The following is a 241,598-nucleotide window of genomic DNA, read 5'->3' as shown; positions in this document are numbered from 1 at the left end:
ACAAATCTATGGCTCCATTGGAGCCCAAGAAAGAGCATACAAAGTGCCTTTCGGAAACCTCAACGAATGATGTGTTTGGTGAAGAACTTTGACCGCGCTTCACACTCCGCAAGCATTATTAAAAAAGAAAAACGGGGGCGGCCACTTCCACAGATCGAGTAGCATTCTCGGCCCTCTCGAAGTCTGCTGTTGAATGGGCACTGAAGAGAAACACTAAGACTGTTCATATTGATGAAACATTCTTTCAGAACTCTATTTTCGTAAATTTTGCGGTAATAGATTGATTAATAAAAGAGAAAGGAAAGATCAAAGCTTTCCGCTAAGTAACTGCCCAACAAGGGCAATTAGTGAAAGTTATTCAGACACTGAAGAAGACAAAACTTGGAGTCGAAAGCGATTGTGATATTACAGACAAAGCAAATTATTTTTAAAAAATAAAGAAACACAGACGCGCTTTGGAGGCTGGAATGGCACTCCTTGTGCTATTGGGTTCGATGTGTGCCGTACTAGGCCTTGCTACATGACTAAATGCGATTCTACGTGGCAGTCGGTTACGTCATAACTCTAACAGGCCAGAGAAGTTGTGTTTGTGACGTTGACTTTTTGTTTACCTTATTGGCGATGAAAAAGCCAAATTCCAATTTCCTGTAGTACTAAACAAATATTTATCGTTGTTCTGCAAAATAAATATATCATTCTGAGTGTATTGCGGGCAATTATTTAATGTGCTGATTCAATCAGGCACATAGAAAAAAATTGCCATTTTGGAAATGTCTATCCAAATGCAACTAGGGAGGTAAATGGTTAAAGATATGTAAAGATATGTGAACTCAAAGCAAATAATTCTAGCTGCAACACAGAACGTTACTTGCCTTGCTTGATTGACAACCTCAGGCCCTATAACGATATATTTTATGGCTTCACGCCTACTTACCTGAAAAATTGGACAAAATGCATGCATCTTTGGTAGAACACAGCACTCATAGTGCATAACTAAACGAATGAAAAGTAACTGGCAACCTAAATAAACCAAGGTGAACGTTCAATAATTCACGAGTAGGTACCTTCTCGCTCAGGTGGCTCATGGAACAGATGTGCTGTGCCAATAATCTTAGTCGAACCAAAGTGGTGACCGTTATTGTGCAGTGCCTCGGAGAAATGTAGGGAGCGATACGACAATACCTGCTTTCCTGTTTTTGATCATGCCACATCAACCGATTAATCGCGAATAAATCGTTAATCGAAAAATTGGAGAGTTAGACTTGTCCCGCACAAGGCACTACTGGTAATAAAATCACCTGCAGCGCTTGTTGAATAGGTGCCGCAGTGCTGCAGTTGACCTGCTCCCATAACTTTAAGCACTGGGCTCTGTCTTCGTAAAGCTGACTATTCGCCCAGCTACTGCAGTTTCTCGACTGATTTCGTCTTCCATACAGAGTTGCGTAGTGGAAGGATTCCGGAATCATTCCACATTTTCAAACATCCAGAATGGAATGGGAAAGGAATGATGTCAGCAGTTAGTCAGATCGAATGAGACTAGAATGGGACCCTGAGATTCGGTAACGGAGTTTAAATGGAATGGGAACGTCGTTATAAAGCCCTAAATGTTGAGTTTTTTTTATATGTTCAAAATGTTTTACATTCTGCTACAACAATACGAGCTCTGTGTTTGGCTGATTCAGCTCTGCGCCACCAAGTGGCTGCACCGTGCAGGTCGCTCACGTTTCCGTTAAAACCATTTTATCACAGAGGTAATGTAAGTGACGGTACCAAACCGATAAATTTGGCAATTATATAGAATAAACTAGACTTGGCCGTTTTATTACTTTTTCAATTTTTACCGAATAATGGCTCCTGGGTGACCCTAGGTGACTGCGTATTTGCTCACACGTCTGCTATAGTAGTTTTGTACATACTCTATACTTCTGAAGACGCGGAAACCTTTCTGCGTTACAAGGTTCAAGTCAACTCACTAGGTATGGCCATTTTGAACTGACAAGTGGAGTGCATGCAATCCGTGCTAACAATCGTGTCTGCTGTTTTACATTCCTACGTGCGCGAAAAAGCGCTTAAATTTCAAATCAAACGCCCTGCGCCCTTCTCCTCACGGGCGCCACAGTCGTAGCCGGAGAGTCGACGTACATCACGCAAGGGCACTTACGTACATGGCAATGCTTTGACGTCGCTCACAGTGACACGTGACATGGAGAATAAGGCAACAGCAGTCACTTATTTGATGTGTTGCTTCAATCGACGAATTGAAGTTTGGAGAAATAATAAAACACACAAACCGAATGTCTGCGTGTCTTTGTTTTACCTCGTACCGTAACAACAGAGATGTACTTCCGTTTCGTCTCCTTGTTCCCACATCGTACAGTCACACGCGCTGAGAGCGAAACTCTGTCACTTCCTACTGTGTTCGAGCGCGGGATCGTGCTCTGTGATCCGCTTGTGTCTGCCTCAGTGTTCATGTGGCGTTGACTTATACCGCTAGTCAGGTGTGTTCGTGCATAACGCGCAAAATCGTGCGCTGCGCGAAACGAGATAACCGCAACAGCTCGCGCGCGCGACCGTCGGTGGAAGTGCGTTGCGCAGCAGAAAAGCGCGAGAAAAAAAATAAGGCGGGGCCCTTGACGTATGAGTTACGCGATCCTCCAGCTCCGGTATGGGAGAACGCTAGGAAGGAATTTCGCTTGCGGAGGCCACAAGGGGCACGTGGAGAGAGTGTCCTTATTGGCGGTGACGCTCGCCTCCTGAACTCATAGGTTCGCGGCCCTGAAATATTTCTATCTTGGCTATTTATGAACCATTTTGAAAATTCATTGCAGTAGAACGCTCCCTAGAGGGCACGCAACAATTTCCAGCATATAAGCGAAATGGTAAACCAATGTGTCTGGGTGAGATGCCCTTTAAAGACAGCAACGTTTAGTTCTCAAGAATGGTTCGCTTTAGTGAGATCATGTTTGACCTACGACACAAGGGTGCAGGGCAAAAAGCATGTCCCATAGGGTTGCGCCAGTGCACGGTGATTTTGAACGGGCGCCATGTTTTTTGTCATACAGTCGATCAAATATTCAGAAGGCACGATAACATGCAGTCCGAGAGGTGTGCTGTAAATAATGGTGCCCGGTAAGGCGCCAGTAAATGTGGAACGAAAAAGATCGCCCTGCAGAATATATCAATGCGTTTCGCTTTTATTTACATCAAAGTGACAGAATAATCTATCAGAATGCATGGCATGCGCAGTGGCGCAAAACTGATTTTGTGTTTTTCTTTACTCGAATAAAGATAGCTTTGAAAGAATTGAAGATTTTTGGAAATGGTAGGGGGGGGAGGGATTTTATCTGGAAAGCATTTTCCCTGTAGGGACTTCGGTAAAGCGAAGTGCATGAGAAGTTGTCACCACAAATTGACATGTTTTGGAGATATTTTGACATCAAAAAATGTATATGCTTTGACCGTCGCCGTCGTGGCTTAGCGGCTGCGTTGTTGCGGTTATGCATGGTGTGGCGCCGCTAAGCATGAGGTCGCGGAATCGAATCCCGTCCACGGTGGCCGCATTTCAATGGGGGCGAAATTAAAGAAAAAAAAAGGGGGGGGGGGGGGGGGTCCGTGTACCGCGCATTGGGTGCACGTTGAAGAACCCCAGGTGGTCGAAATTAATCCGGAGTGCCCCACTACGGCGCTCCTCGTGATCATATCGTGGTGTTGGCACATAGAACTCCAGAATCTAATTTTATTTTGAATATATTTTGCGATCACGTTATATATTATTGACTTTTTAACCACGCAGCAAAGATATGTTTGTTAGCGCTCTTTGACGGCCAATGCAATAAAATTTTCAGCTATGATTAAAACACGTCACGGAAGAATGCTCACCTTGTATAGTACGCCCTTCGTGGAACAGTAGAGTACTCACCTTGCATATGTTCTAGCGAAATAAAGTTCCTAAAGTACAAGTCCTGTATTGACCAGGCGTGTGCTCCGCCATCTCAGTGTGTTCGTGAGATGCTTCTTTTAAGGGCTAATGCTAATGTTCTGACAGCCCATACACAGATCTTCGCCGAAACTAAATTGAGAAAATACTTATTTCGAAAGCAGTGGATACTGCAGAGGTCACAGAAAAGATCGTGAAGCAGAGCTAACAGGCCACAAAGAAAGATGTTTGTTGATGAGCGAAAAAAAAAGTACATAATATTATTTGTAACATTGTTGAGACTTGAAATATTGTTTTCAGTTAATAGGCACGCAAATGCAAGCACTAAGCAATTAAAAAAGGAAAGCGTTTCATTACCTGGCGTCGGAGGATTTCAATGTATCAGCTAAGCCACTCCAGGAGTGGGAATGGCTCAACTGTCACCATTCCGAGGATTTAAAAGTAGTGGAATTAACGCGCATCTCCGCTCTCCGGAATGGAGTGGGATAGGGCCCTCCTACGGGGGGGCAACTTTGCTTTTATCACTGTGTAAGGTGTCCTAGCCACCCGATTTTCGTTTTTGCGCCTTTCATGAATTACCAAGCCAATTCTCACTGTAACATTGTCTTTTTCCGTGTTGCATAAAGGTAATTCAGTAATATAGCTCAAGTTGTTTTTACTATTTAGCGTCCATTTAACGCACTTTGATTAAATGTCCGGTTTGCGGAACTATGCATGCTCAGGACATGCACGTCCCATTTCCTCAGCGTTACTTAACCACGAAGCATCCTGGCGTGCGAGCTCAACATAGAACCATACATGCTTTTTTGTTCTTATTGTGCCCGCGAGTATAATGCGTCGTCAGTACATACGGGGCCCTGGGCACACAGAGATAAACGCATCAGCCATGAGTTGATAGACATGAGCAGTGCAGGCATTCTTCGGCGAATAATCTTTTCCACATTTTTATCAAACACCGCCAGAGGCAGCTATTAAGTGCGGAGCACATTAGGTGGCCCGGGATGTCGTCCGTCCAATGTCGTTGGATCTCAGGCACCCTGGCTGATAGCGAAACTAGTCAAGAGAGGGCGCCACAGCCTCTCTGAATAGAACCTGCGATCAAAGCGCCGGTCTGTCCCGCCACAATAAATGCCGAACAGTTGGCACAGATCGAGCGACAGCGGGCGCTTGCTCGCGAAAGACAGCGGCGCCGGAGGGCCTATTCGTCTGTGCGACAACGTGAAGCAGAAGCCAAGCGTCAGCGAAGAGGGGAAAACCGCCAGCTTCGTCTAAAGCCCCTCTATCCACGTGCTACCGCCGCGATGGAGGGGCTTTAGCTTCGTCAGGCAGCAGTTAAGGCTCAACAACAGCGAAGGAAAGCGAATCCTGCGCTTAAAGCTCAGCAAGCACGAGCGAAACGGCAGAAAAGGCAACCGAATCCCCAAGTTCGAGACACACAAGCAAAACACAAATAGACAGAAGATAAACACAACGTGCAACAATAACACAAGGGAAACACTGGCGAATCACTGCTCCGCACTTCCGACAGCTTTCACGTTTTTTCACGAGAGGCGGCTCCCGCCCTCACTGGTAGCGTTGAAATAATTCCATGTACATTAACTGCAAAGGAACTGCTCTGCAGAACTATACCCAAATTAATCCGAAGTTGAAACTGCGTGCTTAGTGCGTCTAGCCAGGCGTGACCGTCTCTGGTAGCCGAGATAGTAAATCTCTGAGCAGGCGAACGCAAAACAACGAAATATAGTACCAGCCTCATCGACCGCGTCTGTTTGCTTTGCACGACATTGGGCGTAAACATCGCTTTTAGACACACATTTCCTTTCAGCTTGAGGCCTGCATGAGTCTCGGCCCAAACGCTTCTTGCTGCCAGGAAGTACATTTATGCTACCAGGCGCCCGCCTTCCACAGTACAGCATCGTTTGCTATCGAGCTATTTGTTCAGGAAGAGCTGACTCGCCATGCGGACCCGTAGCGAACACCGGATTCTCGGGAGCGCAAGTACAATATTGCGAGGGTGGCGGAAGCTCCAGTTTTTTTCGCCTAATTGCAATAGTCCAAAGAACACGTGCTTGCACTGATTTTGTGTACTTTGAACACAGGAAAGGCTGCCACCGCTAGTGAGATGCTGAACGGACGCGTTTGTCTTCTCTAGCAGGAGCGCTACCGCGGGTGGGAGGTGTGCCCCCCCCCCCCCCCCCCCCCTCTCCAGGCTCTGCACTTCAGGAAAATATTCCTGGCTACGCCACTGGGCTCTATGGGTATTCGCAAGTAAGATTACACCTGCGAGTGTGACCGATATAGTCGAAATACGCGTTTACCGCAGAGCAGCGGTGGTCCGGCTGCAGTAACCCCGCAGGGTCTGTCGGCCAGAAAGGTGGTCGCCATCAGCAGCAGCGTGAGCGCCGGCCCAGGAAGGTTGCTGACATCCATTGTGAGCAGTTAGTGCGATGGCCGCCGTATTGAGCGGAGCCCTCGATCTGGACACATTGGCAAGATGGAATAACTTATATTCTGTGCTCACACATAGGAGCCGTCGGGAGAGAAAGGGGCCCCTAAGTCGACCTTTCATTTTCTTTTTTTTGGCATGCCAGGCACCCGCGCTGTTTGATCAGATTGAACACATATATACCGCATTAAACGACCGTCAAGCTCAAATGGCCATGTGTGCACACGGTACCCGTGACGATAATGATTACAGCCGCGTAGAAGCATCGGAGCGACAATGGGGCACCGAGCGAATATTTACCGCGCCCATTGTCGTGGTCGTTCAATCGATCTAAGGTTAAAGATAAATCACAAATAAAGAAAAAAAGAAATATGTATATATACTAAGTTCGCCATACATGGGCAGGGCGGTATGCTTCACAATATTCCGCAGCGAATTAGAACGTGAAGACTGCGTACTACTGGATCACGCATTGTCATTCGTTTAAGTCGGCGCCCGTACGAAATGGGTCGCTCGTTTTCTCTCTACTTTGTTCCCCTTTTCTCTATCTTTAACGCTGGAGCTCGATGAGAAGAAAGGCAACGCACAACGATGTTTGCAAAAGTAGATATAAACGCCTGTGTTTGTCACATTCTATTCACGAAATGGCCTGTGCGCGTGCTATACGTACAAGCTATATAGTAGACGATACTTTTAATAAAACGCCAGCGGCCGAATTCATAAATAACAACACGACACATGACGGCATCTTTGTAGGAATGTTCGATTCAGTTGCAAGTTAGTGTAACGTTTCCGATTTGCACGCTTCTTTCAAGCAAACGATATCGTGTGCTAAACAAAGTTCGTTCACGTCAGTTAATCAATCGATCATTTCTTTTTTTTTACCCTCAAGCAGTTGCTCGATCATTTAAGTCGGTTAACCATGTATTTCATTCACCGTTGAAGAAATCGTGTCGGATGAAGTAAGTGGATTGAACAACTGCACCTTTTACGAAGCTCCCAGTATAAGGAACTAAGATACAGCCAGTGTGCCTTATAATATATACTCAAACCAATACGAACGTTTCCAACATAAGCTATATTGCTTATGCTGAACTTGACATTAGGCCTATCAAGATGCTTGGGAAAGCATGGCGTTAATTCAGCCATCCAATGGTACTCGCCCCTTCCGCAATTCTAAACAATTCAAATTAAGAATGAATTAGACTGCACTGCGTGCGTGAGCAGTGGAAAGTACTCACAGCAGAGTTTCTGGCGCTATGTCATCGTGACTTGGCTTCGAAGAGTTTTCGTAGTGGACTATGGCTTTAACTGTGAGCCCGACGTGGAGGCAGCCGCCTCTCCTGGCGTCTTAGAGAAGGTATCTGAGGTTCCTGATCTCGAAGCAGAGGCGTAGTAAGGGGAGGGGCGATATATGTCTGAAGTGACGTCGATCTCTCTATCCTCTCCATTGGGAGCGCAGACGAACATATAGCGCAAGCTTTCGCTGGAAGGGGCTTCAGCGCGTCCTTCACTTTTCTTTCTTTTTTTTTCTTTTTTTTTTTTTTTTTTGCATGGTGACACCAGGAATCGGCGCGTAGCGTGCTCTATTCTGTTCCCAACCTTGTGGCGGTACCGCAGCTCGGACAATGACGCTTGCCAATAGCAGCAAATAAAGAAAGGCTTTATGGATCGGAATGAAGAGATCTCGTAATTGCCATAGAATTGGCGCCCGCGTAGCAGGGAAGCTGGTGGCGTTTTCTAATAGCGTGGGGAGATCAGCGTCGCTGACACGCTATTTAATTTTCGTTTGGGTTCAGGCCTGCCCACAGTCAAAATACTGCACGCCGTAGTACCTCCGACGATTGTTGTGAAGTTGTTGTTCGGCAACGATTGCTGTCGGGCTTCAATTTCGCAAATGCACTATTGCTTCTAAAATTGCTAATTAAAACTTTATTAAGATATTTTTGCTACTTGTGAGCCATATCGTCCAGGAGGCCGCATCTGTATTGGCTGGCAAGCTTTACAGTCTGACAGCAGATGTGCAAATGCGCTTATCACAATTATCAGTGCAGCACCCTGTGTTATTTGGTGCAGAAAATAAAACATCGTGCATACCTGCTACATTCGCGATCACTGGGAACGAAAGCGAAGGGAAGGGGGAAGGGGCGGCTGTGCTGGTGCTGAAACATCACCCCCCTCCCTCCCTCCCCATCTTGACAACACCCGGGGGGAGGGGGGGGGCAGAAGACCTTTGGGCCCCGGGCGCCAGACGACCTAGCTACGCCACTCCCTCGTCGTCCGACTTTTCAAGGGGCACGCACTTTCTATCGGTTATGCATGGCGTGACAGTATTTTGCACTTCGAGACTACTATTACCCTGAACTCCACGACGGCCGAAGCACGAACCTCAATAATCACCATGTAGAGCAGATGCATTGCTCGCAGTTAATGTAAGCATATTCCGTGGCAAGTGGCATGTTGTTGCTGTTTTGTGTTTGACAAACGTATGAAACTCGTGTATAACAAACGACGAACAGAAGTTTCTCCTATATGATTCTGACTAAAACTAATGGGCATATTTGTGCATCCTGCCTCCTGTTACAGAGAATCATACCGGTTGTGATTGCTTTTCCTGTTATCTGTTTTACACATTACATGGCCAGCTTAACACAGTTTATTTTTAAATCTTAACTTACATATCAGTTAAAGGTGTTCGATTCTTATTCCATACTGGGGTCCTTATTTCAGTTTTGATGTTGGGCTCCCATCCCAGGTTTTTTTTTCTTTATTAGAACATAAAATATTGACCCTTTTCGCGAAGCAGCTTGTTCTAGAGAAACGAGATGGCGCTTTCGGCGGTGTGCCGCACGTCGCCTCAGCGTCAGCGCACGAATACGAAACCACTACGTCTTCCTCCTTGCTTCTGTGGGATCAGCGGTCGGAAATGCCACTGAGTTTTCGCTAATGCGCTGTGCTTCAATCATGCCGGATTGAATCATGTGGATAGAGGACGTGTGTAGTAGTTGGCTGCAAAAATAGTGACTGGCATATTAAGGAATGGGATGAATCTGTGTAGCCAAGTCCGCGGACCATTGCAGCAACTTTCCGTACGTGTTACCGGGACTTCGAGATGTACGGCTTTCTTCGAGGTTACAGAAATTCTATCGGCTGTTGGTTACAGAAATTGTATAAATGTATCGCTAACCTTCAAAGAAAGTGCTTCAGCCCCGGAACGTCGGCAAGAGTGAGAACCACTCGTTAAACAATGACAAAGGGAGTAGTGCCGCTTCCTGTCATAGCACGTTTCGCGCACAGTATGTACACACATCTTCCCCAACTGGGATGGAATCTTAAGGCTACTCTATCGCCAACGTGTCAAAAAGTGATTGGGTGCACACTTGAATATATGGGTACCACATAAGCACGATAAATGACGAACTACACCGAGAGCGCACGAATGGTCGAAGCTGAATGTTTCGTGACGGCCCACAAGAGTAAGCGAGTAACTAGCGATAATACATCTTTGTTACAAAGTATTATAATGTACAAAACGGCTACGTTTCAAGCCTTGCGCGCAGCAAGAACAAATCTACCGGAACTGAGCACATCCGCGGGCCATTAGGCAGAAATAGTCAGATAGTGGCCGCACCAAGGAAACTTACCGAGTCAGAAATGTGACAAGCCGCTGCTTCAAAATATTAGCCAAATAATGAAGGAAGAGCGAAACGCACTGATCCTGATACAATTCATGAGCCGAGAGTGTGGACATAGCTTAATCAGTTTCCAAAGCGCTTTTGCATGTTCTCTCAAGCTGTAATCAAAGCTTCGTGTCGTCCACCCGCTCCCCGTCAACGATATCTCCCGAAACAGAGGTTTACTAAGCCTCACCGGCGTGACACACACCCATTGTAAACTCGGAGGCAACGGAGGCAGTTGAGGTAAGCAATGGACCCGTCATCACGTGATTAAACATGGCATCGCCCACGGAATCGCCGCGAAAAGGGTCAATACAAATAGACTAGTTCGTCAGCACGCTGTTACGTTTCGCCTCCGACGTGCGGTATAGGGCGCGGATGCAACGGACGCCGGGGCTTCGTTCACAGCGGCGGACATTTTGGCCAGTTCAGCGCTGTCCCAACGCCTCCTGCTAAGCGCGTCCAGGCATGTTTCAATACCACGTGTCTTCGTGTGTGTGTGTGTGTGTGTGTGTGTGTGTGTGTGTGTGTGTGTGTGTGTGTGTGTGTGTGTGTGTGTGTGTGTGTGTGTGTGTGTGTGTGTGTGTGCATGTTGGTGCCCACGCTTGTCAAAGCGCGGCAGCCGGGGAGAGGAGCTCCGCGAGGAGGTGTGACCGGCGCCGGCGCGGCGGATACTTGTTACTTGTCACAACGTGTCCGTGCGCCGCCGTCACGTGCGACTCTTCCGAGCCGTTCCTTCTTGCCCTCGACTCCGAGAGTATAAAAGCAGCTGCCCCCGGACGCCAAGAGAGAAGCCGATTTGTTCAGTCGAGTAACGTGGTCTCCCGTTTCCCCACTTCGGTCGACCTGACCTGCCGCTCTTTTGCGATGCTAGAATAAACAAGTTGTTCTGTTAGCAGTCGACTCATCCTTTGCCAGGACCTTCGGATGCTTCCCACTGTGCCCCAGGCCGCCAGGCCAACGCTATCCTTGGGGCTGGCGACCCATTTGCAACAACGCCAAAGCCAAAAAAAAATTATGGGGTTTTACGTGCTAAATCCACTTTCTGATTATGAGGCACGCCGTAGTAGAGGACCCCGGAAATTTCGACCACCTGGGATTCTTCAACGTGCACCTAAATCTAATTACACAGGTGTTTTCGCATTTCGCCCTCATCGAAATGCGGCCGCCGTGGCCGGGATTCGATCCCGCGACCTCGTGCTCAGCAGCACAACACCATAGCCACTGAGCAACCACGGCGGGTGCCCGCCAAAGCAATGATGTTCTTGAGCGGGATTGGGCAGTTCTTTGGACTGAATCACACAGTTTTGTGGCCTAAGAAGAATGAAAAGAATAGGGAAAGATAGGTACAATAATAAATTAAAATTTCTTTTATGTACCACTAACATGGGGAGCTTGACGTCCGCCAAAGCATCGATGTTTTTTGTTGTTCGATGCTTTGATGACGTTCTGCCATCAACTCACTGTGGCTAACGTCGTTGCTGTTTGTTCCGAATATTATGTTATTCGTTATTTTCTGTATTTATCTATTTATTACGTTTAGCATTTATGGCGAAGCCAGTCCGTAGACCGCAACGCCCTACCTTAGTACAGTTTCACCCAGAACCTTATAGGTGAGTTTTCTTTACCTAAGATCACATACTGATCTGATTTTGTACTTTAGTGCGCATACTGCTCCGAGTGTTTTGGCTACATAGTGTATGGGATGGAAAAATGAGAAAAATTCAGCGAAAATAGCACCAAGATACTTTATTTTGGTAGCACACTGCATATTTTGGCAGGAACACCCAATGCAGCACTCACTATGCAAGTATAGATGTTCAGTCGCACTTTTTTGTACGGCTATGAAAGCAGATTAAATGTGCTTTTTTCTTTGTTCACAAATATATAGTTGCTCTCAAACCATGTCATTATTATATATATATATATATATATATCTTCTTGTAGTAAAGTAATAGTTTCATTAAAATTTTCATGGGATAATATTAAAGCGATATCATCCGCAAACTAGTATATCTCTGAGTGCAACGATAGATGGGCCAAATCGTTGACATACAAATTAAAAAGCCATGGGCTTAGCACGGATCCTTGTGGGATAGTTCAGCACAATGCGTTGGCGGGCTAGTTGGGGCGGATCCATAAACTGACGCAATAAAATGATGTCAGTTGAGAGTAGCGCCTTGTCCTGGGGGGTCGCCTTTCTTGTGTCCGTTGTATAGAGCTAAACAAAGTATTTATGGATCCTTGTGGGAATCCATGTGTTATGTGAACGTTGTCTATATTTTGAATTCGAAGAACCTGATATCAGTTTTTGAAGTAGTATTTTAAAACCTTTATGAAGGGCCCGCGGTATCCTGTCTGAGCACATTTTCCAAGTACAGCGTATCGAACCAGCGTATCGAACACTTTTTTTAGATCCGAAAAAAGCCCACTTAGTCTTATTTTTATCTACTCCACTGTTAAGTATGTCTGCAAAGTATTCTTGTAGTGTGATTGTGCTTCTCTTGCAACGAAAACCGTACTGTGAGTTGGACAACAGATTAATTTTTTTCGAAAAAGGAAACCATTTTCTTTTGCATAAGCTTATCCAGAACACAGGGCAATGCGGGCAAGATTGCTAGAAGTTTATAGTTTTCGCACTGTTGCTATCCCGTTTTGTAAACTGGTCTGATTAAGGATATTTTCATTGCGTAGGGAATCTGACCCCTCCTAAATACTTCTGAATAAATATATGAAAGCACACTCTTCAAACAGGCAAAGTTGAATAGTAACTCATGAAATCAAATCCCGTCATGCCCTGGCATTCTAGTTATGGAAAATGATGTTATTACATCCCAAACATAGAGATCTGTTACCTCACTCAAATATGCAGAGCTGACGTTTTATTCGATTGTTATGCCATATACCGCACTAGGGGAATTTTCTAGAAGTTTCTTAACAGTATTCGCAAATCAGTTATTAAGTTCGTTTACTAGTTAAGCCATTTGCACTGTGGTAATTATTGCTTATGATTTCTTGAATGATGTGCTTCATTTGTCTGTCTTAGCGAACTTGCTATGTTCCACGAATTTCCTAAATTTAATTTACTTCATTTAGCTTGTTACCATAGTATTTATTCCTTGCTAGTCTTAGTGTAGCTGTTAGCTTATCTCTTGTTTGCCTGAACTCTTTTCTCAGCATAACATCTGAGTGAATGGCCCTACTTCGGCGCCATCGATTTTCTTTGATGTAGGTAAACTCTTTAATTTCATTGGTGATCCATGGTTTTTCGATTTTCCTTTTTTATAGTAATTATTTGTTGGTGTTTATCATAAATTGATTTCGATGTGTCAATTAGCTTCTCGTATGCTTGTAAATGTTTTAGTGTTAATAAGGTATTCTAATGAAATGATTCTAATAAATCTATCAATCTAGCGATAATCGAAGATGTGAAGCTTTTGTTTAGTTTCCTCGCGTGACTTGGTTGCGTCTTCACTGAACATTGTGAGAGCAATAAAGTAATGGTCAGCAACCTTTACTATTACAATACTTGTTACTGGTTGCATGCTACAAACACGCTTTAGTGCGTGTTCTATACATGACGTCGTAAGTTTGTTACGCGAAAAAAGTATTTTCGCGTCAATCCTGTAATCATCATCATCATCGTCAGCCAGGTTACGCCCACTGCAGGGCAAAGGCCTCTCCCATACTTCTCCAACAACCCCGGTCGTGTACTAATTGTGGCCATGCCGTGCCTGCAAACTTCTTAATCTCATCCGCCCACCTAACTTTCTGCCGCCCCCTGCTACGCTTCCCTTCCCTTGGGATCCACTCCGTAACCCTTAATGACCATCGGTTATCTTCCCTCCTCATTACATGTCCTGCCCATGCCCATTTCTTTTTCTTGATTTCAACTAAGATGTCATTAACTCGCGTTTGTTCCCTCACCCAATCTGCTTTTTCTTATCCCTTAACGTTACACCTATCATTCTTCTTTCCATAGCTCGTTGCGTCGTCCTCAATTTGAGTAGAGCCCTTTTCGTAAGCCTCCAGGTTTCTGCCCCGTATGTCAGTACTGGTAAGACACAGCTGTTATATACTTTTCTTTAGTAAAGCAATGAAGGGGGCTAGTTGGTGAACGTTCATGGTTATATTGTCCACGTCCTGTCCTTCCTTAGTATCGTGTTTGTAAAACTGAGCGCAATATAACCATGAATATACTTTTCTCTTGAGGGATAATGGCAACCTGCTGTTCATGATCTGAGAATGCCTGCCAAACGCACCCCAGCCCATTCTTATTCTGCTGATTATTTACGTCTCATGATCCGGATCCGCCGTCACTACCTGCCCTAAGTAGATGTATTCCCTTACGACTTCCAGTGCCTCGCTGCCTATTGTAAATGGCTGTTCACTTCCGAGACTGTCAAGCATTACTTTAGTTTTCTGCAGATTAATTTTCAGACCCACTCTTCTGCTTTGCCTCTCCAGGTCAGTGAGCATGCATTGCAATTGGTCCCCTGAGTTACTAAGCAAGGCAATATCATCAGCGAATCGCAAGTTACTAAGGTATTCTCCATTAACTTTTATCCCCAATTCTTCCCAATCCAGGTCTCTGAATACCTCCTGTAAACACGCTGTGAATAGCATCGGAGATATTGTATCTCCCTGCCTGACGCCTTTCTTTATTGGGATTTTGTTGCTTGCTTTATGGAGGACTACGGTGGCTGTGGAGCCGCTATATATATCTTTCAGTATTTTTACATACGGCTCGTCTACACCCTGATTCCGTAATACCTCCATGACTGCTGAGGTTTCGACAGAATCAAACGCTTTCTCGTAATCAATGAAAGCTATATTTAAGGGTTGGTTATATTCCGCACATTTCTCTATCACCTGATTGATAGTGTGAATATGATCTATTGTTGAGTGGCCTTTATGGAATCCTGCCTGGTCCTTTGCTTGACAGAAGTCTAGGGTGTTCCTGATTCTATTTGCGATTACCTTAGTAAATACTTTGTAGGCAGCGGACAGTAAGCTGATCGGTCTATAATTTTTCAAGTCTTTGGCGTCCCCTTTCTTATGGATTAGGATTATGTTAGCGTTCTTCCAAGATTCCGGTACGTTCGAGGTCATGAGGCATTATGTATATAGGGTGGCCAATCCTTCTAGGACAGTGTTCCCACCATCCTTCAACAAATCTGCTGTTAACTGATCCTCCCCAGCTGCCTTCCCCCTTTGCATAGCTCCAAAGGCTTTCTTTAGCTCTTCCGGCGTTACTTGTGGGATTTCAAGTTCCTCTAGACTATTCTCTCTCACCTTATCGTCGTGGGTGTTACTCGTACTGTATAAATCTCTATAGAACTTCTCAGCCACTTGAACTATCTCATCCATATTAGTAACGATATTGCCGGCTTTGTCTCTTAACGCACACATCTGATTCTTGCCTATTCCTAGTTTCTTCTTCACTGCTTTTAGGCTTCCTCCGTTCCTGAGAGCCTGTTCAATTCTATCCATATTATAGTTCCTTATGTCAGCTGTCTTACGCTTGTTGATTAACTTAAAAAGTTCCGCCAGTTCTATTCTAGCTGTAGGGTTAGAGGCTTTCATACATTGGCGTTTCTTGATCAGATCTTTCGCCTCCTGCGATAGCTTACTGGTTTCCTGTCTAACGGCGTTACCACCGACTTCTATTGCGCACTCCTTAATGATGCCCATAAGATTGTCGTTCATTGCTTCAACACTAAGGTCCTCTTCCTGAGTTAAAGCCGAATACCTGTTCTGTAGCTTGATCCGGAATTGCTCTAGTTTCCTTCTTACCGCTAACTCATTGATTGGCTTCTTATGTACGAGTTTCTTCCGTTCCCTCTTCAAGTCAAGGCTAATTCGAGTTCTTACCAACCTATGGTCACTGCAGCGCACCTTGCCGAGCACGTCTACATCTTGTATGATGCCAGGGTTCGCGCTGAGTATGAAGTCGATTTCATTTCTAGTCTCACCATTCGGGCTCCTCCACGTCCACTTTCGGCTAACCCGCTTGCGGAAAAAGGTATTCATTATCCGCATATTCTTCTGTTCTGCAATATAGTTTGTAGGCAACGGACAGTAAGCTGATCGGTCTATAATTTTTCAAGTCTTTGGCGTCCCCTTTCTTATGGATTAGGATTATGTTAGCGTTCTTCCAAGATTCCGGTACGCTCGAGGTCATGAGGCATTGCGTATACCGGGTGGCCAGTTTCTCTAGAACAATCTGTCCACCATCCTTCAACAAATCTGCTGTTACCTGATGCTCCCCCGCTGCCTTCCCCCTTTGCATATCTTCCAAGGCTTTCTTTACTTCTTCCGGCGTTACCTTTGGGATTTCGAATTCCTCTAGACTATTTTCTCTTCCATTATCGTCGTGGGTGCCACTGGTACTGTATAAATCTCTATAGAACTATAGAATGTGCCTATATTTTTGTCTGGTGGCCTGTAGACCGCGCAGATATCAACGATGCATGCGCACTTTCAACTGATAACAGTAGTACCTGTGCCTCTCTTATTGTTATGGACTGTCGTTCGCACAGCCAATTGTTACTGACGTATATCATAACTTACTTTGCTGTAGCGCAATCTGAACGACAAGGACTACAAAAGGGCACATTTGACACATACAGCGCTGTGTGTGTCAAATGTGCTTTCTGTTCTCATCGTTCCGCAGCTTGCACTACAATAAAATAAAATATTCCGTACCAAGAAGCCCCTATAGACATCCTCATTGTGTATTATAACACCTCATCTTCTTCTGTCGTTGGGGCATACCCAAGATTGTTGAAAAGTATTTTTTATCGTATATAATTTAACATCGGTATCATCTGCGCTCACTTCAGTCACAATAATTACATCTAATGAGCTTACGCATGGCTCCAAATAAAACTCTAACAGATCGAATTTTTGTGTATGTGTCTGACGTTAATATGAACCAGCTCAAGATACGCAGATTTTTTTTCCTCGCAGATGCATCTCTGCCAATAAGTTACCCACTCTTTAATTCAGCTAGCTTCTACTTCCACATCTATGTAATTTTGGTTAAACTCGCTTCATTTTCCGTTCTGATAACACCGGCTCCTTCTCGTTTTCGTACAAATACTTTCCCATTCTTCACCCAAACGAACTTGGACGATTTCTTTCCCAACAACTTATTTGCATATATGATGTCATGTTTCATTATTGAAGGTTTTTATCTGGCTTTAGCTGAAGCCTTTTGGCTAGCCATGCATTTCTCATTCATCTGTTAGGGAACCTAACCAGTATAGGTGGAGCTGCCCGGGTCCGAACTCTAATTCTGTGAATGTCATCTAGCTGCCCATCCATTTTCTTAGTCAGACCCAATTTGTCAGGACAGTGGTTCAAGACGTATCTCAGGTTTTCATTGTTTGACTGAGGCATTTCGTTGATTTAGATATTACTCATTCTAGAGTACTCTTTTAAACTTTCCATTGTTAGTTTCGTGTATGTGACCTCACCTGCTAGACTTTCTGATTTTGTACCTAAGTTCATGGCTGTCTGTACAATTTTAATCTCTTCCTTTTGTGCTTGGATCGCCCTCAGTGGTGTGTCATACTGTGAAGACATGTGTTTAAGCGAGCCCTCCATTCCTACAATTTTAATGCGTAAACATTCTTAGGCGACTCACACAGGAAATCGCCGCATCCGAGTTCGTCTTGGCGATACTTTGAGCAATTGGTATATTTCGTGGAGTTCCACAGGGGTGTGTTTAATCTCTCTTTTTAACATCGCCATGGCGACTTTCCCAAGAATGCTGAACCATCGAACACCCGTGAAGATGTCTATATATGCCGATGATATCTGCATATGGGTGTCCGGCTACCAGCATCGTCGCCTCGCACGAATAGCCCAGGGAGCAGTAAATGCCATTCAGGTCCATGCACTTGACAACGCTTGGTTTATCACTTTGAGCAGTGAAATCATCATTTACGCTATTTCCTGGGTTTAAAAGCAAATCTACACGCTTGAAGGTGAATTTGAACGGGTACCAGATTTGACAAGTCACCAACGTTCGATTTCTTGGCATTACCTTGAACCACAAGCTACCCCGGTGCCGCGCTTTTGAGCACATTGTGGGGTCATCATCATAGAGGCTTCATGTGCTAAAGCGACTCGCTGGCACACGCTGGGGCAACCACCCGATGGTGATGCTACGGCTACATACAGCGTTAGTTACAAGTCATATTCTATACCAGCTACCTCTAATGTCACCCTCAGATAGCCAATACAAGCACTTATAAAGCCTGTTTCACATGATGCGACTGGAACGACGAAAATCGGTGCTGTCGCACGCGTCGCAATGCGGTTTTTAGAGGACTCGTTTCACATGATTGCGATTTCAACAATGCGACTGGTGCGACGCCCAGGGTTGCTTACTGCCAGGTTTTGTGGCACACGCTGCATAATTATTTTATTGTAGTGAATAAAACGTTTACACTATAATATTATTGACTTCTCTTGATTAGAAGCAAATAATATGTACGTTTACTAATTTAAAAACGTTAGTTAAGATTTGTCTTGGAGTGCGCGACGGCGGTTTCTGTAGTTCAGTGCGACATCGCGCACGTAAACAGCTGTTCGCAGGTGGTTCAGCGGTTCTTTATTCTATGGTTCAGCGCTGTGTGTTGTCTCATCTACCTTCTATGACCGTTTCGTTCTGCCTGCGCTACAACAATCTACAAGATGACCTCTCGACAAGTTCATATAGCTACCCTCACCGCATATGCAGTATTCGGAATTCGGCTGCCACGAAGTTGCCGTGTCAGCCCAACAAGATCCTCGCGCTACCTGTGCTCGGCGTCAGCTTCTGGAGAAATGATGCGTGTATATTGCCCGTCATTGCGCATATGTGGTGCCTGCTCCTAGCCATATTCTTACGCCAAACGCAACAAGAAGCACCAACCCGAACGCCCGCGTGTGCCCCTGAACGAACCCTCAAACGATCTGTGATTACGACGTGGAATGAAAATTGTGTTGTGAAATTCAACCTTAGCGCTAGCCTGGTTCATCCATCGCCGTGCTTGCGCTGCGAATATATATATGGGAGCCCTCTCTAAATATTTCTAAAGGCGCAAAAGCCGACGCATCAAATTTTTCGAGCAGTTACCGTTACTTTTGTAGAAACCTGTACGTTGTAACATAGCATTCTAAAAGACACGCTTCTCGTCCGCTTTGTTGTCCCGTGTCTCGCGCTGGTAGTATACTCGGAACTTCTAACAAGAAGACCATATCAATACACGCTATTCATAATGCAGGATTGTAGGCCCACGGCAGGCGCACTTGCCGTAGAATTTTTCAGCTTCCTGCTCAGCCTCGCACGCCTCTCACGGTTAGCCTGTTTTGTGGAAATAAATATTATTATTATATTATTAATGTTATTAGATATTATAGTTTCTTCACTGTAATTTATAGCAATCATCCAGATTTCTTAAGCTAGTCATGCATTTAACCTGTATTAGATCAACATTGTTATGACATGCTTATGGGAGTCATTTCAAACTAGATTGCTCAGCCAGAGAAAGTACAAATGCAAGTCTCAATGTTTATTACAATTTGGTATTCCTAAACAGATTACATTGGCAGAATTTTATGCCTGCTTGCATTTCCTGCAATTCAATGTTCAGAGCTGGAAAAACTGATTCCTTTTCTTGCTGTCGAAAGGCTGCTTCAATGTCGATAGCAAGCTATAATTATTCATTTCGAAAGTGTTAAGCAATGACTATATGTCTAAGTTATCAATGCGTTTTTGTTCCACGAACACAATTAAGTTTTCTCTCTCCCTCATTGACAGCCATGGAATGAAACCGTTCAATTTCATAAGTATCAGGATGCAAACATTCTGAAATTTGTCCTTTTGTCTGCATCCTATAGTGTGCATGTTTGTATCAAGTTCTGGGGTTACAATCGCAGTGATCTACACATATTGTTACATTGCAACAAACAAATTTATTTAACTTTGTTTTCAAATCTACAATGTGGCCATGCAGTAGGGATTACATTAATAAGCAAAAAAAAACTGCAGATTCAGTGTACATGTTGGAATCTATGCGAAATGAAGTTTTTGTCAAGTGGTCAATTAAATGCTGTTAAAGTAACTGCGATATATACAATTTGTCTTAATTTCAACAATCGAACATGTCATCTTTTGCAAGGTTTGCTTATGCACCGCATAGGTCACAACCTTAATGTCATGTAATCTTTATGCATTACACTGTTCACAAACCATACCGAAACGCAAATGGCAGTTAATGTAGATGCACGCTGCGAGACATCAACACAGTGACGTTTGTCGAGCATGGAATGGTGCGAGGTGTATGCAGATGAATGAACGACGTGCTTATGTACTTATTTATTTATATACCTCGCAGGCTGCAAGGTTGGAGTATTATGCGAGGGGGAATAAAAAAGTTGTTACAAAAGGAAGAAGGGCGCAACATTAAGAAAAAAACCAGCAAAAAAGCAGTACCAATACATTGCACCAACTAGCCCAACATATTTTACTGGCACAACATTATATAATACTTAACAAACAATAACAGAAAAAGTTACTGCCCATGCACCCTGTACAGACGGTAAACCAGCGAAGCTGAAATGTGCGGCCCCGGTGTTTATCACTGGGTTAATTCCAATGGTTTATTCAAGTCTTTCTATATTATTGGTTATGTCTGTGTTTCTTAATGAGGTTATGTACATGTTTGGCTTGGGTTTATCACATTGTTTATTTGTAATGCCACACATCGCACCTTGCAAGATCACCATCATGGAAAGTGCAATGAGTGGCTCATTGTGTTAATCCAGCGGGTTTATCAAAGTCTTTCTGAATTATGTTACGCACTTGTGTTTTGTAATGCGTTAATAATGATGTTTATGACTCAGAGAGAGAGAGAGAGAGAGAAGGGAAGGCGGAAAGGCAGGGAGGTTAACTAGACTGAGTCCAGTTTGCTACCCTACACGTGGGGAGGGGAATGGGGAGTGAAAGAGGAAGAGAGAGAACTTAAATGTAGGACGTCTATAGTCGGGCACACAAGTCTGTTGCCCTCAGGTAGCGAAAAAGCGCTCGAACGGCTTTCTGGGCCAATGAACTGTGAGGCCAGGCTCCCAAGATCTTCGCTTCCGTAAATGGCCTGTCATCCAGTATTACTCAGTTATGCACTGTAGTTACCAAGTGACACACCGGGGCTGCAAATTTCATTTAATTAAATACAGGAACACATTTTTGAACCTATTGGGAAGTCGGAGCGAGACTACTACACACGCGCTCTGCTGCTAGAGAGAAACGACGTCACTATCGCTGTGGCCAATGGCCCACCACACCTTTGCTGCGAGATAATAATGACATCATGATCTTGTCTTAACCCCATCCCCCTCTGTGTCCCTTCCCTGCAATAATACGTAGATAAATGTATGTTTGAAATGCATAACCATTTCTATGTCTACCCAACAAGAAATTTCTCCGTCCATCATGCAAGACGAATGCAATGGCTCATACCCCCACACTAGGGTTTTTGTGATCGGACCACGAGTGTTTCGCCTAGGCATATACAGCTTCACTGTAAAAAGAATGAACACCTTTCTGCTAGAGACCAAGACAATCATGAGGTGTATTAACAAATGAAAGTTTATTGAACTTGACGAGTAAATGCTGGTCGACAAGCAATAAATTACACAAAAAGCCGAAGCAAGATCTGATGTGTGTCCATACAGATCCCAACAAGAAACGCATTTATCTCTGACAGTGTAACAGAGGCCATGCTGACACAAGATTATCCCAGTGTCTTTGCATCTACAGCTTCCAGAATTTCTCTAGGCAGCCGATCTGCACAGAATGCTAGCTTCCTCTACAATTGCATTCTCCACATCTGAGCGTGCATTGTAGAGGAAGAAGCTAGCATTCTGTGCAGATAGGCTGCCTAGAGAAATTACGGAAGCTGTAGATCTAAAAATGCTGCGTTAATCTTGTCAGCACGGCCTCTGTTACAAATGGATGCATTTCCTGTCAGGAAATGCACATGAATTTTTGCTTCTCCTTTTTGTGTATGTTCAGTCTATTGCTTGTCAGCGAGCATTTACTCGGTGTGTACATTAAACTTTTGGTTGTTAGATCATCTCGGTTTTCTTGTTTGTCCTATGTGTTCTCTGGTGCCATTTGCAGCCAGGCTATTCATTTTTTAGACTGCAACAAGTCACTTTAATAGCCCTTATGATGCTTCTGTGTACCTTATAACATCTTTTATTTGGCCAATGTAGCAAGAATGTATAGTGTGAAGCAGTAAGAACAGGGTACGCGAACTTCGAATTAAAAAGTTTATTGTGAAAGTGCAGTGATCTATAAAGGTTACCAGAAAGTAGTACATCAATAAAACCTGATAAAGACTAGTGCTTGATGAAACCAAACATAAAAGAAGGAAATGGAGAAAATACATATAGATATACAAGTCCAGGGAAAAAAACATTGTGATCACCAAGTGTGCATGTGGCTACCTTCCAGGAAACTCATTTTTTCCCAATGGCATGGAACTGGAAGAATGTGCTTGCATAAGCGAGCTGTCAGTCTGTCTATTGGAATAACAACAGTGTTTCTTGAAAGGTGCTGGCATGCAGGATTGGCCATTGTAATGATTTTTTCCTGCACTTGGAATTTTTTTGTATTTTCTTTCTGTAGCATATTTAGTTATGTGTGGCTGCATCAAGCACCAATTTTGATCTATCCTTCAAAGATGTCTTTCTTTTTCTGGGGAAAACTCAGGGTAGGCGGGCGAGTCATACTACTGTTACACTGCTATTGCCAGATCAGTGTACATATTATATGTGCCTTATGTTTGCTTGCATCTTCATGATTAACAACCTGCTCTGTGTGTTTGGCAGTTGCATATAGTCTCCTGGCCTAATTGTTTGCCCCCATATTTCACGGTATGGGCCTGTTGTGTTTCAAGTTCAGGTACTCCCGAGGTTGTATTTCTGAAGCGAGGGGTAGTCGTCTTTGCATCTCACATGCTAGCTGGCATAGTATCTTGGGACGAGGTTCTGAGCTCTTGCGACAAAGAATTGGTGCTGCAGGCTGCAACTGTACTCTGTCTAGGTGCTTATTCGTTAGCTCTTTCTCATAGCGGTCTTCAAGCATGGTAAAGTTGGAAAGACCTGTTATTACTACCCGATGCTTGTATTCGATGAGTTGTCTTTTTTGTGTGCTGATGGTAATTCATACTGTACCATACCTTGGACACAATCACAGCATCTGGGATTTTCCATAGTATCCACTCGTACACCCCCATGATTTCGAGATTATTCTTTTCACGAGGTGTGGAAGTTGCATCCAGGCATTGCATAATTGTTTCACCCACGTGCCGTCATGGGCTTACACTAGCTGAAGATTTGTGGATGTTGACTTGTGGGCATATTTGTCCAGCTATGTGGATCACAATCTGGGGTAGTTCTTCATTATAGTCTTTCTTTTTTTTCGACGTCAATATGAGCGGACTTATCAGAAAGCGAGAGGCCAGACTGGCCAAGAAAGTCTGCAGTGTTGTCGAGGGCTCGTTGCATCATTCTTGATTTCTATAGAAGATAGCTATCACATAGACTGTAATACACCATCGGCTGTAGTGTTTCTTGTAGTATGCCCGTGTTGTTGGTGTGTGTGGGCCAAATGTACCTCCAACTCTCAGCTGGAATTTTCTGTCTTTCAGAAAGTTACTGTTTAAGTGCTCTACCAGAAATTTTTTTGCTCATCGTTCCTCTAATTAGAGTAGCATGAGGCAGTACTTTAAGAGATTTTTTAAGAGATTCAATACATACAAGCATTTGTCTCGCAAACCAGATTTATTTCAAGGGAATTTCCCACGTCTCAATAATTTCTCTCGTCGTATACGAGTGCTGATTGCCGTGTTATAGTTTGTTAACGAAGCTTCCCCTCAAGTCTAAATATTTTAAGGCAGTTTTCCTAGTGTATAAAGCCGCTCGAGTTCACGCTGCTCCTCTGGCGGCCATTTTTCCAAGAAATTTTTCCTTACAACCACTTCCAAATCGACTGCCGCGGACAACATCAGTCCCTTTCCACATAAGTATGAGGCTCGGAGCAGGAGCTTTGGCGCTTGAAAGTAACCGTTGGCTTGACGAACCAACCGACTGAGCTACCTTTCCGGGCAACATTGAAGGATCACGAGTTCAAATCACATGTTATGTTCCTTTTTTCTTCCTTTTTTTTCTTTTTCTTTTAATGTATTTTCCTTCCTTTTATCACTGTACGGAAACCCTCCTAAAAAAAAAATTATATATCCTCAATTATGTGTGGCCACACATGTGCAGGTCATAAATACCAGGTTCTCTAGCCGAGTGCCGTCCATGCGGTATAACCGAGCTCAGATTGGTCCACCTTGACTGATCAAATAGGGCACCACTGTAGGTTAAATGAGGCGTACAACTCCTGCGGGACCCGCCGTGGTTGCTCAGTGGTCATGGTGTTAGACTGCTGAGCACGAGGTCGCGGGATCGGACCCCGGCCACGGCGGCCGCATTTCGATGGGGGCGAAATGCGAAAACACCCGTGTACTTAGAATTAGGTGCACGTTAAAGAACCCCAGGTGGTCGAAATTTTCGGAGTCCTCCACTACGGCGAGCATAATCAGAAAGTGGTTTTGTCACGCAAAACACCATAATTCAATTTCTAATTTAACTCCTGCGGGGACGGTAGAGTATCCGTCTCCAGTGCAAGAGGACCGTGATTCAAATCCCGGTGCCGCGCAATTCTCCACCGGGAAATACAAAAAAAAAACCGTGTGTTGAGAAAATTGCACAAACAGGCCTGGAGTGCGGCCTGATCCCGGTGACCAGAACCGGTAACGCACTCTCTCACCAGAGCAGGATTGGCCACCCTGGTGCAGTACTTGGCCACAACCTCCTATATGAATACAACAATCAAACCCCGGCCCTCAGTCCCCAGCAGCCGCGAAGCAACTGACCACGGCGGCGGTCAGATCTGTAACGCTGCAGAGGGTGCTAAGAATACCTGGCTCCGGACAGGCCGCCATTGGAATCTGAACCTGGCAACGTTTAACGTTAGAACGCTATCTAGTGAGGCGAGTCTAGCAGTGTTATTGGAGGAATTAGAGGGTAGTAAATGGGATATAATAGGGCTCAGTGAGGTTAGGAGGACAAAAGAAGCATATACAGTGCTAAAAAGCGGGCATGTACTGTGTTACAGGGGCTTAGCGGAGAGACGAGAACTAGGAGTCGGATTCCTGATTAATAAGGAAATAGCTGGGAACATACAGGAATTCTATAGCATTAACGAGAGGGTGGCAGGTCTTGTTGTGAAGCTTAATAAGAGGTACAAATTGAAGGTGGTACAAGTCTATGCCCCTACATGCAGTCATGATGACCAGGAAGTCGAAAGCTTTTATGAAGACGTGGAATCGGCGATGGGTAAAGTCAAAACAAAATACACTATACTGATGGGCGACTTCAATGCCAGGGTAGGCAAGAAGCAGGCTGGAGACAAGTCAGTGGGGGAATATGGCATAGGCTCTAGGAATAGCAGAGGAGAATTATTATAGAGTTTGCAGAACAGAATAATATGCGGATAATGAACACCTTTTTCCGCAAGCGGGTTAGTCGAAAGTGGACGTGGAGGAGCCCGAATGGTGAGACTAGAAATGAAATCGACTTCATACTCTGCGCGAACCCTGGCATCATACAAGATGTAGACGTACTCGGCAAGGTACGCTGCAGTGACCATAGGATGGTAAGAACTCGAATTAGCCTAGACTTGAGGAGGGAACGGAAGAAACTGGTACACAAGAAGCCAATCAATGAGTTAGCGGTAAGAGGGAAACTAGAGGAATTCCGGATCAAGCTACAGAACAGGTATTCGGCTTTAACTCAGGAAGAGGACCTTAGTGTTGAAGCAATGAACGACTATCTCATGGGAACCATTAAGGAGTGCGCAATAGAAGTCGGTGGTAACTCCGTTAGACAGGAAACCAGTAAGCTATCGCAGGAGACGAAAGATCTGATCAAGAAACGCCAATGTATGAAAGCCTCTAACCCTACAGCTAGAATAGAACTGGCAGAACTTTCTAAGTTAATCAACAAGCGTAAGACAGCGGACATCAGGAACTATAATATGGATAGAATTGAACAGGCTCTCAGGAACGGAGGAAGCCTAAAAACAGTGAAGAAGAAACTAGGAATAGGCAAGAATCAGATGTGTGCGTTAAGAGACAAAGCCGGCAATATCGTTACTAATATGGATGAGATAGTTCAAGTGGCTGAGGAGTTCTATAGAGATTTATATAGTACCAGTGGCACCCACGACGATAGTGGAAGAGAGAATAGCCTAGAGGAATTTGAAATCCCACAGGTAACGCCAGAAGAAGTAAAGAAAGCCTTAGGAGCTATGCAAAGGGGGAAGGCAGCTGGGGAGGATCAGGTAACAGCAGATTTGTTGAAGGATGGTGGTCAGATTGTTCTAGAGAAACTGGCCACCCTGTATACGCAATGCCTCATAACCTCGAGCGTACCGGAATCTTGGAAGAACGCTAACATAATCCTAATCCATAAGAAAGGGGACGCCAAAGACTTGAAAAATTATAGACCGATCAGCTTACTGTCCGTTGCCTACAAAGTATTTACTAAGGTAATCGCAAATAGAATCAGGAACACCTTAGACTTCTGTCAACCAAAGGACCAGGCAGGATTCCGTAAAGGCTACTCAACAATAGACCATATTCACACTATCAATCAAGTGATAGAGAAATGTGCAGAATATAACCAACCGTTATATATAGCTTTCATTGATTACGAGAAAGCGTTTGATTCAGTCGAAACCTCAGCAGTCATGGAGGCATTACGGAATCAGGGTGTAGATGAGCCATATGTAAAGATACTGGAAGATATCTATAGCGGCTCCACAGCCACCGTAGTCCTCCACAAAGAAAGCAACAAAATCCCTATAAAGAAAGGCGTCAGACAGGGAGATACGATATCTCCAATGCTATTGACAGCATGTTTACAGGAGGTATTCAGAGGCCTGGAGTGGGAAGAATTGGGGATAAAAGTTGATGGAGAATACCTTAGCAACTTGCGATTCGCTGATGATATTGCCTTGCTTAGTAACTCAGGAGACCAATTGCAATGCATGCTCACTGACCTGGAGAGGCAAAGCAGAAGGGTGGGTCTGAAAATTAATCTGCAGAAAACTAAAGTAATGTTTAACAGGCTCGGAAGAGAACAGCAGTTTACGATAGGTAGCGAAGCACTGGAAGGGGTAAGGGACTACATCTACTTAGGGCAGGTAGTGACCACGGATCCGGATCATGAGACTGAAATAACCAGAAGAATAAGAATGGGCTGGGGTGCGTTTGGCAGGCATTCTCAAATCATGAACAGCAGGATGCCACTATCCCTCAAAAGGAAAGTGTATAACAGCTGTGTGTTACCAGTACTCACATATGGGGCAGAAACCTGGAGACTTACGAAAAGGGTTCTGCTGAAATTGAGGACGACGCAACGAGCTATGGAAAGAAGAATGATGGGTGTGACATTAAGGGATAAGAAAAGAGCAGATTGGGTGAGGCAGCAAACTCGGGTAAACGACATCTTAGTTGAAATCAAGAAAAAGAAATGGGCATGGGCCGGACATGTAATGAATGAGGAGGGAAGATAACCGATGGTCACTAAGGGTTACGGACTGGATTCCAAGGGAAGGGATGCGTAGCAGGGGGCGGTAGAAAGTTAGGTGGGCGGATGACATTAAGACGTTTGCAGGGACAACATGGCCACAATTAGTACATGACCGGGGTAGTTGGAGAAGTATGGGAGAGGCCTTTGCCCTGCAGTGGGCGTAACTAGGCTGATGATGATGATGATGATGGTGAGGCAGTACTGCTGTTAAAAGCCTCTTCACTCTCTTCATTCTTTCATAAGCGGTATTACACAATGTTCTGCAATAAAGTTTCTGCTGATTATGGCCCACTCATATCTGCCAGAAGGGACAACTGTTGAAAAAGGTTTTCTTTGTGCTATGTGTGCGACGTAGTATGAGCATTCATGCCTTGACATTTATACATTTGTAGAACCAGCTTCCTGACAGAGTACTTTCTATACCTGATCATGCTTATTTGTGCAGTGCTGTTGAACAATGCATATTGATGCAATGAATATTTACACACTCGAATTATCACGAAAGATGTTTGTTTTACAATTCTGCCCTTTGCTTTCTATTGGTGTTAGATTTTGCATAAACATGCCCCCCTATGCAATAGTATTTGGAAGTTTAAGGGTTCAATTAACGATGATGAACTAAATATAAGTGCAAGAGCTTTTTTTTACCTATGACTCCCATCGAAACGCGACTTCCATGGCTGGCAAATCAACCCCTCGCCTTGTGTTAGCAGCAGAATGCTATAGCCACAGTGGCAGGTGAACAAATTGAAGAACAATATTTCTGTCTATAATTTTTTTTCTTGCCTGTATGTAAGTAAAGTGTGGAATAAGTTTGTCATTGCAAAAAAAGCCCAGTTTGTGGTCCTTTATTGAATAAACCACATATTGTGTATAGTTGAAATGCAGAAATTTGTTCTAAAATCCTCGGGTGATATATATTCTTGCAAGTAGCATGGTATTTCATTACTTATAAAGATAGTAATCGCAGCGGATATCGTTATATGGGTTTACACACTAATATATGTGACACAAACTTATTAGAAACTTACTAGAAACATGTAAGGCATGAATGTTTCTGCACACTTGATCAGCTGTGAACGTGCAAGAACTGCTTGTACTGGCTGACCACTGCACAGTTTTGATTTACTTTTCTTCAGCGTGTCGTTTTATACTGTTTTATCCCCACAAGAACAAGCCGTTTACCTGCTTTTCGCATTGTTGCACGAGTTCTACATGATTGTGCAGGAGGGTACGTTGTCACTGTGCCACTATAGCAAGCAATTTACTTAATCTACTAGCTCTAGAGTTAATTAGCTTTCAAAGCAAGTGTTAATACGGATGCAGTAAGGATACGAAATCCGCAACATTGTCAATGTTTATTGGTTTCTGTGCAAGAAAAAAAACATTCTCCAGAGAAGAGGTGCAACTTAACGTGCATGTAATATTTTATTCAAGCCACGGATTTAAGGCTATCGTAGCAAATTCATTACGATAGCCTACACTTTTGCTCTGTCAAATTTAATAAGTGGTAAGATAAGCTTTCAAGGTGCATCGGGAAATTCACGCTTGAAAACCGACAAGAAAATGCAACTGAACGGTACCGCGTTCAGCGCAACGTTGAAACTTCGGGTACTTTGCTGTCGTGTCATTTGCCTTTGCCGAGGTTGAAATAATTCAAGCTGCTCCGTAAGCGTGATTTTTGCATGCTACTCAACAAAAGAAAATTGTAACGACCTCGTCGTCTGCTGGGGATCGAACACCTCCTAGCACTGACAACTCGCAAATATAATAATAATATTTGGGGTTTTACGTGCCAAAACCACTTTCTGATTATGAGGCACGCCGTAGTGGAGGACTCCGGAAATTTTGACCACCCGGGGTTCTTTAACGTGCACCTAAATCTAAGCACACGGGTGTTTTCGCATTCCGCCCCCATCGAAATGCGGCAACTCGCAAAGGCCTACGAAGCAAACGTGAAAATGCACTTTATTTGCTGCATAGCGTGTCAACAAATATAAATAAATGGGAGAATCGAATATGCGGTACAAGTTATCTATTCTCCCTTCGCGTGCGTACCGAATTCGACGATCCACGTCTCCGCGCATTGCACTTGTCGTGCGAGACGCCATTTTCCAAAACAAACCGGCGGAATAGCTCCGTTGACAGCTGTCCGCGCAATTTCGACGGAAAATCGCAGCGATCGGTGCGACGGTACGACTGTGCGACCAACCGGTTGGTCGCAGCCGAAAATCGGGGGGTCGGCACTGCGACTGCGATTTTCATCGCAAACGACAGAAATCGCACTTCCGGTGCGACGAAAATCGCATCATGTGAAACAGGCTTAAGCCATACACAGAAAAGGTCTTCGGCCGTGCTTGGGAGTCCCTCAGCCAGCATCGAACAAAAAGTACTCTGCGAAGCTGAGTCACGCCCTCTACGACTTCAGGCTTCCCAGACTCTCATGACCCAGCTACTACATTTGAGTGAGTCTTCGCCCGGCAAAGCCCTCTAAGACGTGTAGGTAACCGGCTGCGCTCACATTTTCATGAAACACTGAACAGGCTTCGAGTCTTAGGATTGCGCTGCTCGAGAAAGAGGAGATAGGTAGACTCATCCTGGACATTCAAGGATATCACATGCAACTTAAAGGGACACTAAAGGTTACTATGAAGTCAAGTTAAAGTCATAAAGCAATGCTCTAGAACGTCTAAGGCGTCAATATAATCGCGAACAGAGCTTTAGTAACCGAGAAATTGAGGTAAATGCATGACACGATTTGAGACCCCCCAGCGACATTCCGGTACTAGCCCGATGACGAAAGCACTCTTCATCATAACTTGTTACTAGTACTCAACTACTCGTATTAAAAAGATAATTTCAATAGGTTACAAGACGGAAGAAAATGCTATTTGTCTACTTCTGTTCGATTCTAAGAAAAAATAACATTTTGACGTTACCCTTGTATGGGTGGTCGAAAGGTTTCGTTTTCGCTCGACTCTGCGCGCGCTTTGGAGTTTCAGTTGGTTCGTTATCCCGTCGTGCTACGCTGGTTCTGCTGGCACGCGAAACTTGCATTTGGAAGAAGCAGCGAAAATGCCAAGTCCATGTGATGTCGTGGGATGCGTGAACGGTCCGCGGAACATGGCCAAGGGCAGTTGCAGCAGTGAATACAACGTTACTTATCACTGTATCAACGAGTGAACCTCTCCGTTCGAAATGGTTAAGTGACGTACCTCTGCCATAGCGCGTTGGCAAAGATCTGAAAAATCGCATAGTGTGCTCGCTGCACTTTTGTCCAGAGGATTACGAGTTCAACGCCGACTTACTGAAGTTGTGTGGAGTACCTTTCAAAGCAATGCTTTCCCGTAGCGCTGTTCCGTCGGTCTTGCCTGCATTCTCCGAAGCGCAAGAACAACTGCAGGTCGAAGACGGGGCGGTGAGTGCGGCATTTGGTTTTCGCGAAGGAAAAGCTACAAATGTGCGAATATGTACACCTATGACATACAGGTGCCGCCGTAGTAGTACGCCACGACGCCGGCAGCGCGAGCCCTCAGCAGCAGGTCACGTTCATCAGTGCTTAAATCGCTGAAGTCCAGCCCAGCATCGCGAGCAAATGTGTCGTTGTCAGGGTCGTCCATTGCAACGAGCGTCAAAGTTGGCGTCATAAAATAATGAACCAGCTTATCGACGCGCGCTTTCTCTTCCGCTAGCCACCATAGTTCCGCTTTCGCGCTGCTGTCGGCTCCGTCTTGACTCTGTTTCTTGCCGCGCGTTTGTGTTTTGCGCAGAAAAGCCGTAGCGCCGTCTGCGGGCGCCGTTTTGCTCACCGACGGCGCAACGTCACTATGAGACCATGACGTCAATACTCCTCGATAGGAGGGCGGGTGATTTGAACTGCGTCCGCGTACCTCTAGCGCAGTTCAAATTTCTCTTAAAATAAGTATCTTCTTCGCACGAAACAAGCGTTTCGAGGTTTCTGGGACGGTATTTCAACAGTCCACGTTGACTAAATATTAGCCTTTAGTGTCCCTTTAAGTGTACCACAACTGCAGTCAAAGGGCTGCATTCTAGCTGCAGAAGCCAAGTCACTAGTTCTGGAACATTTGAACACGACTTTTCCGAATCACTTCCAAGTATACACAGATGGCTCTGTTAAAGTATACGAAGATTTCTGCGTAGCTGCATTCTATATTCCCTCTCCGAGATATGCGTGGTCTGGCCGTCTGGGCCGTATAGCTTCGTCTACAGTTGTGGAAGGCGTGGCAATAGCTGCTGCTCTGCGCAAACTAAACACATTGCCTCCACAGAATGCGGTCCTCCTTAAGGACTCAAAGGCTGCGTAGCGACAATTCTACTGTGATATACCGTCCATCAAGCTCCCGCGCAAATCACTAGCCCTTGTGAAGGAACTCGGCAACAAAGGCTTCACAGCAAAATTTCAGTGTAATCCCTCCCACATTGGCATTGTTGACAACGAAAAAGTTGATTCTCTTAGCATACGCAACACTCCATCATCCTCCCAAAATCAAGGGCCCAAAGGGTAATCAAGTTAAGAAATCTGACATCCGAAATCACTTTGGATTCCACCACATGTGTCATGCGTAGCAGGAAACATTGAATACTTTCTGTGGTCGTGCCCAAAATTTCAAGATGACAGCGACACTCTCCTGGAAAATCTGTAACAAAAGGACTTTCCACATACGTGCCTGCAACACCTTGTGTTCCCCGAAGGACCAATTATAGCCCGCAAACAAACTCCATGTCTCCTTATCGCATTCTTAAGAGAGACTGGTCCGATGGACATGTGGTGGTAATTTGGTAATATTCGCGCTGGTAATTTTCGTACCTATCACCTCACGCTCAGAAGCCGAGTGCCTTATCCACTGGGCTAAACACCCACGCTTGTAGAAGGTGAATATGAACCATATGAATGTGTTGTACCACGTTGGCTGTGTTGCCACGCAACACAGTTAAATCAATGAGTTGACAAGTATGATGAGGAGTGATTGTACACGTTCCATCACGTCATATTCCCGTTTTACATGTCACAGTACGCCATTGGATGACGGTGTCCGCGTGACAGCACGTCTGGACACGTGGCGACGAGGAAATGCTCAATCTGCGGAGCGATGTGGTGGATAGCGGACGTGTGCTTGCAGTGCAGCAATGCCGCCCAGGCGAGAGACGCTCACGACTGAAGAGCGGCGGCGTAGGAACGCAGAGCGGCAGCACAGATTACAACGGAAACGGGAACAATCAGATGCACATCGGAGTCCTGTGGCCTCCAACAACCCTGGGGCGAGCACGGAACAAGAAGGACGAGGACAGGAACAACACCAACGGCAACAAGACGTTAGCAGGAGAGCCAAGACACGTTAGAAGGTCAATAAAGCGTATATTTAATAACCCGTATAGACTGCTTCGTCTATCGCGGTAAACAACATACGTCGCGTCGTATGCATGAAAAGTAGCAAGTGGCACAATGCTTACGCATACTTAGATGTCTAACTCCAGTGGAGTTTCTGCTTCATATTTTTATTTTGTTCCTCCAACTTAAACAGTGTGTCATTACGTTTCATGATTTCTGCTTCGGCAGTTGCGCGCAATTTTCCTAGGTGGGCTAACACTTTGTTGAACTTCGACGACAGTGATTCAATTGAAGCCATGACATCATTCGATGAAGGCTCTTTCGGCGCTCCCTTTTCATTATCGTTCGTTTGCTGGTCATGCGCTGTCTTTCGGTTCCGAGTGCCGGCCGTGTTGAAAGTCTGACACGTCCACAATTCGAATGCCAGAATTTCTCATGCTTTTCTAGGCAGTTTTAGTTAATCCTGTGCACTTGCCACTATGGTAATTATGTCGGCATAGACTACATGTAATTCCATCGGAGGAAAGAGCCTTCATGCGCACAAGACAATCAGCATTGTTTTCTATTTATCTCATGTCAGCAAAATCAAAGAACGAAACAAACGTGCAAATAAAGCAGAAGTGCAGTTCAGCAATAATCCATTGATTAGGAAAAGCAAAAGGAAAAGGAAAAGAACCAACCAACTGGCACTCTTCCAAATTTACTCCTTATATCCCCAGTACATGCACGTTTATACAGATGGTTCGTGTCATAAAAATTCCTCGACTTCAGCATTCGTTATTCCACATTTAGCGCTAGAGCAAACATTTAAATTATCCCGAGAGACATATTCCACCGTGGCAGAGCTGTTTGCAATCCTGTGTGCTTTGCGTTTCATAACATCAGAAAAAGATTCGCAAAAATGGGTTATCTTTAGCGATTCGCAAGCCGCTCTCACATTACTACAGCGCAATAAGAAAAATTCCTTGAATACTTCGCTATTGTATGAGACACTCAAAGAACTTACAAAAGCAAGCGCAATGAACCACATAATTGCATTCCAGTGGATACCTGGGCATTACAATATTCCTGGTAATACTGCAGCGGACGCAGCTGCGAATCGAGCACACAATAACGCGGAGACAACCAATCTTCCTCTATTGCGTAGTGAAGACCATCTGCTCCTGAGACAGATATCTTGTCGCCTTAGCAAAACTACTTGGCTTGATCAGCAAACTAAAAACTCGGAGTTATACTTTATAGACCTATGTATAATCTTATCAATGCCGAAATATCTAAGAGACAACAGAAAATTTGAAACATTGGTTCACCGCCTTCGTCTTGGTACTGCATTTACAGAACACTTCTTGTACAGGATAAAATGTGTCTCCAGTCCGCAGTGTTCTTGTGGCCATCCAGACGAAGATGTGAATCTTCTTCTCGAGTGTACGAAATACGATCCAGAAAGAAGGGTACTTCAAGCAAATGTGTTGATCTTAGACAGAAGACCATTCACTCTAAAACCCATGGCCCGCAGTTAGCCATTCACCCATGGCCAACTGCGGGCCTTCAAGAAAGAGCGCTTCTTGCTCTGAAAAAGTTTTTAGAGGGCACCAACATTTTGGGAAAATATTAGGTATCGGATGATTCGAATACGCTAAATGAGCAACACAAGCGTTGTCCGTGCTTCATAATGGGTTTATGTGGTGATCGCAACTTTTACGCAATATGTATAATCCTGTTCTGTACTTGCAGTGCATTACATGTGTTTTGTGTTTTGGCTGTACAAAATATCTGACTTTATATATGCGTACGCGGACTGAACTACTGCATAGAACTTTGCGACTGATGTACTATTGGACTGTATATTTTTTATTCCTCCAGTGTTCTACTGAGTGCCACATTTCGTGTCGCTATTCTCCCTTTTTACGCAAATTTGTTTCCTTTTCCAAGTGACAAGGAGTAGCCGGTGCCACCATAAAGGAGCCAACCTCTCCTAATATTCACTTCAATAAAAAAAAATATTGAAAGTTCGTACTTAAAAAAAAACATAGAGACAGAGCATTTCTTTCGAACAGCCTTTCAAAAGGGCCCCACTGGACTGCAACGATGCGATGATCCGCTTCTCCTTTAAGCGTGAAGAGCCCCGGTTGTCACTTGCTCATTCGTTGCCGATAATGACGCCATCCGGTCATGATAGTCAGTGCCTATTCTTTCGTTCCTCCTTGCCGTGCCGCATCTGGTTCCCAGGCAGGGCCGTCGGATTGCCTAAAAAGATTCGTGAGGCCGCAATATTCATATGGGGACGAATAACCAGCGAAGCTATTTAGGCTGTATACAATATGAAATCATACGGTTCTTTAATACGGCACTCTTTCCCCCTCTCATTATTCGCCAAACAGGATTTCAAACAAATAAAGCGCATAGGACAACTTACTACACTAAGTGCACTTTCTAATATATATATATATGTATATATATATATATATATATATATATATATATGTGTGTGTGTGTGTGTGTGTGTGTGTGTGTGTGTGTGTGTGTGTGTGTGTGTGTGTGTGTGTGTGTGTGTGTGTGTGTGTGTGTGTGTGTATGTGTGTGTATACCAGAAAAAGAAGCAGTTCTGGGTCCGGGTAAACATTCACAGTGAAGTAGACGCGCGTATGAAGCGGTTTATTGACGTTTCGGCCGGGGTCCAGCCTACATCAGAATATATATATATATATACATATATATATATATATATATATATCATAAGAAGCCAACAAACAAATGACACCAAGGACAACATAAGGGAAATTACTTGTCTTTACTAATTGAATTAAAGAAGTGATAAATTAATGGAAATGAAAATGGATGAAAAAACAACTTGCCGCAGCTGGGAAACGATCCCACGCCGTCGGATTACGCGTGCGATTCTCCACCATCGAGCTACCGCGGCGCCGTTTTCTCATCCACTTTCCTGAGCATTTATGTTTTCCTACTCTAACTAACCCTGGGAGTGTTTTGTCATTGCTTTAATTCAGTTATTAACTACAAGTGATTTCCCCTATGATGTCTTTGGTGTCATTGTTAGCTTCTTATGACATTATTAACAAAAATTTATGCATTATAATAATACTTACTCTACACTGCAGCGGGATGCATTGTCGCCGTGTTTTTCTCTTCTTTTTTGTATTTTTAACGTATAAGGTGTGGTTCCTAAAGTGCAGCAAATGTTGGGTTCTTTAGAGAACGCCAGACACGGACCACTTTTGCCCGCTTACTAACACGCGAGAAAGACGCCGCCCGCTACATTCACATGACAGCGGGCGACAGCTTCTCCAGGAAGTTCTCGTAGAGAGATGAACGTGAGCTGACGGTATGAGGCCACAATGGCGGCCGGCCAAATGAGCAATGAGAAAACATGCAAATACAAACGAGCAGAAATATCGTTAAACTGTATAATATTAGCATCTTGATATGTGGTTATGTGACACGATGACGGAACTGACGGAACTACTTTTAGTTTCGCTAGATATGCCTGGCGTAATCAAACGCGCTTCACCTTCAGCCAAATATGAGCGCAGTCATATCTCCTCTGCGTTGCGTAGCTCTCGAGATGCATGCCGGGAAAAGTATCCCTGGTGCATTCTGTTTGTAGATGTCGTGTCGAGCTTTGTTTCATCGCTTTACCCACGTTTTTACGCTCTCCAATTTGGTGGCCTGCGCTTACCAAGCATGTTCTGTGTTTGAGTCGCTCGTGACGCGTGGAACAGTTACCAAAAAGACCCGTAAACGTGCGCAAGCTGCTGAAGAGATGCCTTGACGCCATGGAGTAGGGACATGTTTGCTGTGCTGCGTGGCCACTGCAACGAGATGCATTCCCGATGGCCAATGGTGAGAGTTCTTCGCTTAACAGACAGTGGCGAGCACCAGTTGTGTTGTGGCTGCTTTTGTGCACCTGATATATAGGTGCACAAAATTATTGAGGATATGCCCCTTTATTAAAAATTACTTGAGTAAATGTTACTATGTAAATGCAGAAAATTGTGAGAATGTGCTTCTTTATTAAACGTTACCATGCAAAGAGTGTACTTCAGCTTCGCTTCGAATACATTCTAAAATGTGCGTTGAATTTGGTTTTTTTTTCTTTCTTTCTCTATCTCCCCCAAGCGGTAACGATCAACCCTTCTTACCGGTTCAGTTTTGGCACCAGTTGGAGTACATTTTAGGGATAACGATTTGGGTTCAGGGTCAGTACTCAGTGCCAGCCGAAATTCCAGTTAGGGTACAACTTTCGGTTCGGGTTCCGACCCGTCAGCGCTACGTGTGCCCTTGTCTATTGGGCTTCCACCTGCCTTCGTTTATAGCGTGCTGTACCTACATCGATTCATGAGTGGTACAAACGCTTATGGAAAACAACGTCCTGTCTGAGAGGAAGAGAGAGAGAGATGCAAATTAGAGAAAGGCAGGAAGGTTAACCAGAGCTAACGCCTCCGGTTTCATACCCTGCACTAGGGGAAGTAAAGACCGAAGGAAGAACGGGGACAAAAAGGAAGGCGTGAAGAAAGAAAGAACGGGATCATTATAGTCTTTCTAATACGCCACTGCCACGTAAAAAGGTTAACAAAGCCTTGACCTACTTTATGGGCGACGACAGTTCATGTCGTCATTCCAAGACTGTCTGTTCTGAAAGTGGTCTGTCGTTAAGGCGTGCCAACACGGCGACTAGCAACAGCCGGTGCCCGCTGTATCGAGTACAGTGCAAAGTACGTGTCCTATAGTCTCCTCGCAACCGCAGTTACTGCAAGCCGCGCTCTCGTCCATACCGACTCGGAAGGCAAAAGATCTTATGAAAGCGACACCAAGCCACCGTCGGCAAAGTAGTGTTGTCTCGAGACAAGAGTCCAGATGGGGGTCGAAGTCGAAGGGACGGGTCCAGTCAGTGTAGACGTGCGCTTCAAGCTTGGTGTGTCCCATAAAGATATTATGGCGTAATTTGCAAGCACGCGAATTTTCATTGCTGCGTCTGTTCTTGAGAATGGTATGGAGTCTTGCAAGCCCTCCGCACGTGCAGATCGTGCTGCTGCATGGGCATGTTCATTGCCCATTATACCACAGTGGTTTGGAATCCACTGTAACGTGATGTCGTGTCCTTGCTCGACGAGGTGGTGAAGCAGCAGTCTGATTTCTAGAACTAGCTGTTCATGGGGTCCGCGGCGTAAGGCAGAAACAAAACAATGAAGAGCAACCTTGGAGTCACTGAACACGCTCCATTTCTTTGGCAGTTCATCAGAAATTGCGCGAAGTGCACAACGAATAGCAGCGAGTTCCGCGGCAGTCGATGTAGTCTGGTGAGATATTCAAATCTTTACGGTGGAGGTTTTTGCAGGAAAGATCACCGATCCTGCAGACCCATTCACCGTGATTGAAGCGTCAGTATATAGAGGATGATGATCGTTGTATGTCTCGTACAGCGAGAGCAGTGAAAGCTGCTTGAGCACTGAAGACTAGAGTTGTGCTTTTGTTCGTATTCCTGGTACCATTAGCCGAACTTTTGCTTCAGCCAAGCACCATGGGGGAAACGGAACTCTCGCTGGAGCTGTATGACCTGATGGAAGGTATGCGCGATAGGACAGGATGGTCTCACAAAAGGAGGCACGTGGTCAGTCCTCTGGCAGTGAGGCTAGATGATGGGTGTCTTACGTGTGCTCTGAGCGCTTCCATGACTATATGGGTATTGGCTGGGAAGTCGTGTGCAATCGCAATTGTTTCAGCTGTTGACGTGCATCGCGGCCCACCAAGACACACTCTAAGTGCCTGGGCCTGGACGCTTTCGAGTGCACGGATATTAGTTCTGCAGGTGTTGGTCAGCACAGGCAAGCTGTATCGCAAATATCCAAGAAAGAGCCTCCTGTACAGTTGCATCGTTGCATGTACTGACGTACCCCAGGCTATTCCTCCAAGAAACTTGAACACATTATAAACATCCTGACGACCTCCTCGTCGCTCACGAGTCGATCCTCATCGCTCACGAGTCGAGCCTTAAACAAGTGTCTAATGTGAACCTGGGAGAAAGGGCCTACAACTACGTGAGGGACTTTCTGAACAATCGCAAAGCCACCCTGACGGTTGGCGACCTCGAGTCCGAAGAACGAACCCAGGGAAGTGCAGGTACCCCCCAGGGCTCAGTTCTATCTCCGCTCCTTTTCAACTTAGTCATGCTGAGTCTCCCCAGCAAACTACGGGAAATCGAAGGAATCCACCGCGCTATATACGCAGACGATATAACGATTTGGGCGGACCGCGGCAGTGACGGCCAAATTGAACACGCACTGCAAACGGCCATTCACAAAGTCGAAGAGTACCTCCAAGGAACGGACCTCAAATGCTCCCCGAGCAAGTCCAAACTACTCCTTTACCGGCCCACGCGCAGAGCCATGCCATCAAAGAGCTACACAGGACCCCGGGAGTACGAGGAAATCGGCCTACACCCAAGACGGAAACGCAATCCCCAAAGTAAACAAGATCAAAATCCTCGGAATGGTCATTGAGGCCAACGGAGCTAACGGCGAAACCGTGAGGAAGATCCAAGACAAAGTCACCAGCGCCACAAAGCTCATAAAGAGAATAACCAATAGACACGCGGGCATGAAGGAAGAAAACGTCATTCGACTGATCCACTCATTCGTTGTCAGCCATATCGCCTACGCAGCCGCCTACCACAACTAGTACGTCGCGGAAAAGAACAAGATCAACACGCTCATAAGGAAAACGTACAAGATAGCCCTGGGCCTCCCGGATTCGACGAGCACCGAACTCCTGGCTCAGCTGGGAATATACAACACCCTGGAAGAAATAGCCGAAGCACAACGCATCTCGCAGCTCGAACGCCTGTCGACCACCACGACGGGAAGGTACATTATGAACAAGCTGGGCATAACGTACCACAACCAGCACGGCCAGAAAATGCAAATCCCCAACAAAATCAGAGCCACCATTACGGTGGCGACCATCCCAAGAAACGTGCACCCCGATTACAACCGAGGTAGAAGAAAGGCAAGAGCCGAGGCTCTGCTCCGTTCATTCGGCAGGGAGAGAAACGTGCGCTTTGTCGACGCAGCCAAATATCCGAACGGCCAAAAATACACCGCCGTAGTCATAGACGCAGAGTCCAAAATCAGAACCACATGAAGTGTACACACCAAACACTCGGAAATAGCGGAGGAAGTAGCGATTGCGCTGACCCTCACAGAACAGGAATGCGAAGTCGTACTAAGTGATTCGCAAACGGCAGTAAAGAATTACGCCAAAGGTCGAATTTCCAAGTAAGCCCTGTCCATTCTGGCCAAAGCGAGCAGATCCAAAACCGCGAGCTCGAGGATCATATGGTTCCCCGCGCACGTCACCACGGAAGGCGACGCGCTCTCGAACCTAAACGAGACAGCGCACCGGACGGCGCGAGACATGGCCCGCCGCGCCGAACAGGTCAACGCCTCTCGCACTATAGCGAACGCTTCTCGAGCAGCACGGGACAGGCTCACCAGATACAACGACATAACCAGTGCATATTTGAACGCCAGAAGGATATCGCTCGACTCCACGGAGGGAAAGCGGAAGTTATAATACCAACTTCAGCCAAAAGTTCAAGCACATCAACAAAGGTACGAGAATCGCGTACATTGAGGAAATTGTGGAAACGAGCAATGCCTTTGTCCTCTTGGATTCTGCCGCATCTACCCCGATCAGCATTGTCCCCGAACCAGACTTGGACGTAAATCCAAGTCTTCCTATGAGTAAGCAGCAACAGATCAGAAGTCTTCTCCGACGATACAAAGACTGCTTTTCGAGGTCATCGAGGATTCGACATACACCAGTTGCAAAGCCTCGCATAATAACCGAAGAGTGCGCTCGACCACTCCGCCAGAGCCCGTACCGAGTTTCGACGCGAGAACGTGAAGCTATTAGGCAACAAGCCGACGAAATGCTGCGCCACGACGTCAACCAGCCGTCTAAAAGCCCGTGGGCATCTCCTGTAGTCCTGGTGAAGAAAAAGGACGGAACCCTACGCTTCTGCGTCGATTAATTATCGTCGACTGAACAAGGTCACGAAGAAGGACATGTACCCCCTTCCACAGACAGACGACGCATTGGATCGGCTCTGCAACGCTAAATACTTCTCTTCGATGGACCTCAAGTCTGGCTACTGGCAAATAGAAGTCGACGAGAGAGATCGCGAAAAGACCGCCTTCATCACGCCAGACGGCCTCTACGAGTTCAAGGTCGTGCCATTCGGACTGTGCTCGGCGCCTGCAACGTTTCAGCGCGTCATGGACTCGGTGTTAACAGGATTGAATTGGCAGACGTGTCTTGTTTACTTGGATGACGTCGTTGTCTTCGCCGGAAATATCGACAATCACCTTAGGCGGCTTGCGACAGTATTAGAGGCCATCAAGTCATCAGGGCTCACTCTGAAGCCGGAAAAGTGCCGTTTCGCTTACGATGAGCTTCTGTTCCCAGGCCATGGCGTCATCAGCAAATCTGGAGTAGGCCCCGACCCGCGGAAGACAGCTGCCATCGCAAAGTTCCCGCAGCCAATCAACAAGAAGGCAGTGCGCAGATTCCTTGGCATGAGTGCCTACTATCGGCGCTTTGTCAAGGACTTTTCACGCATCGCGGAGCCGCTAGCACATCTAACCAAATGTGATGTCGAGTTCAAGTGGGAAACGCCCCAGGCCGACGCATTTCAATAACTCAAACGACGCATGCAGTCGCCGCCGGTATTTGCACACTTCGACGAGCACGCCGATACCGAAATCCACACTGACACCAGTAGCTTAGGCCTCGGTGCCGTCCTAGTCCAGAGGAAAAACGGACTTGAACGGGTGACATCTTATGCTAGCCGGTCGCTGTTAAAAGCCGAAGGCAATTATTCTACGACAGAAATGGAATGCCTCGCCATCATTTGGGCTACAGCAAAATTCTGCCCTAACCTCTATGGCAGGTCATTCAAAGTTGTCAGCGACCATCACGCGTTGTGTTGGATAGCTAACTTAAAGGACCCTTCAGGACGGCTGGCGCGGTGGAGCCTCAGAGTGCAAGAATATGACGCCACGGTAATATACAAGTCCGGAAGAAAACACTCTGACGCCGACTGCTTGTCACGCGCCCCCATCAATCCCCCGCAGCAAGACGACGAGGACGACGACGCCTTCCTTGGAATAATAAGCGCGGAAGACTTCACTAAACAGCAACGAGCAGACCCGGAGCTAAAAGGCCTTGTTGAGTACTTGGAACGGAATACCGACGTTGTCCCTAGGGCATTTAAGCACGGGTTGTCTTCGTTCATGCTACAAAACAACCTGCTCGTGAAGAAAAACTTCGCACCAGTCCGCGCCAGCTACCTTCTTGTTGTACCATCAGCGCTGCATCCAGAAGTACTGCACGCCCTACACGACGATCCAACCGCTGGGCACCTCGGATTCTCCCGGACGCTGTCGAAGATACAGGAAAGGTATTACTGGCTGCGTCTGACCGCCGACGTCGCCCGTTACGTCAAGACATGGCGAGACTGTCAGCGACGCAAGACACCACCGACAGGGCCAGCAGGATCACTACATCCGATCGAACCTCCTCGTCGACCATTCCAGCAGATTGGGGTGGATTTGTTGGGGCCGTTTCCGACGTCAACGCCCTGGAATAAGTGGATCATCTGGCGATGGACTATCTCACCCGCTTCGCTGAAACTAAAGCTCTACTAAAAGGCAGCGCAGGCGAAGTGGCGAAATTTTTCGTCGAGAAAAACCTGCTGCGACATGGTGCCCCAGAAGACCTCATCACTGACAGAGGAACTGCCTTTACAGGAGAGCTCACCCAAGCCATTCTGCAATACAGCCAGAGAAGCCACAGGAGGACAACTGCCTACCATCCGCAAACGAATGGTCTCACGGAGCGCCTGAATAAAACCCTCGCCGACATGCTAGCAATGTACGTCGACGTCGAACACAAGACCTGGGATGCCGTCCTGCCGTAAGTAAGCTTCGCTTACAACACGGCGGTGCAAGAAACAACACAGATCACGCCGTTCAAGTTGGTTTACGGCAGGAACCCGACGACGACGCTCGACGCCATGCTGCCGCACGTCATTGACGAAGAGAATGTTGACGTCGCTACCTATCTCCAGCGCGCCGAAGAAGCCCGACAGCTCGCCCGCCTACGGATCAAGAACCAGCAGCGTACCGACAGCCGACACTACAACCTCCGACGACGCTACGTCTAGTACCAGCCCGGTGACCGTGTTTGAGTTTGGACCCCGATACGCCGACGAGGACTCAGTGAGAAACTATTGCGACGCTATTTCGGACCCTACAAGGTCATCCGACGTATTGGCGCACTAAACTATGAGGTCGTGCCAGACGGCATTCCGCATTCACAGCGGCGCCGCGCACGATCTGAAGTGGTCCACGCATTGCGTCTTAAGCCCTTTTACGCACGCTGACGAACTTCCTTAGTTTGTTGTTTCTTTGCTACGGGTGTTTTTGTTTATTACTTTCGTTTGTTTGCAGCATCGGGTCGATGCTATTTAAGAGGGGGATATTGACACGTGTGCATGTTTATCTTTATCGGGTGACCACGTTTCACCGCTTAACAAATGTTATCACGCAGCGCAGGACGCGCCTGCATGTATAGGAAGTTTCTGGAATGTTATCGATGGTTCCATCCGCTGTCTGTCACCGAAACTTGTGTAATCTGATTGCATGTATGCGCGACCCGAATACTGTAGAACTTTGTGGAAGACGCGCGGGTCCCAGCGATTAGTCTGGAACATTCGACGATTGATGTATAAAAGCCGATGCGCTTCACCCGTTGATCAGATTTTCGACGATGACCGACCGTGTTCGCCGCTATTGTTGTGCTATAAGTGTAGCCTATTTTTGTGGGCACAGGTTCGCCCAATAGAAGTTAGTTTTGTCTTTCACAGTATTGCTACTGTGTTCTTCAACGTCACCACCACGTGACAATATTAAGGAACGCACTTCATGCCCGTTCACCAAGGTGATATAGTATACGGTCAGATAGCTCATCCAGACCGGACGACGACGACCGATTGCATAGGTCGAGCGCCGCGTCAAGCTCTTGCGTCGTGAAAGGCAGATCCATGCGTGAATCTCGTGAGTCTGGAATATGGTTCAATGTAAGCGAATCTGCGCAAATTGGTTGGCCCGCAATCATAGCGCAGAAGTCTCCCGCCACATCAATGTCTTGTCGGCGCTGGAATCCAGGGTGTCCCAGCTAACTTTAGCCAGAGACTAAAATATGCGAATGCCACGTAGCTGAACAGAACTAAGGTAATGTCTGCCGTCGCTTGGAGATACTCAAATTACGATTTTCATTCCGCCTAATTGTATAATTAGTCTTAATTAATTAATCAACTTCTCGAATGTTATAATTAGATTAAACGTGTCAACGAGCGAATTGTAGAGCGACATGAAAAACTCCCGATACAACTTCCTGTTGCTCAATGCGTGCTACATAAAAGTTTGTTTTTTTTTGCTTGCGTGAAAGAAGCCCGCAAATGCACACGAAATTCATTATGCAAAAAAAAAAGAGGTGAGACGTGCAGACAGGACACAAGAGTAGAGAAGCGGACAACACGAACGCCGACTATCAACTTTTTTTGCATAATGAATCCTTACCAACTAGCTCAACTCTCTGTCGTTCCACGCAAAATTGCCGCGCGACTGGCCGCTCGAGGCACTTTGCGTGCATCTGCGGGTGCTATCGTGAAGTATCCTCCGCACACCCACTTCTCTACACAAGGTGTCTGTTGCACCACGCACCGCGCATATATATAGGATGTCCTAGCTAACGTTAGCCAATTAGTGGTTAAAAACCGGCATGCTATACGTCTATGAGACCTGCCGTGTTCTGTCACCAGTCCTCTTCCGCGAGCAGGGTAATTTTTCTGTAGTAATTAGCGGGATAATTGTTGAATATTCATTAAACAAGTGGCTGACTTTTTTGGAGATGGTTCCTCCAAATCACTTTGGGTACCGCTGGTGTTGCGGCGTGCGCAGAGTGAACACTAGGCGTACGACACGTAATCACGTGACGCTTTTCGTATTTCGCACGCTACACGTAAAGCGAGGGGGGAAAATAATTACGCAGCACATAGCCTACTGAAAACAACTGAATAGGATGTTTTCGCACGCAATAGTAGCCCCTAATACAAAAATTAAAAATTACTTTATCTATTTCTCGTTAACCAGATAACGCATAAAGTTATCTTGGTCGCGGAAAAGAACTCATGACAGAACTCCACGGGGTCCATAATCGTATACTGTATCATTTCTTTAAATATTTTTTTCAGAGCTTGACTACCCAGTATAAACTGAGATTCTGAGGCAAGTACATCTATACAGTCAGCCCACGTAGAAAATCCTTTCAATGAGCAGTTTATTCTTAGCCTTGGTGAATTATATACCTGTGAGTCTGAGTGCGCAATTCCATGAGTTTGGGTAGGTCTGATGCCGTGATTCCGCGACTCTGAGTGAATCTGCGAGTGCGAGTGAGCCCGAGAGAGTGTGAGTGGTGAGCCCGTGTGTGCGAATTAGCCTGCCTGTGTGATTCTAGCGAGTTTTAGTCCGAGCGAGTCCGACTGGGTATAGTTTAGGTGAGTTTGAGTCCGGGTGAGCCTGGGTAGGTCTGATTTTTGGTGAGCCTGAGTCCGAGTCCACCCGGCAGAGCGAGGTCCACTAGATGAAATCATACAGAATAACGCCCCCCCCCCCCCTACAACTTCCCTTTCACTAGTCATGTTCTATGCTTTAAGAAGAGACAAGAAGCGTCAACGAATGTTCAAAGAGGGAGTTCACAAATTTTCATGAATATTCTATCGTACGCTGGTGACCTGCGTTCTGTTGAACGCGCTCACGACAAAAAATTAATCGATGACCATCGACCGTCGTCACATAAGCACGGTTGTCGCATTTCTTTCGGTCTTGGTGAAGAAGGCGTCTTCAATTTACTCGAAACAGTACCACCTTCGTCGCCCGTGCTGATCTTGGAAATAAGGTTCAGGTCAATTTGGATGTGATATTTCAAATACTGGCCCAAAATCAAACGAGTGTCCTTTGTTTAAATTTTCTGTACTAGATGCGCAGGGGGGAAACAAACTTCGCGGTAAAGAGGCTCATGCCCAAGTCCACACTCAAAATTTATTCACAAGAGCTCTAAATCACGCAAGCAGCTTCGGAAACATTATCAACTGTGCAAGACAACTTTCGTGTCTTTCTTTCTTTCTTTTTCTGGAAGTTTTCTACAATCCTGAAGGTACCACTGGTGGAAGGTGGATGGAATGAGAATGTTTTTTACGCTCATTTCATTTCTTAGAACCCATCAAATCACTAAAACACTCGTGTACCGCTGAGTGCTTCCTCCATAAACGTCGTTTGAAGCAGCGCAAGTGTTTCTGTGGTCTTTCCAATGAGGAATAAAAATCGCAAGGATATTCGTTATCTGTTGAACGCAGGCGTCTCGATTTCGCAAGAGTAGCGTGACAACAGTTGAGACAACCGTCGAGAGAAACTAGACGTTCTACGATGGTGTCGGGTTGATGACTGACTTGTAAAGTGTCCACCTACACCCACATTTTTACGAAGCAACACATTACGAAGAGCGCCATAAACCAGTCCGCTGTTTTATTTATTTACTTTTTACTATATAGGGGAACCTCTTTTTATCTATTTTGTGTGTGAGTTCCGTTTATTTTGCAGACCTATGTCTAGGACACCGAACTGATTCTATGCGCTTCATAAAACACAATCATAACGCCTCCGAGTGCTTGTATAGGTCATTTCTACATAAAGCCCGTAATCAACTGCCACAGTTGCTTGCTTGCACTTGCCCATTACATGCCGCTTCGCATTTGCTTGGATGCTAGGAAAAACTGACTGCCATATTTACTTCTCCCAAGGAAGTTAAATAAACACTGTATACGCGTTTCGTAAGACCGCTCAAAAGAGGGAAAGAACGATCGAGCAGTTATCCCCAAAGCGCATAATTAATCAACAAATTTTAAACATTGCCCGCACGTCAATTCTTCCCTACCTTCCGTCCATCTAAAGGTTAAATTCGGCACGACATTTAGTTCTCCTAGGGCACTGGAAAAAAATACGCATAACGCTTTCGAGCGCGTGCAATCGCGCAAACAGCTTCTCTGTCAAATAAATAAGGTTTGCGCGCCAAGAGCTCTCAATCATTCGCGCTCCCGCGGTCGTCTTCCGTACATTCATCGCGACTTTTGCCGAATTTAGAACGGGGCACTTCGTTGTCATTTCTCTGGAAATGTGGCACGTAACAATCGTGTCTTGCGGACCCGTCGTAATACATGAAACATAGCGCAGTAAGGACAAAGGACAATTTTCAGGGGAGGGTAATTTTGATGTTTTTCCAGTCAGCGACGATACACTTAAATCAATAGCTGACTTTCCACAAAAGCTTTCTTTTACATCAAAAAATAGTATTCGGTTGTATTTGCATCTTGAAAATACGCACATCTCTTCAATGTGCGCTTCACATTATCTGGATACTGTGACATAATACACATTGCACAGCTAGCATGATGCCTAATACACACTGCGCACCCAGCTTGGTGCTATTGTGTCGCGAAATTGTGCCCGAATATAGGTGGTCACTAATTCAAAAGCATTTTAGTGACAGGGTCGGGAGAGTTCACTAATTTTGCTATCAGTCCCTATTAAACAGATAACTGTTTAAGTATTTATTTACTTCGCTTACCTTGCATTGAAAGAGCACGCACTTTTTTCTGTTCTTCCTCCTTTACGCACACGTGAGATCTAGGCAAGCGCAAGCTCATCTATTGCCTGGGAAATTCATTTTTAAGCTGTTACAACAGCTGGAGGAAAACTGATGTTCCTTGTTTTCTGAACCTGGTGCGCATAAGCAGTTCTATCATTATTATTTATCTGTCAAAGGATCTTCTGATGTAAAATAAAAAAGAAAATTCATTTGTTCTACAATATGTTAAATTACAAGTTATTTCCTGCAGCCCGTGCGAGAAAAAGTGCTAACCATGTTTAACAGCGGCGCAAGGAAACCGAGTAAAGTAAAAAAAAAAAACATGGAGACATGCACATGCTCAAGGCGCTGAGCATGATCTCAGAAGCACCACGTCATCGAGTGTACTCTCCGAGATGCGACACTGCTGTTCCGATAAAACGAACTTAAACGAACGATAAAACTTCGGTAACATAGTGTTGTACCCGTAGAAAACGCAACGATAAGCTCTTCAGTGCGCAAGCCCTGGGTTTCGCTGCGATGCCGATTTAGTGCACCGAACTTGGAGGGACCTAGACAACAAAGATCCACTCGTATCATACCACGAAATCACTTCAAATCATAGGTTATCACGAATAATTTTTCCTCCTCCTCACCCAAAGCTCAAAAAAGCACAGGTCGTCACATTCAGACAGTTCCAGACTAGGACATACATCACACCAACATCACTAAGCAGGATCAATCCTGACCTTCCTACTGAATGCCCACACTGCGGCCGCGAATACAACTTCGACCACATGCTCTGGCTGTGCCCTGCCAACGCGAGCACGGACTTTCCCGACCAGTCTTCCTGGAACTCAGCGCTCAGAAGCACAGAGCTCATCGCTCAGCTCAAGACTGTCCAGAGGGCCCGGGCCGTCGCCGAAGGACTCTGTCTACCGGCCCCGACCTGGGTGGAGCCGCCGGATTGATTTCCCCTCAGGACCTAAATAAAGTCCTAACTCACTCACTAGTGCACCGAGCGGCAGGCTTAGATTAGTGTAGCGCTCGACCGGCTATCACTCACGCTATCCCTATCTGAGGTACGCGTTACTGCTGAGGTTGCCTGACGTCGGTTGCTTCGGATGGCCGACTATCCCTCTGAACCGAAAACCGACAAGACATATTTCGGTTTCACCCCGAAACAAAATAATAAATAACGTTTCGGTTATGTTTTCGTTCCGATCAAGAATATCGTTTCTTTTTTTCGTTTTCGTTTTTTGTCGCGTTCCGACGCGCTGGCCGTGGATTATGCTGTGTTCTTGGCAGCGCGCTTGGAATACGTCCGATTTTCGTTGTTGCTAGCGCCTGCTGTGTGTTTGTGCGAGAGTTCCCCAGTCTCAAACAGGCTCGAAACCGCAGCACGCAAGGTCTTGCAGCTTCCAAGGTTGCCTCGTGTAAATGCTGTGTCCACTTTCCTCGAATGCGACAGGTGGTGCGCTCTCGGAAACCGCTATACGTGCATTCATTGGAAAGAAGCCTTCACGGAAAATCCACAGGATAGGCGAGAAACTTAAGCGGAAAGTGCACCTACAGAATATCTTGTCCAAGAAACTGTTTTGTATAACAGCGCTATGTGCGGTGACAAATGTTGCGAAAATAGCTCTGAAGCGATAGAAGCTTAACAAATACCCTATTTTCCTGCCCAACTTTTGTTAAGAAACACACAGCAAAATTCATTTCTGCCGCTATAAGTGCGACCTTTCGTTTCATAGTCGACGTTTGCGTTGTTCTTTTCGTTCTTTACGTGTCCGTGTTTTGCACGCCTGCCTTTCCGTACCATGGATGCCAAATGCTTTCAAATCGATCTCATATTTTGGTTCGAACTCACTTTCTCTCTCTCTACACACATTTTGCGGAGAGCAACAAGGCTGCCTCGAACACTCACACACACACACACACACACACACACACACACACACACACACACACACACACACACACACACACACACACGCACGCATGCACACGCACACACGGACGGTACAAACACGTGCGCACACACACACACACGCGCACACGCACACGCACGCACGCGAACACACACGCGCACACACGCGCACACGCACACACACGCGCACACGCACACACACACGCACGCGCGCACACACACACACGTACGCACGCACGCACGCGCACGCACGCACGCACACACACACACACACACACACACACGCAAGCACTTTGACACGATCTTTTCTTAACAATAATGCACAGCCAGAAGACACGAATTTCATCATAATTATAGGACAGTTCAAAACAAGTATTATACCCGCCTCGGGGACTCAATGGCTATAGCGTTCTGCTGCTTTGTTTGCACCAGTTCGCGCGTACAGTGGGAGAGGAGTAAAATAAAAAAAGTAAAAAGAACCCATGTGTGCTTATATTAAGGTGCAAGTTAATTAGTGAGCACCAGGTGGTTGAAATAGTGCTTTTCCATCACCCCTTGTACTGCGGCGTCTCTGATCATCAGTGAGTTGCTTTGCAAAGGAGTCACACTAATGTGAAATGATGGACACCAATATTTCCTTAGCTACCTCGCTCAAGCGTTGCCTGGTAGAGCTCTTTTCTCGCTTTTGGTAATTTCTTTTATTTATTTTTATCCGTTATTGTAGTCGGCTTGACTGTGCCATTTCTAGTTCTTCGCTGTTCCTCATATTCGAACGATGCGGGATGAAGACACGAAGTGTACCCAAACCGGTACCTCTATCATGCAAATGCGTGCGCACGTTCAAGGATAATAAACTATGTGGTGTTAAAAACTATATGGATAAGAAATTATAAGCCCTTTTATTCCGAGCCTCATGGTCAATCAGGTGCCATTTGAAATTTTAAATCCTTATGCTACCATTTGCATGATGATAGTTCCATTCGTTTTCTCTCTCTCTTGGCATAGGTTTTGTTCCCTGAGCTCTCGGGATGCATCCAAATCAAAGGAAGCATTGTCTACCTCTGATGAAGTACGGATTGCCTGCTCGCGACCTGACTTTAACTCATTGATCGAGGCATCAAGACACATTACAAAGATATACACAGCGAATGCTGACAACACCCAGAAACATCTTCATGTAGTCTACGCAAATGGGAAATTCTGTATGCCCGAAGGTTACGCGAAAGTTTTGGGTTGTGCCAGCGTCTCCCTGGTTTCGCGTACCCGAAGTTAAGGGACGCAAATTTACCACCTGGCATACAAGAGAACGCGGAAAGGTATGCAAAAGAAGGCAAGCAGGCTGTGGGTCCTTGGATATTGCAAAGCCGCTGTGCGTTGCTTTAGACCCGCCGCCGCTATACGCTCACGTCATCAGCCTGTCGAATAGCCTTGACTGCAAACACCGTTCAGACGCCTGAAAAGCTGGAACAAATTGCCCAGCATGTACGCGGAAGAGACGGAAGCTGGACAGTTTCCTATCTAGCGCTGGTATACGCAACCGTTTTCGAAGGGCTCTATTATCGACCCATGGCCTGATACCACAAGACGCACAATACGAAAGCTTTGTTGATCTTCCTGCATGACGCGGGACTAGAAGAGCGGCTTTAATGGAGCCGCGGTGAAATGTACATAAGCATTCATCCTTCCCTTCTCCTCGTCAGCATTCATTCCCATCTTTTACTCCCCTTCCCTCTCCCCCAGTGCAGAGTGGCAGACACGAGCGCACAGGCTCAGGTCGACCTCACTCTCTTTCCGGTGATTAGAATGTCTCTCTCAGTTAGTGACAGATTGGTCTGTCTAACTTTTTCTTCTCTTTGTTTTCTGTCAGTGAGTTTGTGTGCTCGCAAGCATCGTTCCTTGACTTGCACTGTACTGCGCTCTTGCTATACTTCGAATTTTGCAGTTCCAAGCGCATGTCACTCATTTACATATCAAGTTCATTTTATACACTGTAAGTACAGGAAGGTGCAGAAGACAGGTTATTCTCCGGAGTGCTCTTTGACCTCGCTGCACTCACCGCTAATCTATATATTGCACCAGACGAGCACACTTAAAGGGTCCCCGTTCCCTGCAAGGGTCAAGTGCTTCGAGCACTCGACAGTCCACGTCTTCCTTGAATGTCTTGCACTGTGATCCGGACCTGTGGCCACGAGTGCTTATACAACAAAAAGTGGGTGCACGTGGACGTATGTTGAAAGCGAGCGCAACGTGTTGAAGATACTCGTAGGCATGTCGCCGTAGGTCTTGCTATCGCATGCAGCGTCATGTGCGCAGTCAGTCTAAAGTAATCAGTTCTTTCCCTTTTTTTTTCTTTGTTGCCCCTTCTTCGCAAGTAAAGCGAAATTGCGAATGGTGATTGAACCCCTTCAAATGTCGCAACCGATCTATTTTTTTCCTTCGAACACGTGTGGTTTCTGAAAATGCAATTATATAGCGTTTTCAACTCCAGTTTTGGGAACAGGAAATAAAAAAATTGTTGTTCAGAGCCGCCATAAAATGCCGCATTTGCGTGCCGCATCCCTTGCCGCAAATGCTTGCCGCATTTGCGGCAAGGGATGCACATAATGGGGCCGCGAACGTGTGGCGGTTAGTGATGTAAAATTTCAGAAAATTTTGAAATCATGCAAAAATAAATCATGAAAGAAAGTATTTTTTTTCGCCGTAATTTTGGGAACACTGGAAAAATATTCTAACCTTTTTTTAGCATACGAAATAAAAATAACAGCAGACGAAGGGGAATGCAAACACGTATTTATAAAAGGTTTTGACAAAATATGGACATTCTATTACAAATAACCCACTTTTTTATTCGCTCGGAAATTTTTGGTAGCTCTCGAAATAGTTGTCTACCAGCCTTTAGAACTGTGGGCTTTTATTGTAATAGGGAGGCCAGGCTCGTGCAATGTCTGTACACCTCTGTAGCTTTAGTTTGCGGATGGAGTTTGTTTGCCGCGTGGCATAACCCGCCATGGTAAAAACTAGGTCAAACATATGGGTGCCTTTAGATACACGGAATGATGAGAAAGGAACTGTCATAAGTATCTTGATTCTATTTCGCGACCTGCTTGATACCAGTTAACGATGGTAAATTATTCTTCCAGATTTATTTTTATTCGTTCTGTCAAAAAGAAAAAAATCTGAGTAATTGAACAGGTGAAGACAAAAAAAAACATTTTTTTTACAGATTTCTTGTCAGAATCTCAGTCGGCCTTTTTTGTGGTTTTGGGCTTTTTGTGCATTTGGCGTACGTGCTGGTGCGTTTGTGTTCACGTGAGCTGCGAAGCTTCCTTTATTGACTATATGTAGTTTCCCAGGCATGTTATACAGATGTTAGGGTTGTTGCAATACTGTAGTTCATATTTTGCAGCGCTGCCGTTCATGCTATGTGCACACGTTCTACAGTAGTGTCACGTGGTAGTGACGATCAAGAACGACACTGTGTTAAAACTAAATATTATACATTTAACTCATTATCGGGTGAACGCGTGTCCAGCAAAACAAGTAATCCTCAGGCACAACGATAAGGGTGAGCAGAGTCGGCGGTCGTCGAAAACAGCAGCGGGTCCAGCGCATTGAATTTTATATATACACGAGTCGTTAAACGTCCCAGCGTAATCGATGGTGCCCGCGTATCTTACAGAGAGTACTATACGATTCGCGTCGCGCCTGCAGTCACATAACACAAGGATCGGTGACGACATACAACAGATAGAAGCATCGATAACGTTCGAGAAACTTCCGATACATGTCGGCGCGTCCTGCGCCGAGCGATAACATTTAACATTTGCTAGCCGGCGAAAAGCGGTCACCCGAGAAAGATAAACAAGTGCACGTGTCAGTGCGCCCCTCTTCTGGTATCTTCGACTGGTCGCCTGTATGCCCTGAAGCAGAGTCGGGGAGATCGGTCGTTTCCCGAGCTCAAAAGTAGGGGGCAAGCGCGCAAGCCGAACGTGCGACTCGCTCTCGGAGGAGGAAATTGCTGATGCGAAGCCACGTGACTACTTATAACGTCCGATGTTTCGCCTATCCAAAGCTCCCGGCGCTGCTGGAAAAACCGGCGGACGTGCCGGCGGGACGAACGTTCGTCGAGACGCTAGCATGCAGTGGCCTAGGTTGCCAAGGTTACGGTGGGCCGTCGCCAACAGCAGCGACACGGCGCTGCGATGACGTTTCAATCTCGATGACTGCTCCGACGACAGGGCTCGGAGCGCCTCAGAGCGCTCCAATATAGAGGAGAGCAATCGAGAAGAACCAGCCGAACGCAGGGCGCGCACCCTCTTTCAACCAGCCGAAGACAACGCCGCTCGCGAGAGCCCTCCAGAGTGCTCAGAAACGACCAGCCGAAGATAGCATTAGAAAGCATCGTCCCGATGCTGAAAACAAATACACGAGCGAAAAACAGTAGTATCCGTAGTAAAGGAAAAAACAACAGAGAAACAATGTCCCGAAATTGGTCAGCGGGCCTACAGAAAGGCTTCAGGCGCGCAACATGGACTACTTCAGGTGGCGCTGCTGCAATCCCATGCCGCCACCTAATTAGACGTGACCCAAGTGCTCCTCGACGGCTACGCAGTCACCACTTTAGTGGACACATGAGCCCACTGCTCCGTCATGAGTGGATCCTTCGCCGCCAAGTTATATATAAGACTGCATAGGAAGGCCTCCAAATCCGGACAGCTGGAGGACGTCTGATAACGCCGACTGGAACCTGTACGGCAAGAATTAACGTCCATGACCGGACCTGCCCTGCGACTTTTGTTATTCTCTAGCAGAGCTCACAAGACGTAATTGTCGGCACGGATTTCTGAACCAACACGGCGCAATCATCGACCCGAAGTCCAAGCCGATAACGCTATCCGAAGACCATGTGGTATCGCCGGAGAACTCTCTGAGTCATCATGCATTGAGTGTGCTTGAAGATCGAGTCAGCATCCCGCCTCGTTCCAGTATACTAATTTCATTCGGCACCAGAACACCGGTAGACGTAGAAGGCGTCGTCGAGGGTGACCAGCATCGAGTGCTAGACCGCGAAATTTGCTCGCAAAAGAAATCGCTCGACTGCATGGAGCAAAAGCGAAAGTAATGCTGACGAACTTCAGCCAGGAGGAGAAACACCTCAGCAAGGGCACGAAGATCGCATACATCGAGGAAATTGTGGAAACCAGCAATGCGTTTGTACTCTCGGATTCTGCCCCATCTACCTCGACGACCATAGTTCCCGAACCAGTCTTCGAAATAAATCCAAGCCTCCTCATGAGTAAGCAACAACAGGTCGAAAGTATTCTCCGACGTTGCAAAGACTGCTTTTCGACGTCATAGAGGATTCTACAAACAACAGTTCCTATGCATCGCATCACATAATAACCGAAGAATGCGTTCGGCCACTCCGTCGGAGCCCGTACCGAGTTTCGACGCCGGAACGCGAAGCCATAAAGCAACACGTCGATGAAATGCTATGCTACGGAATCATCCAGCCTTTGAAGCGCCCGTCGGCGTCTCCCGTAGTCTTCGTGGAGAAAAAGAACGGCACCCTGCGTTTCTGCGTGGATTACTGTCGACTGAATAAGATCACGAACAAGGACGTATACCCGCTCCCACGGAGAAACAATGCACTGGACCAGTTCTGCAACGCTAAGTATTTCTCCTCGCGGGATCACAAGACTGCATGGCTACTGGCAAATAGAACTTGACGAGAAGGATCGCGAGAAGACCGCCTTCCTGACGTTGGACGGCCTCTACGAGTTCCACGTCATGCCATTCGGACTGTACTCAGCGCCTCCACCAGATGTCACATGGTAGTGACTGTGAAGGACGACACATTGTCAAGACTGTGAGTTACAAATATAACTCTTTATTGGGCCAACTTGTGCCCAGCAAAACAAGTAGCACTCAAGAACAACGATAGCGGTGAGCAGAGTCAGCGATCATCGAAAATGTGATCAGCGGGTCAAGTGCATCCGCTTTTATGCATTGTTCGTTGAAGGCTCCAGCGTAATCGCTGGTAGCCGCGTGTCCTCCAGAAAGTACTACACAATTCGCGTCGCGCATACAGTCAAATTACACAAGGATCGGTGAGAACAGACGATATTCGCCGCGTTGGCTTAGCGGCTATGGTGTCGTACTGCTAAGCACGAGGTCGCGGGATCGAATCGCGGCCGCGGCGGCCGCATACTGGGTTTTTACGTGGGTGGCACGTAAAAACCCAGACTTCAATTCAATATAACCATCGATAACGTTCGAGAAGCTTCCGATACATGCAGGCGCGTCCTGCGCTTAGCGATAACGCTTAACATTTGCAAGTCAGTGAAAAGCGGTCACCCGAGAAAGACAAACAAGTAGACGTGTCAATATATACCTCTCAGCTATATGGCCTTCTACACTATAAAACCTTTTGCACCCTTAGGGATGGATTACCATACAAAATGCCCTTGACACACCCTCATTTTCGGCAGTTTTTTTAGAAGAATGTAAGGGTGTCGGAGCGTTTTCTTTTTGCAGTGACATTGAGAAGATGATGATATTAATAAACTGTTTTTTTAAATCTCTGTCGTAAGATAATGCTTAATTAACAAGTATATGTTTCTCAATAACACAAAAGCTTGCACAATAGGGTTGGCTAATGTCCGGAGATGACAACGCATTTATGCGAAACACTCAGGCGCTTACAGTTCCAAGTGGAGCCCTCTAATTCGTGGCTATAACTGCTGATTGTGTAGCTGTTATTACGGCTCGCGAATCGGTCTGCAACTCGTGCAAAAAGTGAGAAACTATCTGTGCTATCCTCGTTATAATCATGCGCATTGTCATGTTCACGCGCGCACTTGAGACCCCTAGTGCGCATCTCCTGTTTTGTGTCAGCCCTTATTTAAGGTCCTCCTCTGCAATTAAACATATTTTCTTCCCTGCATCAAATCAGTCTACACTTTTGATCTATTTGCTGTTTTGTGGGCACTTCTCTATCATGTGTTACTAAATTGCTCACAGATTGTAAATTGGTGAATATTAGTGTCGATACTAATGGCTAATCCGCGCCGAAAGGCTATAGGTCGGTCACGTCGCATTTTTGATTTCGTTTGTTTAGGGAATATTCAGCCGGACGGCTTTCTTCACGGTGTATAGCTAGTTGTTTTAAGAACTCGTTAAATTATATTTTTATTCAGACCTGAAGGGTGTGACTTTCATTGCACTCATCGAAATCTATGTTGCTAATTGTGTAGAATGTTGTGAATTTCACCTTCTTAAAAGGTCTAACTTCAGGTGTAACACCGATTTCGAGGGGTGTGAGGGTGCGAGTTATAGACGCACAAAAGCACCCTTATCGGTGTAAAAATGCTTTACAGTGTGTTTACCATATTGTCATATCAATTCGTTTTTTTTTTTTCGCAATTTTCTGTGTTACAATACTTAGGTATGTGACCTTCCTAATACAGCCTCTCACATAAGATCGGCATTATGGTGAAATAAATGAATAAACAAATTAATTAATTAGTTGTTGTGGCGGTGGTGAGTTGTAGCAGCGGGCGGGTTTAGCCTGGCGATCAAAGCCAGCAATTGGTCCGCTCGAACCTCTTATAGAATCGCTGTGGTGAAAATAAATGCGATGTCCTGAATTTGCGGCACAGAACTGCCAACCTATCAGCTAACGTATACGCTTTTACACTAGGTCAAAGATGAGCTGAAGTACTGATGACATGAAATCTTGTTTTTCTACGTTTTGTGCTAAAGGTAGTTGTCAAATTACGGTACGAATCAACATTTAGTATGGAGCGCCGTAAATAATTTTATACAGCATCATCTATATATGCAACCAGTTCAAAACGCGCACCAAGTGCAGCATGGCTTTGGGCGTGAAAAATGAGACTATTCTCCTCACCGTTATAATGTGGATATGGTGATCACGTGGTATAGCAATCAACGCAATGGCGTGCCAGTAGCCCTGGGCGGTCGTTGAAGGCTATACAAGGACCAATGTCGCAGGAAGCCGCCATATTTCCCATTCCAATTGTGAGCTTCTGTTACAGAGGCAGGAAACCTGGTTTCCCCTCTTGTCTCATCGAGTGTTGGTGGGCACAACTTTCGACAACATGGTCATACTGTGCGTGTGTACGCTTCAGCAGTGTGTGGTATCATGAAGCCGCCATATCATGTGGCGTTACATGATACGGCGGCATCTGCTTTTCTACGTCCGAAACCACGCGGTACTTGGTACGCGTTTTGAACTGGTCGCACTAAACTGTAGCGCAATTAATTTTTTGCGGTGTACTGGAGAAATCGAATCTCTATAGCGCAATATTCTAGGTTGACAGCTTTCCAATAAGTCAGTAAAACAAAATTTTTCGGTCAGAACAGAATTCGCGATTTTAAAGGTGTGCTGTGTACCTATCCAGACGTCCATGGAAAGACAAGGCAAGACATCTGAGAAGCTTTCAAAGCTATTATGGATCATTTTGAATGAACGTGTTACCAGGAATCACCTCCCGGAAGTTTTCTGTCCTTAAATGTGTCGCATGTAGAGGATGTCTCTCTGAACAAGCAACGAGGAAGATACAGCACACCGCTACCACCAAAAATGTTACACAAACTGGATGAAATATCTCGCCTGAATTTTTATACCCACGTCGTGTCACAAATCTCGCATATTTGATTTCAATACGACCTCATATTATGGGGTACAACTGGAGCCTTATTTTTTACAGCGAAGCTATATATGGCTAGCCGATTGGTCCGTCCGTCCATCTGTCGCCTGTACGCCGAAAACTCCTATGGTGCAAACCCATGCACATGCGCGAAAAAAAAAGAGAAAGAGAGGCGTGCGATTGGCTGCGCCAGTAGTGACGTCGTTGCTCTCTGTCGCAGCCGAGCGCGCGCGCAGCAGTTTCTCTATGGCTCCGAAATGGGTAGGCCACGCGTCATACGTACTCTTGAGGAGCAGGCAGCTTTCGATCAGCAACTCCGCGAGCAGAACCGGGAACGAGCTCGTCTACGCCGTGCCGATGCTGCAGCCCGGGCACAAGAAAAGGCTCGTTCCTAATTGTCCGTGATAGTCGACTGTCTATTCAGTACAAGCGTTTTCCTAATTATACTGAAATAAATATTCCTGCTGTAAAAAAGTGCCTCTGCGTTTGTCTATTTGATATTCAATTCGATACTTACTATTCGCACTCAATTTGTACATTCGAAAAAGTCGATATTCGATCACCTACCTCTAATATTTACATAACGGATACTGACAGCATGAATTTTTCATTACATTCAGATTGGAAACTTACAAATACAGCACGATTCAAAAGAACACAAGCAACGTAGTTTTTCCTAGTATGAAAATGCACTTAGTCTACGTATTATCCCTAATCTTTCCTGCTTCTCGACGCTCGTGTTAGCAGAACTAGACACTGCGGAACACGCGCTTGGCCGCATGTTGTTAACACGGCGATGACAGTTACCCGAGCTTTCTACAGGTCCAATACCACATTTTCGGCTTTCAATTAAATTAATTATGGGGTTTTACGTGCCAAAACCACTTTCTGATTATGAGGCACGCCGTAGTGGGTGTTGCGTTTCGCCTGCGACACGTGGTTCTGCCGGCGCGACGGCGGCGGGGCGGCGGACATTTTGGCCCGATCGTCGTCACCGCAACACTCATCGCCAGGTGTTTCCAGGCGCGTCTGCGGCGATGCGACCGCCTAGGGATTTCGTTCCAGTCATTGTGCCCGAAACAGGCGATGCCAAAGCAGGGATCTCATTCCAGTTATTGGGCCCGAAACAGGCGGTGCCAAAGCAGGGATCTCGTTCCAGTCATTGTGCCCGAAACAGGCGAAGCCAAAGCAGGGACCATCTTCTCGTTACAGTCATTGTGTCCGACCGGCAGCGCCACGACAGTGTGCTGCGCAGCGCCACGACCAGTTGCTACGAGATCTTGCGCAGCGCCACGACCAGTTGCTACGAGATCTTGCGCAGCGCCACGACATGGTGCTACGGCATCGCTACGACAGTGTGCGTCACCATTAGCCCATTGTACATTCACGTGCTCGTCTTTTGAGGGGTTCCTTCTTGCCCTCAACTGCGAGAGTATAAAAACAGCTGCCCCCGGACGCCAGAGGAGGGCTCCGATTTCTTCTGTTGAGTGAAGTGCTCTCCCGTCTCTCTACTTCGGTCAAACCTGACCGCCAACTCTTTGCGATGTTAAAATAAACAAGTTGTTTCGTTGTTACCAGTCGACTCATGCTTTGCCGGGACCTTCGGATGCTTGCAGTTGTACCCCCGGCCGCCAGGCCAACGCTACCCTTGGGGCTTGCGACCCAGGTACAACCACGGGCGTCAGCGCCGAGTTCCCATCCGATCGCTCCAGTGTCGCGGATCCAAACATCTGGTGGCAGCGGTGGGATCGCCTCCGACGTGAAACATCTGGTTGCCAGCGGTGAGATCGCCTACGACTTCAAACAACTGTCTGCCAGCGGCGAGATCACGACAACGGAGGCCAGCAGCAAAGAGATGCAGTTGACAGTATGCTGAGCAGCTCAACGACGATCCGGGAGCAGTGCAACGAGCCCTGTGTGACGACTGGTTGCCTGCAGCGGAACGACTGCGCGGAATTCCTGCCTGCGAGGTTTGGTGAGTGCGGGACTTTCTTCTTCTGAGCTTTGCCAGGCTTTTGTTAGTGTTAGAAACAGAGCTGGTAATTGTGGTTGTCGTTGCTGCCGGGTTAGTTGCGGCAAGACAATAGTAAGCAGTAGAGAAAGCAGCATTCAGAGCAGCCATGGATTTGAAGTCGTTGCGCAAACCGAAATTGTTGGAGCTTGCAAGAGAGTTGGGTCTGGATGTCTCGGACAAACTCAGAAAACCAGAACTGATAAAGGCTATTCTTGAGTTAGAGGCTGAGGATGACGAGCTGTCGGAATGCCTTGAGACAATTGAAGAGAGGGAGACTGCAAAAAGACAGGAGCGCGAACTTAAAGAGCAAAAAGAAAAAGAAGAGCGCGAACGTAAAGAACAGAAAGAAAAAGAAGAGCGTGAACGTAAAGAACAGAAAGAGCGAGAGCAACAAGAGCGTGACCGTCAACACGCTTTGGAAATGAAGCGTCTTGAGGTAGAGATGGAACGCGCTCGTAATGGAAGTCAGGCACACGGTGCAGGAGAACGCGTATTGTTCAAAATGACTGACCTGATGCGGCCGTTTAAGCTTGGAGAGGACATTGGTTTGTTCCTGGTTAACTTTGAGCGAACGTGCGAGAAGCAGGGGTTCTCTCGGGAAACGTGGCCACAGCGCTTGCTCACTTTGTTACCCGGCGAGGCGGCCGACGTAGTCGCTCGCTTGGATAGAGAGGAGGCAGAGGATTTCGACACAGTGAAATCGAGTCTTCTAAAAAAGTACCGGCTGTCTGCGGAGGCGTTCCGTCGGAAGTTTCGGGAAAATGAGAAAGGCAGAAGTGAGTCATATACAGAGTTTGCGTATAGGCTTATGTCGAACATGCAGGAGTGGCTCAAAGAAGAGAAAGCGTTTGGTGACCACGATAAAGTTCTGCAGTGTTTCGGGCTAGAACAGTTTTATAGTCGGTTACCGGAGAACGTGCGATACTGGGTCTTGGATAGGCCAGACGTGAGTACGGTGGCTAGAGCCGCTGAGCTAGCCGAGGAGTTTGTGACGCGTCGAGCTCGCGGAGCTAAGGACGGTCAAAAGGGTGAATTTGGCTCCAAGTCTGAGAGGCCAAGGTTCACGCCCATGAGATTTAAGGGGGACACGCGTAGTGAGGATGCGAGTGAAAGCAATCCGACCAAACGTAAAGAGACGGCAGCCGAAGCCAAACGCAGAAAGCGGTTCGAGATGAGGCGAGCGCGCTTGTGTTATACGTGCCAGAAGCCGGGTCACTTTTCGGCGCAGTGTCCGGAAACAACACCAAAAGTTGTGTTTTTTTCAATAGGCAGCACTGACGAGAACATGAAGCTTCTCGAGCCTTACATGCGAGACCTCCTCGTGAACGGGAAAGAGTGCCGAGTGCTTCGCGATTCCGCAGCTACGATGGATGTAGTTCACCCATCTTACGTAGAACCCCATATGTTCACGGGCGAGTGCGCGTGGATCAAGCAAGCCGTGGAAGCTCATAGCGTGTGTCTGCCAGTAGCAAAAGTGCTTATTGAAGGACCTTTCGGAGCGCTTGAGACAGAGGCGGCAGTGTCATCTATGCTGCCACCCCAGTACCCGTACTTATTTTCAAACAGGTCCGATCACCTCCTGCGCGAGAAGGGGCTTTTGTTTGGTGAAGCTAGTGTTCAGGCCTTAACCAGATCGAAGGTTCGGGAGCTCGCTGCAAAGGCGGTAGTTGCGGGGCCGACGTTATCAACCAACGAAAAAGGGTCAGAGGCGCAGCAAACTGATATTCAGAGCACGCCCGAACAGAATAAAATTGAGTCTGTAGCGTTGAAGGCGCCAGATACTGGAGAGGAAAATCCCGACACGGGAAAGTTAGAAGAGCTATCTACTGATTTGCTCATCGCGCCTACGTCAGACGGACTTGATAGGTTGCTAAAAGTCAGCCGGTCGGCTTTGATAGCCGAGCAAAAAAAGGATGGCAGCCTGGAAAACGTGCGCTGCAATGTCAAAGAAGGTATCGCCAGGAAAACTGCGCGTTTTGTGGAAAGAGGGGGAGTCCTGTACCGGAAGTATCTAGACCGCCGAGGAGTGGAGTTCGATCAACTGGTCGTGCCTCAATGCTATCGTCAGGATCTGTTGCGCTTGTCACACGGGGGTTCGTGGTCCGGACACCTAGGAGTTAAGAAAACTAAGGACCGTCTCTTGCAAGAGTACTATTGGCCAGGGTGTTTTCGGGACGCAGACCATTTCGTGAGGACATGTGACACTTGTCAGCGGGTGGGCAAACCAGGGGACAAATCGAGGGCGCCGTTGAAATTGGTACCTATCATTACGGAGCCTTTTAGACGGCTCGTTATTGATACTGTGGGACCTCTGCCGGTAACAGCCACGGGGTACAGACACATTTTGACTGTGATCTGCCCAGCGACAAAGTTCCCTGAAGCAGTGCCGCTTAAAGAACTCAGCTCAGTTGAGATAGTTAATGCACTACTGTCCATATTTGCGCGAGTTGGTTTTCCTGCGGAAATCCAATCAGATCAGGGCACAGTGTTTACTAGCGCTTTGACGACAACTTTTCTCGAAAGGTGTGGGGTAAAGCTGTTACACAGCTCAGTGTACCACCCACAGTCGAATTCCGTTGAGAAGCTCCACTCCGTCATGAAGCGCGTGTTGAGAGCGTTGTGTTTTGAACATCGAACTAACTGGGAGCTGTGTCTGCCTGGGGTGATGTTTGCTTTAAGGACCGCGCCGCATGCGGCTACGGGGTTTTCGCCAGCTGAACTGGTGTACGGTCGCTCGCTTCGATCTCCGCTTCGCATGCTTCGAGAATCATGGGAAGGTAGGGGCGACGACCCAGTCGTGGTGGAGTACGTGCTTAAGCTCCTCGAACGCTTAAGAAGGGCACAGGAGTTGTCAGGTGAAGCAATGACAAAGGCCCAGCAGAGGGCCAAGGTTTATTATGATCGGACAGCCAGGGCCCGTCGTTTTGAGGTTGGCGATGAGGTCATGATATTGCGCACATCGCCAAACAACAAACTAGACGTGCAGTGGGAGGGCCCAGCGCGAATTGTTCAGAAACTGTCGGACGTTAACTACGTGGTAAGTCTGCCAGGAAAGCGGAAAGCACAGCAAGTTTACCACTGTAATCTGCTCAAACCTTATAGACAAAGGGAAGCAGTGGTGTGCATGATGGTAAACGTTCCTGAAGAGCTTCCGGTCGAGCTTCCAGGACTAGGCTTAGTGACGAACGGGGAAGACACCGGTCAAGTCATTAGTGACCTTATCAGTAAAGCACCGCTGTCGCCCGAGCAGAAAACCGAACTACACCAGCTATTACAAGAGTTTCAAGGTCTGTTCTCTGAGAGGCCTGGTAGGACTTCTGTACTTACTCATGATATAGAACTTACCTCCACAGAGCCAGTACGATCCAAGGCGTATCGGGTGTCACCCCGCCAGAGCGATATTATGGAGGCTGAGGTAAAGAAAATGCTACAGCTCGGTGTTATTGAGGCAGGTGAGAGTGATTATACCTCCCCTTTGATTTTAGTTGAGGTACCGGGCAAGGAACCTCGTCCTTGCGTCGACTACCGCAGGCTTAATTCCATCACTAAGGATCAAATTTATCCGATCCCTAACATCGAGGAGCGCCTTGAGAAAGTTAGTAGCGCTCAGTTTATTTCCACCCTAGATCTGGTCAGGGGTTATTGGCAGGTTCCACTTACAGAAGAGGCTAGTAGGTATGCGGCGTTCATTTCACCAATGGGAACATTCCGTCCTAAAGTGTTGAGTTTTGGTTTGAAGAACGCGCCATACTGTTTTTCAAGTCTCATGGATAAAGTGTTGCGGGGACAGCAAGAATTCGCTTTACCGTATCTAGACGACGTAGCGATATTCTCCGCATCCTGGTCTGAGCATATGACACACTTGCGGGCAGTGCTAACCCGCCTGCGCGAAGCAGGCTTGACAGTAAAGGCTCCTAAGTGCCAGTTAGCACAGGCCGAGGTTGTCTACCTCGGTCACGTGATTGGTCAGGGTCGTCGCCGCCCCTCTGAAATAAAAGTGGCCGCTGTGCGAGACTTTCCGCAACCGCGCACAAAGACCGATATTCGGTCGTTCTTAGGTGTCGCCGGCTACTATCAGAGGTACATCCCTAGGTACTCTGATATCGCGGCTCCCCTGACGGATGCTCTAAGAAAAACAGAGCCTCAAACAGTCGTCTGGGACGAGACCAAGGAAAGAGCTTTTAGCGCCCTAAAGAGTGCCCTAACAAGCCAGCCTGTGCTACGATCGCCAGACTATACAAAAGGGTTCATTGTTCAGTGCGATGCTAGTGAGCGAGGCATGGGCGTTGTACTGTGCCAACGGGAAAATGGAGAAGTAGAACACCCCGTCCTGTATGCTAGTCGTAAGCTGACCAGTCGTGAGCAGGCGTATAGCGCCACCGAGAAAGAGTGTGCGTGTCTCGTATGGGCCGTTCAGAAATTGTCATGCTATCTAGCCGGCTCGAGGTTTATCATTGAGACGGATCACTGCCCTCTCCAATGGCTGCAGACCATCTCTCCCAAAAATGGCCGCCTCCTGCGCTGGAGCCTCGCTTTACAACAATATTCCTTTGAGGTGCGTTACAAAAAGGGGAGTCTCAACGGTAACGCCGATGGCTTAAGTCGAAGCCCCTAACGTAGGAATCAGCCTCAAAATTGTTTGTTACTGATGTTTTTCTTCCTGAGGCAGGATTTTTTTTAACATATTGCTTTTGTTTAGTGTTTCAAAGTGATGATATGCTTTCTAGTGCAATTTTTCAATTTGTGGACGCGTTCTGAGTGATGCTAGACTACTGTAAGGAACTAGGCAGTGGTATAAAAAGGGGAAAGAGCCTGGCAGGGCTTAGTGAGGGTTGTGCCGTGCTTGCTGACTGAGCGGTTGAGTTTTCAGCGTAGTTCTAACGCTTGCCGGGAACGAGAACAAAAATGTGAACTCTCCCGAAGTCACTTTGCAGTGTCCCGTGCGAACCTGAACGAGAGAACGAGGCCTTCTCTGTGCGCTGCGCTCAAGAAACGTCAAGGGACGCCCGACTTCGGTTATGAGCATCATCGAGCGACATCCCTCCGGACAGCGGATGCAGTCCCCTGTCCATCGGGATCTCCTTTCCCCGGCGGGGCGGTCTGTTGCGTTTCGCCTGCGACACGTGGTTCTGCCGGCGCGACGGCGGCGGGGCGGCGGACATTTTGGCCCGATCGTCGTCACCGCAACACTCATCGCCAGGTGTTTCCAGGCGCGTCTGCGGCGATGCGACCGCCTAGGGATTTCGTTCCAGTCATTGTGCCCGAAACAGGCGATGCCAAAGCAGGGATCTCATTCCAGTTATTGGGCCCGAAACAGGCGGTGCCAAAGCAGGGATCTCGTTCCAGTCATTGTGCCCGAAACAGGCGAAGCCAAAGCAGGGACCATCTTCTCGTTACAGTCATTGTGTCCGACCGGCAGCGCCACGACAGTGTGCTGCGCAGCGCCACGACCAGTTGCTACGAGATCTTGCGCAGCGCCACGACCAGTTGCTACGAGATCTTGCGCAGCGCCACGACATGGTGCTACGGCATCGCTACGACAGTGTGCGTCACCATTAGCCCATTGTACATTCACGTGCTCGTCTTTTGAGGGGTTCCTTCTTGCCCTCAACTGCGAGAGTATAAAAACAGCTGCCCCCGGACGCCAGAGGAGGGCTCCGATTTCTTCTGTTGAGTGAAGTGCTCTCCCGTCTCTCTACTTCGGTCAAACCTGACCGCCAACTCTTTGCGATGTTAAAATAAACAAGTTGTTTCGTTGTTACCAGTCGACTCATGCTTTGCCGGGACCTTCGGATGCTTGCAGTTGTACCCCCGGCCGCCAGGCCAACGCTACCCTTGGGGCTTGCGACCCAGGTACAACCACGGGCGTCAGCGCCGAGTTCCCATCCGATCGCTCCAGTGTCGCGGATCCAAACATGGGGGACTCTGGAAATTTCGACCACCTGAGGTTCTTTAACGTGCACCTAAATCTAAATACACGGCTGTTTTCGCATTTCGCACCCATCGAAATGCGGCCGCCGTGGCCGGGATTTGATCCCGCGACCTCGTGCTCAGCAGCCTAACGCCATAGCCACTGAGCAAACACGGCGGTTATTTTCGTCTTTGATCTACCTGAAAGCCACCGTGAAGTTCTGATTGGTCCGAAATCCGTGAGAAACGGAAGCGATTTGTTCAGTCGCATGTGAGCAAGTTCAGCCGTTCCGATAATAATGCCTTTTTTTACGCAGTCGACATGTCTTATTCACCGTCTGTGTTCTAAATCTGAACACAAAATTTATTCCATTTGGTTTTGTTAATTTAGCTCGCTGACATGCTTGCGGACGTCTACCAATCGAATGGACTTAATGAAACCGCTGAGCCTGCAGCGTTTGAAAGCATTCAAATAGGTTTTGTAAATAATAAAGAAACTTCAATTTTGTGATCCCAATGTGAAAGCTACATGACCTCTGTGCTGTGAAGCACAATCACAATGTGAAGGCTACCAATGTAAAGGCAACCGTCGGTTCCTCATGGTCACGGAACCTATATGCGTCGTACAGCAAGTGTCGGACACTCTCATGAACATAGCTTTTGAATATTAAACGACGTCCTAGAAGCCAATTTTCAAGCAACCTTTATAAGTCGTTAAAATATCGCCAATTGTTCATTCAAGTCACTAAAAAAAGTTGCAGATTGCTAAAATAAGAAGACTTTGCCATAAACAGATAGAAATGCCACTAAATCTAGCGACAAAATCGCTAAAATGGCAACACTGATTAAGTACCGGTAAATTATAAGAAGCAAAAACTGATTTTGCTCTTTGAAATATGCTTAGGTTAGACGGCCCCAACAAACACGGGATGATGCAACGGCTGTTAGATTCGTCGGACGACACTACCGCTGTCAACCAGATGTAGAAGTCGTCGGACGACCTCGCCGCTGCCACCATTTGAAGGAGTTGAAGGCCTTAGAGAGGAACTCGGTGAACAGGATTTATTTACATTATTTACACCTTAGACATACATCGACAGTCTAGCGTGACTCCCATATGGAGCCCGCAAAACTAACATACAGCAAACAGCTTACGAGCACACAGCTCACGAGTACATTTCGAGCATGACAACGAGCACTCAGCTCCCGACGACGAGCACTCACTAGCAGCCGGCAAACGCTGCTTATAAGCACTTGATCCCCCCTTGATTCCCTGTGGACGGAAACGTTCGTCCAGTCATCGTTCGACGTCACCGTTCGACGTCACCATAGATGACCCGCTCTTTTGGAGGAGGGCTCACAAACACGTGTTGCACAGGTTTCAGTGCCGCACACACACACAGGTGTAAAGGTCCGGAGCCGACGTCAGAGGGGATTCGTAGAACTTTGCTTCGTCCCGGGTGGCGCGGCCGAGTACCACATTCCTGAGCTGACCCTGCGCCACGTGGCTGCCGGTTATTCGCAGTTCTTTGAAGTGCGCCCCGTCCGGTTGGATAGGAACACGTGCAGCGGGCTGAAAGCTGGCACGTTGTCACCCCGCCCGGTCATTCCTAACAGGGCTGGTAAATTAAGATTGCTTTGGACTGCCCATCGGCAGCTTTCTCAGCAAAGCAGGCTTGCAAGACACGACCCGCAGTCGTCTCGCGCCGCAGAGTGCGGTAAACCTTACCTGCTTTGTGCGGCCGGCCGAGCGTGCTACAGTACGTGGCGGCGACGCCCAAAAGACAATCTTAGCTGCCCAAGCAGGGGATGCGCACTAAAGAAATTGTACGTATGTGGGCACAATTGTGAGAGAAATCTTCGCATCAGCCGTTGTTTTGTTGCATTTGCCTGTGTGCAGCCTACATTGCCCCCTTTCACACGTGTGTGTGTGTGTAGAGGGGCGGGGCATGCCTAGCCCCCGCCCCCCCCCGAAACACTGGTAGATATGCCTATGACAAGCATGCATGTTGTCACACATGCACAGGCAACCATAAACACATCTCACTCGGTGACCGCGAGCACTCGCTGTCACAATGCTGGCGTGATGAAGAGCGCTGGCAGCGAGAAGCGAACACTTCGTGCTGCCTCTAGCTTCACCGCGAGAGCACCTTGCATGGCCAAATAAATGAAAACTGTCTTGAAAGTACTGGGAACCTGAATTTCACTGTTGCGGTTGCTGTTGTGAGCGACAAAGTAGCACGAATCAATGCATATAGATCAAGTCTTGAAAAGGCCTGCAGACTTGCAGAGGTGGGGAAATTTACCAACTGGAACCGAGCAGACCCTGTGCTCTATATACCTACCGGTGATGAATGCCCTGAAGAAACAATGTGACCGAGGCCCCGCGTGCAGCTTGTGGATAGGCCAGACCCCCATTTTCAGGGATTTAAGCGACTTTCTGTAGACTCTGTAGTCGGGACTATAGGCGCCGTAATCTCGGCTTTCAAAAGTGGAAGGAGGGGGGGGGGGGGTTTAATGGCGTATTTTGTCCACACAGTTCTGAGAGTAGGGGGCAAGTGCCCCACTCCCCGGTAGATATGCCTATGGTAACGTGCACCTAATTCACGGTGCACGAGCGCTTTTGCATTCCGCCCCCATCGCAATGTAGTCGTCGGGGCCGGGATCAAACCGCGGCGACCTCGATCTCAAAAAAATTAATTTAAGTAAGGGCTCCGGATTAATTTTGACCACTTGAGGTTCTTTGTTATCTGTGCATCCAATGCACGGTACACGAGGGTTTTGGCATTCCGCCTTCATCGGAATGAGGCCTCCGCGGCCGGGATTGAAGCCATGACCTCGAACTCAGTAGTGCAACACCATAGCCACTGAGCTGGAGGTTGAACAAGAGACATAAGGAAAAAAAGAAAAGCGCGAGAGAGAGAGAGAGAGAGAGAGAGAGAGAGAGAGAGAGAGAGAGGTAAACAGGAGATTCCGAAATGGTTACGGCGATAGTATGGTGATTAGCGCTTGGGTGAGTTCTTTTCCTGGTGTTCCCGTTTCCTAAAGGCCTTCAGCGGGCCGAGGGATCGAGCTCGAAAACACAGGTTCTATCCCGGCAGCATTTCAATGGGAGATGAAATTGAAAAACGCTTGTGTACTTAGATTTAGGTGCATGTTGAAGAACCCCTGGTGGTCTAAACTAATCCGGAGATCGTGGTTTTGGCCCGTAAAACGCTAGAATTCAATTTTAGTTTTTTGTTGTTGTTAGCTGGAAGAAGCGGAATTCGGAATTGTACACAGTACAGAAGGAACATCCTGAGGCAGGTTAGCAAGTGGTTGCTGAGTACGAGGTCGCGAGCTCGAATACCGGTCACTGCGGCCGCATTTCGATGGGGGCGAAATGCGAGAACACCCGTGTACTTAGATTTAGGTGCACGTTAAAGAATCCCAGGTGTTACAAACTATACCTTAGTCTCCCACTACGGCGTACCTCATAACCAGATCGTGGTTCTGCCACGTAAAACCCCACATATATTTTTTGACTGTATGTCGGAGCACCGTTTTAACGCTCAACCAAAACTGTGTTCGCTATCAATGGGGCGTTAGTTTACCACCATTAATGGAGTGAGGGCTTCGGAAAATAATTGGAAGTTTTTGGAAGAAATAGTTGCTTCTTTCTCGTTTTTTCCAGGGGCATAAAAAGCGGGAAAAAACTCACTGCCTGTTACGTTTCGCCTACGACGCGCGGTTTAGCCGGCGCGACTGCAACAAAGCGGCAGACATTTTGGCCCGTTCGGCGTCGCCGCTACGCTCCCCGCCAAGCGCGTCCAGGCATGTTCCGATGCCACGTGTCTTCATGTGCGTGTGTGAGTGTATGTGTCATTGTGCCCGACCAGAGGCGCTACGAGAGCAGAAGTCACCTTCTCCTCCCAGCCATTGTGCCCGACCGAAGGCGCTACGAGAGTAGGAGTTACCTTCTCCTCCCAGTCTTTGTGCCCGACCGGCGGCGCTACGACAGTATGCGTCACCTTATCTCATTGTACAATCACGTGCTCGTCTATTGAGGGGTTCCTTCTTGCCCTCAACTGCGAGAGCATAAAAGCAGCTGCCCCCGGACGCAAAAGGAGGGCTCCGATTTCTTCTGTTGAGTAAAGTGCTCTCCCGTCTCTCTACTTCGGTCAACCTGACCGCCAACTCTTTGCGATGTTAAAATAAACAAGTTGTTTTGTTGTTACCAGTCGACTCATGCTTTGCCGGGACCTTCGGATGCTTCCAGTTGTACCCCAGGCCGCCAGGCCAACGCTACCCTTGGGGCTTGCGACCCAGGTGCAACCACGGGCGTCAGCGCCGAGTTCCCAACAGGTCGTACCATCGGTGCGACCACAACAACCGTTGCCATCGGTGGGATTCAAACAACTGTCTGCCAGCGGTGAGATCGCGACAACGGAGGCCAGCAGCGAAGAGATGCAGTTGACTGTATGCTGAGCAGCTCAACAACGATCCGGGAGCAGTGCAACGAGCCCTGTGTGATGACTGGTTGCCTGCAGCGGAAGGACTGCGCTGAATTCCTGCCTGCGAGGTTTGGTGAGTGCGGGACTTTCTTCTTCTGAGCTTTGCCAGGCTTTTGTTAGTGTCAGAAACAGAGCTGGTAATTGTGGTTGTCGTTGCTGCCGGGTTAGTTTGCGGCAAGACAATATTAGGCAGTAGAGAAAGCAGCATTCAGAGCAGCCATGGATTTGAAGTCGTTGCGCAAACCGAAATTGTTGGAGCTTGCAAGAGAGTTGGGTCTGGATGTCTCGGACAAACTCAGAAAACCTGAACTGCTAAGGGCTATTCTTGAGTTAGAAGCTGAGGATGACGAGCTGTCGGAATGCCTTGAGACCATTGAAGAGAGGGAGACTGCAAAAAGACAGGAGCGCGAACTTAAAGAACAGAAAGAAAAAGAAGAGCGTGAACGTAAAGAACAGAAAGAGCGAGAGCAACAAGAGCGCGACCGTCAACACGCTTTGGAAATGAAGCGTCTTGAGGTAGAGATGGAACGCGCTCGTAATGGAAGTCAGGCACACGGTGCAGGAGAACGCGTATTGTTCAAAATGACTGACCTGATGCGGCCGTTTAAGCTTGGAGAGGACATTGGTTTGTTCCTGGTTAACTTTGAGCGAACGTGCGAGAAGCAGGGGTTCTCTCGGGAAACGTGGCCACAGCGCTTGCTCACTTTGTTACCCGACGAGGCAGCCGACGTAGTCGCTCGCTTGGATAGAGAGGAGGCAGAGGATTTCGACAAAGTGAAATCGAGTCTGCTAAAAAAGTACCGGCTGTCAGCGGAGGCGTTCCGTCGGAAGTTTCGGGAAAATGAGAAAGGCAAAAGTGAGTCATATACAGAGTTTGCGTACAGGCTTATGTCAAACATGCAGGAGTGGCTCAAAGAAGAGAAAGCGTTCGGTGACCACGATAAAGTTCTGCAGTGTTTCGGGCTGGAACAGTTTTATAGTCGGTTACCTGAGAACGTGAGGTACTGGGTCTTGGATAGGCCAGACGTTTGTACGGTGGCTAAAGCCGCTGGGCTAGCCGAGGAGTTTGTGACGCGTCGGGCTCGCGGAGCTAAGGACGGTCAAAAGGGTGAATTTGGCTCGAAGTTTGAGAGGCCAAAGTTCACACCCATGAGATTAAAGGGGGACACGCGTGGTGCGGATGCGAGCGAAAGCAGTCCGACCAAACGTAAAGAGACGGCGGCAGCCAAACGCAGAAAGCGGTTCGAGATGAGGCGAGCGCGCGTTTGTTATACGTGCCAGAAGCCGGGTCACTTTTCGGCGCAGTGTCCGGAAACAACACCAAAAGTTGTGTTTTTTTCATTATGCAGCACTAACGAGAACATGAAGCTTCTCGAGCCTTATATGCGAGACCTCCTCGTGAACGGGAAAGAGTGCCGAGTGCTTCGCGATTCCGCAGCTACGATGGATGTAGTTCACCCCTCTTACGTAGAACCCCATATGTTCACGGGCGAGTGCGCATGGATCAAGCAAGCCGTGGAAGCTCATAGCGTGTGTCTGCCGGTAGCAAAAGTGCTTATTGAAGGACCTTTCGGAGCGCTTGAAACGGAGGCGGCAGTGTCATCTATGCTGCCCCCCCAGTACCCGTACCTATTTTCAAACAGGTCCGATCACCTCCTGCGCGAGAAGGGGCTTTTGTTTGGTGAGGCTAGCGTTCAGGCCTTAACCAGGTCGAAGGTTCGGGAGCTCGCTGCAAAGGCGGTAGTTGCGGGGCCGACGTTATCGAACAATGAGAAAGGGTCAGAGGCGCAGCAAGCCGATATTCAGAGCACGCCCGAACTGAATAAAATTGAGTCTGTAACGTTAAAGGCACCAGATACTGGAGAGGAAAATCCCGATGCGGGAAAGTTAGAAGAGCTATCTACTGATTTGCTCATCGCGCCTACGTCAGACGGACTTGATAGGTTGCTAAAAGTCAGCCGGTCGGCTTTGATAGCCGAGCAAAAGAAGGATGGTAGCCTAGAAAACATACGCTGCAATGTCAAGGAAGGTATCGCCAGGAAAAATGCTCGCTTTGTGGACAGAGGTGGAGTCCTGTACCGAAAGTATCTAGACCGCAGAGGAGTGGAGTTCGATCAGCTGATCGTTCCTCAATGCTATCGTCAGGATCTGTTGCGCTTGACGCATGGGGGTTCGTGGTCCGGACACCTAGGAGTTAAGAAAACTAAGGACCGTCTCTTGCAAGAGTACTATTGGCCAGGGTGTTTTCGGGACGCAGACCATTTCGTGAGGACATGTGACACCTGTCAGCGGGTAGGCAAACCAGGGGACAAATCGAGGGCGCCGTTGAAATTGGTACCTATCATTACGGAGCCTTTTAGACGGCTCGTTATTGATACAGTGGGACCTCTGCCGGTAACAGCCACGGGGTACAGACACATTTTGACTGTGATCTGCCCAGCGACAAAGTTCCCTGAAGCAGTGCCGCTTAAAGAACTCAGCTCAGTTGAGATAGTCAATGCACTACTGTCCATATTTGCGCGAGTTGGTTTTCCTGCGGAAATCCAATCAGATCAGGGCACAGTGTTTACTAGCGCTTTGACGACAACTTTTCTCGAAAGGTGTGGGGTAAAGCTGCTACACAGCTCAGTGTACCACCCACAGTCGAATTCCGTTGAGAAGCTCCACTCCGTGATGAAGCGCGTGTTGAGAGTATTGTGTTTTGAACATCAAACTGACTGGGAGCTGTGTCTGCCTGGGGTGATGTTTGCATTAAGGACCGCGCCGCATGCAGTTACGGGGTTTTCGCCAGCTGAACTAGTGTACGGTCGCTCGCTTCGGTCTCCGCTTCGCATGCTTCGAGAATCGTGGGAAGGCAGGGGCGACGACCCAGTCGTGGTGAAGTACGTGCTTAAGCTCCTCGAACGCTTAAGAAGGGCACAGGAGTTGTCAGGTGAAGCAATGGCAAAGGCCCAGCAGAGGGCCAAGGTTTATTATGATCGGACAGCCAGGGCCCGTCGTTTTGAGGTGGGCGATGAGGTCATGATATTGCGCACATCGCTAAACAACAAACTAGACGTGCAGTGGGAGGGCCCAGCACGAATTGTTCAGAAACTGTCGGACGTTAACTACGTGGTAAGTCTGCCAGGAAAGCGGAAAGCACAGCAAGTTTACCACTGTAATCTGCTCAAACCTTATAAACAACGGGAAGCAGTGGTGTGCATGATGGTAAACGTTCCTGAAGAGCTTCCGGTCGAGCTTCCGGGACTAGGCTCGGTGACGAACAGGGAAGACACCGGTCAAGTCATTAGTGACCTTATCAGTAAAGCACCGCTGTCGCCTGAGCAGAAAACCGAACTACACCAGCTATTACAAGAGTTTCAAGGTCTGTTCTCTGAGAGGCCTGGTAGGACTTCTGTCCTTACTCATGACATAGAACTTACCTCCCCAGAGCCAGTACGATCCAAGGCGTACCGGGTGTCACCCCGCCAGAGCGATATTATGGAGGCTGAGGTAAAGAAAATGCTACAGCTCGGTGTTATTGAGGCAGGTGAGAGTGATTATACCTCCCCTTTGATTTTAATTGAGGTACCGGGCAAGGAACCTCGTCCTTGCGTCGACTACCGCAGGCTTAATTCCATCACTAAGGATCAAATTTATCCGATCCCTAACATCGAGGAGCGCCTTGAGAAAGTTAGTAGCGCTCAGTTTATTTCCACCCTAGATCTTGTCAGGGGTTATTGGCAGGTTCCACTTACAGAAGAGGCTAGTAGGTATGCGGCGTTCATTTCACCAATGGGAACATTCCGTCCTAAAGTGTTGAGTTTTGGTTTGAAGAACGCGCCATACTGCTTTTCAAGCCTCATGGATAAAGTGTTGCGGGGACAGCAAGAATTCGCTTTACCGTATCTAGACGACGTAGCGATATTCTCCGCATCCTGGTCTGAGCATATGGCACACTTGCGGGCAGTGCTAACCCGCCTGCGCGAAGCGGGCTTGACAGTCAAGGCTCCCAAGTGCCAGTTAGCACAGGCCGAGGTTGTCTACCTCGGTCACGTGATTGGTCAGGGTCGTCGCCGCCCCTCTGAAATAAAAGGGGCCGCTGTGCGAGACTTTCCGCAACCGCGCACGAAGACCGATATTCGGTCGTTCTTAGGTGTCGCCGGCTACTATCAGAGGTACATCCCTAGGTACTCTGATATCGCGGCTCCCCTGACGGATGCTCTAAGAAAAACAGAGCCTCAAACAGTCGTCTGGGACGAGACAAAGGAAAGAGCTTTTAGCGCCCTAAAGAGTGCCCTAACAAGCCAGCCTGTGCTACGATCGCCAGACTATACAAAAGGGTTCGTTGTTCAGTGCGATGCTAGTGAGCGAGGCATGGGCGTTGTACTGTGCCAACGGGAAAAGGGAGAAGTAGAACACCCCGTCCTGTATGCTAGTCGTAAGCTGACCAGTCGTGAGCAGGCGTATAGCGCCACCGAGAAAGAGTGTGCATGTCTCGTGTGGGCCGTTCAGAAATTGTCATGCTATCTAGCCGGCTCGAGGTTTATCATTGAGACGGATCCCTGCCCTCTCCAATGGCTGCAGACCATCTCTCCCAAAAATGGCCGCCTCCTGCGCTGGAGCCTGGCTTTGCAACAATATTCCTTTGAGGTGCGTTACAAAAAGGGGAGTCTCAACGGTAACGCCGATGGCTTAAGTCGAAGCCCCTAACGTAGGAATCAGCCTCAAAATTGTTTGTTACTGATGTTTTTCTTCCTGAGGCAGGATTTTTTAACATATTGCTTTTGTTCAGTGTTTCAAAGGGATGATATGCTTTCTAGTGCAATTTTCCAATTTGTGGACGCGTTCTGAGTGATGCTAGACTACTGTAAGGAACTAGGCAGTGGTATAAAAGGGGAAAGAGCCTGGCAGGGCTTAGTGAGGGTTGTGCCGTGCTTGCTGACTGAGCGGTTGAGTTTCAGCGTAGTTCTAACGCTTGCCGGGAACGAGAACAAAATGTGAACTCTCCCGAAGTCACTTTGCAGTGTCCCGTGCAAACCTGAACGAGAGAACGAGGCCTTCTCTGTGCGCTGCGCTCAAGAAACGTCGAGGGACGCCCGACTTCGGTTATGAGCATCATCGAGCGACATCCCTCCGGACAGCAGATGCAGTCCCCTGTCCATCGGGATCTCCTTCCCCCGGCGGGGCGGTCTGTTACGTTTCGCCTACGACGCGCGGTTTAGCCGGCGCGACTGCAACAAAGCGGCAGACATTTTGGCCCGTTCGGCGTCGCCGCTACGCTCCCCGGAAAGCGCGTCCAGGCATGTTCCGATGCCACGTGTCTTCATGTGCGTATGTGAGTGTATGTGCCATTGTGCCCGACCGGAGGCGCTACGAGAGTAGAAGTCTCCTCCTCCTCCCAGCCATTGTGCCCGACCGAAGGCGCTACGAGAGTAGGAGTTACCTTCTCCTCCCAGTCTTTGTGCCCGACCGGCGGCGCTGCGACAGTATGCGTCACCTTATCTCATTGTACAATCACGTGCTCGTCTATTGAGGGGTTCCTTCTTGCCCTCAACTGCGAGAGTATAAAAGCAGCTGCCCCCGGACGCAAAAGGAGGGCTCCGATTTCTTCTGTTGAGTAAAGTGCTCTCCCGTCTCTCTACTTCGGTCAACCTGACCGCCAACTCTTTGCGATGTTAAAATAAACAAGTTGTTTTGTTGTTACCAGTCGACTCATGCCTTGCCGGGACCTTCGGATGCTTCCAGTTGTACCCCAGGCCGCCAGGCCAACGCTACCCTTGGGGCTTGCGACCCAGGTGCAACCACGGGCGTCAGCGCCGAGTTCCCAACAGGTCGTACCATCGGTGCGACCACAACAACCGTTGCCATCGGTGGGATTCAAACACGCCCTAGCACTCCGCACAGACGGTTAACCAGCGATGCACAAACGTGTGGTCCCGGTATTAATCACTGGGTTAATACCGACACTTCATTAAACGACGGCTTGGAAGACTGCTGGATTCTCGGTACGCAGTTGCTGCTTTGTTGTTGAACAGTTGTTGAATAAATATCGAGAAGTTATGGAAAAGAAAAAGGAAAAGCTATTGTATTCGTGTCCCTAGACACAATGAGGGGCATGTGAAAATGAAACCATCACTGGTTTTAACGTAAAAAATAGAACTGCTACATGACTAGACGGCAAGAAAGACTAAGTGGCCGAGGCCAGAAGCAGAAATAGCCGGTTGTCGTGTAATGGATGAAACAAGGTTAACCGAAGGGACCGGTTTTGTAAGGGCGCCGGTTTTGTAAGAACGCTCGCACACATTTGTTAGTCATACTCAGGACCATATGAAACCAACAATTAATGACGGAAAGGAAAGCACAGAGGAAATTATTTGTAGTTTTTAAGTGAAATGTAAAAATGAGAAGCTAAAGGCAAATGGAGGAAAAAAACAACTTGCCGACGGTGATAGCCGAACCTACCACCTCCGCATTAAGCGCGCGTTGCATACGTTGTTAAGAACGGCCAGCTGCAGTGCAAGTTTTGCCGGCCAGTTGCGACTGTGGCGGCAACTTTCCTGGAGCGTCGCCGCACACCTCTAGCCACGGCGTGACTAAGTCGACTGTGTGTGAACAACAATACGTGAGTCCTCGACTCTCCGTCGCTGGAGCCGAGTTTGACGAAGTCGCCATTATGACTAAACGGGCTCGACGGACCAACTATTGTCACTGAGCCGCGGGAACGTCTACTGACACCCCTTCCCACGCGCCGACCAAGACGCCTGGTGAGTTGACCAAGACGGTGCCTGGTCAACTCACCTACGGTGCTTGGACGGCCGTTTCCGTCACCTGGGTATCGAGGGAGCACCGAGTGTTTATAAACTGCTGTTGTGCGGCTGCTCAGGACACTCTCTCTCTCAAGCAGTCATGTTAGACTGATGTACTTTCTCAAACAGTCATGTTAGACTGATATAAATACTGTAAATAAACCCATATTCCTCGTTCTCGATGAGAAGCAGTCCTTCCCTTCATCAACGTCCTAAGCGTGGATATGTTGGACGACGGCATGGGCCAGCTACCTTCTAATTCATGCCCGACTCCAATCTTGACAACGGATCACGAGCGATGGGATTGAACCCCCAATCATAACAACGTCCAAGCGCTCTTGGGTATTTATGTATGTGTACGTGATATAACCCAAGGCGTGCAAACTAGTGCCGCACTTCCACCGCAAAACCAAAAACAAAGCTTGCATTACCCATTTTGTTTCTGCATTGCTTCAAAATCTTTGTCTCTGTTTTACTTGGGATAATTATAATTTGCGAAACTTTGTTCAGCACGTGGACAACAGTCACCCGATTTTAACAGTCGGTTGTTGCGAACTATTTCGTTATAGTTCTGATATTTGAAAATACTAAATAGTTGATTTTCGAATAAAATATTACGCACCAACTATACGAAACCTCGAATATTCGCCCACCCTATAGTAAATACAGTAGTATAGCTAAAGCTTTCTATACCCCTCTTGGTAAATTCACTGTTTTCCTTCAGCTGCACGGACATTAGACCAACATGAAACGTCCAGCTAAATGATTTAATTCCCGTTGGCTTATATTAGAGTGTTTCAGAGCACCTACGTTCTTACAATGCACTTCACAGTTTTAGCGAGAATTCTAGGGATTTTTTTGTCTCACTTACTTCGCTGACGCGCTTGAATTGAAGTAAATTCTGGGCTTTTACGTGCCAAACACACGATTTGAGTATGAGGCCCGCCGTAGTGGGAGACTCCGGATTAATTTTAACCACCAGGGGATCTTTAACTCGCCCTCAGTGCTCGGAACACGGGCGTTCTTGTATTTCACCGCCATCGAAATGCCGCCGTCGCTGCCGGGATTTGATTCCGCGACATCGAGCTTACCAGCGCCACAGCATAGCCGCTAAGCCACCGCGGCGGGTGTTACGCGCATCAGAAAATATTGGCAACACTAGACTGTAAAGGTTCGTAATGTGCGATTGAAAACCAGATCTGTCGATGATAAAGGTAACTTTCACTGACGCATTTTTTCGGCCGTTTCTGCTGCAATGGCAATACAGTGATCCGCAAGGGAGGCTATCTTTACCGTACATGCCACCTGGGCCCGTTCTGCGCGTCATCCGCCCAGTCGTGAACATGAACTTCTGTACACATTCCTGGATTGTAGCGCGAACACACACACACGAAGAAGACAGGACGAGTGCTAACCCTGAAATAAATCTTTATTGAAACTATCAACACACATGTATAAGTGACTGCAAATACCGCAGCACACGAACATGACAAGGTCTAAAGTCTACCAGTTAAACATATCAAGAGGTATGGAAGAAAAAAACCAAACAAAAGGCACTACTTGAGATTGACGCACGAGCTGAGAAGATATTGAAATTCACCTTCTAACAGAGATATTGATGCGTGGCTAACACAAGTCTCTCCTAATCTTTTAATGTGAAATGCCTCAATGATTTCTCGTGTGGGTTGTCATTTGTACCGATAGTTTCAATGAAGATTTAGTTGAGAGTTAGCGCTCGTTCTGTCTTCTTCTAGTCTGCGTGTGTGTGTGTCACTTCGGGCTACAATCCAAGAATGTGTTACCGTACCAACTCGCCCAACTTTCTAGCCTTTTGCATTAAACTTCTGTATAACCTACAATAAAATTTTTTACAATAGATCAATGTGTCATTGACATATTCAGTGAAAGAACGTGTCATTGTTTATTAGTCTGCGGCCGTTAAAGCTGCATCTACCTAATACCCCTGTCGACCGGGCAAGTTAAGTGCACTTACGGGGAGTGCACTTCGGGACCTTGAGTGACACTTGAGGCTACGCGGTGCTAAACGGGAAAACAGAGCGCACTCGCACTAAAAAAAAAAAAAAAATGGCGGCCGACTAAAACCATGTTTTTTGAAGATGTAGATTAAAATTTGAAAAATTTCTAAAAAGCGATTGCTTTAGTTGTATTATAAATAAAAAACAATCAGTCCCACACACCCATCACTTAATAAGCAGCAGGTGGTGGCATGGCGCCTCCTTCAAACAAATACGTATCCAAATCCGGTGTTATATAATCATTATATCCCCGACCAATATTCAGCCAAATGTAAATTTTTTCAAGAAAGGGCGGACCTGGATCATATTATCTGGGCCTGCCGTCAGGCGCCCCGACAAGGCAAAAAAATTAAGGATCGGAAGCAGTGGGAGACCGTGTTGCTCAACTCGGCCCCCGAAAACCAACTTTTGGCCGTCCAGCAGGCCGAGGATGCCGCTTGAATCAAGGGCTTCTGGCCGCCATATAAGCGGGGTGGGACCCCCCCCCCCCCACCAATCTGCCGGCAATATAAATGAAAGTTATCTTTCTCTCTCTCTCTCTCTCTCTCTCTCTATATATATATATATATATATATATATATATATATATATATATATATATATATATATATATATATATATATATATATATTTATTTATTTATTCAACAACAAAACAATATTTTTATCATAAGAGTGTTCCAAGTCAAGGCTGGCCAAGATGAATGCTTAGCCAATCCAGAACAATATGGTGGCGTGCGACGAGGGGGCCTTTGATCCTGATAGAACAGAATATCGGCGAGTTCTGTAATGATTATTTTGTTAAAAGCTATTCAACAGCTAGAATGAACTTCTGCGTCCTTTTTCTATGCATAGCAATTTGTATCGTTGAAACCGCTGGTGGCGAAGCTGCGCACTCGACCAGCAAAGTACGTTCCGTGAACCCACTCCGATCGAAGTGCACTCTTCTGCGAGTACACTCTGCTTGCGACGTTTAGATCTGGGAACGTGCATTTAAAACCGAGTGCACTCTCCTTAAGTGCACTCAACTTGCCCGCTTGACAGAAGTATAACCCCCCTCCGACCGGCTCCGCTCCCCTTAGCAGGGGTCCTCCGTGTCAGGCATTGTGGCAAAGCATACGAAAAAAATTCTGTGCCATTCCATTCTGTGAAGGTGGATGACCAGCGGAGCTGTGTATGTGGTGGTTGATTTTATCGATTTATTACATGGTGATTACTATAATGATCGAACATAACGTGGCTTGGAGAGTAACCGACGCATGATATGCACGTCAATGGCACTGTCATCACTGAAGTGCCGGTCAGGCATCGTACAGTTTCCTATACATCGATGGGGGCAATAATGACCTGCCCATTAATGGCGAATTGTCCGTTGCCGTGGGTCAATTAAGCGCCGTATGCTGATAAATGTAAGGCGAGGCGCGACTACTCGCTCCTCCACGTTGCTGAGCCTCGGAAGATGGTGATAAGGCTCCGGGGGCTATGCATACTCATGTGTTGTGGCAAAACGCGGCACGACACCTTTTACTAACGAATCCCGGCACGTAGAACAGACACACACGTCACCGCACTCCGTGGGCGCACACTATTCACTGTAGCCAAGGCGATCGTGCGTTGGTCGACGTCCCATAGTGCACTAATGTTTGGGATGTCACTCGAAAGCCACAAGCGAACACACACAACACAGGCCACACCAAACTGGTTCCCCACAAACTACCTCAGAAACCGGGCTGTTGCGGTGAAACGTTCCAAGTTTGCGGGATCGGGGCCACATGGACGGTGCGACCGTAGACATAGCCGACGTGGGTCGAAGTGTAGTATCTGTTCTTAGCCGCTTTACGCTTAATACCCGATTCGGGTTGTAGTTGGACTCAAGATGTCAAACTTATTTTTGCAAATTGGCGGAGTGCTTGAAGCCTGCTTCACCTCCACCGCGAGTCGGCCCGGTATTTCACTACCTTCGGGGTCGGCCCATGGTTATAGGTCTGCGGACATCGCTCCGCTGGAAGCTAGCCGTATACAGCTTCGCAGTAAAAATGAAAAATGAACACACACACACACACACACACACACACACACACACACACACACTAGCCGCGCGGAAGTATTATGAAATGCGTTAAGTATAGGGTTTTAAACGAGCGACATGGACTATCTCTGTTCCACGGCAACGGGAATTGGACGGTAAGGGGTGAGACGCGGTAATCGACAAGTGAAGTCTGCTCAATGACCGGGTAAGTGTCCAACAAAACGCGTGAGAAATTTTTCACATAAGCCGGGAACGCACACAGGAGTCCAAAGAAGAACTTCGTCGCCAGGAGAAAAAAAGTCACAGCACGGTAACTTGCGAGCGTCCTGGGAGATGCCGGTGTTAAGGCGGGCGAGGCGACGACAGTCCGCGAGGCGAGACAGAAACTGTTCCGGGAAAGGAGCTTCTGGGGGTACAGGAGTCGAAAGGAAGGATACATCAAGAACGAAACGTGGTGAAAGCCATAGACGAGGAAAGAAAGTGAAAAGCGGGTGGTACGTTGCCTAGCCCTGTTATAGGCGAAAATATAGTCCGAGAGAAAACACCCCCCCCATATATATATATATATATATATATATATATATATATATATATATATATATATATATATATATATATATATATGGGGGGGGTGTTTTCTCTCGGACTATATTTTCGCCTATAACAGGGCTTGGCAACGTCCGAGAGAACCCCCCCCCCCACACACACACATATATATATATATATCTATATCTATCTATATATATATATATATATATATATATATATATATATATATAGAGAGAGAGAGAGAGAGAGAGGAATCGCCTGGCACCCCCTCCCCTGACCCCCCCCCCCCTGGAAGATAGTCAGTACGCCACTGTACGTGACAGAACCCCCGGTGGCCAAAATTTATCGGGAGTCTCCTACTACGGCGTGCTTCATATTAAGATCGTGCATCCGGCACGTAAAACCACACAATTATTTTTTTTAATCCTTTCTTTCACCCCCCGCCCCTCCCCAGCTACGCAGTAGTTCGTGTATCAGCGTAAACGTGAGGCAGTTAAGATGCCTGCGGCCATTTCCGATTACCTCAACTAAGCGAGTTTGGAAATGCAGCATCACCTACGGATGCGTGCCTTGATATGCCACTGGTATCTTTGTTGACTTCGCTAACAGATGCGCCGTTGTTGGCGCCTGACACGATGTCCCCAGTCCTCGACAGATGGCGCCACACGTCAAGACGATGCTTTTTGGGAGGCTGTTAGCCGGTTTGCCTTGAGTTCTCGTTCCGCATTCTGAACACTGCCGTCAGCCGTGTCGGTTGGTGCGAGCTTTCCTCGTGGCGCTTGAGCCTGCGCGTTTTCTTGATTTCACCAGGAAGTGCATGGGATGTAGATTCTGTAGTAAACCTTGCCTGAAAAGTATCCAAGCGCTGACAATTCTGTGACGCGTCATACCCAGTGGCGAGCAGCTTGCGTTACGGGCTCGGAAAGCATGTTTTCCTCGCGCGGCAAAACAACGATGGCCCTTCTCCGTCACACCAAACCGCTGATTCGTGCGCTGCTTCGTGCTCAGCGCCATACAGCTGCAAGGTAAGAGTTGTCAAGCTTCGCTTTACATGCGCGCATTAACGAGGTTGAAATTTCAACAACGCATGGATGGAACTCGCCGGCCAAATGCGCGCGGATTGATCATTTGTATATGTTACGATTTCACGCCGGTTTAGAGAAAGGGCAAGAGTTGCGCAGAATTTTAGCATGCATGAATTATGGGTCAGACCTTATTTTTTTTTTTATTTAGAAAGATACTAAATTGGTTAGAGTAATCGGGGAAGCATCTAAGGTAATCTGCAGCATCGTGTTCTTGTTTCGTGTTATGCATTTTTTCTTCACCTGTGCGCTCTTGCCACGCCTGTCTAGAACTGTTTTTAATGAAGAAAAAAAAAGCGTTGTTCACAGTTTCGCAAATGTGCAAGCACAATGTGCATGCCACATTGCATGCACATTGTGTTTCCACACTGTCAATGCCTAATGTACAGTCTTCCCGCAGTCACGGAAGACTGACTTCTCGATTTTCTTGTGTTCTAAATATCTTCTGTTGTAAGTCCCGCCTATATTTTCTGCATTTTGTGTTGTCGTGACCAACTCTTACGTCTGTTGTTTTATAGCTGTATGAGCAGTATGCGCTTAGGAGCTTCGATGTCTGTTTTGGTTTATAGCGTCCCAACGCAACACACATGCTATGAGGGATGCCGTAGTGGAGGGCTACAGGTTCAGCTAGAGCACCTGTGTTTGTTAACGTGCACTAAAGTTCAAGTACATGAGCGTTTTTCATTTCGCCCCCATCCCAATACGGCCGCCGCGACCAGGAATCGAACCTGCAACATCGTGTTCAACAGCAGAACGCCACATATATGAGCCACCGCAGAGGGGCGTAGCTGCAACTCGCTGTATTAGCTTCGTGTGAATGGCGAGCGTAATCTGACAGCTGAGGTTCCTGTTTTGTAATTACGTTATTAGTGAATACACTTGTGTGTCCCTGCGACCCAATAGTGGAAAGGAATTAGGATCCGTTCAATAGGCATTTTTAGATTTTGGCTACCCGAGGTACAGTGAACCACTCAAGGTCAGGGGGCGCAAACGGCCGTGGGGCTTCCGGTGCGCAAAATACGCTTGGCTGCGCTATTTCTCAAGCTCACTAATCTCTCAAGCTCACGTCTCCTCTGGTCTTGCACGTTAGTAGAAAGCATTGGAGTTTCTGCAATGCTTTTGAGGGGGGTCATGTATAACAGTTGACAAGAGGCTAGTGTGGCGACACCCAGGGAGCTCCAGACGGCATTGTGCGCATGCCACGCGATGGAAAGATCCAAACGAGCTTCTCCCGTCGCCTATGATCTCTGCCACGTACGCTCCTGCCACTTTGCTTCGAGTTGTTGATGAGTTCGACTTCGGCCTGGCATCGTCTAGCCGCCTGGTTAGTTCAGATGCTGGAGCGACTGCCCCGGAAAGGCGGTGATCCCGGTTTCGAGTCCCGGACCAGCACGAAATTTTCTTCGACTGCGAGGCTTTCCTTTCGAGAAACCCCTATGGGTTTCCTTTGTAGTAATTGCCACGATTGGGTGGATGTCTCGTTTTCCCTTCGATAATTATTTCTATCCACCTTGCGGGTTTCCACAGAACTATTACATAGATAGAACTGTAGAGAGCAAAGGGGAGAAGAGGCAGAGAATAGGTAAAACGAATATCTCCTCGGCAGAATCGGCCACACCGTGCTGACTACGCCGGCTCTCGTCCTATCCCCAAAGCCAAGCAGCATTGTGCTCGGTCAGTACTTGGGAGGGAGGCCACCTGAAAACAGCGGGTGCTGATGGCACCCATCTTTGGCTCTACGCCGTGCTCCCTCAAGGGCTGCGGAAGATAGCGCCAACCTTTTTCACAACGAACCACTTCTTTAGAACCGACGCAGTCGCGAAATAACAGCCTTGCCACACTCGTACTTCTCATACAAAGAGAAAGGGAGGGAGAGGGAAAAGATGACGTGACAAGGCAAGGAAACGGCGGCTGAGGGTAAGCTGAAGGTACGGTGCGGTACTGCGCCTCTGCTATTTCTGAAAAATAAACGCCATGCAAATTTGTCAAGCGGAAAACTGACGCAAGGCGTGCAAACGCAAAGCCGCATTAAAACACCGAAAGGTCTAGGCGACACTACGGAAGCGGTCGCACGTCAAATCAACGCTTCTGGTTCCGCCACGTTAGTTTGACAGCTATGGCATTGCTCGAGGTCGCGGATTCAATCCCAACCGTGCAAGCCGCATTTCGGCGGGAGCGAAATAGAGAAACGCTAGTGCACTTATATTTAGGTGCACATTGAAGAACACCAGGGTGTCAAAATTAATCCGCAGTCCGCCACTATGGCGTGCCTCATAATCCGATCGCGGTTTTGGCACGTACCGCCCCATAATTCAATTAAAAACTTTAACACTCCTGCCACGATGCGATGCCACGATGCCATATGAGGCAATGATAATGTTTAAGCCTCTCCGAGACTATGAACAATGGCGTACAACACCTCAAGCAAATATGTTTCCCTTTGTGTTATGTGTGCTACGCAAACAAACATCAGTGGTGCACATGATGTAACGTTTAATGTCAACTCGATCACCACTCTCGTATTGGACTAAACGCTGAAGAAATTACACACTAACTGTCAATATCACCGCTAATTATCGTCAGTCAAAGAAAACAGCATGGAACGCTTCGCTTACATCGATTCTCACAGTGGTGGGATCCTCATATTTTATTTGTGCTAACCTATTGAAATTTCACCAACCTAGCGACCATTTAGTGGCCAAAATATGAGTTGCCGATGAGCCAGAAAGGAGACCAATCCACCATGCTTTATCCTTTCACTGAATATTCCTAAAAGGCAAGTATGGAATCTTGCACACGTTGCGGAGTCGTACATTGCCGAGGCGTTCAGACGTGCGCATGGCCGCGCAAGTGAACACATAATTTTCTTCTCTATAGAACATCGGCATAGACAAAACTTTTTTTGTCCTACCTATGTTTCAGCCCTTTTTCTGTGTGGCGAGGGCAACAGTTGTGAACGCTGGCAGATTTTCCCATCATTTAGCGTTTCAGTGCTTGTTCACCGGAATATTATCACAAACTCAATTTTTCAACGAGCGGCACTGCAATCGTCGGCCACTTTGTCATTGCTTCATTTTCGGCTTCATTTTACGCGATAGACTCACTTAATGAAAACGATCGGTCTGGGGCAGAAAAGTGCATGCTTGTGACATCAATAGTCCCAGGAAAAAATTAATTATGGGTTTTAATGTGCCGCGACTGCAGTCTGTTATAAGGGATGTTGTGGAAGAGGGCTCTGAGTTAAATTTGACCACTACGGGTCAAGGAGGCCAGCGGAAGAGCTTGGTTTTAGGGATAGCAGGCGGAAAGTAAACGTGTCCGCAGTAAGGATTAGTAAACGTAGGGAGACTGCAAGCTTGGTAGGCTTGGTGGCAGAAACGTAGGGAGACTGCAAACAACGAAGGCGTACGAAAACAAAGTTCTAATAGTTGTTCAGAAAGTTTGATTTTCTCTGTGCAAAAGAAAGAAAAAAAAACAGATAGGTAAGACATTAGGCAAAATAAAAGAGCTTGGTGGCGCAACCCACCGCCCCGTTTCAAAGCGGATGCTCATAGCATTCATCCAGGGGATCTCCTGCAGTAAAGAAGAATATACAGCCGCTACCTTAGCGGCCCCTCTTTATATTTCTAGCGGAAAGGCCAAGCGAAAGTAAACGACGTATCCTGCGATGGATGACGTGGGAGCTTTGCCTGCTATTTCCAACGCATTAAACAATGGGTCTCACTGAGCGAACGTGCAACCGGCAGCCAAGCGTCGAACTTCGCTGAGCTACTCCAACGGCGGCTGCTCGACGCCCGGCCTCGCTTCGAAAATACGGCTGCGTGCCGCTGACTCGGTCGTATTGTGGACACCATGACGGTTGTTAAATTCCTACATGTTGGTGTTTTAATCCAATCGTAGAGGCCGTGGCAGCCAGTCAGCTGACAAATTTGACAGTGAATATGCAAGACAGTGCACCCATAATAGCACCTTGTATATTCTAGACGCCATACCACTACACCTTAGGCTCGCCAGATGTTTTCGCCCCGCGAGCACCGCCGCTGGAAGTGACCAACGGGTGGTGGTCGACAGGAACCGATCAGAAGGCGTCACACCCGCCGGCCGATGTGCCGATGAGATTCATAGCTGCCTAAATCCTGCTGTACAACTATGTTGTTTGTACGGTCTCGTTCGTACCTGGCATGGAGAAAGGAAAGAACGGAGGAGCGGCCCTGACGTCACCCTTCGTGAAGCCTCCGTGATGCCCGAAGTTGGCCATCTTGTCGTGCAGATTCTTGTTTGCATTTCTCACCTCCGCCGTGCAACCCCGCCGGGCGGCGCGGGCGTGCGCACGCCGACCAACGGCACCAATCGAGATGTACCATCGTACCATCGCAATTCCGTTGCGAAAGTCATGCTGTCCCAGTATTGTGCTCTAGCGGTGAACGAAGTTCACAGTGAACTCTACAAACTAGACCGTGAGGCCGGTCCCAACTACTTTTGCCGGCTTTTGTGAACATAAATCAGCACGTTTTCACTGCACTGCAGTAATAATGCACAGTCGATGACCAGCAGCACACTTTACGTGTACATCACGACGCATTGACCTATGGATAGCCCAGCTGCAGTTTACGAGAAAACACGCGCGTATGCTGGTCGTGGCTTGAGGAATCGTTTCGCTTTGTTGGACAGGTGTCGGGCGGCCGCGCTCCGCGCAGGTGCGACGAGTCACAGCGCACCGACGAGGAGGCCAGCAGAAGAGAACGCGTTTATATGCACCGACTGCGGCTCCCTGATCGCTCTCTGATCGTCCGTCGTCCGTGACGCGGTACGCGGCGTACAGCGTTGCATGCGCGCTCGTTTCACACTTTTACAGCGAAGCTGTTCATGCGGACCATGTGCCGTCGTCGTCGGAGTTCGCTAAAACTATCGTCATCAGCAAAGGGCTCGAGCGTCGTCTTCTTCCTCAGCTGGCTCCGTTGCCGCTCGTCATTCCAGCGTAGAATTTCACTTCTCTTCTGACGTCGTAATGGGGAGGCCGCGTTTACAGTGGTATGACATTGTCTTCCGTGACGGACAGATTTAATTTTGAAGAGACGCAAACGGCAATGCCGGGCGGATGCTGCTAGCCGCGCCTACGAGCAAACTCGAGACATCCAACGCAAGCGACAACGGCGGACTGCGGGCATACCGTCACTGCACTCGTTCTCTCCGTCGCAGCCGAACGTGTGTGTAACCTCATTAAGAAACAAGGTCAATCGCCAAACCAATCCGACCAATCGTCAAAACGATTGCAGCGCCCGCATCTCCAGTGGTGGGCCTTGCGCCCAATATACGGAGATTTGTATTATTGGTTCCGCACATTCCATCCCAGCTACAACTATGGGAAGACCACGAGTAGTGCGTACTCCTGAGGAAGAAGCTGCCTACCGCGAGCGTCAGCGAGAGTTCGATCGTGAACAGGCTCGTCGTCGTAAGCCTGCCTCACGAGAAAAACAAAACAAAAAATAAATACTGGGAGAACCGACAAAAAAAAGCACTCCTAAAGCATGCTCACCACGCGAAGCACGCAAAAGCGAAAATGAGGTGAAAGAATGGTGAAACAAAAGATTGACAATATAGACTGCTTGCGAAGTTTGACTTGCAGGGTATAACACTCGGTGTAAACTAACACAGCTTCGCTGAATGGAAGGGCCGGTAATTTTTTTACTTCTTTCAGTCTCACCTGACTACAACAGCCGGGAGAGCACGGTCTAGCTAACACAGCGACACAAGACATGTAGAATAACGCAAACATGCACAGACGACGCCTTTGCCATGGTGCTAGACCAACGGAGCAGCACACGCCTGAGAACACAGCACCATAACAAAACCGTCATTGTGTCACGGCAACATGGCCGCTACAGCGAAAAATACCATGCGACTTCCTTCACACTTTTCTCCTAGCGCGCGGACTGAATAGGGCCTCTCGTCAGTTTTGCCTTCCTCCATGGTACTTAGCATTCGATCCTGTGATAGATCCTCCGCTGTGTTTCCGTCACGCACGAGCGTGACGGAAACACAGCAGAGGTTTCAATGAATGCGAAACCAAAAAAAAAAAAAAAAAAGAATAGCCTGGATTAACATTTAAGCACATCATTATGACATTTATGAATTCGTGCGATTTTCTTTTCTTATTGTACAGTACAGGTCCGAGCCTTGAGGCCGTTCCACGCGCGAAAGTTTTGTTTGCAATGGCGCTACGTCTTAACAATGCCGATGTGGCAGTAGGCTCTGACGTGTACGTGTCAGCAAGAGTCCGCGCTCGCTACTGGGTGGAGTGGTGGCTATGATGGCCGCTGCGGCTGTGGACGATCGAAATAGGAGCATGTGGAACAAAGCGTTGGGGATATACGCGGCGCCGCGCCACTAGTTAGCAACAATCGTATATGTGTGATCGACATGGCCTATACAATTTCCGAGAGTCCTGTGTGCAGCAACTGGAAATGTTGCATGCTACATGGATATGTTTTATGGCGGTAGTAATGTGGACACTGCATGCCCATTTCTGCTGTCGCCGTGATGTTCAGTGTAATGTCAAAGGGCGATAAAAGTGTGTCCACGCGCCGTATGCTTAAGCGGGCGATCGCGGCTCACTCTCGCGCACGAAAGCGAGGGAAGCGGGAAGGAAGCGCACCGTCTTCCGTCGTGCGCAAGGATCCAGACGGCGGCGCGCCCGCCCAGGCCGCTGTATCTTGAAAGCCATTTGCGACGGGGACTGAGTCCGGCCGCGCGCTGTGTTTTCGCGGATTAGTTCACGTTGGGGGGGGGGGGGGGACGCAGCACGAAGGTCAATTCGCTCGCTGCTGCTGGCGCTCTTCCTCGCTCCAGCGTTTTGACAGCGAGTTTCCGCGGTCATCGAGTGAGATGAGTTAAGGTTTGCTTGTGCGCGCGTGACACCATGTTTGTTAATTTGGTTAGTGTTCCATGTTTACGCGTTTGTACGGCTGATAAAGCTAGTATCCTTGCTTCGTGTAGCTAGCCGTCCAGTAATTTGCTATCACAATTAATGCTTCGCTGTTCCGGCGAAACTGCGAATCTTTTTTTTTTTTTAATGGCTGATGATCTGCCGTCTGTATAATTATCTAGAAAAATGGAAGCGATAAAAATAAGAAATCACGAAATCACGAGATTCGGCGATTCTTCATGCTCTACAGCTGAAAGTTCTCACACCGCCGTCGTCTCAACTGTATACTTCTTTGCGATGCACTGTTACCTGTTGTGGCCTCCGAAAGGCTTGCACAAATGCACCACTCACAGTCAGTGTTGCGTGCAAAACGCCGCACACATGATTACCACGCAGCACGCACCAAAGTTGCGCACTAGCTAAGAAGTTAGTGCGTCCGGCTGCCAAACGCACTTTACCGCGGTCAGTGGCAGGAGTTCGGTAGCCGGTGAGGGCTGGGCGACGGCGTAGCGGAGGGCACACAACAAATGGAATTTTTAAACTGCTGGCGCATTAAAAAAAAAAAAAAAGCTGAAAAAGAAAGCTGAATACAACGTGGCAGTCACAAGCACAGAATTCCAATGTTTTCAGTAACCAAGCAAGACAGAACGAGAGGGAGAGAGAAAGCAAGGAGATGTAAGATAGGGGTCAACCAGACCAGCGCCCCGTTTGCTACCCTGCGCTGGGGGTAAGGAAAAGGGCCAATAGAAAGAGCACAAAATTGCGCACATAATGCGCGGGGGAGGACATACAGAAGCACTGTAAGCTCTCTCTCAGGCTGGTGCACTTCTAACTGCAGTGAGGGAGAAGAGTAAGAAGGGGCTCGATGTAGTCTCAGTTTACAACCATACGAAAAAAACAGGCCGTTAACGAAGGCAACTAAATACAGGAGAAATTAACTGCCCTTTTAACTGAAATGTAAAAATAACAAGAAAAAATGATAGTGCACGAAAAGACAACTTGCCGACGATGAGTTACGCGTGCGATACTGTACTATAATAGAGCTGCTGTCGCGGCTGAAAGTGGCCAGCGGTTGGTGTTGGCTTTTGCAGATAGCGAGCTGCGTGTTTCTCGCGACGATCGCAGTCTACGCAATGACGAAGCAGTTGTCAAGCCAGGCAATGAGTAGTTACTTCCTTCAAATCACTTTTGGGACCGCTGGTGCCGCGGCGTGCGTAATTACGCGGTATTTTTCGAATTTCGCGCGCTAAGAGTCGTCCGCGGAAAGAAAATAATTACGTTCAACACGACGCACTCAAATTGATTGAATGGGATGTTTTATAACGCAGCAGCCTCCCATAAAAGATCGCGTCATTAACCAGGTAATTAATACAAAAAAATTATCCTGGTAGCGGAAGAGGACTAATGACCGAACAGCGTACGTCTCATAATCATATGTTGTGATTTTGTTTAACAGTTTGATTACCGTTAGCTGCGACGCCCTCTATGCTATATCTCTCTTGCCCAACTCTTCCTCTCGTTTACATACATACGTAAAGCAAATTCCAAGAATATTGCTACGGAACAGCCGCCACAGTGTGGCTGCACTGAGGAGGACAAAGACGACGTGTGTGCCGGCTTGTTATAGCGTCGCCATTTTGGCCTCGTGAGCTTCCCTGTAAATAAATTGTAAATAGTATCCGGCTTCAGCTTCACGTAACATTAATTTGGTGGAGGTGGACGTTCCCCGTACCCGTCATGGAGCTTCGCAGCGGTGGCAACGGCGACAATGCAACTTCGGCTCCTGCTGGCGGCACTTCATCTACGCAAGCGTCTCCGCCTGCAGCCCCGACCTACGTCGCCGTGTCCCCACCTCGGGATCCTGGTGTTTTCAACGGAGTCGGTAGTCCTGATGTTGACGACTGGCTCCGCTTATACGAACGTGTCAGCACCAGTCACAGGTGGGATCCGACTATTATGCTTGCCAACGTACTTCCCTACCTCGACGGAGCTCCATTGGCGTGGTTCCAGACTCACGAAGAGGAAATCTCGAGCTGGGATCTCTTCAAAGACAAGCTACGCGACCTTTTTGGCAATCCGTTTGGTCGGCAAGTCAATGCCAAGAAAGCCCTTGCCACACGTGTACAGACGTCGACCGAGTCCTAGGTGTGGTACATTCTCGACGTCTTAGCCCTTTGTGCCAAGGCTGACCCGAACATGACTGAGGACGATAAGGTTAATCACGTCCTCAAAGGCATTGCTGACGATGCCTTCAATTTACTGGTGTTTACGAACGTCACCAGCATCGATACCATCCTCAAGCAGTGCCACCGTCTCGAGCATGCTAAAAGCCGCCGGGTATCCCAGCACATCATGCGACTTCCCAACACAGCTGTTACGTCATCCTGTGACGACCTCTTCCACCAGCCGTCGCGATGTGACAACTTGACCCGCATCATTCGTCGTGAGGTCGAAGCGGTACAACCGGCGGCCCCTTCATTCCCGTTACCTGATCATTCTCCGGTGACAATCTCCTTGATCCAGGCCGTCGTCCGTCAAGAGTTGTCCAACGTCGGCCTGCAATCCATTCGTTCCGTATGCTCGGAACCTTTGTCTCCACGCACGTCCCCACCGCGCTCTTCTTACTCCTCTTATGGACAGCGCAACCCCTCCGAATGGCGAACCGTGGACGACAAGCCGATCTGTTTTAACTGCCGACGCATTGGACATGTCGCTCGCCACAGCCGCAGCCGCTGGACTTTTCCGACGCGCTATTATCCTGATTACCCCCCTCGCCCCTCTAGCGCATCCTTTTCCTTCGCCCCTTCTATGCCCGCTCCATCATCTGACCCTGCGACACCTTTGACACGACCCCGCTACTCCCGCCGCCAATCTCGCTCGCCCCCGTCACGCCGTGCTCCTTCTCCGATCTACTCGCCGCACCCCCGACCGGAAAACTAGACAGTAAAGCTTCTGAAAGCTGCATTGACGACATTAGTACGAAATCCTCGCCTCACTTTACCAACGAACAAGAATCTTTTGGACGTTCTCGTCGACAATGTTCCTGTGTGCGCGTTGATTGACACCGGGGCGCATGTGTCCATTATGAGTGCTGCTCTTCGCCGTCGGCTCAAGAAAGTTTTGACGCCTGCCCCGAACAGAGTTGTACAAGTCGCCGACGGAGGGACTGTCGCTATTGTTGGTATGTGTTCTGCCCGACTCACCATTGCTGAGAGAGAGACCGTCGTTCTCTTCACCGTCATCGAGCATTGCCCTCACGAACTCATTCTCGGTCTGGATTTTCTTGCCACTCATTCTGCCCTCATTGACTGTTCGGCCGGCTCACTTCGCCTTGACTTGCCTCTTCTTGCCGACCCTGTGGACCCGCCTCCAAGCCATCTGAGCTGCATGTATTTTATTCGCCTACCGCCTCACTCTGTGACACACGTCGACTTGTTGTCCTCACCAGCTGAACCTGACGGAAATTACGTGGCCGCACCAATTCCGGCCGTTATGCTTACACATGGTGTTACCGTGCCGCACACTGTGCTGAAAATTACTGGCAACCGCACCTGCCTTCCACTTGTCAATTTCGCGCTAACCGCGCAAGTTCTGCCTCAGGGGATCTCCCTGGCTATAATTAGCGCTTTGCAGGATGATGAGGTCGAGCCATTCACAGTGGAAGATCGTTACAGCTCAGCCCATACCGTGACGTCATCGCACGGTACTGACGTCGACATTAAGAAGATGGTTTCCTCTGACCTTACACCTGCTCAAGCTGAAGCTCTTTGCCGCGTTCTTGAAAGCTATCGCGACATTTTTGACCTTCAAAATAGACCCTTAGGTCAAATGTCCGTCGTGACTCATCGCATAAATACTGGCGATGCGGACCCTATTCACCGACGTCCATATCGTGTTTCTGCGTCGGAACGAGCTGTTATCCAACAGGAAGTCAAAAAGATGCTTGCAAAGGACATTATCGAGCCTTCCTGTAGCCCTTGGGCATCTCCCGTCGTACTTGTCAAAAAGAAGGATGGAACGTGGCGCTTTTGTGTAGATTATCGCCACCTAAACAAAATCACAAAAAAGGACGTGTACCCTTTGCCACGTATTGATGACGCTCTAGACTGCCTGTACGGTGCCACCTATTTTTCTTCTATCGACGTACGGTCCGGCTACTGGCAGATATCCGTCGATGACATGGACCGAGAGAAGACTGCATTTGTTACCCCCGACGGCCTTTATCAGTTCAAGGTGATGCCTTTCGGTCTCTGTAACGCGCCCGCCACTTTCGAACGAATGATGGACTCTTTGCTTCAGGGGTTCAAGTGGTCCACCTGTTTGTGCTATCTGGACGACGTCATCGTTTATTCACCCACATTCGACACGCATCTAGATCGTCTTTCAGCGATTCTTGACATGGTCAGGACCCCTTTTTCTTGGGGTCCTGACCATGCCGCATCTTTTTCGCAGCTGACTACTCTCCTTACCACGCCTCCAATTTAGGCCCACTTTGACCCGTCTGCCTCAACGGAAGTTCCAACTGATGCCAGTGGTCACGGCATAGGAGCAGTGTTAGCACAGCGCCAGCGTGGACATGATCGCGTTATAGCCTATGCCAGCCGACTTCTATCACCCGCCGAGCGCAATTATTCAATCACAGAGCACGAGTGCCTCGCCCTTGTGTGGGCTGTTGCGAAATTTCGTCCATACTTGTACGGACGCCCCTTCTGTGTCATCACTGATCACCACGCTCTCTGCTGGCTATCCTCGCTCAAGGACCCCACGGGACGACTCGCTCGCTGGGCGTTACGCCTGCGAGAATATACCTTCTCCGTGGTATATAAGACAGGACGCTTGCACCAGGATGCCGATTGTTTGTCCCGCTACTCCGTCGACAAACCGGCTGATGCGGACGCCATCGCTTGCATTTTCTCTGTGTCCCAGTTGCTTCAAATCGACAACGAGCAACGGCGCGATCCTTCATTACGAGCCCTCATCGACCGTCTGGAGTCAACTCCTGGCGACGCCTCTCTCCGGATGTTTCTCCTTACGAAGGGGGGCATTATACCGCCGCAATTTTGATCCACACGGCCTTGACCTTCTGCTCGTCATTCCATCGCACCTACGTTCGACTTTCCTCCAGCAACTTCACGATGCTCCCCTGGCTGGACACTTGGGCGTCTCGCGCACATACGACCGTGTACGCCGTCGATTCTTTTGGCCGGGTCTCGCCCGCTCCGTGCGGCGCTACGTTGCCGCTTGTGAGCCCCGTCAGCGCCGGAAGAAGCCCTCCACACCTCCAGCTGGATGTCTCCAGCCGATCGACATCCCACCCGAACCCTTTTTCCGTGTTGGTCTAGACCTTCTTGGACCATTTCCTCTCTCGGGCTCCGGAAATGAATGGGTCGCCGTCGCTACCGATTATGCTACGCGGTACGCAATCACCAGAGCCCTCCCGACAAGTTGCGCTACTGACGTTGCTGACTTTCTGCTTCATTTTAGTGCACGGTGCTCCCCGCCAATTACTCACTGACCGTGGCCGCAGCTTTCTGTCGGCAGTCGTCGAGGACATCATCCGCTCCTGCTCGACAAAGCACAAGTTCAGCTTCTCCTACCACCCACAGACCAACGGCCTCACGGAGCGCCTCAACCGGACCATCACCGACATGCTTTCGAAGTACGTTGCGACCGACCACCACGACTGGGATTCTCACTTACCATATGTGACGTTCGCGTATAATTCATCGCGTCACGACGCCGCCGGCTATTCATAATTCTATCTCCTATATGGCCGAGAACCCGTGTTGCCCTTGGACACTTTGCTGCCCTCGGCCACACGTTCCGCTACTGAATACGCCCGCGACGCGATCGCACACGCCGACCACGCGCGCCAGCTCGCCCGCACCCGTCTCGAGGCCTCACAGGAGCATCAGAGATGCCTCTATGATTGCCACCATCGTGACGTGCACTTTTCTCCGGGTTCTCTGGTGCTTCTCTGGTCACCCGTTCGACGTGTGGGCCTTTCTGAAAAGCTGCTGTCGCGCTACACTGGCCCATACCGTGTGGTACGACAAGTGACCGATGTCACGTATGAAATAATCCCCGCCGATCTCTCAGCGGCATCATCAGCTGCAAGTGACATCGTTCACGTGGCAAGACTAAAACCATACCACACGCCTTTCACCGCGGATGGGTAGATTAAGCACCGGGACGGTGCTTCTACAGCCGGGGGTGATGCTACGGAACAGCCGCCACAGTGTGGCTGCACTGAGGAGGACGAAGACGACGTGTGTGCCGGCTTGTTATAGCGTCGCCATTTTAGCCTCGTGAGCTTCCCTGTAAATAAATTGTAAATAGTGTCCGGCTTCAGCTTGACGTAACAATATTCAAGCGATTTGAGATTTCAGTGCGGTCTTCTGACGTATAGGCCCCTTACTTGTACTGAGGAAGCCGTCAGCGAAGTTTGCTTACGAACTGTGATCGTTGCTGCTGTAACCATGGAAAGCTTTTAGGAGATGGGCCTTACCATTTATCGGGTCCATTGGCGGATGCTTCCGTCGAGGCGATCAGATAGCGCGTGCAATACGTACCTGTAAGTTCTCTCTGTGATTGGGTAAGTTTACTGGCGCGTCTCTTATTTAATTACTAACAGAGGCTCCTGAGGTTGACTCGAAATTTCCCTTATCGACGCCTTTCCTTCTAGCCTATACTGGATTGCTAAGAGGGTGCTTGGTGCGCGCGCAAGAAATCGTTCGCCTTCACTGTGTTAGTTTGCAGCCAATGCAATCAGTGCCCGCGCATTTTTTTCTGCGCAGAGATTCTACATAAACGACAGCAATACCGATAATAATGAGAAGAATAACAGCACGCGAGATTGCCTTTCTTTGCGCTTAGTCGCTAGAAATTGGCAGCCATGACAGGAAAGGTGTGACGGTCAAATTGTAGCTCACTCGTCGCGTGAGACGCATCCACCTATAGCACTGTACGTTGCATGCGCAGCATCTCAAGTGAAAGGTAGACTAGTCAACCCTCAGTAACAAAAAAGAGACACCGGACAAACAATAAAATAGGTAGTCGTTTGCGAAAAGAGTAGGCGACGGAACGTGTTGGTTCCGCAGACGAAACGGGCTATGACAGTGAGTGAAATGGGATAATTGCACAGATTCAGGCAGAGCGTTGCTAATAATTTCAACCATTGCGTTCGTTCGGTCATTGAGCTCTTTGTCTTGTTAAGCACGCCACTTAGCGCATGTCGGGCTGAGGCCAGTGTTTGGGCCCCTTGAATGCCGTCGTTATTATGCTCGTATTTATGATAGGCTTCAACTGAACTCCGCTACGCAATGGTTACTATGGAAGAACTATTTTCGCTGTCTGTATGGTATACGTATATGAGCAGTGCAGCGCGTACACCTTGCATTTGTTTCACACATTTCTGCAGGCCGCCTGATTTTCCCTTCAGAGAGAAAATTCTGTCCGGTGCCCTGCACTTGTATATCATTCAGTGCCAGCTTATCCGTCACGGTGCTCATAAAACTGACGTCGTTGAAGCCCCCGCTTGGACGCCAGTTATGCACGTGCTCGCCTGTGCGTGCGTGTGTGTCGCGGTGAACGCTCCTCTTTAGTGACGCATGAAGAGTGAGGTTCATGCGTACCGTCAATTACGCTTACTGGCAGTGAAAATAAGCCGTAGGGCTGCAGCAGATATGGAGGCCGCAGGTACGCGCTCATGACGTTTCTTACTTTCATGCCACATAAGTGATTAAACGCAAACCGAGGGCTTTAGAGCGGACAGGCTGAAGAAAGAAAGAAAAAAAACGCCTGCTTCACTTTTTTTTTTTTCCATATCGCGAGGTTGCAAACGCAGATGTCACTGAGCCTATGAGGCGTTTTCTACGTCTTAGAATGGCGCGCTTGCCTCTGCAGTGTCTTCCAGTTCATGGGAAACGAGAGCCGGCAGGTAAAGGACATGTTCTTGGAAAGGATGGGCGTGTGGAAATTTGTGAATGGTGCCGTTTTGTCTCACTTTCCGCTTGCGCCAACTCGTTCGTGCTGTTGTATTTCCGAAAAGGTCGAAAAGCATGCAAAAGGGATGTTTACGCTGGTTAACTTGAGTTTAGTCTATATATTTACGTGCGTTTGGGGAGAGGGGGGCAGGAACAGGAAAATTATAAAAAGCATGAATGCTCTCGAGGGAGCTACGGCAGCAAAACGCGCGCTGCTCCCAAAAAAATCGGAAATCTTTATGGTTCGAAGAGATGCTTCACCAACTCTGGAATGGCGTCACTGAACTCGCCGAGAATGAGAGCCGAGTGGTGTCAACGTTCGGGGCCCGCTCGTCAAACGGCACGTGTACTTCGGGGGATCGACGCGAACCCGGCATACAACACGCCCTCACTTTTTGTGCACACGTGCACGGGTTGCTTGAAGCGCAGTGCGACGTCAGTAGGTCAACGATCCCCGCCATTTAGCACAAAAGCTTTGGAATGTGTGTGCGACAGTGGGCGATACCTTGTTGAGGCTGCGACAGTAGGCACTCGGCTGGCCGTGTCTAACAGTGTAAAGAAAATCGAGCCAGAAGGGACCGCAGCTGCCTGCATCTAAAGCCCCCTCCATACATGTTTTGCCGAGGTGGACAGAGGGGCTTTACCTGCATCAGAGAGCCCGCAAAGCACGTACGGCAGATTTCACGTACTCGTCACGTAAGGGTTCGTCTTCAGAGTGATACGCGCCACAGTGCGCCCTAAAGCTGAAAACTCAGAGGCTGATAATTATTAATCAGCGAATTCTTGCCAGATGAATTTTCTGGCGATGGCCGGTGCTATGAGTAACATTTTCTTGACCCCTCCATTTTTAATAATTGGTGCCAGTCATCATTGATGCTATTCATATGCAGCAAGAAATTGCGACGTACAAGGGGTCATCTGGCCCAAAGTCCGAGACGATATGCATTAATTTATCTTGGAGAGCAACTTCTGCGTGGTCAAGCGGTATCGCACACCGTGGACTTCCGTGTTGGTTGCGGGGCGCTAAAACACGTCGAATAGAACACAAGAACGATGACGAAAATGGTTTTATCCCGTTCCGCCTTCGTTCTAGTTTTCGCCTCAGTACATCTGTGTGGCGCACTCCTTTTCAGTAAAGCCTGTATGGAGGGCAGGGACGACCACTCATGATGCGGACTTCCCTGTCCTTCTATGGCAAGCACAAGCCTCTCGGCCTTGCTATCGCTCGAATTGATAAGACACGAACGGCTTCTTGCGTGGTGTCACCACTCTTTGCAAAGGAAGTCACGGGGAAGATGTAACCACGGGGGCGCTATTTGTTGTTGTTTATAACGTCAGGCTACCCGAGAGCGAGAGAATCAGCCTTATTTTTTTTTTTCGCATGAGAGACTAAGTTGAACAAGGAGTAAAGTTGCGTCTCCTGCCAGTCTCCTCATATTTGCGCCCAGTTAGGTTCCTCATTACTCATTCATTGTGCATACAGTGCATGTTACAGCAGCCTGTAAGATCGGCAATAATACATTGTTTTCGGGAAGCACTATACGAGATTAAAAATAAATAAACTCCTCTGAAAGTTACATAAAGCAGTGTTACGGCGGAGCGTGCCGTCCTGGATGATGATGGCAGATGGTCATATTCACGACGTTGTGCCGTTTCACAACAACGTCCGCTCTTCCGTTTTCGCACGGAGCAAGGATCTGATTTAGATTCGAGAGGAGGAAGTGCTTGGCTACCCGTCCTTTCTTTTGCTTTATTATCTTGTGCCTTGCGTGAAACAGTAAGTGACCTTGCGATAGAACTACGTACAGCCGCCCAGACGACGACTATATGACCAACCCCTTTGCAACGGGGAAGAGAGCACGCTGCGAAAGCAATAGTTCTTCTAACACTTCAGATGCATCTAAATCTTTAAATAGCTTTACAATTTGAGGTATAGAATATTAAATATAGGAAGTTCGCCTGATTGCACGTTTTCTCTTCCTTTACGCCACAAATCTCACTAGTCTCCACCGCAGATCTATTTACTGTCCCCTTACATGCCCCCAAACCAAGCAAATATGTCATGGCGCCCCATCTCGAAAGTGCCACCACATCGGCGAAAGTGTGGTATACCGGCGGTGTTTTTGTTTAGAGGGCGTTTGTGAGTTTTTCCGAACAATTCGGGAATCTTGGGCCACCGGAGCGCAACGCGTAGGTAGGGCGATGTGTTTTGCGCCATGTGAGCTTCCCTTGATTACGTTGAGCTTTTGCTAAAATATTACTCGGCTCACTGGCCATTTTATCTGTCGCATTGTATGTCCTGCGTCGTAACACCCGGGCGTTCTACAACAGTTGCTGTCGGAGCGGCGCAGTCCGATGAACTTGCACGTGGCTTTCTCGGAAGGCAACAGATCGCTTTTGCGATGTGATATATTTCGGCATCGTCCAAGCAGCCAAGACGAAAGTAATTTCTTTGCAAAGGTGGTGAGAGTAGTGAGAACAAAAAGCTATGGTGAACTAGTGCATTTGTTTTTTTTTTTTTCTAGAGCGTCGGCGTTGTCCGACGGCGTCGGTGTAGCCGAGCGAACGAGCGCTGCGGAGAATGAAAGCGAACGCGGAGCCCAGCGGGAGATGAAAGAAAGGCGAGAGCTCAGGAGAAGGGTGCAGCGGAACCATTATGTGGAAAGCGTAGGGGAGATGGCCTGCGCGTGCGCAGAGTTGCCGGCGGCCTAGGCATCCGCAGCCGCGTGGGCGATCTCGTCTGCGCTGCCGAGGGAGGGAGGGAGGGGGGGCAGGCTGCCGTGAGCTGGGGAGGGCTACGCTCGTCCGCGGCGTCAGCTGCTACGGTCAGTCCGCGGTACCTGCGCGTGTGACGGTGATCGCTGTTACTGCAGGGGCGATGGTGAGCGGCTACGAGTAAAGTTCGATGTGACGCTCCTTTGGATGTCGTCGCCGCTGACACTGGTGGCCATGGGTCGGCAGTGTGGGAGAATAGTCATACTCACTCACCATAATTTTCCAGGCCCCGCTCTCACTCACGTTCACGCTCAGCTCCACTCACACTCACAAGCGCGCACTCACGCTCGCACTCACCACCACTCACTCTCACTGGCCCTCACTCGCACTCACCACCACTCAACTGGTGAATCTTTTAGTCGTTATTCTTTTTGCAGACACTATGAATATCGCGTTCTTAAACGCCAACTGCAACGTCATTTTGGACCACATAAACAGACTAGTTTCAAATATTGCTGGGTTACTCGAAGAGGTGGACGTTACTCCCATGAGAAATGAACGCAAGGTCGACCAATTAGCAAACGTTCACCAATGGGGTTGTTACTAATTGCCCTGCTGCAGATATTGCAATTTAAGAATTGTCAGTTTGCTGCCTGAAAACTTACCCGTTGGCTGTTTCGTCACCCGAGTGGGCACTGGTAACCTGACTGCGTTCTCCCCAGCGAATGGAACTGAAAACATGCATGCTCTGTGGCAAGTATACATCATTCTACGCTGCTTGCTCGTGCGCTTGTAGACAGTTCTCTCCAAAGCTGTCCGTTCATTTTAATACTAAGGCTATGCTAGATAGATACGCAAATTCTGTTTGTACAGGTGGCTTTTGCGCTTTGGCGGCCACAATTCTCGTGAACGAGTTAAGCCAATAAATACATTAAACAATCTCGTGAAGGTGGTATTGTTTATATTAGACACGTGAAGACAAACGTGTTCAAACACAGCTCTATTTTGTTTGATACTTCTAAAGCGTTTGTGTTCTGATATATTCAAATTTGACGCTCAGTATACGATAATTTCGCATTCAAATGCGCCAGCCTCGACACGCAGGCGAACCTCTCTTATGACGTATGTATAGCTGATTCCTTGTAGCACGGCGCTTATAAGCGCTATACCTCGCTGACAAAAACAAGACCGGCTTTCCTCTTTTCCGCACAGTCTGCTGCGCCACAACCCCATCGTGACGCAGCAGACGTTAGTCCTTGGGTCGAGACTCCCTCCAACAGCGAGATTAGCTTGGTGAGAGTCAGATTTGATGATAAATAACTCGGAAAGCAGACGCGTTAGAACTGTCAAACTAATTAGATTAGTTTTCAAATACGTTTGTCTTCCAAGTTTCTATATAAACACACACTATAATCGCGGAATTAAAAGGAAATACGTATTTGTATCTGTGTATGTAAACCACTCGTGTAAGCAGCATTTGCGTAGCTGGCACAGAATTGAAAAATGCTGATAGTTGAACTTTGAAAGTTGTGTAGTATATTGGAAATTGAGATGTATGGTATAAAACATTGCCGGTTGCCTCTTAAAGCAAGTGGGAGCTTCACGGCGGCGCAGAATGCAGCGAGCGGCACTCGCTCACATTATCGCTATATTTTTTTTTTTATGTGTGTTCTCGTTATCTTGGCGCCCATTTGGGCTGTCGCGTGCACTCTTCCTTGTTTATTCCGTGGTGGCCGTGTGCGGCGCTTATTTGAGGTGTCGTTTGCGCAGTTCAGCCTTGGCTCGAGATTTCGTCATCGCGCTCTTTGCAGCGAGGGCGTGCATGCTGCCCATCATTAACCGGAGACAGCTGGCTTCCGCCTGTACCCGCGACGGCCACACTTGCGCGGTCGTCCCGGCGCTGAAAGGAAAATAAACAGAAGTGTTGACGCAAAACGACAATATCAAGTGGGCGATTTGAATAACGCAGAAGTTTCCTTATATATCGAGTGGCTGTTACTGTTCAAGGAAACTCGTGGCGGTTTTTACGCGACGGGCTGCGCAGTTGGGAGGAAAAGTACAATTACTTCGTGTGTGTGTGTGTGTGTGTGTGTGTGTGTGTGTATATGTATGTATATATATATATATATATATATATTTCGTAGGTCATTGATGTACTAAATTGATTGAAACCCGGGCGCCAACGCTAGCCCTAGAGCTACGAGATCAAACACTCTTTGTATACTATATAGTCTACAAAGAGTATTAAACGTTTATGACCATTCCGTGAACGTTCCCTTTGTTTGGCTCGTTTGTCCTTGCCATAGCGAAATTATATTGTAGCACGTAGTGCATCTTGTTCTCTTTAGTAAAATTGTTCCGGTTGTATGACCATAAATTACTGCCATTGTTTGAACTCGTAGCTCTAGGGCTAGCGTTGGCGCCCGGGTTTCAATCGACAATTTAGTACCTAAATGACCTACAAAATACGGGTGTGTTGGGTAGAATGGTGGCTCTGGACGAGGTAGTTAAAGACAGAGTTCAAACATCCTTTGTTTTTCTTAACGGGCCTCACTTTAATGTATTACTGTCGAATGTCTATTATGCTCGGGAACGTCAACAAAGAAGAGTGCGGAGCAGGAAAGGTTTAGTTTTGAGGCTTTGAAGAAAGAGAACAAACAAGGAAAAAAACTGCAAAATTATCTGACAGCTTGGGGAGCACTGTCAGCCAGTGGCGTAGCCATATTGTTTTCCTTCTTTTTTTTTGGGGGGGGGGGGCACGTACCTAAGCAGGGTCGGGGAGGGCGAAAGGTGGGGAGAAAGGCTGAGCAGGCTGCATATTATCCCTTTACTGCACAATTTTTTGTTTCCTCAAAATATTATTCATGGAGTTGTAGGGAAGCGTAACAGTAGCTGTACTCCCATGGAAACAAACTTTAGCGAATTTCTGTGATTTGAATTTGCAGAAGAAAGGTATGTTGCGCATTTGCAACAACGTGCAGATAAAGAAGTTGAATGGGAAAGATTGACTTAGTGCAATTCATACTCAGATGTTTATTTGCACGTGACAATCATTCGTGCACCAATGATTTAGTGTGCAACAAAAAGAAGCAATTGTACTTGCTTTTGCAGCACAGTTGGTTCCCACACTTCGTGCAGTACGTCGTGCAGATTCCCGTGCAGCCAGGAAGCAATTGAAGTGTTTTCGCGTTATTGCCAAAATTTAGAACATAAAAGCACAGGCATAAATAAGGCTGTGCCCGTGACGATGCGACACGGCGGCGTGCGCATACACATCATTCTAAAAAAAAAAAAAAGGAAATTCGATCAGAAGACTTCTTGCACACATATTGAATAGAAAGGGACTTACACTCGTGGTTATCGTCGCTACTGTAAAGGACGCTGCCTTCACTATCAGGAGGAATTTGTCTGCCACAAAAGCATTTGTGAGCCATATCACTTTTCCGAAGAAAATAAACCATGTACACGTTGTTGCATTTGCGCAACATAGCAACGTTCCGTCGCCGGGAACAAACTATTCCGAGATAACAATGCTTTTTTTTTAATCTGCAGAGTCAAGAGGATGTGGAGCTTAGCGTAAGAATTTTTTTTTGAGCTTTGTCTTATGGAGAAATACATTTACAATTGGCAAAACTTACCTGTATTGGCTGCTCGCGGGCGCGCGCAGCCTCCGCCACATTTGTTCTGGTAGAAGATGCGAAGGACGAGCACAGATTGCAGCACAAGGCGGCACGTTTTTTAGACGAATGTTGTGCAAATGCAACAACGTGCACAGGCACCAAACAGACTTTGCTTCTGTTTTTAAGGCCGTTCATCGAAATGTTGCGTAAATGCAACAAGATGCAGTAAAGGGTTAACTCAGAAATTTAGGAGGGGGGGGGGGCATCTGCCCGTTGTGCTACCTCCTAGCTACGCCACTGCTGTCAGCTCCAGTTCTGTGTATACGTTTATCGATTTGAAGCGTCAGCCTCGTCCACGGAAGCTTCCGAAAGTGCTGGCGTTTGTTTCCAAACGCAGTCCGACTTTCCACAGCCTTTCCGGCTCTCAAGGTGATTCCCGCCTGTGGCCTTGCTGCCTTGAGAATGAGGGCGGGAGGGACGCTGTATTGAGGGAGGTGAAAGTGTGCCACGCTGACGCACGCAATATTCTGCCCTTTTTTTTTTTCGTCCGGTCTGGCAGCGAAGGCGCCGCCTCTGCTTTGCTCTCTCCAGCAGGAGCAATCTTTCCTCTTGCGTGACAGGGGTCTTCCCCGCCTTTCCCATCTGCGAGGCGCACCTACTGTGCTGCGAAGTTCTACGTGCCCGCATGCCTCGAGGGCTGGATCATTGCCAGGGAGAAAGTGAGGGGATTGCTGGGATGCTATCACCTTAGCACGCTCTCTCACGTCTTCTCTTCTATAAGAGCTTGTCTTACCTGTGCGCATATCGCAATCTCCTGGTTGTGTTGTGACACAAAGACGGAGATTGTTTTGAAAGCCAACACCGCCAGGGCGCTTTCCTGCTTTTACCACGCTACGCGACGGGCTCCCGGCGTTGCGTGCTCTGACGAACCATCCTGCGCACGTCCCTGTTTGCTTCCGGGCGGTAAAAGTTTCATTTCTCGAAAACTGGCTTGCTAAAATCTCCGTTCGTCTGCTCGAGGGTTCGCCTGCTTGGCCTCTGCGGATCGTTGGCAAATGAGACCTTGTGCCAATCCGCTGCCGCTACACGTTTCGAATTGAGTGCGGTCTGGTTTATCGGTACGAAGAAGGTTGCTATACGACGTTCACAAGTGGCTGGCCTTGGCCGCCGTAATGGCAATGCGTTACTGTGAGTCTAGGCCACTGCGTCGCACTTTGCCCTACGGGGAGACTATCTTCTGGATGCTGAACGCATGCCGACTGACGCATTCGCGCTTTATGGGCTTTCATCCTGCAGAGGTGGTTTATTAGCCGTTTCGTACGCCTAAAGGACTGCGTAGACGAGCAGATGACGAAAAGAAAACAGAAATCATTACCCGTCTTCGCAGTCGTCGTCCGCGTCGTTCATTCAATGTTGCGATACCGTCGTCACGTGCCTGCTGAACCGTTTCCTTCACACAATGAGCAACTATGCTCCGTTCCATACGGGGTCCTGAATATTTGGCTGCGCGTGTTCAAAAAAAGATTTTGCGCTCAGCGCTGCACTGTTCTTGCTCAAATTTTGCAGAACGATCGCATTTTGGCGTCGAATTCGTTTCGTATAACACTTTATTTTTATTTATTTATTTACATACCTACTTCGCCCATTGGGCATTACAGTAGGGAGGACAGATAATCAATATAAAATACAAGATTGCACATTCTTAAAAGGTTAAACACTTCAGACCATGGGTACAATACTAATCATACACGTGTTACATTTTAAGGGAGCGCATGAGACAGCACAAAGAACAAGTTTCGCCCAGGTAACAAGATACTTATTTTCACAGCACGTTGGCTAACATTGCAAAACAAACATCAAAGAAGATTTCAAATGGCGAGTGCATTTTTATCTGCAAACATATGCTTGGAGAGCAGTGGGGAATGCGACATCAGAAGCAACTTCAATTAGTTCAGGAGGCAGCAGGTTCCATTCGTGGATTGTACGGGGAAAAAAGGAGTTTTGGTATGTTGTTGTGCGCGCGCATATTTCTTTTATCTTAAGTAAGTGGTCGCGGCGCCCAGATATGTATGTTGGTGGTTGTAGATAAGTCTCTTTGTTTAGTGGTGTGCTATTGAAGACGATATCTCGAAGGAAAGAGAGGCGGGAAACAACACGGCGTAGCGAAAGATCTTCTAAACATATGTGCCGTTTAATTTCTGTGATGCTGCTTGGAAATGAGTAAATACCGGTTATGAAACGGGCCGCACGTTTCTGTATCGCTTCTAAGCTATTCACAGGAATTTGTGTATGCGGGTCCCACACAACAGACGCGTATTCGAGAATCGGGCGAACGTTGCTTAGGTAAAGTGTTCTCTTGACATCTAGTGGCGCGTGCCTAAAGTTCCGTTTGATAAAATTAAGTACTCGCCCTGCTTTTAAAGTGATGCTTTGAATGTGACGATTCCATGTCAGATCGGCGGAAAATGTGACACCTAAGTATTTAGCTTCGCGTGTTTCTGATAAAGGGGAGCCGTTCAAGTAATACTGTGTACGGATTGGTTGCCGCTTGCGGGTGAAACAAATATGCTTACATTTTGAGACGTTGAGGGACATAAGCCACCTGTCACACCATGAAGAAATTTTATTTAGGTCTGTCTGTAATGCTACTCGGTCGGAATCATTATTAATTTCTCTGTAAAGGACGCAATCGTCTGCGTACAGCCGGATTTTCGAAGTGATTCCTGTGCCAATGTCATTTATATATATAAGAAATAAAAGAGGACCTAAGACGGAACCCTGCGGAACGCCAGAAGATACGCATGCATATTCTGATTCTGTGCCATTAATTACCACTCTTTGTAAACGACCTGTCAAGTAGTTTTTGAGCCAATAAAGTATTTTTTCTGGTAAACCAAGAAGTGAAAGCTTATGAAGTAAAAGAACATGGGACACTTTGTCAAACGCTTTCTGGAAATCTAATAGTATGCCGTCTGTTTGTAAACCTTTACTCAAATGATGTGAATATGTCATGGGTAAATTCCACTAACTGAGTTACGCATGAGTGACCAGCTCTAAACCCGTGTTGGTAAGGAACAAAGAAACTGTTGTTTTGAAGGTGGGAAAAGACGTTAGTGTAAATTATGTGCTCCAGGGTTTTGCAACACACAGAAGTTAAGGATATAGGTCTATAATTCATGACACTGTCACGGGGCCCGCTTTTATGAATCGGAACAATGTCGCCCATCTTCCAGTCTTCAGGTAATTCTGAGGTTTCACGAGATTTGCGCTACAGTACTTCTAGATACGTTGATATGATATATGCGCAGGATTTCAAAACAAAATTCGGTATCCTATCTGGACCTGGTGCCGAGTGTGGTTTTAATTTTTGGAGAAGGCTGACTATTCCGAAGTAGTGAATATCAATATCCGGCATATCATCAAGCGCGTTGCTCAAGAAGACTGGAAGATGTTAAGGTACTAGCGTTGAATACACAGAAACAAAGTAATCATTAAAACAGCTTGATTTATCTCTATCATTAGTAACAGCTGCACTATTGTGGATTAATGGAGGGATACCAACATCGTCTTTACTGTTTGATTTCACTAGTTTCCAAAGTTCCTTTGGATTTTCTTTTATTCTAGAACCAAGAGAGTCGAAATACCTCTTTTTTCCTTCTGCGATTTTCATCTGGATTTCAGAACCAAGTTGTCGAAGCTTAGAAAATTGCAGTAAATCGGGCTTTTCTCTATACCGTTTGAACATACGATTGCTCTTATTAAGTAGCACCTTTATGGGTTTATCAAACCAAGGTTTATTTTTTCGGTCTTTCACAGAAAGAAGCTGTGAAAGCTTGTCAGAAGAAGCTTGTCACGATTAGTGGCCTTTTTTTTTAAGATAAACATGCGAAACTGTTTTTCTCTATGCTAAAAATGGCGTCTTAAAAGCCGGCCCTGGATGGATGGATAGATGTTATGAGCGTCCCCTTTGGAACGGGGCAGTGGATTGCGTCGCCAAGCTCTTGCTTTTATACTGCCTAATGTCCTACCTAGGTGAAAAAAAGAAAGAAAAACACTATGAACTCCCACAACCAAATTTCCTGACCCCCTATTGTGAAGTTTGCTTTTGTACGTCTCCGTCTTTTGTCGTTTCTCTACTTCCACCAATCTTCCCATCGCCTCTTACTAATCTCTATTGCGGACATGTTTACTTTTCCCCTGCTCTCGCTGAACCCAAGGGCTTCAAGGAGGTCAGTGGTGCCTAAATCGACCGCTGGGCAGATGTCTTCACATTCTAATACATGCTCCATCGTTTCCCTAGCTTTAGCGCAGCAAGCACATGCTTCTTCTTCCTTCTTATATCTCGTTTTTGCTTAGCACGAGGTCGCGGGATCGAATCCCGGCCACGACGGCCGCATTTCGATGGGGGTGAAATGCGAAAACACCCGTGTACTTAGATTTAGGTGCACGTTAAAGAACCCCAGGTGGTCGAAATTTCCGGAGTCCTCGACTACGGCGTGCCTCATAATCAGAAAGTGGTTTTGGCACGTAAAACCCCATAAATTAATTTAAAATATCTCGTTTTATAGGTGCGTGTTCTACGGCATCCTGATCTCGCTTCGAAAAGTAATGCGCTTCCCTTTGAGTTATCATAAAATGTTTCTTTCCTGATTTCGTTTTTCCCTCTTAAGTAGTTACTCATGTCAGGTTTCTGACACAGATTTGTTTCGCCATCTGCCGTCATCTGCAGAAATCAGCGTTTCAGGGATGGCTGCCGCGTGTTTCCCGCTCCTGGAACAGGCGACTGCCCTGCCTGAAACGCTGCTTCCTGCAGATGACGGCAAGTGGCGACACAAGTTTGTGCTTGCGCCGCCATAAGCAGTATAATAGCAAGAGCTTGGTGGCACAACCTGCCACCCCGATCCAAAGGGGACGCTCATAACATCCGTCCATCCATGCGCCGTCGCGGCAGCACCTCGCATCCCCATAAGCGCAGGCAAATTTCCACTTTTTTCTTAGAAACCAGGCAATTAACTGTGCCAAGTTTTACACTGAACGAAGTCAACGGCGAAGTCAACGCTCTGGAGGCTAGAGAGACTTTATGCAGTGACTTCGTCCGCACTTGGACGTATAGTTCGATGTTCTTAGATAGGAATTATGAGCAAAGGATTTTTATATAGTCTCAGTATTGAATGAAGCAAGTTTTAATCCTTAGAAACAAACACACTGTGGTATACGGCTGCTGTATAATGCGTTGTTTTAGATCTTTTATTTTTGTTGTTCGCTTCGTTTATTTTTTTTTCTGCAACCCGTCACAAGGAGCCTCACGTGCATGCTTGCGCGAGCGAGCACTGTTGGCGCTCAGCGAAGCACGGACGGAAGGCCCAGCAAAGCATAGACCGAACGCGCGGAATGATAACTTTCCTTAGAAGTACTAACTGTTGGGCGCATTGGTAATCAATACTCAAAAAAGATTGGCGCAAACGAACAGGGACAAGATAGAAAACACGGACAAGTGCAGACTAGCGACAGCGGCTTATTTTGAAAAAAAAAAAAAAAACATGCCAAATATATGCACTGGCATGAACACGTGTGGCACCTTAAAGATTAGTGGTTAAATAATCAATTTCTAGTTCGTGCAGATTCACCGATGGCCTTGCGACGCACATGTCACCGGTCTTATGAATAAAAAATGCTTCAGCAATCTCCCTTGCTATCCTGTCTTTGTGTCTTGGCAGCACTTTTGTTTCATTTAGCGGCGGTTTGTACTTGCATTCTTTGCAAAGTAGGCACAGATTAGACGACGGCTGCCCTTTCAAAGAAGCTGTGTAGTCCATTAATTGGTTATTCAAACACAGTCCTGTCAGGCCTATGTACCATTTCCCGCAAGACAGGGGCATGTGATTACACACTTTCCACAGTCAACCAACCCGTCACGGTGTTTCACATCACGATCACTCCACTTCTGTGTATTCCCTTCAACCTTTCTTCCTACCGTTGCGCATATGCGACCCAATTTGTTTCTTGCCAAGAAGACGACATTTACGCCAAATCTACTACCCACCATTTTTCATGTGGTGAGACAAGGTGTGCAGATATGGAATACTGGCGACTGGCTTATCATTAGCGTTGACCTCTCTTGTCATGACCTTTCAGCACTGCGCATGAGCAGTACGCAAGCTCGGCTGTCGTGCGTGTTTTCGCGCGTGTGCGTGTAGGGTTGACGGCGCGCGCTATCTCGAGTCCGCTATTTCTGCTGTTGCGAACGTTGGGAAAGGTGTCGTTTTCAGGCGCAAGCTGCTTCGCTTCCAGGCATCGCTCTTGTTTTGCTGTCACTTTCCACGCGCGCGCAGTTGACGGCCTCCGCCGGGCTGACAGGAGCGGCAGCAGCGGGGTGCTACTTTTCCGGTCGTGGAAAGGCTTGGACATCCTGCGGGCGGGTCGTCTTGTTGGGGCCAGCTATAAACGGCCCACGCTTGTCCATTCACCTGAGCAGCAAATTCGCTTGGCAACCTTTCTGCAATTACCTTCCCGCTCAGCGCTGTGGTGCCTCTGCCTGCTTATCGGTGCACCAGCGTCACTTTCCTCGCCACGATTGCGGCGCTGCGCACATCCGCCGGATAAACGGAGAATGCGGTTACAACGCGATTGAAGGAGGAAAACAAGCGGGAGAGCCTTTCGTCGTTTTCCTGGGCTGTTTTCGGAAAGCTATCCTGCGCACACAGTACGCGTATACCTTTCTTGCCGTCGCGAGACGCGGAACTAGGGCGTAAGCGTGCATTTTATTTCTTAGCAGGAAGAGAATGGAGTTTGCGGGCTGTAACCGACGCGCTTGCCGCCGATATGTCTGTCTGAACGCAGGTGACTCGCATTTCACGTGTTAATGAACGTTTCAATCAGCATTTTCCCTCACATGCCCAGCTCATTTCATTGAAGCAATACTGAAACGCTGTTCTAGTTACGATATTATTGTATTTTTATGACACATTGCACACCAAACACGGGCCATAAAGACATGGCGCAAGTTGTCCTGCGCGAAACCTTTCATTTAAGAATTCGACTATCTTCATCTGAAACCGTACACCGAAGTTGCACCGGTTTCGAGGTATGCGCCGTCAAACTTGCGGTAAAAATGCAGTTTTTTCACTTACTTTTTAAAGAAAACGCGGTTTTATGGATTGAATCCCAAAAGTAACTGGAATGCGAATGCATTTCGTCGGGCACGTTGAGAATCAATATCTCAAAACTGGTACGTGTAGTCCTGAGGATTTGTTCCAAGGGAATATGCCTTTCGAAATTACATGCTGCAATTCGTAGATTGAAATAGGTGCCGTAAAGCAATTAAAAAGTTAATTTGTGCAATTATTATAATTATTCACGTAAGCCTTTTGATTTCTCGTAGAAGTAATGACCGCCTCGTCGAGTAATTTATCTCAAGCTCTAGAATTGTGTTATCTGCCACAGGCAATCTGTAAAAATTTGGTACAGCCAAAAAAAATCGCCTGGTATAGCTACGATTCTATGTGCCTCGATGCGGCCCAGTGAACGGTTGTCCTGTTTTCTGAATTATGACCTTACGCTCGCACATTGAAGATCTGTCTCTCTAAAATTAACGTAGGGCGTAAATCAACACGCAACGCAACACGTTGGCGAATGCGCGCTATTCGTTTCACGGGAACGCAGGAGGCGCAACGTGTGACGCCTTGTCTGCTGGAGGTGAGATAAGCTCTTCTGTCGAGTAGGGCGCGCAGGCTACCGTTTGAATTTTCAGCTGTCTTCACCGCGTAATCTAGGCACGCAAACCTGATGAGAGGCCTTTCAAGAGACAGGAAGGCGGAAGTATGGATTAGACAGCAGACCTGGGCAGCGGATATTCTAGTTGCGATTAAGAGGAATAAGGTGAGTTCATCAAAACTGAGAGCTGGGCGAGTTGGTGTGGTTCCATCTTAACAAACAACGGTGCGAAAAAAACGTAGACGAGCTAGAGAGAAATCACGAACACGGGCGCTACTCGCAACTAAGTCTATTTCTAAAGAAACAGACTAAGTAGAGAACTACACGTAAAAGAGAATAGACACCCTCTCAAGTGCGCACGAAAAAACGAAAGTAACGTACACATGGCAACACCAAAGCTGGCTAATCAAGAACGGATTCGCATACACTCCCGAAGGTGTTGCCCGAAGGTCTGCATGTCTTCCGGCCGTAGAGGTGTCTGTTAAAGGTCCTTTCTCCACAGTTGAGACGGAAGCTGCCGTATCGCGTACGCTTCCTCCGCCCTTACCTGTTCTCAAATAGGTCGGACCAGATTCTACGCGAGAAAGGGCTAATCCTCGGGAAGCCTATAGCGTGATGGCACTAACGAGATCAAAAGCTCGTGAGCTAACTGCAAAAGCAGTCGCGGAACTGAGGTGGCTGGCTCTTCCAAACCTCAGAAAGCGGAGATCGAGAAGGCTGCCGCGTTGGAACCGCAAGAGTTTGGATCCGCACAAGCAGAGGTCCCGATATATTGGCAGCAGCCGAGTTATCGGAAGAGCAGTGGCCAGATTTGTTTGTAACGCCTACGTCGGAAGGCCTACAGCGGCTGGACAGTTCAGCCTTGACGTCCGAACAAAACAAGTACCCCAGCCTGCGGCACATCCGAAGCAACGTAAACGAAGGTGTTGCACGGAAAAACGTGCATTTCTATTAGATAGGCGGCCTACTGTACTGGAAGTATGTAGATCGCAAGGGTGTCACATTTGACCACCTGGTCGTGCCCGAGGCTTACCGACAAGATCTTTTGCGCTTGTCGCACGGAAGCTCTTGGTCTGGTCACTGAGGTGCCAAGAGAACTTAAGATAGACTTACAGGAGTATTGTTGTCCCGGTCGTTTCCACGACGTAGAGCAATATTCAACAACTTGCGACACATATAAGCGTGTTCGGAAACCGGGTGAAAAGGCAAGAGCGCCGATGAAGCTAGTGCCGATTATTGAGCCCTTTCGCCGGCTCGTAGTCGACACTGTAGGTCTACTTGCAGTAACAACCTCGGGATACCATCATATTTTGACAGCAATTTGCCCCGCTACTAAGTTTTCTGAAGAGGTCCCACTTAAAGGAGTACTGACACAAAAATTTGAAGTCGAGATAACTTATGAGAGCGATTTAGTTGGTCACATACACATCGTCTATATTATAGCAGCGGCGAATATAGCTTAGAACACATTTAAAATTAATTTTAAAGTACGTGCGCGCATCCAACCGCAAAACGGAGCACCTCGCTACATTGATATCAGGCGGCATTGTAAGTAGCCAAGAAAACGCTACGTCATGTGGCTACGTCACGAATTTTCGTTGCTCTTCTCCTCTGTATTTGCTTGTTCTAGCTGTTGTACTTGTAGTGGGACGTTCTCCGTGTCGCTGCAACTGCAGTTTTTGTCGTGTCTATCGGAATATTTCCCACACTGTCAGCTTGACTGCGCTGCACTGACCACGCTACTGGTTACATACTGTGCAGGCCACAACGTTCAACGCCGATTTGTTGTGTCTTACGTGTTTCCGCGAGGCCGCGTTAGCAGTATCGGATCCGTTGACAGCCGCCGATGGCCAGGAGCCGGCAGGCATAGGTCGCTGGGCCATCGAATCCGACACCGGTTGCGCTTGTGACACGATCGCTTGCAGCTCGTATGATGAAGTGCCTATGTTAGTCGGCACAACGTGTACACAGTTATGTCACGCTTAAATTGCAACACATTTGATTTCATTGACGCCGACGGAAGCGAACGAGCATGCCAGGCGAGCTTGCGATCGCTGGGAGACGATGTAGGTCTAGCTCGCCGGCCGTCTATCCGGGGCCGAGGGTCCTTGCGATGCGTCCGCAGCTCGTTATAAAGCGCCTAAATTCGTCAGCACAATCAATGCCTGAACATTTATGCTTCTCTTAAGTGAAAATACGGTTTGTTTTCCGGTGCCTTTAGTAGCGATGAGTAAACACGCCAGTCAGGCGAGCCGCTTCGTATACAGACGATTGCTGGCGCGTCTGCGCTGACCGCGTCCGAGTAGAAATCACGTCAACGATTTACTATTTCGCACAACGTTTTATAACTCGCACTCTTTCGAGGTCATTTTATTCTAGAAGTTATTTCGTGTCAGAAACAAATTGTAGCCGATTTATGTACCGCCGTCAGCGCCGAAAGAGCCCTGCGTTTCGACCAGGGAGAGAGAAAAAAAAAACAGACATGATCGGAGCGGCGAGGTGCCCGCTCGCCGGCCCCGCCCCGCTGGGTCTACCATGTGGCCATTACGTTCACGCTACCGGCGCTGTCATTGGCTGCGGTCGTCCGACCGATGCGGCAGTCGCACGACAATATTTAGCAAGTTGGTCGCGCACGCTGGCTGCGCGCCAGAGCATACGTCATGGCTTTTTGCGAACACGTGACCACTTTGTTTACATTCCCGCTTCTCCCGTCTCGTTGCTCGTTGAAACCGAAACTTCGACCGGTCGCTACAAAAAAGACTGCAAATAATTACCTGTCGCGCTCTGAAGTAAATGAGGCTTTGTGCCGTGATTACTGGGCCATTAACTACTTATTAAAGCAGCAAAAACCACGTGGATTTTTTTTGTGTGTGTCTGTGTGTCAGTACTCCTTTAAAGAACTTGGTTCGGTGGGAATTGTTAATGCGCTCCTCTCGATAATCACGGGAGTTTGTTTTCCCGCCGACCTACAGTCCGACCAAGGCACCGTGTTTACTCGTGCCCTAACCACGACCTTTCTAGAATGATTCGGGCTAAGGCTCATTCATAGCTCGGTGTACCATCCGCAGTCCAATTTCCTAGACAGCTACACTCTATTTGAAGCGCGCGTCAATGGCGTGATGCTTCGAAAGGAAGACAGACTGGGAGCGGTGTTTGCCTGCTACCAACGAAGCTTTCCCTCAAGTCTAAATATTTTAGGGCAGTTTGTCGTGTGCGTATCATGGCCACGCACGCTTATATCGCCTTCCGTTTCTCTACCACGGGTGCGCTTTCAAATCGACCATCGCGGACAACAGCAGTCCCTTTCCACGTAAGCATGAGGCTCGGAGCAGGAGCTATGGCGCTTCAAAGAAACCTGGGGCCTGACGAACCAACCGACTGAGCTATCTTTCCAGGCAACATCCAAGGGTCACGAGTTCAAGTCACCTGTTCTCTTCCTTTTTTTTCCTTTGTTTCCTCCTTTTTTCTTTTTTTAATGTATTTTCCTTTAGTTTATCACTGTACGGGAACCCTCCTAAAAAATTACATATATCCTCAATTATGTATGGCCACACACGTGCAGGTCATAAATACCAGGTTCTCTAGCCGAGTGCCATCCGTGCGGTATAACCGAGCTCAGATTGGTCCACCTTGACTGTTCAAATAAGGCACCACTGTAGGTTGAATGAGGCGTACAACTCCTGCGGGACCCGCCGTGGTTGCTCAGTGGCTATGGTGTTAGACTGCTGAGCACGAGGTCGCGGGATCGAATCCCGGCCACGGCGGCCGCATTTCGTTGGGGGCGAAATGCGAAAACACCCGTGTACTTAGATTTAGGTGCACGTTAAAGAACCCCAGGTGGTCGAAATTTCCGGAGTCCTCCACTACGGCGTGCCTCATAATCAGAAGTTGTTTTGTCACGTAAAACCCCATAATTTAATTTTTAATTTAACTCCTGCGGGGGCGGTAGAGTATCCGCCTCCCGTGCAAGAAGACCGTGGTTCAAATCCCGGTGCCGCGCAATTCTCCACCAGAAAATACAAAAAAAAACCGTGTGTTGAGAAAATTGCACAAACAGGCCTGGAGTGCGGCCTGATCCCGGTGACCAGAACCGGTAACGCACTCTCTCACCAGAGCAGGATTGGCCACCCTGGTGCAGTACTTGGCCACAACCTCCTATATGAATACAACAATCAAACCCCGGCCCTCAGTTTCCAGCAGCCGCGAAGCAACTGACCACGGCGGCGGTCAGATCTGTGACGCAGCAGAGGGTGCTAAGAATACCTGGCTCCGGACATGCCGCCATTGGAATCTGAACCTGGCAACGTTCAACGTTAGAACGTTATCTAGTGAGGCGAGTCTAGCAGTGCTATTGGAGGAATTAGAGGGTAGTAAATGGGATATAATAGGGCTCAGTGAGGTTAGGAGGACAAAAGAAGCATATACAGTGCTAAAAAGCGGGCACGTACTGTGCTACTGGGGCTTAGCGGAGAGACGAGAACTAGGAGTCGGATTCCTGATTAATAAGGAAATAGCTGGTAACATACAGGAAGTCTATAGCATTAACGAGAGGGTGGCCGGTCTTGTGAAACTTAATAAGAGGTACAAATTGAAGGTGTACAAGTCTACGCCCCTACATCCAGTCATGATGACAAGGAAGTCGAAAGCTTTTATGAAGACGTGGATTCGGCGATGGGTAAAGTCAAAACAAAATACACTATACTTATGGGCGACTTCAATGCCAAGGTAGGCAAGAAGCAGGCTGGAGACAAGTCAGTGGGGGAATATGGCATAGGCTCTAGGAATAGCAGAGGAGAGTTATTAGTAGAGTTTGCAGAACAGAAGAATATGCGGATAATGAATACCTTTATCCGCAAGCGGGTTAGCCGAAAGTGGACGTGGAGGAGCCCGAATGGTGAGACTAGAAATGAAATCGACTTCATACTCTGCGCGAACCCTGGCATCATACAAGATGTAGACGTGCTCGGCAAGGTGCGCTGCAGTGACCATAGGTTGGTAAGAACTCAAATTAGCCTTGACTTGAAGAGGGAACGGAAGAAACTCGTACATAAGAAGCCAATCAATGAGTTAGCGGTAAGAAGGAAACTAGAGCAATTCCGGATCAAGCTACAGAACAGGTATTCGGCTTTAACTCAGGAAGAGGACCTTAGTGTTGAAGCAATGAACGACAATCTTATGGGCATCATTAACGAGTGCGCAATAGAAGTCGATGGTAACGCCGTTAGACAGGAAACCAGTAAGCTATCGCAGGAGACGAAAGATCTGATCAAGAAACGCCAATGTATGAAAGCCTCTAACCCTACAGCTAGAAAAGAACTGGCAGAACTTTTTAAGTTAATCAATAAGCGTAAGACAGCTGACATAAGGAACTATAATATGGATAGAATTGAACAGGCTCTCAGGAACGGAGGAAGCCTAAAAGCAGTGAAGAAGAAACTAGGAATAAGCAAGAATCAGATGTGTGCGTTCAGAGACAAAGCCGGCAATATCGTTACTAATATGGACGAGATAGTTCAAGTGGCTGAGAAGTTCTATAGAGATTTATACAGTACCAGTAACACCCACGACGATAAGGTGAGAGAGAATAGTCTAGAGGAACTTGAAATCCCACAAGTAGCGCCGGAAGAGGTAAAGAAAGCCTTTGGAGCTATGCAAAGGGGGAAGGCAGCTGGGGAGGATCAGTTAACAGCAGATTTGTTGAAGGATGGTGGGAACACTGTCCTAGAAATATTGGCCACCCTATATACATAATGCCTCATGACCTCGAACGTACCGGAATCTTGGAAGAACGCTAACATAATCCTAATCCATAAGAAAGGGGACGCCAAAGACTTGAAAAATTATAGACCGATCAGCTTACTGTCCGCTGCCTACAAAGTATTTACTAAGGTAATCGCAAATAGAATCAGGAATACCTTAGACTTCTGTCAACCAAAGGACCAGGCAGCATTCCGTAAATGCTACTCAACAATAGACCATATTCACACTATCAATCAGGTGATAGAGAAATGTGCGGAATATAACCAACCCTTATATATAGCCTTCATTGATTACGAAAAAGCGTTTGATTCAGTCGAAACCTCAGCAGTCATGAAGGCATTACGGAATCAGGTTGTAGATGAGCCATATGTAAAAATACTGGAAGATATCTATAGCGACTCCACAACCACCGTAGTCCTCCACAGAGAAAGCAACAAAATCCCAATAAAGAAAGGCGTCAGACAGGGAGATGCGATCTCTCCAATGCTATTCAGAGCATGTTTAATGGAGGTATTCAGAGACCTGGAGTGGGAAGAATTGGGGATAAAAGTTGATGGAGAATACCTTAGCAACTTGCGATTCGCTGATGATATTGCCTTGCTTAGTAACTCAGGAGACCAATTGCAATGCATGCTCACTGACCTGGAGAGGCAAAGCAGAAGGGTGGGTCTGAAAATTAATCTGCAAAAAACTAAAGTAATGTTTAACAGTCTCGGAAGAGAACAGCAGTTTACGATAGGTAGCGAGGCACTGGAATTGGTAAGGGAATACATCTACTTAGGGCAGGTAGTGACCACGGATCCGGATCATGAGACTGAAATAACCAGAAGAATATGAATGGGCTGGGGTGCGTTTGGCAGGCATTCTCAAATCATGAACAGCAGGTTGCCACTATCCCTCAAGAGGAAAGTGTATAACAGCTGTGTGTTACCAGTACTCACGTATGGGGCAGAAACCTGGAGGCTTACGAAAAGGGTTCTGCTGAAATTGAGGACGACGCAACGAGCTATGGAAAGAAGGATGGGTGTAACGTTAAGGGATAAGAAAAGAGCAGATTGGGTGAGGGAACAAACGCGGGTAAATGACATCTTAGTTGAAATCAAGAAAAAGAAATGGGGTGGGGGGGGGGGAGCATGGGCCGGACATGTAATGAGGAGGGAAGATAACCGATGGTCATTAAGGGTTACGGACTGGATTCCAAGGGAAGGGAAGCGTAGCAGGGGGCGGCAGAAAGTTAGGCGGGCGGATGACATAAAGACGTTCGCAGGGACAACATGGCCACAATTAGTACATGACCGGGGTAGTTGGAGAAGTATGTGAGAGGCCTTTGCCTTCAGTGGGCGTAGCTATGATGATGATGATGATGATGATGGTGGTGGTTGCGCTGGGGACTTCGCCTCATGAAGCAACCGGTTTTTCGCCAGCAGAGCTCTTATACGGTCGCTCGCTGCGATCGCCTCTGCGCATGCTCCGCGAATCATGGGAAGGACGCGGGGAAGGTCCAGTTGTGGTCGACTACGTACTTAAGCTACTAGAACGCTTAAGCAAGGCGCAGAAGTTGTCAGAAGAGGCCATGTCGAAAGCACAGCATAGGTCCAAGGTGTATTACGACCGGACAGCCAGGACCCGTCGATTTGAAGTCGGCAATAAAGTAATCATTCTGCTACCATCGCCGAAAAACAAGCTCGAAATGCAGTGGGAAGGTCGCGCAAACGTGGTTCAGTAACTCTCTGGCACGAAGTACCTTATAAGCCTGCCTGGAAATCGGAAGATGCAGCAGGTTTATCACTGTAATCTGCTCAAGCCTTACAGGAAATGCGTAGCAGTTCTACACATGATGGTAAACATTCCCGAAGAGATTCCAGTAGAACTGCCGGGACTCGTGTCAGTCACTAAAACAGAGGCTAGGAAACAACTAATTAGGAAAACTAGGGCCTAAAGTGCAGCTGGAGCCTGAAAAAATGGCGGAGTTGTGGGAGATCCTGAAAGAGTTTGAGGACTTATTTGTAGATAGGCCAGGAAGGACATCGTTTCTTACACACAACATCGAGCTCACTTCTTCGGAGCCAGTACGTTCAAAGGCTTATCGAGTGGCACCGCGCCTACGTGAGATTACAGATGCGAAGCCGGAAAAAATGTTGACTCTAGATGTGATCGAGCGTTGCGAGAGCCATTACACCTCGCCTTTTATCTTAGTTGAGGTGCCGAGCAAGGATTGGCGTCCTTGCGTAGATTACCACAGGCTAAACGCGATCACCAAAGATCAGATTTTTCCCGTACCAAACATCGGAGGGCGCATCGAGAAAGTTAGTAGCGCCCGATTCATTTCTACCCTGGATCTAGTTCGAGGCTACTGGCAGGTTCTGCTCACAGATCGGGCTAGCAGATATGCCGCCTTCATGTCTACGTTGGGAGCGTTCCGCCCTAAGGTCCTAAGCTTCGATTTGAAAAATGCACCGTATATACCGTTTCTCAAGCCTTATGGACAAAGTGTTGCGAAGACAGGAAGAGTTCGCCTTGCCTTAGATGATGTAGCGATATATTCTGCATCCTGGTCGGAGCATATGCAAAATTTGAGGGCATTGCTGGCCCGCTTGCGTGAAGAAGGCTTAACCGTCCAGGCACAAAAAAGCCAAATGCTGCAAGCGGAAGTGATATTCCTCGGTCACGTAATCGGGCAAGGCCGTCGCCGTCCCTGTGAGCTAAAGGTGGCTGCGATACGAGATTTTCCCGAAGCCTCACACAAAGACCGATATCCAATGTTTCTTAGGAGTCGCCGTGTACATCAGCGTTACATCCCTAGGCATACGCGGCCCGAGCTCAAGGCATTCTGGAATGAGGACGCCTCTCCAAAGCTGCATTCACCCAATAAAAAAGTGTATTCTCTCCCTAGGTATTCTGAACTAGCTAGCGCTCTAACTGATGCTCTTCGAAAAACTGATCCGCAGAGTGTTCTCTGGGACGAAAAAAAAAAGGGGGGGAATCCTCTTTGAACGCCCTAGGGAGTGCGCTGACGAGTCAGCCCCTGCTAAGATCGCCGGTCTACACGAGGGGATTTGTGGTTCAATGCGATGCGAGCGAGCGAGGCATAGGCGTGGTATTATGCCAAAAGGGAGAGAACGAGGAGGAACACCCCGTCCTTTACGCAAGTCGGAAACCCACTAGTCGAGAACAGGCTGCGAAAGAATGCGCGTGTCTCTTATGGGCTGTTCAAAAATTGTCTTGCTATCTTGCGGGCTTGAGGTTCGTCATCGAAACGGATCATTGAACTCTCAAATGGTTGCAGACAACGTCTCCCAAAGATGGCCGTCTCTTGCGCTGGAGTGTCGCTTTACAGCAATATTCTTTTGAGATACACTATAAAAAGGGGGCTCTCAGTGGCAATGCCGGTGGCTTGAGTCGAAACTCCTAGATGGAGAATCAGCCTCAAACGTTTCCCAAAACTCGTGTTCTTTTTTTTTTTTCTGGCATAGGATTGGAAAGGTCTTATTTTGGTTTACATATTTCTGTTGAGTCATGTTTTGTGAAGCGTATAACCAGTTCATGTATGTATTTAGTGCTGCTGTAAAGTTCTGTAATAGTGTCACTTTTTAGTGGGAAATAAGCCTGGCGGAGCTCGGCGAGGATTTGTCTCGCGCTTGTTGACCAAGCGACTGAGTCTTGGTGTAGTTCTGCCGACGCGCGCTATGAACGATAAACTGTTGCAGACTCTTCTGAGTCATCTATAAACTGGAACCGAGACTTTGAGCGACGTGGGAAAACGCCCACAGTGTTTCGTGCTCGAGCGAGCTGTGCGACAACCGACGACGACTACCAGGCACCGACCTGCGTCATCCCGCTGGCCAGCGGATGTCGTCCCCTGCCCATCGGGATCTCCTTCGGCGGCGGAGCAGTCTGTTACGGTTCACCTTGTGCGGCAATCAATGGAACGGATGCCAAACGGCTGAGAAACGACGTGCCTTATCGTCGCGCTCGTCAACATGAAAACACTTGTCCGTCGGTTGGGTGGGACGGGATTATGCATCAGTGCAAATCCTACTCTCCTTTGTTCTACGTTCACCGCCTCTACGCCAAAGAGTGGTTTCTATCTGAATTCCTCTGTCTGGGCTGACCAGTGTGCTTACAAGGTCGTCTACCAGGGAGCAAGAAAGAATGAGGTTGCCCGGATGGTGTAGGGTGTAAGAAGGCCAGCGAGACACCACGAACACATCTCTGTCCTTGCGTGCAGGAGCACGCACGCCCAACGTTTTTGTACGTTTTGTCTTGGAGCGCACCGCTCACCCCTAACAATGTGTTAAACTTCCGTTATTTGGTTTTACATCATCTCGTCCTTCCTGCTGAACCCTCTCCGATGATCAACCTGGTTCTAGCTCTAAGCAAACGCTGTTGAAGGTCGCCAAAACCCCGTCCCCATAACAACAGATACCAGCTCATAACCACTGGTGGCAGCCATAACAATAGGCAAGCAGGAAGTTTGTATCTGGTTTCGGCTTTCTATCTAGTCCTGAAAACGTAATGAGTATTGCGGTGCCATCATACAAGGCAGCTCTTGTCTCGGTGTCTGCAAGTTCGTTGCCTATGAGACCACAATGCACTCGTATCCGCTGAATTTGGTCTCCTCTTCGCGGCTGGAGGCCTATATACAATACTTGCATTGGACATATTTACCACTAGGCAGATGAATAAAAAAAGAAAAGAAAGAAACGTTGCAATAAATTACGGAGTTTCGTGGGAGACGCCGTAGCCAGGCATTTCGGGTTGACTTCGACCAACCGGGGTTCTTCAGCTTGCATCCATATCTTGGTACATGAGCGCTTTTTTTTTTCCCCGAGCCGTCCTCGTCAGAATGCGGCCGCCGCGGCCGAGAATCCGCCTTTTTCTTGTTCTTTTGCAGCCCTCTACCGTACGCCGCTGGAAACGTTTTGGAAGTGTGCCGGGGCTTTCCGCAGTTGATTTGTGTAGCTGTGCCCATGTTGAGTGTGCGTCGGTTGTGCGTTTCGTGAATGACAAATAATTATTAATGGCTTCTGCGGGGCAGCATATCGTTTTTGGAAGTAATTTAGCGCTCACGGACTACTGGGGGAGCAGTCCTGAGTGTGCTGTTGTGCTAACAATGCGGCTGATAAAGGCACGCTGAGTTCCGTCTGCCGACGGGGCTGTCTTGGAGTTTGTTGCCGCTGGTGTCAGTTCTTGCACCTAGCTTTTTGTATTCCTTTTACACATTCTTTAGACATTTTCCATCTTCAAGAAGTATTCGAGCGCAGCCTTTCGCGCCGGATTTGCCAAAGCGGTGCATTTGTTTACATCGGCATCTACAGCCACAGATCATTGTTAGTTTCCAATATTGTGGAAACGGCTCATATCACTGATATGAAATAATTTCAAAACGTAGCAAAGCTTACATATATGCGCATGTGAGCCGCGTTGTTCCACACTGAGACAAGTCAATACGAGTGGCCGAGCCACTTAACGCTAACTGGAATCCAGACACATATATAACGAGCTATTATTAATGTTTCTCGCTTTTCTTTAACTTCATCATACTTACAGTTTGCGCGTTCCATAAAGTATTATTAGCGAAAACTGTGCTCTGCATAAGCACTCATTCATAAGCCGTGTAGTTCTCTCGCGAAAACGCGGATGCCATCGATGACACCGTTGGTAACTGAGCGAGGCGGTTGTTTATGCTGCTGTGCCGAATCAACTGTATCTTGTTTCCCGTTTTACGCAGAGGTAAGCAGTGTTTCTCTGTAATTAAGAAGTGTGTCAGCATAACAACGCGTACAGACTCACCGCTCTACGTAGCGAATGTGACAGGCAGCTTTCGGGAACGGAGACGTACAGATATTGGCACAGCGCTATGTAGCCGCTTGCCGCTTGTTTAAAACACGTTGGCGGGTTAGTTGGTTACTTAGAACGTAGAAAGAAACACACGCTGTCTCTCTCTCTGTGTGTCTTTCTTTCTACGTCCTCGTTCAGTCGTGCTTACACCTTCTATCAAGAAGGTTGTTGTGTACGCTCCGTGCGAAGTAAAGAGTAGTTGATATCAAATTGCTATAGGGCTACAAGTGGGCTATAAAAACCGTTTCCTTCATCGTAACCGCTTATTTTTAAATTCAGCTCCCCCGGTAGCGGGTGCACGAACTCGATGGTGCCAGGCCTAACCTTACCTTCGCTAAACAGGATCAATATTGGCTCAAACCTCATGTGCATAGCTTGAAAGGATCGAAGCTTGTGCATTTCACTTTCGAAGCTATGTTTCGACATGTTGAGCGCGAATAATTATATGTACAAGCGAAGGGGCAACGGCTATTCCGTTATCGGTTCGACGGCCGATCGCACGGGTTTCGGTCGAACGATCATTGTCGGCAGGCTGATTTTGTCGCTGCCGTCGACCAGAAAGCCCGTCGCACTACGACAACTCGTGCCCGTCGGTTGTGTCCTTGTCGGCCTGTTATGATAAAGTGGCCTCAGCGGCACACCGCGCTGTATAGTTGGTCAATCCTTGGCGTCAGCGTCTTGGCGGTCTCGTTGGTCTCGTATCGACCCAGTGTTACCGCGCTGTACACGAAGTCAGGCACGCGCTGCCACCGCCAGCAAGAGAAGGCCGATGCTGCAAGAAGACTTTGTCAGCAACGTGATATTTTTGAAGTGTCGCCCAACTGTAACGCACAGATTTTTCGTTTAATTTCTTTGCCGCCAATGCAAGGCGGCAACTACGTGGTTCAAGGTGCTGTCCGGAGGAAGCCATGGCCGTTTTCTGTTTTAAAGTGGAGTTGCAGTCTTACGCTACGCACGTTTTCAGCACCGCACCGGCGTAGAGCTATATACCAGTGGAGTTCCAACGCGGTACACAGCACGAGTGTTTGCTGCAGTGCGCGTCCGCGCGTTTTATTTTTTATTTTTGCAGCGAAGCTGTCTGTGGGGGGGCTGGGATCTGGAAAAAAAAAAATGTGTCCGAAATGTTTACAAAAACAAACGATCATGTGGGCCGATCCTGGTGATGTGCAGAAAGGGTCCAAACCCAATGGCACATACCCCTGTGGGCCCGGGGGCCTGTAACACGCCCTTGAACTACCCTTGTCACACGTGGGACCCAAAGAGGTCTTAGGCACAAGGGTAAGATGTTTTTGAAAAAAGTGTTTTGTACAACTTTTTCAAAAAGGAATGTTAAATTCTCGGCGCCAACCGCGCAAATGCGGTGGTGCCACTGCTCGCGCGTTCGTCGTCGTCTTCCACAGCTGGCTTCGTCGCCGCTCATCCTTCCAGCGTAGAATTTAACTTCTGTCGTCGTAATGGGGAGGCCGCGTTTACAGGGCTATGAGATGTTGCTTAAGGGGCTATGAGCGTGTTCATTGTCTTACGTGACGGATACATTTAATAATAGAGATGATACGCGGATGTGTATACGGACCTACATCGCCACGATGACCGCAGATAAGGACAATACTGCTACGAGGCGCTGCAGGAGCGAACGATGATGATAGGACTGACGAAGATGACGATCGCTGATAGTCGTGCGCACGGGCTCCATCTTGTGTGCCTGCCTTCTGCCCGTTGTATATATCTTAATATATCGTCAAGCGTCTTTTCTCCCCGTAACATGTTGGTGGAGGTGCGGGGTATGTCGGAGAAGGAGAGGGACGACGCAGAAGTGAGCGGGACAAGTGTCGGGATGGCGAAGGGGAGCGGTTTGATCGTGCTGGCGATGATGGCGGAGCGTTGTCGTCGTCATTGTGTACCGGCACTCGGCAACTACCACCTGGACGTCGGATGTTTCGATAGCTCGGCGAAGGCTGCGAGTTCCAAGCACTGCAACGATGGCGGGAAATGTGTCCAACGCGCCCACAACAGAAGAAGATGGGCCTGTCATCGGAAGTGCGCCATTCTGCGGAATTCTGATAATGAGGACGGACCGGTTGGACGTCTGTATAACTCAGCTGCTTCGGGCGAGCGGTAGTCAGTTCCGTTGACTAGGCAAAGCATCTGTAATCCTGCGTTTGTTAGTTCTTGACGCACGATGGTTTGGATAAAGGAAATGGTTGCATGAGACAAAGGAAATGGTTGCATGAGACTCAAAACGCACCTGAACGCGCACCTGAAGGGGAACGGGGGAAGCAGCCTCAATCTCGCGACGGATAATGCGCACAATATTGTCGGATGCAGCAGGAACAGGTACTTTTGCTCGTACCTTTGCTCAGTACTCATGGCCACCTATGTGTCGTGCGCTAAACAGCTTCGCTTGTCATCCACCTTCAGAATGGAATGGCACTGATTGCTTTTTCTATTTTTTTTTTTTCGGGGGCCCTTCCCCCGATTTCAGGCCGCGCGGGCGCTCTCGCGTCCCTTCCAAAACGTTTCGGGACTAATCCGCTAGGGCAGCGCGCATGCGCAGTCGCGCTGTGAAAAAAAAAAAGGCGGATTGAACCTTAGACCTCGTGCTCAGTAGCAGAACGACGTGTAGCCACCGCGAGGGGAGCCAGAAATATGAACGACGACGCCGGCGGTAAAGTGTCCTTTGCAAAACACTCACTAGGCCAAGAACAAATTCTTGTGACACCCTGCGATCTTCAGAGCCGAGATGTAATAAGGGCCTCGTCGGGGTAGGCATACGACGATAGGTAATCATTCTAATTTCCTATTCGAGCCATGCGAAATGACATATGATAAAGCTTCCTGTGTTTTCAAGTGTCACAGAGTGACATAGGCCAAAGCACGCAAGAGTAAAAGCCCATAATTAATGTATAACCAACTCGCCCACCAGCACGTGCTCAGTGGCAAAAGCCCATTAACAGGCAAACGCGTGGAAGCATTGCTGTGAAGTATAGTCAAATATTTTTTTTAAAGAAGCAAATAAAGACTCAAGTCATGACGCATCATTTATTTTCCAATAATCGTGTGAGCACGCTCTGAATATTTAAGTGCCGTATTTTCTCGACTATATTTTGCGGCTATTTCCAACACTCAGGAAGCCTTATACAATGATGTGACGTATATATGAATAAAACAATGCGCGCTGACACGACTAATATGAGCTTTTTTTTTTTTTTTCGAGCATGCCACGCCGCAGAAACATTGGAAGCGACGTGCCAAAAACGTCTCTAAATGTTGTTCGGACGGAGGCTGACGAGGGTGACCAAGCGATGCTGCCGGCGAAGTATCTGAACTTTTTGAGTGCGTCGGAATGACGAGGCCTTCGATTTGTTTGAGTAAAGTGCTATAAATGTTGGTTTTTGATGCATAAGATTAGTATTGTTTGAAGTGATTTTCTGGTCGAATTTGCTTGTGGTAAAAATTTGATTTACGAAATTTCGTGTCCTGATGAGTGTAAGTACGGCATTTTGCGGTGGGTTTACAAGCGTGCATAATCGCGTTTCGCCATGCCTACCGAATTGAAATAGGCGCATCTTTACACTTGCGCGACTTGTATACCATCTTTTTGGGGGGTGGCGGAACTCGCGAAATGGGTAGGGGCTGCGACTTGTAGTCCGGGAAATACGATAACACTGAAACTAGTTTGTCTTTCATAAGCTTCATAAACAAGCGCATTATTCGCCGCTTCATTTCCTCGTTTAAAGTATGTAGTCGGATATTCCCCTCTAAAACAATAAGGAAATGTAAAGGCAATCGTTTTAGTTTGAAGCTAGCCCAGGACAAGTCTGTTTAAAAATCAAACTCGAGGAGTATAATCTCCCAACTGTTTTCTTTTTTCTTCGTCAAAAGCAGCTCTATAGAAAGAAGCCTCTTGCCGGTGCTACAGTATACAATGGGTTAGCTGCAGCCTGTTCTGGATATTTGCATTCTGCTTCGATTCTGTTTTGCATTGCGTATTCTGCCCACATCCTGTCGGGACACAGAGCTCAAGCACCGATAAAAGCAGTGTCGTGCTGTTTGACCTGGAAGAACGTGCGCATAACCTCCAGCTGGAACGTCGAAGAGTGATAAAAATGATTTTAAAAAAGCTGCGCCGTATACGAATTGCCAATTGTTATACGCCCTTTCGTCGTTTAGATTTGGATGGCCGTTGTAGGAGTTGAGGACGGACTTTGCGATGAAACACTTGGGAGGTTTATTTTACATTATTTACAGAGAGACGTCAATGAACAGTCGTACAGTCATTACGGGCCGGCAGTAACTCGGACGCTGCGGCCCGCGGCAAGAAGTTCGAGAGAGGTGAATCCGGGAATGCTCTAGGAATCTCTGGTATGCTCTTGCTGCTCCCGGTCTCTCTTTTAAGCCCTTCAATGTCTGGAAGACGCGTCATGTTCGGCCAATGGGAGAGTCCGCTCAGATGACGCCATTTTCGGCCAATGGTAGGCGCCCGTGCGGTGGTGTCACACCCGGCGGCTCCCTGCGGCCTTGCTGACTTGCAATGCGCTCTTCAAAGGCGGACGGGGGCGACGCTTGGGCCTCAATTGTCCGAGGGCCCCCTACTCCTGGCGGTATGGCCTCGCTGGCTTGCAAATGCCCTCTTCAAAGGCGGCCGGGGCGACGCTGCCAGGCCTTCCCGGTACATCACAGCCGTCTGGCTTCGCGACTCACGTTACCTGGAACAGTGCCGGGCTATCCCTTCGTTTTCTGGAAGAGTCAAGCATTGAATAGCTCCACCGGCTGTGGGGCCCGCCGACTTGTTTGCACGTGTCGTGCCTCCGTAATAGACAGTTTTAGTTTAGCGTCCGCAGCTATAGCGTACGCTATACGCTATAATATAGCGTACGCTAAGCAGCACACGTTTTCTACAATTTTAGTTGGCCGGCGATATCTTCGGATCTCAGAGGCCATATGCCGTCGTTGTGGCTATTTCGCGCCTTTAGCGACAGGTGGCGCTGACATCTCGAACGTTTCTTTCGTTAGGCTTCGACTCGTTCGAAACGAGAAGCGATCTCGAAAACACCACGAGGTTATCCATAATACTCTGTCGTCGAAGCGGCCTGAGACTAAGCGAAAGCCGTTTGCACAGTCATTTAATACGAACGAAGTGCATTTTACAAAAGCAACGCCAAATTCAATTCGAAGTGGGCAGCCGGGACCACCGCCATGTTTCCCGCAAGCTCCACAAACCCCGCAAAAACGCTAACGCTAACTCGTTTGCGTTGCGTACGCCCGCTATACCCGCTATTTCGTTTAGCGTTCAGCGCATGCGCAGTGACGACCCGCTATTTTTTAGCGTACGCAATGGAATAGCGTACGCTATACTAAAACTGTCTAATGTGGCATCCGTGCTCCTGCATTCCTTACTTAGCAGTGGTGCGATTCGATGTGGTCTGGGGAACTCGAAGGGGGCCTAGAAAAAGGTCCCGTATCTAACACCGTGTAGCCCAAAAAACAGCCAGAGCTTGTAAATATACTGAAACTTCTTTCTCAGTTCGCTTTAGGTTGGTTTCAATGGGTATATATATATAGTTGAAGAAACGAAGGTGCACACTTACACAAATTGCATCTTCAATGTTTTTAACGTTTCGGCCGTGGCACGGCCTTCGTCAGAATAAACACAGATACAAGCGCGCAGCCGCTTTTATGGGCATGCGCCCGTGGGCATAATCAGTAGTACATGCACGTGTACACTTGCAAATATTAGAAAAGAAAGTACAGCAGCAAATATAACTTAAGCACGATAAACGATAAGTTATATTTGCTGCTGTACTTTTTTTTTCTAATATTTGCAAGTGGGGGGTACACGTGCATGTACTACTGATTATGCCCACGTGCGCATGCCCATAAAAGCGGCTGCGCGCTTGTATCTGTGTTTATTCTGACGAAGGCCGTGCCACGGCCGAAACGTTAAAAACATTAAAGATGCAATTTTCGTAATTGTGCACCTTTGTTTCTTCAACTACCTATGCACCGGACCTACAGAACTTCTTATTGAATTATATATATATATATATATATATATATATATATATATATATATATATATATATATATATATATATATATATATATATATATATATATATATATATATATATATATATATATATATATATATATATATATGTATGTATATATATGTATGTATATATATGTATGTATATATATGTATGTATATATATGTATGTATATATATATGTATGTATATATATGTATGTATATATATATGTATGTATATATATGTATGTATATATATGTATGTATATATATATGTATGTATATATATGTATGTATATATATATGTATGTATATATATATATGTATATATATATATATATATATATATATATATGTATGTATATATATATATGTATATATATATGTATATATATGTATATGACAAAGCTTATAAACTTACCATTCCTTCTCCCCCCTCTGTTTTGGCGTGAAGTTTAGCAGCACAGTGAGCCTCGGCGTACCATACGTGTTCATACCGTAAAGTGTGATACTTAGAGCGCACATGTATCGCCCCGTCTTGTCACAAAGCGAACGAGGCCATACAAGAACGCGTGCGGCTTGCCGCCGCCGGCAAGGTAGGCCGATGTCGACACACTGGCGGCACCCTTTCTGTCGCCGCAGACGCGTGCCAACCTTGATATTTGCGCCATCTTTCGACTGCGATCGACGCTTGAGCTTAGGTCGGGAGACGCGATAGTTCCACGGAGTGCTTCTCACGTCGCAAAACGAATAGCTTTTCATTTTTCTCCTCCTTTTCTCCGGCGAGGGGACAGGTGCGAAAAATGACTGCGATACCGGTTCCCTGCCGAGCAGGAAAATGATCGTGAGACTTCGCGGCCCGCGTTGTGCCGGCGCAGGTACGCGTCTATGTTTGGGCGTGCACTTATACAGGGTGGCCCACGTAACTTGAGCAAAACCTTAAATATATGCGAATGCCACCTAGCTGGACAGAACCAAGGTAATGTTGTTTACCGTCGCTTGGAGATGCTCAGAATTTCTTTCTACCTAATTCATAATTAGTTATAATTAATTAATTTACTTCTCAAATATCATAATTAGATTAGAAGTGTCGATGAGAAAAATTTTAGAGCAACATGAAAAAAACTCCCGATACAGCTTTCTGTTGCTCAATGCGTGCTACATGAAACCGAGCGTGTAAGAAGCCCGCGAATACACGCGAAGTCCCTCGAGCGGCCAGTTGCGCGGCGGAGTGACGATGAACACAGTAGCAAAACTGTGAATCGCGAAACTGACTTCTTATTGGGCGAACTTGTGCACAAGAAAGATGATACTCGAGGCGCTCGAAGCGGTACGAAAGTAGGGTTCCTATAAATTAAATGGTACGGTACGAAAGTAGGCACCCTATACGAAAGCGGCGAGCACAGTCGGTGATCGTCGAAATCTGATCAGCGGGTCGAGAGCATGGGCTTTTGAACATGACGCGTCGAAGGGTCCAGCATATCAGAAATGGTTCCAGCGTAATCGCTGGTTCCCGCGTGCCTTCCAGGAAGTACGACACAATTCGCGTCACACATACAGTCAGATCCGCCGCGGTTGCTTAGTGGCTATGGTGTCGGGCTGCTAGGCAAGAGTTCGTGGGATCGAATGCCGGCCACGACGGCCGCGTATTTAGATTTAGGTGCACGTTAAAGAACCCCTGGTGGTCCAGTTTATTCTGCAGTCTCCCCCCCCCCCCTACGGCGTGCCTCTTAATCAGATAGTGGTTTTGGCGTGTAAAAAGCCCATCATATAATATACAATCAGATTCCACACGGTTCGGTGACACCTGAAAGAACCATGAATAACATTCGAGAAACTTCCAATACATGCAGGTGCGTCCGTCCTGCGCCGAGCGGATAACGTTTATTCGTTAAACATTTAATAATCAATTTGCGAGTGAAAAGCGGTCACCCGATGAAGAAATACGCGTGTCAATGTACAGTAGAACTTTTTTAGATTCGTTCATTGACAGCGGAGAACGGAGCAACTGAAATGTCGCAAAGCCATGCTGCCAGGAGGCGAGCGCTAGTGTCACAATGACAAGCTCTGCCTCGACACTCTATAGCGTCGACTAGCGTCTGCCAGTGACATTCCTTCCCTGCTGCTTTTACCCAGAGCCGACAGACCGCGCCAGTGCACGAGCCCCCCCTCCTGTATTTTCCGGCGCGGCGCATATGCGGTGGCGGTATTGCGCCTTCTGTGCAGCAGTGCCCCTGTTTTGACTCGTTGCAGCTGTGTTGAACCGAAAAAAAAAAAAATGTGACTGACGTACAGAGCTCAAAAAAAAAAATAGCCGAACAAAATGCTCAAACGCACGCGATGGAAACGACATAGCTTTCACGAATGACAGCGCAAGTGCGTCGCTCTGCTTTGGTGCGGAGGCAAAATGGAGACTCGTACACTTTGACTTCGTCGATTTTACTATTTCTGTCTTTTCAATACCGGCAAGCGAGGCTCCCTCACTGATCTGTACTATGTGGATATCAGTGGGCTCCTTGCGGGCCCGCGGGCTGCCGTGTGAATTTTGAGCAGTTTTGGCGGTGTACATCGGGTGTAACACGTTGCAGATACAATTAACCACGCGTGATCTATCGCATCGTGCTTGTAATGCCCTAACCTGGTGAGGGGCCCCCTTGGAAGATTCGAGAAGTCTACATTTTCACAAAGTTACGCGAGCTGCGGCCGCGGCGACATAGACCGATGTGTGTGACCGATCGCTGACTTTAATCACCGATGCGTGGAGTTAAATTTAAAAAAAACTAAATTATGGGGTTTCACGTCCCCAAACCACTTTCTGATTATGACGCACGCCGTAGTGGAGGACTCCGGAAATTTCGACCTCCTGGGGTTCTTTAACGTGCACCTTAATCTAGGAATACGGGTGTTTCCGCATTTCGCCCCCATCGAAATGCGGCCGCCGTGCCCGGGATTCGATCCCGCGACCTCGTGCTCAGCAGCCCAACACCATAGCCACTGAGCAACCACGGCGGGTACGTGGAGTTAAAAAAACAGGCCTGTGCTGGAATCGAACCAAGCAACTGATGCTCCCGTTATCACAAAACAACTCGGTCGCCGTGCGGTAATCCGTTTATATAGTTTTTTTTTTTCTTTAGCTGCACCAAATTTTTGAAAATTACTTGCGTTAGAAAGGACAATTCTAACCCTTGAACTAAATTACTGGATGAGGAAGACATCTACGCACGATCAAATACGTAATTGAATAATTAAGAAAAGTTCACTGAAAACGTTTTACTAATTATTTTACAGCACATATTGTAATTTACGAAATCTAGCTAGTGAATTTGCGAGGCATTGTAGACTTGGAACGAATTCTCAGGAAAGTACCGGTTTCGAAGTATGCGCCGTCCAACTTGCGGTAAAACTGCACTGTTCCGTTTGATTCTTTAGGAAAACGCGGTTGTATGCATTCAAGTAAAAAATAACTGGAACGCCAACGTATTTCGTCGCACACTTCGAAAATTATCTCAAAACTGGGATCGTACTGAGAATTCGTTCGAAGTAGATAAGCCTTGCGAACTCGCCGGCTCATTTCGTGAATTGTATTATGTTCCCTGAAATAATTGGTTATTAATTAGAGGTAAAATTAATTAGTGGTATTTTGTTAATCAGTTAATTTTACATTTTTATTGTTCGTAGAAGCAATGTCAGCCTCGTCGAGTAATTTAGTTAAAGGGTTAGAATTCTGCTGTCTGCCGCAGACGATACTTAAAATTTTGGTGCAGCTAAAATAAAAGCACTTGTATATTTCTTTGTCGACACGTTTATGTATACTTGGATCGTGACCTCACCTGCAATACCCTTGTCTCCTACATGAAGAAAAAACTTACATGAAGAAGAAACTCATGTGTTTTGAGAATATGTTTAAATTCATAGCTGGAAAGTTGCGGGTGCCTTCCGTGCGCTCCATGTTATTGCTATACACGGCACTTTTTTTTTTCGGATTTCTTCGACACAGTCCTCCGGTCTTGTCCAACACATGCAAGACTAATCTCCTTGCGCTACAGAGCGTACAAGCCCAATCACTTCGGACATGGCTTGGCCTCCCGAGATGTTTTTCGACAGCTGCAACGATTGTCATCGCACAGGAGCATCCGATCACCACTCATCGTCGTTGAGACCTAAGTGCACACTTTCGACATCTTCCACGGCTACTGTCCCACCATTTAGCCGGTTTGCCAGCGCGAAGACCACAAGCAACATTCTATGGTATTGTGACGAGACACCATGACTCGATACCATCTGGCATAAAGCCTGCGAAAAGCTTAACATCGGCATTCTGGTGTCTCCAGCAAATTCACGTGTGCCACTCAATTCTTGGAATTGCTAAGAAGGCAGACTTGACATCGCTAGCCCTGAAGCAGTTGTCTCTGCTTCTCCTACAAGAGTCTTATTTTGACCGCATACACATTTACATGCACGGTCCCACCAATTCCAACAGATCTACCGGAGCAGTGGTTGTTCTATCAGACTCTTTGCTGTTTAAATACTCTCACAATACCACGTCGGCAGCAGCAGAACTTGCGATTCTTCAAGGTGCACTCAATCACGTGCTCTAGCAGCCATGCAAACTCTGCAGTTTGCCATACGTCAGGGGTTACACGAGCAGCTAGTGTACGAAATAAAGTATGCTCGTCACCAGGCGCTAGAGAAAGGACACGATGTTTTATTTCAACAGAGCCACTGCGGAATTGTCGGCGACGACAGTGCAGATGAAGCGGCTTGCTCGGGTCATCAAAAACACCAGCGAGTTCCTATCCAACTTTCAAGAACTGATGCTGCGCGACAACTTCAATCACTTGCTTGCCACATCACACTTCTACGATTGAATTCACCTGGTTTCACCAACTCACGCTTGCACTCTCTCGACCTTAACTGGCGACTTCGCCTGCCACCTGGACTTTCCCGTCGCGAAAGAACTTTACTGTGTCGCATGTGGTTGGGCGTCACATTTACAAATTCCTATTCATTCCTAATAGGAATGACCAACAGTGCGGCGTGCAATTTGTGCGGGTGCGATGAGACTGTAGAGCACCTTCTGTGTCACTGCCCACAATTTGATGCTCAACGACGTAGTCTACAAGCGAAACTCAGCCTATTAGATAATAGTGTGCTGTCGGAGGGAAACATCCTGGGATCGTGGCCTATCCATTCTTGCATGCGAAAGGCCACAAAAGCCCTTCTGCACGTCTTGAAGGCTACTGGACTGTACGAGAGCTTGCGACAGTGAACATTCCTCTGCGACTGACTCTGTGAATGACTGACTCTTTATTATTTTTCTTAGCTCTCCTTCTTATCTGTTCTTCCCCTTTCTCCCTCCCCAAGTGTATAGCCAACCGGGCACGTCCTTGGTTAACCTCCCTACCTTTCCCTTTTCGTTTTTCTCTCTCTCTCTCTCTCTCTCTCTCTCTCTCTCTCTCTCTCTCTCTCTGACAGCTGGGACAAGTAATTATACCAAACTGTTCACTTTGAATGTACGCTTTTTCGCTATTTTTAAAGAGAATAAATGGAAAAGGGTAGGCCGCAGGCATCCTGGCTGTTTCACCTGTCGCTGAACACCTGAGCTGTCCCGCAGTCAGAGGAAGGCGAAAGAGGTGGCTAATGAATAAATAAGGACGACACTAAAGGGCGATGAATACGAAAACAAAGGTTATATCATAAGAAGCCAACAAACACTGACACCAAGGACAACATAGGGGAAATTACTTGTGCTTTATAAATGAGATAAAGAAACGATAAGTTAAAAGTAATTAAAGTGGATGAAAAAACAACTTGCCGCAGGTGGGAACCGAACCCACAACCTTCGCATTTCGCGTGCGATGCTCTACCAATTGAGTTACCGCGGCGCCGTTTTCCCATCCACTTTCTTGGGTATTTATGTGTCCTAGTAGAACCCTGAGAGTGTTAGCCAGCGCTACCACTCACAGACCTTGGCGGCGGACGTGGAACGCCCTTTTTGCCGCAGGCGTCACGAGAACGTGATCTTTTTGAGTGAAGGCAACTGGTCAATAAACCCACATATGCTATCTGAAGGCATCAATGTTGCCGGAGTCGAGAGCCTCGTTATGTTATAAACGAGAAGAAAGGGGGTTAACCGAGGGGCTAGCTCGGTCTAAAACTTGCGTTTAAATAAATTCTGATTTCCCTAGTTACCTATGGTGGAGAACGGCAGATATTGGGGACGATGCAATCAAGTTCACCCAATTGTATCCCGGCTCTTCCCAACGTCTTGGCCACGCCCCTTGCAGGGGCGAGAGAACAGGTGATTCCTCCTTGCATTTAGTGGTCGCACACCCGTATTGCACCACGAACGCACACCTTTGAGTCCGTGGCGGGCCTCTATTGTTCGTTCATAAACATAGGAGAAACGAAGGCAGCCGGCCATACGGCGCTGGCAGCACACATACACCGACAGCACTTCGTGGACACGTGATTGCACAGACACACCACATACATTCGCACCCTCGCCTTCTTAGTAAGCTTCTCAATGCACGCGCGGGGCAGAGAATACACAGGGGTTCCTACAAAAAGCTGTCGGTGCGTCACGGTTGCGCCGAAGACAGAAAGGCAATCCCCAAACCTGCTTTCGACCCTTTTCGGCCGCTTGCCCGAGTGGCCGCCAATAACCGTATGGCTCGTGGGTTCCTATTACTACGACCCTTTGGCACCCGTTGGTCGGTGCTTCGCCGAATCGAATAATACCGCACCGTGACAACTATGCGTTATCCTTTCGTCCACTTTCATATCCCGCATTATCATTTTCTACATTTCAATTTCAACTATAGCTAATTTCCCCGTTGCTTTCCTTGACTTCATTGTCTGTTGGCTTTACATGATCATATATATGAGAGAGAGAGAGAGAGGGAGGGAGGGAGAGAGAGAACGTCAGAAGGGAAACCGAAAGGCTCAATTTTTGTTAATCTTGACCATACAGCCAAGCGATATTTGTTATTTCTTATGTATAACCATTCTTTTCGTATTAATCGTCCTTTAGTGTCGTCCTGCAGAACAGAAGCAGTGGTTCACAGCGATGAGATGAGCTCCTATTTCGCCTATTTACGCCTACGATGTTTGCGGTGGACACGTCAGCTCTACGAAACGTTGACCGTGTCATCCCACACTCAGCGGCCTTGCAATAAATTACGCAAAAAAAAAAAGAAACCTGAGGCTATGAGCATGCAGACGCTGGCGATATTTTTACGCAGTATTTTGCAGGTAAACTCAAAACGCACTCGCGGACACTAATGGTTTATGGGTAACGCGTGACGGCGACGTACCTAATTCGTTGGCGCGTGCCCTGTTATCGCATGCCTTCGTTCCGCAGCGACGTCAGCCACTAGGCAGCCTGCCAAGTGCCGCACATGTAATGCAGTTCTCCCACCATTGTTACGCGTCTCCCTCCCTCTTGCGTTATGCTATGCAGGGCACACCCAATAGACTTTCTGTTCCCATTCTCAATACATCATGATTGGTGCGGTGCCTTTTTTGTCGTGAACTTGATGCTGAGGTGTGGCATTGCCATGCTTTCTAGAGACGCCATTGTGCCGCGCAAATGCATACTGAAGTAAGCGCAGCTTTATAGTTACATACCCCTTCCGGATGCTATGTGTTTACGAAATGTATACGCCATTGTATTAGTAAGGTGAAAGCCTTAGACGGCTTATGGGACGAAAATTTGACCGTCCGGCGTTATGGAACCAAAATTCAGTGGCACTGAAATTGGAGGTCAAACTCTCGACCTTTGGTGGGAGTCGAACCCACGACCTTTGGTGTTCTTACGACAAAGTGAATTAAGGTAGAGTTAATTGAGACACTCGAACCCAAGACCTTTGGTGCGAGAAAACAAGTAATAGGAAGATACAGCGCATTCCAATGCGAATCTAAACGTAATTTAATGAATGTCTCGTGAGTGCGCAGGCTTTCGCCTTCATCCTCTTTAGCGAATGCTGAAGCGACTGTCAACGTTTAGTTCGCTACGTGTTTGCCGACGTAGTGTACCGATCCATACACCGGTCATTTTTCCGTTGACACCACTGCAGCAGCTGCTTAGTACAAAATTCTCGTTGGTTGCGTCTGTCATGGTTTGTTGCGTGTCAACAGGCTCTTGTCATCCATGACTGTGTTTGAGCTCCGGCCTGTCGCAATCATCTGCTGGACAAAAAAAAAAAAAGCGTGGACAGTCAATTCTCTGATCGCGACTTCTTCCTCTAAATGGATGATAAAAACATGGGGACACTCAAGTGGCCGCCTGTACGATAACATCGCCGGCGGTATGGTGGCTAGAAGGGGGCAGTGTGATGGGCGGGAGTAAGCGGGGCGCACAGAGGAGCGATGAAAGTCGTAGAGGTCGCCACTTGCAGCTGGTGTGCAGCTTTCGCGGCCTTTAAAGAGGGCGGCGCACGGCAGCTAGCACGCGCGTCGCATTCACTTTGTTTGGCGTTCGAATTTTTAATGTAATGCGCGGTGCACACATCACGAAGTGCAGATGCATCACTAAAAAGGGTGGCACTTCTTCGGCGAGCGTAGAATGGAAAGACACGTTATTTGCAACACCGGAACGCGCAGCAGATCTTTAGCCATGCGATTTAAAAAGGAGCAAGACCACGTTTGAAGGCCGCTCTGGACAAGTTGGTTTTTATAAAAGGCTTGATGTTAGCGCAAGCGAAAGTGGACGACTGTGAACATAAGCAACCCGAAATGCCGACCTTCAACTTTTGTCATTCGGTTATTTGCCGCAAATGTAGCCAGTGGGCGCAGACAAAATCGTACACGCAAACAGACGAAAACAACGCTGGGGTAGCGCGCAATGAACCGGGGAATAACATCACCGCGTCATTCAGTTCACTCTCTGCGTCCGCATGCGCCAGCAACATGCCCATTAAAAGGCTTTAGCTGTGTAAAAAAAAATGAAAATAGATGTATGTGGGCGCTTTGCCGAGCCTCAACATGCACTAAATATTGTACATCACTGCTTTTGTTGTACAAGTTCAGAAGACATGAGAAAACATTTTGTTGCATAGTACGGTAATCCACATGCACATATCAGACCGACCTAAGCAGTCAGCTCTACGTCACTCTCATTAACTTCAAAAGTTTCTGGTGCTCCCTTTCAAGAGCCTTGTCCTTGTTCAAAGATCTTGTGAAAAACTGCAGCCTAGTTGACACCACTAGATAATTTTTGCAGTGAGCTCTGTACGATGGAGCTCGCACACTAGTTGGCGGAGTGTTAAGGTGCTGAAGAACTGCATAACATCATGCACACTGAAAGCATAAAGCTTCTCTGTTGAAAATAATGTGAATGTATCCTCTAGCACCTTAATGAGCGTGGTAAAATTAACGCCAGGGTACAATAGGCCTCCCCTGTAAAATCTGTGCATGAACATGCCGTCTGCATTAAATTCAGCTGCTTCTCTGGTGACTGAGGTCACAAGCACAACGTCGGCAAGAAATTTCGCCACTAAACTGTACAAACCATGTCCACGCTTTCGACGCAGTGAGTGCACGCCGCGCTATGTAATACATAACACAGGAACAGCACAATATCACGCACTACGCTCCTGAAAATAATCACAGTGGCACATATGCGACGCTTCCCAGCTTCCACGTGATCACACACTCGCTGGCGCTACACTGGCAAGGGCCGCGCCGCGGCTTGTCCTCGCACGGACGGACGGATGGATGTTATGAGCATCCCATTTGGAACGGGGCGGTGGGTTGCGCCACCAAGCTCTTGCTGTTATTGGCCTCGAGCTCCACCACTGGAAAAGCTGGCGCCACCGTCAGCGTGACGTGCTATTAGGGATCACGTGGACATAGCGGCCGCGTCGGCTGCTTAGGGAGCGCGGAAGCGAGATGACAATGAGAGTTTAAATTCCCTCGTACGCTGCGGTTCTCATTTATTGGCGAGATTTTCCCGCTTCGAGTGCCTTCTTTACAACGCTTGAAAGCACTGCAATAGGTAGTGGCTGCCTTTCGAGGCGTGCAGCATGGTAGGCTACTGCTTGGCGCCGCAGTGCCGGACGTACCCAACGGAGCTCGGTGTCAGCCTTATTCACACGTAGCCGCAGGACAAGAAGCTGCGTGAAGCTTGGCTCGCGAAACATAAAACCGGCAAACAGTCATCGGCTACAACTCGGGTATGCAGCAAGCACAGAGCGAGGAAGATTTCTGCTACGGCGCCGGGTCTGCGATGTTCGGAAAACGCGCACTGAGACGCTGCCCGATCATTGTCATGACGGTTCGGTCTATGAACTTGTCGATACTATAGATACTGGCAAGTTCACTGGAGTGGAAAGGGAGCGGTAAGAAGCACTTTAAAAAAAAAAGCATGGCATATGGTCATGCTTGTGTTATGAATTAATGAACTCGATTACAAATGTCGTCCGCATAAAATTAACATGGGAGTTGCTGCTCTATTACTGTACCTGCCTGTTTGTATGAGAGATTAAACCCGATATTACTTCCTTCTAGCGCCCTCTCCATCTTCACCATGTACATCATAAACAGCAATGGGGATAAAGGGCACCACTGCCTCAGTCCCTTGTTGATATCAACTTCCTCCTCGCTCCTCATCCCTTCCCATTCGACGCAAACGGTATTGTCTAGGTAAATCTCTCTCAAAAGCTGTAGACAATGGTCACCTAAAGCCTTCCCCTTCCAGAATATCTCACAAAATGTTGCGGTCTACGTTGTCATAGGCTACCGTAATGTCTAAAAAGCCCACATTTAATGGTCTGCTTTCTACTCTTGATATTTTAATACACTGAGTAAGAACAAATAAGTTACCACCCAAACGCTTATTTATTCTGAATTCATACTCAAGTTCTCTCAAAATGCCATTATTCTCTGCCCATGCTTGCAGCTTTAATTTGATTGCCTCCATTGCTAACCTGTATATTACCGATGTAATGGTCAACGGTCTCTATGAGTGAATTCTATCTTTCTCCCCCTTACCTTTAAAAATTAAATTATTTCTACTTTGTCGCCAACTGTCTGGTATTCGTCTATCTTGTTCCACTGCCTTCACCAGAGGTTCCTTACTTTTTGGTGCTAGTCCATTAATCAGCCTAACGAGAACCTCGTCTAGCCCTGTGTCTGTACGCTTTGGAATTTTCTCTTCGGCTTTCTTCCAACTGAAATTTGTCAGCACCAGCTCCTTTTCCACCTGGTTCTCTTTCATGCTCTTTTTTCTTCAAATACAACCTCGTCATTCCGTTGGAAAGGTTCGGCTGTTATTTTTCGGATGTAGTTTAATGCAGCTTCCCCTTTCAGTTTGTTTCCATCTTCGTCTAGGATATGTTGTTGTATTGTCGACTTCCTGCCTAATAATTTTATGTGGTTCCAAAATATTCTAGGTGCGGCCTTCTTTTTCTCATGTATTTCTGACAACCAACGTTCACTTTCAGCTGTTATTTTTGCTTGCACCACTATTTGAACCAAATATTTTTTTTTCTCTCGGTATATTTCCCATTTACTGGCTACTTCATCCTGCGGCAACTGCGCTTTTTTTTTGCCTGCCTGTGCTCTCGGGATGCTTTCTGTCGTTCGGCAATCGCTTCTCGTATCTGCCTGTTCCACCAGCTTTTCGGTTTTTTTCCTTTCCAACGAACATGTTTCTCTTTCCGTATTTCTGTCGTTATTACACTTAGAAGCTCACTTTATTCCTACTTGTTACTTGGCCATATTTCAAGTTCTTCCTCGACCCATCTGGCTATATTTATTTGTTCAGCGTTCAAATTTGGACTGGCCTCTCTTTTCCAAATACATATCCCATTTTCAAAATGATGCGTTTATGGTCACTCCCTATGCTGCTATGCCCTTCTTCCCCAAAGACCATTTCTCTCAACTCATCATGAATTCCTTCTGTCATCAGACAGTAATCAATGGTCGATTGCCGGTTTCCCACTTGCCACGTCATCTGCCCTTCACATTAGGCCCTGTATGCACGATAACAAGGCTATGTTACTCACAAAGATCTAGCATTGACTTCCCGTTGCTGTCGGTATAGCCATTCCCGAAACCCTTAATATGAGCACTTAGGCATTCCACTAACTCTTGATTCTCTCTGTGCAATTATTTCTGGTCCGCAAATACGTTACGCCCAACCAAGTTTTCTTTCCACTCATTGTACCTGTTAAACAAGGACGCTCTTCACATTTTGAATTAACTCTTTTCCATATGGCTCCCTGATGGATGAGCATTCCGACTTCCCCTCCCTTTCTTTCCGACTTAGTTCTGTTGCACCCTTCCCAAATATAATTCTCAATCACTGGCGGCTCTTTCGAGTCTCTAAGGTGCATTTCTAGACGTAACCGCATACACCCCTATTTATTCTCTATTTAACTGCTCCTCAATCTCTGCCCACTTTTCCATTCTTCTTCCGCCTTGCATGTTGATGTAGCCTATTGCATGGCGAGCTCTTTCTTGTTTCCCTCCTTTTTCTATTATTGGCGGCAATGCTATTCTGAGGTTCCCCTAGGGGACCTTCTTCATTACTACCTACTCTGGCTTCCTGAGCTCCCGTGGGCCCTCTAAAAAAGCAACAGCGCGACCAGGAAGTCGCCAGCCCACTTCTCGTCCAAGCCTATAATTGAAGTGGGTCCCGTCTCGTTCAAAACCGCACCTTCTCACTTCCCTGTTTACTTCGACAACCTGGAAACATTTTTCTCGGCGCATTTTCCATATCGCCTCATTAGCAGCCACTACGGCTCTTGGTGCGTGACTGTCACGTACAGGCACCTCCGGCACCGTTCACACCACGATCTGCACCTGAGGGGACAGCTAGCGCAAGTCGTCTACCCCCTTCGCCAAGCGCTGGGCTCGTCCTACCTCTTTCCTGTTTAGGACGTCATTATCCCACCTACTACTATGACAAGATTGCGCACTTGGGGATTTTTCTCTAGCTTTGCTTTTGCTCGCTCCATGACAGAACACAGTGTCCGCCCTAGAAATGTCCCAGTGTGCACACCAGCGTGCTTCAGCGCCCCTAGCGGCGCCGGGAAATTTCATCGCTCAACGCGCCTCTCCCTCGCACGGCGCAGATACACCACCCGTCACACTGCGCCCTTCTAGCCACCATACCGGCTCTGCACGTGTGCACAATCGTGTGGAGTTGCGGAAGTACAAGGCGTGTTCCAGGCGCCCTGCGCAAAACTGGGCGCAGTCGTGCTCCCTACTCGATGTCCCCCTCGCCCGGCGAGGATGTGCGCATTGAGCCAGCCTAGTGATGCCTGTTCCTCGTCGTTCTGTTTTTCCGTGTGCGTATGTTGTTACTTTCCGTAAACTTATCATCTGCGAGACCAATTATTTTACAGTGAGACGACTATCAAATATTGGGGTATGATTACTCGCACTCTCTTGGGGGGGGGGGGGGGGGGGGGACCGGAGGGGAAGGGGCGACAACAAACCCACCCCGTGTGCATTTATGGATGGTTCGACTGCTGACCGGTGATAAGGTCCACGCCTGATCGACCGTCGACCAAAGGCATGAGACAAAAGGTGATGTAAACAAAAACGCTCAATTTAATAACATAAAATCAGGCAGAGAAATGATGAAAAAAGAATAGGAAAACTGCAAGCAGATTGCGCAAAGCTTCGCGGAAGGCGTGCGGGTCACACACAACACACTCTGACGCGACGCGCGACACAAAGCCCACCACGTGGGAATTTCTAACCTCGCGGAATAAAAACAATTACGCGACACAAATGAAAAGTACACGCGACAATAAACGCGACAAACAATAGCCTAATAGAATGTACAAAAATCAACACGCGATGGATAATAAAATGAAATATGAAACGCGATATTAAAAATCGAGTCTGGCGGAAAGTTCTGAGAGCAGGTTGGAACACGAGGCTTATCCGTGGCGTGTTTGCCGAGATTCCGATCTGAAGAAGCGTCGGGCTGCTGGTACCTCGCTGCCGAAGATCTTGACGGACTTGCATTGTCCGTCGATCGACCGGCGAAGACCTCGGCCGGGGGGTTTCAGCCTGCCGTCCACATCTTCAGCTGTATCTCGGTGCCGTTGTCAGATGAGAAGAGGACTTGGCACCCGGAGGTGCCGTGTCCCAGAGCTTACATGTACTCATCAACCCAACATCATCAGATACATTGACCCCGGCACTCCCCCTCTACCCGGGCTGACTGGGCGGGGGCCTTCCCGGGCCTTCCCGTACAAGGGGGCTGTCGTGGTGCAACACAACTGAGTTACTGCACTCAACACACAAACAGCCATGTCGGTCTTACAGGACACAAGCCTGAGTTACTCTCAAACTGCCTTGACGCCTTGATACATACGCCTTGATGGCGCCTTGCCTTGATACAACCATAGAGACCACCAAAGCCATCCGCGGAGCAGCGCGACCACACGAGGGGGCGCCACGACCGGTTCCGGCTCTGCGTTCCACTGAGCCAAACAACACCCCATAGATCGACTGGCACACACGGCCGAGTCGAGCGACCTTAGGAGCATGCATCATAACTTAATGGAGAGTTTTCCACCTGACTCATCAAAAATAACGGCAGGATGAGCCCACACTTCGAGAAACTTCTTGTCGCCCAAGCGATGCCGCTCCCGGGTGAGATGGAACCAGACCTCCTTCCGTGCTTTCGCAAGCACTTTGTGAAGGCCCGGCGCCCGTCCCCCGAAAATTGCATCACAGCGTGCCAACCAAACTTGGTATGAGCACTCGGCGAGGAGAAGCACGAACTGGTTGATCGCCTGATTAGGTAAAGGGGGCAAAAAAACGAATCCTCTGATATGGAACATCTGGGAGCTTAAAGAGACTAGCAGTCCTTTGGAGAAGAGCTACAGGCAGCAAACAGTGCGTAAAGCTATGAACCGAGTCCTCACGACCGCCACAAAAGGGGCGCACCCCACGAGCCGAAACAGCTATGAAGGGCCTGTAACTCAACGGCAGGCACCCTCGCGCCAGGCGGTACATGAACGTAGCTCGCCTAGCGCCGAGGAAGCTGGCCGTAATGAGCTTCCAATTTGGTCTGTGGATGGACAGATCGTACTTTTGGCAATGCGCGGGGGAGACCTGGGGTGAGGATATCGACTAGTTCTTGGATTGGAGTTGAAACTACGTCGATGCCGGGGTGAACCTTGCGGAGGCTTACCAGAGAATTGGCAGCCGCCGCATAAATGGTGGATGGGGAATCTGAGCGAGGCACACAGTGGGAAAATGTGCTCTGCGAAAACAAGCGGAGTCGGGTGCTAAGAAAAAAAAGGAGGTTAAGCTGCGAGTTAGGAGCATATCCGAATTAAGAGCGACCTGGGTCCATCTGACGTGTTGTGCAGTAGCCACGATGCCCAGATCGGGAATTCCGACTCCTCCCTTATCCTTGGGCAACTTGAGCACCTGCCTAGCTACACAACCAGTTGTCCCCTTCCATAGAAAGCGAAAGAGGACCCTCTTCAAGATAAGCTTGGTTCGGGTTGGAATAGGAGACACACATGCCACATACGTCAGGAAGGAAAACAGAAGCGAGCGAAGAATTGTCGCTCGAGCATTCAATGGGCATGACAACGCGCTGAATTCCTGAATCCTGGTTTCAAGCTTCTCCTTAGACTGTTGCCAGTTTTCAGGAGAGAGACCGTCTAGTTCGAATTGGAAACCTAGAATGCGCAGCCGCGTTTTCACGGGGAGACCATGAACGGGCTGTGAACTGGGCGGAGTGGAGTTCAAGTACTTGGTCACTTTTCGACCCATTCAACCTTGCACCGTTCGCCTCGCAGTAACTGTCCATGACCTCCAAGACGCTGCAAGCTGACGCCTCGTCCGGGACGACAATGGACAAGTCATCCGCATACGCAAAGAGTGCAACCGGAGGGGAACCTGGTGGGAGGAGAAACCTGCCAATTCTACTGTCACAGGACAACCTTTGCAGAAGCGGTTGAAAAGCAAGTACGTAGAGGGCAGGTGAGAGAGGGTGCCCCTGCCGTACACCACGTCCCACAATGAACGCCTCCGATACGCGGTCCCGTATGAGAACAGCAGAAGTCGGTCGGGAATACAAAGCTTGGACCATCTGCCGAAAACCCACACTAAGACCAGCATCTTCCAGACACGGATAAGATACCTATGGCTAATGATGTTGAAAGCCTTCTCCTGATCGAAGGAGCAAATAATGCGTCCGAGTTTCCTAGTATTTGCCCACAGGAGAAGGCCCCTCACTGCTAAACCGTGAAGCTGAGGGGAGCGCCCCTGGACACAACATGCCTGGTATGGACCTAAAACAGTGTTGAATACTGGCGTGAGTCGCATACACAGGCACTTTGCTATGAGCTTATAATCGCAGTTCAGAAGTGTGATTGGACGCCATGCTCTCCCACTCAGATCGCAGCTTCTCGACTCAACCTTACAGAGGAGAGTGATTAGCCCCTCTCATTGAGACGCTGACAAAGTTCCTTCACTGAGTAGCCTGTTCACCAGTGATGTGAACGGCTACCCTAACAGTGTCCAAAACTTGACATAAAATTCGGCTGTCAGACCATCGGATCCTGGACTGCGATTATGCTTCATAGACTTCAAAGCCGAAAATAACTCTTCCTCATTTATGGCTGAGTCACATACTTGTGGCGGCTCAGCTGGTGAAGCAAAACGAACGACAGCTGGAGAGGCAACTGGAGAGGCATACAAGGTCATGTAAAACTGTCTCGCCAGTGCTAGAACTCCATCTGGTGAATCGACTATGCTACCATCACTTGGATCTACTAGGGAAGAGAGAGTTGTGCTCTTCCTTGAAAGATGCCTACGTAGGACGTTTCTGCTGCACCACGCTTCCATTTCCCACTGGTCTGCTCGTGTTCTGGCTCTTAAGCCATCCCAACGTCGCTGCAGGAGAATCCGAAGTTCCTTTCGGAGTGAGGCCAGCGCCGGAGCAACACCAGGCCCGCCGGACAGTGGCCTCGAGAGCAGGAGGATCGCGCCTGAGACAATTTTAATCTCCTCACGCTCCTCGCGCGCTCGACGCTTGCCCCAGGACCTGAAGCGCTCACGCACGCTGACCTTCACGTCATCCCATTCTGTGCCACCTAGATTCTCTTTGTTGTGCAGCGATCGAAAGAGAATGGATGATACCTCTGCGGTTGCCTGCCTGTCTTTTAGGAGAAGTGGATTTAGGCGCCACGGTCTCTTCCTATGCGAGGCTATGTTAGAATCGGCAAACCGCAGAATTAGGAAGCTGTAGTCGTTAAGAGCAGAAGGAATCAACCAAGAAGAATGCATACTGGAAGCAAGTGACGACGATATGTAAAAACGATCGATGCGGCTCTGCAGGCCCCTTCCTGTCCAAGTCATTCCTGACTGTCCAGGGCGAAGCACGCGCCAAGCATCGACCAATCCCAACCCATCGACGAGCTCTCGCAGTACAGCATTTCCGCGCATATATTTAACTGATAGAGTCCCTCTACGGGAGACGCGATCAACCTGTTCTAACACACAGTTGAAGTCGCCTGCAAGAATTAGCCGAGAGGGACCTACCAAGTAAGCTTCTACTGCAGCGAAAAACTCTGATATCTAGACTGGTTTGGAGCATAAAAATTAACAATCTGAATGCCACCATCAAGATCCACCGACAAGATACGGCCCTCGGCATCTCTGGCATGATGAAGAACAAGGCCATCGAAATTCGGCATCAAAATGATGGGCGTACCCCGGCTGCCCGGCTCGCCATAACTCCAGAAAGACCTGAGGCGAAAAATCCTGTCAAAGTGGCTGATCTGGCCTAACCTATCGACATAAGTTTCTTGGAGTACCAGAATATCTGCCTTTTTGGATTTAGCCAAGTTGACAACTTCTGTTTGGAAGCTCGGGACAAACCTCTACAATTGAAAGAAGCTATAGTGAGGGAATGAGCCATATTGGGGGAGAGAAAATTTAGCGGGAAGCTAATTAAAGCAAAGGAAACAAGAAAAAGCTAGAGAAAGAAAGAAAGAAAGAGCAGGCTAGTATTGAGTAATACTAGCCGCATGAGATATATGAGCTAGAACTACTGCTCCGTCTCCAAAACTACTCTGCCCGCTCGCCGTGGCTAGCTCGTCCCTCCTCGCGCTCTGACGACCCGCGTGACCAACCGATCCGGCGAGGTCAGGAACAATGGGGAGCTTTCCTCCCTGTCGACGTGTAAGTGGCGCTGCGGCTGCGGCGGCAATGGCGGCCATCTCGAGATAGACGCGGGCACGCACTTTGTGACAGCGACACACGTTGTCAGCTTTTTTACTGCGCATAACAGTTATTGTTGCTAACCCCACGCACACACACACGCACACGTGTGCGCGCAAAGCGCGGCTTTCAGCGTAGCAGTAATCATCAGTGTTACTCCGCTCTCTTTTATCTCAGTCAGCGAAGTCTTGTTGCCAAATGGTCGTCGTCGCGCCATCGTGAGCTGCCAAAGATTGTTTTTCGTTTCGTGTAACGTTTTATTTTCTAATAGTTCTCGTGCGGTCATCAGCAGTTTCCTTCCCCATTTTCCTCTTTCCTTTATATGAATAGAAAATAAAAACCGATTAATGTTGCTACTACGTGGCGGAGGGGGGGGGGGGGGGGAGGGAAGTGCCACTGAGCTGTTATGAACGCCTTTCCGTGCAACATCCTTCAATAGTTGTAGTTAACGCAATAGAAAATTAAACGCGTGTGATGTTACTACTATGTGGCGGAGGTTGGGGAGGGTAGTGCCACTGAGCTGTTACGAACACCCTTCGTGCAACATCCTTCAATAGTTGTAGTTGCATACCTGCATCTCAGCATCAGCCAACACTTTGTTTTTTGAGCTCAAGCTCCATCAGAACGGCTGCAGCCACGCTTCCTTTTCCGTTCATTCCTCAATGCGTAGGTCCTTTCTGTTCTTGTCCACCTTCCGCCACTCGTTCGCCCCACAGATCATTTCAAGCATCTTCTTTGTCAGTTGCACAGTCCATATCCGATGTTTCGAACTCCCTAGGGGCCGCGAAAACGTCCTAAAAATCGGCCAGCTGGAAAAAAATAAATGCGTGTAATTTACTGCCCTTCAGGACTCAAACCGCTACGGGCACATTAAAAAACGCTCTGAAGGCCTGTAGGTACACTAATTAGGCATATCGGTGGTCGTACTGTGACAGGAAATACCGGGTGCACGCGTGCATAATTAAGGAATACATACTGTGTCCCGTGGCACTAGCCCCTTCCCACGCTTGTTATGCTTCGCCGCAATACTTTTGCGTATGCTTCACCAAGTAACATTTCTGTGAAGAGGCGAAGCTGAGTTTCGGGAACCGGCATTATGCAACGCACCGTGTTTTCCAAGCTTCTAAGCCAATCGCGAGGACCACAAAGGCGGAGTCCGTGCCATTGCTGACAGCGATTCTTTCAATAAAAAGCACGGCACCCAACGGCAAGAAGCTTCATAGCGAACGTCGAAGCAGCTAGGTCTAGCGTTGCCGCAGTGGTGGCTATGGCTGCCAGCGGTTCTGCGTGCGAGAGCGAAGGTTCGAGGCTGCGAGGTAATCAAAATGGTAGCGTTGGCGGCTTTGATTAATGCCGTTTCGGACCTGCGGTCACGGCAAAACGTCCGGAAAATCGGACGGCGAAGAGTTCTTGCGTCAGAAATTTCAGACGTTCTTATACATTGACTCTATGGGGTACGCGGTGGTGCCGCGAAGCCATCCAAATGATCGGGAATCCGGAAAGTCGGTCGTTGACTGTACGCTGGCAACTCCTCCAGCCGACGACAGGGCGTCAAAGACGATTCATTACGATTCCTGTCGTTTACTCGAACCAGCATTACCGCGACTTTCGACGCTTTCAATAAAATTACAGCTGATTTTCTCTGATAGAGGCACAAATTCCCTGAGTTTTGCCTGAATTTTTCCAGACTACTCAAAAACCCTCAGGAATTCCCGGTTTTCCCGATTGGTAGACACCCTGTTATTTCGTTTTATTTTTTCGCACTGCACACATTATTAGTTCATACAGGTATATTATGCCACAGATAAGTCAGTTACTCTTTGGTAACCGAAGGGTCACATTTCGGCGTCTTTGACGCCGAATATCGTCGAAGTCGCCCTATATATCTATATAGGGCCCACTGCCCAACTCAATTATTTGTTTTTATTTAGTTGACATAACCTCAAGCGCCGAGGCATTGTAGAGGGGAGTGGGTTACGTAATATAAAGAGGAGGAATAACATAATGAAACACGGTATTTTATAAAATATAACTTTATTATAGTGGTCAAAGTACGCCTGTAACAACAATTTAACTCGGCGCTTCGTGGTCAAGTAACCGCTGATAGGATATCCTCTGTAGGCCGTATTCGCCATTGGTCACGTTCGAGTATATATCATATTCAGTGCGCTTTGATTGGCCAGACTTACCGGGAGCGAATGGGACAAGGGATGGTGCACCTCCCATTTGTTGACAAGATACTGTTTAGTGTTGCCAATAACTTCTAATATGCCCAGCGTGGCGGCTGAGAAAACGCTACGTGACCCGCGCCTTTACCCTACGAACTAATTTCTCGTTCAAATGCTTCACTATATGATTTAAAACAACAGAAATGTTCAAAAAAAATGACAAGCTGTCAAAATAAATGACTGCAACCATTAAATCATTCAAAAAGCAAAGTTCTATAATGGAATTTTTTCTGCAATTTACGTCACATGTACATTCATGAAGTGTGTTTTAAGGCTAAATTTCGAGCGCTTCAGAACCTTCGTTTCGTGTTGCTTACATCAGAAAGAAAACTGGAATCTGAAAAGCTACAATATCTTCTGAATAGGGGTAGGCGAATAGTCGAAGTTTCAAATACGAATCGAATGCTACACACGAACTTTTCGTACTCGTATTCAAAAAGTAACCATTCGCTTACTGTTTTCCGTCTGCTAAACAAATTGTCTGAAATGAGACAATGGCAGAAGTGTTAGAATTCAGTGTAGAAGCAAAATAGGCAATGCAAGCTTTGCTATCGGTTTTGCGGCAGAAGCCTGCCTGTCAACTTGTGTTTTTTGCTCGTATATAGTCTGTCATAGAGAGCTTTTGACCATCTACTCAGGTAGCATTGTAAATGCGTAAGCATTTCTCTGCCTACCCCAACGACGAAACCCGTCCCTCACGTAAGACGATCGCTTTCAAGACCCGCAGCAACGAGCGAATTCACCTTCGTGAATTCGAAACGCCAACTAAGCGGCAAGAACACAGGCCCACACGGCCACGCCATACGCAGCTGAAGTTACGGTTGATAACTGTTGATAATGGTTCGACGCGGATGGATAAGGCGTTAAAATCGATAATGGCTTATAATGATCGGAACGTCATCAGCACACCTGGCGCCGCCACCTGCAGTAGTTTGCTTGCGTCATCGATTCACCTTGCGCCGCCGTCCGCAGCAGTTCGTGTCGCCGCAGCGCTGTCGTTTATACTGGTCGGATCAAGTTTCATAACATTGATGATGACACCGGGCTGCGTGGCGATGAGCAAGTGGCACAATGCTTACGCATACTTAGCCAGCTCTCAGAGGAGTTTCTGCGTGAATTCTTTATCTTTTGTGCTACAACCTGTAATGTTTTTCTTGGAAGGGGCCCTTTTACTTCTACACGGGTTTATAGAACACGCGTCCTTCAGCAGCTTTTTTTTTCTTTTTGGTAACCATTTATGTAGCGTTTCTTCAGAGGCTGTTCGCGCACTTTTATTTAATGAGTTAGTAATCTTGTATTTAAAACTGATAATTTTTTTCCTGATAGTCAGCTGTCGTTCTTTAACTAGTCGGTACCGGAGCGGTACCTAATTCTACCGAAACAAATATTCCTATTGTAGACAAGTGCGTGTACGTTTCGCTCTTCGGTAATATATTTGATATTCGATACTTACGCTTTGTATTCCATTCGCATTGGAAAAAGTTTATATTCGTCCACCTTTACATCTGAGGTAATGTTTTGACAGTTTAGTGGCATAAATACAAACGATTGCCTTGAGTATGGTAACAAAGCACGATACCCATAATTAGTGGCTGTTTATTTTGAAAACTGCACTGTTTTTCACTGCTGTAACGAACAGAGTGCGAAAGCAGAAAAATATACCTGATTACTCATCCTTAAAAATCGAGCAAATGCCTCCGTTCAGTACATTTCCTTTCGATGGAGGGTAATATGATGTTTTTTATTGTTATTATATTGACGCTCATTTAAAGTTTATTTACAAGACGGCGTTAAGCTTCTCAGCTCAAGTTTCTATTTTCTTTTTCTCCTTTTGGGGGAAGAGAAAGGGGGTATCACTAATGCCGGAGAGGGCTCTTCCAGTCGCAGCGTAATTGGTGTGGTAAATACCATGAGTTGCGTCAACTTGTATATAACTACGCGTGCTTCCGTGCAATTACATATATATTTACCTCCATGTTATTTGTACTGAATGATTCGGTTGATCATCTGGCCCTATATCGCGTAACTTCGTGAGTAGTCAAACCAAAATATGCGCCTATTTTGGGCAGGTCGCGTCGTAGCTTCAGCGAGTACGATTGACTAGCTTTTGGGTTTTTTCTGAGGTTTCCCAGAGTTTACTTCCGAGGTCAGAAAACATGCCAGGCTATAGGGAAACATCCATATTTCGTTGGAAAAAGTCGCAGTTTCGCCTGAAAGGCGAAGGATCGATTGCGATAGCAAATTAGTAGACAGCTATACGAAGTAAGGATAGCAGTTTTATCGGCCGTATAAACTTGGGAACATTCGCTAATTAACTGAATCAACAAGCATGGTGGCAGCGCACATAAAACAAACGAACACATCACACTCGATGAGCGCGAAAACTCGCTGTCGATACGCTGGTTTGAGCAAGCGCAGCAGCGGCAGCGAGCGAAGTGACCTTCGTGCGATCTATGGCTTCAACGCTAGAGCGGCGAGAACACAGCGCGCTCAAAGGTATCCTTTCAACATACGCCGCGCGCGTCCGTGCAGAGTACGCACTTCGCGGAGTCGAAACTGCCCCCCCCCCCCTACCTCCCCCGCTTCCTCCCCGTTTTCCTCCATATTGGCGGCGAGGAGTTACGGAGTCGCCATCTATCGGAAGCGCCTCGCTGGCGTAGTATGAGGAATCACGTGGCGCGCTCCTCATAGGTTTTGCTGTCAGCGCTCACTGAAAACACCACGCGCGAGCTCTCCCGGTCATTTCTGTAAGTACTTTAGAAACGAGAGAAGTTTTTACTGTCTAAATAATAATCTTGGGCAAACTGAAAGCACACAATCGTTTACAGACTCTATCTCTTTACCGAATACGTACAGTGAACGCCACTGCGCGCGGTCGCCGCGATGAAGTCTCCCGAACCAGCTTCTTGCGTGAAAGGTAGGTAAACGTTGAGCAAACTATGTGAAATATGTTCTTATAGTGTTTGTATAACTAAATGGAGCGTAATAGAACGAAGCCTCAATGCAGCGATCGCGCAGATTCGCAGCGACCGAATGCGCGTCTGCATGATTGTCCGCGCACTGTTTCGCTTTCTCCGCGCGCGCTTTTTCGCACCGTGGCATGAGCTTTAGGCCGCAGAATATGAGCATTTGACAGTATACAAGCAACCATTGTTGCGTGGGCGCTATCAGAGCGGTTCAAAAGTAATTTCATTGTAGAGACTTCGACGCCTACAGGGACTGTGATGTGCCGTTGCGACGATTCAATACTTTTTCTTCTAAATTCTTTGAACTTTCAATATTATTTCTCGAGTTGCGTCGCACTGTATGTTTATAGGTGTTCTCAGCGTGCAATTTCCCGCTGCTCCTTTTTTTTGTAATCCAGTGCATTAATTCATAACATAAACATGACCATATGCCATGCTTTCTTTAAATGTGCTTCTTACCGCTGCCTTTCCACTCCACTGAACTTGCCAGTATCTATAGCATCGACAAGTTCATAGACCAAACCATCATGACATTAGTCGGGCAGCGGACTGGATCGAGCGTCTCAGTGCGCGTTTTCAGAACATCGCAGACCGGGCGCCGTAGCAGAAATCTTCCTCGCGTCTGTGCTTGCTGCATACCCGAGTTGTAGCCGATGACTGTTTGCCGGTTTTATGCTTCGCGAGCCAAGCTTCACGCAGCTTCTTGTCCTGCGGCTACGTGTGAATAAGTCTGACACCGGCCTCCGTTACGTGCGTCCGGCCCTCCGGCACCGAGCAGTAGCCTACCATGTTGCGCGCCTTCAAAGGCAGCCACTACCTATTGTAGTGCTTTCAAGCGTTGTAAAGGAGACACTCGAAGGGGGAAAATTTTGCCACTAAATGAGGACCGCAGCGTAAGAGGGAATTTAAACTCGTTTTCAGCTCGCTTCGGCGCTCCCGAAGCAGCCGACGCGGCCGCTATGTCCACGTGATCCCTCCTAGCACGTCATGCCGACGGTGGCGCCAGCTTTTCCAGTGGTGGAGCTCGAGGCCAATATGGCGGGCGAGCCCCTGCGCCCGGTCGCGAAATGCGTAGTTGTTGCCGGAGCACAACGCTGCCCCCTTCCACCACCCGTCCCTCCCATCCCCCCACAACCTTTCGCGCGGCGGAAAACGACACGTTTGCTCTGCGCTTCCTTTCTTCGCGCGCGCCAGATAGAGCCGGATCGTCGGCTTCCCTCCGTGCTTTCTCATACGTACAGCATACCACGCGCGGCGACGGTGTTATCGCCCTTGGGACTTTATACGGGACATCACAGCGACGACAAAAATGCGCCCGTAGTGTCCATATAATTGCTATCGCAATAAAAATGTCGGACGGCCCTAGCAAGCAGCTAAAATGACGGGGAAAGAAACCTGACATGTAGGGTAATGACCCGGCGATTAGCAACAGTGATACAAGTCACGCGAGTAGGCTAGCCACTAAAGAGTGCATGGCCTTTGTATGATGCGCCAAGCTGGGCGTTACGACATGCAAAAGTAAAAGTATCCCTGAAGTTTTTGCTGAAAGTGTTCGGTGGAGAGCGAGATATCCTATAGCCAGTAGAACACGCGGGAAACGTGATCGGTCGAGAATACATCCCCATGATAAGGGGATGTACTTGTTCTTGGATAATTTCAAGAACATTGTTGACGTTTGTTCCCTAGCCTATTTGGCCCCAAATGGCAGGAAGCGCAAGGGCGCTGCCTAGCGCGGAAAGTCTCTTGCTCAGTACGCCCGCCAAATGTCTTAGAGCGAATAGCGTTGAATTGTACAAAGTTCATGTGGCGCAATAACGGAGACAGGAAAGGAAGACAGAAATGACATGGACAGCGCCAGTCTATGTCGTTTCTGTGTTCATTATGCAAAAAAGAGGTGAGGCGTGCAGACAGACTTGGGCTTCCTGAGCTTGCACAGATGAGTTTTGTGTCTTCTTTCCTTTTTCGCCTCAGTGCTCCCTTCAGTTGATAGTCGGCGTTCGTGTTGTCCTCTTCTCTACTCTTGTGTCCTGTCGGCGCGCCTCACCTCTTTTTTGCATAATGAATCCTTACGAACTAGCTCAGCTTTCTGTCGTTCTAAGTTTCTGTGTTCCTTTCCTGTCTCTGTTTTTATTGCGCTGCACTAACTTTGTACAATTCAAGAATATGTACCATCTAGCCCGTGAGCGTATTTCACCGAGTAGCTTTCCCTTTTTTTTTTTTTTGCTTCTTTCGCCCGTTTTCGTGGTTGTTCGGTTACTCTGCTGTCAGCGTAATCAGTAACAGAAATCGGCATTTTAAAAAAATAGTGTGAGTGTGACGACGCAACAATTTGTTTGTCGTAGTAAATGAAGTTTAACTGATTTTTAAATTCGGCCATGCTTCATTGTCACATAGAGGCACATTTTTCTACTTGTAGCGAATGATGTGTGTCGGTGAAATTGTGAAGTCCGGCTAAAAAATTTTTTGCGGTGTTGCTGAAGTCATGTGCCATGGGTAAGATTGAATAGTGAATGAGTCAAATATCGCGTAATAACAGGATTGTGTGTTATTAAATTTATTAGATGCTGAAAGTACTATATGAGGACCTTTATTTAGGTGGCGTGTCCAAACGATGACATTCATGAGTTGCCTTGTAATCAAGGATGTATCAGGGAATATTATTTTGTATTGAAGTTTTGTGTATTGACTTTCATTGGTTTAACCTGTGGTTCCGCTTCTTGCAGGCCACAGTCTGCTGTGGTTGTGGAGCAACGGAAGCTTGTCACCAGCTACCAATGTGAGCCGAGTGAAATGCCCCTGACTGGCGAAACATTCGGACAGTACATAGACGGCGCTGCTTCCAAGTGGAGTGATGATGTTGGCTGGGTGTTTCAGCACGATAATCAACAAATGACCTTTGGAAATTACAAAGCTGATGTAAGTTACGTGACCGGTTCATGCAGTTTTGTTGCGTTTGCATATAAGCACTAGTATAATAGTGCTGTCTGATTTTTATGTGACGTACTTGCAGAAAAAAATGCCGGTTTTGCTTGTTTCATTGTTCGTAAATTATTTTCTGTGGTGCAATAGAAGGCCCTATAGCATTGTCAACACGTGACCTCGCATTTTCAAGTAATATGTCGGTAGGAAATCGCATAATAATTGCAATGTCACTGTATAGTGGTGAGAGCAATGTTATGCCTTCTTCGGTACGCAATACCATTAATGCATGTACGTGTTGGCTATGCATTAAGGTGAATGTGTCACGGCCGCCATCTTGCGTGTAGTTCAGATTCTCCCACCAGGCGACCCTACTCAACCATATGTTTGGAAAAAAGGGAAGAAATCTGCTCTTCGCCGTCGCAGCATGCTCCAGTATGTCCCTGCTGCGACGCTGCAGCAATTGATTTGCTTTAGTTGAGGGAAATGCCCCCTCCCCCCTTATTTTCAGGACGAGTTGTGCCTGGAACCATTGTTGCTTTCTTTTGCTGCGCATGGTGGCCTTCTCCCCGCTGATACTTTTAACAATGGCTCGGTCGAACATTCCTCTATGTAAAATGGTTAGTTCCTGCTGATGGTGTCTATCATAGTTTCATACAATAATTACTAGTGGGAACTCTGACGCTAATGTCTACGGGAGCTGCAATGGTAGCGGTTGTACCAACATGGCAATTATGGGAAGTACATGGATTTACCTAAATTTGGTCCTTCTGGCTTCAAGCGGCTTTGTGACTTTGTAAACTAGTCATTTTCAACCAATGTACTGCGTAATAAATAATTAAGTAAACATTATCGAAATTGTCCGACGGCAGGATTTGAACACAGGACTTTTAGCGCAGAAGCCGGACATTGAAACCATTAAGCCACACCACGAAAATATCGAGAAGTGATGTAAAACGCCCTTATGAATTTATTGCGGGCATGAGACGCCTTGAGGCGCTTGGCGCGTTTCGATTTGGCCACCTCGACAAGCTCAATCGTTGCAATTAGTAGCGATTGTGCATGTTCGCGGCGTCTTCTGCACTTCGAAAAGCATAAATTGCTCTGAAATTTAGGACAATAAGATTTATATAGCGTAATATACAAAGCCACAAGAACGTCTGAATCCACAAGCACGAAGATCAGACAAATCCATGTACTTCCCATAATTCCCATGGTAGGGCAACGACTCCATGCAGCGCCAGAGTTCCCTCTACAATAATGTAGGAAACCTTATGATGGCTGTAGGCGTGGTAAGGGGTTCGCCACTGCCACTTTTGACGTGGCTGTCATGTGAATACGGGCCGCTGCTTCGAAAACCGTCTCGATAGATGGCCTGCAGACTGCAGTGCTCAATACCTCGGCGGAACACACCACCTGTAACAATAAAAACAAATTCAGACTGAAATGGACGGAACCTTCAGTGACGTTGATCGTCAACTAGTTTTGTTTCTTTTTCTTCCTAGTGTCTTTTTCTTTAGAGAATTCTGGAAAGTGCGAGCCCGCTAAAGGAAGGTTCTAGGCTTCAAATGGTAAATGTAGCTTTGTGCGTATAAAGACATCGCTAGAAAGAGAAGGAAATTGCTATCGACTGCAGTAACTACATGTCTAGCGCAGTTTGCTCACACCTGAACAGCGGCCAGCAGTGAAGGAGGGGTGACGATAAAAGATAGGCGTAAAGGTTAGTATAGAGTAAAGGAGATATTTACAACAGAGCGACTAAGTAAACAGAAAAAAATATGAGCCATTCCACTCTGTGAAGGTGGTTTACCAGCGGAGCTGTTTAGCAAACGACACGGAGGTGACACATAATATTGAAGAGAGGTACGAACTCATTTATTGTCGTGATAGGTGGTCATCGTGACGAAAGATACGCACATTAATTTATTATCTTGATCTGTGGTCATTATTTCACTCGCAACTGCAATCACATTCTTTGATAATGTCAAATCGATGGACGTACGCCGCTGGGTGGTCGGTTGGCCCGGTTCAGTGTGGCATTGCAAGAGATATATCTGCAACACGGAACGCGTAAACCTCTCCATTTTAGGTATCTACGCATCCACATTGAAATCACCGACAACGACAGCAGGGCTAGTGTCATCGCAGCTAATTCACGCTGGGTGGGTAGCCATGAACCTTGCAGGACTGTGAGTCATTGCATTGTTTGCCTGCTTACTGGGGTATGAGCGGGGGTATGAGCCATTGATAATGAGTTTTCGACATGCTGTTATGTATGTTGGATGCGTGATTAGAAAGAATTTAAGCACTGTTCGCTTCACTTTGCTGAGTGCTTGTAGCCTCTGCCTTATGGGGCTATAAGCCATTGCATTGTTTGCTTGCTTACGAGAGCATGAATGCTTACGGGGGTATAAGCCATTGATAATGATAGTTTTTGTTCAAGGAGAACAAAGATGCATGGAACACTACCCCATATACAGCTTCGCTGTAAAAAAAGACAGTTCGTTTGTGGAGTGACTTCCTCAGGAAAAGTTGTCACCGGCACTGTTAAGGGCAAAATATAGTCCGACGTGCCGTGAGCGCGCGCACACCGTATACGTCACGCTGGCGAGAACAGCGTGGGTCTATAGTTCGACCCATAGTTCGACGCACTGTCGCAGCCGACGCGCTCCGACGCGCCGGGCGTCGCGCGGCGCTCGCCCGCGTGCCGATTACGTCGGACTATAACGCGCCTTCAGGTCGCGTGGAACAGCGTGGTGGCGAGGCCCGACTGCTCGAAAAAGTCGCAGCGCTTTTGTAATGCCCGTGTCACATGGGCACCCACGAACTCCTTTAGGATAAGGGAGCGCGAGACTTCCTGCCTAAGGGAGTTCGTCCTCAAGAAAGTTGTGGTCGTGTCACACGAGCAATAAGGGGTTTTTTAAAGTAGCCGCCAGAGGCGCATTCAGCGGCGTTTCGCTTTTTTTACAAATACAAGAATGTAACTTCTAATTACTCTCGTAGCTATTATAATTAATGCTCTTTCCATAAAAATATTATTCTATAAATTTGATGCGAAAAACATACGCCTCGTTAAAGATCAAAGTTCTCTCGCTAAATATAGCAGCGCTGACAGCGACGCTAACCACTCTGTGCTTATCTGTGTTTTCCTTTGCGGCGTGGCGAGTTGGCTCTGCGTTCTGCTATCCGAACTGCTGCAAACTATGCTAAAACGCAACATTTCGTGCACGGTGACCTCCTGAGTGTTCCTTTTATTTTGTCTACTGTGCCGGTGTCAGTCATGACTGTCCACACCGACCACTGCATAACTAGCACGACAAAGGCCACGTTTACATGAACCCGGCGTGAGCGGTTCGAGTCAGAAATCGGGCTGACTGAGCCCGACGTGACCGCGTTTACATGAACTCGCTACTTACGAGTCTAGACAACGACGGCACACAGTCGAGCCGAGACATCAACGCGTTCGAACTGGGCTTCCGGTTCCCGCTGCCCTCTGTAACAGGTCTTTTTCGTGGGTCATATCGCTACGATGAGGTTGCACTGCACAGTACCTTGTCTTCCCCTTGTCCTAATACAGGGTCTCTACCAACCGGGAAAACTGGGAATTCTCAGGGATGTTGAATAGTCTGGAAATACTCAGGGAATTTATGCGTCTATCACGGAAAATTAGCTGTAATTTTATTGAAAGGGAACGTAAGTCGCGGTAATGCTGGCTCGAGTAACAAAGAGGAATCGTAACGAATCTACTTTGACGCCGTGTCGTCGGCTGGAGGAGGTGCCAACGTACAGTCAACGACCGACTTTGCGGACGCCCGATAATTCTGACAGCTTCGCGGCACCACCACGTACCCCGTAGAGTCAACGTCTGACATTTTGGACACAAGCGCCCTTCGCCGTCCAATTTTCCGGACTTTTTGCCGTGACCGCAGATGCGAAATGGCATTACTGAAACAAAGCCCCCACCGCCGCCATTTTGATTACCTCGCCGCCTCGAACGGCGCTCTCGCACGCAGATCCGCTTGCAGCCGTAGCCACCATCGCGGTAGCGCTAGGCCCAGCTGCTTCGACGTTCGCTGTTACGCTTCTTGCCGCCGGGTGCCGTGTTTTTCATTGAAAGAATTCGCCGCTGTCAACAATGCGACTCCGCCTTTGTGGTCCTCGCCATTAGCTTCGAAGTTCGGAAAGCACGGCGCGTTGCACAAGGCAGGTTCCTGAAAGAGTATCTTCGCCTTAATGCATTAGTGTTATGTAGTGAAGCATACGCAAAAGTATTGCAGTGAAGCATAACAAGTGTCGGAAGGGGCAATTGTCAGGGACGCCGTATGTATTCCTTAATTACACACGAGTACACTCGCCATCTCCTGTCACAGTACGAGCACCGATACGCCTAATAAGTGTACTGGCACGCATTCAGACCTTTTTCGTATGTGCTTGTGGCGATTTGAGCCCGTAAAGGGACCCTGAAATGATTTTGACGATTTTGTACGAACGTACTGAGTCGATAGAGTAGGTCTTTCTTATCATTGATTGACGCATCTATGTGCTCCGCGTAAAGCGTGTAATTTATTTTAAGGTTTCTAAAATCTACATCGCTGCCGATCACAGCACACTGCTCGGTAGAATTTTCAGCCGCCCCTACCCCATATGACTTAAATCACCCAATTGACGTCAGTAGGGCGAGCTATCCGATCGGCTGCCCAGGGCGCGTCACCGATAATTTTTCCATCTTTATGGTGAACGAGTGATGTTCGTAATAGTTGAAATGTTAGCCAATTTGTTTCTATAAAAAGAAAGTAACAGAAAGAGAATGCACAAGAACATTTTATCACTACACTTAGGCACTTCCGGCACACAGCAAGCGTCGTCTGCTTGTGTCACAACGTGCTCCATTTTGACGAGAGCCCCGCGGTCAGAGTCGGTCTCAGCCTTTTCGCGAGCATTATGATTCGACTTTGTTGCGTTGTGGACGGCAAGCGTAGCGACTGGCAATATGTCAAGCTGGGACATCATGTCCATCTGCAAGGCAGCAGACGAGCGGACTGGCTGCAGCGCATCGGACTGCTGCTAACCGATCGGCGCCAGGATTTGCGTGTTTGCGGCCGTCACTTTACACCGGAAGATTACTAACGCAATAGCGTTTTGCGAGTCCTATATTAGGGTAAACACAAGCGCAAGGGGACAGGGCTTGGCCGTTTGACCGTGTCGTTTCACTGGATGAGCAGGAGCGCAAATGTGAATGGTCTGCACGGTGCAGCCACGTGGTGGCACAGAGCTCAACTACATACAGTAGCAGTAAGGAAATGTATTCTTCCTTGCTGCTGGTGTAAATTTTTCGCAAGAGTGTAATCGGGAACACGTTGTTTTTGTAAATGTTTAAAATGTTTTACATTTGGTTAGAGCAATATTAGCAATTTGTTTGGCTGGTTAAGCTATGCGCTAACAGGGGGGTTATTCTGCAAGAGTCCACCTAATGGACTGTCCATGTCGGCCGCTGCTGACTGGCTAGGGCCGATCGTCTCCTCTCTCGTGCAGCTGCATCCAATCAGCAGCGGCCGAAATGGACAGTCCACTAGGTGGTCTGTTACAGAATATCTCCCTGGTGCCTTGACAGTGCAGACCGATCAGGCCGCTCACGTACGTCTACGCTAAAGTTCCTTCATCAGCTTGAGTTTATGCTTCCAGCCATCCGTCGAAACACCCAGCTCGCCTGTGGTTGCCGGAATACCAGACACGCTCGGCGCGGCGACAGGATGCTAGCAACGCACGCTGCTTCGATAGCTCTCGCTTGGGGTCGACTGCCAAGCAGCTGGCGGAGAGTTTGGAGTGGCTTCGCCACAGACCACCTATACAAACTTAGAGAAGGGAAACTGTACCTTCCACAGTGCAACGGAAATAAGTGTAGCGGTGGCGTCGTGAACTAAAGTATGCGACCACAGATGGCGTTGTACAACAGGAAACGGGATTGGTGGACAATATCAGGACAGGATTGGTGGACAATATCAACGCAAAAGTAAAGGAGTAAATACATAGGTATGCATGCATATAGAACCATTAAAGGCTAGGTGGCGCGCGCCGCCGCCGCCCGATTCAAAGGGTTGAGCCACAATCATCCATCCATCCGGGGTTTTGCACGTATGGCCGCTTTACCAGGTGTTCTGTGGCTTTACTGAGTTTCTGGCTGCTGCGCCTCGATCGTGCTCCCGCCAGTTTGGTTGCTGTGTGGCAAACGTAGCGCCTACATATACAAATATACGTAGCGCTGAGTCATATCGAGTTAAGGCACACTCTGAACTGACTTTTAAGGGCATCCCGAACGGTTTTTCGTTTATTACGCCGCCGTTACCCCGAGTTGTGCCGCCGCGCTCCAGCTGTTGCATTTCGTGTAGGAGCTACTGACAGAATGCGGTTTCCAGGTGGCACGATGGCCTCGACTGGAATAAACGCTTACGACACCAAAGATTGAGCAAGCCTGAAAATATTTTATTTGCATTTTACAAGTACAACAAGAAGCACACGTATACGCATCCACACAAACGCGGTTACATAGTCAAGAAATGGCTCATTAATAAGGGTAGCACAAACGCACAAGAAAGAAGACCTAAGCTACAAAACGTTCGGTCGGCTGCTAAGTATAATAATTTCCCTGTCACTGCGTGTCACTTTTATACAGCAACTTTACAGCACTACCAGGCCGAGTAGTTTGGCGGAAAGAACGCAACAGCTTACGGCCGTCAGCTGCCTCTTCTTTACGGGTGTCATAATTATCCTTATCTCCGCATCAACGTCGTGCAAGTCCGCATACAGGTATCTGTATCTGAACCATATGTGCCAGCTTAATACATGTCTAGTGAAATTATGATAACCACTGCGTCTTATCAAACATGTATTGGTTTTGCAAATGCGCATTACAGCTGACGGAACGACATACTGTAAGTGAAGCACAAGAGAACAAGGACAAAAGGGGGATACAACACTTGAAGAAGAAATGAAGAATTAGTAGGCGTACAGCAAACAAGCGATGACGGAGAACACACAATGATGCATCGGGTGTTCTGTGACATCGATTTGCGTACTTACGCTGTTATGGAGATCAACGGCATAAAAACGTACCTTCAAGCGTACTCCCTCAACCTCCGCCGCATTCATTATGATAATCAACGCCTAAACAAAATGAGGCACTATTTTTTGCCAAGAGTAGACCTCTTTATAGCGATTCTATGTAATGACTCGCAGACGAAACCAGCGTGCTTTTCGAAAATGTTTTACCGCCGTAGTATTCGTACGCCAACGGCCAGGAAACACATCGATACCAATAGGCTGTCGCTGTCGGTGGTTAATCAAGTACAAGAACCTTGACGCTATGACTAAAAAGTAGCTTCAACAATTAAATTTTTAAAAAATCAACTGCCTATTTGTCTGAGGTAAAAAAACATCCTTAGGCAATTCGATTGTTTATGTCAATGGTTTGTGTAAAGTAAAAAATTCAGCATGTTCAGCGCCCCTAGCAGAGAAAGCACAAATTAAAGTATGCGACCAAATTACAGTAGCTCCACTTGCGCGCTTACGCTGAAACGCACCTCGATTGATTTTTCGCCCTCTGTGGCCATTTGTTGAACTTGAGAGTGTGCGGGGCCTGGCTTCGCGCGCTCGCCTCCTAGAGAACCGGAAGTCGACGACACGACGTGCCACCATGACGCAGAGCCAGTGAAGGTGGAGCTTAGCCCTGATCACTCGGCGAACGAGTTGAGGAGAAAATGCATGACTATGGAGGAGGGTAATTTGTAATCGTCTGTAGCTCTCTTAATGTGAGACGTTTCACACAAATTGTAGTGCGAATGATTAACTTTAGCTGTACCCTACGCGTCTACAAAATTTGTCCAAACCGTTTCAGGGGTCCTTTAATGGCAATAAAAGACATGCATTTATTTTGTCGAACTGCCCGATTTTTCGGATGTTTTTGCGGCCCCTAGGGAGTACTGAAAATCGTACGTTCACTGTACAACTGACCAAGAGGATGGTTCGGGAAGCGAACTTGCGTCGGAAGGAGGACGAGAGCAGAAAGGACTGACGCATTGAGGAATGAACGGGAAAGGAGGCGTGCCGCGGCTTCTTTGAAGGAGCTTGAGATCAAAAAACAAAGTGTATTGGCTGTCGCCGAGATGTAGGTGTCCCTCATTCAAACCAAAATATACTCTTTCAAGCAACAAAACGCAACACTGAGGCGTTGTGCGCGGGCTGAAAGTATGTCTGGACAGCTGAGGGTGACTTAGCAGCTGGAGAGAGAGTCTCATTTGTGTCAAAGTTCGAACATCATACCAATGAGCTTGTAATCAATAGGTAGAAATAGCTCACATTGGAAAATATTTGCTTCTGTATGCATCTCCTTTTTATTCGTATTTGAGAACGGTCGACTCGATTCGCAATGGGTTTTACCATTTTTTTCGAAGGTACTTTATTTGCTGAGCATTTCACTAGCAACCCCCCCCCCCCTTTTCTGTTTTCTTATTGACTAAAATAAGCACTACTACTTATTATAAAAACTAAGTCGCTTTCTTTATTTTTTAACATGCTTACTATATATGATAGCATCGGGTGACATGGTGTCCCCAGCCCGCCTTGACATAAAACAAAGTTCTGTGTCACCCAGGGAATATTGCAAAGGCACTCAGGGAAAACCTGGAAAACACAGGGAATTTGGAAATGTCAACTTGGTAGACACCCTGTAATACTATCCTCGCTGCCGGCGCATAAATCGCGACGCCCCAGTGTTCCCGCGCAGGTCTCGGCGTTGGCAGGCCGAACCCGTCCGCGTTTACATGCTGCTAACGGGTCGGGCTGACACAGCCCGACTCGGCGCTTGTTCAGTTCGACCGGCTAGCGTTTACGTGAACTCGACAGGCATATTGCAGCCCGACAAGCCGACTCGACCCGATTCTGTCGGGTTCGTGTAAACGCCTGAAAAATGAAAAAAAAAATATTATGCCAAGCGGCCTAGGTCGAGAGTATTGCGCGACGGAAAAGCTTTGCATGCAGTCAACTATAGTAATATTAGCTTCATGCATCCCAAAACATTTCGTTTATGTATAAGGGGCGCCGATCTTTTTTCTTTTTTCCGCGCTGTTTGCAAACTGCATGAACATGAATGTGGATTAAGGTGGCGAACAAATGTTCCTAGGCCATCGCTCTTGTTTTGGTACGAGAGTGCCGGCTCCTGCAATCGCTGAAGCTATAGGCAGCGTTGATCTGAGCTAGTATTCATAAGAGGGTGATCACTTCCAGGAACGCCGACTGATGATAGCTCCGCCTGCCGTGGAATAGTTCAAATGTTCACCTTGTGCGATACAGTTACCGTAGCGGCGGCGAGGGATGTCTCCTTCCCCCGCACTAACAGAAGTTCCTTATCACCAAAAATGCATCAAAAGCAGAAGGAAGATGAGCAGACGCTATCCACACAAAGGTCGAGGTAAGCGGACGCTGCCGGAAAGCGCCCATACTCTCTGTCGATAGCCTGCTTCCCTTCGCATGTGCGAGGGACGTTGCCTTCTCTCCCTTTCGAAAGCCCTCGTGTTTACATTTGTCCCACGAGCAGGCAGAATGGTTCTTGGCTCTCGTCGCCATGTCGAAGCATGCGGACAAGTCCCTACAATGCTTGTCATAAGTATTTGCAGTGCCCGAGCGCCAGCCAGAATACAAATGTCATAAATAGCGGAGATTTTCGGTCTGCACGGCCCACGGATGAGGCGCAGACGGCAGCACTCCGGGACATGAAGTCCGCGATTGCCTCATGCCTGTTTATACCTCATGCAGCAATGGTGCAGAATTATTTCCGATTCCTTCGTCCATGTGCATGTATGCTTTTAGCTCGCTATTGGTGTGGGATGGGCTGTGGGAGAAACTTGAGAAGGATGCTATTTATATCATCGACGAGTACGACCAGTAGTAGAAATTAAGGGAAAAGGGTTTATTTGACATTAGTTGCATGGCTCCAGTTACGGAAGCCCACTCAAGGCAGGAGCATGTTAAACGCCCGAGTTCACCAGGACACGTCGGGCCCACTGCACGAAAGGTCTGCGCTTTTAATACCGTCGTCTTCCCTAGTCTGCTCGACTGGGGGATCTGATGACTGCGGCCAATCGCAATCGTCGAATTGGTCGCCCATGATATTGCATCATTCCACCCCGCTCTACCTCCGGTGGTATGAAATAGGGGACAGGACAGCAACCTGGGAATCCAAGGTCGAAGCCGTTCCCACCGTAGCACTCGACGTTGGCCCTCTTCTATCATCAGTTGTAGTGGTAGGGGCCTTTTGTGGACCCATCAACAGTCTGTGTCAACGCTGCGTTGACTTTTGGATAGGCGCTGATGGATGGGTGGGGTTGCCTCGTGGCAAACGTCTAAGGTGTACTGACATACAAAATAAAACGATCTGGTTTTTTCTGCTTTAAGAAGTAGCTAATGATCCAGTGATCACGGCACGAAACATTATTTATTTCAGAGCGCGAAAGGGGTAATTGTTTGGAGTCTTGTTTGTAGCGACCAGTCCAAGTTTCAGAGAGCAACGAGCTGGCTCGTGATCGCATAAACCTCTGACTTATGTTCTGACGCGCACGCCAGTGTGTTGTGTTGCTAGTTCGTCTGCTACGCCTGCACGTGCTTTGAGACGTCCTCGCCACCATCGTCGTCGTCGTCGTTTTCGTCGTCGAGGCGCTGCGATTTCCTGCAGGCGGGAGTCGCCGCCGTATTAGACGGGGCCAATCACTTTCGATTCGACTCAATAGAAAGCAGCGACTCGGATACTGCGGCCTGCGACAGCGAGGACGAACCTCAAGTAAGCCACCATACCTCAAGACCCTCGCAATGGTCAGTGCAGCGCAGTCAAGCTGATAGTGCGGGAAAGCTGCTGACACGACAGAAACTGCCGCTTAATTCTGCTCTTGCAGCGGCACGGAGAGCGTCCCACTACAAGCAACAACTGAGAAGAGCACATGCAAGCAGCATAGCAGCCTACGAAAATTCGTGACGCAGCGTTTTCTCGGTTGTTTACAACCAATGTTTACAATCCTTCCTTGATGTCGATGTCGCGAGGTGCTGCATTTTGCGGTTGGCTGCGTGCACGTACTTTAAAATTGATTTTAATTATGTTCTAAGCTACTTATTCGCTATTGAGATTTAACAGACGATGTGTGTGCCCACATAAATTGATCTCACGCTTTATTTCCACTTCAGAATTTTTGTCGGTACTCCTTTAATGCCCTTGGCCGTGTTGAGACGTAACACATTTGGCACAGATATGCGTCCTACAATTATTATCACACAGAATCCATCCGCGTTTCATGCGCTCCCATTTCCTAAGGAACTCATTCATGAAGAACTCAACAAGCGAACGCGTGAAGGAAGAAATGCAACACAAAGAATACTGCTTGCGTGTCACTGTATTCTCTGCAGATAAAAACAGGAGTAAAAGAAGGCATTATGATTGAACTGATAAGTGTCACTCAATGACATGATGAATATGCATATGTGCATGCATAAAAACTTATTATATGGGTTTGTTTCAACATTTGCCATCTGTCAATTGCTGATGTCGACTTATTTGGATGTTAACCCAAATATATTAGAGTCGTAGAACTCGATCACGGGATAGCAGCTGTAAATTCGAAGGTTGCAGGTGCACTGAGAAGATAATTTTTCCGGCAATGAAATCCTAGCAGGGGTGTGGGAAATTTGAATATCGCACATAATGTCTTATTCGATTTGTCTATGGCAGTATTCGATTTGGTGTCAAAAGTGACAATTCACTCACCCCTACAAAGTTGACAGCATAGTACACTTGGTTAAGCTGTTTTTAAACCGCGCAAGCTTGCGGCGTGCGTGCCGTGCTGTCGCAGCTAGGTGTATTGCATTGGCGCACCCGCTTGAGAACCCGCTCAGCCGGCGGGCATGGTATTGGAGGTCGCGTCACTCGAGTTTCAGAGATGAGCTACAGTGAAATGGTAAAAGAAGCGGCAGCGCAGAACGTTCGCTTTAGGAAATATACACGCGCTCACCGCTACTAGCACTTATCGTGCAAGCGTTATATAACGATCACAATGGCCGTCGCTCGCGCATAGCCTTGCGCACAGCCCTCAGATGTTTCCCAAGTTTCGCCGACAGCCGTTTTCATTGCTTTCGCGAAGGACTGTTTCTCAACCTCCCCATGACGCAGGCGTCCAATGCCAAGTCCTCGCACTGGCCTTTGGAATAAGATCACACGCTCTATACAAGCTGGAACTGCATACATAAATTATTTGCCAAATTTACTTTTTTCTAAAAGTCATCAGTCTACATAGCGCAAATTAAGCACGTATTGTCGGCCTTTTTCGCGCTGTCCGTAATAGACGTCAGAGTTTTGCAAGACGCGTAGCGCCACCTGCCGGTGCGAAGAGGCAGTAATTGAGTAGTGCGAAGCCCGACTCCCTTGCTGAGTTGCCTATGCAGCTAGCGACTGCGAAACAACGATTTAACTAGATTTCGGTCCATAGTGCGAGTGTTTTGCGCATTTAACACCCAGACAGAGAGCTATGAATTTCTCCGCTAGTCGGACGCGCCGTCGAATAGGTGTTCTGTGGCCTAACTGCCATAAAGCGCTTGCTGGCTCACTCGTCAGACTGTTAGAGGAAACGACGGCAACCTCGATGCCTCCGCGCGCTGCGAAGAAACGCCGCAATCGACGCTACGATTGCGTTGTATATTGCCATGAACGTGAAGGACTGAATAATAACGTTCAGTTTTACCGATTTCCATCGCGATCGTATGAAGGGGAAAGGAGAGAGCGCTGGATACGGGCCGTTCAACGTGTTGGGTGATCGAATTACTTGCATTCCCCACAACACAGCGGCTCGCATGAGAAAGTGCGATAATGTTGTTCTGCTGTAATTGCGCTGCGTAGCCCTGACGGAGGACCGCGGCAACCGAGCCAAAACTCAAGAATCTGCAGCCGCCACTTCGTTGACAACAGAAAAAACAACGTTGCGAACCATCCTGCGTATATGTGCGATCGATATTTCTACCTGTTAGCTGACGTCCGCCTCCGCTTGACTCAACAAGTGGAACGGAGAGATTTGGCTGGTCAGTTTAACCAAACATTTTGGTTCGTTTATGAAATCCTGTTCTAGAGCATCGTTGTATCGCGAGCTCATTTCTAGTTTCGGTATTTTGTATGTCCTCGCGCCGATACAACAAGCATGTTTCGCAATGTGCTGAGCCTGCTCGACTGCGTTCTTCAAACGTGAGCAATAAAGTTGCTGTAGGAGCACCGGATGAGTAATTGCGAAGTAACGCACGTGTGTAAAAAAAAAAAAAATGTCGGGTATATTTACATTTATTTGCGCGCTTGTGTTGCTTGAAGCGTCTGCGAAAATGCAAAGGTACTGTGCGATGCTGTAGCTCCTGTGAGACAAAGATGCGGCGCGCAGGCACTGTAGGAAGCCTACTTTCGTTATGTTCGCACGCTGCTTGCTGCCTTAGAAAACATTTTCTGTTTGCTGCCCTAAAAAAGGCTATGGAAAGATTTACTCTCTGTAAATAATTGCGAGAAAAAACATTACGATAAAATGCATAAAAATATATAGGAGACACTTAAGTCTTGTGTTCAGGACATTTTCAATATGAATCAATTTCAAATGCTTAGATTATTATGCTCATATGCCTATAAATAAACGTGATGCTCTCTGTACTTGCGAGTTTCAGCACGCCGAAAAAACACCCGAGACTTCTTTTATATATTGTACACGTACTTCGCCCTACTGAGCTTCCTCCCTTTCCGAAGCGTGGATGGGTGGAAGAAGCTTTCCAGGTCCTTGATTTTTAGGAAACCGTGCCTCAACACAACCGAAAGAGGAGGGTCCATTGTGGCATGTGCACCTTCGCTTGCGGACAGCTCTTTTTGCGCTACTCAGTTCGTGCCAAGGTTGCGATGGGGGCGCTGGTGATGGGTTTTCCCACAGCGCCGCCTGGGCAGTCTGCGGTCTATAGCCGCAAGTATATAGTGCGATGAAAACTGGCTCTGCGAGGAGCGAGTTATAGCGCAAGTTGTGTGCTGGGATGGCATCTCCGGCCGTCGCTTATCCATGCTGCTTTCCTCGCCGGATAGCTCTTCTCGGATGGAAACCGAAATAAACTTGTGCTCCGTTTGCCAGTGAAGCAATTTGTGCGCTCATATGCAACACAACTAGCCGGCCTTTTCACGAAAATAGCGCTACCAAAAGCACCACAAAACGGCGTGTAAAGGCGAGCTAGGCCTGCGTTGGTTTTCCGTCCGCTTCTCGTACTCAACCATCCAGAGGGCGCTCGTGACAGGCGTGTTCGCGCATGCGCAACAGTATTTTTGAAAGCCGTCAATTTTTCTTGTATTTTTTTTCTGCAGAAATCGGAGACTTTCTAGCGCATGTGCGCAGTTGTGCATGCAATGGCGGGAAACTTTGCTCGATCGGCTGCCGTGCACGGCAACAAGCAGATGGCAATCACTGCAGCAATTGTCCAGGGTACGATGATTGCTCGACAAAGAAAGTAGACTATGTGGGGGTTCGAGCATTATGCAAGTGCGATGATTACGCGGGTAAATACGATGTATTGTTACGTCTCAATGCGGGGATGAGCATTCATCAGATGTTTTCCACGAGGCAGTCCTTTCATCACCGCGCGCCCAGACGACGCCGGGGCCCAACATAGACTGTGACGCGTAAGCAAAGGAGCTCGCTTCGAGGTGACAGCTACCGCGGAGGTCACTACCTGACCCTGACAATCTGAACTAATTGATGAAAGCGGCCAACGTCTAAGGCTACCGTGGGAACAGTTTTAAAAGATGCAACCTTAAGATGAACCTTACGAGATGCAAAACCATGATGATGATGATTATGATGATGATGATGATGTAAGGTTTTATGGCGCAATGGCCAATGATGGCCACAGAGCGCCAAGCATTGGAATGATAGTCGATGATGCGGTTAGTGACAAAGGGTAGACGTAACGTGGCTGTACAGGTGCCTAAAGCAGTCGTTGTAAACTATGTAAAATATATACGTATTAAAACAATGAAAAAATATTAAAACAAAACCTGTGTGAGGTGTACTATGAACATAAGACATATACTTCGAGGAGATGATATACTAAAACAGTAAATGCCAGTAACAGTACGGCATCACCAGCAAGCGCCTGGAGACACGTGCTATACTAGATGCAACTAACGCATCAGCGGCCTCTGGGATGAGGCTGTACTTCGTAACTCTTAGACTGATAATGTGCAGTGTACGAATGTCGTTCGAAAATTTTAAATCGATTTGGTATCGTATAAGGGCATGTGCCAAGAAGTATTGCTGGAATACGCTGCCGATATGCTAAATGAAAGGGCTTTTTCTCTCTCAATTTCTGCTTCCGGACACTTCACAAGGGCGTGGAAAACAGTCCGCCTTTCACCACATCTACCACGGATAGGAAGTTGATCACCAGTCAGCAAGAAATTGTGTGTGCCCTATTCCGAGTCGGCAGAATGGGGAGATGCAAAGCCATCGAGCACCGCCGCAGCACGAGCGTCCTGTGTGGTATTCGAGATTTATGTACCGCCGCTTGATATGTCTAAGCTTGAAGGCATGGCAAAACCAGACCATACTTGGTGGAACCTGTAAAACCGAATCCACCGTTAAACCGAACCGCACTGAGTGTTTTCCGCCGGCACACTGTACGCCCTATGAATATGCGCACAGACCTTGCGGCTTACAGGAATTACAAAAGACAGATTACAGGAATCAACCAAAGTAAACTTTCAGCATAAACTGCCACAACTGGTCGTTCACGCCGTAGTCGAAGCCACATATACGGACGTGGACCATTTCAACCAATTCAGCCGCCTTCGCACATGGACGGTGGCTGAGTCACGGTGAAAACTCTCCAACTTACTTGGAAACTTCGCCCCGACGTCCCGAAACCGGCGCTATCGAGCCGCGGGCGAAAGTGCGCACAGCCCAGAAGGCCCCCGTGCTCATACGCACGATAGCAGCCGCATGTACGCAAACGGTACATTGCATAGCTTAAGGTAAAACACGGTCTCGTTTGTTACATTGGGCCTGTATACCAGTTACGCCAGCCGCACAAATAATGGTCGTGCAAACACGGCGAGGCGTGGGTGGCGCTAGCCCAACGCCTCCTAGATAGCACATAGATATTCTAAAGTGTGAACTCGTTGTTCTGCTTCAGTTGCCTTAGCATTCATTTATTGTTCTGCTTCAGTACCTTTGAGGATTTGCCTTGACAAAATGCCTTACAATAGTAAGATAACTTGATACTTTGGAACAAGTCTTTTTACACTTATACTCACTGTGGCACCCGCCGTGGTTGCTCAGTGGCTATGGTGTTGGGCTGCTGAGCACGAGGTCGCGGGATCGAATCCCGGCCACGGCGGCCGCATTTCGATGGGGGCGAAATGCGAAAACACCCGTGTGCTTAGATTTAGGTGCACGTTAAAGAACCCCAGGTGGTCAAAATTTCCGGAGTCCTCCACTACGGCGTGCCTCATAATCAGAAAGTGGTTTTGGCACGTAAAACCCCAAATATTATTATTATACTCACTGTAGAGTCTGTCCTTGTAATACTAGAAAGATTTAGCATAGCGTAGTATGCATGCGTTAGCGAGCGATGCAACGCGATCGGCTATCCTATGCTTCAAAGTACGGCGCAAAGTAGTATTTTAGAATAGCGGAAACGAGCAGAACGCTAACGCAAACCCAAACAGTTGTGATGCGAACTAGGTCGATGTAAAAGTTCACAACATTCAAGTTAACCTAACGCACACCAAATGTGAACCGAAGTTGTCCGCACAGCACTGATCACAGTCCTACAGACTTGCACTTAAGTATACTAGAATATTGGGTAGTGTGCTCTCTGCCCTATACGGCGCACGCTTCCAGCTGAAGCCGCTCACGTCGCCGGAGCCGGAGGTCGCTAGGGGTGCTGGGCCTGTTTCCACCTGTTCCACTTCAGGACTCGTGCTATAACACCATAGTGCTAGTTCGTGCGCTCCCGTCACTGTCACTCGCTTGCTGCAGCCTTCACACGAGGGCGCGAATCGACTAGATTTTAACGCGATAGCGTTTAGGGCCCCGTGTCGCAGAAAATCCGGTGTCGGCGTCTCGTGTCCAGAGTCGACCGTCATTTCAGCAAAAAACATTCCGAACCATGCAATCCCAACCACTCAGCCCCCCCCCCCCCCTCGTATTGCACGAAGAAGTTACTGAATTGGATTTCTCAAAGTAAAAATACGTCAGAAAAAGATAAATTACGACTTACAGCCTACTGACTAGGTAGCGTCGGACTGTACTTCGAATATACGAGGAAACATAATTCTGTTACGCGGAAACTCAAACACAAACCCCTTTTCCAGCATTTCTACCATTCATAGACCAACCACGGCGTCCGAGATTGGCGCGTGCCGGTGCAAATCTCAGAGGCCATGGAGTGGCGCGCCTGGTTCCTTGCAATACCTCCCGATGGCGCTCGCTGCCCATGCAACAGGCCATGTTTGTACCAGAAAGCTTGCCGTCGTGCATAGCGTTCGCTGACAGCGTTCGCCGACAGTGTTTCCCGGTAAACATTACGGTTACATAAGCTGCAGTGGCCCCGGAAGCATGAAAAGCAGTCGGGGATCTCTGAATGCAATTGCGTCCCACACTTAAAGGCGAAGCTTAAGCGTCCTCCAAATTTTTATTGTTTTTGTGGAGCGCAGCGTTCGTCCTCGGACATCATTTGTGCTCGTTCTATGGTATGCTAAGGAACTATGCCTAGTCGCCCGCGCAATTACTGTTTTACCTCAGGGTGCGGAGTGAAGGACGCGCCGAAGGCGTCTTTCTTCAGCGTCCCTCAAGACGAAGAAAGGAGACAACAGTGGGAAAGGAACTTGCACCGTGAAGACAAGAAGCTTCACCAAACATGTGCTGACCAAACATTAAAGTTCTGTTTGTTTTGAATGTAGAGGCGGCAAGCAGATCTAAACAAACAAGAACAGCTTAGGTGCCAATGGGAATGAAGCCCATATGTCGCGGTGGTGCACCACATAAGGATCAGGGCGTGAACAAACCCACAACACCGTGCTTGAAGTCTTCAGGAGTCTGGTTCACTATGGCCTTAATGGGAATTTTTTATACATATATTTTTTTTATTCCGCCTTACTCCATATGCTTAGGCTTGCTCTTAAAGTGCTTCGTATCTGGTGTGTGCTTTGTGAGAAAAAAAATGACGGGTTGGTTTATTTTGTAAACATTATTATTGTTGTAAAAAGAAATATTTCCTGCATGCACTAACAGTGAAATTTCTAATATGTTTGGAATATGTGCAGTTCTCCAAGTATTCTTGGGTTTAGCTGATTTTGCTTATGCATTTTTCACTGTTGGAACAATATTGTACATCATTTCTGTTTGAATGCTGCTCCTAAGAAAATGCACAAACGTGAAAGTGCATTCGAAAATCAAAGCAATTTTATTCGCTCGGAAAACAATGCCGCTGCTGCTCGAATTATTGTATACAAGTGGAAATCAGCTTGTTTGATATTTTAAGGTAAATAAGTTTTCATAAGTAAATGAGCTGTGTGCTGTATTTTTCTTTCCGGCAATGTGTACGCACACGTTGGGTGTTGGGGGCGAGGAATTACGGAGTCGCCATCTGTCGGAAGCGCCTCCCTTGGGTAGTATGAAGGATCACGCGGCGTGCTTCTCATAGGTTTCGCTTACGGCGCTCAATAAAAACACCACGCGGCAGCCCTCCTGCACATTTATGTAAGTACTGTAAAAACGGGGGAAGTTTTTGACTCTTGATATAATAAACTTGGGCAAACTGAAAGCACAGAATCGTTTACAGACGCTATCTCTTTACGAATACCTACCGTGAACACCACTGCGCGCGGTCACCGCGATGGAGTCTCCCGAACCGGCTTCTTGCGTGAAAGGTAGGCAAACGCTGAGAGTAGACTAAGTTAAATATGTTCTTATAGTGGGTTGTCTGTATCACCAAATGGAGCATAACAGAATGAAGCCTCAATGCAGCGATCGCACGGGTTCGCAGCGACCGACTGCGCGTCTGCATGCAAGTCCGCGCATAATGTTTTGCTTTCGCTGTGAGCGCGTTTTCACACCATGCCGTAAGCGTTACCCCGCAGCATATGAGCATTTGACAGTACACTAGCAACCATTTGTTGCGTGGACGCTAACAGAACTGTTCAAAAATAATTTAGTTATATAGACTTCGACGCCTACAGCGACTGTGATATGCCGTCGCGACGATTCAATCTTTTTTTGTCTTCTAAATTCTTGGACATTTCAATATTATTTCTCAAGTTACGTCGCAATGTATGTTTATCAGTCTTCTCAGCGGGCGATTTTCCGCTGCTTCTTTTTCGTAATCCAGCGCATTACTTGATAACACAAACATGACCATATGCCATGCCTTTTTTAATGTGCCTCTTACGGCTCCCTTTCTGTTCCAGTGAGCTTGCCAGTATCTAGCATCAAAAAGTCCATAGACGAAACCGTCATGACATTAGCTGGGCAGCGGGCGCTGGAGAACCTCTCAGTGCGCGTTTTCTGCTACTCGCCGAACATCGCAGTCCCAGCGCCATAGCAGAAATCTTCCTCGCGTCTGTGCTTGCTGCATACGCGAGTTAATTGCAGCCGATGGCTATCTTCCGGTTCTAAGTTTCGTGAGCCTAGCTTCACGTAGCTCCTTGTCATGCGCCTACGTGTGAATAAGGCTGACACCGGGCTCCGTTACGTACGTCAGGCACTGCACTGATAGGCACCGAGCAGTAGCCTATCATGCTACACGCCTCCAAAGGCGACCACTACCTATTATAATGCTTTAAAATGCTGTCAACCAGACACCCAAGGCTGCAAAGCCTCACCACTTAATCAGAACCGCAGCGCAGGTGAGACTTCAAACCTTCGTTTTCAGCTCGCTTCGGCGCTTCCGAAGCAGCCGATGCGGCCTCTGTGTCCACGTGATCCCTCATGCCACGTCACGCCGACGGTGGCGCCAGCTTTTCCAGTGGTGGAGCTCGCCCCCAATGTAGACCGTTTTATCGGCAAGGAGGAACGTAGCCGGCGTAGCCTCGAACCAGCGCGCCACGCCGCTTTCCTCCTCGCACTTGTATGTGCGGATTCCGTTTTCTCCCAGCGGCAGTTTGGAAAGGTAGCGGTTTCATTGCAAATGTGTGAAGTGATATTTAAAGAGAAATGGAAGAGATAAGTGCAGTGCCGTAACTGTCTCTCACAGGAGGACACCTCAACATCACTGCACGGGGAAAGGGGTGTGGGGAGAAAAAGATGGAGACAGTGACCGGAAGTAAAAAGGAGAGAGAGACCGGAATAGCAAAAAAGAAAAGACGACAATGTAGCTAAGCGTTTGCGGGGCCTACAGCCGCGCTCTGAGGTGTGTTGCTTCACAGAATTCCATCAATGCCGAAAATGCACGCTTGGTGATGGAACTGGGAGCATTGGGGAAGAGTAGGCACTGCAGGGCGGTAGATGGCAAGCCACATCGGCGGTAGGAAGCGTACAGAGCCTCCCTCTCGGTCCCAAAGGCCGGGCAGTGACGTAGAAGATGCTCCAGTGTCTCCACGCCATCGCATCTACCACACACGGGGCTGCCGGTTCCCGTGAGCCTGTGTGTGCGCGCCGCTGTTTTGTAGCAGCCGATGCGCAGGCGGAGAAGGAAGGCGCAGTCAGCCCGAGAGAGGCCCGCACGCGGGAGCAGGCGCGGGGGCGTTCCCGCCGTGACGCGCCGATCGGGGTGTTGCGCAGTGAGGCTGCGCAGAACCGCTGTCTTGGCCGCGTCGAAGCTCGTCACCAAGTGGGTGAGGGGAAAGCGATCACCGTGCGCCGCCTTGGCGAGAGAGTCAGCCTCCTCATTGCCCGGCAATCCGATGTGTGCGGGTATCCGTTGAAGCGCCAGGTCGCAGCTTTGATTCACGATGTGTCGCAGCTTGCAGCCAACTCGAACAAAAAAATTTGTGCCATTCTAATGTGTTCTCCTTCGAAGTTCTGAAATGTCAGATGACTCAAAGTCGACGGGCTACCACTCTGCTGTATTCGGCTGCAAAAATAACTTTCGTAAGCAAGCGTGAAGTGCATCTTCAGCTGCGGCGACATCGTGGACACCGCCGCTGCGATAGCAGAGAAGCATCCGCCTTGTATTGCCAGCCAAAACAGAAAGGACTTCATGTCATCGCATGTATGTTCGGAAGGTTTTGTCCCCAGTGAGTGCACGGCGAGGAACTCGGCACCCATAATCGAACTGCGATATGAAAGAAAGGGGCATGTTCAAGACGGTCAACTATTGCGAATGGATCAAGCTAACTATTTCTTCGTGCACACACATTAAACTTATTTTGTTAATTCAAACGTGTTCTTGATGCCTCCTATTTCGATCATGGAAGAGCTGTGGGAGCGCCTCTAGGCCCGTCGCCGTTCGATATTGCTGCTATATCGAAGCTAAAAGCTTAGTGACGACATGCCAAAAAGTTTTCCAATCCAAACAAATTTTTGGCACCTGTCGGGAAAACGTGAAAACGTGCCACTCTTCGTCAACAGCATGTTCGCCATGAACCATCCAGAGCGATCCCACATACCAGTATGACGCCGCACGATAGACGGCGCTGCGATCACGAAATGGCGGTGCCCTCAATAAAACAGTCTATACATTTATGACGCAAAAAAAACTGTCCGCGATTTTACCAAGTGCAGTCAGCATGGGCAATTGTCCACTGCTAAGTGGCGCACGCTCGACACTGGCCTTAGTGGACGATTGGATGGTGATTACTGGTGTTAGACATAGCTAAAATGAATCATCGCACTCACATTGTCATCGCAGTAACTTCTACAAACTACCACAAGCTGCCCACTGTAATGGCGAACCAGCACCCAAACCCATTTACTCGAGCTCATCGATAACGCCTTCCGAGCCATCGTGCAGTCACAATGGTAAAGCTTGTATATATATATATATATATATATATATATATATATATATATATATATATATATATAGCACAACAAACAAATGCGAATTCACGTCTGTCCGGTAATACAGCTATAGCAGGATACAACTTTATACAACTAGCAGGATACAAAAACAGCAGTTGGCAACAGATGCACACAGACCGGAGCGTCTGCTGTTCTTGAAGAGTCTTTTCATCGCCGGAAGCGATAAGGTGTGCAACAGACATGAACAAAGTGCATGGAATCTGAGCATTTCACTCTTCAAAAATCCGCGGTACAATTCATTTCACTGCTGAGCCCGTTTTACTCATGAAACTTCAATGCCAACTGAAGTGAAACATGACAGTAAATAGTTTCAACAAAGCAAGCACTTTATTTCAGTTCAATTAAGAATTGGGATTTCACCGTTCCACTATAATAGACAAGTGAAAACATGGAAAATTACGCGCTTATAATTTCATTTTTCTGGTTACCACTTTATTTGGGTAACAGGGAAAGTTTGAAGTACGAACTATTTGCAGCCTCACAGAACAGTGGCTAGTGGTTATGAGGACGTGGGCGGGGCCTCACAGACTTATGTTGTATCTGACTATAGCAATAACTTACTTAGGTTTACGCTGTTCAGTGAAATAACTTGCAGAACCCGCATAGCATAGGTGCAAGACGAGAAAGCCTTTTTGGTGAAAATATCTGTAGCGCCATCTACTACTGTCCCTATTACTTTGTATTACGTTATGCTATTACATTACGATGATGATGATATCTATTGGCAGTCTTTTTCGAAACTGGATGGCAACAAACTGTCACCTATAGCCTGTTTGAGCTAGTTAGATATTATATACATGCATAGCATTATATAATAGCAGTATGATAAAATTTAGGTTGTGGTTCCATCTATCACACAAGCAAGCATTCTTAATGTATGGCCTCTGAGATCTGAGAGCGTGCGTCACTTCCCACGCGCGCTGCCAAATTTCGAAGGCCACGTCCAGCTACTATAGCCGCTCTCGCAAAGCCCAAAGTGCTGGAAAATCAAGAAAAGATCTCGGGAACAAGGCCAAGTTGTCCCTAATAATTTACTGTTCAAGCGTCATGGTACAACTTTAATGCAAATACTACAAACATCTGTCGGGAGCGATTGGGCCAAAAATGCAGGACGGCGACTTGAGAGATCTGAAGCGGGCAGCTGTCGGCTTTGAAGGCACCGCCATGTTTCCCATGTTCAGCTGTCTGAGCGAGCATTGGTATAGTGCATAAAGTTTCTCACAGGGAGAAACTCTATGGTATATTGTGTAATTCCAAAAAATGCAAGGGCATGCAACACGCAAGGCTCCCATAGTGTTCTGCACCATGCTCAGTCTGGCCCTACTATTTTTTTCTCTCTCTCTCTCTCTCGTTGCATGTAGCGTGGTGCCTCTTAATAGAACTCTCTCATGCCTTCCCAGAGTCATTGTAATATGCTTGCACAGATAAGATATGCAGTGTTAACTTCTGTTTTGTTTCATTCTAATAGGTGGACTGTGTTTGCAAAGGATTGTTATCTGCTGGTTTCACCAAAGGAGATACAATTGCCATCTGGTCTCCTAATTCGTACAACTGGATAGTTATTTATGGTGCTATGGCAAAGGCTGGCATCCTGTCTGTAAGTACAGCACTAGTCTAAAACACATTTTGTTGCAGCTTTCAGACTTGTTCTTAAGACTGCAGGTCACACTGTGTGTTGTTATAGCTTGACCTTGGTAATTTCTACTGAATTTATGCTTGCCTAAAAGGGTCCTTGGGACACATGACTAAATATACATGTCATGTTCATTATGCTGCCCTGAATTTTTGGCCATATGTTGATGTGATGCAGAATGTGGAGCTCAAATAAGTGAGTGTGGGACTTGTTCTCCTTTTCTAGCAGTAGCTCTACCACATTGTGAAACAATTGTTGACATAAAAAAATTTTAAACTCATGGTTATTGATTTTTTTCGATAGTGTAAGGAGAAAAAAAGGTAGGCTCATAGCACTAAAAAACAAGCAAAGTGAAAGGCTTAAGAGGAAGCTTTAGCTCGGGCTCAACTCCGACGCGGCCTGTTCAAATACATGTGAAATGCAAAAACGTTTTTCTGAGATAACTTCTTGACCGACTTTAATTAAATTTGTTGCATTTGAGAGAGAAAGTTGAATTCTAGTGACTGTTGGAAGCGGAATTTCGATTTAGGGCCTGAATTTTGTTATGAAGATTTTCAAAATCTGAAAGTTCGAAAACAATAGAAGTATGAAGTTTACAATATAATAGATCTGCATCAAGAACACATATCGTGGTTCTGTAAGCGGAATCCACTAGATCATTGAAAGCGGACAAATTGCATATGTCATTTTACATCTTACATGAATTTGTTACATTCTGTACAAGGATTCTGCAAAAGCTGTATTTCCATATTACTAAATTTCTTTATATTCATGTGTAACATATCAGTTTTGTCCGCTTTAGATGTACTATTAGGTGCAATTCACATAATTGTGATATCACTTTTCATTGCTAAGTTACAGAGTTGTAAACTTCATAGTTCCGTTTTCTGAAAATTTTAGATTTTTGCCGCTTTTTAATAAAAAGTTGACTACCCAAATAAAAGATTCGAAACAAACAGTCAGTAGACTTTAAGTTTTTCTTTTAAATGCAACAAACCTCGCCAAATTTGGTGGAGTGGTTGCCGAGAAAAACGAATTCTCTTTTTACATGTATTTAGATAGAAGATAGGAGATTTAGATAGGAGTATTTAGATGTATGAGATAGGAGGTATTTAGATAAGATGTATTTAGATTTAGATAGGATAATTAGACCCGAGCTCAGTCCCAACTTCGACATGGCCTATTCAAATACATGTAAAACGCATAAACACTTTTCTGAGATAATCTCTGGACCGACTTTAATGAAATTTGTTTCATTTGAGAGAGAAAGCTAAATTCTAGTGCCTGTTGGGAGCAGCATTTCCATTTAGGGGTTGAATTTCGTTAAAAATTTCCTCAAAAATTGGGAAGTTAAAAAAAATAGAAGCATGAAGTTTACAAATTAATAGCTCTGCATCAAAAACAGATATCACGGTTCTGTAAATGGCATCTATTAGAACATTGAAAGCGGACAAATTGCATATGTCATTTTACATCTTACGTGAATTCGTTATGTTGTGTACAAGGGTTCTGCAAAAGCTGTATTTCCATATTAATACATTTCTTTATATTCATGTATAACATATCAATTTTGTCCGCTTTAGATGTACTATTAGATGCGATTCACAGAATTGTGATATCATTTTTCATTGCTGAGTTCGAGTTGTAAACTTGATAGTTTCGTTTTCAGGAAATTTGTTATTTTTGCCCATTTTTAATTAAAAAATTGATGACCTAAATGAAAAATTTGAAACCAACAGTCACTAGAATTTGTTTTTCTTTTGAATGCAACAAACCTTGTCAAATTTGTGCAGTGGTTGCCGAAAGAAATGAATTCTCCTTTTACATGTATTTAGATCGGAGCACCCGAGCTAAAGCTTCCTCTTAGGAGAAAGGCAATTGGAATATTTCTGTTAAGGAATGGCAAACAGAGAACCTAAGGCAAGAAAAGCACACACTGGTGCATTGTCACAAAGTGGTCATGGTCGACAACAGATTCCATGTTCATCTTGCAAGTGTGAAAGGAATTCATAAGGGGAAGCTGTCGTATCGCCAACAATGCAGCGCACTCGCGCGGAGCACACATAAAGTCAGATCAGGCTAAGAGTTGGGCAGTAACTGATTTTAATAAATCCACAGACCGTATATATGGAGCTCCGTGATGTCATGCTACATGGTTGCGTGAACACTGGGGGCCCACTGTGCCGTCCTCTAAACCCAAAACATTGGCTGAGTAACAGCGTTAAATGGACAAGTACTTAGGCAAAGAAGAATGTGACACTGGCACTGTCTTGTCATGTTCTTCTTTGCCCGAGTCCTTGCCCGCTCAGTGCTGTTACCTTTCAAAATATGAATTCCCACCAACTCACCCAAGTTTCCCTTCTAATATTCACTGAGAGTCGGATTCATTGACTCAAAGATCTGCAACACCACAGAAACATTATGCATCTGCACTCTTACTACATGCTCCCAGCAGACGTGTGCACCCTCGCCATATCGTAACCCCAAATTCTGGCGACATAAAGTTTGATGTGAAAAGGTCACAGTGCCTGGCATGATCCTTGTTGTAGCCTAGCTTGGAGTGTTTTTTCTTGCAAAGAGGAATTTCTGGTTTCTGTGGAGTTTTCTTTCTTCTTTTTCCTGTTTTTCGTTTTTTAGCTTTCGTGCTTCCTCACTGCCTCTATGTGCAACACCAAGCCATAGCTGTTTCACCAGGAGCATCTTATGCGCAACTATTTCCAATTAACGCCCCCAAAATAATGCTTCTAAAGTTAAAACAATACATTCAATGGTCGATTCTAAGCATGAAGTGTCTCTCTTACACATACAGATAGTTTCAAACAGAAATGTTGAGTCATTTGCTTGCTTCTACTAAAATTTTATTCACTGCTTGAAGGAATATAAATTGTTTTAAAGGCTCCAGTGACAGCTTTGAAATGTTCTACAGTGTCCCAAATACACACTTACAACTTTTAAATTTTCCTAGCATGTTCCTCTCAATACACATATTGTTCCCATGGTATAAAGTTTTGTTAAATATGCGAAATGGTTCAGAAATATTAAACATCTTAGTCATCCAGCAAGCATAAACAAGAAACCCTGTTAGCACAGATTTAATAATTTCGTATGGCATCCCCAAAGCACTGACAACTGACGTTTCTCCAGCCTGTTCTTCCCAAGACACATATTATTTATATCAAGTTTCATCTTGATATGCCTGATAGTACCAAAGAAGCACATAAGCAGAGACCTACACTACCCTTTCCCCTTCCCCCATCCTCCTAGCGCTCGTACATCCTAGCACATCTCCCCGCTTCCCCCCATTTCACGCACAAAAAGTCGGCACGCACCCTCCCTGCCTTCCTCCTTTGTGCACGCAAGAAGACGCCACCACACCAAGCCGCCAGACCAAGCTGCCACACCAAGCCATCACACCAAACCACTGCGCCAAGCCACCATCCTTCTCTGCTCACCCTCGCATGTTTGCCATCGCACCTACTGAATGTAGTGTGCGGCTGCAATCTTATCGCACTTGCATTTTATACACAACACCAGTTCTACAATGGCAGCAGAAATTTGCCTGGAGTGTTCATATAATTAATATCACTATAAAAATTCATTCAGCACTGCTTGCAAATGCAGAGAGTGTCTACTCCCTTTTAGGTTGTTTCAATGTAGTGTGCTGTTTAAATATCCATTGTGTACTGTGGGAGCGCTGGTGTCTGCGAGTCTTGTATCTAAACCGAAGCCACTTGCGAAGTGTGTAAAGATAGTGATAGAAAATTTGTCGAGAGATTACATTCAGGATCTAGCTTTATGTATGGCATTGTACTGTACCCACTGTAATTCCGTAAAGTCACCATGGGTTCGCTGATAAATAAAAATCTGTGAATTCTCTTGTAACTTCAAGAGTATTTGTGGTATTGTAAATGTTGCGTGTACCATTCATATTTTGTGTTGTGTCCTTTTCAGGCTTGTGTACATCCCGCTTATACTGCAGTGGAGTTTGAAAAAGTGCTGACAAAGGTTAGTCATTTCCTACATGTTATTTTGTTTCAACATTGGTTAAAATAGATGTACAGACAGCATAACTGTGTATTTTTGTTCCTAGCATAGGGGTAATGGAGCAAAAAGTTGAAAGTTGTTCTGGCAAACTCTCTCACACGTTCATCACAAGTACTATTGTTGTTGTTGTTGTTGCTGTTGTTATTGTTGTTATTGTTGTTATTGTTATTATTGTTATTATTTATGATTTTATTATTTTATTATTTTTTTCAAATACTCTTGGCCGTCTTGGCCGTAACAGGGTGGGTACAGCAGGTTTGCACATAGCGTAAAAAATGTAAACACCTTACAAACGTAAATAGGACATGAAGCAATGAATGTTGGAAATACAATGCAAAACAAATAACGAAATACAAATACAATAGTTTGGCTAAGAAATACATGTTTCTAACATTGTAACAGTGATATTGGAAGCAGCATAAAAGAAAGACTATTGTATGTATTTCTAGAATAGTGTGACAATGTTTGCACGGCACCACTAAGATTCAATTTCATAAAAGGTTTTTAACGCGTTCCTCAAAGATTTGAATGCTACTCGACTGCAAAACAGACGCCGGCAAACTGTTCCATTCCTTAATCGTTCGCGGAAAAAATGAATAAGCGTACATGTCCAGGTATGCTTTTGGAATTGAGAACATGCAATGATTGCTTGATCTGACGTTTCTAGCCTGCCTGGGAGCAAGATAGGGTGTGGTTTCAATATTGAAGTGGCCTTTTGATAACAAAAAAATGTATATGTATCCAGGGAAAACACGGGGAAGGCGGGAGATGGAAATTCAAGACAATGAGCAAAACGAGAACAAGGTGAAAGCAGGAGCCACACATAAATAATATGTATGCCACATATGTGGTTAAATTTATAAACATTACATTTAGTGCCACTATGGTAAACTGGTCAGAAGGTTCCACCATTTATTGGAACAAGGAAAGCAGGAGCAGCTTATGGTAAAGAGAGATTACATATTCCCACAAGAATAAGTGTTTTTAGTGACTAAGCTTTCTTTCTGTGAAGCATTTTCTCACATTTACTCAACTTTCACTACTGGCTTAAGGATGTGGCTTCGCATGTACAATACACACACTTGTACAGTTTTTGCTTTCTCTTATGGGACGGTAACTGCCTTTCCATGTACTATTCAGGTCTCATTGTGAAAACTTGTGTCTTTCTGCCTGTCTGTATTCATTTTGCTGCACTGTCTCACAATTCTGAAGAAATTTTAAATGCACTCATCACAAATTGGAGAAAATTTCATCCTCAGTGTTACAAACTTAAAATCCCCCTCAGTAGCACGAACACTAAGGCCTAACATCTATTTGGTTGCTGTGCATGGTATAGCCTACATTAGTCAAACATTGTGAGCAGTGTCATCTGTAGCAACTAGGCTGTGCGCCTAGTTCCTTAAAAAAAATTATGGGGTTTTACGGGCCAAAACTACTTTCTGATTATGAGGCACGCCGTAGGGGAGGACTCCGGAAATTTCGACCACCTGGGGTTCTTTAACGTGCGCGTAATTCTAAGCACACGGGTGTTTTCGCATTTTGCCCCCATCGAAATGCGGCCACCATGGCCGTGCCTAGTTCCTGTAGACGCACTTCTTTTCTGACCTTCTGAGCGTTCTGAAAGTATTTATTTATTTATTTCAAAGTACTGCAGCCCTTTTCAGGGCTAATGCAGGAGTGGGTGCAATACTGCAATGCTATCTGTAGCAAAAACAATAAACGTGAAATTGAAGCAGCAAATATAAAAAACAGCCAAACACGGATTTGAAATTGAATATGTCACAGCAAGCAGCAAGAGGTTATAATACTGACAATTCTTGGTTGCAATTGTTGGTGTTCAAGGTATGCTGGTAGGCCTGTGTAAGTTACGCTGCAACAAATTAAATTTGGGATAGTAGAAACTTGGTTGGGGGAGCTGTGATGTGTTGGTAGGGTTACGGTGATGTGCTAATTTTGGTGCTCATCGCCAAATCCAGTGCATCAGAAGCAAAGAAAGACCAGTATGTGTCTCTTGTCATATGCCATTTGATTTCAGCGGTTCACCAAAGCTTTGCTTACATAAATTCCTGCAGTGCCTGGGTTCTATATGAATTTCTTTAGTGTCCATGTAGACAGCTGTAGTGTACAACAATGCATGCATTCTAGTGGTGTTGCAGTAACTTAAGGTAAAGTATTTTCACGAAAGTATCATACAGGAACAGTTGGTATTCTGTACAGTGCTAAAAGCTAAGTCAATCCTAAAATGCATATTTCAAGCCATTTTGAAACTATCTAATAGGTGCCTAAATGTCGTCAAATCAACACCTTGCCAAATACATTCAAGCACCACTAAAAATGTCTAATAGACGTTCAAATGTCTAGGAAGTAATGCTTAAGATGTTCTTTGAAGCACTGTTAAAATTGTCTCATAGTCTGTGCACCTGAAAAGGAGCCCAAAAGCGTAGTGTTAGAGCGTGCTACATGTGTCCTGGAAGCCTAGAGCTAAATCACTGCTTGACTTGCACTACTACAGGATGTCTACATATTCCTATGAAGACATTTACAGGTCTACAAGAAATTTGTGTGCCAAATATAAACAGTGTTTTCTGGAGATTTAACCATATCTGATATGTTTGTTATATTACATTATGTACTGTGCTCCTGATGAAATATATGAGGAAAAGTGCACAAAAATGTGGAATGTTTTTTTGTACATGTGAATAGCATATATTTTATTATCTTTGTCATGCACAGGTACGTTTTGCAGGGATATATGTTCCAGAATCATTCAAGGTTCTCAAGTACTACGAGATGCTCTGCTCCTTGATTCCTGAGCTAAAAGACTCCAATCCTGGCCAGCTGAATTCTAAGAAGTGAGGGAAGCTCTGGTATTCCTCTTGAAATATTCGCATGGCATTAGTCAGTGTTGCATTAACCCTTGAGCTGGCAACTTAACAATATTGTTGACCTAACATCTGCAATAACCATACAAATCCAAGTATTAGTCTGTGCTTTCAATTTATCTTTACTTATGTACCTGCTCAACAGTGTATTCACAAAAATGTCGACTATGAGCAGCAGCAGATGTCTTGATCACAAAACCCAAAGGCTTCATTGGCATCTTCTTAGCCCTATGGTAGTCTTTGGAAAGATTGGATGCGTTTTGTAGACGATCACAAGGAAGAAGATGGGATAGGCGCAATCTTTCCAATCTTTCCAAATACAATGAACCAACTTGCCCAACAATGCATTCTGCTAAACTATGGTAGCTGTATTCTCGCCAATGCAATTTTTTTTTTCCTTTGTTCAAGCATGCTCAGATCTTTCATCTCCATCGAGGTACTTCCCAAGAAGACGCATTGATCTTGTTAAAGAGAGTACCAAACCACAGTCTTGGACCATACTTTACCTTGAACGAACTGATCAACAATATTTTTGACCTACTGTATTTCTCTTATTTTTTAATGACACCCTTAATATTTCATTTGATTATTTGAGCAATGAAAGCTAGAAATAAAGCAATAAAAGCATGCTAAGTCAAGTATGTCTTGTCTTGCGAGTTAAAGGGTAAAGTTAAGGGCTCCTCACCAGACCCTATCAGAAATTTCGATTGTACAGTAGAAGTTGCAAAATGCCATCCAGAGAGCATTCTGCAGCAAGAACTTTTAAGTAGGGTAGCTGATGTAGAAGAAGCACCATCGAAGCACCATGCCTGTGACAGTGGGGATAGAGGCTTTTGTTAATTTGGATTTTCAGTTGTTTTTCAGTACGTACCTCAGTGTAATACTGTGCAGACACAATTATCAGTGCATCAACTGCACATCATACTTTCTTTTTGCCATGCCCCAACCTGGTGTAGGGTCCTTTCAAGAGAGGTTCAGATTGAAATGTGGTGCCATTCTTGAAGAATGTCATTTCTCATTTTTTACTTAGAACTGTAGTGTTCAGATATTCTACTTTTGCATTCACAACGATTGAAAGCTAAATTCAAACATGAATGCTTGAAGAAAACATATAAAACAGGCATTGTAATGTGAGAAAACATCCATTTATTTCTCACATAGGTCTGCCACTGTGATTCTATCACAGATGGAGTAACACACATCTTTAGGCATAGCTTGCTTTTATTTTGTATTCTAAAGGAAAGGAAGCAGTTTGATTAATTCCCATGTCATCTCAATGTCCTCATATGACATTCAGGTGTACTTTTCTCATATTACAATATGGGTTGGGTTTCAACCTATGTGTACTGTATTTTGCTGACTTAAACGATATTGTAGTATTGAAATAAAATTCTGCATGCATGCCCTGTAATCTACATAGACTGAAAAGATCCGTTTATGTTTAATTTATCTCTAATGCATACTTTTAGGGGGTTCGAACAGTGAAATTTCCCAATTGAATTGAATAGAAATACAATAGAACCTCATTGGTGCGATCCCATTTCGTACGATTTCCCGGCGCCAACATACGCGATCATGAACACAAAAAATAACCTAATACAGTTACACTTCTTTTATTACCGGTTGATATGTTCCCAGAAAACACAATATGTACAGTCGACTCTCATTACAACGGACCCTGATTATCCGACAAAAAATGCCTGTTTTATTGGAAGTCCATAATATCTGAAACACCTCACTTCTGAAACTTTCGTCGCAATGTCTAACAACTTTATTGCAAAGAGTGAGTGACGAACGTCGAAAGTAAAAAACAAGGAAAGTCAGTTTCGCCCGAAAGGTGAAGCATCGAATGTGATAGCAAATGAAGTAAAATAAGCGCGGCAGCAGCAGCGAGTGAATTGACCTTCGTGATGTCTCTCGTTTCAACGTGAACTAAACGTCAAAAGCACAGTGCATGTGAAGCCATTGGCACTGGGCGCACTCTGTCCCCATCGCAGATCGCTTTCAAGATACTGCAACCGCGCCGTAAGCAGCGGCCGCTGGAGTAGAACCCCCCTCTCTCTTGCCTCCCCCTCCCACCCCCAACCCCTGCCCCCGTGCCTCGTGCGCAAAAGAAAACAGCACGTTTCCGCCCTGCCTTCCTCTGTTGTGCACGCAATATTCTGCCGCAATCGTCGGCTGACCCTCGCAAGTCAGTTGTCACCCCGTGTCGACACGGCAAAAGTATGTTTTATACACCCAGTTTTGAAAACAATTGCCGCTAATTTTCTCCAATGTAGCCGATAGTCCGTTGTAGCACGGTTCATTAAGATAGAACTTCTTTGCATTAATAAAATAGGTAGAACGAACTAAGGCTGAAATATGGTCCGTTATCTGAAAGTCTGTTGTAAGCGGGTCCGTTGTAATGAGCGTAGACTGTATTTCGGCACCAAAGTAGGTTAAGTACATCGACCAAATTGCAATTGTGTGCTACGTTTTACAGCCGCTAGATCCTGTGTAAACAAGAGAAGGTGCTAGTCACGTGCGATCGAAAGCAGTAGGTGCCCGCCATGGCAGCTTGTCCACACTGTACTCACCTGCCGATGTCACGTGAAAATGCCGGTACGCACACATTGCTCTACCGCTACCAGCAAATCTCGTGGATTGTCACACATTGCCATTGACAGCTATTGCTATTAGCCCTATTGCGATAAGCATCTTGACCTATCTATTTCACAGCTCATGCGCATGTGGCACAGTGCCAAGTTGAAACTTAGAGGGGTACTGTGCACTTTTAATATATGGTAACCCAAACATGTTCCCTGCCGTTCCCTGATGCAGGCAGCGCGAAGTGAGCTCATGTTTTGTCCTGGTGGCATCGTATTCTGACGTAACCCATCAGCTCGTTTCGTTTCGGTTTCCCAACCAGCAAATATCGCGGTTCGTCACATTTCACCATTCACAGCTACCGCCGCTGACCCTATGTCGATAAGCATCTTGACCTGTCTGTTTCACAATTTGCATGGACTTGCCATAGTGCCATTGGAAGCCTACTGCATGCTTTTAAAAGGTGATGACCCAAACGCACTGCTGTTCCCTGCTGCAGGCAGCATGAAGTGAGCATCATGTTTTGTTCTGGCAGCATCGTATTCCACTATCGCCCACCAGCGCAATTTTGTTTCCATTTCCTATCGCCATGTTAAAGCATTATGCAATAGGAAAACGACAATATGTGTCTCAGGCCACTCGTTCTCGCCTTAGGGTGCCTCAATGTGCACCTGCTCAGGAGGGCATCGAGGCACCCTAGTTTTAAACAACTTAACGAGCATCAGCGTCTCATGCTGCAATGATTCGCACAATGCTTCTCATTATGTATATGTCAACTACAGTTGAATCGGACAAATTTTTGAGTGACTTTGAATCATACGTTTACCCGGTTAGCATGTTTTTCCTGCATTTTTTTCTGGAACGTATGAACAAGGTTCTATGTATTCGAGAAAAATGGCCTTCCAATATCGAATCGAATATAGAATATTTGCTCATTTCTAAACAAGGTGAAATATAGAGTTACTGTTGAGTTCACTTGGTAAAAAATTTGGCTTGTTTACTTTATTTGATTCATGCATGTAATGCCAGTCACAACAGGAGGTCCGGTCAATTGAGGAGCTTCTAAATGAGAAACGAGTGCTTTCAGCTATCAGATTTCTGTTATCAGGTCAGCTGCAGCAGAATCATTTGGAACAGTCTTCACCTACATCGATATCTCTCCTTTGAGTCTCCATAAGTGTTGTTATTCATTATATTCAAATATAAATGTATATACAATTCACTATTCAGAATTGTCAAATCAAATATGAAACAAACAGCAAGGTCTATTCAATTCGTATTCCAAATTTTGAATAGTTGCACACCCCTATGTATTTAAAAAAAATTGAAGCTTCTTTTAGTAGAGGTAGGTTTAATTGAAAACATGAAAATTTGTTAATTTTTTTATAGTAACAATCACTTTAGGCATACTTTATCATTTTAGTTGTACTCAGTAAGAATTAAGGAGGAAATTAAGGTATGGTATGGTTATAATTACTTAAGATTAGAATGTTAAAAAGATGCACAAAAACAGCAGTGTGTTATTGTAAGTCATGTAAAGGAAAATAATAAGTAGAAGCCACATAGAAACAAATGACAATATTGGAGAGAGCAGATAAAACTATCATAGCTTCAAATTTGACAATCTTAGCTTTATAAACAAAGTGAAAATTGGAGGGATCTGCACAGCTTTCAGTAGCTACACATCATAGACAGCCAAGAGCTGTCAGCATTGCTCAACTCCTTTCACCTTATTGCTCTTCTACTATACTCCCTTTGCGCACCACAGCACTGCACATTGAGTAGTTAGAGCTTTACTTTACTGCACTTGTACTGTACCGTAACTTTAGAAAAAAAAGCATGCATGGCTTAGCAAGATTTAAGGTGAGACACGGGGGACAAGAGGGACGTGTTTTGAGGCATAGACAGAAAGTGTTCAGGATTAGCAGAGAGCAAGGCAGAAAAAAAAATCACCACACAAGCACTCTGTACAGATGGTTAACCATCGAAGCTGAAATGTGTGGCCACGGTGTTTATCACTGGGTTAATTTCGACGGCTCATTAAATGACAGCTTGGTAGGCTGCCGGTTCCTTAATGCACAGTTGCTGCTTGCGCTCGGCTGCAAGAGCCGGTTCTCGTGCCCGGGCTGCAGCATCGGCGCGGCATAGACAAGCTCGTTCCCAGTTCCGCTCGCGGCATTGCGGACCAAAAGCTGCCTGCTCCTCAGGAGTATGTTTGACGTGTGGCTTACCCATTTCGGAGCTGGAGAGAAACTGCTGCACGTGCACTCGACTGCGACGGAAAGCAAAGATGTCACTACTGGTGCAGTAGTGCCATCTCTCTTTCTCTAGGCGTCTCTCTTTCTCTCTCTCACGCACTCTTTATTATTTATTTTTTTCTTGTGCATGTTCATGGGGTTGCGCAGGCGGAGTTTTCAGTGTACAGGCAGACGGACAAATCGGCTAGCCATATACAACTTGCATTCAGAACTCATGTCAAAAACTAAACTTTTGGTGCTGTATATTCTAGTTTGGAAACTGCAGAGATGTGATTGGTGCCAATCCTGGCATTGTACTACATACAAAGAGACAGCTAAAACACTGTGTGCTAAGCTGGTATTAATGCCCTGGTAAATTTTTTACTCCATGTGCCACAAGGTACTTGTGCCTTGTAGGTACAGTGCTCACGGAATGAAACGCGTCAATTTAGGGCTAAGTAATGCGCATACTTTCGCTTCAAGCGGCTGCAGTTCGTGTCACATCGACGTAATTCTGGCGCGTACACACACATCGGAGCCCTCGTCACCTTTGGTGACCAAATTCCTAACGACATGACATTGTGCTCTCGCGTACTTTGCACATATGTAGGGTTGCACAAAATGCTCCGTGTCCTATTTCAATCCGTGAGCACTGTACATTTCAGGCAGTTACGTACCTCCCAGTGCCTTTGGTCAGTGACTGGTATGATTTCCACTTGTTTCAGGTATCCATTCCTAAAAGGCATTATTGTGGAGAGCGACAAGGCATTGCCGTAAGTACTAATAAGCACCTGGCTTATTGCGCAGAAACAATACTTACGAAGAAACTGAACCAGCACTTGTGTCATATTGTAGAGATTATTTGCAGGTTCATTTGTGAAAGAGTTTATGCTAATACATTCTTACATTGTTTAAAAATCCAGTTACTGTGGGCTCATCGTCTGAGATAACAGTTTGCGTAGCCTCGTTTTTTCACAGATGAAGACATGTAAAGACCTATGTGAACAGACTTATTGATTGAAATGAATAATTTGCGTAGCTTGATCTCTTCATAGATGCCATTCTGTAAACGACTATATGGAGCTGTGCGAAGCAAGGCTTAAGAAAGCAGTGATCACATTTACACATGCACCTATGTTGAAGCTGTCAAGGCTGAAGCTGCAAGCATTTATTACTTCCTGTGTTGCTGTTCCTATTAACTTGAAGACCGATTTCTTGAAACATGTTACTCTGCTTTATGTGGTCTTCCTTTTCTTATTTGCCGTTACGAGCCTCTTTCTCTTTTCTTCGAAACTGAACAAAAAGAAAGGGAAACATTTTTTTTACCATCCTAATTTAAGTTTGCTTTACATGCAGGCGCCATCCCCACCTTGTGACCACCATGGGAGTGAAAACAGTTAACATTGAGCAAAAATTGCACACATACCTCGACATCCCCCCACACCATTAAAGGGACACTGAAGAGAAACAGTAGATAAGTTTCGCCCAATAAAGTATTCCTCCAATAGTGCATTTTATTTTGCTCATGGAAGGAGGCTGATTACTAGAAGAGAAAATGAAGGCCAAACTTTTATGTTTTGAATTTCACACTGAAACACCAGGCACCAGTAGGTCAGTGTAGTGTCACAGATTTCAAGCTATTTTTTCGTATTTGTATCACTGTGGGATATAAAAGTTATTGAAACTTGCAAAGTTTACTTTTTGTTCCTAATGCAATGTAGTCCATCTTTAGCCATAAACAATCGACTCCGCTTGAGCAGACGCTGTCAGAAGCTGACGGCGAACTGGCACAGGAACATGAAGGCGGCGTCGCCACTTTTCTCGTTTTCCCCTAATTTCTGGCTTATCAGGCCTCCTCCCACGGTAAGAATAACTTTTTTGGCATCGTTGAAGCACAGTTCACTAATACAACTCAGCTTATTTTTTTCTCTTTAGTGTCCCTTTAAGATAACTGGGGCTGCTAATGTATTTGACTAAGGTTGCTATTTGGGCCTGTTGGTGTACCATTGGTACAGATTGTGTAGCGTGTTATGGACAATGACATCATAAAGAAACAAATGATACACATATGTGTGTATCATTTGTTTCTTTCCAGTGTCACTGTCCGTAACGTACATGCTACATAATCTGTGCTGTTCATACATGCCTCCCTTTTATATACTCACCATCACAACTAAATGTGGTCAAGAATTAAAATCATTGTGGCATGATCATTGTATGTTTACAGGCATTGTTCGTGCTAGTCATGGGTGTTTTCTCTTTCATTTTACTCATAATTATTTCATTAAGTTCAATTGGCTAACATTTAATTAACTTATCTATCAATAAATCCTCAATGCAAAAGTTATAGAGCAATAGAGAAATACCAAGAACAGCATTTGAAGCAACCAAAAGAAAACCCATGAAAATTTTTAAAATGCTATCTGACAACGCATCCGTGCACCATAGATTACAGCACTGTAATATTTAATAAACCTTGTCAAATACGGTTATAGCTTATCACACTGGCAACGACCGGCCATGCTTTTTCCCTCACGCGTCAGCAGCTTTTGGCACTCCATCTTCAATGCTTATCAAGCACAATGCACATAAGATGCGCCGTGTACCAGGTGATGAAGTTTACATCTGAGAATGCTACTATCACAGGTGTATGGATGCCTTGTAACATGGTAATAAAGTAGAATCTCGGTGATACGATAACGCCTGATACGAATTTTTGAAAAGTGCCAGCCCAAGTCTGTTAGCTTACAATGTGCTAAATCTCGGATGTTGCAAACCACTTTTCGCTCTGCAGCAGTTGATACGAGCAACTGAGCCCCTGCCTTACCTGTAGAGTGACCACGCCGATGCATCGGTTGCATTCTTGTTGCCAGAGCAACCTATGTTCTTCCTCCGTTATCCTCCCTCCCCACTTCACAAAAAAAAGACAACTTTGGCATTCAGGCCTTATCAATTAGGTCAGTTAATTCAAACATGACAAATAAACTTAAATAATTTGCGCAAAATGAAAAAGATGCTCCTGACTAGCGTGAATGGCCATCAATATGCAGGAATCACCATTTTCAGAAAGCCCTGCATTCATTTTTAATTCTTCATGATATTTAGCTGGGACAGCCAGTATAAATAAACTACTACAGTACATACACATAGGCTGTTAGGCTAGAATGAAATGCGAACACAAAAATTATTTATTGGAACATCACATGTAGTTACTTAAAAGTGTGCTGAAGATTTGCTGCATTGCCAACTGCTACACAATCGCTGTAACTAGAGCCCCAAAACTTGAAGCCCGAGAAGTACGTCACACATATTGACTAGTGTGGAAACACAAATATGTGTTCCGCTTTTTTTTTTTTTTCATTTGGATTTCATTTTGTATAGGCAGCAACGTATATTCACTTTCCATTTTACGTTGTCTGTACCAGAGGCTGCATCAACTGGCAAGACATTCTGCAAGGAGGAAACGTCAACTTAGCGGAGGCAGAAAGCAAAGTTGGCATGGATGATCCTATTACCATTGTGTTTACCTCTGTGAGTCCAGCAATATTTATTTGTTGTGCCTTTGTTTATGATTAAATGGATTAATACAGAGCTGGTGGAAGAGGTGCTGTGAAGATGGCTATATGACTAAACAAGTGATCAATTTCTGCGGAAATTTGCAAGGTAAAAAGAGAGTTATGAAAGAAAAGAAATATTGTGGCTTTATGCTGCTTTCAAGTGGATGGCAGCATTTCCTTTCATGGCTATGCAGTAAATGCCCTTTACTCCAAGTCCTTAACTGGTGAAAAGTTTCAAGGTAGCCGGATTTCAGAAACGAGCAGTATTTCTGTGTACCGGCAATGCATTACAAATTTGGAACATTAAGTAATGCACAATCACTAATTTGCTGAATGTGCATAAAAACACTTGACATATCATGACACGTAGTATGGCAAGTGACTTCTGAGCACTGGCCTTGAACAGAACACTTCTCTGGTGTCAGATTCCAAAGTGCTCTTGGTTATGCGCGCATCATTATTTCTTGTCACAGTACTGCAGTGGTGCAAAAAGAGAAGTGTTTCTGCTTCACTATCAACATCGTCGAAATCTTGAAGCAAAGCACTGCCAAGAGGATGTCAAAAATCGGTGTCTTGGGTAGTAAGGGTGGGAGATAGCACATTGTCAACAGTAACTGTGTCATTTGCCATCTAGATAAGCACCCCCCGCCCTTCCTGTTGCTGCTACTTACTTTCCATGCATTTCTCCTCTTAGTTTAGCGAGCTTTGCTCCTGACTCGGCAAAGAAATAGTAATTGAATAGACATTGGTGGTAAAGTATTGAAACTACCTCTTTTCTTTTTTTGTCATATAATGGTACTTAATGCAGAGGTTTCTCACCAGTAATGATCTTTCCTGGTCTCTCAAGCTTGTGAAATGTCCAGAGTCCACCAGGAAAAAAATTCTAGATATGGGGGTGAAAAATACACGGCACTTATGAGATCAGACTGCATGATAGAAATCTGTCAACTTGGTCAATATTTGGAGGTGTGCGCATTTTTTTTTTTAAGGGCAAGTCTGATGATTTTTAGCATGTCAAGGTAATGGAATTTTTAAGTTCCCGAGAACCCCCTTTGGTGCGTCTGATAGTAGAATTGTTCTGCAAATTTAATAATTTTACATAAGCAAAATAAAAGTGCAACAACGAACCCCAATCCTGACCGAGCAGCTGAGTGAACCCCTTTGTGTGACATGCATGGGTGGCACACCAGTGGGCAAGGTGTGCAAGGCATGCCGGTCTCACCTGCTGGGAGAACGAAAGTGGCGAAGAGCAGTTGCTCGGCTGGTTCATGAATGCGTCAGACCATCGGGTGACAGTGACAGCTATGAATCCAATGAATTCAATGTCCATGATTAGCTATTCACATTGTGCAACATATCCCTTTGCAACATGAAGACCAAGGGTAACTCTAACCACTGATTTTATACGTGCCTGCATGCTATTCTAGGTGTTTTACCCCTTGTCAGGGAAGCATTTCGCATACTCACTATAATATGTTGTGGAGCACTGCTTTCCGCATTTGTGTCTCGGAAGAACACTGCTGAGATTCCAAAGCACCGATGGTTGATTTGTTTACATTGGCAAGAAGAGTGGCTGCTCATTGTTTGCTTAAAATACAGCGTTAGGCGTGCATCAGTGACATCAAATAATGTTAGAAGATAGCAAAACATGCACATTTTTGTGTGTGTAATGCACCATCACATCACTCTGAGTCGTGGTTGCACTGATATGAGCGACCACACACCTTTGAAAACAGTGAGTAGGAGTATTGTTATGCTGCTTATTTATCATTCTTTTTACTCTCTTCGGGCACACATAATGTGTTCCATAAAGTAAAGATAGATTAGGACTTTGCGCATACGATCATTCATTTATAAAACGCGTAGTTTTCTCACGAAAACATTGATGCTTATATTGGCACCATTGGCAGCTGAACAAGGCAGTTATTTAGTGAGTCTATATCGAAGGGGCCTACACTTGCTGCACATTTGGGATACGAGGCAAACAGTGCACCTCAGAAGCTAAATAATGAGTCAGCATAGGAATACGTGAAGAAACACCTATGTATGTAGCACACTTAATTTAGGGAAGTGACAGTGAGTGCGACTGGCAACCTTGGAGAACGCCAACATACCGATGTTGATAGTGTGCCATGTCATCACTTCTAGCTTTTTGTGTGTGTGTACTGCACAAAATGAAGAATGGCTTATTTGAAGTTATTTCAAATCTCTATGGTGAACGCTGAACTACAAAAGCAGTTTCCTTCATCCTGATGGCTTAATAACCTTCAAATCGATCACTCAGGTCCGCCGGGGGTAGACACACGAACTTGGCGACTGTGATAGGCCTAACCTCGGCTGAACGCAATTGGCATCAGCTCAAACTGTGCGTGTGTGGATGGTGAGGGCTGAAATGCATGCAGCCAACAATGAGATGCCACTTGCCACCCATCTTTTGCCCGTCCACACGGAATGTAACTTTTCGTGACAGCAACTTCTCACACCAAACTCTAGCTCATTATCACTACCTCACTCCTTGGGCCTGTCATCTGCCATTCATTCCCAGCATGCTCTGCGTATGACACCTTTTACGTCATAACACAATGTTACCAGTAGCTGAAGAGTAGGCAAGGCAGGTGGTTCAAGGGAATTAACGAAATTCAATTGTAAGCAATCTGCGCCACTCTCAAGCCAGATGTCTTCAAGGAGTTATGGAAGTGTACTGAAGAACGCACTCAGCAAATTTCATTGAGATCCGTTGACCTCAAAAAATCACCAGAGCTTCCCTTTAACAGGAGTTCCGTATCATGCATTTAACTCTCATTTTATTAAAGTAAGCAGGGTAGCAGAAAAATAATATTAAAAGCTGTAGTTCCACACAAACAGGCCTGTTTTTAATGTATGCTAACAATCACAAAATATTTTGTTAAAGAATTTACAACATATTATTATGAGAAGCCTATTGATGCTTCTGCTTGCATGGCATTTCATGTTGTATATAAGTTGCATTTACAGTATCCAAAATGAGAATTCTGTGAAGCCGCTGCAAATTAACTGGATGCAACACACTTAAAATTTATATTTTCAATTTGCTTTGTGCAAGTAAAGGAAGTACTTGGGCTGTTGGAGAAACAAGAAGCTGAAATGGTAGCCTATCTGTGTAGTGTACACAAATGCATCACTTTAAAAAGTTCCCAATTGCCAGCAAGACAATATATTCAGCAGGAAAATCAAGTGCAGTTGCTTGTACATACATATATAATGCATGGAATTGTAGTGATGGCCTGAGCTTGCCATGTAATATTGTATTATGACTACAAATATTTTGTTCTTGACAAATATGAATGCAGTTCTGGCTTTTGTTTTAACCCCAAACATCTTGGATGACCGCTTTCTGTTTTCTTACTTTTCTTTGTTTTTCTGGTTGTGGGTGTTATTTTTCAATGCTGTCGCTTCACACTAAAAAATATCTTGTGTATGCTCTGCAAATGTATTTGAGAAACTTGCAAAACCATTGAAATGTTGTTCTTTCATCCTTGTCTTCGTAGCGCTCTCTTTTTTCAACAAGTTTTCAGATACATCCACCCTCAACAATATACAGGTGCCATCTCTCACATGATTAGTGGACCAGAGAAAGCCTGTAGTGCCTCACAATTCTGATTTTGCAATGAAAAATATGTGAAACACGATAATACTCGGATTATTGACATGCTACATAAGAAGACATGTAGTAAGCTTTACATGACACACTCTAATGGTGCAGCAGAAGCTTAATCTTGATGTGCTGCAGCATGTTAGCATGCATGAAATTGCTGGCAGAACCAATTATATCTGCAGCACCACGTCTACATAAATTATGTAATTAGGGTGGCTGGAACACTTGTCTTTCAGGTTAACTTTGCCATTTGTTTTTCTCTGTGTCCGAAATTCCTATAAGAGTGTTGTAATTGTTACAGGAGTCATTGGAATAGAATGGGTTAACAAAGAACAATATCGGAATGTGCTCATATTTGAAGAAAACTGTTGTGCTTTTTTTTAGTGACTCACCAAAGCAGTGGCAAACAGTGCTCCCGTCATTGTACAAGCTGCCAACTTTGGAACTACAAAACCTAAAGGGGCCCTGAAACACTTTTCTAACTGATCATAGAATGGCCTCACTATTAAGGGGAGATGCTACTCATAAAAATTTTTTATTTGTACTAGAGGTTTGAAAATACTGTGATTCATAGAAGAACAGGGTTTTTTTTTTAATCATATCATAAGAAGCCAACAAACATAGACATCAAGGACAGCATAGGGAAAATTACTTTTACTGAATAACTGAATTGAAGAAATGATAAATTAATGGGGAAAGATCCCACGTCTTCGCATTACGCATGCGATGCTCTAACTAATTGAGCTACCGCAGCGCTGTTTTCCTATCCACTTTCTTGGATATTTATGTTTTACTACTAGAACTAACCTTGGGAGCGTTAGTCAGTGCCACCACTCACAAACCGTGGCAGTGGATGTAGAACATCCTTTCTGCTGCAAGCATCACGAGTATGTAATCTTTTTGGGTGAAGGCAACTGGTCAATAAACCCACACATGCTACCTGAAGACATCAATGTTTCCAGATTCAAGACCCTCGTTATTGAATGAACAAGAAGAAAGGGGGTCAACCGAGGGGCCCGATTTTTATTAATCATATCATAAGAAGCCAACAAACAAAGACACCAAGGACAACATAGGGGAACTTACTCGTACTTAATAATTGAATTAGAGCATTGCATGCGTAATGTGAAGACGTGTGATCATTCCCTACCATGTTGTTTTTTCATCCACTTTCATTGTCATTAATTTATCATTTCTTCAATTCACTTATTCAGTACAAGTAATTTCCTGTATGTTGTCCTTGGTGTCTTTGTTTGTTGGCTTCTTATGATATGCCATTCATAGTCTTCTATGTAGATTTTAAATATGGCATTAGATTTTGTGTAGCTGCCATATTTTTTTAGTTATCAAGGATGGGAAGTGCTGCACCAATTGCAACATCTCGCGCCAAACCATTGAGCTGCGCCAACCCGCGGCAAAACACTAATTTCGAATGAAGCTGCCAAATTTAGCATGATATGCTTGTTTAGTGGCAACCACACAGTCTTTAGACATGTGTTGGCTAGCGCTTAGTCCTGCAATCCAAGCCTAAGCAATCTGTTTCAGCGCCTGCATTTTTGGAGTGTGGGTGTGTTTCGTGGCATAATTGTAACTAGGCCTCAAGAAAATGAAAACCGTTTTGTGCTATACAATGCATTATGAATGTTCTATAATGGTGTTACGTATTTGCATATATGCGGATCAGCTAAAGATGATTTGAACTGGCACTCACTTCATGGGGTGTTCGGGAAGGAAAGCCACGCTGAATGAATAAGGTCTCCTCAGTGTGTAGCTCATCAGTTTCTTTATACATGTTAACACTTGATATTTCCCCCTATTGGTACGTCTGCATCAATTAATGGGCAAATGTCGTGCGTGTGACATTCTAAATCTATTTTGCACGGGCACCACTTCTGCTTACCGGGATAATAGTGTGGCGCACTGACAAATGATCTGCTTGCTTTTATGAAGCTTCTTGGTCACAAATATCCAAGAACAACTGCAGCTGTCACTCCAATTTGCACTCAGGCTACACTATTTTCTGCCCAGCCACACCATGCAAAATCGGGCTCTTGCCGCCAAGAACGCAAAACAAGGGTCTAAGGTTCCATATTTAGTCCACCTTAGCGGCCAAATTGTGGTCCTAATTAAACCTTCAGTGAAACCGCAAGCCTCCGAAATTGCATTCGTGGTAACGATGTTCGCCACACGACTTGCGCAGATCGAGTCAAAAAATTTCAATAAACCATTGTTTGGTGCACAAAATATCAGTTGCCATTTTGCATTGGCCTTATGGCGCCTCTGGCAGAACCGCGAATAAGGCCGAATAGTTGAGCTTATTCAAAATATTGGTCGACAATGCAGACCGGAAAGCCAGTGAACATTTTTTATCGCTTTTTCGTTTTCAAGAACATCTTGGAGCTTTTTTCTGGCAAACGATATGAAATACTAGCAAATGTGCGTTGACCAGTATGTTACTTTACATATATTCTTCAGTATTCTGCTATCTTGACTGAAGGTCGCCGAGAACTAAAAATTATCGGAGGGCACTACGTGAATGGCGTTCACTGTTCCTTGATGAGTGTTGATCATGGTGGCCACTGTAAATATTTCTTGTTCATTGTGCACGAATATGTTTAATTAGCTAAATTTATAAATTGACCTAATCGATGAGATGTCCATTAAGAAGTTGTGGATCATGTTAATCGCATTTAAAAAACCTAGGATTCATGAATACTTTAATGAGAAAGAAAGCCCTAAAATAAGACGGTTCTCGGTTATTTCTTTCTTGGACACTTTTATTTGGCACATCCGGTGTGTAATTTTATTGTAGTTTCTCAGAAACCTGTATGAGTTTTCTTGTAGCTTCATGCTACAGTCATGTGGATAACAGTTTTTTCCTGTCATGAATTTTGCCCACTTTGTAGGCTTCCGCAAAACTGATGTGCTGTAGCCTAATTGCAAAGTCAAATAAGGGACACATTTTCTTCTTATGCTTGTATTTCACTCATATTGATCTTTACCAAGCCGTTCCAAAACATGTGTTTAATGCTCCAAAATGGACAATCTATGCTCCAGACTTGCTCCAAAGTGCAAAATTTGCTGCTCCGAGAGCTGCTGCAAAGCTTCCTTGGCCGCTTCCATCCCTGAGCTATGTCCTACACAACTGTAAAATATAGTAAGTTTTGGAGGCGCTTCCTTTTGTATTAAATTTTGACCAAAAGCATCGTGCTGCAGCCTATGTAACTCGGTGTAGACCCGCAAAGTGCTGATATCTATTCAAACAGCACGTACTATTACTGGAACTATGAAAAAAAAAAAAGGTTAGGACACTTTAACTAATATTTTTCGCACTCCCATGAATTGTACTTTCACAACTACTGCCGAGGGATCTTGCAATTTCAAGTAGATATCAGCTTCTATGTACGTATCTTGAAGGGTATGTATGCCAAATTTCGTTAGTATAGGACAACTATAAGTGCGCAAGGTTATTCTCATGGGATTGTGAAAAAATTTAGTTGAAGTGTCGCAACCTTTTTTTTTTGCATAGTTCCACTAATTATACATGCAGTTTTGATAGATACATGCATTTTGCAGTCTACAAAGAACTTTATAAGCTACACTACAGTGCTTTTCATTAGAATTTAATATGCACGAAGTGCCTCCAAAAATTAGTATATTTTTCTGTTGTGTAGGACATGACTAAAAAAATTTAGAAGCTACACAAAATCTAATGACATATTTGTAATGGACAGAAAAAAACTATGAACCACAGTATTTTCAAATCTCTATTACAAATAATTTTTAAAAAATTTTCCGAGTAGCATCTCCCCTTAAAGAACATTGTCTCATGAATCTCATGTCGCAAAAATTATTAAAACCCTTCAAATATAAGTGGAGCTATCGTACCATTACACAGCTTTTTCTTTCTTTTCATTTCTGCTAGTGTGCTAGAAACTACACAGGGTAGAAGCCAAGGGGGCAAAATCCTGCCCAAAAGGTGAGTGTCTCGGCGGCAAAAGGGTTCGTCGCGACACCCCATGGTGGCCACAGTAAACTACGCTACCCAGCAGGCCACTGCTATCCCAGCGGCCATGCACAGCAGACAGAGCTCTGCGTAACTGTCATGCGTAGACGGGCAGTGCAGATATGAAAGGATTTTTCTGTCTTTTTGAGATTACAGACATATATATATATATATATATATATATATATATATATATATATATATATATATATATATATATATATATATATATATATATTTCATTTATTTAACTCAAAATTAGCAATAATGTATTACTGAGAATGTAATCAGAATCAGCCAGTGGCTGTTGATGGGCGCAGCTGCTTGCAGTGTTGCTGCATTATGGCATTGCGAAAGCGAGAGCAAGTGATTTTTCGCTGTTTCAACGCAAGATTGTGAATTCCCTGCTGCATTCAGTGCAAGAATATTTGGCTAATATGTTCACGGGAGCCTCTTGTACAGATTGGCAACCTTTTCTTACTATGTTCAGTTACTATACAGTTTCAGCGTCCCTTCAACAGAAATTCAGCAGGTTTAATTCACATTTTAAATGTTATTCAGTCAAAGACAAGAAAATGTTTCGAACTCCTTGTATGGGTATTAGTTAAAGCACAATGTGTGTTAAGCTACTAGCATTCTAGAAAAAATTTAATTCATGCTACCAAACTTAAGATTCACCCAAAAATGACGTTATTTTTTTTCACTCTTTACATAGCTTTGCCTTCTCTGCTGTATATGTGTGCTCTGCGGTTATTTGTACAGTTGCTGGGTGCTTAAAAAGTTGTTATTATTATTAAGGTTACAAGGACAGTGTATAGGCTTCTGTGTTGTTCATTTTCTACTGCATGAAATGAAATACCTATGGGGAACTGTCACAGAAGTTGATTTTTGATGCTCACTGCTTCTCTGCAGTTGTGCCGTCTAAACTCTTATTACCTGTAATTTTATATGTGCATAGATAACACAAATGTTGTTCCAGGAATTTTTTTTTATTAATTCTCCTTCGTTCGCAACATGTCTTTTCAGGGGACCACAGGAGCTCCAAAGGCAGCTATGCTTTCCCATCATGGATTTGTAAACAATTCTATCATGTATGACCATGCTTCACCTGAAGTTGAGGTGAAAACTCTTTTGCATCAATTTTTTAGTGCCTGCAAGGCTAGTTGTAAAATCATTAGGGCTGATCTTCCTTCGGTTTATTACTGTATGGCACCTGAGCTGAGAACAGTTTGCAGGTAAATCAATACCTTGTTAAGGTGATTAAAACCAAAAAAGCAGTCAATGAGACCTATGAAAAGTAGTAAAGGCAAGGCACGGAAGACCAGGACTCAAGAAGAACACAAACGACAGGACCGGCGCCACTCACAACTAAGTTTATTTTCGCAACAAGCCTGCCTTATGTAGGTTAGTCACGCCGAGTCGCGCACAAAACTTTAGAAGTAAAAAAACAGCAATCTATCGACCACTCGGGAATCATATGTGGCACATAATATCGAATGAGCAAACAAGAACCACATGTGGATCAGCACGGGAGGCAATTGATCTAGTATAGTCTTTTTTTCAAGCCAACGGGGACAAAACCAGACATAAAAAGTACCGTCTATGCTTCACTACTAAACTATCTACAACATAAAACACTTCAAACGCCTAAGGCCCAGTCAGTGATAAAACCCGCACGACTATGGGAATAATTACCAACGAATAACACGGAAAAAACATGAAAAAGGCGTCTAAGTACAGCGTCTGCATCAAAACTAAAATCTCTAATAGTCACTCACCTAAAACATTGATAAAACATGTGACCGCACGAAAAATGAACCACGTGACAAACAATGAAATGGACAGAAGTGTTGAACGATAAAGGTCTAAAGAACAGCGTCTGCGTCAAAAAAAAAAGTGCAACAAAAGCTTAAGAGCCACTAGAAAATCGTCAACAAACTAAAAATTAGTTAAATAAAACGAAGACAGTCGGTAAAACCAAATGAAATCACCTTTAACATGAGGCCTAAATGAAACCTTCTAAAAAAGTCGTCTCGTTGTGACTAAGCATAATGGACGGCCTGCTGACGCATGCGTTTCCCTCTTTTTTGATGAAATAGGCTTCCACAATTTCCCGCTCGAACCTGTCCTTTGCCTGTATTACCTTTTGGAAAAGTTTGGAAAAGACAGGTTCGAGCGGTAAATTGTGGAAGCCTATTTCATCAAAAAAGAGAAAAACGCATGCGTCAGGAGGCCGTCCATTATGCTTAGTGACAAGGAGACAACTTTTTTAGAAGGTTTCATTTAGGCCTCATGTTAGAGTGATTTTATTTGTTTTTACCGTCTGTCTTCCTTTTATTTAACTAGTTTTTATTTGTTGACGATTTTCTAGTGGCTCTTAAGCTTTTGTTGCACTTTTCTTTTTTTGACGCAGACGCTGTTCTTTAGACCTTTATCGTTCAACACTTCTGTCCATTTCATTGTTTGTCACGTGGTTCATTTTTCGCGCGGTCACATGTTTTATCAATGTTTTAGGTGAGTGACTATTAGAGATTTTAGTTTTGACGCAGACGCTGTACTTAGACGCCTTTTTCATGTTTTTTCCGTGTTATTCGTTGGTCATTATTCCCATAGTCGTGCGGACTTTATCACTGACTGGGCCTTAGGCGTTCGAAGTGTGTTATGCTGTGGATAGTTTGGTAGTGAAGCGTAGACGGTACTTTTTATGTCTGGTTTTGTCCCCGTTGGCTTGAAAAAAGACTATACTAGATCAATTGCCTCCCATGCTGATCCACGTGTGGTTGTTGTTTGCTCATTCGATATTATGTGCCAAATATGATTCCTGAGTGGTCGATAGATTGCTGTTTTTTACTTCTAAAGTTTTGTGCGCGACTCGGCTTGAATAACCTACATAAGGCAGGCTTGTTGCGAAAATAAACTTAGTTGTGAGTGGCGCCGGTCCTGTCATTTGTGATCTTCGCGAGTCCTGGTCCTCTGCGCCTTGCCTTTACTACTTCAAGCATGAACCAACTAGCCCAAGCAAGAGTTTTACTTGAGACCTATGAAAACACATCATAATTGCACATTAAGTAGATTAAGAATTGACTTCTTGTTTTTTTATGTTGCAGATAAATTGGCGTAAAGAAAAATATCAAAGCACCTTAGCTCACCTTACATGAACACTCTTAACACTGCATTAACAACATAACACTCACTTAATGTGAATGCTGGGGTTGCAGAGATACTATTAGCATGCCTTTTGGGTGGTGGTTTATGCAGATCGAGGCAAAGTTCTCCACATGTTTGCAAGGTGTACATGAAGCAAGGATGCTTATGTATATAAAAGTGTTTAGGATCTCTTGATTTTTGTTTCAGTTCATAGAACCCTTAGCTTCAATATAGTTTTCATGACATGCATAACCTTGTTGAAGAATTATATTTGGCTATAGTATCATGTATGGAAGCCTTTTGATCCCGTTTCATTTTCTGCATTACAGTGTTTAGTGAGGCGAAATTAAACTTATGCTTTCAGACTAATATTGCACACTTTCAAGAATGTTACAACTAAAAATAATTTCACCTGATGCTTCTGCTTCTCAATAGAAATATTGGCTGCCTGTGATGTGGAGCAAGTCATTTCTAAAAGATATGCCCTAGCAAGTTAGCCCATACTGAACAACATTTAGCCCATAACACAGTGCTTCTACTTTATCTTTAGGCCTTATAACACTCCTGTAACACCTGGTTTGCTTGCCGAGTGTGCTAAAAGGTTCAGCTTTCAACATATCATGCTCAAATCGAGAGATAAGTCTTCTCCAGTTTGTATTTTGTCTACTTTTGGTGACAATGCGGCAATGCTTTGTCTACTTTTGGTGACAGAAAGTTGTCTACTTTCTGTGGTTGCAGCGCTCAGTCCTGTGCAGCCCCTTACCATTCTTCCACGTTTTTGGCATGACTACCATCCTGGGTTTGACTGTTATACGAGGAAACTGTTCTGTGGTTCCAAGTCCTGGTTATGACACCAAGGAGGTTCTCAAATCCATTCATACGTATAGGTAAGTAAGTTTACCAGTCAGCTGCTACACATTGCCCTGTTTACTGGATGATGCATTTCTCCTTGCTCTTAACTTATTCTGTTCTTCTGTTATCTGGAATGCAAACAATACAGGATGGAAGAACCATGAACATGGTGTGTATACTTGTCCATCAACCATCAGCTGTGCTGAACTTAGCCTATTATGTTGTGGCTTTTGTAAATGTAATAGATATAAATATAAATGTAAAGATATAAATGTAAGAAAGATCTTCGATCATTCCATGCATGATACTTTGCTAGGTGTCAATTTTCACTGTATTCATTTTTACATGTGTTGTCAGAAGTAATGTAAATTAAAACGTTTTCCTATTGCTAATGCACTTAAGGTTACAGTTGTCATATGGGAGGTAGTTGCAGCTTCTAGTTCTGTGCTTCACAACCATTGCATTTCTTTAGAGATCTCTATTACATACAGTCTCCAACTGATAATTCAGACTCAGCTGGCTTTGCCTAAAGGTGCAAATAATCTGGAGTCCAAAATATCTATTTGTCAGAAATAAAATGGCTTTATTCCACATGTGTCCAACAAAGGTTGTCAATGTGTTCATGCATGCATATTTTGAACATGTCGTACTGTCACTACAGATAGACAAAAGTATGGTCAGCATATGCACCAAATCTTCATCCCCTCACAGCTTAAACAGAAGTCAACTGCTCTTCTAGAGCCAAATTATTGCAAATTTCTTCGCAACAGTCATTATTCACTTTATCACTACCAGGGTGTCGAACTGAACCAAAACTGAACTGAAAACCGGAGCTCAACCATTATTTTCAGCTGAACTGGAACCATGCTGCCATCTGGGAACTAAACTTGAACTGGAACTTTTTCTAATGAACCGTTCTGAACTGGTTCGACTGCAGGTTTAACCCAGGGTCCTTAATGAAATTCTACGTCCGCGCATGCCGCTTTGTTGACGAGGGCCCTATAGTGCCCTCAAACATGGTTTGAATTGTTGCTGCTGCATGCAGACAGCATGTTATGTGCTCAAACATGCTTCAATCAAATTATCATTGCTGCATAGACAATATGTATGAATAGGTTGTAAGTGATGGTGACAGATTGAAGACAGTGGTCTTGGCTTCCAATTTTGCCAAGATAATTTCGCTGCTGAAGTGGTGGGGTCGCAGGGGATAACATAACTCTAAAGGTTGTGTTACCAGTTTTGTTATTTGGCATACTGCATAAAGTGCAAGTAGGCTCTGGTGTTGAATGGCAATGCATCTGAGATGATGGCCTTGGAACCATTGTTATTGCTTAGGACTAGTCAAATGTTTGGCACTCATGCAACACAGATTGCTCATTTCAAATTTCTCTGAGGGCACAAATGTCTCTGTGTGAAAGTGCTTATCCACATGTTGCATTTTCTTATCTCACACTTTCTTGAGAGCCTGGAAAAATTAAACCCACAACAGCTATCTTTGTGGAAAGAAATCGGTTGGACATAGTTAGGTTGCTTGTTTTGGGGCTTTATATATTTTTTTTATTTGGGGGGTAAAAATCAGGTGTTATTTAAAGAGAAAAACCGGGGAGAAATCATGGGTTTTATTGTCTGGCTCAAAAACCATGGAGTAATCAGGGATATTCTTATCTGGCAGCCCAAAGTTTGGGATTTTTCAAGCAACTTTTGCACACAAGCTATGCAAGCAGTGGTGTCATGACAGGATGACAAACGTTGCATTTAAGAGGGTCCTGAACCACATTTTATCGAAGTCGGGTAATGCATTGGACATTAAAACTAACTGTTTCAGAAATACTTTGCCGCAAAAAGTGCTTCAATGCGTTCAGCAGATGCGTAGTTATTGGCAATCAAAGATCGCCTGTGATCCCCTTTGCGATGCTCCCGCTCCTTCTTCAAGGTGTTAATGAAACTAAACGTCAATAAATGTAAGATTATGACATTTTATCGCCATAGTGCTGTTTCTACATTTTCCTACAAAATGACCACCTCTATTCTTTGCTCTGTCCCATCCTATAAATATTTGGGTGTTCATATTACTAATAATCTGTCATGGCAAACTCACATCGAATACATGACCAATTCTGTACCGAACACTAGGCTTTCTACGTCATAATTTTTCTTGCACCCCCACTTCCCTCAAACTCACATTGTGTAAAACACTTGTAAAGACAAAACTAGAGTATGCTTCATCAATTTGGGATCCATCTACAGCACAGTTAACATACTTACTCAGAGCCATCAAGACAGGTCCACACATTTTATTGTATGTAATTATTCCCACAGTGCAAGCATATCAGCCATCAAAACTTGCCTTGATCTTCCAAACCTGTCATAAAGAAGGAAACTCACCCGGTTTTCTCTCTTTCATAAAATTTATTTCACTAATCCTGAATTCTAAAATGATCTTCTTATACCACCCCTTTACGTATCGCTGTGAGTTTACTACAACGTCAAGGTACAAGTGCCAAGTTGCCATACAAACCTTTTCTACCATTCATTCCTGCCGAAGACAGCATCTGAATGGAATGACCTCCCCGCCTCGTTCACCAGCAATCCTGATCATTCGTCTTTTCAAGCTGCTTTATCTGACATTGTATATCATACGCACAAACCATTCCTCCCTGTAACGCCATTAGGCATTGGGAGTATTTTAAATAATTAAATAAATAAATTAACAGACAGACAGACAGAGACAGACAGACTCAGACAGACGCAGACAGAGACAGACAGAGACAGACAGACGCAGACAGAGACAGACAGAGACAGACAGACTCAGACAGACTCAGACAGACTCAGACAGACTCAGACAGACTCAGACAGACAGACACAGACAGACAGACACCTTGCACTGCAACAGCTATGGGGGAGTGGGGTGGTGACCACAACGCCCCACCTACTGAACACCACTGTGGTGCGCAGTTCAAATTTGATTTTGTATGTTTATATAGATGCCACTACTTCCGATTTTGGCGTCTACGACGTGCCAAACTCAGAGGCTATTCCTCAACTTACAGTGGAGTTCACGGTGTCTCATCCCTTTTTTGTGCTACACTGTACTAGTAGTGTACTAGACTAGCACTAGGTAGCTACATGTGGCTATTCTCACATGGGAGTGACATGAGTAGCACATATCCTTTTGCACTCATCACTACAACAATCACAAAATTTACAAGGCTCGAACAAACATCATCTTCATGTTCGCTCGGGCAAGTACATTGGCAGTGCGCACATTGGCTAAGCAATGGATGCCACGCTCCGAGCTCTTGTTGAAAGGATTCCTAACATAACAAGCTTCGACCATGATGGCGACACACCTCGAGGGTGTGCAACTTGGGAAGCAGACAACCTGTTCATCAGATTTTGGTGCTCAGGCCTTGAGTCACATCACCCGCAGATACCAATCAAAGCATGCTTTTGTCCTCGGCAGGCCGCAGCAATCTAAGCGTGCACGCTTATTGTGGCACCCTGCAGCAGCCACGGTATCGAGCATAGCAGATGCACAGCATAGTAGATGCAGCTGCATGCAACTGTTGTGGCTAACTATGTGCATGGAATGGCTGGAGTGCACGCTCATATTTATGTGCTCCAGTCTGGCCCTGCTATTTGGTGCAGACCTGCTTTGTCCTGCACCAGGTTGACCGAAGGGTAGTAGCCACATCCAAATTACGCATTTTGCGCAATAGCTCAATACGAAGTGAAGTCTGCCAAGATGTCTAGCCAGGAGCGGCCAGGAGCGGCTGGTTTGAGGCTAGTTGAGTGTTCAGAACTTATAGAAATTAGCGAAACCCAACTGCTACGACACTGATAAGCTGTGGGGCCAAATTTTCATTGCCATGCAGGTGGGTGTAGCCTAGCGTTAGAAGAAGACAGTGAGCGATAGTATGATGGTCGTACTTCTAAGAAGTATGCAAGTCCACCCGAAATTCAGAATGCAGATTTTTGCTCACTTGAGTCTGTTTATTAAACTGTATCAACAAATATGCATACAGTGAACTCTCATTAAGACAAATACGGTTAAGCCAAATTCTCGCATATAACAAACAACACAGGAACGTTCGTTTGGTTTCCCATAGACTTAGTGCAAAAAAATATCCGCTTAAGACGAACCGCCTCACACATACTCTTCGGTCAAAACGAACATGTGGAGTGACCACCACCGTTACTGATCCTGGGGGCTAGGGTGCCTCGATGCGCCCTACTGAAGTCCTGTGGTGCACATCAGCCTTGGAAAGAGGTGGGTGGCGCGCAAGCATATGGGCGTTATAGTACACAGGAAGCTAAGGGCTTTCAGTGCGCCTAGATGCCTACACTGTCCACATTGCAGATCGTATTCAAGGCGAGGCCGCACCATACGCAGCAGCTGCCGGATTAGAATGCCCCCTTTAAACATTCGCTTAATAACTAAATTAACAAGCATGGATACATCAAACTCGATGAGCGTGGACATTCTCTGTCAAAATGCTGCCGGGAGGATTCGCGGCAGCAGCAGCAAGCGAAGAGACCTTTTTGCTGTCTATCGCTTCAACACAAACTGAGCGGCGAGAACACAGCACATGCAAAGCTATGAGCCATTGGCCCACTTAGACTGTGCCCCCTAAGCAGATCGCTTTCAATAAAGCCCGCGTGGCCGAAGTACAACGCCCCCCCCCCCCTCCCTCCATCTGCTCCCTCTGTGCCATGTGCACAATGGAAGACAGCGCGCGTCCTCCCATGGCGGCTCACCGTTGCACGCTTTCACTCTCACACACAGCGTACGGCGCATGAGGACACTAGACGCGTGAGACGCTATTACAGCCTGTGATTATTGGCGTACACAGCTTCTCGGACACTCCTGGACTGTTTGGGACAACAAATCAAAGTGCCACTATTACTAAGCGAAGAGAAACTCAAGTTGTCACCACCAGCCTTTTTATTGTGAAACCTATTATTGGTATCAACCATTAGACAAGTACGTAATGATGTACTCAATATTTGCAGTGAAATACAATGGCAGACTGTAGCTGTCTCATGAAAATAAAGTGAGCACTAAAAATACAACATAATGCCATCTCTTGTTTTCTGATAGGCACAATGAGCACTTAACGCATGAACCAATACAAAGATATCACTTTTGCATAACAGCTAAGCATAAACATACTAAAGGATAAATAAAATATGACAGTAAAAGCAATGCTTGAAAAGGAACACTTCTCTCATAAAAAATGATTTCTTAGGTGAGCAACAGTGCAGTGTTAGCTGCATTCTCTCCAGTAATATAAAACACAGAGGGTACATTATGAGACTTAATTCTCATGAACAGAAACAAAAGCAGAATTCACATATGGAAACTTCAAATCACTATTTGACTAGCCTTGTATTCAGCAAAAGAAAAAAAGAAATAGAAACAACGTAGTGAAAAGTAAAGGAGAGCAACAGCTGAAGGCCCAAAACAGCAATATATCCTATAGAAAAAACAATTTGAAAACCATCAATATGTTAGCACAGGGATAAATTATGTAAGAGAAGCAGGCAACCCCCTGCAGCAAAAGGGGGCCAAATTAGCTTCTCCATAAAGGAGAAGGTAATTTGGAACACAGTTGCTGCATAAAAAATTGTTTTAATATACTGTGCTTTCTTAGCAATGAAGACTGTTATAATGAGGATGTATCTTAATTTTTGCCTCATTTTCATTGAATAAGTAAGTATCTAGTCGAAGTACAACCATGGTATGCTCTATAAATTATTCAAGAAGAATAACTATATCATATTTCAATGCAAGTGAGACTACAGCCATTCGTGTGTATATTCATGGATCGTAAGCAATGTCAATGCAATTGCGATTAGTGGTTACCTGGTACCACACAGCACACTTGGCATGCACTAGTCAACCAAGTGCAGTGGCACCAGGCCATACCATGCTACTGAGAGTGCCGAGCCACTTGTAGCAGTATCAAATCAGCCCTTTCCTTTTAAACCATCTCAATGCTTTCCGTATACTCAGCCTGACACCAGCTAACAGGATTCTGCATTTGTCACATTTTTGAAAACACACAGCACTACTTAACATGCACTCAGGTGCCACGGAAGGCTAAAGCATTGATTCAACCGATGCTGGAGATGATCTGCTACATCTGCATCTCCGTAGTGTTATCTGGTTGGTGTTCATACACCGGCCTCAACATAGCAATAGTGTCATGCATTGACCCCCGCAGCAGTACTACTAAGGAAATGTTGCAGTGAGTGCTCATCTTAAGGTTGCCACTTCAAAGGGAACATTATTTTTGTACTCTGAAGATAGGTTTAGCCTTGTAGTTATTACCATGATTAGGAGTTAGACCACTACCAGTTTCAAAAGAGGAAGAAAATTTGTCAGCACTCCTAAAGGCACATGGTACGATGCCATGCTGGGCTGGAGGGCGAATTGTACTTGGAAGGCCACTCTCTTGCTGGCTGGCTTGAGCATCCTAAACATCAAAAAGGACAGAATCTTTTTTTTAACTATGCAAACACATCGCTTATTGCTTACCCTGCAATCAGATATTTACCCTTACAAAGTCAAGCACGTGCTTCAGCCCGTGCTTGACTTTGTCACTATAACGACATGCATGAAAGTGCATGCATGTACATGCATGTACATGCATGCATCCAAGACACTCATTTCCTTTCCTTGGGCACGTTTGCATCAGGCTTTATCCTGACCACATCAAGCATGGGCTTCCAATTAAGGCACATTTCTTAATTGGGGGGGTTAAACATACAAAGTAGCTTCAGATGCTTTAAGTAACCGGTTTTTAGCTTCTTTAAATTCAGTGATTAGGTTAAAATCCCAGAGTAGAAAAGTACAGCCATAGCATCTCCTTTATCGTGGAAGCAGATCTGAGGCATCTGGTTAAATAGTGCCACTGAATGAAATTTGTCCTTGCAAGCAGTAGAGCCCAGCAAAACTTTATATAATGTGCAAAAAGATTGACTGTTCAAGAACATGTGAAAGTTCATGCCTTGTGCCTATAAATGATACAAGCATGTAATACTGCATGCTATACACAGGAGCTGTGTAAACGTACAGAGGTGCAACAAAGTGTGCAAAAGATCACTTAGCTCTACAGACAGCCCTTACTACAAAAGTCCTCCACTGGCAGACAGAACAAAAGCAATGCATGAATGGCAACTACCTCACAACATCGAACACCGCTATCGAAAACATGTGCCAGAACCACAGAAACCATTGTGCCATTGTGTACAAAACCTGCAGACTGCAAGAAGCACAGCACATGAAAGACCAAGACGACTATGAGAAGCTGAACTGAAACGGGCTTGTCTATCGCTGTTTGTTTCGGGTTGCAGTTCAGCCATTGCAAACTCGTCTTAGCCATGCACCACTTGCCTCCAGTTTAATACTATTCCAACAAGAAACACCGCCAACATCTCTTGAAGGGTACTGCCGAAACTGTTGTGAATTTGCGTTATGCATCAGCTCTCCGGCCCATGCTAAGCACTCATTACCGGCATAAAAGAGATGAAAGCAAAAAAAAATAAGAAACCTGTCGACATACCTTGAAACACGTGCCTCCTGACGACTGGACACCACGGCAGACATGGCGAGAATAAGAAATGAAGTGCCGCAGCATCAGCACCGCATCCTAAGAGTGGTTCATTGTCAGAACGGAAAGACTGGCGCTATCTTGCTATCTTCTGGAGCCCTTCAGGGAGCACCAGGGCACCGCTCAGCAAGAGCACAAGACACTCTACTGAAACACAAGCTGGCACATGCCCGCATACGCTTGCTTGATGGCTTCGCTTATCGTGACGTATGACAGGCACGCGACTGTGAGAATAATTGATCATTGGACAATAATGCTACATAAAATCTCCTTAAATCATTTCACTTTTCTAACGTCCTTAAACGTCATTTTTCATTTAGTGCAACATTTATGGCATGCTTCTGGCTCCTTGCGTTCGACACACATGGCCTCCGAGACTGAATGTCAAGTATCGGAGGCCACGCAATAACTTGTGCACATAAGGGTTGTCGCTGTTATAAAATGTTTGGTGGTGCTTAATAAAAGTAGAGTCCCTTCATATGATTTCTATGCGCTTTTTTTCTGCTATATATCAGTTAATTGCTGAATGTACTGTACCTTGTTTTTCGATTACTTTTCCAAAGTTGGAAGCAAAGAAGTCTACAAAAACTCAGAATCTGCTACACGAAAGTTTTGGGCGCATGTATGCATTTTTCTTTCGCTTCGCCCACTATTTGTGTATTTTCTTCTGCTGAAAAAATGTACATTTCATGCTAAAACATTGATTTTATCAAGTAGAACCGATCGTTAGATGTCTGGCCAGCGAAAGAATGGGACGTCGTATGGACGTCCATTACATGGGAACTTATGATACAGCACGATATAGTCGTACCAACTACGGGCACCAACGTCAAAAATGCTAAAGTTTTGGAGGGCCTACAATGCACGCTTAACCTACAAACTTTATGGAGGTGCCCTGTACGTCTGAAGTACTGTTTTTAGAGACGTTCAATGGACATCCAACATACTGTCCGCTGTATGTCTGATTAATGAACTAAATGGATGTTCAATGGACATCCAAAACTTGATGCCATTGTACGTCCCTTAGATTTATGTGCATTTAAAGGGTGTCCATTGGACACCCCATTTTTTGCTAGATGTTTGGATCAATCCGGCACATCTATTGGATGTTTGTGGCTATCTGGGTACCTTCCTCCTTTGCAATGCTTCGCCTCGTTTCTTGTTCCCCACTTTACTCAATGTCACTTAGACTTTCCTCTAGGTGGCATTGCCTTGCCGCGTGCATGAGCTTGGTGGCACAACACACCACCCTGTTCCAAAGGGAACGCTCATAGCATCATAGAAGAATTTTAAAGGGACCCTGAAACGATTTTGACGATTTTGTACAAACGTACTGAGTCGTTAGAGTAGGTCCTTCTGATCATTAATTGACGCATCTAAGTGCTCCGCGTAAAGTGTTATAAGGTTTTAAAAATGTTCATCGCTGCCAATCGCAGCACATCGCTCGACTGAACTTTAAGCTGCCCCTATCCATTTGACGTCATTTGCCCCAATGACGTTAGTAGGGCGAGTCATCCGATTGGCTGCCCAGGGCGCATCATCAATTTTTCCAACTTTATTGTGAACAAACGTCGTTCGTAATGGTTGGAATGTTAGTTAATTTGTTTCTATAAAAAGAAAGTAACAGAAAGAGAATGCACAAGAACAGTTTCTCACTACACGTAAGCACTTTCTGCACACAGCAAGCACTGTCTGCTTGTGTTACAACGTGCTCCATTTTGATGGGAGCTCCGCGCTCAGAGTCGGTCTCAGTCTTACGCGAGCACCATGATTCAAGTTTGTTGCGTTGTGGCCTGCAAACGTAGCGACTGGCAATATCTCAACCTCCCACATTGGGACGGACTGGCAGCAGCGCATCGGACAGTCGCTATCCGATTGGCACCAGGATTTACGCGTTTGCAGCCGTCACTTTACACTGCAAGATTACTACCACAACAGCGTTTCGCGAGTCCTGCAATTTTTTGCAGGAGCATAATCATTAACACATTGTTTTTGCAAATGCTTAAAATTTTTTACACTTGGTTAGAACAACATTAGTTCTTTGTTTGGCTGGTTAAGCTCTGCGCCAACTAGTGGCTGGACCGTGCAGACCGATCAGGCAGCTCATGTACGCCTACGCTAAAGTTCCTTCATCAGCTTGAGTTTATGCCTCCACCCATCCATCGATATGCCCAGCTCTCCTGTGGTTACCAGAATACGGAATACCAGACACTTTTGGCGCTGTGACAGAATCCTCGCAACGCACCCTGCTTCATAGCTGTTGCTTGGGGTTGACTGCCAAGCAGCTGGCGAAGATGTTGGAGAGGCTTCGCACACTCGCTCCTAGAGAACCGGAAGTAGACGACACGATGTGCCACCATGACGCAGAGCCAGTGGAGGCGGAGCTTAGCCCTGATCACTCGGTGAATGAGTTGGGGAGAAAATGCATAACTATGGAGGAGGGTAACTTGTAATCGTCCATAGCTCTCCTAATATGATACGCTTCACACGAATTGTGGTGCAAATTATTAACTTTAGCTGTATCCTACGCATCTACAAAATTTTTCCAAACCATTTCAAGGTCCCTTTAAGGTCATTAGGTGAGATGACATTGTTTGTGGCTGCTCGTCGATTTGCACAGAAGCGACAAACATCCATCACAGGCTGGATGAAACCAAGAAGGAGCATCTCTTAAAGACAGTTTGCTATTATGTTCAGCTAAATAAATGCTTTTTATGTTATTTTTTTGCCATTGCAAGTTTCCTTCGTTTACCAGTTTGAAGTAATATATTTGGATGCACCTGGCCATGTCAATTCTTCTGATAAGATGAACAAATTTTCATGGTCCCTTCTAGTTTGTCTTAAAGGGAGTCCACTGCAGTAACACTAAGCACAACTGCACTGATCCATACACTCTTCTTAATTGATATCAGCTATTGGCCAATAGCAGCCGCATATGGGAATCTGCTCTATGATGAAACATAGCAGCCCGAAAAGAATGGGGAGAAGGCTTCTGTTGAAAAGGGTGCTGAAAAAAAGGTGACTTCACACTCTGCTTGCGAGCTCCATGTGCCGGATACAACTGCAAAATTCAGCTGAGATGTTCACAGCAGCGTATGGTATCCATGGACTGTGTTTTTTGATCAAGCCCAAGGGGTGGTTCAGGGCCTCTTTAATCAAGCGAAATGACTCGCAGGACCATGTAATGGCAAGGAGAGCTGATCGGATATCACATGATGAACTGATCTTTACAAAGCCTCGTGTGTCGGGCATTATTAATTTATTTAAAGGAAACTACAGAAATAAAAATGAACAATAAAAATGGGTTTGGCAATTCATCTTTTTTTAAATTTTGATCCCTGCACTTTTTTGACAAAGGAAAAAGTACAGCTAGTGCACACGGACATGTTTTGCAGGAGGTGTGGTGCTTTTCCTTATCTTACAAGCCTTTGTTAACATACATTATCATATTGATTGGGAGCATTTTTGTGTTCATCCTATACCTGCCAAGCATTCCATCCTTGTCCATTGTCATCCTGTTTTACTGCTCCCCAATACAGTGAAATCTCATTACTATGAACACCACATCAACAAACTTTTCAGATTAACGAACTTTTCAGAAATCTCCAGCTGACTTCTTATGGTTTCAATGTAAAAATATTTCAGTACTCCAAACTTCAGAATACCGAACTTTTCAGATAACGATCATTATTCAGTTTCCATGTCATGGAGAGCTCAAACAGGGACAACTTTTGAACTGATGGGTTGGTGGGCAGAATGGTTAATTTTGGGGCTTTCACTATAAGTCCTTTCAGAATAACAAATTATTTTCGGTGGTCCCGTGTGATTCCTTATATGGACATCTGGCTGTATACATTCTTGCAGCAATACTAGTGGAATACCAACTAGACAAATCTGCCAGCATTCTTTGAATGTAATGTAGTTGGGTAAACATCCTCTCAACGTCAGAACTACCATTCGTAATGCAGAGCAACATCAGCGCTGCCCTAATTTGCTTCAAAGCTCATTACCGTTTTTTACATATGTGCGATGTGCAGGAAATGCGATACAATGGGCCATTGCTGTATTCCTCTTAAAGGGACTAATAAAAACACAACAGTATTTCGTTTGCTCAAGGCTGGAAGCGGAATATATATATTTTATATATACTAGTTTTAGCTTGAATGTTAAGCGAATACAAGCCATGTACCATAACTACATAATGATATTATCTTTAATATGCTATATCTTCACCGATTGCTCACAAAAGATGAGAAGTGTTCTTTTTTTTTTACTACACCTGCATTTATTACCATCCTTTACAAAAATGGCAAACTTCAGGAAAAAATCTGGTTTAAACTAATTTACCATAAATTTTGTTCAAAGTTCAAAAATTTGGAATGATCGGGTTTTACCCAAAAATGAAGACTCCTAGATATAGTCTCTCAATAGGCTCTAACTTGTCTCTTAAAGGCTTTGCATTTAAAGGGGCTCTGTGACCATATTTTACATGCAATGTTCTGCATTACAGTGCATTCCCTGTGTTATCCCAAGGTAAATGCAAAAAGAATTATGAAAATTGAGTTGGATAAATAAAACTTATTCAACTGAAGAATACAAAATAAAAGCAGACAAAAAAAAGACTTTTTCACATTTCGTTTCCCCAGCGAAAGCTTACACTGCTTCCAATCAAAACGCAACTTTCATTCAGTGGTAGCGAAAGTTGTCTTCCCATTGTAACCTTCCCACAACAACTTGTAGCCTTCCATTTTGTTCGTTTCCAGTTATTCTGAAGGGGGCAAAAATGACATGAATAATGGCAAATGCACTCTTGATATGATCCTCACTAGAGAGAAGAGAACGTATGGGTATGTTAGGGGAGGGGGACGTGCTGGGACAAAATAATTTTGAGGATGCTTAAGTTTCAACTTTAAGAGTGGAACGCAATAGCATTGAAATATCCCTGACTGCTTGTCATGCCAGCAGCCACAGCTTTTTTGTGTGTGCGCAGAGATGGGCGCCATCTGGAGGGTGTTGTCGCAAGGAGCTAAGCAGGCTGCGCCACTCTGTGAATGGTAGAAATGCCGGAAAAGGGGGTTGTGTTCAAGTTTCTGCATAACAAAATTATGTCGTCTGGTGTATTCAAATTACAATCTGACGCTATCGTGTCTTTAGGTTGTGTTTAAGTCGTACATTACGATTTTTCGGACGCATTTTACTTTGAGGAATTAATTTAGTTCACTAACGCCTCAGCACGACACGGAGTGCCTGCGTGGTTGTGGTTCACAATGATTTTTCATGAAATGATGTCTGATGCCAACAACCGGATTTTCACAACACGGGGTCCTTAACGCTACCACGTTAAAATGTGCAAACATACCGTCTGTCAGTGACACTGAAAGGGTTAATTAAGTTGATACTTTAAAAGCTTGTTAATTATTGTTTAATTCATGAACTAGGCTTATAACAAGCTATCTCCGCGTTGCTCTGTTGGGCAGTAAGTTGCATTTGCACAGCCTGTATACCCCCTTTTTTTATCATCTAGCACACATATGCATGTTATACTGGTTGTTTCACGTAACTTTAGCCAAGGATTTTTTAAAAATGCAGCAAGCCATAGCTGGGTGAAACCGATGACATATTGTTTGCTATCATGTGGCACTCCTCAGAGTATTTTTTTTAATATTCCCCATGATTAGTTAATAAACTAAATAAGCTATGAAAAAAAATTAATATATACTTTAGGGCCAAGTACATTTCATTATGTTGTATATAGAAGGTTTAAAAACAACTGATCCACTTTTTAGTAGCAACATACCTGCTGCATGGTGCTTTTTTTCACATTTAAAGAAAACCCACAAAATGTAAAAGAAAAAAAAATTCTGCAGATCCCATGCATTGTGGGAATCGATGAAAGCGAAGCTTTCTGTGCTGATTGCTTTGATTTGCCATAATTAGCGGTGATGTTGATGACGAAAGCTTAATTTCTTCAATGTTTAGTCTCGCACAAGAGTGGTCAGTTGATGTTAAATGTTACCTTACGTGCACCACTGCTGTTTGTCTGCGTAGCACACAGAACACAAAGGGAGAGGTGCTTGCTTGAGGCATTGTTGTGCGCCATATTTTATAACCACTGAGAGGGTTGAGTATTGTCACTACCTCACATTGCACATCACATTGTGGCAGAAATAATAAATTGGAACTGGATTATGGGGCTGTACATTCCAAAACCACAATCTTATTATGAGGCATGCTTCAGTGGCAGTCTCTGGATTAATTTTGACACCGTGATGTCCTTTAACGTCTCCCAAAATCTAAGTGCACATGCGTTTTCTATTTCGGCCCCATCAAAATGTGGCTGCCGTGGTTGGGATCAAATCCACGGCGTCTAGCAATGCCATAGCCACAAAGCTACCGCAGCGGGCACAGAAGTGTTGATTGGACGGTCGACCGCTTCCGTAGTGTCGCCTGGACCCTGCAGTGCGTGTGCTTTAATTAATGTGTCAAGAGGCTAATGTAGTGACATCCAGGGAGCTCCAAGGGCATTGTGCACATGTGACGCGGTGGGGGCAGAGAAAGCTTCCTTTTAAAAGATGTGACTGCGCTCAGGCGCTATCAACCGGGATGAAGTGAGTGGCTGCTGCTCACAGCATCGGCTTCACAGTGCATCACCACCTTCCATGGTGGCATGTGGAAAGGACACGTCGCCGTCTCTGATAAGTGATAGCCACGCCATCGCAGTCCTTTCAGTTTTCTTCCACAGTTTTTTTGTAGTCCGTTCATTGCCATTAGCTTGAAATAATATACATACCCAAATCCTCTCCTTTTCTTTTTTTTCATGTGATGCTGGATAGTATTATATCTACTTTGTCTTTTAGGTGTTCACAGGTTGCTGGAGCACCAACCATGATTGCAGACATGATAAATCATCCAGATTTCAGGAGCTTTGATCTTTCCTGCCTAAACAGAGGTGTGTGCATTTTTTATTATGACAGGCATGTGTTGCAGCACATTATTGTTGTATATGCATGTTGCAGGATCATTTATGGTATCTAGATTATTGTACAGGTTCGTAAAGAGTACAGTGACTGCCCTCTAAATTTTTCTTCCTTTCTTTCTTTTATTTGTTTTTTTTTTCTTTGCCATTCTCACAGTTGTAATGGGAGGCAATGCGGTGACACCAGAGATGAGAAGGTTGGCCAGGGAAAATTTCAAAGCCGACATCTGGGTGAGTACATACATAAGGTAACTAGAATAATCATAATAGTATATGTGGAAGTCTGACAGATTTAACGGCAAGATATGATCTATTTATTTTAATGGAGATCTGAATATTTCTTATACAGAACATAGTGCAGACTTTGATTGTGTGTTACATCGTAATTGTGATTAATTGTTGTGGCAAAATATTGCTGTGTAGAACTGAATAAATCTTGCAGAAGTATTTAATATGTAAAAAAACTGACTTGCCATCCCAGCCTTGCCAAAGTGGATGTCTAGCGAAGCTGTTGCAAACCCACCACAACTGCTGAGGGAGTTATGCAATACATTATTGATGGTTCGGATGCTTGTTTTGAGCTTGTTCTTTATTGAAACATATTCTCTTCTATGTGTTCTATGGGTGATTTCAATGAATGTATGGACTGTTCGCTTCATTTTGCTGAGCGCTTGTTGCCTCTGCCTTACAAATGTATGAGCCATTGCATTTTTGCTTGCTTACGGAAGTATCAGCAGTTGCTGATGATGATAGATGCTTGTTTTGAGCTGCTTCTTTATTGAATTGTACACTGTTCTGTACATTGTATGCGTGATTCCAGTGAATGTATGCACCGTTCGCTTCACTTTGCTGAATGCTTGTAGCCTCTGCAATACGAGGGGGATGACCCATTTCATTTTTGTTTGCTTGAGCCATTGCTGATGGTGATAACTTGATAACTTTTCGTGATAACACGAAAAAATGCCAACCACCGAGAAACTAACAGCTTCGTTGTAAAAACTATGTGAGAAAAAGAAAAGCGTCGCATCCACTTCTAGCAGTATGTTGCATATGAAAATAACAGCTGATCAAATGCAGCTCAAAGTCCCTGACACCGTGTGGAAATTTGCAGGTCTCATTGAACCATACAGCATAGGGTGGAGACTGTGCCTTTAAATATTTCCGAAAGTGTTTTGATGCATTCAGTAAGCAGTTACATTTGCTTTCATTCATGTGTTTCTTTTGGTTTGTGTGAAACAGTGCTCAGTGATTTCTGACATAATATATTTATTTACAGGTTGGCTATGGAGCTACAGAGACAACAACAGTAGCTACTCTGGTGACTGAAAGAGATCCTGAGAGCAAGCAAGAGACAACTGTTGGGAGACCTGTAGGCTACGTAGAGGTATGCTAGATGAGAAAATACGATGCGCTGTTTAAGAGAAGATTTTGGCACAAATTATCTTTCTTGCTGAAAAAGATGATTGAAATAGTAAGCTGATGTTTCTCCTCTCTTACGTGCTTTTTTTCTCACTCTGACACAGCTTTCTTAGGGGCGAAGCTGCTGTCTTCACTGATTGTCCCCACCTTCATTACCTCTTGCCATCAGAGATGGGATGCTTTAGACAACACATTACACTGAGAAGATAACGAGACTTTATATACATGTGTACAAAGTATTTGCAGGCAATTACGTACAGGTAAACATTAGATCTAATGCATAAAACTTGGCAGAGCTGAAAGTGCAGAGCACGACTCCTATGTCCAGAACACTCATGGGGAGTCGAGCGCTCGGTTTTCAAACACGGTCACTTTCCCAAACCACCCCACAACATAGTGCAACAAGCCAGTGAATCAGTGACCTGATTGAGTCGCCTAGGATATGGCATGCACACCTCTGTGTCTCTCTTTCTATTCAGACTGCCCGGAACACTACCAGAAATAGAAAGAGATAAGAAAGATTGCTGGCTCAGAATGTTGCCAATTTCGTCATGCTATTTCCCCAACTATTTAGGGCGAAATTAGCCCTTTGACGAGGAATGGGGGAACTTTTCTGCTACGCGCACCACACTGTTCCCTAAAACATACACAGGCCAAGTGACAACAGGCCCTGGACAATGTGGACTGCAGGGGCAAATTCGCAACAATTATAGAATTCGATGGCCTTACCAGCATCCAAGTGGCACGTCGCACCCATTTACCTGTACTGCGTGACACAAAGGCCGGTGACAATGGCCACACAGCATTCTGGTGGAGTCCGCTTCCACAAAACCTTCAAAATCGGGTAGTAATTTCTTTCCTCTACAGCTTAGCTGCTTTCAACGGCTTTAGGAAGGGACTATCAACAGTTACGCAATTACTTGAAATTACACACGACTTCGCGGCTGCTATTAACTCTGGTTTGTAAGTGGATGCAGTGTTCGTTGACTTTGCAAAGGCTTTTGATTCTGTCCCACATTGTAAATTAATTGAGAAGCTTAAAATGATTGGCATTAATTCAAACATAGTTTCCTGGATTGCAGCTTACCTCTCAGGCCGTACTCAATACGTCGAAATAAAAAATACCAAATCCATTAGCCTAGACGTTTGCTCTGGTGTTCCACAGGGATCAGTATTAGGACCTACACTTTTTTTAATATATATAAATGACATTTTTTCCTGTGTCACTTCAGATGTTGTACTGAGATTATTTGCAGACGACTGCATTGTATACACTACGGTTCGTTCACAAGGTGACCAAAATAATCTGCACTTAACACTGACTAACATTGATTCTTGGTGTAAAACTTGGGATATGAAAATAAATGTAAGCAAAACGTCATCTGTCACCATAACAAGGAAAAAAACTCCCATCTATTTTACTTACCTTTTATCAGGATCTGCTGTGACGCGTAATAATGAAGTAAAGTACTTGGGGGTAACGTTTACTGAAAAATTGAGTTGGGAATCCCACGTAGATAACATATGTACAAAAGCATACCGACAACTTGGATTCATCCGACGAAAATTGTCAGCTGCACCAGTGCATGTGAAACTAAACGCCTATATGACTCTAGTAAGACCCATCCTGGACTACAGCGCCATAGTTTGGAACCCCCATCAGTCTTACCTGAAAACGAAACTTGAAAGAATCCAAAGCCTAGCACTTCGTTTTATTTATTCCCGTTACTCCCACTACGATAGCGTGACACTTCTCCGTAAAAGGGCTAGCATCTCGACGTTAGAATGCCGACGACTAACTGCATGTATGAAATTTCTTTTCCTGTTATATAATGATTGCATCAACATAACTAAAGACGTGTACCTAAAGCCACCTCACCACCGCTCCAAAAGAATCAATCACGACTTGTGCATATGGCCATTTGCTGCTAGATGTAATTTATTCAAATTTTCTTTTTTTCCTCGTTCCTTAGAACTATGGAATAGCCTGCCCCGCCATATTGTGAATGATGTGTCAATTGATGTTTTTGTTGCGAATGTTGAATCTTTCTTTGAAAATGCTTTCGTAAATGTGTTGTAGTCATAGCCTTCTTGATTATGAGTCACGGATTGTATGATTCTACAGCTCTGCACACTTTTTGATTCTATTATTTATATAAGTTATGTATCTTTTCATTCATGTTCCGGAACACCAAACCTGTTGTACCACTTATTGTACATTCCACTCCTGTCAGAGCCTGAGAAAGGCTCACAGTATTATGAAATAAATAAAAAAAAAAACACCCCTCAGTTGGTGCTTTCATGTGTAATGCGAAGGGTGTGGGTTTGTTCGCTCCCTGCAGCAGGTTATCTTTTTGTCTACTTTCATTTCCCTCTGCCTTATTATTTCTACATTTCAATCTACATTTCAATTAAGCATAGTAATTAACTTCCCCTATGCTTTCTCTGGAATTGTCTGTTACGTTGTATGGTTTTGATTAACAAAAAAATTAAACCGACTCAACTCCACTTGAAATCTACGTAATGCGAAGCATACTTGGGTTTAGTAGAGAAAGGTTTTTATGAATTATATAAGTATTCTGTAGTGAACAGTTATGGCTCTTATGACTCGAGCGAACCCTCACACTATTACAAGTGTGACCTCAAATCTAGACGAAGGAGTGCCCCGGCTTTTGATTCAGAGCAGCTTCTCAAGAGGCACAGTGATGGCAAGGTTAATTATTTTATCTATTTACTTCGTACTGCTAGCCTGGGTACCAGGCCTTAAGCAGGAGTGGGCATACACAGTTATCATTGGCAAAATATAAATGCAACATTTAGCATCTCAATGGCATAGTGATGTAGCAGAAACGCTGCATTATTTACAATTGCATGCATCATTATACAATGAATGCAAGGGAAAAAAGAAGCACACACATAGTTACATCCGGTTCCTCAGTGTATTTAGATATAAATCGACTCTTGAACATTCTACAATATTGGCTGATCCCAAGTACAGGTTGTTCTGAAGAAAAATTATATTCAATGTGAAGCTTTCTTTGCCTACTTTCCCGGTTTTCACATGGCTGCCTGGCTGCTGTGTGCTGTTGGGTTGGTCGCTATCCTTGCAGATATATTTGTGCATACATGCACAAAACTTATATGAAACTACAAGCAAATTGGTTTAAACGACCCTTGTATGCTGACCAAGTATGCAGGTAATGATTATTTTAATTGTTATACTAGTATTAACTTTCTACTTAAAATCTGAATATATAATGTCGACCCACAGGCATCTCTGAAGCACACTGATATGTTAATGGACAGGTGAATTATACTTACCAGATTCTTGGATTCACTTTGTTTTCTTCAGGTCAGCCACCTACTTAACTAAAATCGGTTAATAAACTTTTTTGGTGACTGCAGTAAGTGGGCAGGTTTGCATTGAAAGCTTAGAGGCAGTCGTATTCTTACACAATTTCATTTGTTAGAATTGTTCTAGCCACGCCCATGTTCGGAGAAATACACTTGCAAATTGTCATCTCTGTTCGTATGTATTATGCATGCAAGGCCTTGAGGATCAGCACAAAGCTTCTCCCCTTTATAATGTGGCTGTTGCATCACACCCTGGCTACATAGCTTATCCCCTGGTCACATAACCTATATTTTAACTTTAAGAAATCTGTAAAGCTTAATTTTCATCACCCCATATATATGTAAACAAAATTTGTGTTACCAAGTAGTGCCAGTGGTTCAAGACAAATAAGTAAAGTTTGACCGCTGATTTTTAACTTAATGAAAAATCTAAATGCTGCTGTGCACCTAAATCATATAGATTCTACAGAAATCTCGTAGTTGAGAACTCAAATTCTGATTGTATTATTATTATCTAAGTTTTTTTTTTTTCATGTGCATTACTCAACCAGCACTAGCGAAAACTCCAATGGACATTTGTACTAGTCTAATCAATTTTGTATGTGATGTATAATATATGTATTTGTCTGGTAGTAGTTTACATTATTCTAGTACAATTCTTTATTACTTTCTTATCACTACAATAGGAATTCGTATAGGGTACATATGCTAGATTATAGGTAATTTGTATTAGTGGCTATACAGTGGGGTGATGCTTTCTGGTAGACTAATAGAAATGTGGATCAGGTCCATTGTTAATTGTGACTTCCGAATTGGCTCCTATTGGAGCTAACTGACATATTGAGCCCCATCAAAAGCAACTTATTTAATTCCAATGCCACTACAAGTTTCAACACAAATATGCCTGTCCTTAGTCTGCCACTACAACTTGCAAGGCCAAAAAGCATTATCTAGTACAGTCTTAATTGATGGTGAACTTGATACTTATTTCGATCAGTCTATCAGCAAGCACCATCACACTGTACAGGCACTAATACAAATTGCCTATAGACTAACATGTACCCAATGCAAATTCCTATTGGAGTGATAAACTAATAGAAAATTGTACTAGACTAATATAAACTCTTATCAGGCTAATTAATACCTTACACATCAAATACAAGATTATATTAGACAGTCTTCGACTATGGGACCTCCTTATGTATACTACGCACATGTAATTTTTCCTGTATTTTTACCAATAAATACATTATGAAATGAAATTATGAAATACAAGTGAATATCAGAATTTTTGCTACCTAGGTAGATTGTCTGTCCAACCTTGTTTGCAGCTTTCGAAACATATTCCTGTAGTGTTGGACTTTCCTCAGCTCACAAGCTGATTATCAGCAATTCTTATCACTGGACAAGTTAGTTGATATTCAATTCAACGATTGCAGTGCAGTTTGACCACACAAGACAAGAACCAGATGGGTTGGGTGCTGACTTGCCTGACCCCCGTGTCTGTTTTATTAAAAGCAAGTCACAAGCCGGCACCTTTCCTGTACAGTCGCACTTAGTTATAGTACTCCACTGCAGTTATCAGGCCGATCATTTATCTGCACTTGATTGGTTTGGCAGTAGATTTGATGGAGTACATATGACCTACGTGCATCCTGCCTGTCACATACAAAGTTTGGCATATTGTTAGTCAAAGCTAGTAGTTTTATCTTTTTTGTCTGAACTGGGGGGGGGGGGGGGGGGGGCTCTCACTATTGTTGAGTGAAAGCTACACTGGATTTAGACATTCCAATTTGCAACAAAATGTTTACTTTGTAATTGTACAACTAACTTGTACAACTGACTAAATAAACTTTCAAACTTCAAAGCCTTATGGTACAAATGACATCACTCTGTCAACTTGCAATTGCAGGTAAAGGTCGCAGATCCTGTCACGGGCAGGGAGACTGCCATCAATGAACCTGGAGAGGTGTGGGTTCGAGGTCATAATATCTTTATTGGCTACTACAATGATGAAGCAAAGACTAAAGAAGTCAAAGGACCTTCTGGATGGTATAAGACTGGGTATGCTGCACCAGTTTTTTATACAGCTGGGTATCTGAAAATAGAAAACTGGGTCTATGTGATCCTCCACAGTAACCAAGCCTGCAAATATTTTTTGTAATTTGTACCTTGCAGTTTAGTTCTATTTGTTCTATTGCCTAAATGTTTGATTAGTCATTAACTAGTGAGTTATCAACTCTGAAACGACAACACTTTCAGCATTGAATACCAACTGAAGAAATTTAAAAGTTATTGAAAATTCAAGTCTCAACTATTAAAATGACTGTCCTTGTGGTACTTCTCTTGACTGGGAAAAAGCATGAAAAGCATTGGGCAGACTTCACCCCTGCATCATGGCACACTAGAATAAGACACATCCATAAAGTAAGTTCTAATTAATTTTTAAATCAGGCACAAAGTCAGAAAAAGACAGTGTTTGTATTGTCAGATGAGGTAATTAATTGACTAATTTTGCAAATGTGAACCATCCTTTTTTAGAAATTTATCATATCACAGCACCAAGTTTTGTGTAACAATGTCATGCTACGTAATCTGGTACCAGGGACTAAAACCAGGGTGCTACCTCTGCTTGGACTGCAGCATCATTGGCAAACCACTGTCTTGCTAGAAACTCCTTCAGTTTCTTTGAGACATGGAACATTGTGCAGAACACACTTGCATTGCCATGAATTTCCTATAGGAGCAATTTTCATTTTGTGGTTCGAAACTGAAGGTGGCGGCTCTGGTACCAATTCCCGCCAAATGTCAAGTTCATGGCATAATCCAGTTTCTACACACTAAGAAGCTGGTTATAGCAGAGATTCACCAACTCTTGTGTGTAGTCTATATGGACCAGACATCACAAGTGATCGTATGGTAAGACATGACACAGGCATTTCATAGCAGGGGAAGGGGGGGGGGGCAGTGCAATGTATGCCATGAAGACTATAATGGCCAGTTGTCACCTATTATGGCATAAATGATGCAAAGTGTACACCAACCAATTTTTAGACATCAATGCTTCACAATTTCTGAAATTTGTTGCCAGTTTCTAGATAAATCAGCTGCTCTCTGGTGTGTGATATCATCACGTATTGTAGTAGTATTGCGAACTCAAGAAAATGATCGAAAGCCTTAAGCTGGACTGTAAGAGCAGAGCACAACTACATAGTCCAGGCGCCACCTCGAAACCTTCGCATCGACGAGGACAGCAGTTAACTGTCACAGGCATCAGCCAAGGTGGCACGAGCAGGCATGAGTGAGAGCAAACGGTCAGGGAACAAGCCAAGACGCATGACAGCTCCTGCCCAGAGCAACGGCTACCTTTTGCATGGTCCTTCCCCTTCTTTTGTACCCTTTTTTCGTGGGTTAGACCAACCTTCCAAGGGATGGGCAATATTTTTCTAGGAGGGGGTGGCAAGGCTCAGGTGGCTTTGTCGTGTAGTCATGCAACTGCTTATATTTATTTTCTTTTTACAAACATAGGTGGTGCATGCTATGTTACCGCACAAAAGTGACATCCTGCTGCAACATCTTGCGCTGCAATATAACAACCTGCTAGGAAAGGATCATTCAAATCTGGAAAAACGGTCTATGCACCACTCTATCAAGCAATATAAATACTTTTTTTTCTGATTTTCTGCTTCATTCAAAAATTTATTGAAACATTAAAACTTCTTTTCTGGATGCCCCCAACAGCACCTGCATGTACCAGTTACTGCACACAATTCTTTTAGGTGATCAGACTGTTAATTGTGTATTGTTCTGTTTCTTTATAGCTTAGTAAAGATATACACACACCATACTGGTCATTTTACTTGCAACATACAAGTTAATACAATAATTGTCAATAAAAGAGTTAATTGCCTATTTTACTAAATAACTTTCAAATTGATTTAGTACACATATTACAATAAGGAAATTAATACCTGTCTTGTGTTTATGCCTTTCAGTGTTCCACTTAATAGGAATCCTGAGACTAGCACTAGTTGTAGACGACCATCCCCAAACTTGTGGCAAGATGAATTTGCTCATCATTTTTCGAAAAACCCTTCTTTAGTCAGTGTGGGACAAAGCAGTGTGGAGAACCAGTTTATTTCGTATCTGATTTTGGGGATGAAGTCATTTCAAAACTGGTGCTATTGTCAAAGCTACTACTGAGTGAACATGTTTTGACCACCATCTAGTTTTGGTTCTGCAATAGCAATATGGAAGCTGAAGTGATTGATTAAAAAGTTAATTATCATATTATGTCAAATTTCTTATATTTAATGACTTCAGGCAGGCACTGCTGGAACACTTTGTATATATTGGCTGTGAACTTACTTTCTTATCACACTTGGACTTGATATGGAACCTATACTTTTCGCAGCACATGTAATCATGCTGATGGAGGAATGATAAGATTTTTCTATCACACAATTGATTTTTTCACACAATTGATTGGGTGTTGAGTGCTATATTCAAAGGAGCTCTCTATTGGTTTTAACTCCGTTTTTTTCTAATAAATTTGCAGTCCCTTTGAAGTTTGAATTAATGAGATTCTACATTCATTTCACTTTGGCACATCAGATAAATTGGAATTTGTGAGGCCAGAAGCAGCTAGTAGCTTTGCAATTTTGTAAATCTGAAAATTGGCGTGGAGTGCGCTTGGAAAGCACTACATTTCCCGTTATAATGCAGCACCTATATTGTACAGTTAAAAAGTTAATTACCTTGAATCTTCGCTATTGTCTAACTGCAAATTTTGCAGCATCTTATATTTACAGCAATGCGGCTAAAGTTATCTTGAAGTAATCACTCAAAGTTCTCGCCTGTTATATATTTAGGAATTTTTTGTACATGTCAGCTTAAAGGGACACTAAAGCGACAAAATAAATCAGTTTAGGCTAATGAAGCATTGTTTAAGAACCCTGCAGGCAGTCATTTCAAGAAAATTGTTTGAACATTAGATGAGAAAATAAAGGTCCAAGTATTAGTATTTGAATTTCGCGCTGGTACGTCAGCGTGACGTCGGGGATTCCAAAGTATGTTTTCGCATTTGGGCTGCGTTGGCTGAATAAACGTTCCCGAAACTTGCCACGTTTAATATTTGATTCCTTTAGAACACAATGTAGTCAATGTGAACTGCTATATATAATTAGCAGGCCCTAGAAGATGCCATCAAACTCCAAGATGTCACAGCCCCCAGGTGCGGGAACCAAGTAGGCGTCGCCACCCGTATTTCGTTCTTGAGCTTTTTCTGGTTTACCAAACGTCTTATCGATGTAAGAGTGGTGTTTTTGGTGTTGTAGAATGGTAATTTACTGATGCAGAAGAAATAATTTTTCACTTTAGTGTCCCTTTAAACATCTCTACATAAACACAAAGTCATGTTTGACCAAATGCCTTTTTTTTATTCACCATGTTAGTCATGGTGATTAGGTGTGAACTTGGAAAAATACTTTTTTTCATGATGTTTAGAAGGACTAATGCAGGCATCTTTGAGAACAATTTTTTTCTGTATCTATTGTAGGTGGTAATTTTATCACTTTGTTTATTAATAATTTTCATGGTATACAGAGACCTGGGCAAAATGGATGAAGATGGCTATCTGAGTATCATCGGGCGTCTGAAGGATATGGTCATCAGAGGAGGAGAGAACATTTATCCACTTGAGATTGAAGAAGTTCTCAACACCCACCCTGCTGTTGATGAATGCCATGTATGACGTTTTCATTTTCATCACTTTGAATCTTCATTGCTTGGTGCATGCAGCATTTACATTGGTGTGAAACATGGCAGGTAATTGGAGTGCCAGATTTGCGGATGGGTGAAGAACTTTGTGCCTGGGTGTTGCTTAAGCCAGAATCCAAGGTAACTGATGCTGAGCTTCAGCAGTACTGCAAAGGCAAGGTATGTGCGCATGTCACCTTTGCTTCTCCTACTGTCATGACGTGTTTACTTGCATAATGATCGCACTCGTGTAATGATTGCACTTCTGAATTTTGTCGTCAAAACTCAATTTTTTTTTCTTTCCTGTGTAATGATCGCACCCCGAACTTGCCGCAGCGATATGTCATGTGCCAAGTTTAGCTAATGATAATCGTGCTTACCATCTGTCGAATGCTATGCGAACGACTCTTCAAGGCATACCAAGTGGTCTGCATGCACCAAACATTCCTAAGCAGATGCCCCATTTTATTCCTTTCATCGCTTTCCACACTTCCGTGAAAAAAAAAAAAAAAAAAGCTACAACCAAACTTGCCTTGGTTTTGTTATTTGTAGGCTTTATAATGGTTGTGGTCTACAACAACAAAAAAAAAGGTGCCTTTCGATTCTTGTCGTCTGCGCTCGTGGGCACGCAACAAATCGCGAGTGGAAACGATAGTAGCCACGTTTTCACTGATACTTTAGAAGTGTACCCTATTCATACGCCAACGCTTATAAAACAGCCAAGATATTCGCCCCCCCCTTAGTGGAAACGTGCCATATTAGAATAGTAGTGAAGACGAATGCCGCAGTTTCCGCAGCATACCCGCCATGTGTTTCTATGTCACTGGCAGCTATGCACGCCCACCTCTCTTCCTGTCCCCTCAAAATGGACATGGCTACGTTATTGCCACAGGCTTGCCAATATTAACAATATTATTTATTATGGATATGGAAGAAACTGTTTCAATGCGTGTAATGTGCTCACGAAAAGAAAAAAAAATCGCGTTCGGCACGTTTGGCTTGCTCCGCCTGCTTCCATTTTCGTTTTGGTGTCCCATACTGTCACAGCGGAAGCCGCCTGTTGTCATCCCGCATCAAATGCCGGATGAAAAAAGTTTTTCTTTTCGTGAGAAATTTAACGTGCGTAATGATCGCACCACTGAGTTTTGCGGCAATATTGTTGAAAAAAAAAAAAAGTGCAATCATAATGCGAGTAGATACGGTAGTTGTTTTCTGTGTGCATTAATTGCTCTTCCCCTGTGTTCAGAAGCAGTGGTGAGACACTTAACATTTTTGGTGGAGAGCCCTTAATGACAATTTTTGTGGCGTAGATCCTTCACTTGGTGTGCACACAGCAAAAATATCTTTGGCCTTCTGCTTTTAAGCGTCGTTTAACTCTACCACAGCTCTACCACAGCTATGCCCTCCGGACTTGAAGCCTTTCTTGCGCAAAAAGCTGAGAAACCTTTGGCAATCCATTTGGGACCATGAAACCTCTAATAAACTTTATTTGATTTATCCGCACCTACGAAGTGAGCCTTCGGTAACAAAAGCACAACAGGCTGATGTCATGTTCTGCTGACTGAAAATAGGACACACATACGATACTCAATCTTACTTTTGAGTGATGGTATATCTCCCCTCTGTGGTAGGTGTGTTGAGAGGCTGACCATTCACCTCTTTGTGGAGTGTCAGGAAGCAGAGGCTGAACAAAAAAAGCACTTTCCTTTAGCACATTGATGCCATATTACCCCTCATCCAGTGTTGTTTCTTGGAGCAGAACCAATTTTTGACCACAAATAAGTTCTAAATTTTTTACAAAAGGTTGATTTATTGCGCTTATAAGCCTACGAGGTTCATAGCACATCCTCTCACCAGAAGCTGATGCTGCAATGGTAGTGACCTGCATGGCACATGCCTCCCACTACAGTGAACAGACAGTGGCGATACAGGGCCAGGAAATACCTCGGGTAACAGAATATAAATACCTTGGTATATGGATAAACAAAGGCAATAGATGTATGGAAACACAGGAAAAAACAATAACAGTGAAGGGGAAGAGAAATGCAGCCATAATGAAGCACAGAGCGCCATGGGGATACAATAGGTACGAGGTGCTCCAGTGTATGTGGAAAGGTGTAATGGTTCCAGGACTTACTTTTGGAAGTGCGGTTGTTTGCTTTAAATCAGGGGTACAATCAGGACTCGACGGGAACCAAAGGTCAGTGGGTCGCCTCGGATTGGGCGCTCACTGGAAGACTACAAATGAAGCTGTGCAGGGTGATATGGGCTGGACTAGTTTTGAAGTGAGGGAAGCTCGCAGTAAAATTGAGTATGAAGAACAGCTGAGGAATATGGAAGAAAGTAAATGGGCTGGGAGAGTGTTCAGGTATCTGTACAGGAAAAATCTGTGCAGGTAAACGACAAAAGCCGGAGGCATACAAAAGCACAGTTCGCAATAGGGGATCAGAAAATTTGGGTTTGGTAGTTCATAGTGCTTTCTTTTTAAATTTTATTGTTTAACCTAGGTAGGACCAGTGGCGTAGCAACAGGGGGGGCCGGGGGGCCGTGGGCCCCGGGTGCAAGGGGCCAGTGGGGGGGGGGGTGTCATATACGCCTGAAGACACCCATCTTTCCGCCGGCTTGACTGGGCGCAAATTGCAAAGAATGCTCCGGTATCCCGTAGCCCGAGCTCATGCACCCGATGCGTTGCGCCGCAGAATTGTCGGCTACAGCTCTGTCAACACCCCACGAAATAATTGCACGAATGTGCGGGCAAAAAAATTTAATTTGCGAAATGGTCGCTCAACTACTCGCCTTAGCGGAGCGTTTCATGTGGGGTGCGCTCGTGCTGTGCGTTCATGCTGGGAGCAGGAGTCGCTAAACATACACTGAGGCGTTGGGGCTCTTGGGTCCCTCTTCCGTTCAGAGTGCACAGCGAAGACGAACAAAGACAGCAGCAAGAGGGCGTTCAACCAGCGCGCCCGGTGCTCGCGTTTACGGCGAAGCGTTCGTTGAGAGCGACGTTACATAAGTGGGGCCGTTAAAAGTCGCCAATGGGATTCTCTGGATCGTCTTCAGACTCGGTTCGGCCGAAGAGTTTGGCGGCGTATGACTCGACAGGCTGTAGTCGCGGGCCCGCCGCGATGTCCGGCTCGCTTTTCTTCCCCTCTCCCGCTTGCTGCGAGAAGTAGCTGCGAAACCTGCCGTTATGTTTCACGCTTTCCTTCTTACCCTCGAAAGTTTCAGAAAACTGTTGTTGTTGTGTGCCTTCATGTCACAAGTACAGTGTCTGTATCAGCTGTACAGAATTTTATTTAAAAAAAAGGTGAATTTTGTAAGGATATTTCCCGATCGAGATTCTATGAAGTTATGTCTTTTTGTGATTACTAGGAACTCGGTAGCGCGAAAAATATGGCAGATAAGTAATAATCATATCCTTAAAATCCCGTAATTAGTTCTTATAGAGGAAGCACTTCAATTCGAGAATTGAGGACTCAAAATCATATTATTAACTCAACAAAAACTTCTTAAACAAAATCGTTTTGGGTGCTACAACCTACAGTATTTTGGCACTGCAGGCAGCGCCCAGTATATGACAGCAGCGAAAGAAATATAAAATAGTGGACCAGTGACGTTGATCCCTTAATCCTTTCCATTGCGAGTGCAGACCAACAATAGTGCAAGCTTTCGCTGGCACGGGCTTCATCGCAGCCTTTTCTTTCTTTTTTAATGGTAACGCCAAGAATCGACGCGAAGCGTGCTCTATTCTGTTCCCAATCTTGCGGTGGTACCGCAGCTCAGATAATCACGTTTGTCCGTATAGCAGCAAATGAAAACGAGGCTTTATTGATCAGAATGAAGAGAACTCGTAATTGTTATAGCATTGGCGCCCGCGCAGCGGGGAGGCAGGTAGCGTTTACTAATAGGGTTGGGAAATCAGCGTCACTGACAAACAGTTTAATTTTTGTTTTCGTTCAGGGCTGCCCACAGACAAAATACTGCGTGCCATAGTACCTACGACGATTTTTGTGAAGTTGTTGTTGGGCGAGATATGAATGTCGAGCTTCAATTTTGCAAATGCAATATTGCCGCTAAAGTTGGCAATTAAAAATTTCTTTATAAAGATATCTTTTGTTACTTGTGACGTGAGTCATATTTTCCACGATGCCGCATTTGTATTGGCTGCCAAGCCTTACAGTCTGACAGAAGATGTGCACATGGGCTTATCACACGTTATCAGTGCAGCACCCTGTGTTATTTGGCGCAGGAAAAACAGCGTATATATTTGCTGCATTCGCGATCTCTGGGAAAGAAAGCGAAGGAGAGGGGGACCCGGGGAACGTGCGCGGTATCCAAGGCGGCTGTACTGGTACTGAAACCCAGAAATTGTCGATATCCTCGCCTTCCTCGACTACACAAAGGGGGGGGGGGTGACAAAAGACCTATGGGCCCCGGGTGCCAGACGACCTAGCTACGCCACTGGGTAGGACATTAGGCAGTATAATAGCAAGAGCTTGGTGCCGCAACCCACTGCCCCGTTCCAAAGGGGACGCTCATAACATCCATCCATCCGTCCTCCAGGCCCTTCTGCTTAAGAGCCCTGCTGAAGCAGTAGTGCTACTTATAGCGACGTACCTTAGCATATCACCTCTTTGTAGTACATTGTTTCTTCATAGCATATGTCATGTATCACTGTTTAGTTTTATTGCTAATATATTTCACACTTCTCAACGAATATATTTTTAGGCCTCTATACAGCCGTCTTTCATCCACATCTCGACATTCAGTATTAATTTACCAATGACCGCACATTGTAGCCTTGGCACTCTTTGACTACATCTGGCCCTTGCAACAATAAACACCAATCGTCATCATCATCAGGTGTGTGGTTAACACATTCACTGTCCCCTAAGCTCTGCCGAGACAGATGCTGCCACTAAAGGGCTCGCTATCGGAGTCACCATAGGGGTCAGGTGCGTGCATGCCGACTGGTCAAGTTCAAATTATCTGACGAAGACCAATTTTAGGGTCGAAATAACAAAAATTTGGGCCCATAGGAATGCATGACCACCAGTACGATTGGCTGGGATCGAATTAACCAAAAAAAATTTAATTAACAGGAGTCAAATTAGCAGAAGTCTGCTGTATTGTTCTCTAGGACTAGATGGAACCACATCCAGTCATAGTAATTTTTTTCCATTTTTATTTTTTGCTTAGTTTTGAAAATTACATAAATCTAACCAGTTTCCATCATGTTTGCTTTTGTGTAAATGTCAGGGAAAACATGAAAGGGGCTTTGAAAAGTTACCTGCCATGGTAGCACAGTGGCAATGGTGTTGCCCTGCTGGGCTCAAGGTCATATGCAGGTTAGATCCCGGCCGCGATGGCTACATTCTGATATAGGTTGAATGGAAAAACGCTCGTGTACTGTGCATTGGGTGCCCATTATAAAATCGCATGGGGTCAAAATAAATCTGCAGCCCCCACACTGTGGCATACCTCGTAATCAGATTGTGGTTCTGGCACGTAAAAACCCAGCATTTAATTCATTTCTAATGGTGCTTTGAAAAGTCAAATGAAATAGCAGGCAGCCTTTCAATGAGGTTGTGGGCTCCAAGCCTCATGTAGGCTTGTATGTTCATGGCAGAATCTGCTAGCAACTACGGAAGTTTATTTACCATATGAAAAACAGTGCTGCAGGGCTCTTTAAAAAGGCGCCAAAGGTAAACATTGAATCAATCTAAATTTTTGTATTGCCCTTTTAGAATTTTTGCAATGTTTGTTTTAAGCCAGAGCTCTTAGTTGTAAACAAAATAGTAACTGAATGGCTTGCACAATTTCACAATTTAATCACCCTGAACAAATGCAACCTGTTATGTAGCTGTGCTGTCGGTCTTGAATGTCATGCTTTACCAGGTGTGACTGCCCACTGTTTCTAAATTAATGTCAGTTAGCACATTTTTTCGTGGCTTTCTGCAGAAGCATTGCTCACTTTTATTGCCCACCATACCCATGCAGAAAATCAGTTGTATGTACCACCACATGGCTGAGAATGAATACAGCTTGAGGAATTGTACGGCCTCCAAGATTGGCACCTGTCAGGCTAATGTCCCCTTTCCACAGCTTCCTACGAAGTGGCATTTTAGTCATAGCTAAGTGATTAGTATATGCAGTTGCTGATCTGTTGCCACCACAATTCAAAGGGGATGCCGCTAGTGATAATCATCATCATCATTGGCACATGTGTAGGTGATAACCTCTTTATAATCACACCAAGCCTAGAAATACCAAAGGAAAGAAACAGGCTGTTTTATTTGGGGATATTAGCAGTGTGCACAACAATATAAATTGGGAGGTATTAGGGAACATTCTTAGAGCTGAAGGCCTGGAGTATAGAGACGCCAAAGGAAATATACCGGAATAATACAGTTCATTTAACTTAATAAGGGCTAACTTTAGATGCAACAGTAGATACACAGAAGGGTCCACACCAGGGTTTCCCATTATCATTGCTCCTTTTTATGATATGCATCGTATGCACAGAAATGAGGCAAAAGAGGCAAGTAAGTGGTATTATAATCTTTCATATAAATAAGATGGTGTGTTGGTAGAGTAGCATCTTTTGGGTTTGATGTATGCAAGTGACTTTGTTTGTTGGTGAATAGCTAGAAAAATAGTCTGATTTTGGGGCCATATAGTGAAAGGATTCTCTTCTTCCAATTCACAAATCAGTTTTACTAAAGCCCACAAGGTGGAAGGAAGTTGATTGGTTGATTGATTGAAGTTGATTAGGTTGATTTTCATCCACCTAAGCGTAGCGCAGCGTTAAGCTACAAAGGAGACCTACTACAGGTTTCTCAGTAACAAAGCTTTGCATTTGAAGAAAAATTTGTGCTGGTCCAGGAATTGAACTCGCGACCAACACCTTTCTGGGGCGTTCGCTGTACAATCTGAGCTAAACAGGAAGCTAATTGATCGCAGAGTAAGGCTGAGTTAATAACTCAAAACAACTGGAACCAGAGTATGATAAATCATTTCTGTGGAAGCCTGCAAGGTGCAGGAAGTTTCATGAAAGGAACAATTGTCATTCACTCAACTGTTACACAGACCCATTGTAGTCTGTGCTCTACCAAACCTCTGATCCTCACCTGAGGCTTGTAGGTGTGATCGATAACTCCCGAACATTCGTCTTGCACAACTAAGTTTCAAAGGGATCCTCACCTGAGGCTTGTAGGTATGATCGATAACTCTTGAACACTCTCCTTGCACAACTAAGTTTCAACAGCATAAAGGCAAGGGCTGAGCACAACAGAAAATACACTTTTCCCGAAACAAAGTTTATCGCATGCCAGTGGACTTTCTAAATGTTGGGCAAAGAAAGCTAGTAGGTGTTTACTTGGGTCTAGGTAAATAATGAAAATATGGGAGAGGAGAGACCTGTGATACTCCCTTGGTTATGGTTAGCAGTCATCTGTCTCGGCACTCGCTGGATCCCACTGATGTCACCAACCCTGCCTAGCTCCCACTTAAAACCCAATTAGCACAGGACTCTGCTGCCACTTGACAGTCCATGTTTGCAATCGGTTGGCAAGGAGTTTGTGCCACTGGTTTGGAAGCTGCCTGGCTCCTCACACAAGAAAAGCAGAAGGTGGCATGTGTCTTCATTGTTCATAACACATGCGTGAGCGTGGGAAAAATACAAAGTTCCATAATTCCCACATCATGATAAAATATGGTCCCTTGTTGATGTTTTTAGAGAGGAGGGTGAAGCTTTAGGATTTCAGTTTAGTGTACATAAATGGTGGAATGCTTCCTGGAAAAGGGCTTTGCAGTGCCCACTGTACTATAACAAAGTTTTCAATAAGGCCTGTTGAGACCCTAAGGTAAAACAGCCCAGTCCTCTACCACACTGTGCACCTGCAAGGCTTCATTTGCACTAACACACCCTTTGTGCACACAACTCTTACCCCTCAAGGCAAAGCACCATAGTCTGGTGGTGCATTATCTATTGTTGACACATCACACTCACCAATATCAGCGTGAACATTTGTAAAAGTTGATTTTTTTTTCTTTTTTGCAGCTTAGCCACTTCAAGATTCCAAAGTATTTCCTCTATGAGAAAGATTATCCAAAGACAGCTATAGGCAAAGCACAGAAAAACAGAATGCGGGAAACAGCAGCAAAGAAGTTGGGTCTCTGAGCAGGAAGAACTCAGTGATGATGGACTTTACCACCTTGATCACCTTGTGGCTTCTGGTGCTTGTTGGCCTCTTGGACTCTTGGACCTGAGCCTGCAAATGGCAATAAGAAAAGTCATTTCTTGCTTCAGAAGTGGTGCAAGCATTGGCAGCATGCATTTGTTGACTTTTTAAGAGGCAGTACAGCAAGTAAAGGCATCATGGTGTGTAGTGATAAACTATATTGAAACTTATGTGTCATGCTTGTTGTAAGAGCAGTCAGATGTGGTGGTGGCCTGTAGAGCAGATGATAGTACGGTGTGCTTATATTTGCTCACTTATTCTGCACTGTTAAATGACAAGGATACAGGCTCTTTCACAAAGAGGCAATCCTCCTATGTGGTATAGGAGCCCTCCACAAAATACGTACTGTTTCTCAGGAACACACGGAGAAGCTGTACCTGTGGTTTTACTGAATGTGAAACGGAGTTTCACTCGCAGATTTGTCAAGTCGCAATTGTTCTAGTGACAGTGCTTACAGGTCACCAGTGATACATGCATTTAGTGTGTTTATTGTGCTATGTAAAAGAGGCCATGACTACTACTTGTTTATCTTCTTTCAGTACGTATAGGAAGTCTGAATAGACTCGCAGTTTGGTATCTGAGTTAAAGCATAGTAGCCATTTTGTGCGTCTCACTCCTTTTCCTTTTTTTTTTTATGGAACACAAGTTTTGTGATAAAACATGAAAGTTCTGTTTGTAGAGTGTATAAGCGTGACTGAACGAGGACGTAGAAAGAAACAGATACACAGACACAGCGCTTTGTATATGGATATTTGTTTAAATAATTATTCACTACTCAAATCATGTTTTATGCACAGACAATTGGTCCACTTATCTGTACAGAAAATAGAAAGCACTTAAGCTTTGTTTATTTTCTTTTTTGTTGTGGTGTTTTGCTCAGATAAATGTAGCCACTCACCTGTGTCTTTGTCTTACCATATGCCAATGTTTACTGAGCTAAGTTATGCCGTCATATCCCTGGACGCATGCAATATTTTGTATTTTGTTTGTCTTTGGCAATTCTGTTCATCTTTACGACACATTCTCTGATAGTGCTCAATATTTTGTTATCGAGTATGTTGAGTTGGATGTGTATGCGAGAATGCTATGCATAAAATTCCAAGGTTTGTTCGTAGCTGTGCTGGAAATAATCTGAAATGACTTCGTGGGCTATACTGCATGTCATTGGTACACTTTTTCCTCTTTAATCTAGTGCCACATCTTGTATCATACTGTGCCTTCTGTTTAATCTCATCTCAGTCGCCTTGTGGCAAACTGTGTTAAGGTGTCAACCACACATGCTATATTCACATGAATATAGCATT

At 45.9% G+C, this 241,598-nt stretch overlaps 2 protein-coding genes and 1 non-coding gene across 3 annotated transcripts in view; 2 read left to right on the top strand and 1 right to left on the bottom strand.

Moving 5' to 3' along the window:
- LOC142573043 (uncharacterized) overlaps window positions 1-6,406 on the bottom strand; it is a 36,414-nt gene extending 30,008 nt beyond the window's left edge. The window contains exon 1 of the mRNA XM_075682546.1: window positions 6,256-6,406. Within this exon, the coding sequence (XP_075538661.1) occupies window positions 6,256-6,367 (112 nt within the window). The 5' untranslated portion in view covers window positions 6,368-6,406. The remainder of the gene's footprint in view (window positions 1-6,255) is intronic.
- A 75,108-nt stretch (window positions 6,407-81,514) lies between these two features.
- Window positions 81,515-81,701, top strand: LOC142567939 (U2 spliceosomal RNA). The gene has a single exon (XR_012825316.1). It is a non-coding gene; the product is annotated as a U2 spliceosomal RNA (small nuclear RNA).
- A 1,325-nt stretch (window positions 81,702-83,026) lies between these two features.
- LOC142557769 (putative acyl-CoA synthetase YngI) lies at window positions 83,027-241,032 on the top strand. The gene is made up of 16 exons (XM_075669872.1): window positions 83,027-83,324; window positions 156,095-156,287; window positions 179,820-179,948; window positions 183,936-183,989; window positions 186,762-186,880; window positions 192,459-192,506; window positions 195,159-195,264; window positions 203,957-204,049; window positions 206,816-206,964; window positions 221,403-221,494; window positions 221,679-221,752; window positions 222,798-222,905; window positions 228,207-228,358; window positions 231,899-232,040; window positions 232,121-232,231; window positions 240,114-241,032. The coding sequence occupies exons 1-16, from the start codon at window positions 83,227-83,229 to the stop codon at window positions 240,231-240,233; spliced, it is 1,788 nt and encodes a 595-aa protein (XP_075525987.1). The 5' UTR covers window positions 83,027-83,226; the 3' UTR covers window positions 240,234-241,032.
- The last annotated feature ends 566 nt before the right edge of the window (window positions 241,033-241,598 follow it).

The sequence above is a fragment of the Dermacentor variabilis genome, chromosome 1 (assembly GCF_050947875.1).
Source record: "Dermacentor variabilis isolate Ectoservices chromosome 1, ASM5094787v1, whole genome shotgun sequence".
Classification (NCBI taxonomy): domain Eukaryota; kingdom Metazoa; phylum Arthropoda; class Arachnida; order Ixodida; family Ixodidae; genus Dermacentor; species Dermacentor variabilis.
Note: the sequence above shows the minus strand (reverse complement) of the source record. Positions and strands in the feature narration are given on the sequence as shown.

Excerpts from the sequence above, each read along its gene's own strand:
- LOC142557769 (XM_075669872.1), top strand. The coding sequence starts at position 83,227 with ATGTTTTCCTCGCGCGGCAAAACAACGATGGCCCTTCTCCGTCACACC. Across the intron at positions 204,050-206,815 it reads ATGCTTCACCTGAAGTTGAG|CGCTCAGTCCTGTGCAGCCC; the intron begins GTGAAAACTCTT and ends CTGTGGTTGCAG. Across the intron at positions 228,359-231,898 it reads TCTGGATGGTATAAGACTGG|AGACCTGGGCAAAATGGATG; the intron begins GTATGCTGCACC and ends CATGGTATACAG.